Source organism: Bos javanicus, chromosome 18 (assembly GCF_032452875.1).
Source record: "Bos javanicus breed banteng chromosome 18, ARS-OSU_banteng_1.0, whole genome shotgun sequence".
Classification (NCBI taxonomy): Eukaryota; Metazoa; Chordata; class Mammalia; order Artiodactyla; family Bovidae; genus Bos; species Bos javanicus.
Window position 1 is genome coordinate 2,771,376 of NC_083885.1, and position 204,847 is coordinate 2,976,222.

A 204,847-nucleotide genomic window follows, 5' to 3' on the forward strand; every position below is an offset into this window, starting at 1 on the left:
CACGTGCGCCTCAACCGTCACTGCAGCATTATTTACTGCAGCCAAGGCATGGAAGCAACCGAAACGCCCATCTGCAGGTGAAAAGATACTGGAGGTGTGCCACAGGTCTGCAATGGGCTATGACTCAGCCATTCAAAGAATGAAATCATGTCGTTTGCAGCCCTGCGGATGGACCTGGAAATGATGAAACCAAGTCAGAGAAAGACAAATAGCACTTATAGGTGGGATCTGAACATGATACACAGGAGCGAATTTACCAGGCAGATGCAGACTCCCTGACTTTGATAACAGACTCATAGTCACCAAAGGAAGAGAAGGAGGCAGGGGAAGGGCAGGGGCGGGAACAGCGGTAACGTAGGATGTTGGGAATAAACCGCGCACACTTCTAATACACAGATACAAACAAAGCACATTGAACAGGGATGTACAGGGTAGAACAAGGAACCCTGCCCAATACTCAGTCACAAGCTCTATGGGAAGAGAATCCGAAGAACAGACACACGTATGTGCAGAACTGAATCAACTTGCTGTACGCCTCAAACAAACTAAACATTGTAAATCAGCCCTCCCCAACAGAAAATAAAAGTTACATTAAAGAATAAAGCCGAAGACAAATGGCTACTCCCCTTGGTTTTGATGCCCAGGGCTGGACTCAGCGCCCTGGGGTCTGGGCAGGCTTGCTTCCCCAAGCTGGGCTTCAGTCAGCTTGAGGGGCTGCGGTGCCAGTAAATGAGCCCCCCACCCCCCCAGATCTGAGGCGCCTGGTCCATTCTGGGTGGGACCACAGATTCACACCCAGGCAGGCCCTCCTACACCCACACCAGGCCTTTCGCTCAAAAAGTATTCGATGCTCTGCGCTGGAAGGTGTTTCAGCAGTCATGCCGTCTCCTCATCTGCTGGTGGCAGGGCTTCCATTTCCAGCCTCCTTCCCTAGGCTCCCTCCGACAGCTACTGGGGCAGCTGCCTCAGAGCAGCATTGGGCGGGGGGTTTGGATATGACTGGGGATGAAGAGTAAGGGGCAAGAAGTCTAGTCAAGGCTATGGTTTTTCCAGTAGTCATGTATGGATGTGAGAGTTGGATTGTGAAGAAAGCTGAGCACCGAAGAATTGATACTTTTGAACTGTGGTGTTGGAGAAGACTCTTGAGAGTCCCTTGGACTGCAAGGAGATCCAACCAGTCCATTCTAAAGGAGATCGGTCCTGGGTGTTCTTTGGAAGGAATGATACTAAAGCTGAAATTCTAGTACTTTGGCCACCTCATGGGAAGAGTTGACTCATTGGAAAAGACTCTGATGCTGGTGGGGTTGGGGGCAAGAGGAGAAGGGGATGACGAAGGATGAGATGGCTGGATGGCATCACCGACTTGATGGACGTGAGTCTGAGTGAACTCTGGGAGTTGGTGATAGATAGAGAGGCCTGGCGTGCTGCGATTCATGGGGTCACAAAGAGTTGGACACGACTGAGCGACTGAACTGAACTGAACTGAACTGGTGGCTCAGCTGGTAAAGAATCCACCTGCAATGCAGCAGAGCTGGGTTCGATCCCTGGGTTGGGAAGATCCCTTGGAGAAGAGAAAGGCTACCCACTCCAGGATTCTGGCCTGGAGAATTCCATGGACTGCATAGTCCATGGGGTCGCAAAGAGTCAGACATGGCTGAGCAATTTTCACTTTCAGGTGGCACAAGTGGTAGACGGCTCTGCCAGTGCAGGAGACACAAGAGACGCGGGTTCGATCTCTGGGTCGGGAAGATCCTCTGGAGAAGGAAATGGCAGCCGACTCCAGTATCCTTGCCTGGGAAATCCCATGGACAGAGGAGCCTGGAGGGCTACAGTCCACCGGGCGGCAAAGATCAGACATGACTGAGCACAGCACAGGGATGGGCACATTTTGTCCAACAGGCCCGTGGGGCTCTAAATGACCCCTGCTCCCCGAGAAGTATACAACAGAAGGTAATCAAAAAAGAATTGTGAATAGGGCCAACTTTCCAGACTATTTTCAAAGGGCAAATTTGCCTCATACATAACAAAAAAGCAGAAAACCCGGAACTGAAATGACCTCTGCCTCCATAATACATAGAGACGTGCAAACCACAACCACAACAAATCCACAGACCATAAATCTTGGAGAGGGTGTGGTGAAAACGGAAGCCTCCAACGCTATTGCTGGGAATGGGAACTGCTAACAGCCAAGAACATCATGCAGCTCCTTTCAAACGAAGAACAAAGCTAGCATAAGACTCTGCAATCCCACTCAGGGCCTATGCTCGGGCAGACCGTCCTTCGAAACGACACGAGAATCCCATGATTCACTGCGGCACTATTTACAACAGACAAAGCACAGAAGCGATCGCAACTCCCATCCACAGTTGAATGGATACTGAAGGTTCACTACATGTATGCAATAGAGTATTATTCAACCATAGAAAAGGAATGGAAACATGCCATTTGCAATATGGATGGATCTGGAGATGACCAAACTAAGTCAGAGAAACACAAACAGCTTATGATATCACTTACAGGTGCAATCTAAACTGGATACACATGGACAAATTTACCAAACAGAAACAAACTCACGGACTTAGAAAAACAAACTCAGAGTTACCAAAGAAAAAGAAGGGGCTGGGGCAGGGGTGAGGGCAGGGATAACGATAAGGTAGAATGTTGGGAATAAACCACACATGCTTCTATTACACAGGTAGGTAGATAGAAACGAAGCATACTGAACAAGGATGTGTGGGACAGAACCAGCAGCTCTGCCAACACCGTCATGAGTTCTATAGGAAGAGAATCCAGGAAAGAACAGATACACCTAAGTCTAGAACTGAATCAACTTGATGTACACCTCAAACAAACACTAGTGTAAATCAGCTCTACCCCAATAGAAAGTAAAAATTATATGAAAGGATAAAACCGAAAACAAACGGTTACTTTATTCCCCTCCAGTTCCGTGACTGGGCAGGAGTCACTTCCCTGGAGCCTGACCAGGCTGGGTTCCCAAGGCTGAACTTGGGTCGAGCTGGGGGAGCTGGGGAGGACATGCCAGCCAATAACCACCGTCCCCTTGGGTCTGGAGTGCCTGCTCCCCTCTGGATGGCGCCACAAGCTTCACATCCAGTGGGGCCTTCTACAGCTGCACTAAGCCTTTTGCACCCAAAAGCTGGTGGATGCTCTGGGCTGGAAGAGCTTTCAACAGTCCTTGATTCCACCTCTGCTGGTGGGGTTCCCACTTCCAGTGTCCTTCCTTGGAATCGCTCCTGATAACTACGTGGGACAGCTGCCTCAGCACAGCACGTATTTGGGGGTTCAGATATTACCGAGGGGCTAGGAGTAAGGGGCAGGAAGTGATGACACTCGAGACCGTGGGTGTGTGTTCTGGCACTCTGCTCTCCGATTCACCACCCGGGAACATGCCTTTGGCTAAGGCTCTGGTTGCCTTGGTTCCCCCGATAGAGGCATGAGGAAGTGCTGCCGCCTTGTGGCCATTAACTGGAACAGCAGGTTTAAAACCAGGCATACTCCCCTCAGGAAGCCTGTGGGGCTGTGGGGCTCTAGTTGACCGCCGCTCCCGGAAAACATCCTGCAGCAGGTGACAGAAAAAGAATTCCAAACAGGCCTGGCTTTCAGAGCCCATTTCAAAACGCTAATTTGGCTCCTGCTGCGGCTGCTGCTACGTCGCTTCAGTCGTGTCCGACTATGTGCAACCCCATAGACGGCAGCCCACCAGGCTTCCCCGTCCCTGGGATTCTCCAGGCAAGAACACTGGAGTGGGTTGCCATTTCCTTCTCCAATGCATGAAAGTGAAAAGGGAAAGTGAAGTTGCTCAGTCGTGTCCGACTCTTAGCGACCCCATGGACTGCAGCCCACCAGGCTCCTCCCTCCATGGGATTTTCTAGGCAAAAGTACTGAAGTGGGGCGCCATTGCCTTCTCCAATTTGGCTCCTACTTACCAACAAACACAAAATCGGGACCTGAAAAGACCCGAATTCTTAGAGAAATGCATACCACAACTATAACCAACTATCCTCACCAAGTCCTCAGAAGAAATTTAGGAGACATCGTGTAGAAAAGGGAACCCTCCTACGCTGCTGCTGGGAATGGAAACTGCTGACAGCCACAGAGCAGAACATCATGCAGCTCCTTTCAGAACCACAGACAAAGCTAGCCTAAGACCCTCAATCCCACTCCAGGGCCTAAATTGGGCAAAACTATCCTTCAGAAAGACATGTGCACCCCAGCATGCACTGCGGCAGTATTTACAATAGCCACGGAGTGGAAGGAACCAAAACGTCCATCCACAGACGAATGGACACAGAGATGGGCTACAGATATGCCAAGGGACTGCTCAGATCAGATCAGATCAGTCGCTCAGTCGTGTCCAACTCTTTGCGACCCCATGAATCCCAGCACGCCAGGCCTCCCTGTCCATCACCAACTCCCGGAGTTCACTCAGACTCACGTCCATCCAGTCAGTGATGCCATCCAGCCATCTCATCCTCTGTCATCCCCTTCTCCTCTTGCCCCCAATCCCTCCCAGCATCAGAGTCTTTTCCAATGAGTCAACTCTTCCCATGAGGTGGCCAAAGTACTGGAGTTTCAGCTTTAGCATCATTCCTTCCAAAGAAATCCCAGGGCTGATCTCCTTCAGGATGGACTGGTTGGATCTCCTTGCAGTCCAAGGGACTCTCAAGAGTCTTCTCCAACACCACAGTTCAAAAGCGTCCATTCTTCGGCGCTCAGCCTTCTTCACAGTCCAACTCTCACATCCATACATGACCACAGGAAAAACCATAGCCTTGACTAGATGAACCTTTGTTGGCAAAGTAATGTCTCTGCTTTTGAATATGCTATCTAGGTTGGTCATAACTTTCCTTCCAAGGAATAAGCGTCTTTTAATTTCATGGCTGCAGTCACCATCTGCAGTGATTTTGGAGCCCAGAAAAATAAAGTCCGACATTGTTTCCACTGTTTCCCCATCTATTTCCCATGAAATGATGGGACCAGATGCCATGATCTTCGTTTTCTGAATGTTGCGCTTTAAGCCAACTTTTTCACTCTCCTCTTTCACCTTCATCAAGAGGCTCTTTAGTTCCTCTTCACTTTCTGCCATAAGGGTGGTGTCATCTGCATATCTGAGGTTACTGATATTTCTCCCAGCAATCTTGATTCTAGCTTGTGCTTCTTCCAGTCCAGCGTTTCTCATGATGTACTCTGCATATAAGTTAAATAAGCAGGGTGACAATATACAGCCTTGACGTACTCCTTTTCCTATTTGGAAACAGTCTGTTGTTCCATGTCCAGTTCTAACTGTTGCTTCCTGACCTGCATACAGATTTCTCAAGAGGCAGGTCAGGTGGTCTGGTATTCCCATCTCTTTCAGAATTTTCCACAGTTTATTGTGATCCACACAGTCAAAGGGTTTGGCATAGTCAATAAAGCAGAAATAGATGTTTTTCTGGAATTCTCTTGCTTTTTCCATGATCCAGCGGATGCTGGCAATTTGATCTCTGGTTCCTCCGCCTTTTCTAAAACCAGCTTGAACATCAGGAAGTTCACGGTTCACATATTGCTGAAGCCTTGCTTGGAGAATTTTGAGCATTACTTTACTAGCGTGTGAGAGGAGTGCAACTGTGCGGTAGTCTGAACATTCTTTGGCATTGCTTTTCTTTGGGATTGGAACGAAAACTGACCTTTTCCAGTCCTGTGGCCACTGCTGAGTTTTCCAAATTTGCTGGCATATTGAGTGCAGCACTTTCACAGCATCATCTTTCAGGATTTGGAATAGCTCAACTGGAATTTCATCACCTCCACTAGCTTTGTTCGTAGTGATGCTTTCTAAGGCCCACTTGACTTCACATTCCAGGATGTCTGGCTCTAGGTCAGTGAGCACACCATCATGATTATCTGGGTCATGAAGATCTTTTTTGTACAGTTCTTCTGTGTATTCTTGCCATCTCTTCTTAATATCTTCTGCTTCTGCTAGGTACATACCATTTCTGTCCTTTATCGAGCCCATCTTTGCATGAAATATTCCTTTGGTATCTCTGATTTTCTTGAAGAGATCTCTAGTCTTTCCCATTCTGCTGTTTTCCTCTGTTTCTTTGCATTGATCGCTGAAGAAGTCTTTCTTATCTCTTCTTGCTATTCTTTGGAACTCTGCATTCAGATGTTTATATCTTTCCTTTTCTCCTTTGCTTTTCGCTTCTCTTCTTTTCACAGCTATTTGTAAGGCCTCCCCAGACAGCCATTTTGCTTTTTTGCATTTCTTTTCTATGGGAATGGTCTTGATCCCTGTCTCCTATACAATGTCATGAACCTCATTCCATAGTTCATCAGGCACTCTATCTATCAGATCTAGGCCCTTAAATCTATTTCTCACTTCCACTGTATAATCATAAGGGATTTGATTTAGGTCATATCTGAATGGTTTAGTGGTTTCCCCTACTTTCTTCAATTTAAGTCTGATTTTGGCAATAAGGAGTTCATGGTCTGAGCCACAGGCAGCTCCTGGTCTTGTTTTTGCTGACTGTTTAGAGCTTCTCCATCTTTGGCTGCAAAGAATATAATCAATATGATTTCGGTGTTGACCATCTGATGATGTCCATGTATAGAGTCTTCTCTTGTGTTGTTGGAAGAGGGTGTTTGTTATGACCAGTGCATTTTCTTGGCAAAACTCTATTAGTCTTTGCCCTGCTTCATTCTGTATTCCAAGGCCAAATTTGCCTGTTACTCCAGGTGTTTCTTGACTTCCTACTTTTGCATTCCAGTCCCCTATAATGAAAAGGACATCTTTTTTGGGTGTTAGTTCTAAAAGGTCTTGTAGGTCTTCATAGAACCATTCAACTTCAGCTTCTTCAGCGTTACTGGTTGGGCCATAGACTTGGATTACTGTGATATTGAATGGTTTGCCTTGGAAACGAACAGAGATCATTCTGTCGTTTTTGAGATTGCATCCAAGTACTGCATTTTGGACTCTTTTGTTGACCATGATGGCTACTCCATTTCTTCTGAGGGATTCCTGCCCGCAGTAGTAGATATAATGGTCATCGAGTTAAATTCACCCATTCTAGCCCATTTCAGTTCGCTGATTCCTAGAATGTCGACATTCACTCTTGCCATCTCTTGTTTGACCACTTCCAATTTGCCTTGATTCATGGACCTGACATTCCAGGTTCCTATGCAATATTGCTCTTTATAGCATCAGACCTTGCTTCTATCACCAGTCACATCCACAGCTGGGTATTGTTTTTGCTTTGGCTCCATCCCTTCATTCTTTCTGGAGTTATTTCTCCACTGATCTCCAGTAGCATATTGGGCACCTACTGACCTGGGGAGTTTCTCTTTCAGTATCCTATCATTTTGCCTTTTCATACTGTTCATGGGGTTCTCAAGGCAAGAATACTGAAGTGGTTTGCCATTCCCTTCTCCAGTGGACCACATTCTGTCAGATCTCTCCACCATGACCCGCCCATCTTGGGTTGCCCCACGGGCATGGCTTAGTTTCATTGAGTTAGACAAGTTAGACAAGGTCCTAGTGTGATTAGATTGACTAGTTTTCTGTGAGTATGGTTTCAGTGTTTCTGCCCTCTGATGCCCTCTTGCAACACCTACTGTCTTACTTGGGTTTCTCTTACCTTGGGCGTGGGGTATCTCTTCACAGCTGCTCCAGCAAAGCTCAGCCATTGCTCCTTACCTTGGACGAGGGGTATCTCGTCACCGCCGCCCTTCCTGACCTTCAACGTGGGATAGCTCCTCTAGGCCCTCCTGCGCCCGCACAGTGAGATCATGCCATCTGCAGCAATATGGATGGATCTGGAGATGATCCAACTAAGTCAGAGAAAGACAAATACCACAGGATATCACTTATAGGAGGAATCCAAAAATGGACACGCATGAATGAATTTACCAAAGAGAAACAGACGCACAGACTTGGAATACAAACTCAGGAGTTACCAAAGGGAAAGATGGAGCCAGGGGAGGGGCAGGGGCAGGGGCAGAGATAAGGTAGGATGTTGGGAATAAACCAGACACTCTTTCAAATACATAGACAGAAACAAAGTATACTGAACTAGGAAGTATGGGATAGAACGAGGAGTGCTACACAGCACTATGTCACAATCCCATGGGAAGAGGATCTGAAAAAGGACAGATACATATACATGCAGACCTGAACCAACTTGCTGCACACCTCAGGCAAACACAACATTGTAAATCAACGCTACTGTAAGAGAACATAAAAATTACACGAAAGGATTACACGAAGACAAGTAGCTACACCATTCCCCTCGGGTGACCTCGGGGGAAGCCACCTCTCAGGCCTGAGCAGGCTTGCTTCCTGAGACTGGACTTTAGGAGAGCTGGAGAAGCTATGCCAGCTAATGACCCCCCACGTTGGATCTGGAGTGCCTGGTCCCCTCTTAATGGGACCACAAGTTTCACATCCAGGTGGGCCCTCCTATAGCTACACCTATCTTTTAAACTTGAAAAATGTTGGATGCTCTGGGATGGAAGAGCTTTCAACAGTCATCCTGTCTCCTCCTCTGCTGGTGATGGGGTTCCCACTTCTAGCTTCCTTCCCTGGAGTCCCTTCTGACAGCTACATGGGACAGCTGCCTCAGCATAGCAGTTAGGGGTTCGGATACGTCTGGAGGGCTAGAAGGGGCAAAAAGTAATTGCCTTGGGTGTTTGTTCTAGCCCTTTGCACTCTAGTTTACAACCCAGGAAAATGCCTTTTGCTAAGATGTCCCAGGTGGCGCTGATGGTAAAGAACCTGCCAATGTAGGAGATGCAAGAGATGTGGGTTCTATCCCTGAGTCAGGAAGATTCTCTGGAGAAGGAAATGGCAACCCACTCCAGTATTCTTGCCTGGGAAACTCCGTGGACAGAGGAGCCTGCTGGGCTAAAGTCCCTGGGGCGGCAAAGATCAGAGAGGACTGAGCACAGCACAGGGATGGGCACATTTTATCCCATTTTATGCAGTAGGTCTGTGGGGCTCTAAATGACCCCCGCCTTGGAGAAATAGCCTACAGTAGGTAATCGCAAAAGAATTCCAAGCAGGCCAGACATTCGGGGCCAATGTCAAAAGGCAAATTTGGCTCACACTTACAAAAAAAAAAAAAAACACACAAAATCTGTACCTGAAAAGACCTCTGCCTCTGTAATATGTAGAGAAATGCAAACCACAACTAAAACGAGCTACCATCTGCTTACCGTCCTCATCAAATCCACAAACTATAAATCTTGGAGACGGTGTGGTGAAAAGGGAAGCTTCCAATGCTATTGCTGGGAATGGAAACTGCCAACAGCCACAATGCAGAATATCATGCAGCTCCTTTCAGAACCAGATACAAAGCTAGCATAAGATTTTGCAATCCCACTCAGGGCCTATACTCAGGCAAACCATCCTTCAGAAAGACACGAGAATCCCATGATTCAATGCGACACTATTTACAATAGACAAAGCACAGAAGCAATCAAAACTTCCCTCCAGAGATGAACGGATACTGGGGGTACGCTACATGTATGCAATGGACTATTACAGCCATAAAAAAGGAATGGATTCATTACTCAGCCATAAAAAAGGAATGAATTCATGCCATTTGCAGCAATAAGGATAGACCCAGAGATGATCAAACTCAGAGAAAGACAAATAGCTTATGATATCATTTACAGGTGTAATCTAAAAATGGATACACGTGAAAGGATTTACCAAACAGAAACAGACTCACAGCCTTAGAAAACAAACTCAAGAGTTACGAAAGGAAAAGGAGTCAGGGGAGGGGTGAAGGCAGGGAAAGAGATAAGGTAGAATTTGGGAATAAACCATACACGCTTCTAAATACACAGATCGATAGCATTCTGAACAAAGATGTACGGGATAGAACAAGGAATTCTACCAACACTCTGTCATAAGCTCTGGGGAAGAGAATCCAGAAAAGAACAGATGCGTGTGCATGTAGAACTGAGTCAACCTGCAGCACACCCCACCAAACACAACAGTGTGAATCCGCTCTACCCAACAGAAAATAAAAGTTACATGAAAGGCTACCGCTGGACTCAGACCTCGGTTCAGTGACCTGGACTGGTGTCACCTCCACGGCTGGGCTCTGGCTGGGCTGGGGGATCTGGAGAGGACGTGCCAGAAGATGGACCCCCTTGGAGCCTGAGTGCCCAGTCCTCTCCGGATGGGACCACGAGCTTCATATCCAGGTGGGCCCTCCTACAGCTACACCAAGCCATTGGCACCCAAAACATGTTGGATGCTTGGGGCTGGAAGAGCTTTCAATAGTCTTCCTGTCTCCACACCTGCTGGTGGCAGGTTTCCTGCTTCCAGTCTCCTCCCTCGTGTCCCTCCTGACAGCTGATGGGGCAGCTGCCTCAGCACACAGAGTTGGACACGACTGAAGCGACTTAGCAGCAGCAGCAGCAGGATATGTCTGGGGACAAAGAGGAAGGGGCAAGAAGCAATGACACTCGACGCCTTGGGTACTGGCTCTGGCACTTTGCAATTCGTTTACAACCCAGGCACACACCTTTTGCTGAGGGTCTTTTTGCCCCTGGACCCTGAGTGGGGTATGAGGAACTGCTGCTACCTTATGGCTGTAAACTGGAACCACAGCTTTAAAACCAGGGCTAATGGGCCCATTTTCTGCAGGAGGCCTGTGAAATGACCCCACCCCCCAAGATACATTTTGCTGTAAGTAATAGAAAAAGAATTTAAAACAGGGCCAACTTTCAGGGCCAACTTCAAAAGGCAAATTTGGCTCACACTTACAAAAAGCAAAAAACATGGACCTGGAAAGAGCCTCAGCCTCCCTAATTCTTCACGAAATGCAAACCAAAACTCTAACAAGCCATCATCTGGCACCAGTCCTCACCGAATCAACAAACAGTAAATGTTGGAGATGGTGTGGGCAAAAGGGAAGCCTCCTACCCTGCTGCTGGGGATGGAAGTCACTAACAGACACTACGGAGAACTGTATCCAGGCTTTCTTAAAAATGAAGAACCAAGCCAGTAGAAGATCCTGAAATCCCACTCCAGGGCCTATTCCGGCCAAAACCACCCTTCTAGAGGACACAGGCACCCCAGCGTTTACACCGAGGGAACTGTTTACACTGTGGCACTGTTTACAATGGCCAAGGCATGGACGCAACCAAATGTCCATCCGCAGATGAATGGATACTGAAGCTGCACTACACATATGCTGCGGACAATTACTCAGCCATAGGAAAGAATGAAAAATGCCCTTTGCAGGATCCGGAGATGATCACACTGTGTCAAGTAACTGAGACACTGAAATATAAACATGATATGCTTATATGTGGAATGGAAAAAAATTGTACAAATGATCTTATTTGCAAGACAGAAACAGAGTCAGAGATGTAGAAAACAAATTCGTGGTTGTCCAAGGGGATACAGGGAGGCGGAGGGATAAATTAAGGGATTTGGGTCAACACGTACACATTACTATACATAACATAGGTGAGTAGTAAGAACCTACTCTGTAGCACAAGGGACTCGACTCAGTATTCTGTAATATCCTGTATGAGGAAAGAATAAAAAAAATGAATATGCACTTCCCTGGTGGTCTACCAGTTAAGAATCCACCTGCCACTGTGGGGGACGTGGGCTGGATCCCTGTGGGGGGAAGATTCCAGCTGCTGCCCGTGCACCACAACCGGGCCACGAGCTGCAACCGCTGTAGCCTGCAGGACCTGGCGCCTGTGCGCTGAATCCAGAGAAGCTGCCACAGTGAGAACCCTGCTCAGGGCAGCTAGAGGGTGGTCCCCACTCACCAGGACTATGGGAAGCTTGTGGGCAGCAAGGAAGACCATTGCAGTCAAAAAGTAAGTAAAGAAATAAAAGAATGGATAAATGTGCATTTACAACTGAATCGCTTTCTTGTACACCTGAAACTAACACATTGTAAATCAACTCTACTCCAATAAAAATTAAAAGTAAAAAAAAGTAAAATTTTAAAGAAAATATACATGGACCCTAATGTTCACTGCAGCACTGTTTACAATAGCCAAAATATGGAAGCAATCTAAATGCCCATCAACAGAGGAATAAAGAAGATACTGTACATATACACAATGAAATGTTACTCAGCCCTAAATAATGAAATAGTGCCATGGGCAGCAACATGGAAGGGCCTGGAGATCATCACACTTTGTAACATATTTCAAAGACAAAATCGTATGAGACTCTAATTTAAACAATAACACAAATGAACTGATTTACAAAATAGAAGCAGACTTACAGGTATGGAAAACACATGGTTACCAAAGGGGACAGGTAGGCCTCGGATAAAGCAGGAGCTTGGGATGAACACACACACTGCTACATATAAGGCAGACATAAAGCAATTATCCTCCAATTAAAAATAAATTTTAGAAAAGATAGCCAGCAAGGACCTGTGGCATAGCACAGGGAACTCTCAACATTCTGTGATAACTTGTATGAGAAAATAATCTGCAAAAGACTGAGTCGATGTGAATGTGTAACAATCACTTTCTGTGCACCTGAAACAGGGCACTGTAAGTTAACTATACTCAGATCGAATTTTTTTAAAAAAAGATTCTGTGCAGTAGGAAGGAGAGAGGGCAGCTGACTGGCTGTTGCCCATCTGCAGGTCAGGCTCTGAGCTGTTCTCACAGCTGCCAAAAAATGTCAACGGGCCCTTATCTCTGAAGACCCTGAAATCCATAACCTCCGTGAAGATCCACCCCAGCTACAAGCTTGTTCCCTCCAAAATTCCACAGATCCTATGGCCCTGTGGCCTTCCCCTGAACAGGGCAGAACCAAGAAGCTCACCTCAGGAGGCCTCCCTGCACCTAGGGAAAGGCTGACGGGTGTCCAGGCCCCCCCGTGGGGAGGAGGGAAGGGAAGGGCCCAGGGCTCCGGCGTTCATTCCAGGGCCTCCCCCTCACGAGGACATTTCCTGCCTGGGGCCGGCCTGTCCTTCCACGACAGGGGTCACTGGGAAAGCTCACACTGAATGGACATACTCCTGAGACCCGTCTCCTGCTGTGCAAAGTTGGCCTGAGCCAATGGTGAGATGAGAGTGCTGCACACCCAGTTCCCTTGGGTATGAGGGAGCGGGGGTTTCCTCACACCAAGGAACAATTCTCAGGCCCCGGAGGCACCGGCTGGATGTCCTAAGATTCACCTCAGTTCTGACACTGTCTACCCAGAGATTACATTCGATTTCACAGTTCAGGGCTCAGTCCTTCAAGACTGACCCCCGCCCCATTTCAGAGGCCAGTCTTAAATCCAGGTTGTTATCTGCGCTTCTAACTGACTATCTGTAAATCAGAGGTTCCCACGACCCCCCTCCCTTGAGTGCAATTAATTTGCTAGAGGGGCTTGCAGAACTCATAAAATTTGTTTACTCACTAGATCACCAGTTTATTATAAAAGGATATAACTCAGGAACAGCCAGAAGGGACCACAAATTATGGACAGGGGCGCAGAACTTCCACGTCCCTTCAAGGGTCATCACTCTCCCCAGATCTCTACTTGTTCACCAAGCCGGAAGCTCTCTGAATCCAGTCCTTTGGGATTTTTGTGGAGGTTTCCTTACACAGACACGATTGATTAAATCATGGGCCACGGTGACAACTCCAGCTCCAGCCCCTCTCCTCCCACTGAGGGCAGTGCTGGAAGCTCCAACCCTCTAACCACAAGGCTGTCTCCCCTGGCAACCAGCCCCCCAGTATAGGTGAGTTCTGAAAGTCACCCCATTAACAAAAGACACCTTTATGGCTCTCATTACATCAGAAATTCCAAGTCTTAGGAGGTTTTTGTATTGGAAGAATCAATATGGTCAAAATGACTATATTACCCAAGGCAATCTACAGATTCAATGCAGTCTCTACCAAATTACCAATGGCATTTTTCAAAGAACTAGAACAAAAAGTTTTAAATGTGTATGGAGACACAAAAGACCTCGAATAGCTAAAACAATCCTGAGAAAGAAAAACAGAGTCGCAGGAATCAGGCTCCCTGATTTCAGCCTATACTACAAAGCTACAGTCAGCAAATGGAATATTACTCAGTCATAAAAAAGAATGAACTAAGGACTTATCTGGTGGTCCAGTGGTCAAGATTCTCCACTTTCACTGCTGATGGCCCAGGTTCGATCCCTGCTTGGAGACCTAAGATCTCAGGAGCTGCGTGGCATGGCCTAAAAAGGTAAAAAGAATGAAGTAATGCCATTTGCAGACAGACCTAGGGATGATCATACTAAGTGAAGTAAGCCAAACAGAGAAAGATAAATGTCATATGATATCACTTACACCTGGAATCTTTAAAAAAAAAGATACAAATGAACTTATTTTCAAAACAGAGACTCACAGACATAGAAAACAATCTTACGGTTACCAAAGAGGAAAGGGATGGGGCAGAAGGAAGAATGATTTAGGAGACTGGGATTAACACACACACACCGAGTGGGTGCCAAGTCACTTCAGTCGTGTCTGACTCTTCGCAACCCCATGGAGTGTAGGACAGGCTCCCCTGTCCATGGGCTTCTCCAGGCAAGAACAGACTGCTATATATAAAACAGAGTGCTTGCTTCAGCAGCACATATACTAAAAATGGAATGATTCAGAGAACATTAGCATGACCCCTGAACAAGGAAGACCTGCAAAGTCACAAAGCACTCCGTATTTTTGTTCTAAAAACATAATGAAAAGCAAAGTTCATCAAACAAGCTTTACATGTTGGTCACCTATGTGCCTGTCACCACTTTAGAAAAATCTACAGTTAAGGTGGATGAAAACTGCCGATTGTTGAATAAAGTTATAGAATCCCCAAAATAATTAAAATAAAACAGATAACCAACAAGGACCTACTGACAGTACAAGGAACTATACTCAATATTTTGTTATAACCAAAAGGGAAAAGAAGCTGAAGAAGGATAAATACACACACACACACACACACATATATAAAATTGCTGTGCTGCTGTACACTCAAAACTAATATGATATTGTAAATCAATTACACTTCAATTTTTTAAAGAAAAAACAAAGTCTTAGGAGCTCTGTACAGAAATGGGGATGAAGATCAAACATATATTTCTTATTGTAAATCATAGTATCACAATTGTCAACCAAGAAATAGTGCAGGAAGCTGCAACAAGAAGAGAATTTATTGGGAGTTCTAAGAATTCCAATTCAAAAGCTACACATTCAAGTAAAACCAAGAGCGTGTTCACAGGAAGAGAGTCGGCGCTTATAGACGCAAAAAGTCATGAGGTTAAAAGTTGCCTGGCAAGAACTGTGATCAACTCGAACGCAAGCTGGAAAATATTGTCCTTAAGGAATCACAAATTGTTTTAGGGTCCGGGAGATAAGTAGAAAGGCTGTGGTGAGTAATTTTAGGGTAAGGCTCTGATAAGTATCTTGAGTTTCTGGCAGATGTTTTGAATGACTCCATTATGACCGTGAGGGGTCAGAAGGTCTGATTCTGCCCGGCTGAGATGTGCATAAGCCACACTCCTAAAGGGCCTCCAGGCTGTCTTAGCAATGGCAACTCCATTTTGCTTTTCCTTCCACCCAGTCTACACCTTGGTCTTCAAACATGGATCCTTTATGGCAAAATGATCGTAAAAGTGGAAAGATGCATACAGAAATATAATAAAATGTGTTGAAACGGCAAAAAAAAAAAAGAAGTGGAAAGATACTAGCACACTGCTAGAATCCCATTCAGTTGTTAACAACCACAGTCCACAGCATTCCGTATGAAAATGTCTCCCACAGTGAGACTGAAACTGAGGGCATTCAAGAGTTAGATCCCTTAGACTCTAATTTGCTTAATACATAATGTCCCATAACCAAGCTTGCCTTAAATGTTCCTGCAAATTGCATACTCTTCCAGATTTGCACAGCTTAGACACAAAAAGTAGTGAGACTCCTTTTATCATCCCCTACGGGTAATATCTGTGACATAAGGGTTGTTATGGTAACAGGTACTTAAGTTGTTTTTCAGGAACATGGAGCTAGTCTTGCCAAGTTCAAACTGGTTGGGACCATTGACCCTCCAGCTGGGCCTGCTCGGGTGTCCAATGCACGTGATGTCAGGGCCAAAATCTCCATCCTTGGATCATGCTGAAACCACCATGCTCTGAATGTGCAGCTCACAAAGAAGCGTGCAACTCAGATGTGGCTTTCCAGAGCAGCCACTACCTCACCTTTTTCTGCCTCCAATTAGCCAGAAAGTCAGCTGACAGCCTTCTGGGAGTTCCTTTGTACATAACTTGCTGCTTTTAAGACTATCTTTAATTTTTGCCCCCCTTTTTCTTGAAAGTGGATGGAGAGTGTTCTTAGGGAGGTTTTTTTTTTTTGGATGTGTAATTGCTTTACGGGTTTTCCAGGTGGCTCAGTGGTAAAGAATCTGCCTGCCAACGAAGGAGACACAGGTTTGATCCCTGGGTCGGGAAGTTCCCCTGGAGAAGAAAATGGCAACCCACTCTAGCATTCTTGCCTGGGAAATCCCATGGACAGAGGAGCCTGGTGGGCTCCACGGGATCACAAAACAGTCAGACACAACTTAACAACATAACTGCTTTACAATGTAGTGTGAGTTGCTGCAGTACAACAAAGTGAATCAGCTGTGTGTGTGCGTATATTCCCCCTCTCCCACCCCACCCCTCTGGGTCGTCACAGGGCACCGAGCTGAGCTCCCTGTGCTCTGCAGCAGCTTCCCGGGAGTTATCCAGTTTACATGGTAACTACCTAGCTCACACATATATGTCAACGCTACACTTGATTCTCTTTGGGTGGATCCTCTTTGGGACTCCCCAGGTTTCTTGGACCTGGAGGCCTATTTCCTTTCCTAGGTTAGGGAAGTTTGCAGCAGCTTTGTGGATATCGCACTGTTTTGTTTTGTTTTACAAAGTGAAGGTTCATGGCAACCTGGCACCAAGCAAGTGTACACGTGCCATTTCTTTCCAACAGCATTTGCTCACCTTGTGTCTGTGTCGCGTTGCAGACATTCTTACAATATTTCCAACTTTTTCAGCGATAGTTGATATGGTGACCAGTGATCTGTGGTGTTACTATTGCAAAAGGATTACAATTTGCTGAAGGCTCAGATGATATTCAGCATTTTTTAGCAATAAAGGTTTTTAAGGAAGGCATATATATAGTATTTTTTAGACATAATGCTACTGCCCATTTATTTATAGTGCAAACATAACTTTTTTTTTACTCTTTAATTGAAGTATAGCTAATTTACAATATGTTAGTTTCAGGTAGAAAACTTTTTAAAAATTTTAAATGGTTCTTTATTCATAAATTTGATGTAAGCTTACAAATTTACTATAGACTGCCAAATAAATCTGCAGTGAAAAATAAAGTAAAAAAAAAACAAGCATGCCCAACGTGTAGCCATCAATCTGCTAGCCATCAGGACATTAAACAATTCAATAATGTATTCAAGATTCAGCCTTAGGTTTAAGCATATTCAAAAGCAGAGACATTACTTTGCCAACAAAGGTCTGTCTAGTCAAGGCTATGGTTTTTCCAGTGGTCACGTATGGATGTGAGAGTTGGACTGTGAAGAAAGCTGAGTGCCGAAGAATTGATGCTTTTGAACTGTGGTGTTGGAGAAGACTCTTGAGAGTCCCTTGGACTGCAAGGATATCCAACCAGTCCATTCTAAAGGAGATGGGTCCTGGGTGTTCTTAGGAAGGAATGATGCTAAAGTTGAAACTCCAATACTTTGGCCACCTCATGCGAAGAGTTGACTCACTGGAAAAGACTCTGATGCTGGGAGGGATTGGGGGCAGGAGAAGAAGGGGACGACAGAGGATGAGATGGCTGGATGGCATCACTGACTCGATGGACGTGAGTCTGAGTGAACTCTGGGAGTTGATGATGAACAGGGAGGCCTGGTGTGCAGCAATTCACGGGGTCGCAAAGAGTCGGACACGACTGAGCAACTGAACTGAACTGAACTGAATTACTTTTAAGAACTCTGCTTTGTCACCTGTTACCTAAGCAACTGGCAATAAGAACTTTATACAAATAAAACATTGCTTTTATGTACACTAGGAAACCCCAACATTTGTGTGACTCACCTCACTGCACTCTTTGCTTTATTTTGATGGTCTGGACCTGTAGTATCTCCAAAGTCTGCATGTGCTCTGTACACAAGTTCTTGAAAGGCCCTGGGTTAGAGATGCCTTCCTGCAGAAGCCCCTCTGGTAAGATGGAAACGGTACCTCCTGGGGAGGGGCACACCTGACATACGCCTGACATCTGGGGAGGGCTATGCCTGACATCAAAGGCCTTTCCAAAGTACTGGAAGACGTGGCTTCCCCTTACTCAGTTCCTCACCTGAGCTCCTTGAGCAAGTGATGATGGGGGTAGGGTGGCTGCCTCCTCCTCCTCGCAGACCCCTGGGTTGTTGCTAAGGGCCTGGGGGTTCGATCCATAGCTAAGGGACAATTTTCTCACAAAAGGCAAGCCCGGGCAGGGCACCCCGATATCGAAGGAATTAGCAGAGATCCCAACTCGCTCAGGGTTATCCCCATTTCCGCAAGTGCTAACGGTTCCACACTGGAAATCCTCCTACACGACACCCCAGACTCACCAGACCCTCCACGCCCCTCCCGCTGGGACCCTTCCCACCCACTTGAGAAGTGGGCCCACGGGAGCTGGGCACATCGAGAATTCACACTTTAGCAACTTGAGTTAAAGGGAGGGGAACCCTGCCTCCCCGCGATTACCATAGAGGACTGCATCTTCTGATGCCAAAGCAAGCAAAGGAGCCGTCCAGATGCGTCCGCGGAGACCCAGCGCCCCTGCGGGCGGGCTGATTTCCTGGGCCGCTGACCGCTCCGCAGCCACAGCCATCGCCCTCTGACTCCGGGGCCCTCCGCACCACCCCGGTAGTGGCTCCCCTTCAAACAAGTCATCTCTTCCCTGACTGCATGTGTCTTGTGCCCTCTGCATCGCCAGCCATTACTGGCTCTAACCTGAGCACTCACTTTTCATCAGGACAGCCTCATTTTCTTTTTGGCTATGCTGCTCAGCTTGCAGGATCTTAGTTCTTAGATCCCCCACCAGGGATTGAACCTGGGCCCTTGGCAGTGAGTGAACAGAGCCCTAACCTCCGTACAGCCAGGAAGTTACCAGGAGAGCCTTCTGAAAGAGACTCTCCTTAGGTCACCCTTAAGCAAGTGACCCCTGAAATGGACCAAGCTAGGACCCCATTTTGCTTGATTCTCTCCCCCCACCCCCGGCCTGCACACCCCGCAGACCCACCGCCCCCACCAGTTCCACTTCCCTGTCTCTGGCAATCCACAAGCTTTACCCCTCCAAGACAGGGTCCTTTCTCTTCTGTCCTCTGACTCCACTTCCCCTTCCACTCTGGTTTTTCCACCTTCTCATCCTTGGCTTTGCACTGGGGACCTGATTGAGGGCAGATGATCCAACGTGACTCCTCATGGCTGTGTGGCTCCCAGGCAGACGCTCAGTAAGCGCAAGTGTGAGATCATTTCTTCTAAAACCCTGACAAGAGCTTCCCTGGTGGTCCCGGGGATAAGACCCATCCCCCCTTCCAATGCAGGGGGGCGGGTTCATCCCTGGAGGGGGAGCTAACATCCCACATGCCTTGTGACCAAAAAAAACCACACAAAAACAGAAGCAATATTGTAAGAAACTCGATCAAGACTTTAAAAATTGTCCACATCAAAAAAAGTTTAAGTGTTGTTTTTTTCTGTGCTCAGTCATGTTCAACCTGTGACCCCATGGACTGTAGCCCGCCAGGCTTCTCTGTGCATGGATTCTCCAGGCAAGAACACTGGAGTGGTTGCCATGCCCTTCTCCAGGATCTTCCCGATCCAGGGATCAAACCCGTGTCTCCAGCATCTCCTGCATTGGCAGGCGGGTTCTTTACCACTGTGCCAAAACTATTAATAAAAAAAAATACAAAAAACAAAACCCTGACAACAGAGGGGCCACTTTCAGGCTAGCTGCTCTCCCCGTTTACAGAGGCCACAAGGGTGGCAAATGAAACCAGACCCTCTACGAACTCACAGGAAGTAAAAATCATTGCCTGGAGCCCAATCCCTGACACAGTCTGAGTGTCTGAAAGAGGGAAGGAAACTCTCTGCTTGGTAGAGATGAGCCAAACTTGGAGATGAGAATACGATTAGAAAGCCAGAAACTATGGTCAGATCCCACAAGAGCCGCGGTAACCCACGATCCACAGCTTTCTCCCCAGGAATCGGCACACTCAGCCGTTCATCAATATACAGTCAGCTCAGCCAGGACCCCAGTCAAGCTCACCAAGCTTCAGTGCTCGACGTGGCTGTGACTAAATGACTTTGCAGAGCTAGGATGACGGGTTACACTCTTGAGCCAACCATCATGCAGATCCAATACTGGAACATACTGTTCCCACCTGCAACAGCACTGCAGGGTGGAGGAGCGGGGCGGCGGGGGGGGGTTGGGGAGCCCTATCGGAGTGCTCAGGGCTCTAGACCACCCAGCCCTGAGCAAGGGATGGACTCCCTTTCCAGGCAATTGGTCCTCTGGAAGCAGCGTCTAATGATACTCACCCCCAGACTCCTATACGCGGAACCCTGCCACCAGCTGGCCCTGTGGCTGCCTGCACAGAAAACTCATCTGGTTCCAGGGACTGTGCTCCCATGTCTGTCCTGTGCCTCAACGGACAGTCCCAGGAGGCAGCATGTGTAAGGTCTTCCCTGGCCTGCAAACAGAGCTGTGCCCAGGACCTTCACGTGCTTTCCATGCTGATGAAACGTGCTCAGGGCATGAAGGGCGGCCGCCTGGCCTGTAGCTGAACGTAGCCCCGAGGACCCTGGCGGGCTCCTCACAATTGGTCCCTAGGAGCAGCAGCAGACACGCAGTTCTGTGCTCGGGGAAGCCCCCAGGTTACATCAGGGTGGCCTGCACCCTGCTCCCGACCAATACGCCCACCGACAGTCACATGGGAGAGTCACCCACCGTGTAGGAGAGTGGCCCACCACGATCCTCCACAGTGTCGCCTCCGAGTGAGAAGGACTCGTTGCTGGAAAGGACACCACCTCAGACCACACGGCCCTCGCCCAGGAATTTGCCTTGGGAGGTGCCTTTGCCTCGGTCACCAGAGATGGCCCCCTGGGACACGCCACCCCCTCGGAGACCTCACCATTTGCCCAGATGTTGAAATATTGCTCAGTGTTACCCAAATCTATGAACAAATTTCCAGGGCCCCCGAGCTCACTGACCTGTTTTCGTGGCTGGATGTTTTAAGTCTGGGACAACAGCTATGGAGTGCATTTCAGATTGTATATTATTATTGGGTTTGCACACTTAGGATTTAGAGGTGTATTTTATTGGTCACAACTTGCCCTATCCCTGAGTTTCAACCAATCTGCCACCCAGGTTGCTAATGTCTTTATCATCGACTCCGATGCCTCAGCATCACAGGGTAGATTGTAGTGTAAGTGCCAGACAGGGGTTTTGTGTGTATGTGTGTGTGTCACTGAATTTATTTCATCTTTACTATGAATTCTGAATAAAAATGCAGAGTAAAAGTTCAAGTGTTAGTTGCTCAGTTGTGTCTGATTCTTTGTGACCCATGGACTGTAAGAGCCCATCAGGCTCCTCTGTCCATGGAGTTCTCCAGGCAAGAATACAAGAGTGGCCATTCTCTTCTCTAGGGTATTTTCCTGACCCAGGGATTGAACCCTGGTCTCTTGCATTGCAGGCAGATTCTTTACCGTCTGAGCTATGCAGAACATCATGTGAATTAATATGTAGAGAAATAAAATTTTGGCAAAACAAAAACTACCGTTTAGGGAAGTTAAACTGTATACTAGTTTTTTCTGTTTATCCTTAGCAGTGAAATATATTACAGGTAACATTCCAAGAAATCAGTTCCATGGTTAAAAAATTTTTTAAATATGGGTCCATGGTTAAATAAAATTAAAAAAAAAATACCGTGCATACTGAAATAATGATAGAAGTGGAAAGTCAAGCATTAATATCATTCACATAAGATTTTAACTTGTTGTACATTTTTGTAGTTCAGTAAATGTTCTCGGCATCACTGACTTGATGGACGTGAGTCTGAGTGAACTCTGGGAGTTTGTGACGGACAGGGAGGCCTGGCGTGCTGCGATTCATGGGGTCGCAAAGAGTCGGACACGACTGAACGAATGAACTGAACTGAACTGAACTGAAATGTTCTCGAAGAGCCGATTCACTGGAGAAGACCCTGATGCTGGGAAAGATTGAGGGCAAGAGCAGGGGATGACAGAGGATGAGAAATGGACATGAGTTTGAGTAAACTCCAGGAGATAGTGAAGGACAAGAAGCATAGACTGCTGCAATTCATGGGGTCGTAGAGAGTTGGACACGACTTGGCACCTGAAAAACAACAACAAATGTTCTTTATAATAAAAAACAAAACGTGTTATTTACTTAGGACAAAAATAAGAATGTAAGGGAAGGAAGACCAAAATATTTTTATATGCTTATTCAGAGACACAGAATTTTCATGAATTTAAGAGGAATGAAGATATTCAAATAGTAATAGAAAATCATTAGACTTATCTGAATGTTCAAATGCTTATATAAGTTTTCAATCCATTTGGTTTTATAAAACCAAAACTTTGAACACAAAACAGAAAAGTTAACATTACCTTTTTATATGTTCCCAAGTATCAAACTGCATCTATTTATTATGGATTTAAAGAACACAGATTTTAAAAGTAAAGTACAGAAGTATCTGATTCTTTTTAATTCCACAAATACTAGCATCCCAAACTAACATGTAAACAAACCTCTATGCTGCTTAGTGAATTCTCTCCAATTTCTAGAATAAACTTCGCTTTTTTAAAATTTTAATGCAAGCGTCTGACAATCCTTGGACTGCCGAGACCTCCACTTCAACAACTGAGTCAAACACACTGCCAGTCACATGACTGCATAGAGAGCCAGCCCACCCCCACGTGATGCTGCAGCTGCTGGCCCGAAGACCCCACTCGGAGAACTCTCGCTGGTGGTTAAGAGCACTGCTTTGCAGCGTGGAGAAAGGGCTCCTGGCTCTTGAAGCCCACAGTCTAGCTAGAGAAGGTGCAGTGAACAGGTGACTTCAAAGAACCATCATTAGCTTCTAGCTGGGTGGGGGGGGACTAGGCACTGCGTGCAAGCTTGGATGCTGCTGCTGCTGCTGCTAAGTCGCTTCAGTTGTGTCCGACTCTGTGCGACCCCATAGACGGCAGCCCACCAGGCTCCCCCATCCCTGGGACTCTCCAGGCAAGAGCACTGGAGTGGGTTGCCATTTCCTTCTCCAATGCATAAAAGTGAAAAGGGAAAGTGAAGTCACTCACTTGTGTCCGACCCTCAGCGACCCCATGGACTGCAGCCTTCCAGACTCCTCTGTCCATGGGATTTTCCAGGCAGGAGTACTGGAGTGGGGTGCCAAGCTCGGAGGAGGACCTCCTAACTCTGGTTGAGGCAAAGGAGGCCTGATCAATTAGAGGAGCTGCACAATGCCAAGCTGTTGGTCACCCGTCCTTCATTTCCTTCAGTCCCACAGGCTGAGTGGGACCCCTAATAGTGCTCCATCTCTTCTGCCCCAAGGTTTCCAGGAGCCCCTAACCATCTCCGTGATCCTGCGGACCAGGACACGGCAGCTCCTCCCGCCTCGCTGCCGTCACTGTGGGCTCTGCACGCCCTGGCAGTTATTGTGGCAGCATCTCCCCCAGCCGGCCTATGGGGGAGCTGGAGAACTCCTCATCCAGGCTGGGGCCCCTCGGACAGCACGTGTGCTCCTGGCCCTCCCGCGGGACAGGCAGATTCTGGGCCTGTGTCACACAGCACGGCCTCCCTAGCTGGCCCTTCTCCCGCCATCTGACACGGTCACTCTGGCATCTGGCCGGGTGCTGGTTTCCAGCTTCATCCAGGCGGCATGTTGGTACCACCCCCAGGGGACCCCGCTGGGGTGATCAATCCTATGCCCTGGGAGAAGGCTCCTAGTCAGTAAGCTCTCCCGGATCCGATTTCACGGTCTGACCGTGCTTGACCCCGGCTCACCTGGCCTTGGTGGCAACAGGCCTGCCGCTGCCTCGGGACACGGCTTCTTGCCTTTCTCATCAGACCCGCACGGACAGGAGGCGGGCGGAGGCTGCGTGACCCTGGGGAGCAGACCTGCCTGGGTCGCGCGTTTAACCTTGGAGCTGGGCGGCGCTGGCTTCACCCAGGACCCTGCCCTTAGCTTTCTCACCTGGTGGCTGGGGCGGTGCGGTTGGGGGCCAGCTCTTTCTGTGTTCCAGGGAGGCTCCCTGGCCTTCAGGCCTGGCTTTTTAATTGCCAGTGAATCACTCTCAGCTTTTCCTTTTTCCCCAAATCCTGAATTGTCTTAGCAACGGCCATGCGTCTCACCAGCCTTGGAGTTGCTCCCTTCCTCTCCGTTTCTCAAACTCTTGACACATGGACCCCACTAGTTTGCTGGGACTCCCCCAGCAAACTACCATCAGTCCATCGCGGTGGGCGTTTTAACAACAGTTTCATCGTTACCTTGTGCCACGGGCGGTGCCCCACCGCCAAGGGTGAAGGGTCCTCAAGCCAGCGGCAGAGAGCAGCACCTCAGCACCCTCCTGGTGTCTACTCCCTGGACTCCACCCGCTCCCGGGAGCAGCAGGCACAGTTTGAGCTTCCAGGGAGCAGAGGTTGAGCCAGAGGTTGGCACCAGGAAATGCATCAGGGAAGACTTCTGGGATCAAAACCTGGAAAGGGAAGGGATGGCGCTTTAAAACAGAGCTGACCAGTCAGGGATGTGGACGGCCTAGAAAGGCGGCATGCCCTTGGTCAGGGTTCCCTGCAGCTGAGGAAGCTGCGAGCACTGACCGCTGGGGGCTGTGCGTGGGCAACACTCCCTGCAGCTGGGGTGTCCGTCTGCCCTGGAGCAGGGTCTGGGCAGATCATGCCCGTGGCCATTAGCTGTAGGCACAGATGCTGGATGGTGGATGATTGAGAATGGTGTGACCCTCCACATGTGAATGACGACCATTGCCTTCTGATCTGTCCGGACAGTTAAGCAGGAAGCCCGGTCATCTGTAGACAGAAAAGGATGGCAGCATGCACTGTGTCTAACACAGAACAGGAACCCTGAACGGGCTAAGTGAAGTAAGTCAGAGAGAGAGACACCCTATGATACCACGTATATGTGGAATCTGAAACATGACACAGGACTTCCCTAGCGGTCCAGCAGTTAAGACTTCATGCTTCCATTGCAGGGACACGGGTTCAATCCCTGGTAGGGGAAGATCCCGCATTCCACTCGGCACAGGCCAAAAATAAATTAAGTACATAAAATATGACATAAATGAACTTATTTATGAAACAGAAATAGAATCAGGGACATAGACATTAGACTGGTGGTTGCCAAGGAGCAGGGCGTGGGAGAGGGATGGGTTGGGAGTTTGGGGTTAACAGATGCAGATTATTATACAGAACGGATAAAAAACAAAGTCCCACTGTGTAGCACAGGGAACTATATTCAATATCCTTTGATAAACCATAATGGAAAAGAATATGAAAAAGAATATATATGTACATAACTGCATCACTCTGCTGTATAGCAGTAACTTAACACAGCATTGTAAATCAACTATATATCAATTAAAAATTATAAATAAATAGTAAAAAAACAAAAAAAAGAATACTGTATGAGGCAGCTCAGCAGGGCCCATAGGCAGACCCTTCCCTACAGTGGGTCTGTTTACAAACTGGGAGAGACTCTCAATAATGGAACTTTTTATTTATCTATACTTTTCAGTTTAACACCTAATTGGAAACTATTTGGGTATGCTAATCTAGTTTTTAAACTGCAATTTTTTATGACATTTAAATACGGAGCAAATATTCCTTTTGAAAATTTAGCATCCTAATAGAAATGTGCTGTTAAGTGCAAATTACACACTGGATTTGAAAGAATTAATATGAGAAAAAGAATGTAGAATATAACATTAGCAATTTTAAAATATATTGAAATGATATTATTTTGATATACTCAGTTAAATAAAATACATAAGTAAAATTAATTCACATATTTCTTTTGATGCTTTTAGAAAGGCTATAATAATATCATCTAAAGTCATCCATTTGGCTCACATTACATTTCTAAGTCAGGCTTCTCAGGCGCTGCAGTGATAAAGAATCTGCCTGCCAAAGCAGGAGACGCAGGAGACTCGGGTTCGATCCCTGGGTTGGGAAGATCCCCTGGAGGAAGAAACGGCAACCCACTCCGGTATTCTTGCCTGGGAAGTTCCATGGGCAGAGGAGCCTGGTGGGCTACAGTCCATGGGGTTGCAAAGATTTGGACACGACTGAGTGACTGAGCATGCATGCACGTTTCTTTAGTAAGTCAGAAGCCAGACACAGCCTCACAGTTTTCACATGGGCCTCGAGGTGGCAATTTTATCCTGGCATTGAGGTTTTTAGACTCCGGGAGGTGGGTTGGTGGGATGGTGGGCAGAGGTGAAGGCAGGTCTTGCTACCAAGTGAAACAGAAACTTAACCAGTCTTGTGCTTGCTACTCCATTTTAATTCGAATCACATCCCACATCCATCTGTGTGTAAATGGTTTTGATGTAGAAATAAAATGCTTGTACTTTGGTCTCCTGAGTTTAAGCAGTCTCCCCATCTCAAACCCTCAGTGTTCCTTAAGACACTGGGCTTTAAGTAACGTTTTGAATAATTTACTTCATGCCCACTCCTCTGCCCAGCCCTTCTCTCTCATGTTTCTTTTTCACCCTTTCACATCTTCATTCTCCAAATCAGGTTTAACTGTTTGGGGGCTTTTTCTCTGTTTTGTTACTAATTAAATTGTGTGTGTAACCTTAATTTCAACATACTATGACCCACTATCAGAACAATTAAAATTTCACTGGGAGGAGAAATATATTAGGAAGGATACTGACAGGGAAATTCAGCAAGGAGACCAATGCCATTCCCTCCCAGATGCCCTGTTAGCCTAGGCTACTGGCCGCCTCCTCCGAGACCAGATCTGTAGGAACTCCAGAGGGAAACATCACGATATGGGACCTGGGAGAGGACAATGTGGACTGGGGCAGGGTGTGTGTGTGTGTGTGTGTGTGTGTGTGTGTGTGTGACTGATGTGTGCTGGGACCGATGTTGGAGGCTGTAGGCCTTGCTCTGGGAGGATAAAATGGGAAATTAACTGTCGTAATTCTGTCTGCTTCTCCCTTAAACCCAGTGCTCTGGGGCCATAGATTCTGCCCCAGGCCCCTCTGATGGAAAGGACAGGTGCCATCAGTAAACACGGGTCGTGCAGAAATGTGCAGGGGAGGAACCAAGGACCTAGAAAACCTTCTGCACAGCTTCCCAGGGCCCACCCGTGGATGGCACAAGACTCCCGCCTTCCAGAATGCTCCATGGGTCAAGGTGGCGCCAGCATTTAGGACCTGGGTTCTACCCCAGGATGGAGTCCTGAGCAGGGAGAACGGGATTCAAAGCCTCAGCTTCCTGAGAAGCGTGTGTGGGGGGGTACTGGGGTACTGGCAGCCTGGGAAGGGAGCAGTAACTCCCCCTTGGTGGTTGATGGGGACCCTGCAGCCCCACGCCGCCCCGACCACACAGGGAGCCATGTGCAGACCATGCTTATGTACAGAGGATTTTATTAGGGACTCTTGGGGTGGGATGCCAGAAGGCCCAGGCTCAGTTGGCAGCCAGGGTCTCCTGCACCCACGGCATAAGAGCAGTGACGCGGGCGTACACGGCGGGCGTGGACGTGGAGCACGTGCTGCTGCCCCAGGACACGATGCCCGCCAGGGTCCAGGCTCCGTTCTTCTGGCAGACCAGGGGGCCGCCAGAGTCGCCCTGCAGAAGGAGACAGGACTTGTGTCCAAGCCGGAAAGAAGGTGCCAGGGCCCAGGTGTGCCTGGACCTGGCTGAGTCCAAGGGGTGCAGACCAAGGGCAAGTGGGGGCCCAGAGGTTGTGCACAGATGCTCGGACCTGCTCAGATGGCAGCTCTGCCCCCTACTCCTGGGGGACCTGGGGCGAGGGCTGATCCTCTCAGCCTCCCCATCACCTGTAAAACGGCCTGAAATGTCCACTTTGTGAGCATAGTGTGAGGTTAAACACCCCTGGAAGCCTCACACCACACCTGGTCAGGGCCAGCCCGCATCAGGGCCGTCTCCTGGTGCTGGTCCCTGCCTTCACTGGGGCACTGGGCAGGGCCTGAGGTTAAATAAGGCATGGCAGAGAGGAGTGGGCCTCAGGGCCTGACCACAGTGGTGGTGGGGAAGGGGCAGGTATGGTGTGAGGGCGGCAGGGTAGCAGGCCGTACCATGCAGGAGGAGACGCCGCTGGCCCCCGCACAGATCATCACATCGGTGACCCTGCTGCCCCAGTACTTCCTGCAGTCGGTGTTGGACACGATGGGCAGGGTGGCCTGCTGCAGCTTGTCAGGGGTCTTGAGGGCTGGAAGGACAGAGGGCGTGGGGTCAGGGCCCAGGGAGAGGAGACCAGCGCCTGCCGGAACCCTGCCCTCCCGCGGTGTGGTCCTCCTCTGTCATGATGGTCGTGGGTGCTGAGCGCCACCTTCCAAGAGTCTGGGAGGCGGTCCCTCTCCGGTTCCACACCAGGCAGTGAGTCTGCGCTCCCAGCACAGTTGGTCAAGCAACTCCTGCCTCTGAGCCCCTGCGCCCCACGCCCGCTGGGCCCTGCGTGTGGGCGGAGGGGCCGTCCCTCCTCCCCAGCCCTCCTCTGCCTGGACACTGGGGGGACCCAGAGGGAGCACCTCCCTCTTCTGCCCTTTCCTGGCTGGTTGTGTGCTCAGTCGCTCAGTCGTGTCCAACTCTTTGTGACCCCAGGGACTGAGGCCCGCCAGTCTCCCCTGTCTGTGGAATTTTCTGGCAACGGCACTGGAGTGGGTTGCCATTTCCTCCTCCATTCCTAGGTGCTTGCGTCCTGTTAAAGGACTGGCAGGCTGTGGCCGGCACTCAGGCGTAAACCCGACCTGGACCCTGGGCTCCAGGTTCAGACTTCAGGGTCGCTGGACACAGCCGCCCTCCTCAGTCTGGAGGGCAGTCTGGGCAGTCCATCTCCATGCAGGTTAGAGGGGGGCGACACTTGCTGGAACTCAGGTGTTTCTTCAGAAGCTGACTGTTCATGTATGTATTATTAAACCTTATTTTTATTCACGTTTGATAGGTTTTTAATTGAGTGTTTTTAAATAAAGAAATGGGGAGGTTGATGACTGTTAAGGAATTTACGACCAAAACATCTTTGAACAACCATGTGTGTGCCACTTGGCGACTCCTGGGCTCAGGGAGCCCCCATCCCAGACCCCCAGCTGGTGGGCGGAAAGGCTCACCGTTATACTTGGTCTTGCCCCAGCCCGTGGTGGCGCACAGCATCCCAGCGGGGAAGTCCTCGTCGGCACTGGGCAAGCACACGGCCGACACGGTCTCTGAGAACTGCGCGGGCGTGGCCAGCTTCAGCAGGGTGATGTCATTGCGGACCGTGAGAATGCTGAACTTGGGGTTCTTGAAAACCTGCAGGCAAGGCCCAGAAAGACAGATGAGGCCCTGGGGTAAATCAGGGATCCGCGGGTTTCTAGACCATCTCCTTTCCTGGTGATCTGTTCAGGACAAACGGACTCACAGGAGCCCAGAGTGAGAATCCTGAGACTGGCTCGATCCACTTGGCTCCTGTCTCTCAAGGGGCTGAAGGGTCTTCCCTTTGCCCCCTCCCCAGCCTCGGCCTGCAGCCCAGCGGCTGTCCCCTGGCCCGCCCAGCGAGGCCTGCGCGTACCTTGCCAATCTTCAGGACCTGGGTATCCTCGGTCTGTGAGCCCTGATCAAACTCCCCGGCCACAACCACGTCAGAGGTTCTGGGGGAATCAGGTGGTGGTTAAGGGCTGAGCATGCGCCCTGCTCCCCTCCCCCACCCCAGGCCGAAGCCGGAAGCGGAACCCCGAGCTCTGGTCCTCACGTGACCCCGCAGTGGGCGGCGGTGACCACCCAGTCCTCGCTGATGAGGGAGCCCCCGCAGAAGTGGAAGCCGGTGCTGTCCTGCAGGAAGATGGGGAGGGTCAGCGCGCGCTGGACAGCGGCAGCACCGACCTTGGCAGCGGCCCTCTGCCCAGCTGAGCCCCTGGTGCCTCCACCTCATTACCCCCTCACCTGCAGGGACACCTGCCAGGGCCAGGAGCCGGGCACGGCATCCTCCCCGTTGACGATCCTGGCGAGGCCACTCAGCACAGGCTGGATGGCGGGGACTCCGCAGCCTGGAGAGGGTGACAGGAGGGTGAAGAAGCGCTAAGACCCAGAAGCGCTAAGACCCAGAGCCAGTCTGCGGAAATCCTCGCTTTTACTTCAGATGTCTAGGCTGACCCAGAACCCACCGCCACACTCCTGGCTTCTCCTGGAACCCTGTGGGCTCAAGGATCCCCTCACACAGCCTACTGACCCCAGGAGCCCACCCTGGATGCAGAGGCGTGGAGCTGCCGCCACCCAGGGCCACCCTGCCTGAAGGAGCAGGGGACAGGCTGAGACAAGGACTGTCCTGCCTGGACTCTGAGGCCCGCCCCTCCTTCCTGGGAGGCCTCCCACCGGTCCCCAGATCCCATTTTCCTCAGACACTGGGGAGCAAGCAACGTCACCTCACAAGTCAAAGCTCACCTGTTAGCCTGGTGGGGTCTGGGGGTCGTGAAGCTAAAATCTGATAACCCCAGCCCCTGGGGAACCCAGAATGCTGATAGCTGATGGGAGAACGTTTTACACTGAAATCTCTATTTCCAGAGATTTCAGGAACTCTCCATTGTATAAAGTTTTAATTATTTAATAAAACAACACTTTGATTCCATGCTGTAAAAGGACACATTGAGGAAAACGGAAAACAGAGGACCTGAACTGTCACAAAACAATGAGAAAAGGCTGGTGGACTTGACGTGTCCGGGACACGCTTGCTGTGTCAGGACCAGGGGAGTTCTTGGCACCTGTATACAGGTTCTACAACTCGGTGACAGCGAGGAGTGTTGGGCAGGTACAGCCCTGATGACCAGCCAGGCCACCTGGAGGTCATATGGGCCTTGCCTGAGGTCCAGTCCAGTGTCTCCTGCCTGTGTGGACAGACCAGCCCCTCATCACCAAAATACACATCATCAACACAACCCATTTTTTTTTAACTAGCAAGAAGATTCAGTATCAGCTGTGATGCATTCACCCAGCTGAGTGCTCTGCAGCGATTAAAGTGAATGAGCTGGGTCTCTGCATTAATGGGAATAAATCTAAAACTATGTAGGTAGGGAAAGGCAGGTTGTAAACCTGATGTAGCAGATGATACAGTTCATGTAAGTTTTTACAAATATTATACTGCGCTGGTGGATTTAGAAACGTGTGGTAAATTTGAAAAGCCCATGCAGAAATAATACACAGTGAGTTCAAAATAGGGATCACCTTCTGAGAAGGAGAGAGGGGACTTTAGCTCAAATGGTTCTATGTTTTAAAAAGAAATACCTGAAGCAAATCTGGAAAAAAATAACTTTTGCTAAAGTCCAATGAAAGGTTCAAAGATGTGGTACTATTTTCTGTATTTTCCACTATTTTTTCTTAATAGAAAAAAAAAAAAAAAAACTTGGAAAGTGCCTCCAACAGTATAGCCCCGGGTGGAGGCCGTGACAGGCTCTTGTGACTACACCCTCACTCTGCCCACAGCGCCTCAACCTGAGCCACGTCTGGGGCCCCAGACCTCAGTGTGGCTCGGACTGGCCTTTTCTGCTCCAGGCACAGGGTATGAGGCTCGGGAAGCTCCCAAAGGCCCTGCCTGTCAGGATGTGAGGCCCAAGCGGGCAGGGCAGGCCTCCAATCTCCCTCCTGGCCAGGCCCGGCTTGCTCCAGACAGAACCCCTCAGCCCTCGAATGGGGCCTGGCTCGGGGTCGTCAGGCGCTCAGGGACTCAGGGACTTCCTCAGCCACCTCCCAGACCTGGCCAGCCATGGCCCTGCGTGCTAAGTCACTCAGTCATATCCAACTCTTTGTGACCCCACAGACTGCAGCCCGCCAGGCTCCTCTATCCATGGGATTCTCAGGCAAGGTACTGGAGCGGGTTGCCATGCCCTCCTCCAGGGCATCTTCCTGATCCAGGGATTGAGCCGGCGTCTCTCATGTTTCCTGTATCTGGAGGCAGGGTCTCCACCACTAGCGCCAGCTGGGAAGCCCCGAATGCACCCTGGCACTCACCGAAGGCGGCCCCTACAAGGGCAAAACAGGAGAGGAGCCAGAGAGGGGCCATGTTTCTGCTGCCAGGGCATACGGGGCACCTGCCCTGGGCTCCTTTTATATCCTCTGGCACCCCAAGGGCTCCGCCCAGCCCGAGAGCCACCTCCCTCCCATTATCTAGGAACCTTGGGAGATAAAGGGGACCAAGCCCCCCTGTAAGCCTGAACTGGCTCTCAGCCTCAGACATCCCAGCACCTGGGAAAAGGGCAGCTGCCCTGGCACAACGTCGCCCAGGAGTCTGCCAGGGCGCTGAGGGCAAGGCCAGTGCCCAGGCTGGGAGCTCAGGTCCTGCAGGGCCCAGCTCGGGGCAACCAGGACACAGGGTGGTGGGTTCTGCTCCCAGTGCGCCAGGAGGATTCCCAGCTCCTAAGTACAGGCAGTCCCAGCACTGGGTGCAGAGAATCCCAGCTGGTCATCACTGGGAGGCCTTGGCTTCTCAGCAAAGAGTGCTTTCAATGTGAGACTCAACTAGAAGCACAGTATCACACAGAGATGCTGGGCCATCCACAGGTCACCTCAAAACCAGCCCAGCCAAGCAGCTTCGAGCCTGTGTGAGGGCACGTGAAGGAATCACCCCCATGGCTGGTCACAGGCAGCTTGCAGGTTGGCAGACACGCCCGTATCTGCTGCTAAGCTCAAACACACATTCTCTCCTCCCGTGATACCTCACAACTTAAGGAACTGGTGATTGCATGAAACTTGAGTTTCAGATAAGATGGGGCTTTGATTTAGCACCATCAAGTGATACACTGAGGAAACAGCAAAGAAAGGATGTTGATTATCACAGAACAACGAGAAGAGGACAGATGTAGGTAATATGCCTGTGGCGTGTTTGCTGTAAGCCAAAGACTTTCCAGCACCATGGACACAAGGCCCTTCTCTCCCCTGGGCCAGGGCCTGGTGTGGACCCCGGGGGCAACCCACAGGGACAGAGCACAGGGCGCCCCTGCCCTCCTGGGGCCAAGACCCCAGTGAGAGACACAGACATGAAACAAACAAGAAAAGAACAGTGCAGAGTCCGAGAAACCAAGAGAGGGTCTGGAAATCTGCTGCTCCGGACAGTCCAGCCTGGGCCTCACCGATAAGCCAGTCTGAGAAGGAAAATAAGCCAGCTGGGCAAACTACGTCTATTTCCAAGGCGTCCAAGGCTCTGGTCAGGGCAAGCAGGACAGTGTTACGGGTCTGGATTTGGACTTCATCAGCTTTGAAGTTCTGTCTCCAAGTTGTGAATTTAGTTTTGTTTTAGAGTTCTCTGCAGGGGGATGTTCAAAATATTTAAACACTGTTGAGCAGACGCTCTGACCAGTGAGAATGGTGACCATGGCTGGGACAGGCCCACAGAGGCCCTGAACCCTGTCTCTGAGGGGAGGTGGAGGCAGCCAGATTGCACGGGGCAAACAGAGTGGGGCCAGCAGCTGTTTGATAACTGGGTCTGAAGCTTTTTGATTTTTTAAGAATTATTATTATTTTTGGCTGTGCTTGATGTTCGTTGCAGCACATGGGCTTTTTATTGCAGTGCGCAGGCTTCTCTAGTTGCCCCCACAGCATGTAGGATCTTAGCTCCCCAACCAGGGATTGAATCTGTGTCCTCTGCATTCACAGGCAGATTCTTAACCACTGGACCACCAGGGAAGACCCACTTTTGATATTTTAATAGGCTGGGTTCAGTTCAGGAAAGTCAGCCCTGGTTTTGAGCATAAGGAATAATCCGTACTGAATTCCTGGCCAAGGTAATTTATGGAAATATTAACATTTGCTGTTTTGTTTTTCCTTCACTCATCCCAAGCAGGTCGCAAAGCCATTTGTGATTTCCTTGCCTCTGGGATATTTCCAGAGCAGAAAGCTGAAGCAGCCTGAGGTCACTGGCTCCTGAGGTCTGTTGGGAAAGTAAACTGGCCGAGTGGAGTTCAGGAGGGATAAGGCCTCGGCAGGGGTGGGGCGGTGGGGGGGGTGTTCACCACAGGGGAGGGGGCGCTTCCCTAGCCCATAGATTTTCCAGACCATGAGGTGAGCATCCCTAGAATGAGGGTGACCGTCTTGTCACAAGGAATGACAGCCTTTGCCACTTGCCTAAAGCCATCTCCCCCTTCTTGTCCTTGAGGAGGGTTCCCCTGGAAGGTCACCCCAGCCCAGCTTTCGGGGGGGAGGACTCTGATGAACAGAAGCCAGTGGAGGCAGAGGTGAGGCGAACCCCCGCCCTTCCCTTCATGCACCTTGGCTGACTCCCGTGCAGAGGCGGTGCTTGGCGCCTCCGCTGCTGTCCTCAGATCCAGAGAGGAAAGACCCTGACCCAGAACCACACCATCGTCCAGGGCTGAGCGAAAGCCTACACCTGCACACCTCCAGATCTCTGCCGTGTGAGAAAAGCAGATCTCTGCCATGTGGGAAAAGCAAATCTCTGCCACTGAGCCACTGTCAGCCAAGTGTTTTATTATGAAAAGCATCTTCAGTGACGCAGAGTAAATGTGAGAATGGTCCCGGTGTCTTCTGTTTTCCCTGCAGAACTACTCTCCACCGTTTCCATCCTTCTGGCCTCCAGCAAGACTGACCTTCAGGGATGAGAATGCACGACAGCGTCCCTGCCTCTCTGGCTTCCTACTGGGGTCAAGGCCAGAGACAGGGGAAGAGACAGAAGTCAAGTATTTATTCTCTGCGTTCCCTCCCTGAGAGGCTACTGTGGGTTGACACAAACTACTCTGTATAAAATAAGCTACAGGGGGCAATTCCCTGGCAGTCCAGTGGTTAAGACTCTGTCCTCCCATTGCAGGGGGTATGGGTTCAATCCCTGGTCAACCCCTGGACGAACCATGGTCAGGGAACTAAGATCCTGCATGCTCAGGGAGGAAAAAAAAAAGAAAAAAAAAAAGCCACAAGGACACATTGTACAACATGAGGAATACAGCCAATATTCAACAATAACTACAAATGTAGCTAATATTTAACAATAACTATGAAAGTCAAAAGCAGAGACATTACTTTGCCAACAAAGGTTCGTCTAGTCAAGGCTATGGTTTTTCCTGTGGTCATGTATGGATGTGAGAGCTGGACTGTGAAGAAGGCTGAGCATCGAAGAATCGATGCTTTTGAACTGTGGTGTTGGAGAAGACTCTTGAGAGTCCCTTGGACTGCAAGGAGATCCAACCAGTCCATTCTGAAGGAGATCAGCCCTGGGATTTCTTTGGAAGGAATGATGCTAAAGCTGAAACTCCAGTACTTTGGCTACCTCATGGGAAGAGTTGACTCATTGGAAAAGACTCTGAGGCTGGGAGGGATTGGGGGCAAGAGGAGAAGGGGACAACAGAGGATGAGATGGCTGGATGGCATCACTGACTCGATGGACGTGAGTCTGAGTGAACTCTGGGAGCTGGTGATGGACAGGGAGGCCTGGCGTGCTGCGATTCACGGGGTTGCGAAGAGTCAGACACGACTGAGCGACTGATCTGATCTGATCTGATGAAAGTGAAAATGAAGTCGCTCAGTCCTGTCCGACTCTTTGAGACCCCACGGACTGTAGCCTACGAGGTTCCTCCATCCATGGAATTTTCCATGCAAGAGTACTGGAGTGGGCTGCCATTTCCTTCTCCAGGGGATCTTCCCGACCCAGGAATCAAACGTGGGTCTCCTGCATTGCAAACAGGTGCTTTTACTGTCTGAGCCACCAGGGAAGCCAATAACTATAACTATAAACAACTATAAACAATAACTATAAATAATTATAAATATAAATAACATTAAAAATTATGAATCCCTATATTGTATACCTGTAACTTACATAATACTGTACATCAACAATACTTCAATTAAAAAAAAACAAAGAGCTCTGAAAATGGATGGTGGTGGCTGCACAACAGTATGACTGTACTTTGTACCTTCTGAATTGTACACTTAAAAATGTTTAAGATGGTAAATTTCATGTTATGCATATTTAGTACAATTTTGAAAAGTGAAAAAAAAAAAACAGTGATACCCCTGCAGATGGTGACTGCAGCCATGAAATTAAAAGACGCTTACTCCTTGGAAGGAAAGTTATGACCAACCTAGATAGCATATTCAACAGCAGAGACATTACTTTGCCAACAAAGGTTCGTCTAGTCAAGGCTATGGTTTTTCCTGTGGTCATGTATGGATGTGAGAGCTGGACTGTGAAGAAGGCTGAGCATCGAAGAATCGATGCTTTTGAACTGTGGTGTTGGAGAAGACTCTTGAGAGTCCCTTGGACTGCAAGGAGATCCAACCAGTCCATTCTGAAGGAGATCAGCCCTGGGATTTCTTTGGAAGGAATGATGCTAAAGCTGAAACTCCAGTACTTTGGCTACCTCATGGGAAGAGTTGACTCATTGGAAAAGACTCTGATGCTGGGAGGGATTGGGGGCAGTAGGAGAAGGGGACGACAGCAGATAAGATGGCTGGATGGCATCACTGACTGAATGGACGTGAGTCTGAGTGAACTCCGGGAGTTGGTGATGGACAGGGAGGCCTGGCGTGCTGTGATTCATGGGGTCGCAAAGAGTTGGACATGACTGAGCGACTGAACTGAACTGAACCCCTTCATAGCTATAATTTTTAAAATGGAAAATAAGTTTTGGTGAGGCTGTGCAGAAATTTGAATCTTTGTACATTACTGGTGGGAATGGTGCAGCTCCTGTGCAAAACAGTCTGGCAGAGTCCCAAAAGATTAAACAGAGAGCCACCATGTGACTCAGCAATTCCACTTCTAGGTACACAACCCCTAATCTTTGGCCCTGCATCCAATTTAGGACTAACTGCAGAAAGCTAAGTGTGTATTCCTAATTAGTCCCAAAGAATGCCTGGGTTCTATTTGGCCCTCCTCCAGCTTCCCCGTGCCCACACCTACTACAGGTGCATCTGAAGTGCTCCACTATAAAGCATTTCCTCTCCTCTGCTTGCCTTTGAGTCTATGCCAAACGCAAGTGATGCTGCCTGACTACCTGGGTAGAGCAAGCTCTGAATGAACAATCTTTGCTGGTCCTCATTTGGGTAGTCTTTACTGATTTCGGACACGACTGAGCGACTTCACTTTCACTTTTCACTTTCATGCATTGGAGAAGGAAATGACAACCCACTCCAGTGTTCTTGCCTGGAGAATCCCAGGGGCAGGAGAGCCTGGTGGGCTGATGTCTATGGGGTCACACAGAGTCGGACATGACTGAAGCGACTTAGCAGCAGCAGTAGCAGTACTGATTTCCACAAAGGCCAAGCTCCTATTGGTGGCCTCCTCCTTGCTAGTCAACCTCCCGGGGGGCCAGGTAATCATTCTTGCACTTCCAGCCCCACTGACCTTAGCCCTGAGCACCTGCATCTCCTTATGGTTTCCCTAAGCCCTTGCTACACCTTTAGAAAGTCTTTTTAGAAAGTCTCTTTGTTAGACTCTCTAGTGAGACTCCTGGCAGAATAAAGAATCAAAGTTCAAATTTCAATCTGTAATAGCAAAATAAAGAAACCTACATTTCTTCTCTGCCTGTGTTTAGGGCTGAGAATCACTTCATTACCAGGAGCAAAAAGCGAGTGGGATGATAGATGGGTAACAGCCCAAATGTCCCAGCAAGAGAATGGGTACATACAGCGTGGTGTATGAGACTTTCCTGGCGGTCCAGTGGTTAAGATTCTGCCTTGCCAAAGCAGGGGGTGTGAATTCCATCCGTGGTTGGGGAACTAAGATCCTACATGTCAAGCAGCATGGCTGAAAGATTAAAAAGAAAAAAGTTTTTTTTAAGTGTGGTGTATTACACAATATTGCAAAGCAACTATACCTCAAAAAGATTAAAAAAAAAAAAAGTGTTATGTACTTATGAAGTGCAACACCACTCAGCAACACAAAGGAACATACTGCTGACACACTCAGGAAGACATCTGGAAGAGTGAAAGAATCCAGACACAAAGACAGCATACTGTATGGTTCCATGCGTATAAATTTCTAGAACAGGTAAAACTAATCTATGATGAAAGACATCAGGACAGTGGTTACTGGCTGCCTCAGAGAAGGGGAAGATGGAAATCGGCAAGAGGAAACTCTGGGGAGTGATGATATTATCTTACATCTTGGCTGTGGGCTTTGTTACAGTATCATCTACATATGTCAGCACTTACCTGTTCACTTTGGATCTGTGCGTTTCACCATGTGCAAACTGTATTCAGTGTATCTTACCTTTGATGGTAAAGAGGGTTGGGATTTGACCCCCTCAAGAGGAGGAGCTCCCCAACCTGAGGAGACTGCCTTCTGAGGTGCCGCCTGGAGGAAGAGGGCACAGTTCCAGAGGCGCGGGCCGAGCCCTGACACGACCCCGCGCGGGGCCAAACCCCAGGAGGCGGCCGGGCTCCCGCCCGCTGACCCGGGCTCCCGGGCGGGCCCCGTCTCCTCTCCTGAGGGACGGTCCCTGAGGCACACCTGTCCGCGGGCTGGCTCCCGCACGGCCCCCTGAACATTCTAGACGCCACACACCGGCAACGAGCGAACAGGTGCAGAGTGAAGGCTTTCTGACAGGAAGACCGCTCGCGGCCCCTGGGCGTTTGTCTGGGCTCTGGGAGTCTACGCAAGGTTTCAGACACGGGGACGGGCCAGACAAGTATTTGCGGCAAAGGGAACACAGGAAAAGGCTCTTCACTGTACACTGGGTTGGCCAGACAACCTCGGGGTCCAAAGACCCCGGCCTCCGACCTGTGAGGAGGCGCCCACCGCTGGGGCCGGGGCCGGGAGGGCGGCGGCTGTTTCACGCGAAGGGGAAAGGTTCAGAGATGAGAAGTTGGAGTTGTGGAGAAACACTCAGCCCTCAGGGGTCCTTTCTCTGGGAGGGGGCGGGCAGACCGCGCAGTCTCAGGGGCGCGAGCGGGAGGGCACCGCTTGCCCCGCTCCGGCCAGCCTTAGCCACGCCCCAAGGAGGGGGGTCCAGCCTTAACTCCGCCCCGGCCAGCCTTAGCCACGCCCCCAGAGGGGTCCGCGTGCAGGGGGCGCGGCGCCCGCAGGGCACCGGCCGGTTGTCGGTTCCCAAGGCCACCGCCACGGGTCGGCCCCGGTCGTGCTCTCCCACCGGCAGCGCCCCAGCCCACTCAGGCTCGGCGGCTGCCTTCTCGCATCTGTGCTTCACCAGGGTCCCCTCCAGCGGCCCCTGGCCTCTCTCTCCCCCTGCCTCGTGCCCTCCCGGCGCTTGCTGCCATCCAGGCTCGCTCCACCAGGCCTGTGCCTTCCTGCTCCCTGTGCCTCGACATCGGCCCCACCCAGAGAGCTAGCAGACGGTAGATGACAGCTTAATGTCTCCCTCGGAGTGGGGCCGTCCTGCCTTGGTATTAGTAATAATAACAACAACAGTGATTATGATAACTCCTTGGCTGGTGGTAATGTATATTTTACTGTGTGTTCAAACTGTTCCGTAAACTCTCCACTCCTTTCCCACGAAGGCTCGTAAGGCAGGACTTTGTGTTTCTTTCTTTTGTTTGTTCTGTTCCGGCGGCAGCCTGATAAGCTCTGGTTGATAAGATGGATGAACTTGAACAGGTGGTGAATTTCATATGCATGGGGCCCACACTCTGCATTCTGTTTCATGCCCTGCTTTCCCACCTAATGCATTGTGGCTGTCCCTTCCTGTCACTGGCAGTCCTTTAGAAAGCATGAAGAGCCCCACTGGCAAGTCAAGAAGGAAAAATACCAGGGCTGACCAACGTGCATTAGGTTAGGCCTGGCCCCAGCACTGCTGAAGATGGGCCAGGCCTTTCATGAAGTAGGACCTGTACTCTAAGCAGCCCCATTTTACATATTAATACTTACAAAAGGGATAAGAGAGGCTAAGTAACTTGCCCAAGGCCCCCACAGCTGTTTTGTGCCAAAACTTGTGAACCACCACACTACAGTCATCAGTGCAATGGAAATGAAAAATAGTCATGAGATACCGTTTTACTCATGTGTTTTGGGGTGCTTGCCCTGTGCCTGATGGCCTCACCTTCAAATTTCCCAATTGCTGGGAAAGGGTCCAGCTGCCCACCCGAAACAGGCCTCCTTGCCTCCTGCTTTTCCACCTGGTACAGCCTCCACCAGCTCTTGCAGGGACAACAGCAGGGGCCCCCTGGCTGGCCCTGAGCCCAGTCCTGTCTTTGGATGCCATGTGCTCAATTCTAAGGGCAAGATGCCTGGTGGGGGCTCTGAACGTGACTGGGCTGACACTGAACTGAGCCTTCAGTGAGCCTTCTTGGCCATCCTGAAACCAGGGGAGCATCCTCAGCCCACTGGTCACCCATGCCCTCACCATGTCACGGCCCCTGCCCCTCCTCCTACTTGACCACACTGCCCATGGGGTACTGAACAACTGCAGACCAACTCAGTTACTTGTCCAAGGTCCTCCAGACTATGAGAGACTGAACTGGGGCTCAAATCCTGCCCAGACCTGGCTGCTGCTCAAAGGGCCCCTCCAGAAGCAGGGCCTGGAGGAGGAAACCTGACTGTCCTTTCCCCTTAGCTGGTCAAGGGCCACCTTGTTCAGCCCCACCTTTACTGTTCTCACTGGCCCAAACTCAGCCATGGTTACAGCTGCTGCCATCCCAGGCCCTGATGCCAGCCTTGCTCTGGCACATCCTATCCAGTGGGGCACATGCCCAGGAAAGGGATTATCACATCAAGGTCTTCAGATAACAGCCTGGTGCACAGGGATATAATAGGGAGCCCTGCAGCAGGCACCCCACACCTCTCTGAAGGCAGCACCATGAACTTCCTCTGGCTTCTCTCCTACTGCGCCCTCCTGGGCACAGCCTTTGGTAAGTACCTGGGCAGGCAGAGGCCAGAAAGGCTGTCTCCCCTTCCACCCACTGTTGGAAGGGGTGCTGGCTCCACCAACCCCCAGATCAGCAAAGGGCAGCAGGGTCCCTGCTCCCAGTTCAGCCATGCATGGTTGGTGTGAGCCTGAGCGGGTCTTTCTCCCTCTCTGAGCCTCACATCTCTAGAATGCTGGGAAGACTGGACCACACCATCCAGTGTGAAGTCCCCAGGGTGGAGGTGGACCTTCCTATGTGTGAGGAGGGTTGACCCTGTTCAAGGAGGGGTAGCGGTTCCAGAGGGCCAGAAAGTTCTGTGAAGAGTTAGTGGCTCCCAAGCAGGCTCAGATGATGAGCAAGTGGGTGGGTGTGGCTTGGCCCTCGTCAGCTCTTTCAGGCCCTGAACCAGCCCTTTTAAACTTTTAAACTTGTGTGTCAGGAACAGAGTAAGTTCCTGCTTTGCCTTAGTAGTCAAAACATCTTTCAGCTTTATTATATACCAACTCTGTGAGGTTGCCAACTGTAAGATCCCCATTTTGCTGATGGGAAAACAGACTCGGAGTGAGTAAGTGGGCGGTGTGATAGGGCTGGGTTCAAACCCACAGAGCCCAGCCTCTTAGCCCATGCTCTGGCGCTGCCGCCACGTTGCACTCGGTCTGCTGGGCCTGAGACTCACATCGGCCTGTGCTGTCCCTGGGGTATTCCTGGAGCCATGGGTCCTGGGTGAGACCTTGGCCTCCACTCCTCACCCCATCCTCCCTCCTCAGGCTGCGGGGTCCCCGCCATCCAACCTGTGCTAAGCGGCCTCTCCAGGATTGTCAACGGGGAAGAAGCTGTCCCCGGCTCCTGGCCCTGGCAGGTGTCCCTGCAGGTGAGCGGGGTTCTGTGCGTGAAGGGAGAGGCACTGGGGGGTCTGCTGGGCAGGGGGGCGCTGCCCAGGTCAGTGCTGCTGGTGTCCAGCAAGCGCTGACCCTCCCCGTCTTCCTCCAGGACAAGACCGGCTTCCACTTCTGCGGGGGCTCCCTCATCAACGAGAACTGGGTGGTCACCGCCGCCCACTGCGGTGTCACGTGAGGGCCCAGGGTCCCCAGGAAACCCTTTGGGGTGGTTTTTCCAGCACTGAGATCTTGCCCTTTAATGCCATTTCCCAATTTCTTTTTGTTTGTTTCTTTTCCCCCGGGGTCTCCTTCTCTCCCAGGCGAGGGTCTCCCCTGGAGCGGAGGACAGGCTGCCCCTAGCCAAGCTGGACCACCAGTAGGCTTCGAGCCCCAACCCCGAGGTTCTCACCTGCCTGCCCCGAGGCTGCTCTGCATGCTCGGCAGCCTGAGCTGTGGCTTCCACGTCCAGGCGCCCGCCTCCCAGGTTCTAATTTTGAGATGTGCAGCAAATCCAGGTCCTGCTGGTCTCCTGGGGTCGCAGGGAAAACACTCGGCAAGCGAGACTGCACAGTGGAGATTCCGAGCTTCAAGCTCCGACCCACACCACACCCCTGTGAGCACACGCACAAAGACACGCAGACGCCCACACACGTGTGCCCCAATGCACACGCGCACTCCGTGCCCCACCTACCCGCCTCCAGCGGGAACCTCTCTTTTTCTCTGGCTCTCTGCAGAACCTCTGATGTGGTAGTGGCTGGGGAGTTTGACCAAGGCTCAAGCTCTGAGAAGATCCAGAAGCTGAAGATCGCCAAGGTATGGTGGCCCCCCCGGGTCGTCCAGGTGTGACCCCAGGTAGGGTGGTCCCTCGGGAGTGGCCGCCCACACTAAGTCCCAGACACTCCAGCTCCCCTGGTTACCCTGATACCCCATCATGATGGAGCAAAGCAGAAGGCCAGGTGTGCGAGGCTTCAGGAAGGCAAGGTCTGCACCTTGAGCCTGGGCTGGGGTTCCTGGGGTCACAGGAGGAGCTGCCGAATGGAGCAGGCTGTCGTCCAGGGAGGGGCGCTGATGCCACGAGGGGTCTCCCGACGCCTTCTCCCCAGACCCCAATGGCGGCTATTTGTCTCCCCCCGCCCTGCCCCCCACACAGGTTTTCAAGAACTCCAAGTACAACTCGTTAACCATCAACAATGACATCACCCTGCTGAAGCTGTCCACGGCTGCAAGCTTCTCCCAGACTGTGTCTGCCGTGTGCCTGCCCAGCGCCAGCGACGACTTCGCTGCCGGGACGACGTGCGTCACCACAGGCTGGGGCCTGACCCGATACACCAGTGAGTGAGGGGTGACCACAGTGGGCTGGCGGGGAGGTGGGGAGCACGGTCGCTGACTACCCACCCTGCCCTTCCAGATGCCAACACCCCTGACCGGCTGCAGCAGGCGTCCCTGCCCCTCCTGTCCAACACCAACTGCAAGAAATACTGGGGCACTAAGATCAAAGATGCCATGATCTGTGCGGGCGCCAGCGGTGTCTCCTCTTGCATGGTAGGGCCTCCCAGCCTCGGTGGGGTTCAGGCCAAGGGCTTGGGCAAAGACGGAGGAAATGGAAGCCGTAGGCAGCCCTCTTTCAGGGCCTGCCATTCTCTCCTGGAGCATCCCTGCCAGAGTAGCTGGGAAGACAGAGCTCCTGGAGAACCCCCGGTGACCTCAGCAGAGGGGTACTAGAGCAGGGGCCTCTGTCCTCAGAGCTGCCATGCTACAAGATGCCCTTGATATCTGCATCTGAGCAGTGGCACCTCCTGACCTGTGCAGTGCACAGCCTGGGCAGCAGAGCATGGCGGCCCTAAAGGCTCCCGAAGGGGCCTGGCAGACCTTCCTCTCTCCCTGTGGCCCCGTGGCCAGCACCACCTGTACTTTCCTCCTGTCAATCAAACCTGCTCTACTGAGCCTGTTATAGGACCCCAGGGGGTGACCCAGACTTCCAGGGGCACAAACCACAGGAGCTGCTGAAGTTTCTTTCACAATCCTTCTAGTATGCATGTGCTGAGCTTCCACTGGCTGTCCGGCCTGGGACGGGGTGCTGGGAACAACATTCACGAGTCTCTGGGCTGCCAGCTCCAAGCCCCCCGCTCCCTGTCCTGCAGGGCGACTCTGGCGGCCCCCTGGTCTGCAAGAAGAATGGAGCCTGGACCCTGGTGGGCATCGTGTCCTGGGGCAGCAGCACGTGCTCCACGTCCACCCCTGGCGTGTACGCCCGCGTCACTGCTCTCGTCAACTGGGTGCAGCAGACCCTGGCCGCCAACTGAGCCCCCAGCCTCACACTGGCCTCCCTGCCAACCTTGCTCCTACGCAGCCTCAATAAACCGGTGGAAGACATGTTGACGGTGTCTGTGTCCTGTGCTGGGGTTTCTGGGAGTTCATTCTTCTCCTGAACTTGGACCTTCACTGAACCAGGTGGCAGGGGGTGTCCAGGAGGGCCCCTTGTTAGTCTGCCTCCCCCGAGTGGCCAGAAGGGACACACACAGATGAGGGGGGACCTTGGCCTCCCGCCTCCCACTACGGGGTCCTCACCATCGACCCTTGGCCTGCCCTGAGGAGGGGGCACCTGGGGGTGGAGTCTGGTGCTGGCCCCACACACTTGTGACTCCAGGAAACCTTCCCAGGAGTGGCCCCAAGGGCTGTCTCTTTCCCAAGCCCACACTGCAGTCAGGTGCTTCTCAGCCCAAGGTCTTCTGATAAGGAGGGGATGGCGAGGCAGGTTGCGATTGGTGGGCTGGGGCAATATATTGGGGGTCTCTCGGGCAGACCCCAATTCCCCTGCTGAGCCACACACCATGGCCCTTCTCTGGGTTGTCCTTGGCTTCTTCCTCTTTGGCAGCAGCTTCGGTAAGTGCAGGGCTCAGGCAGGCCTGGCAGCCCCAGGTCAAGCCTCACCCCCGCCCTGGCCCTCAGCCCCAGAAGCAGGGGACGGGAGGGTCCAAGTCCTCGTACCTTGAACCACCCCTGCCGCCCGTCCCTCTGGGTGCCCCTCTGACCCTCCTTGGGCACCTATGCCTGGCTCCCCACTCCTCTGCTGGGCCTGGGCCCCCCCGCCACCTGGAGGTCCCTTGGACTTCTGATCTGGTCTCCTCCATTCGCTCAGAAGCCTTGGGGTGGGGACTCCTCTACCCTCCAAACATGCCACCAAGCCATGTGAATTCTGCCTCAGGAATGTTCCCCAGGTCCATCCATCTTGCCCAGTCTGCCGACCCTCTGGGTTTGGACACACTCCTGGGTTGGTGCCACCCCACCTATGGTACTTGTTCAGTTGCTAAGTCGTGTTTGACTCTTTGCTACCCCATGGACTGCAGCACACCAGGCTTCCCTGTCCTTCACCATCTCTCAGAATTTGCTCAAACTCATGTCCATTGAGTCGGTGATGCCATCCAACCATCTCATCCCCTGCCACCTCCTTCTCCTCCCACCTTCAATCTTTCCCAGCATCAGGGTCTTTTCCAATGAGTCAGTTCTTTGCCATCAGGTGGCCGAAGTACAAGGAAATACCCTCACAAATACCCTCACCCAAAGCTGCTCCCCCTGAAGACTCAGAGGCCATGAGAGCACCCAGGACTCACACAGGACATCCCAGCCTCTGGGAAAGGATCCTGGGCTCAGAGGGGACGGACACTCCCCTCAGAGCACACAGCAGGCTGGGGAGCCTGGGCCCCAACTGCAGAGACTCTCCACTTCAGGGACTGTCCACAAGAGCGCCTAAGGGCAGTTGTCAGCTAGCCGGGAGGGGGCTAAATGTCTTGCAGCAGACAAAACTCTGGGTGCCAGGATGCCGCGGAGGCCTGGAAGAGCTGCGTATGCACCCTGATCCCCCTTGAGGCACCATCTACAGACCAGCTGCCCTGTCTCTGCCTCTCAGGTTGCGGGGTCCCCGCCATCGACCCTGTGCTGAGTGGCCTCTCCAGGATTGTCAATGGGGAGGATGCTGTGCCCGGCTCCTGGCCCTGGCAGGTGTCCCTGCAGGTGAGGGGGGGCTGAGGAGGGGCAGGTTAGACAGAGGGGGCTGAGGTGGGAGAGGCAAGGCTGACTCTCTCCCACCCCCTCCCCAGACCAGCTCCGGCTTCCACTTCTGCGGGGGCTCCCTCATCAGTGAGGACTGGGTGGTCACCGCTGCCCACTGTGGGGTCAGGTGAGGCCCTACTTCACCTGCTCAAAGGGACCACCTTTACCTCCCAGCCCCAAGTAGGCTCGGGGAGTGGGCACGGGGCTGCTCGGGGAGCAAGGGGCTGGGGGCGGCTGCTCTTGTTCCCCACCTGCAGGCAGAACAGTCTCCAGGAAAAGCCCCCCCACCCCCCAACCCCCCCCAGCACCCTGGCCTCCAGACCCCACGTTGGTCCAGGACAGCGGGTCTGGGCCTCCGCCTTCACAGTACAGACGGAGAAACTGAGGCCCAGGGAGAACAGGGGTGCCCCGGGGTCCCCGCACGACTGGGCAGCCCGGGTGGGCTCGCCTGCCTGACACAGTGCCCAGGCCTCTGCGGGGGCAGCTGTGAGCCTGTGCTCCAACTGTGGCTTCCTTTCTAGGAAGGGTCACCTCGTGGTGGCCGGGGTGTCTGACCAGGGCTCCGAGGAGGAGGCCGGCCAGGTGCTGAGGGTCGCCGAGGTACTCACTGTGGGTGGGTGGTGTGGCGGGGGAGTGCTGGGGCGGGGAGGGGGGCGGGGGCTTGGGGGGGTCGTGGACTGAGGACCCTGACCAGCGGCTCCGCTTCACCCCGCCAGCACCTCTCTAGACCGACTTTCTGTTCTTCTCCTTCCCAAACACAGCTCCTTTGCAAACACTCAAGGCTGTTTTGCTCATTGTAGGAAAATGCAAACTATGTCACATGCCACTCTCCCCATTTGGTCTGTTAGGCCCCATCTGTGTTCCCTCAACACCCTTTGCACCCCCACCCCCCAACTGCATGCCTGCGCTCCCCTTGCCCCCGCCCCCGTGGCCTGCCTAGCCCCCGCCGTCCCGCGCAGGTCTTCGAACACCCGCAGTGGGACCTGCGCGCCGTGCGCAACGACGTGGCCCTGCTGAAGCTGGCGGCGCCCGCCCGCCTCTCCGCAGCCGTGGCCCCCGTCTGCCTGCCCAGCGCCGACACCAGCTTCCCCACGGGCTCCCTGTGCACCGTCACCGGCTGGGGCAAGACCCGGTACAACAGTGAGTGTCCGCGAGGACCGCTCAGGGCCCAGACTCCTTCTGTGCTTCCAGCTAAGTCCTGAGCACAATCGTAAATCACAACAATCAACCTTCCGTTTCTTTACTTAAAGAAAGCTAGAGTGAAGTCGCTCAGTCGTCTCCGACTCTTTGCGACCCCATCGACTGTAGCCCACCAGGCTCCTCTGTCCATGGGATTTTCCAGGCAAGAGTACTGGAGTGGGTAACCATTTCCTTCTCGAGATGATCTTCCCAACCCAGGGATTGAACCCAGGTCTCCCGCATTGTAGGCAGACGCTTTACCGTCTGACCCACCAGGGAAGTTCACTTAACCCTCTTAATTAAAAACCTATCAAGCAAAAATAAAAACGAACTTTAACAATATATATACCTGAACAGTTTCCGAAGAAACACCTAAGTTCCAGCACCTAAATGTCACCCCCCCTAATCTGCAGGGAGGTAGAGTGAGAAGGGTGGGTGTGCCCAGCACCCCTGAAGTCTGCGCTGGGAGCCCACGGTCCAGGCTTCTTTCAGGCCCGAGCGCCCAGGTCTCCCCTCCCTCCCCGACTCCAGCCTCCTCAGGCTGAGTCGTGAGTTCCTCCACCGCCACAGCCTACCAGCTGGTCCTTTAACAGGACGCGAGCAGCCAAGAAAGGGCAGAACGGGGAGGTGCTCCCTCATGGGTCCCCCCAGCATCCCCAGGCAGAGGACTGGGGAGGAGGGACGGCCCCTCCGCCCACACGCAGGGCTCGGTGGGCCTGTGGCGCAGGGGCCCGGCAGGCAGGACTTGCCTGACCAACTGTGCTGGGAGTGCAGATGCACTGCCTGGTGTGGAACTGGAGAGGAACCACCTCCCAGACTCTTGGAAGGTGGCACTCAGCACCCACGACCGTTGTGACGGAGGAGGACCACGCCGCGGGAAGGCAGGGTTCCGGTGGGCGCTGGTCTCCTCTCCCTGGGCCCTGACCCCACGCCCTCTGTCCTTCTAGCCTTTGATACCCCTGACAAGCTGCAGCAGGCCACCCTGCCCATCCTGTCTAATGCCGACTGCAGAGAGTTCTGGGGCAGCAAGATCACCGACGTGATGATCTGTGCAGGAGCCAGCGGCATCTCCTCCTGCATGGTACTGCTTGCTACCCTGCCCGCCCTCACAGGTTCCCCCCTGGTCAGGCCAGGAGGGCTGTCCCCTCTGCCACGACCTCCTTACCCTCCTGCCCTGCCCAGTGCCCCAATGAAGGCGTGGACCAGCACTATCAGAGGCCCCTGGTGAGAGCTGGTTCTGACCAGGTGTGGTATGGTGCTTCCAGAGGGATTTAATTTCATAGCAACTGCACAAGATGGACATTTCCATCCATTTTACAGGTGATGGGGAGGCTGAGAGGATCAGCCCCCGCCCCAGGCCACCCAGGAGTAGGGGGCAGAGCAGGGGCTGCCATCTGAGCAGGTCTGAGTGTCTGTGCACAATCTCTGGGCCCCTACTTGCCCTTGGTCTGCACCCCTTGGACTCGGCCAGGTCTAGGCACAGCGGGGCCCTGGCACCTTCTTTCTGGCTTGGACACAAGTCCTGTCTCCTCCTACAGGGCGACTCAGGTGGCCCCCTGGTCTGCCAGAAGGACGGAGCCTGGACCCTGGCGGGCATCGTGTCCTGGGGCAGCAGCCGGTGTAGCCCATTCTTACCTGGCGTGTATGCTCGGGTCACCAAGTTCATTCCCTGGATTCTTGAAGTTCTGGAGGCCAACTGAGCCTCTGCCCCACCCCAGCTCCCATCTGTGTAAAACCCAAATAAAACTGCTTGCATCTTCACCTCTTCATGTTCACCGGGCTGGAGGAAGGGTGGGAGGGTGGCCGCCTTTCCTGAGGACCCTCTGGAGTTCAGAGCTGAGAGGGCTGGCATATCGCCCAGCCCTATGCCCTTCTTCATGGAGATGAGGAGTGAGGCCCAGATTCACATGTACCATGGTGACAGCTGGTCCCCTCCCGGGAGGAGGGCACAACAACCCACTCCAGTGTTCTTGCCTGGAGAATCCCATGGACAGAGGAGCCTGGTGGGCTACAGTCCACAAAGAGTCAGACATGACTGAAGCGACTTAGCACGCACCGGTCCCCTACCTCCCAACTTGAAGTCAAGTCTCAGTGTAATTCAGATGGAACACTTCTGGAGAAGTTCCACAAGCTGAAATTAAGAGCTCCTAAGGGCTAAGCTCTGGACAAGAGCTGCGAAAGAGGGTTTCTCTGCATGGAGTCCCGTGTCCCCCAGGGGTGCCCTCTGCCTTTAGATGTGGGGGCCCCAGCAAGGCTCACTGGCTCCTGGAGCGGCTCCCACCCCTGTACCCGCCTTCCCCTCGGCTACTGCTGGGGACCAGGGTGGATTTCCATCAGACCTTGGCACTGGCTGTGCCCTTGGCCACACGCGCACTGAGCCTTTCTGGCCGCAGGGCTCCGCCGGATGCTGCTCTTCAGCCTCCTTCCAGCAGCCCGGGCTCCCCGCCTCCTCTCCAGGCCCAGCCCTGCTCCCCCAGGCCTTTGTTTTCTTTTGAAGAGACCCACTTTCTCTTCGCCCTTCTCACAGCTTCAGCCTGAAACCCCCAGAAACCCCTCAACCCGGCAGCCCACCTGTGGCACACCCGCCTTCCCACCTGGCCTTCTTGCCTCTCATACCTCAAGAGGATGCTTTTCATTTTAAATTTTATTTAAATGTAGACTATTAGTCAAATGATTGGAAAATCAATAATGAAAAATAGTTTCTTAGGGTTTTCTCCTGGTGCAGAGAACATACCCCCAGCCACGCTTGCCCTGTCGGGGGGACGTGGCCCCCTCACTGGTCAGCCCAAGGGGTCCCCTGAGGCCGTGTGGGTGGTGAGGCTTGTGGACCCAGGACCCCAGCCTGGCCCCCCTGGGCCCACAGTGCGCTTAGGAGAGACCGCTAGCCCTCATGGCCTCGGCTCTGCTGGGGCTCCACCAGGAGGCCCGCCCCACCTCCTGGCCCGTCATAAATACACACGCTGCCCTGCGCAGTCTGGGCGCCTGGCCCCGCGCAGCGCGGCGGCTCTCCGGACCATGCCACCCTGCCCTCCTGCCCTTGCCCCTCCATGGGCAGCACTCAGGCGGCGGCCAGCTGGCCCAGGACGCGGCGGAACTGCTGGGTGCTGTGGCCCAGCTCCTTGACTCGGTCCACCATGTCCTGGGCGGCGGCGGGCGACGGGTACTGCAGGGCAGCAGCTTTGGTGGTGGCCACGATGCCGCGCAGCAGCTCGCACAGCAGGTTGCTGTAGTGGGTCACCTGGCTGCGCACGTCGGCCGCCTGGGCCTGCCGTGACAGCGTGTCCCCGATGAACACCAGCTTGTGCGCGCTGAGGATGACGAACTTGCTGTGTGCCACGAAGATCTTGGGTGGCTGGTTGGTGGCCACGGCGGTGAAGAAGGCGTCCACGGCGTTGGTCAGTGTGGTCAGGTTGGCCTCGCACTGCTCCAGGTAGAAGAGCAGTAGCTGCCGGTCTGAAGGCCCCAGGCCGCCTGGCCGCCCCGGTATCGCAGCCTGAGCCGGCGTCCAGCTGGCCAGGTCATGATCTATGGGCCGCGACACCTCTTGCTCCAGCCGCTCGAACTGCTTCAGCTGGCGGAGAGGGACAGCAGAGTGAAAAGCAGGCCACGGAGCAAAGGGACAGAGCCCAGCGGGAGAGCGAGGGCCCCCGGTCAGAGTCCCACACTGGCCTCCCCGGCCCCACCCACCCAGCCTGCCCTCAGACATTCTCCAGACGGCCTTCCCACTCATCTCAAGAGGTGGCAGGCCGTGTGTGCACATCTTTGAAAAGACAGAAATGCTAGAGAGGGGGCCGGCTGAGCGGGGCAGGGTGAGGGGTGGCAGTCTCCTGGTTTGGATGCTGCTGTCCAGTCACCTCAGATGCCATCCCTGGGGGACTGGGAGAAGGGAACACACTTGACACTTTCTTTACAACTTCCCATCAATCTCTAAGTATTTCAAAATGAAAAGTTAAAAAAAAAATTCTCCTTAATGTATGCAATGTGAGAAGATTCAAATACATTAAACAGAAAAGACAGTTATCACCTAGAGTAACATGCACCCTGAAATCTGTTAAATCTCTGGTGAAATATCCTTTTAGAACTATACACTGAAGTATTTGCAGATGAAACAATGTAAGGCCTTCACAACAATGTGGCAGACAAGTCGCTGCCCTGAGAATGACTGGGGCTGGGGAAGCCCGGGGCTCCTTTTCTCCAACCAGTTTACCTGGGGGGTTATTTTCTTCAATTTTATACATGTATTAAATCTCTCACAATGAAAATGTTAAGGAAAAACCAAAAGGTCATAGTATTTGCCTATTTCAGAAAAAATTCCCACCCATAACTAGTGAATATTCTACAAAGGCGTTTTCCTTTAAACACAAATAGTCCCTTTCCCTCTTGAATTAGAAAACTGGAGGACCTCCCTGGTGGCCCATGGTTAAGACTGCTTCCATTGCAGTGGGTGCAGGTTTGATCTCTGGTGGGGAAACTAAGATCCTACAAACGGCCCTCCCTCCCCGCCCACAACCGCAGGAAAAGATAAACACTGGGAACATACAGTGTACTATATGTACATATATTAAATATATATATATAGCCTACAATATATATTAAATATATACACATACTATAACCTACCTTTAACACCCAAAAATAATGGGCCGTTTACTTCCTGTTAGTGAGTACACATAATCCATGTGATGAAAATCCCCACCAGCAGCAGTTCTGGCCTGAGTGTTAGCGGTGGGGACTGACAAGTCCTCACCCCACGCTGGTTCTGACTGGGTGGCTGTGACCAGCCCTGCACAGACTCAGGTTTCAGGCTTTATTTAATTAGCAAACCAGTGTGACACTGACCCTTCCTGGCACTTGAAACCCTGACTTTCCCTTAGCCGTCTACTCCGTGAAACTCACTTGGTTCTCTTGTCCAGCGTGAGAATATGCTCATTTTTTGCGGCTCTAATCTCCAGTGAGTCCTTTTCAATCTTTGACAGATTCTTAACGGCTACATCATATTCTACTGTCCAAATGGCCACACTTTATTCAGCCTACCCTCCACTGTAGGTATTTGGTGGTGGGGGGGTCTCCAGAGTTTCCACTGATGTGGATATGGAACAACAAACGCTCCGGTCAACACATTTTATGTTCCTATGCCCCTCTCTTAGAAACTCAAGTTCTTTAGTTTCTCAGACACGCTCCTTTTATTTCAGCTTCTAGTAATTTATCTAAGTGACTGACCAGGTATGTGAAGAGATTTGTAGTCAGCACAGATTTGTTTACAAAAGTACCTCTGGGAACAAACTAAATGCCCACCAACACGAGTCTGGTTAAATAAATGCTGCAAGAGGACAGCAGAAGGCAGAGAAGAAAAAGCACATGTCCATCTCCTAAGTCAGTGGAGATTCCATTCACAGCCAGTCATTACCATCTATACCTTGACTGCACATGTTCTGTGTGCCCAGCACCTCCTAAGCATTATACATTGTTTACTCATTTAATTCTCACACTGACCCCAAGATGGGTATAACTGTGTCCCCTACTCTGCAGCTGGGGAAACGTGGCTTTGAAAACCACACCCCAAGTCCTCGGTCTCAGGGTGAATCTGGTGGGCTCTCTTCTAGACCACCCTTCCCCATGCTCAAGGAATGGGAAATGAGGGAAACTTTCTGTGTGATATTTTCTGTGTTGATTTTTTACCAGACTGTATTTTAATTTTTAAAACCTTCATAATCAGAATAAAACCCCCTTTAAAAAAAAATCCCTTTCCTATTCTATGGAAACAAGCCAAAATATGAGGAAAATTCTACGTCCTCAGATAAACACAGCAGTGTTTTTCACAATAAGAAAAAACTGTGTACAAAGTAAACATTCAACTGTAACTGATGTAGGCTGACTTTAAAAACAATTTATGGTCAATATTTAATGCCACGGAAACGTCCTGAGATGAAAGCAGATGTAACTGTTTTCACTCACGTCTCAGCCACGGATGGAGGCCCCTTCCAAGGCCGGAGCAGGAATGGAAACCAGCCCCAGAGCCTGGCGACCGCCCCCGAGGGTGAGTGGCTTCTTTTTGCTTTCGCACTTCTCTGCGTGTGCTAAGATACCTGCCACGATGACTGACAATAACCTACACAAATCCCGCTGACACATGGGACAGTTATGCGGGAGAGGGTCTGGGGAGCCCCGGAGGCTCAGCTCGCAAAACAGACTCTCAAGACGACGGTGCCAGGAGGCTGTGAGCCCGGGCGCCCTCACCTGCTGCAGCTCCAGCTGGCCCTTCCCCTGCCGCATGATGTTGCCCTTTTCCAGCAGCTCCTTCTGGGTTTTCTCGAACTCTTCCTTCCCCTGGAGGAGAGAGACAGGATGGAGCTGAGCCACAGCGCCCAGGCCAGGGGGTGCAGAGAGGCCAGCGGCCACCGGGGGCGCTGCGGCCACGTGCGGAGTGAGGACGGGGCTCGGAGCTCGGGGCTCGGACGGGGCGGGGCTCGGGGTGAGGCAGCAGGGCCCCGGGCCTCCTTCAGTCCCAGCCCTCAGGCCGGCACCCGCCACGCGGCAGCACCGGCGCATGGTGAGGACCGGGCGGGCGCCCACCACGCGGTCAGGCCCCGCCGCCCTGCCCCGCCCCCACGGCGGGAACCACGTCCAGGCCGCCCCCTGGGGTACAGGGTCTGCCCGCCCACCCCTGACCGCTGTCCCTGGGACGCCCACTCGGCCGGCACCCGGGCCTCCACTCAAAGGCCCAGCTGGGCCCACCTTCTGTCACCTCGCTGCTTCCCCTCTCCTGCTAGGATCTTTGCTTTTGCTTGTTCTTCAGGATTCACCTCCCCAAACAGGACAAGGCGCAGGCGCCAGACAAGCCCTGCCCTTGTCGGTGATCGGCAGCCATCCCTGGGGGGGCACTGCAGGACCCCTGATGGTGCGGCCACATGGGTCCAAGGGCCTGAGACAGGGGGAGGGTGGGACTCCAGGGGCCCAGCTGGCCTGGAAAGTGAGGAGGGCACAGGGACTCACCAAGACTCTACCTTTGGCCATGAGAGCCTTCTGTGGGGGTCAGGGGCCCTCCCCAGGGCCCAGGCGCACCCACCTGCAGGTGCACGTAGTCATAGTCCTCCATCCAGCCCCCCTCGCTGTTCTCGTACTGCCCATCAGGAGAGTCCTGGGAGGTGAACTTGGGGGGCGAGGGCAGGGGCCGGGACTGGATGCTGCTGGCCTTGTCAGTGGGGTTGGGGTGCAGGGGGCCACCCCCCTCCGGCCCTGGGACAGAGGCCTTGGTCCGTCTGAAGAGCAGCGAGGCGTTGCCGTGCAGGAAGGAGGCCAGCTGCTTGGCATCCTCGGGCACTGCCCGCGAGCAGGCCACCAGGCGGTCCAGGTCTTCGGGGGTGGCCCCCAGGCCTCCCCGGCTGCTGTCGAGGGCCTGGCCATGGGCCACCAGCGTCTGGTACACGTCCTCCATCTTCTGCAGCTGCCGGCTCAGCTTGGCGTGCAGCGTGCGGTCGGAGGTGTGTGTGGCGTTGCCCACCGCGTTGCGGGCAAACTCTAGCAGCTCGTGGACGGCTGCGTGGACGGCGGCCACGGCGGCCCGCAAGTCCACAGCTGGAGGCTCCTGAGGCTCAGGGGGCCCACGCCGGCCCCCGCACCCACCTACACTGCCTGCCAGGTCCAAGAGGTGGGCCACGGTGGCACTCACGCCCTGCTGCAGGCGGGCCAGGGCCTCCACAGCCACCTCCAGCTCCAGGGGTTCACGGCCCGTCACCGCTGCCTCCAGGGAGGAGGCCGACTGGCTGCTGCGGGTGCTGCCGGTGCTCGAGGCTGACAGGCGCTTGGCATCGGCCGGGGCCTCCCGCTCGGCCGCAGGGGGCACCGAGTACACACCGGCATCCGCTGTGCCACTGCCGGCCACCTCGGGGGGCAGGAGCCGCTCCCGGGGCACGTCGTAGAGGGCACCGGGGCCGGGCCGTCGCAAGCCTGGGGGCACGTCGTAGAGGTCGGGGGCTGGGGGCGGCACGTCGTACACGTCCTCGGCCGGCGGGGAGTCCGGAGGGGGCACGGCCAGGACCAGTGGGTGGCGGGTCGGGTCAAAGGGCTTGGCCTTGGTGAAGGCGGGGGGCACGTCGTAGGTCTCCTCACGCAGCAGGGGGCCGTCGGGCACGTCCTTGCTCACCGAGGGAGGGACATCGTACACCTGAGGGCCGAGAAGCGGTCACGGCTGCCCGTCCACCTGCCCCCATGCTCCACCCACCCCCGGACGTGCGGGTGGACCCAGGCATCTGTGCACACACAGCCCGGCGCTCGAACGCCGCGATTCTTCTCCCTGCAGGTTACGCTTCAGAGCCCGACTCTGTGGCCAGCTGCTGCTGCTAAGTCACTTCAGTTGTGTCCGACTCTGTGTGACCCCATAGATGGCAGCCCACCAGGCTTCCCTGTCCCTGGGATTCTCCAGGCAAGAACACTGGAGTGGGTTGCCATTTCCTTCTCCAATGCATGAAAGTGAAAAGTGAAAGTGAAGTCACTCAGTCGTGTCTGACTCTTAGCGACCCCATGGGCCACAGCCTACCAGGCTCCTCCATCCCTGGGATTTTCCAGGCAAGAGTACTGGAGTGGGGTGCCATTGCATTCTCTGGGGCCAGACCAGAGCTCAAAATCCCAGCCCCACCACTTACTAGCTGTGTGACCTCAGGTGCTGGGTGCACCTCTCTGTGCCTGTCCGCTTGCCTATGAGAGAACGCCCTCACGGGTTTATTGTGAGAACTACACGATTTAATTCTCTGTATAACTGCAAACACTCAGGGAGAGGTCAGCTATTGCACCATTACCACCCCCACCATCAGCACCACCACCACGGGGGTATTCTCTACTCTTTCTCTACTCTTAGTCTCTCCGTTGTATCCGACTCTTTGTGACCCCATGGATTGTAGCCCTCCAGGCTCCTCTGTCCCTGGGATTCTCCAGGCAAGGATACTCGAGTGGGTTGCCATGCCGTCCTCCAGGGGATCTTCCTGACCCAGGGATCCAACCTGCACCTCTTACGTCTCCTGTATTGGCAGGCAGGTTCTTTACTCTACGGCAGATATTAATAGGTGGCTGAGCCACCTGCATGCTGTACTCAGGGTGCTGATGCCCTGGTTTGTCCAGGACAGTCCTGGTTTGCGCCCGAGGCCCCTTCTAATTATTCATCCTCCCCCTCCCACTCTGAGAAGAATCCTGGTTCGGATGGTCCATTCTGTGGTCCCCCTGCTATCCCATGTGACCCTCTCAAGAACCTCCTGGAGAATGCCCTGCAGGGGAGGGATCCTTTCCCTGATGAGGAAGCCGAGGCTCCGAGGGGCACCTGGTTTCCACCCGTCACAGAGGTCTTGGAGGCAGGTCTCTGGAGACCCCTGCTCTGCAGGTCCCTGCTGCAGGGAGCACACAGTCACACCCAGCACCCTGTGCAGCCGCAGCATCCCCTCTGTGCTCACCGCGTGGTGGCTGGCCGGCGGCAGGCCCTTCTCCACACTGGGGGGCACGTCGTACACGTCCAGCGAGGGGTCCCGGCCGTTGGGACCCTTGACAGCCATGGGGGGCGTGTCGTATACCTGAGGGCAGGAGAGGTGCAGTAATGCAGGGACCAGGGCCACCAGAGGGCAGGGAGGGGGACCCCAAGCTGCACCCCAGGGACCCCCCTGGCTGGGCCTGGACAGCACAGCGCCCTGGGCAGGGGGAGGACAGGACCCCACCAGCAGCCCGGACACCCACCTCCTGGCTGCACTGGCCGGGCAGCAGCCCACGCACGGGGGGCACATCGTAGATATCCTGGGGCCCGGGGGCCAGCAGGTGGCGCGGGATGTCATACTCGTCCTGCTCGGGCGGGGGGGCCTCAAACACGTAGCCCTGCCCCACACGGGTGGGCACCACCACCTGCAGGCAGATGGCCGACCGTCACCTCCAGCCCTGAGACCAGCCTCCACAACCCCCTCGGGGAAAAGCCACTGCCTGACGTGAGCAGGACACACACGAGGGGCCCCCAGAGCCGAGGGTGTGCGCGTCCCTCGTAGTCCTTGCCTTCCCGTCAATGAAACAGCGCGTGAGGACTACAAGGATCCCACTGTAGGCTGAGAGCCATCTGGTGTGGCAGGACACGGGAGCGGAGTCCACAGCCCAGTGACTCGCAAGGTTCCAGAGGTGTGTACACGTGGGCTGAGGAGGGGGCCGCCCCTACCCAGGGTGCCCCTGCCGACGGCGCCTCCCAGCTGCACTATCCACCCATGGCCTGCCCGCGGGGCTGTCCCCACTGGAGGGCCTGGCAGCCACTTTCTGGCTCCAGATTATGGGGGTGGTGGTGCCAGGCGGGAGGAGGAGGAGGCCTGCAGGCGATCCCAGAGGTCAGGGCCTGGGGCCTCCCTGCCCTCCTCGTCCCCCACACCCTTGGGGGATTCCTGGGAAGGGGGCCACTGAGAACTCCCAGCGCCCAGAGCCAGTTCTATCCCAAACAGCAGGACAGACGCTGTTCTGGCAAGTTGCGTGTGGGTGTGAGGAACAATGGAGACCGGAACCAGGACCCCTGCTCCCCACAGCACCACCCCCCCGGGGGCTGCAGAGACCACCCTCCACGCACCCAAAAGGACAGGGCCTCAGCGGGGAAGTCTCCCCTCCCAGTGCCCTTCCCTGGGCTAGCTGGTGGGCAGGGCTGGGTGGGCAGCCTTGCCCTGCGGAGCACTGGCCCTGTGGGACTGGAGGGCCCCGGATCTGCTGACCGGGTAGGGGCACACCTCCACACAGCTCCCAGCTCAGCCCTCTCGACAAAACGCCCTTCTGTCCCCTAATCAAACGGGAAGTCCGGGACGCGGTGACTCATGCGCTCCCCACACACGTCCCTGGGGACCGCGGGGCGGAGGCAGGCCTGCCCCGGTGCTCAGGCCCCAGAGCCCTGTGCCCCAGGTTTGCGTCCCCAGAGCTCTGCGGCCCCAGGGGCCCGCGCCCGCTCTGCAGCCTGCGCGCTGGGCGCCCCCGGGGCAGCGCGGCCCTTTCTGGTCGGAGGCGCGGCCGGGCGGGGTTCGCCCGCGGTGTCCCCGCCCCCGGCGCGTCTGCTCGCGGAGCTGGCGGACCTTCCCAAGCTCGTCCCTCTCCTCAAGCCCCAGACTTGAGTCTCCTCCAGGGCTATTTTCAGACACTGGACCTGGCCAGCATCAGGCCGGGGGGCGGGGTGGCTGGCGGGACATGGCGGGTCGGCGGGGCCCTGAGGCGAGGCCCAAGGGGACCCCGGGACGAGGGGTGCGCCTCGGCTTCTCTGCGCCAGCCAGCACCGCCTCCGCCCGCGCTGATGGGAGGGCAGGGCGCCGGCGGTGGGGCGCGGGCCGGATTGGGCCTGCGGCTGAGTCAGGGACGGTGAGCAGCCATGCTGGCTGCCCTCTCTATTAGAGGGCAGAGCAGGCGGCCACGGTCGGGGGTGGGGTGGGGTGGGGAGATGGGGGGTGGGGAGGGGGGGAGCTCGTCAGGGAGACCCACGCCCCAGAGAGGAGCCCCTCATCACAGGCTGCCAGCTCCACACCCAAGGCCGCCTCAGCAGACCTGGCGCCCTGGGCGTAGGAGACACAGAGCCCAGCCCACGGCCCACACCTCAAGGTGCAGGAGACAGACACGCAGAGGCCAAGAAAACAGACCCAACAGCCACGGCCAGACACACACCCACACCACGGACCAGGCAGGTGCCGCAGGGAACCGTCAGGAGACAGAAGTGAGGCTGAAGGCTCCCAAGACCCTGGGACCCAGCAAGCGCCCTGCTGCCTTCTGTCCCAGCCGACCACTGCTGGGCAGCCTGTCCCTGTTCTGGGCAATGGGCGTCACCCCACGCAACCCAGGCCAGCCCGTCTGGCACCTCTGGCCCCAGCCCTACCTAAGAGCCTCAGCTTTCTGCTCTGGGGTGCTGAGGGACAGAAGCCCAGGCCTGACGTAGGTCCCCCCTCTCCTGAGGAGTGAGGCTGAGCTGCGTCTGTAGCTGTGACCCAGATGCGCTCCCCCAGGACTGGCCTCCTCCTCTGGGGCCCCCCGGCTTCTGCCCTCAGCTTCCTAAGCCATGCCACAGCCCCAAAGGGTGCTGACTCCCGAGGTGGCCCTGGCCTGCCCCGAGCCACAGGGGCACCGCCCTGCTCCAGGCTGCAGGCAGGTGGCTGTTCCTGGGCGCCCACCTCATCACTCGCCTTCTGTTTCCCTGGACCGAAGGCCCCACCAACACTCTGCAGGGTCCCCCTCAGTCCAGCCAACCTCCAGCCCTAGAGCCAGGGGCCGCAGTTTCCCAGGCTTCTAAAAGCACAGCCTGAAATGTGGGCACAGATACACACTGCAGGATGTTTACAGTCTTGCAGTTTGTTACAGAGACACTCACCATCAGAAACCCCTTGGAGCCTGTCCCCCAAAGAGGGGGTGACAAGCAAAACTGGGGGCAGTTGTAATCACGCTTAGGGACCCAAGAAGATGCTTCTGGTATCTAATGCCAGATTTGTAACCTCAAAGGCGAAAGTCTGTACCAATCTGTGCAAGACGAGTAGTTCACTAGACAAAATATGCTGAAATCCCCCAGCAAGCCCGTCTTGACTGGGGAAGCTCCTCTCTAGGCGTTCTCATACATTTTATGCACCTGCCCGTGACAAGCAAGCACGGCTTTCACGACTATGAAATAAAAGCAGATGCAATCAAGGCTGCCCAGGCCAGGAGCGGTGAGGCTTCTCAGGGGAGGGAGAGGTTCCTGGACACAGAGCCTTACTTCCTGGGCCCCCAGCCAGGTCGGGGCCCTTGGGGACACCGGCTCTGGGCAATCCCCGCAGTGGGCACACGGGGGGAGCTTGCCAGCCAGGGGAACCCAGAGAGCAGTCTACAAGCAAGCCGCATGCACGGGAGGGAAATAGGACCCACAGCTGAATGTGGGCCCGAGTCCACAGCCCGCAGTGGGGCCCGCTGTGCCTCTGGGTTGGGGGCTTCCACCATGTCTGACCTCAAAGCTGTGCCAGGACAGGCCTGCCTGCAGAGGCTTGGAAAGGAGAGGGCAGGCGGGGAGGGCGCCTGCCCGGGGAGTCTGTGGAATGGAGCTGTGTGGGTGTGCGCGGGGGACTCTGGCCTGTCCCCAGGCTCACCAGCCAGTTACCGCCTCCCCCGCCCCGAGCCACGGTGCAGCAGTCTGGGCCGCCCCAGCCCAGCCCCCAGCCTGTCCAGCCAGGCGGCGGAAGGAGCAAGCAGAGACAAGGGGCCTCCGCCCAGGCCTCCGGGCTGCCAAGCTCTGCCTGTGGCAGGGCCAGGGCAACACACACGCTGGACCACTGCCCGGCGGGCATCTTGGCCCCGGGCCGGCAGAGCACAGAGGCCCAGTGCCGTGAGGAGAGTGTCCTCAGATGGGCGGCTCTGGGCGAGACATGCACTCCAGTCCTGCTCCTTCCACGGCAGACGGCCTGGGGTGAGGGGTGCATGGGCAGGTCAGGGTGCTGCTGGGGTGTGGGCTCCTGCCTCCCGTGGGCAACAGCCCGCCAGGGACTTGGAACGAGAGGCCCTCTCAGGGAGACCATACGGTCCAGCAGGCAGTGTCTGCCCCTCAGTCCAGGAGTCACGGGCAGGTCACCCTGCAGCTTCCGCAGCTCACTGCCACGGCCCGGGAGATGGTCGGGTGCCTGGGGCACGAGCTCACCGCCGAGGGGCCCCTGGGTGCCCTGGGCACTAGCTGGCAGGCCTCCCCCAGCCCCTCCTCTGTGCCCTGCCGGCTGGTGCTCATGCAGCCGCCGTCCTGGCCTGTGGGCCCTGGGCGAGGTGGCAGAGCAGCCGCAGACCCCGACAGTCTCGGAGGCGCCCGCCAGCCCCGTACCGCTCACCCTCACTGTGCTACTGGGCAGAGAAGAGTCACCGCCAGCCAGTGCATCCCTCTGGGATCCTGGCCACTCCAGCCTCGCGCTCCATACTCCAATTACCCCCATCAAGCGCCTCCACTCCCCTTTCCTGGGCTCCCTGTGTCCTCCCTTCTGCGCAGAATGGCTTTACCCGGACACGGTTGGGCAGGTCATTCCCATCCCAAATCCTCTGTCCTCAGGAGGGTACCAGGCTCCCAGGGTCCTGGCCTACTCTCAGGCCTCCTGGGCCAGCTCCAACTGCCACGCCAGTCTTGGACAAGCTGTGTCGTCTGCCGGGGACACCCTCCCATTGGGTCTTGTCAGCTGAAGGACACCCCACTGCCCAAGACCAGCTCCATGTCTTCTCCTGGGCAGCTCACTCTGACACCAGAAGACAGGTAAATCACTCGGCACTCACCTCCCACCGTGGCCCCAGACCAAACATGGAGCCACTACAGGAACCCCCGTGGTCCCAAAGATCACTGGCTGGGCCCTACTGCATCCAGTAATCAGGCCTGGGCGAGACCCCCTGGAAGGGCCGCCTGATCTCCCAGGAGGCCTTACCTTGGCTGGTGGCTTCGTCCCCTCCCAGTGCCGTGCGTCCATGGAGGGCGGCACCTGGTAGACGTCCTGGGCGGGGCTGCCCGGCCCCGGGGGCACCTGGTAGAGGTCGGGGGCTGGGCTGGGGAACGGGTGATGAAGCATCTGCTTGGAGAAGGCGGAGGTCTGCTTGGCTGGCGGGGACTGGAACTGGGGGCTGGGCCCGGGGGCCTGGTAGAGGCCTTGCTGAGTCTTGCTGGGGGTGGGCACCAGGTAGACGCCGTCCGGCTGGGGCGGGAAGGTGGCCGACAGCATGGGCGTGTACGGGGCCGCGGGGGCCAGGAGGCTGGGCTGGGGCGGACTGGGTGCCGCCGGCTTCTTGTCATGCATGCCCACCAGGATCTTGAGGCGGTTCCCGGGCACGATGCCTTGCCGGCCATGGAGTGAACAGAGCCACCAGCCGCCGAGGCCCTGTGTGTCCCGCTCCAGCACCGTCATGATGTCGCCCTTGCGGAAGGAGAGCTCGTCCGGGGACTCGGCCACGTTGTCGTAGAGGGCTTTGGCCAGCACGTTCTAGGGAGAGGACATGGGGAGTGAGGGCAGAGGTGGTGCTGGGCACCTGCGGCCCGCCCGGCTCCCATCCCCTCCCGGACTGGGGAGGCACGTGGCTCTGGCACCGAGGCAGAACTACACAGGGTTTGGCGGGATCCCTGCGCCTCTGTGCCCACCGCCCCTGGCAGAACAGCCCCGCTGATGCTGGCGCTTCTTCAAACGCGCCTGCAGAGTGCCTCAAAACCCTCGCGACCGCAGCCTCCACCCACACTCCAGGATGGCACCCAAGCCTCTGGAAAAAAAAAAAACAACCAAATACTCCTGGAGTCACGCTACAGGCTAGACCCAAGGCTGGGGAAGGCAGCGATCATGACAGTAATGGCCACCACGTCCTGCAGAGAAAACAGGATGCACACCCTGCCTGCTGCCCCGCCGGCGCAATCAGCCAGGAGGGAGAGACCAGACGACACACAGGGGCAAAACAGTCGTCGTCTGCAGAGCACATGCCATCTATGTAAAGAGCCCAGCAAGCACGAAGGGCCGACCTCACGGCAAAGACTCAGCAGATAACAGAAGCTGCAAGTTATCTAAGAGTTAGGCAAGCACAGACTCCAGGAGACCTCGGAGGAAGAAAATGCACCAATTGGGCCAAGCTTAGTTAAAATGTTACAACTGCAATAAAAATGCCAGCAGAATTTTGGCGGGGAGGGAAGTCAATCAAAGACAAAGAACCTTCCTAGAATTAAGTGGAGAAATAGAGATCGGCAAATAGGCAGGTTGGTTCTGAAAATGGAAGGCAAAGAGGCACTGCGTTCCTGCCATGAGGACGGGTCATGACTCCGGACCACGACTGGGAACCCCGCAGCGATGGCGAGGGCAGGACCACAACCCACATGCTCACGCACCGTGGGAAGAAAGGTCCATGTGGACACTTGCCTCACGTTACAAAGACCCGCCTGTGAGAGGCACGAGCTTAGAGGTGACAGAAGGAAACACTGTGGAGACTATCTCTGGGACTTTGGGCTGGAAAAATTATAAAACCAAACCCACAAAGAAAGACCACAAAAGCGCCAAATCTAAGGTAACAACAACAGGAGCAAAGACGGATTCAAGCTCACAGACGTGAACGGTTTCAGCTGGATGGGTGAATCACAGAAAGCTGACAGGGTGGCAGGCTGCCAATGACAAGCCGATCAAATCTGGAGTCTGGAGGGGCTCCGACACATAAGCAGCGAGAAGGCAAGAACACCAACAGAAAACCCACAAAACGCAGAGTTCTCTGAAAGGGAAAGCAGACTGGCCAAGACAGCCACAGAGGACTCGCAGGGCTCCCGCTGGTGAAGCAGGACACGTTCTTGATTCCGCTCTGAGCTCTGGCAGGGCCTGGGGGCTGGTGAGGAACACTAGCCACGCCTTCCTGAGTTACGGCTGCAAACAGGCGCTCTGTGGCCCCGAACGCTTTATGCAGATGTCACAGGCACCTACGGAACAACTCTACGTGTTTTTCTCAGATACTTGTCCATGGAGATTCCAGACACGTTACATTAGCGTGGGTGCCTCTGGAGGAGGGACAGGAACGAGCCAGGCGTCGGGAATAAATAGGGAAAATACAGCAAAACGGGAAGGTATCCCATAAGGCTGAGGAAGGCCGCAGAAGGGCAGCACTGTCCCCCCCAGCCCCGCTCTTTACTCCAGTAATTCCCCTTAGCTCTCACAGCCACCCCAGAACTGCTGACTTGGGGCGCTGCTCTGTTCTCTGTGAGTCAGCCCCCCCGGAGCGAGGAGAACGCTCCATGCAGAGGCCCCACGGCCCAGCGGCCTGTGCAGGCCTTGGGGTCACACGGAAGGACCCCAGTCCTGGCAGACAGCGTGCCGACAGGCCCAGAACCTCCCTGAAGACAGAGAACCAGGAAGAGGACCTGGTTTCAGTCCTTGGCCCGCTGCGTGTGCAGGGGCAGGGCCCAGAGGTGCCCCAGGGGCCCGGCGGGAGGGCCATGGCCAGCCTGGCCGCAGTGGGCAGGGTGAGGCAGCGGGCAGAGGCGAGACAGGAGGCAGGACGAGGCAGCGAGCAGGGGCAGCAGGCAGGGGGTAGGCGGCGGGCAGAGAGGGGTGGCAGGCAGCGAGGAGGCAGGGGCAAGGCAGCAGGCAGGGGCGAGGCAGCGGGCAGGAGGGAGGCAGCGGGCAGGAAGGAGGCAGCAGGCAGGGAGGGAGGCAGGGGCGAGGCAGCGGGCAGGGGCGAGGCAGCGGGCAGGAGGGAGGCAGCGGGCAGGGGCGAGGCAGTGGGCAGGAGGGAGGCAGCGGGCAGGAAGGAGGCAGCAGGCAGGGAGGGAGGCAGGGGCGAGGCAGCGGGCAGGGGCGAGGCAGTGGGCAGGAGGGAGGCAGCGGGCAGGGGGGAGGCAGGGGGGAGGTGGCGGGCAGGGGTGAGGCGGCGGGCAGGGGCGAGGCGGCAGGCAGGAGCAAAGCTGGCTCCTGCTGAGAGGGCTGGGGCGGCTGCAGCCTCCGGGGTGGCGAAGAGCTTGGCGGGGCGCAGCAGAGGCTCAGGCCTCGCCGAGAGGGAGGCCAGGCCTGCGCCAGGCCAGCTGGGCGCCAACCCCTCCTCTGCGTCTCCTGAGGCCTGAAGAGTCAGAGCCTGCTCTGGACCTGCCTTGGCAGTGGGATCCGGAGCAGGACCACCCGCGTCCGTGTCCGCTGGGGCCCACGTCTCGTTCCCTGGATTCATCCGCGGGCAGAGAAGAGAGAGGATGGGGTCTCTCCCACCTCCACGTTGGCCTCGGGGGCCAGAAAGAGCCCCTCTGAGCCCTGGCATGCTGAGGACTTGGGGGAGGACATGGTGTCTAGGCGGCCGGCCGGGCAGGCGGCCCCAGGACCGCACGCTCAGACTCCAGGCGCAGTGTCGGCGGGGAGTGCACCCCTGCAGAGCCGGAGGCCGGGAAGCAGGGAGCCATGGGGGACGAGGCCCGGGGAGGTCAGCCCTGGCGTGGAGCAGAGGCCCACCCGCACTGAGGGCAGCACCGGGGTCCGGGCCCCGCACGGCACCCTCCGCAGCTCGTTAGACCAGGTCAGTTATGAACACAAGAGGCCTACGTGAGTCCTCAATAAAAAGTCACTCGAACTTGAAAAACGGGGAGAGGATAATGTCTGAGACGATGAAAGGATGCTTTTTCCTCGTTTTTCAGAAATTTAAAATTTGTATTTAATAAGCATTTTTTGGTTTGGGGGCTGAAAACACACACGTCTTGACCACCTCCTGGGCTCCACAGCAGGATGGGATGGCCCAGGCGAGGTGCGTTAGAGGGCAGAGGCCTGGGAGGAGCCCCGCAGCTCGCTGATCCCCGGGTCCCAGCCCCGCCGCCTGCAGGAAGAGCAAGTTTTCCAAATATGGTCTGCAGTCCTCCTGACGGAGCACACTCCGATTCCGTCAGGGGGGGCAGGACGCCCAGCCCACCCTCCCTCAGCGAGTGACCCCAGAACACGGAGCCACCCGGTTGGGTCCCCTCAGCCCCTGCCCCGTGACCACAGGAAGTGCCAGCAGAGTGAGTCACAGGAAAACCCCTCCAGCCAAAGGGGGCGGGTGCAGACAGGGGCATGCCCTGCAGACACCCCCACCTCAGAGGAGGGCCGCCGGGGGGTGGAGGGCCAGCAGAGGGGCTTTGGGCAGCGCTGGCCTCTCGGGCGGCTGGAGAGCTCCACCCAGGGCCAGGGCCAGTGGGAAAGGGGGACAGGGTGAGAGGAATCCCCCGGGGCCCAGGAGGGCACCCAGGGAGCTACCGGGGCCGCTGCACCCAGGGAGGCCCAGTCACAGGCGGTGTGAGCACGTGGAGCAGTCGGGCCCGATCCTGCGGTGACCGTACAATCTGGGGAGGCCCGAGCTGGGCTGTGCAGCGCCTCTCGGGTGGGCACACGGCAGCAGGCGCCTGGCACCGGGAGCGCCTCAGCCTGTGTCAGCTGGTGCCCCCTGCCCCATCCTGAGCCCCAGGGGTGAGCTCGCCACGGTCCAGGCACTACTGCGCGCCAGCTGGCCGGGCACCACCCCGGGGCCTCCCAGCCACTCCAGCTGCTCCTCATGCCCCCCCTCCCGGGTCTGAGCAGCAGCACCAAGACCCACCTGGGTCTGCCCTCCGCCCACTGCTGGGGACCCCGAGCAGGCCCCGCGGCCTCTCTGAGCACCCGGATCCCTTGCGCTCAGAGGGCGAGCCTGGTTTCCCAGGACGCTGCTTCTGTTTAATGAGAGGCTCGCCTGGCCAGGTGCTGGGCCAGCCTCAGAAAGGCAGTGCAAGCCTAGCTCAACCAAGAAGACACACCACGGTTTGCCAGGACAGGACGAGGAGTGGGACACAAAACTAACGCGCCAGGGCCGCCTCACAGGGGTCGGGCTGAGGGCCTCCCCGAGAGGGACACCTCAGGCGACTCATGAAGGATGGAAACCAGGCGGCCAGGAAACGGTGCGGGGAAGGGCGTGTGGACAGAGGGCACACACGAGACGTGACCGTGAAGTGCGGAGGGTGGGCGGGGCGCCAGGGCCACAGCCTGGACTGGCAGCGGGGAGGGCGGGAGGGGCGCCCACATGGCAGGCCGCCTTGGGAGGACGTGGGTGGGGGGGCAGTAAGCGCATCCAGTGGCAGCACACCATGGCGGAACAAGGCAAGACCCGCCACTCCGGAGCACTCCTGCGCTGGACGCGTGCCCCCGGGCCCAGGACCTCGCTCCAGGCTGAAGAGGGGCCCATCCACCCAGCACCCGGCCCGCCAGCCTCCATCACTGCCGGGCATCGCGAGCCCCAGGGGTGCACAGCCGGGCCCCGGGGGGCCCACCAGTCTCTGTCACCGCCAGGCCTCATGAGCCCCAGGGGTGCACAGCTGGTTCCCGGGAGGGTACAGCACCCGGCACGCCAGCCTCCATCACTGCCGGCCTCGCGAGCCCCAGGGGCACACAGCCTGGCCCTGGGAGGACATAGCACCCAGCCCACCAGCCTCCATCACTGCTGGGCTTCACGAGCCCCAGGGGTGCACAGCTGGGCCCCGGGGGGGCACAGCACCTGGCCCTCCAGCCTCCATCACTGCCGGGCCTCATGAGCACCAGGGGTGCACAGACAGGCCCCAGGAGGGTACAGCACCCAGCCCACCAGCCTCCATCACTGCTGGGCCTCGCGAGCCCCAGGGGTGCACAGCCAGGCCCCGGGGAGGCACAGCACCCGGCCTGCCAGCCTCCATCACTGCCAGGCTTCACGAGCCCCAGGGGCGCATAGCCGGGTCCCCGGGAGGGCACAGCACAGGGGCCCACCCGCATCCAGGCACCACGTGGACGGCAGCCGCCCCGCCCGCACTTCTGACCCCTTGCTCCTGACCTGGGGAGCCCCTCACTAAATCCTACTCCTTCAGGATGCCACTTGGGTGTCACCACCCCCCGGAAGGCTCCCACATCCTCTCCTGGGCACCCACCGCCCACTGCGCCCTCCCTGAAGTGCCGATCGACACCCTTCATCATTGCCCACTTCATGTCCCCCAACCTGGGCATCCAGGAAGGGGAGGGGGGCCTGCCCCCTCAACAGGGGACCCCCGCACAAGCAGGGCTGAACCTGGGGCTGCTGACCTGCCCAGCGCAGGAGGGGGCGGTGCCCTGGCCTCCCTGGGAGCCGCCCAAGGAAGCCAGGTCGGCCCCCTGACACAGCCTCGCCCGAGGGAGGGGACAGAGGGGCACCCCCAGCCTGAAGCAATACTCCCTGGGCAACGGCCTGCCGCCGGCGTGCCCAGAACAACGGCCTGGTTGTTGCAGGGGAGCTGAGAGGCTGTCCCACAGGCCGGCCTGGTGCGAGAATGGCCCTCATTGTGTGCGCCAGACCCACTGGGCCCAGGGCACGGAGCAGCTGGGCCATGGCCGCCACTGGGCACGCGCTCGGGAGATCGGTGGCCGCCGGATGGGTGTACCCTCCACCTGCTGCCCCGGGGAGTCCCGGGTGTGCTCTGGGTGTCCCCAAACACAGACTCGGGGGTGGTGCTACCTGGCGGCTGAGAGACTGACAGGCTCACAGTGACAACCTGACAACACGGCTCTTCTGCACACTCAGTATCTCCTTCACCTCGAGACACCAGGACTACGCCCATCCTACAGATGGGGAAACTGAGGCGTGCAACCGTTACCTGATCTGCCAGTGTCATGGGCAGGACGTGGCAGAGGAGCCCTGAGCTGTGTGGCAAAGCGCAGCCGGGCGGCTGGGGCGGAAAGTTCACAGGCCTTGTCCACCCCCCCCATCCCTGCCCCCGCCACACACCCCAGCCCCGAGCACAGAGCCCCACACACAGCACTCACTCGGCAAACACTGGTTCTCTTCATGCACGGCTGTCTCAAATGTGGGCCAAGTTTATTTCTGGGGTATTCTGTTTGCTTGTCCCAAGGAGACCCTGCGGCCAGTGGATACAGCCAAAACGTGTGTATGCCCCCGTGGCAGCCCACTCTCACAGCTCACCCGTGCTCCAGGACGCCCCCAGGAGGGCTGCCCCGTGCCCAGGGCCCTGACAAGCCCCCGCTCTGCTCCAGGCTGGGGATCCGGGAAGGCAGCGCCTCTTCCCTTTCCAGGGGTCCCTACACCCTCATCTCGGACAGAACTGCAGAACAGCTGGCCTTGGCGTTGCCCAGGACAACTGAGGGTTCAGGGTCTGGGCTCAGGTCTTCAGTGTTCAGCGTAAGAAGCATGGGTGAGCCCCCTGCGCCAGAGCCACCCTCGGGGAACAAGGGAGGCGTGCCTCCTTCCTTGCCTACTGGGTAGCGCCCGAGCTCTGGATGCAGAGCAGAGGCTGGGTGTGGGCCTTCAGCCCCAGGCCTGACCCCCGCAGCCAGAACAGGTCCACAGACACAGACTGGAAACCCAGCTGTGGGGAGTCACGGCTAGCAGCTCCCTGAGACCAGCAGGTGCCCTGACCTGGCCTTCGTTAACAGTGGCAAGAGCAGAAGCCTCCACGTTCAGGTCCTGGGCAGGAAGCAGGCCGCGGGCAGGGTGTCCTGGGCACGGACCCTGGAGGCTGGGCAGGGAGGGTCCTCCTGCCGCGAGCACGGCCTGCAGCCTCCACCACAGCAGATGGTGGGCAGAGGTGGGCCTGGCCCTGGGCACTGAAGAGCTCCAGGGGGAGGGACGAGAGTAGAGCCCGCCGTCCCAGAGCCCACCCACCTGCTGACAGCTGGGAGTGGTCCTCACTCCCTGAGCCCCGTACCACTGCCACCCACCCAGGAAACGGACCCAGACCCCAGACTCGCTGGGACAGACCGGCCTGTTCAGTCTTGGGATTTGGCTTCTCGGCAGAGGCCAGCACAGGCCAACCTTGACTTCACGGACAGCATCAGGCCCTGGGAAGCCACCACGGCCACCCCCTTGGTTTGCCACCGGAGGGGCCGAGGCAGAGGCACAGCCCAGGTGGGGCAGCAGAGGCGTTGTTCCTACAACGCCTTGGTTTCCCCACCTCGGCGTTCAAAGCCCCCTCTCCAGTCCTAAATGGCAACCCGCAGTAGCCCTTAAAGCAGCACCACCTGCTTCAGCAGGAGGAGGGTCTACACTGGCACAAAGAGCGCAGTTCCCCAGCTCAAGGAAGGTCCTGAGCCCTGACATCCAGAGCGCCCGCTGGAAAGGGGTCTGAGACGGGGCCCTGCCCCTCCACCCTGAGCCCTTCCAGGCCAGCCAGTACTTCGTCCCTCTCCCCACTCAGAGATGGGAGCAGGTCAAGTCAGGGGCTCTCCCGTCAGGGAGACCACCCTGTCAGGGAGACCGCCAAGTCAGGGAGACCACCCTGGAGCTCCATACTCGGGGCCCTCAGGGCCCAGAGAGGAGGAACTCGGACAGTATCTTCCCGGAGAATGGCCCAGTGTCCGCCAAGCACTGTCCCCATCCCCTTCCACCTGCTGGCTGGTTCTGGCTGCCCCAGCTGGCTGTGGGCTCCTGGGGGACGGAGGAGAGCTCTCCAGGCTGAGAGAAAATGGGCGCTGGGACCCCTAAAAGAATGATGGAGGCCAGGTGGGGGCCACTAAAGCACAGTGCGGGAGCCAGAGAGAGACCCCATGGAGCTGGCAGTCCCCCCAGTCCCTGAGCGAGGGGAGCACATGGACGAGCTGGGCCACATCAGGAGACTATGCCCTGGGTCAGCTCTGAGGACAGTAACGTCCCTCTCTGGCCTCAGTGCCCCCATCTGCGCCTGGGGGGAACAGCTGTCTGGGGGCCTCTCTCACTCGGGCAGGACTCCCGGGGCACTGCCCTCACTTCAGTCCCTTGCCCAAGCCTGGGCAGATGGGGCCAGCTCTCCGGACCTGAGGCTGACTGTCCTGGCAGAGTTAGAGACTGCCCTAGCCCGCCTCCACCCTGCACCCACTGGACTCTCCCCTCACTGAGGTCAAGTGGGTGGCGGGTGCCAGTGCCAGAAGGGCTTGCCAACAGCTCCTCCCAGACTCTCTTCCCACCAGGCTCCACTTGCACCTGGGGCCCCTCTCCTGCTTTTCTACGCCTGTTAACCCTGACATCCCTCACCCCAGCATCAGCTCCCCACCCTGGAAAGGAAACGGTCATGGGGGTGGGGGGGGTGCGGAGGGCGGCACATGAGGAACACCTGTGGGCCTGGCTGAAACTGACACAGCAAACCCAGACAGGACCTCCCAGGTGAGACTCTTAAGGCTGGGGAGAAAACAAACTCCCTGTTCTCAAGACCAGCTAGAGATGGGAGACAACATCTCCCCGGACTCTAACCTCTCACGCTCCCCGACCTCCCCCAGGCATCCGCAAACCTCAGCTTCTCCGAACCCGTCACCACCACCCGGGGCTCTGCCTAGCGCAGCAGCAACGCGAGGACAGGCCACCCGAGGGGCGGCTGCGCCCCTCCCGGCTCGCACGCTCCACCCGCGGAGACGAGGGCCCGGGATGGGACCGCCGCGTGGGCCTGGACTGCCCTGCCCGCCGTCCAGCTCCTACAACGCTTTTACAGCGAGCGAAGGCCATAACCGAGAGGAGCCTGCCCCGGATCCCGGAATCCAACGCTGGCGACCCGGAGGTTAATTATTAACTTCTCCGCGGACCACGCACTTGCTCCCGGCGCCCTCGATCCCTAGCATGGGGCAGGGGCAACCGTCCCCCCAAAACACACGGAGCCCCACCCCGCCTCCTGGAAATTCACGGCACAAGGGGCCCCGGGTCGCTGCTCCAGGAGATGGAGTGGGGGCTCGGAGACCCGGCTCTCAGGCCCAAGGTCACCCGACAGGCGCTGCCGGCAGGCTGGAGCGGGCCTCCGGCCAGCTACTTTCCCGGATCCAGGAACTTCTCTGCGGCCCGCGGCGCCCGAGCCCGGTCCTTCCAGCAGCCCGCGGGCGCGTGGGGCCTGCGGTCACCCCCAGTCCCGGCCTTCGAGAGCCCGGGCCGGGCACAGGGGGTTCCCAGGATCCCGGCCCCACGCCCCCGCTGCGGCCGTTCCCAGGACCCGCGGGTCCGGCAGGAAATGCCGCTCACTTAACCCTTCCCCGCCCGGGCCCGCCGGGTCCGCCCGGGCGCGGGCAGGGCCGGGGTGCCTCCGCCGACGGCCCCCGGTGCGCGGACCCCGCCCCGGCCGAGCTCACCAGGTAGTTCATGGTGTCCGGTGGGCCTGGGCTCCCCGTGGGAGCGCACAGCGAACCGCTCGCGCCGAGGGCTCGCGGGGTCCCAAGCGCCCCGAAGCCGCCCGGCTCCCGGGCCCCGGTCCGGCCGCCTCAGCGCCTACCCGGCCACTGCCACCGCCCAGGGCCGGCCCGCCCCGCCCCGCCCCGCCCGGCTCCGGCTTGCCCGGCCGCGCGCACCCATTGGCCACTCGGGCCCCCATGCAAATGACCCGCCGGCCCGGGGGCGGGACGCCGAGCAGGGCCGCCCCTGTCCCCGCCCCCGCCCCCGGTGCCGGGACTGCGCGGGGCTCCAGGAACCCGCCTGCCCAGCGCTCCGAAGGCCTGTCCCTGCACTCCACCGAGGGCGAGCACGCATCCTCCTCAAAGGCCGTGGCCTTCCTCTTTCTGGAAGACTGCCGGGATTGCCCTCCTCTTCTGCGGCCGTGGCAGCCCCAGAGGCGCCAGCCTTCCCCGGCCGCCAGCGCGGGTCATTTCACATGCGTCCATCCAACAAGTCCGACTCAGATTTGCACCCGGAGGAGTATGCCCCAGCTGGCAGAAAACTAAGATTCCGGCCACCACCGCACCGACTCTGGTCGGGCCTGTGGTGTCTTAAGAGCCCCAGAATGTGAAGACATGGCAAAGACGCCGGGGACGGCAGGGAATCCGGGGACAGCAGCTGTCTCCCTGGGTAATGCGGGGAGAGGAGGCCCGGAGCACATCGTGTTCTAATAGCCAGTGTGCGGGAAGCCCCAGCGCACCGGGGACAAGAAACTTGTCCATCTACCCCTTCTCCGAACTGAATCCAGCTTCCCAAGTGCTGCCCCAGGACCTCTGCCCCCACCCAGACCCCTCAGTCAGCCCTGTCCAGGGCTGACACCTCTGGCCCAACAACTCCCGTTTCAGCAGCAGGGGCTGGGAGGGATGCTGATGGGAATGACCGGAGGGAGACGCACTACAGGGAAGTTGAGTGGAGGGCACTGTGGTTCTGAGCTTCCCCTCCCCAGGAGACAAGCTGTGACCGTCCCTGAACGTGGTCCAGGGCTGCACGGAGGTCTGCAGGGAGATCTAGGAAGGAGCCGGCTCCAGACCTGGAGCTCCCGCGCCTCACATCTGGGGTTCTCCCACAGGCTGCCTTCTCAAGCCACTTGCTGAGTGTGCAGACACCATCAGGCAGCTCGGAATGCCAGTGAAGCAGCCGGACATGTCCTGTAGAGAACCCTCGGGCGTGGCCTATAAAATACATACAAGCCCGAGAAAGATCCAAAGGTGTCCCTCCACCGACACCCAGACTGACACAGCCCCTCTCCAGGTGTGCTACCATGGGCAGGCTCTCCCTCATCTATAAAAGGAAGACGCTGGGCTAGGACACCCCACGTCTGGCTGGTCATAGATCCCTTGGAAAGCTTGTTAAGAAACAAATTCCTAGGTCCCCTCCTCCAGAAAAACTGGGAGTTGGCAGGGGAGGGGGGGAATCCAGACATCTGCATTTCTCCCAAAACTGCTTGGGGAACCACTGGACGGAACTCTCAGCACAGGGTGTGGGCAAAGAGCAGCAAGATTTGGACACAGGGGGACCCAGAGTCCTCAAGAAGGAACGGGACAAGCTGCCACCCTATGCCCGCCTTAGGACTGGCCCCCCTGTACCCTTCAAAACAGCCCAGTTCCCCACAGAAGACCCAGCTCTCAGGGAAATGTTGCCAAGGGTGTCCCCTCCTGCTTGTTCCCAAGGCTGTGCCCCAAAGTCAGAAAGGAAGCCGTGGCCTCGTCAGAAAGGCCTGCCCTGCCCTCAGCCTGACTGGCACCTCCGCTTCCAAGGAAACATCGGAACAGCCTGCCGTGAGTGAATATCTGTACATGCTGAGTGGAGGGGATCCTTAGGTTTTCCCTGGGGTCTCCACTTGGGTGGGGAGTAGGGTGGGGACCAGGCTCCACAGCTAGTCAGTAGGTCTCCACAGAGATGGGCAGGGACATCCCTGTCGAGTCGGCCTTATCCTGTGCGAGCCGGCCTTGGGAGAGCAGGGAAGCGCCTGGAAGACCAGAGACCCTCCCTCCGCGGGGCTGGATTAAAGCCGAACGGGGGCGGGGCTGCTCAAGTGGGCGGGCAGGCGGGGGAGGAGAACCCAGCTCTGGCCCAGGCATTTCAAAAATTTGCTCCTTTTCCACTTAAACTCCCCACTCCCCCCAAGACTGTGCCTCCCAGAATGGCATTTCCGCTTTGGAATCCAGGCCCTGGGATCTCTGCCCCACTGTGCTGGAAGGGGAGGGGTTGAAGGGGGAGCCGAGTGCCCCCTCCCAGGCCTGCCTTGGGGAAGTGGGGGAGGGGCGCCCATTGGGCAGCTCTGGGGGTCTGTGGGGGAGCAGACCCTCCCAGGCCAATGGCCAAGGGATGCAGCCCCCAGGACAGCGCTCAGGCCAGCACTAGGCCAAGGCCTCCATGATCACGTGCTCATCTCGTGCCCACAGTGATCCTGCACAACAGGCTTCCCAATTCGCCCCATTTTCCAGATGAAGAGGCTGAGACTCAGTTTCCCCTACCCACCCTGCACCCCCCAGACTGCAGTCCCAGAAGGGAGGGCAGGCAGGGCTGCTATAGCGCAGCCCACGCTGAACCCCCTGCGGCACCTTCAGGACCTGCAGGGCAGAAAAGAGGTCATGGAACACGGGTGCCCAGAGAAGCTGAGGACCCTGCCGCACTCAGAGGCCCCAAAGGACAAGCATGTGAGACCCAAGCACCATCCTCAGACACAAGTGAGCTCAGAACAGGCTCAGGAGCGCCCCTCAGCAGGGTGATCACACCGTATGCCCGGGAAGGAGAGGACCCTGCTGGATGGAGGGGCCGGGAGAAGCTGGCAGAGCGTGGGCTCCTCCCAGAGCACCGTGGTCACCCCAGCGGTGCAGGCGAGCTTACAGCTGGGGTGTCCCCCCAGGCCCTGGGGGAGCACCTGTCTGTGCAGGGCCGATGGTGGCCTACGCCCCAGGCCACTGGTTCCCGTGCGTCCATCACGGGCCCGCTGGGGCAGGCGCTGCTGGTGATCCTAGGCCCTGAGTGAGGAGACCTGGCGCCTGCTCTCTGGGCTTTAGGGGGTCTTATTCTCCACGTCAGACCCACAGCACAAAGAACGGTTCTTGCAATAGCCCCAACAATGTCTGTGGCAGCATTTATAACAGTGAACAAAGAGGGGCATAACGTAAATGACCAGCTATAGGGGACTGGTTGGGCCACCAGAATCTCTCAATGGAATCCTGTGCAGCTATTAAGATGGCCATTTTCAAAGGCTAAAATCATGCAAGAAAATGCTGATGCCAAGTGAAGCGTGGACTGAAATGGCTAGCTCCAAGTGACTCGGACAGCCGCCTTCTCCTAAGCCTGGGCTTTCCCAGCAGCACCGAGGGGGGCCGGCCGGCTCCGGGCGCAGCAGCAGGGAAGGATTTCCTGAGGCCGGAGGTGAGGGCTGCCAGCCGCAGGGACAGGAAGAAACGATGCCTCTAGAAGGCCGCAGTGGACGCCCAGCCCTGGGCTGGCCACGCACACCGGCAGGCTCCAAGGCAGCCTGCGAGCCGGAGCCAGCCCTGTGGGCGAGGGGGCAGGACACCGCGCAGGCCCAGCTGTGCCAAGAACCGCTGTCACACTGCCACCGCCACAGAGACCGCCCTCCCGGGGCCAGGACAGAACCATCCCCACCCAGAGGCTCGGACAGGGGCAGGGCCTTGCCCCCTCACACCTCCAGGAAGTGACAAAGCCACAAAATGCAAACCGGCTCCCAGGGCATGATCCCACAGAAGAGCACCCCAGGGGACCCCAGACAGAGCAGACCCCGGGGGCTGGAGCCTTGAAGCCTTGCCTCCAATGGAGAAACCACGGGCGTCCATGTGTCATTATGGTGGTGACCAGCTGTGAGGTGGGCTCCAGTCCCCCAACAGGGCCCCGGGACAGCCCCCAGGGGCCTGGGTGCAAGGGCGGGACCAGGGCAGAGGGGTGGGGGCAGAGGCAGGGCTGCGGGATGCACGGCCTGGACCCCTGCCGATCCTACGCCCCCACCTTCCAGCAGCTCCCTCCCCCGCTCTCAGGCTCTTTCAAGGACAGCACAGTCTCCTAATTTTTTTTTTCTCCTAATTTTTTAATTGATTTTCTAATTTGAAAATTAAGCAGGCGCAGAGGCACCTGCAGGGAGGTGCTGCCTTCAGAGAGGGGTTCTGCTCACACGGCTGGGGCGCTTCCCAGGGCCTCTCTGCCCCAGCCCTGGGTACGGACCCCAGTAGCCTGAGTGCCCCCTTCTTGTCTGTACCCCCTCCCGGTGTGCCTCAGAGAACCAACAACCAGCTCCGCACTTTTGTGTGCACAGAGAGGCCTGCCCCTCGCTGGCACCGGGACCCCTGTCCCCGGGTCCTCACCCCTCCCCTGGCACCGGGACCCCAGTCCCCGGGTCCTCACCCAGGCAGCGGCCCCTCAACACTGCCTGGGGGAGGGCGGGGGTGGGGGAAGGGAGAGCCAGGGACAAGCCCCTGTCCTCGGAGAGAAAGCTGGGCGGCTGAGCTCTGGCGGTTAGCCTGGGCGGCAGGGCCAGGGTGTGGTCAGCAGCCCCAGCCCGCCATCTGCTTGCCTCTCCCATGGCAACCGGCCCCTGCGCGAGGGCAAGGGGAGGGGCGACCGCACATGCCATCTGCCGCCCCCACCTGCTTCTGCCGGAGGACAGGTGCCGACACCCACCACGGCCCCCAAGGGGCAGCGGTGTGACCCCGACATCAGTGGGAGTTGGGGGGCTGGTGGGGTCACAGGAGGGGACTTCAGGAGCCCAGGCCGGCATGAACGCAGGGACAGCACAGCTACGGCGCCCCCCGCCTGCGCCTGCTCCAGCCTGCAGGGGGCTCCACGCGCCCCCGGCCCACCTTCTCGCCAGGTTGGCCTGTAGGCCAGGGGCTCTGATTCCACCCGGCGTGGGGCCCTCCGTGGTCACTGTGTCTCTCAGAGCCTCTGGGACTGGCCAGGACGCTGCAGGCACACTCATGCCTCTGCCTTACACACCAGCCCTGCCCCACCAGGCATGCTCCCGGGCACCCACACCTCGTGCACAAGTGCCCTCCAGTAAGGCCCCACCCCCAGCCCTGTGTTTCCACATCCCCTGAACAGTTCTGCAGCAAAAACCTTTCTGCAAAGCCCAGGTGCCCCCAGACCCCCAGGCACTGCAGAGAGGTGGGCAAGGTCTCCCCTCAGCCCGGGGACTGGGTGTGGCCGTAACAGGGTCTATCAGGACACCCTCCAGTACCCGCTCCCGCTGGGACACCACTGCCAGAAAACAAGTCCTCGTCCTCAGGGAGCGTCCACTCCAGGGTGGGTGCAGGGAGCAAGCGGAGAGACATGGGATGTCGGGGAGAACGACACAGAGAGGGGCTTCTTTATACAGATGCTAGGGCTCCTCACTGAGGAGGTGGCATTTGAGCAGCATGTGACTCTTTTGCTCAGGCTCATTATACAGAAAAAAGTAAGTCAAGGTTTGTAAAAAATAGCACAGGCATGCCAACAACTGCCCGGGTGTGCAGCGCAGCATGCAGAGCAGGGCGGCTCTCAGGCCAGCCTCCCCCACTGCAGCTTCCTGAGGGGTCAGGTGTCCTCGGGACCTGCCTGCGGAGTGACTGCCTGGCGGGGAACCTTGGCGGGCAGCCAGGGTCAAAGTGGGGAGCTCAGGAATCCATCCAGGCCAGGGAGGGTGGGGAGACAGGGGCCGCTCCCAGGAGAGCTCCATCTCCTCCTAGAAGCCTCTCCCCACCAGGAGCTCTGGCGGGTACGGGCCCTGGGAAGAGGGGATTCGAGCACCGGATACCTGGGGAGAGCTGTGGACAAGAAGGCACGCGTCACACCGCTCTGAACAATCACGGTACTTTGGGGAACTCGGCATTTAGGGAACACAGACACCTCTGGGCATGCCTCAAGGCACACAGCCCTGGATATCAGGTTTTATAAAATAATGAAATAGGGTATTATACCACGAACAACACTAGTATGTTCCAGTATTAAAAGCCCTCTGCACACAAGGACTAGAGACAGACATCCATCAGCAAGAGAGCAGGACATACATAAACTCAGAGTCAGCAGTGGACTGCTCAGCACAGCAGTGAAGATAGAACTATTGACACATACCCTGTGGATGAGACTCTCAAAATCATTTTGCTGAATGAAGTCAGACCCCAAAGAGTATACACTATAATATGCTTCCGCTGGCATCAAGTTCAAGAATAGGTGAAACCTTGCCGTGACGAGAGAAATCACCATGCTGGCCGCCGTAGAAACGAACACAACACTGTAAATCAACTACACGCCAATAAAAAATGACTTTCCAGAACAAGGTCATGGGATAATCATAGTTTTTCCTTTAAAAAAAAAAAAGAAACCAGAATGCTGACCATGTTACAGGGCTGGGGCGCACTTGACAGTAAGGTAGTGCTTGTGAACGTTCTGAGATGACGGACAGGCTCATCATCTTGATTCGACTGACGGTTACATGGGGTCTACATTAGTCAAAACTTACCCAACTGTACACCTAACATCTGTCCATTTCACTACATAGAAAACCTTCTCAGTTAAGAGAGTCTCAACTGGTAAAAAGAAAACAAATCACAGAGGAAACAATAAAGAGCATTAGGAATACCCAGAAGTAGGTATTGTAATCCTAAACCCACCGCGTTGCCCTTTTTGCCCTGGCCATCAGGGATCTTCAAGTCAAATGTGTATGCCTACCTTCCCCATACATTACAAAGTTCTGGATTTTGCGATGATCTCAAACTCTGTCCTTCACTATAATCTGTCTCAAATCCTTACTGGAATTTGGTAGGGTTTAAATAATAAAATTGAATTACTAAAAGAAAAAAAAAAACCTTAGAGAAGGGATTAACTTTAGAAAGCCGTAACTTGTGACCAGTTCTCCATGCGGGCAGCCGTCACCGCCTCCCAGGCCCCTGACCTATCCCCAAATCTTTGTCCTGAAGAGACGGAGACAGTGGTCCAGCAAACTAAGAGAAAGCCGAGGCAACGACGGGGTGAGACTAGGATGCAGTCAGAGCAGGCAGCTGTGATGAAGCCCCGTCAGAGGCTGGGAGGCGCAGCTGAGGGCAGCAGGCACACCTCTTGCTGGGCCACGGGAGCGGGGTCGGGAGGGGCCGCCTCCTAGCCTTGCGGTCCTGCCTCACCCACAAACTAGAGCCCCCTCCTTGAAGGGCCAGGACCCACCCCATGGTGTCTCCTTCCTACCCAGGACCCTGCCTGTCCCATGCTAGGCAGGCTGCTCCAGACACATCTGAAATCAGCCCGGCACCCACCGATCCAGCAGCTTCCATCTCCTGCTACACGGCACCCACTCTTGGGGGCACTCAGGACAGGGCATCCAGCCGGCCTGGGGTACAGTGGGTCTGCTGTTGGCCCCACTGGGGGCACTCCATCTACTGGGTGAGGGCAAGTACCTGTCCATCCAAGGCTGAGACAGGGGTCCAAATAGCCAGGCAGGGAAGTGGTCAGGGTCATCCCATGGCTTAAGCCCTGGCAGGAACGGGCCACAAAAAAAGGGCTACTGGAAGCAGACTGGGCAGGCCAAGGAGGATTACAGGGGCAGGGGGCTGGTTGTGCAGGAGCCAGAAATGGGTCTTGGCTACCGTACCAGCCACTGGTGGCAGGATAAAGATAATAACCTCAACAACAGTAGCTACTATGACTTATTAGCCTCTTACAGAAAGCTTTCTGCAAACCTCGCCAAGATCTCATAAAACCCCAAGAGCTCAGTGCCCTTATAATCCCCAGAACACAGAGGACACAGACTCAGAGAGGTTCAGGTGTTCGCTCAAGGTACAGACGACCCTGCCCCATCATTTTAGAGCCCTGGCCCTTGACCTGCCAAACATCGTCCCTCCAGAAGCGACTCTCTGGGGCCCATCAGCCCCCAGCCGGGCTTCCAGGGCCTGTGCAGGGATGCAGACCCCAGGCTGTGGGGCTGGCCGGGGGTCATCAGTGCTCCCGGGACCACCTCCTTGGCAGGCGATCGGAGCAGGCTGGACAGGGAGGAGCCAGGCAGCCCGGGTCCTGCCCCAGGAGCCTGACGGCAACGAGGCAACCCCCCTGATGAGTGCATGACCACCGCTGGGAATCCTGGAGGGCTTCCCGCAGGGGGCCCTCTGCTGAGCGAGAGGAGGGACGGGGAGCGAGGCAGGGTTGGGGTCGGAGGTCACTTCCCATGCAGCCCAAGGCCGGTGGGAGGGGTGTGCCCGGCACTCTGGAGCCTGAATGGAGGACCTTGGACTTGGGCTCTGCCCAGCTCCACTGCTCTCTTCTGCACCCATTCTCCCAGGCCCCCGCCGCCGCTGGCCTGGCTGCCCAGGCTGGAGCCGCCCGGTCCCCTGGCCAGCTCTCCAGCAGCAGCAGCAACTGACACAGAGCCAGGTACAAAGGGCACCCTGGGACCATTGGCAGAGGCTCAACCAGGTGCCACTCCTGCTCTGTGAGTCTCCCGATGGGCTGACCTGCCCTGCCGCACCTCCCCGGAGAGCTGCTTGGCCACCGGGAGCCCCAGAAGCCCCACATCCCATGGGTGCTGAAGGGCTGACTTGAACTCATGCTCAGAAAGCCACGAGTGGAGGGGCACTCTCTTAGCGGCCCTGGCTTCTGTACAGCCCAGCAGGCCGCAGCCCCCACAATTACAGAGGCCACGCTCGCTTGCTGGCTTTGGATGCCGCCCGACTCAGTTCCCAGCCTGGCCCCATCCCCCAGTGGCCGTGCAACCGGGCAGGACGACAAGACCTCCTCAAGCCCAGCGCTCGGCACAGGGAACGCTCCACACACGTCAGCACCTCACTCCTTGAAAGAACCCATCCCTCACTTAATACAGGAGCAGAGGAGAGGCTGGAGCAGCTGTGCCCATTTCACAGACAGGGAACAAGAGGCAGGAACAGGCAGCAGACAACTTCTCTACCAGCTGGAAGCTGGCTTCCTACCTGACAGTGCTGGGGGGCAGTGTCACTCCTAAATTCAGATCATGCCAATGCCCACCAGGAGTCTCAGGTGAGTGACCTAGCCATTTCCCTTACCAAATGCTTCCTGCCTGCCCAGAGAGAGGAGGCGGGCCTGGGCGCTGAGCAGCCATGCCCGAGAGGAAGGTAGACTTCAGAGAACAGCCAGAAAGCGCCTCTCCTGGCGCTGTGTCAACTCTGCCCTCAGCTCAGAGCACAGGCGGGATATGAGGCAGGGAATTGGGAGGACCCTGCATGCTGTTCTCTCTCTGGGCCCCAGTTAGTCGTACAGTCATGTCTGACTCTGTGCGACCCCATGGACTGTAACCCACCAGGCTCCTCTGTCCGTGGAGTTCTCCAGGCAAGAACACTGGAGTGGGTTGCATGCCCTCCTCCAGGGGATCTTCCTGACCCAGGGATCAAACCCGGGTCTTCTGCATTGCAGGCAGATTCTTTACTGTCTGAGCCACCAGGGAAGCCCCAGATTGCATGTGGGTCAGATGGTGGAGTGAGACCAGCTGATCCCTGGAGGGTCCCCCTGCTCTGACACTCAGGAGGTCCCCCCTGGCCCAATCTGGCCTGTCCCAACCTCTTCGCCCCCTCCTGCCGCCCACCACTGCCTCCCACCCCATTCTGAAGCATCTGGTAATTGCTGTGGGCCAAAGTGCCTGCGTCAGCCCCATCCAGGAAAAGACTGCCCAAATGAACGGGTATGCTTAAAACCCAAACGTGTCTGTGAGCACCACGTGGGCGGTCATCATTCTGGGTTCCCAGAGCGGGGCTTGAGCAGGAGGCTGGCCTCACCACTCACCAGCACATGAAAGCAATTTTCGGAACATTTCATGGCTGCTCCCAAAATGAACTTTGTTTCCCACCTCCACCAGTTCACACATCACCAGGGGGCCCAGGAGAGGCCCAGGGTGACCCGATAACCCGGCATGTGTGCACAGGGGGTGAGGCCCCCACTCCCCCTGCAGAACCTCCGAGGACTGCAGCTCCAGGCGGAAGGGTGGCAAACAATGCGAAGCTGGCAGTGTGGATGAACGGGGCAGAGGCGGACCACAGGTGTCCAGGGCAGGTGTCTACAGTGCTGCCTGTCTGCGCAAGTCACACCCAGAGCCTGGCCCTCCCACCAGCCCTCTCCTCTTAGAGACGGGGCCACGGAGGCACAGAGCCCAGGAGGGCTGCCCAGAGTGCTCAGGCGAGGGGTCTGGGTGCTACCCCAGACTCTGTATCCAGACCTTTGCTGTGACTGTGGAAAACCACACCAAATCGAGCATGGACCTCCCAAACTTAGGCCGTCCAGGCTCTGATGTAGCCTAAAAGTCCCAGTCCCTGTTCACTCGTGCCCTGGAGACTCTGGCCCTTGGGCAGGCTTAGATGGTCCACCTCATCTCTCCGGTCAGTGCCCAACAAGGTCAGAGAAGGTGTCCTGATGCCCTGAGCCAGAAAGGACCCAGAGCCTTGCAGGAAGGCAGAGCAGGAGAAGGACTTGGCAGGCCTTTTCTGTCTTCTTTCTTTCTTCCTAAAGATGAGGCAATTATGCTTACAACCAGAACGGACGGGGGTGGGGGGTTCACATCAGCACGGTCTGGAAGCCCTAAGTTTTTCATCTGTAACTCTGCATTAACCGCTTCTGGAGGCGGGCAGGAGCTGGGATCTTTAATTCCATAATAACAATGCTTTGCTCTTATACAGCATCTCTTCTCCAGTAATCTCCGTGTACTCTATGGTGGTTAATTAAAAGGCCATTTGCCCTGCCAAGAAGCCCCAAACAGTCTGCCTCATCGTAAGGATGGGGTCCCCCAAGTGCGAAGCAGTTCCACAGACAGGCCAGGTGGATAGGCACCCGGGGACCACTGCCCCCTCTTGTCAGAGGGAAAACCCCTAAAGGCCGCAGAGAAACAATGGCTGGAGGCCAGGGCTTTACAGCACAAGGCCCTCTTCCCGGCAGGAAGCAGGGAAGCAGCCCCCACCGCAGTGGGTGCCTCTGCAAAGCGGGCTGGGGGCTGCACCTGAGACCTGGTGACCAAAGGCTGCCGGGACCACTGGCCATCCGCGCAGGCCGGGCTCGGATGCCTCCAGGTGACCGGCCTGTGTGGAGCCCGGGGTGGGGTCGCCCGAGCCGCCTGCTGGGGTAGCAGCAGGGGGTGCCAGGTGAGAAGAGAAGCCCCACGGCTAGGGGGGAAGAAGAAGTGAGGGCCTGCACCCATGGGGCCTTCAGCGGCAGAGGTACGCTTCCCGGAGAGTGCATCCTCGGGTTCTAAAGGGTGGGCGCAGACCCCCACCGCTAAGCCGGCCCGGGCGCGAGGGGTCTCCGAGAGGAACACCCGGGCCCCGGCCGGGGAGGCCCCTAAGCACCGCAAGGCGGCGGTCCCAGGCGGACCCCGGGTGGGGGGACGCGGACCCCGCCCCCTCAGCCGGCCCGGCCGCCTGGAGTGTGTCCCGGGGAGCGGCCGGGCCTTCTCCCCGCCGGGCCTGGCCACCCTGGCGGGGGGGACTCCTGGGGGCCAGCGCGGACCCCGCCCGACCCGGGTCCCCAGGGAGAGGGCGCAGGGAAAGGCGGGGGCGCGGAGGCCGGCCTCGGGGAGCCGCCTCCGGCTGCTCCCAGTCCCCTACGCGAGAGGGCCCGGCGGGGCCCCAAGCCAGCGGCCCCAGGCGGCGCGAGGCTGCGGGCCCGGCGGGGGCAGGAGCGGGCCCGGCCGCCGGTCGGTACTCACCGGCACGGACATCTTGGCCGCCGCTCCCGGGGCCCGGGCGAGCAGCGGCGCCGGCAGGCGGGGCGCTCAGTCCGCCGCGCTCAGCGCCCCCAGCGCGGTCCCGGCGCTCTCTGGGCTCCTGCGCGCTCCCGGCGCGGGGTCCCGGCGCTCTCGGGGCTCCTGCGCGCTCCCGGCCGCCGGACTGTCCGGGCGCCCCAGCCCGCGCCGCGCATGCGCCGCCCGCGCCGCCCCTCCCCCTCGGGGCTCCCCCGCCCGCGGCCGCGTTAAAGGAGAGGACCCCGAACCCGGGGTTTTTCTGTCGGCCCAACGCGGCGACGGGGCTCGGTCTCCGCCCTTTACCCATCCGTCAGGGACCACCTTGAGGCGCACCATCCGGCTCTGGAAGCCTGAACGCCCACCCCACCCCCAACCCCACTTTGCCCAGCCCAGGGCTCTGGGCGCCTGCCCGGTTCTCTGGCCGAGCTCCCAGCCCCTGTGTCTGAGGACGATTGCAAGTCAACCGATCAGGGCTCCTAGAAACCCTTCCCGCTCTCCTCGCTGAAGGTGGGACCCCTCCCCACCCCCAGGCAGCGAGGCCCGACGTTCCTCCCTGGCGCTGCGCCCCCCTGACTGCCCTTCCCCAGGGATGCGGAGCGCCCGACCCCCCGGAAACAGCCTGGCTGATCCAGGTCATCGAACAGAGCTGGCCTGGGTTCTGGGGAAGATCCTGCCTCCTGCTTATCCCCGCTAAAGGGCCGCCCTGCCCCAGAGCCCGGGCTTCAGACACAGAAGACAGACGTTCCAGGGCCTGAGCCTTCCTTTCTCTGGGTTAACCCCCCAGTTTCTTCAGCTGTTGCACAGCTGCCCTGGTGCCCAAGTCTGGGCACATACTTGAGCATCTTAGCTGCTCCCCATCCCCTGCCAGGTAGGCCTTGCTGTCCCCACGGTTACTTCTAACAGACTGAGGCTCTGAGCCCCCTCAGCTACCAGAAGGCACTACCGGGGGTCTGACCACTCTGTTCTGCTTCCCACCACATACAAACTGTCCCCGCTCCGGGGGGGCCCTTCCCGGACTAGAGGCGGCAGGCAGGGCCACAGCAAGCAGAGGGGGGTCTGGGGTGACAGCTGCCACCCCCTCAAAGGGCCTTCTGTGTGTGTCTGGCAGGAGGTCCTGCCCGCGCCCACCCGCCCGCATCCAGCTGGCCCGGGGCTCCTGAGCTGGAAGCCGCAGTTCAGTGTGGCGCCGGCGCGCTGTCTCAGAGGTCCCCCCACCCCTCCCCACCCCGACACTGCCCCAGCCCCGCCTTCTTGCTGGAGCCTGGCTCCACCCCTTCTTTCTTTCCGAGTCTGTCTGAATTCTTATCGCCCACTGTTCCTGTGTCCTCTCCCGGCCAGGGTACCGGGAAAAGGAAACCCAGCAGAGGGGTGCGGTTGGGCCACAATCTCCAAAACCATCCGTGCCTCCGACCGACCCCCTGTGACTACTTTCCCGGAAAGGCCATCACAGGCTCATGCTGGAAGAGAGAACACAGGCCAGACCCTCCCTCACTCCGAGGCAGGGACCCAGGGCCTTGGATGTGGGGTTGGGAGCAGCCAGAGGGGCCCCATCAGTGCGCTGAGCAGCCAGCAGGACCAGGCAGGACCAGGTCTGTGAGAAAACAGCGGCTGCTCCCGCTCGCCACCGCCCAACGCCCCCTCACTACCCAGCCGGCAAATGATCCCCGGGTGACTCCCTGGGTGCTGCAGAGAACAGGTTCTGGGCACCCCACAACTAGCAGTTTACACCGGGCTATCTGAGCAGGCACCAGCACCCTGGGAGTGTCCTCAGAGTTTGCCAGGGACCCAGGGAGACAGGGGTTCCCGTTGCTCCTGGCACTTGGATGGAAGGGAATTTGGACATGGCCAGAGTGTCTTCTCAAGTGGTTCAGGTGGTAAAGAATACACCTGCCAATACAGGAGACACAGGTTCCATCCCTGGATGAAGGAGATCCCCTGGAGGAGGAAATGGCCACCCACTCCTGTATTCTTGCTGGGAAAAGACAGAGCAGACTGATGGGCTACAGTCCATGGAGTCAAAAAGGAATTGGACACAACTTAGCAAATGAACGCACACTCAGACACAAAGTCTGGGCAAAGACAAGCTTCATACCCAGTTCTCTAGACACTCAAACCCAGCCTCTGTGCCCCGGGCTTTGCCAGAGGATTGCCAGCCTAGGAGAGTGGATTTGGAGGCACCAGCAGGCACTGTGTAATGATCCTACACTGGTCACCATTGATGAACCAACAATGATACATACATGCTTACTAACTGAAGTCCACACTCTACTCAGATTTTCTTCCTTCTCCCTTCTGTCCTTTTCCTGTTCCAGGATCCCACCAGGAATCCCACATTACATGTAGTCATCATGTCTCCTTAGGCTTCTCTGGACTGTGACCGTTTTTCAGACTTTCCTTATTTTTGATGACCTTGACAGATATGAAGAGTATTGGTCACAGATTTTATACAATGTCCCTCAACTGGGATTTGTCTGATGTCTTTCTCACAGTTAGGTTGGAGTTCTGAGTTTTTAGGAGGAAGATAAAATGACATAAACTCCCAGTGTCCTTGCATGGGAAATATGAACAGAGGAGCCTGGCAGGCTACAGTCCATGGGGTCACAAAAGAATCGGACACAAAAGAGTTTGTTTGTAAAATGACATTCTCAACACATCATTTCAAGGATACATAATATTAATAGGATTTACTCTTGCCAATGTGATGTTGACCTTGAACTCCTGACTGAGACAGCATTTGTCAGGTTATTCTACTAAAAAGTGACTCTTTTTTTCTTCAGTTTTCAACAATGTACCCTTTGAAAAGAAGTGAGGAGTTATGTTCCACCTCTTTGATGATAGAGTATCTACATCAATTATTTGTATTTCTTCTGTATGGGAAATTGTGCCCATTATTTATTTATTTATTCAATCATTTATATCAGTATGAATTTATGGATATTTATTTTACATCTTGGATTAGAATCCAATAATACTTTATTTTCTTCTTCAAATTGTTCCTCTTTGGCTGGGTTGAGTTCTTTCAGTTAGTGAATCGGATTTTTCAAGTGAATCTAGAAATCCAGATTGTTTTATAAAATCTCTGGGTTTTGAAACATTGACTGTGTAAGGCAATGCTTCTTCCTGCCAACTCTGGCAGCTCTAAGTCCTGGAGTAGGATTATCTGCTTTGAACCCTGCTCCTCTGCTTGTGGGCTTCCCAGGTGGCTCAGTGGAAAAGAATTCATCTGCAGTGCAGGAGATGCGGGTTGGATCCCTGGGTTGGGAAAATCTCCGACAGAAGGAAATGGCAACCCACTGCAGTATACTTGCAAGGGAAATCCCACGAACAGAGGAGCCTGGCAGGCTACAGTCCATGGGGTCACAAAAGAATTGGACACAAAAGAGTTTGTTTGGGGGAGACCTAGAAAGACACTTCAGGGTTGGAGGTGGCTGGCAGGACCCTGTGAGCCCCGGGGTTGATATGAAGGAGCATCGCCCCAAGCATAGTTTTCAGCAGGAGAGTTGAGCTCCGCTACTCTGTAGTAATACCATAGCAACCTGCAGTATCAGTGCCGGTTGTCCTGTCTCACTCATGCTAAAGTGTGAATGACTACTTCTCTTTAGGAAGGCAAGTCAGATTGGAACAGAAAAGAGGTTCAGTTGAGTGGAGTGGGTGGGGGGCCTCACTAGCCTGCCAGGCTAGACCTTGGGGTCTGGTCCTGGCACCACCTCACACTTACCATGTGACCTTAAGCAAGTCCAGTTTCCAACAAGGGTAATTTCATAGTCTGGTCAAGGACGGGCCCCCGGGGTAGGGCTTCTCTTTGTCTGTCCTCGTGCACAGAACCTTGGGTATGCTCTGCTGGAGGGCCTCTGGTTAGGGGAGAGAGTGAGGTTCAGGTCATCAGGCTACTGGGCCCAGAGGGAGACCCTCATCCCTGAGACAATGAAGTTTTAGGACCTGGTAGCAAGAGGAAGATGTATTAGTTTCTTATTGCTGCTGTAACAAATTACCCCAAACTTAGTGGCTAAAACAACATGAATTTATTACCCTCCAGTTCTTGAAGTCAGAAGTCCAAAATGGGTTGAGAGGGCTGCATTCCTTCTGGGGGCTCTGGGGAGAACCCCTTTCCTTACTTTTTCCCTTGCTTGAGGCCGCTTGCCTTCCTCGGCCTGTGGCTCCGCGTCACTCAGACTCTGCTTCCATCATCACATCTCCTTCTCTCACTCTGGCCCTTCTGACCTCCTCTTATAAGCTTGAGATTACACTGGGCCCACTCAGGGAATCCAGGAAAATCTCCCCATTTCAAGATGGTTAATTTAATCACATGTGGCAAAGCACATTTTGTCTTATAAGGTAACTCAGTCATAGACTGGGGATTCAGATGTGTACGGAGGGGAGACCCTGGTACCCTGAAGCTGCTCCCCGACTGGGTACTACAGCCTAAACTTCCACCGTGGCTACCCACTTGGCCAGCCCAGGAACTCTCTCACTCAGTTCAAGAGATATCTCTGAAAAAAAAAAAAAAAGAGATATCTCTGGCTGTTCGTGGGAACAGCTATAAGTCATGTGTGGCTCCAGCATACAGTCTGGCAAAAACTTCTAACAGGCAGGGAACTTTTGACCCAGAAATTCCATAAATTTATCCTAAAAAATGCACACCAAAAAATGCACTCACAAGTAGCCAGAGATTTACGTGCAAGGATGTAACTTGCAGCTTTCCTTATGGGAGCGACTCACAAGTTCAAGAAGACAGCAGTGAAACAATTCATGGAGCATTCCCAGGACAGAACTCAGTCCTGGGCGCCACCACAAATGATGTAGAATGGCATGGAGATGTGTTTATAATATACCGTAAAGTAAGGAAAAAGAGGCTTCAAATAACAGGTACAGGTGGATCCTGTTTTCATAAAAATTCACATATTTATATTTATGTAGTATATTTGCATTGGGCAAAGTGTGGAAGGGTAGATACCAAAATACAAGTATGGATATCTTGGGGTAGGGATTGGATTTTTTTCACCAGCATGTCGTATTTAGGGAGGGCCTATTCAGTGCTTGATACTCTACAGATTAATAAGTAGAGCTTTTTCTTTCTTTATGGATTAAAATTTCACAGGAGACTAGATTTTTTAGTTGCTTTTTGGAGGAGACGAGGGGGTTTTGATGTAACAAATTATTTCCTCCATCTTCTGATGTTTCTTGAGTGAATATTCATTATTTGTACAATTTTTCTCATAGTAAACACTTTTTAAAATTGTGGTAAAACATACATAATGTTAAATTTACCATTTTACCTACTTGGAGAAGGAAATGGCAACCCACTCCAGTACCCTTGCCCGGAAAATCCCATGGACGGGGGAGCCTGGTAAGCTCCAGTCTATGGGGTTGCAAAGAGTCGGACACGACTGAGCAACTTCACTTTACCAGTTTTAAGTATACAATTCAGCAGCAGGAAGTATTCAATCACAGTGCCCTCTAACCATTGCCACTATCCATTTCCAGAACTTTCCCCATCTTCCTGGGTAGAAACTCTGTGCCTGTTGAACAATAACCTCCCCTCCTTCTCCTAGCCCCTGGCAACCACCATTCTCTCTGTCTTTATGAATTTGCCTATTCTAGTACCTCAGATAAGTGCAATCATACAATATTAATCCTATTGTGTCTGGCTTATTGCAGTTATCAAGATGTTAGTTGCCAAGGTCTAGGAAATACAGGTTCCCAGGCAGCCTCGTCACCTCCAAGCAGGCAGCAGACAGAGGGGAAGGGAGCTGCCGGAGGCGGGCTCTGAGCTGGGCAGCGGAGCTGGGCAGACCCGCGGGCCCCGACCCCTGCTCCCGGGGCCCTGCCGCTGGCCTCCTCTCTTCTACGGTGTTCGTAAACACCCAGGGACCAGAGCCCTTCCAGGAGCAGGCCTGCGTTCTCGGTGACCGTGACAAGTGGAATTTCACTCTCCACTGGAAGCAACCCCCAGGGCACTGTGTTTCTGAATCCAGGGATGAAGCCTCCCAGCTGACGAGTACACATTCTCTAAATTATTAAACAGTGGCTGCCACGCCAGGGTCACCAGAGCGAGTCCCCAGAGCACTAGTTCTGTTCTCAGCGAGGCAGGCCTGCCAGGCCCCCACTGCCATCGCTGCTGTGCTGTCTGGAGGCCAAGGGTCGGCGCTGGGGTGCTGGGAGCGCCTCCCCGCTCGTCCTGGAGCGAGGCTCACTCTCATGGAAACGGAAGGAACTCACTGCAGGGAGGGAGGCCTGTACTGTGACGGAAGTGGCCCCTTTGGCCTCTGGTGGCAGGGCGCGGCGGCCAGCTCTGGGCAGCAGGTTGGCCGTGAACTTCAGCGCGGCATGTACACTCTCTGAGCACAGTTTCACCCCGTCTGTCAAACGGGGCTCAGTAAAGCAGCCCAGCAGCTACAGCTTTGGGAGCCCCCACTCCTTCTTTACTCTGAGACCATCCCCGCCTCCCTCCCAGAGTCCCGCAGGGCCGCGGCGCCCTGATTCAGCAGTCCTGGACAGACTGGGCTGTCAGCATGGCCTAGAAGAGCCAGTGGGGCTCCCGGTTAAAGCAGCACAGGCTGCCCTGCTGGCCCCCGCCCCTCCCCCCCACCGGCTTTCTGCTTCTCAGGCTCCCCTGAGGCGAGCGCTGCTGCCTGGAGGCCCAAGCCCTTCCCTGTGCAGGGAAGAGCCCCCGGGGAGAGAAGTGCTTCAGAAGGCACACAGAGCTGCAGCTAGGACCTCGGTCTTCTGGGAGGAAACCCACGACAGAGCCTCCTGATCAGAGGTGTGAGGGTTAAGACAGCTCCCTCTGGAGCAGCCGCAAGCTTGCTTTATTCTTCTGTGGCCTCTGGGCCTGTCGGTTTGTTGAACAATGAAGAGTAGGTAATAATGCCGGCAGTGGTTAAGGGTACAGCCACCCTGGGCCAGCCAGCAGCCTGGGGGGACACTAAATGCCACGAGCTCAGCTCGTAAGACGACAGGGCAGCTGCCCCAGGGACTTTGAACTTCCTGAGGGTGTTGTTCCTGCCTCATGTCTCAGGCTCTCAAGAAGGATGTGACTCTGTCTTAAATGATATCCTCGCAGATAGTCCCTTCACACATCTCCAAGGAAGGAGTCTTTCCAGCCCTGAGGCCTACGGTGACCCAAGCTCAGCTCATCCTAGGAGGCCCGGCTCTTGCTGTAACTGCCAGCAGGGGCCAGCTCTGGCTCTCACATAGTTCTGGCTCCCCCTTGTCTAAGGATGCAGAGTGGAGCCGACACCCCAGGCCCAGTCTGTCTGGGTTGCTTCGTAATTGTCAACCCTCACTGTACAGACAGCAAAAGTGAGACTGCATGAAGCAGCCCAAAATCCAAGAGATCGGGCGTCAAAACTGATGTTTGAGGTTCAAACCCCAAGTTGGGAAGCCGCGTGTAACCTGACTGCCCGTCAGGATGGGCGTGGGTGCCCTGGACACACAAAGGGGCAGCTGACACGAGAAAAGGACGGGCAGGCCACAGAGGAGAGGAAGAGGGGCCTGAGTTAGGGGAGAGAAAGACTGAGAGCCCATGAGGTGGAGGCCACGTGGTTGTGAATGATAACTTAAGGTGAATGCGGACCTGCTCACCAAAACTCAGAACCCCTGGGGAGTGTGAGAGAAGTGAAGTGAAGCTCTGCCTCTTAACCACACGAAGCTCACTATCCCTGAGCAGGGAGAGGATAAATGTGTGCTGCGCTCAGTCGCTAAGTCATATCCGACCCTGCGACCCCATGGACAGTAGCCCGCCAGGCTCCTCTGCCATGGGGATTCTCCAGGCCAGAATACTGGAGTGGGTTGCCAGGCCCTCCTCCAGTGGATCTTCCCAACCCAGGGATTGAACCCACATTGCAGGCGGATTGTTTACCATCCGAGTTACCAGGGAAGCCCAAGAATACTGGAGTGGGTAGCCTATCCCTTCTCCAGGGGGGTCTTCCCAATCCAGGAATCAAACCGGGGTCTCCTGCATTGCAGGCGGATTCTTTACCAGCTGAGCTACCAGGGAGGTCCTGATAAATGGTCTCAGAAAATGTTTAGAGCGACTCACAGATGAATGTGCCAAAAAACTAGGTTTAGATAAATGCAGGGTCATTGGGGGCATATTCCTGTTGCATTCGGGTTCTGTAGATGGGCAGAAACAGTAGGATACAGACAGGCTGAAGAGCGCCATGGAGACCCGAGGGAGCTGGCGGCACGCGTCCTAGTCCAAGCCTGCAGGCACCCGCGCCAGGGGCGCCGATGGACGGGAGACGGGTGTCTGAGCTCAGGGTGAGACTAGCTGGGGGTCTGAGACCAGACTTGCCCTTCCTTCGCCTGGGGTTCTCCTACGGCCCTCAGTGGGTTGGAGGATGCCCATCGACACTGGTGACTCTCACCAGTGTCAGTCTACCCATTGAAATGCTACTCATTTCTAGAAAACCCCTTCAGACATGTTTCCCCAGTTACCGGGGCATCCCTTAGCCCAGTCAAGTTGGCACAAAAAAATTACCATCACAGCAGCCCAGTCCAAATTCTTCTTCCAGAGACAGAGCCCTGGGCTGGAACTGTAGAAGGTGCTAGTACTCAGGGGCCGTTGAGGCCAGTCTTCCCCGGGCCATTCTCCTTTTGGTTATGGACACGTCTTGCCCAAAGCACTGGCTCAGAAACTCACAGTGCTCACAAACAGGCAGAAAGGGTGTCCTTGCTGAATCTTGTCTTCTCAGAGAGTTTACATAGAAAGAGAGGGGCACAACCGCCCTGCTGGAGAGAGGGAGACCCTTCTGGGAGGTGATTGGGCATCATATTTCAAAGCCTTGAAAAAACCTGCACCTTCCTTGTGATGACAACACCACCTGTAGCAGTGATCTGGAAATAGTCAGGGATGCAGGTCCAGATCCAGGACTAGGCAGTTCACCACAGCATCATGTATAATAACAAAGGCGGGCAACCTCGGTGGCCAGTGAAGATTGATGAAATACATACAAGCATACAATGGAATATTATGCAGTCATTTAAAATAACAAAGGGAGAAGGCAATGGAACCCCACTCCAGTACTCTTGCCTGGAAAATCCCACGGACGGAGGAGCCTGGTAGGCTGCAGTCCATGGGGTCGCTAAGAGTCGGACACGACTGAGCGACTTCACTTTCACTTTTCACTTTCATGCATTGGAAAAGGAAATGGCAACCCACTCCAGTGTTCTTGCCTGGAGAATCCCAGGGACGGCAGAGCCTGGTGGGCTGCTGTCTATGGGGTCACACAGAGTCGGACCCGACTGAAGTGACTTAGCAGCAGCAAAATAACAAAGAATGTTTGAAGAGTGGGGATGTACGCTTTTCATGGTTCATGGTAATGGCTTGGTGCCTGGTTCATGGCTCACGGTGTACAGCACAGGTTAAAACAAGAATACAAAACTGCACGCACTAGGTGGTTGAACAGAGTTCCATGCTGATGGAAACATTCAGTACCTGCACTGTCCGATGGTGTAGCCCCCGGTCACGTGACTGGTAAGCACTTGAAATCTTTGGCTAGTGGGACTGAAGAACTGAATTGTGAATTCTAATGAATTTAAAGTTTCAATGGAAATTGCCACATGTGGTTAATAGCTTCTGTAGTGAGCTTCACAGGTAGAGTATAATTCCAACTGTGTTAAGAAAAGGTATGTAAAAACATAGGGAAATGGACTGAAAAGTATCCCCAAATGTACACAGCAGTTTTCTCTGGAGATGCAGCGCTTCCAGATTTTCCAATGGTGACTGGTTGGCTCTGACAGTCAGAAGAGAAAACCGGTCCCTCAGGAGGGGGAAGGAGAGGACAAGCCGGGGGCAGGCAGAGCTCCGCCGGCAGGAGGGCCGGGCGCTGGCCGGGCAGCCGGGGAGGTGGGCCGTCTGCCTCGCACGGGACTGGTTGTGACAGGCGTGCTGTGCCTCTGTGACTTGGGTCTCCTCCAAGCTGGCGGGCACCCTCGCTGACACACGAGACGCGCGGCTTAGCTGGGGTGAGCATGTGTGCGCGTGCACGTGGGTCCTGCCCTCTGCTGCTAACCTGGCAGCCCTGTGCTGCCTCTGCAGCTGTTTGCTGAAACCTGGGTGGGTTCTGTTGCTTGAATGTTCACTTATTTCCCAGGCTTTCCTTCAGTTACTTCTCCAGTTACCCGTAACTTTAAGGAGCTTCCCTCCTGGGACTTCTGAATGCAGGAGAAAGTTACTGCAGGTGGGTCTCGGCCAACGGCAGGGCGGAAGCCTGGGCTGGCTCATTATGGTTTGCTGGTGTGTCAGCAATTTAGGAGCTTGAATTGTTTGAAGTGGCAAGAATAAAGAAAGATGGAATTTTCCTAAAGACATAGCCGGAGGCTTACAGATTTTTTTCTAGGTAGAGAGGCCATAAGTAAGGTTCTCAAACTTCAGAGCACATAGGAATCACAAGGCTGCCTGTGTGACATGCAGACTCCTAGTGTTAAATGCAGAAACGGGGGCCGAGGAGGCCAAGCCACGTACCTGAGGGCACCAGCGGGTCAGCAGGGCTGGGGTGAGGGTGTGTGGACTCTCCCATGAGGCTGTCTTTGTTGCACTGGGACCGTCTCCTGCGGCAGATGTTTGGCGTGAAAGGAAGACTGAGACAAACATGGGGTCCAGCCCACTCTCTAACGCCAACTAGACGTCCAACAGCTCGTTTCTGTCCTGTCACTAACCACCCGGAGTTAGCGCAGATCCCACTACTTACTGGCTCAGTCACCCAAGACTGCGCCCACTGCAGACGCCAGCTGCACACGAGGAGCCTGTGCCCCGGGCACTGGGTGTGATAGTTTGCTAGAACAACTCACAGACTCAGGAAGGTGCTCTCTTTACAAGCAGTTTATAGAAACAGTCCAGAGGGGTCTGAGGCAGAGCGCCATTCTCCTGGCACATGGATGTGGTCAGCAACTTGGAAGCTCCCCACGCTTCGCTGTTTATGGGGCTTCACTTAGGTTCCATTGTGTTGGCATGATTGATTAAGTCATTAGCCATCGGTGACTGACTGACACCTGGCTTCCTCCTCCTCCCCAGAGATCAGGGGTTGTGGCGGGGAGGGGAGGGCTGGATTCTAACCCTCTAGTCACAGGGGTGGTTTTCCTGGCGACCAGATCCATCCTGAAGCTACTTCGGTTTCCCCAGGTGTCATCTCATGATCACACAGACAGTAAATTGCAAGTGTTTTAGGGGCTTTGTGCCAGGAACTGCACAAAAATGAAAGATATATTTATTTTTTATCATACCACATAAGGTATTTACAATTTTCTGGAAAACACACCTGCATTTCTACCACCAGTTGTCAACAGCGGTCTCAAGGGCACACACAAACACGTCGCACCACACACTGTTGGTGCAGGAGGGCTGGGTGTGTGTGTGACTGAGGGACCCAACGTCAAAGTCAAAGCTCCTGTAACGGAGCTCAGTGGCAGAGCTGTAACCAGACTGCGAGGTCCAGTTAGAGACAACAGCAGGGCTGAGGCAACCTTATGGGATGCCTGGAACGCAGAGGGTCCACCCCGCCACAGTCACAACCTCAGGCACCCAGAGAGCTCCCTGACTTAAACACATCTTCCATTTGTCAGTCAGGGTGCCTCAGATGCGGGCAGGCTTAGGTTACTAATGTACAGGCATTAACTGGAAGAAGTAAGGCATTAAATCATTAGCAGAGATTAGTGGGGCTGGGCGGAGGGTGGCTCCCTCCCTCCCTGCCTCCCTGCAGAGGCCCAGCAACACGCCTCTGCACCCTGAGGAGCTGAGAGCAGCCTTGGGTCACAGCTGTGGCCCTGGGGCAGCTCAGGGTGCTGGGCAGAATTTGAAGACAGGCAGCTCCGTGACTTCCACTCGAACACCCAGACACTGACAGTAATTCATTTTGGAGCCTTTAAATTCAAGCTCATTTACCCAGGTCAGAAACCACGTGTCTGCATCTGACAAGCCGCGGCCTGCCACAGCATCCTTCTGACATACGGCCTGCACTGTCGGTTGCGCTGGGGCGGGGCATGCGGCCTGGCTCCGACCCTCGGCTTCCCCAGCCGCCCAACCTGCTTTCAGAGACAGGGGAGCTGAGGTGGAGCTATATACGTGAATCACTCTTCTCCTGGGGAATGTTCCAAAAGCCGCGCAGGGATCGTGCTGGAACGCCTGCTAGCCCAGAACGGGAGACAGAGCTCCCTGACACCCAGCAAGTTCATCCCCATGGCAACCCTCCATCCCTGGACTGTCCATGCCTTGGCCCTCTCTCTCCCTAAAGAGACTGACAGAGGTGATGCAAATTTAAACGTGGGCTTGCCTTTCTCTAAAAAAAATTTATCTTGGGACTTCCCTGCTAGTCCAGTGGCTAATCCCAATGCAGGGGGCCTGGATTCAATCCCCCATCAGGGAGCCAGATTCCACAAGCTGCAATTGAGACCTGGTGTAGCCAAATAGATAATAAAAACATTTTATCTTGAAATATTATAGACAGGTGTAGTGAATAATGTTAAGAAATATCTGTGTCCTCATTTCCCAATTTAAGATATAAAACCACATCTTATTAAACACAGCTCCTTTGCTATCTTTGATTGTATAACCTTCCCAATTCCATGAGAGGTAACTACTATGCTGAAATTAGTGTCATCACCCATTCGTCTACATATATTTACATGTGTATATATAATTACATAGTACATATATAAAGTCAATATACAATCTTTCTCATGTTTAAAAAATTTTATTGAGGCGAAATTCACATAACATAAAATTAACCACTTTAAAGTGTACAATCCAGCGGCCTCCAGTGCTTTCGGTGTCGGGGAACCACCACCTGTGTTTGCATGCTTTTGAACTTGTGTGACTGGGGCTGTGTTAGGCATTTTGTGCATCGAAGCTGCTTCCGAGGTTCATCTTGTGATGCGTGTAGCCCTGGTCCCTTCATTTCACCACTGTACTGTGTTCTCCTGTGTGGCTGTTTCACAACTGACCCTTTCTCCTGATGGCCAGAGGATGGTTTCGAGGTTTTCCCTGTCACCACTAAGCCTGCCGCCCTGTGCGCACACGGGCGCTCCTCCAGGATGTCCAGCCAGGAGCAGAGCTGCTGTGTCATGGGCCGAGTGCAGCTCCAGATTTGAGGCGGCGCCAAAGTGCTCTTCAAGGTGGTGCTAATTTATACTCACAGAAGCTTGGCTGTCTTGGGGAGCTCGGAGCCAAGTGTGCAATTTAATTAGAGTAACTTAACACGTGGATAGTGTATTTCATTTAATAAAAGGCTGTGAGGTAGGCAGAGCAGGATTATTAAGCATTCTCAGAAAACTTCTTGAAGACAAGGAAATCTAAGACGCAGAGGGAGGGACTCACCCCGGATCACTGGGAGCCAAACCCACTGTCTGCATGCTCCTCCTGTTACGTTAGTTTCTCCCCTTCCTTCCCCAACACAGCCACCTTGTCCCTTACTTGAGCAGAGACCCGGCACCCTATCAGCCTTCTGAGGGCACAGTAATGAAAGCTCACAGGCTGACCCTGGAGAGGAGCCCTGGGAAGGGGGGTCTCTGTGGTTTGGGCCATTCCAGGCTGCAGGGAGCCAGGGCAGAATCTTCTGGACGTCTACAGCCCACTCTCCTCCTTGTGGTCAACTTGCCTACGCACAAAGACTGCATCTGGGAGTAGTACTGTTGGATCTAAGTTGCCTTGAGATGGCATAAAAATACAAAAAGGCTGCAGGAAAAAAAAAAACACTTTGAGGCAAAGACTTTTCCTGCCAAGGCAGGAACCCCGGGCACACTGGTACCCCCAGGGAAGGAGGTGCAGTGGGATGGCATTTAAGATACCACGACTGTACCTCCAAGTACAGTCACCTGGGCACCAGCGCCTCCTGCCCCTGCTCGCTGAAACCAGGCAGCATCCTGAAGAGGAGAGGGCGGCCCGGCCCGCACCGTGGGGCACACTCTCCCCTGGAGGTTCCGATGCTGCCCCAGGGCACCGAGGACTGGAGGCTGAAGCCCGTGTGCCCACGCCTTTGGTGTACTTTTGGCACCAGAGTGTGCCAGCTGTCACTGTTCTCAAGTGTAAGTGTCCTTCATTTTTGGCTCTTCTGTCCCCTTGCACTCTAATCTTTCCTTTCCGATGTGAATCCTCCAATCGGGAGCTGGATCCGGCAGGTGAGAAGAGGCTGTTTCATCTTGCCTGCCTCCTGCCCGCCAAGCCTACCACGTGGATGTAATCAGTGTCAGTTTCACAATCTGACCTCAGGCGAGTTTCCTCTCCTGGTCAGGAAAAACGGGAGAAAGCACCAGGCACATGGGACCACTCCGTCATGTGTTGATGAAACTGAGAGCTTCTAAATGCTTCCCCTGGAGTTCACCATCTTACACCAATCCCTATTGTTCACTTGTTTTTTGGTAATGAAAAAAAAAGTCACGGGCTCCTACCCAACATGCCTCAGCAATTCCCGTTAAATGTCAGAAGAAAATCGCGCCTGAGAGCCACGCCACACACACCTCCTCTGTCCCGCTGAGGCCAAGAGGCCGCACGGCACCTGAGACCCCGTCCCCGGGCCTGCCTCGTGCCTCCTGGCTGCCGGCAGCACCGTGACGCCACCCCTTTCCTGGAGGTCTTCCGTATCCCCCTGTGGCACCAGCCACCAGCCGGCCTGCTGGCCTGGTCAGTTCTCGTGACCTCGGGCCCTGGGGTTTGTCTGGTTCTCTCCGCTCAGCTCTGGCGGCGCACAGCCCAATCAAGACTTAGTTCTCAACGCTGCCCTTCTCTCCTGGGACTTTATGCAGAGTTCCTAATTAGAGCACTGCGTTCCTTTTTAAAATAGGTGAACAGAACACATAAAGAAGCCTGTTTTTCTTCTTTGACGTTATGCTGTTTTAGGGCAGGTTTTTTTCAGTAACGGGAAAGTACGTGAAGCCATGGAAATCAAATGCGTTCATCTGGGACTAGGAGAAGACTGATGGCCAGAGCGAGGCCAGGAAACTCAGCTCTCAGGGGTTTTCTGGACTCCACAGACCGGCCAGGAAGTGTCCTTGGCCGCCTTCCTCGGACGTCCCCGCCACGGCCAAGGGCGGTGCCCGGTGCCTGGCAGAGGACTGTCGAGCTGCCTCCCAGCACTGACTCAGGCTCCCCACTTCCTGCAGACATTTTCCTTGGCAGTTCCTGACTCCTGGAAAGGGATGTTATTTCCCTTGGGAGTTAGGCAGATCAGTTTTCACTAAGTATGGACGTGAAGAGCTAGATAAACTATTATCCACCTGTTCTTAAAAATTGCTGGCTACAGTTCAAAGAAGACTCTGATGGAAAAGATGATCCTGTATCGAAGATGCACACACGTCAGTCAGCCCCATCACCCACCTTGGCCTCAGCGAGTAACGAGGGTCATAACCTCGCGACCGCGCAGGGCTGACAGCCCGGTCTCGGCTGTGTGAGAGTCTGCCCGTGTATCAGAGGACCGGAGGGGGAGACCTAAGTGTGTTCCCTGCACATGTCACTAGCTCGTCTCCACCTTGTGAGGCTCAGAAAGCTGAGCTGTGCTCAAGGTCACAGGGCTGGTAGATGTACGGGCAGGATCTGAATTCCAGTCTTTGGAGCCCTACTACCCCTTAACCCTGTCCATGTTACTCAGGACATCCGCCCACCCGCCCCCAGAGGCAGGTTGTGAGGTTTACTGCTTTATTAATATGAAGTTTGGAATTTAAATCTTCTAAAGAGTTAAAAAAAAAAGAGTCCTTTGTAGTTTTCTTTGACAAACCCCCAATCAAAGAATTATTGAGATGAGAAACATGGGAAGTTGACTTTAACTTTGAGGAGAGGAGAAAGGCTGAAGGAAAAGAAAGATCTCTAATTCAGTGATGGCATATCCTTATTTTTCAGCCTTACATCCTTACATTGTATCCGGGTGGAGGAGTCCAGTCAGGAGAGAAGCGCGGGGCCCAGCGTCATGCCAGCATGGCGAGCCTCGTCTCAGCCCCTGCTCTCGGGCCCACGGTGAGCGGGCCGCGCGCTCTCTTCTCCACAGCGGCTGAGACAGGCCTGCGAGGAACGGGCTTGGCCTCGTGGACTTCGCAGCAGAACAAAGGGAAGGCAAGTGGCGTCATCCTCACCAGCCTCTCACAGGATCAACTTGTACTTTTTTTTTTAATCTTTATTTTTGAAAGGACAAACTATTAAAAGTAAAACAAATGAAATCATGTGAGATCAAGATACAAAGACAGAAATTCAGTGTAGAAAAAAGGACCTTGCTGGGAGCCAGTCGATGAGAAGCACAGGAAACATCTCACAGACACATAAGCTCACGCTACAAAGAGGACTGAGCTGTGGGGGCTCCCCATCACATCAGGGTTTCATTTTGCTCAGCCTGAGATCTCGCTCGATTTCAAACTGCCTGTGATCCACTCGGTCTAGAAAAGCTTTTCGTTCGATGTACCTGGAAGAAAATAAAGATGCCCGTCAGCAGACTGAGTAGGAGAAAATGCCTCCCAGGCAGCATCCCCTCTCCCCGTGGGGAAGGGCCCACCTGGCCTGGGGCTCAGCGGGCGACAGCAAATGCAAGCAGGTGACCACAGGCAGAGGGGCCGCTGTTACTCTTTCAGTAACATCCAGACCACTCATTTGGTCTAAACAAGGAACGTTCTGGTTCAGAGGTGAATAAAAGTAAAATGAAAAAGAGAAAGCAACAACTTATCAAGGGGAAGTACATTAGCGGCTGGGGGCAGGAAAACGTGATTGTGTAGCCAGGTTTAAAGGGAAGAGCAGGGCTCAGTCAGGCCCGGGTTCGGAGCCTGACCTGGTTACACAGCAGCTGACCGTGGCGCGCGCTCACTGTCCGGGCACCTGCCTGCTGGCGGCCCTCCCTTCCTCCACCGTCCTCCTCTCCGTGTCCTCCACCCACGTGGGGCCAGGACCCTCTCGTGGGGATGACCGAGGAGGCTTCCCTGAATTCCTCCAAGGGAATGAGGTCAAGTGCCTCTGCGCCCATGGCCCACATACTCAGGGTGCCCTCAAGGCGGGCGGCCTGCCCCTCGGCCTGCCAGGCACGGTGGGAGGGAAGCCCCAGGCTGAAGGTGGCAGGCACCGCGGGGAGTGAGGGAGTGAGCGGTGGGATACAGCTCCATTTGCCTTGCGGGGAGGGGCTCTCTGCCAAGTAATCTACTGAGAGAGCAAAACTGCCACTGAAAATGGGAGACATAATTGAATCTCTGTGCTAATCTCTCCTTTGTTGCACTGCAGAAAATGTGCATCTGTGAGTACAAGGTCATTTCGTTTGTGGTGAGCACGTTACCAGCTCAGGACCCTGTGTTCCTCGGCTGAACTCACCCTGTGAAGGGCAGCCCACCCTCCCCGCTCTCCCGCAGGCCTGTGGCCACTAACCCTGTGCCTCACTACAGACAGGGTGGCGGCTCGGGGCCGAATCCTGACCCTGTGACTTGCTGGCTGTGTCTCTGAATAAGCCTCCTAACCTGGCTAATTCTTTTTCTTAATCTGCCAAAAAAAAAAAAAAAAGATAATCACCCCTACTCTGAAGGCCTGCCACGGGGATTAAATGAAATAGTGTACATACAATGCCTAACACAGAGCAGGTGCTCCATAAAACAGCAGTTAGAGCGGCCATCATCATTTTGGGAAGCCAGCTTCTAGAGTCAGGACTCTGAGGGCAATCAACTCAAGAGCAGCAGTGAGCTCTCTGGTGCATGTTACGAGCATCTGTAACAACAACCTAGTCCAGGATCAGGAACTCGGCAGCTGAGTCAAAACCGCCACGGAGGGGCCGGAATGGCTAGAAAAACAAGGGCATGGCCCACCTGTAAGCTTGATGTGAGCCCTCAGGGTCAGGCTGTCAAATTTAGCCAGTGAAATACACATTCACTGGCTTCAGATTCCCTGGCAAATGGGGAAGCCACTGCCGGGGGCAGAGGACCCTTTTTGATAAAAGTGAGAAAGCAGGAGAGATGGTGGCGGGAAGTGGACACACACAACAAGCTCCTCTTCCATCCCCCACCAGGGCCCTGCGACTCCCCAGTGGGGGCAGTGAGCCGGAAATGACTGATGGGCTGTGTCGCCCCACAACTGCCCCCCTCCACACACCAGCTCACGGGCCCGGGCTGAAGATCACAGTGGGGATCAGAGTTTTGACAGCAGCGTGCTTAACTGCCCCTACAGGTTTCCATAGAAAAAAAAGGGGGGGGGGCGGCGCTGTGGTTGAGAAGACTTCAGGGCATGTTTCAGGAGAGCCACCAGCCAGGGTCACCTGAGAGCGCGGCGCGGGGACAGAAGAGGAAGCACGAGGCTTTGAGCATTTGTGGTCTTTCCTCTTGGACTTTCCTTTAAAGTAGAGGAAGTGATACTTAAATTAAGATGCTCACCGAACATAAATAATGGCCTCACAGGTTTCTGGAAGCTGTGTCGGGTCCAGCTGACCTTGAAACCATCAAGAGCAAGGCCAGGCTGGGTGCTAAACAGGCAGGTGCAGGAAGAGTTCAGGTTTAGGGAACGCCTCAGGCAGCGGAGGGGGGCACATGTGCAGAAGGCAACTGAATTCTCAAGGGCAACCAAGACAAAGGCCATCCCGGCAGGTTTGGCGACTTCACTCCTCCATTTATAGCATCTGCAGCTGCTAACAGGATCCTTGTGATGGCTTTGGATTGCTGCCAAGAGTGGACCAGAAACCAAACTTCTACTGGACAAGCCCCTGCCAGCCTCCCCGAGATCAGAAAGGTGCCAAGGATGAGGGTCGTTCCAGCATTAACTGTGTGACTGTGGGCAGGGCAGTTCATTTTTTTTAGTTGGAAAACACGAATAAGAATTACAACACCCCTCTGACAATACAGTGACACCATAAGAAGTACTCTGTAAACAATAAAACCAGAAATGGCTAATGAGCACTGTGGGCTCTGTGCTTCCCATTTCTGACCTGATGGTATCACTCCCAAGCCTCAGGAGCCGGGATAGATGGAACAGGGACCAAGAGACCAAATGCTCCAGAAGGAGGAAGGGCTTGCGGGGAAGGCTGGCTCTGCAAGGTGGCCTGAGCGGATGGCCCATTTAAACTGAGCCTCAGAAGTTTTCAGGCCCCGTAAGCAGGTTACGGTCTCCGAGGAGAACCGCCAGCTGACAAGTGCAAAGGTTCTTTTCTGGTCTGTGCCCAGCACTCCTGGGGACCAGCCTGGTTCAGCTCAGTCTACTGGGAGGCGGAGGCGGGGACATCCCTTCCTGCCACCATTCCCTATGGAGCCCAGTTAAGAGGCCGCAGATCCTCACTTTCACTCACAAAATACGCTAACAGCACCAAAACCCAAGGTATGTGCTAAGCCTTTCCTTTCAGAACCAGGTTAGACACAATAGGCTTGGTCATCTTTTTGATCTTTCAACCCAAATTACTTTTCTGCCACCAATTTCCTTGAGATCCAGGCTGTTGAGGAGGGAAGGAAAAATGAAAGAAGACAAAAAAGCTCCGCCACACAGTCACACCCATCCACGAGAGGCCTCCGGACCTATGGTTAGGGAAAGAAAGAGTAGGGACTTCCCTGGTGGTCCAGTGGTTAAGACACTGCCCTTCCATCACAGGGGACACAGGTTCGATCCCTGGTTGGGGAATTAAGATCCCACCTGCCGAGTGGAGTGGCCAAAAAACGGGGGTGAGGTGTGGAGAAAGAGCACAGACAGTTGCAGGGAGTCTGAGCGGGCACACAATGAGGACATCTCGCGGCTGGTCATCACTCTGCCCCCAGCAGAGCCCGCAGGCGTTCTGTGCAGCACAAACCTGGGAAGGAAAGCGGATCAACACCAGAAAGCAACAGCAACACAGGCATTGAGGCTGGAACAGAGCTCTGTGAGGGATGTAATGAGAGGCGACTTGTTGTCCTGAGACACGCGAGTGAAAGAAGCAATCTGCCCAACATCGCCCGAGCCCTGAGGAGAGCACACCGCGGGGGCCAGAGTGAGAGGGCGCTGATTTTAATTAAGTTTCTTCTCCACTGCTCTCCTCCCATTTCACCTCAAGGCTGTTACTCTTGGGGGTCACGGAGATAGATTCTTTGAAGAAAGAAAATTATTTTCTCTGTCTCTCCTTCACACCTCTCCAAATCACAAACACACCTGGTTTCCAATCATCACGCCCCATGACCTTCAGTTTGATTGCTGCAGCAGCCAAGACCATGCCTAGCTTCCTCTCCTTCTCTGTGCACTGATCCCTCTTCTAAGCCTGCTGGCCTCCACCTCAACAGAGTAGGAGAGACGCGCGGCTGATAGCGGATACCGCCAGGGAATCTAGTAAGAGCGGTTACAGGAACAGAGGGAAGCAATGCTAGAGGCCTGAGGGCCACACGAATCTTGAAATACTGGACTGAGTTCTGGAGTGCAGGGCTCAGAGGAAAAGCAGCAAGTCTTTGCTATGCAGCTGACCTCTTTGGTACAGTCATTTTAACCAACTTTGCTGACCGAAAAAGATGCCTGAGTGGAGATCTCATTCCGACATGCCACGCCCTTCTTTTCTGGGGGGTTAATTCTAATCCTGCTGGGTTCCAATCAAAACCACGGATGCCTGACAGCTAGCGGAATGGGCATCTAGACTGCACAACGGCTCAGCGCCTGCTCTGGGCAGATACTCTTAGAAGGTACTGATGGTGGGGAGGTGAGCCAGACCCTGCCCTTGGAGCTGACTGCACATGAGACAAAACATGATGACTCGTACCAGCTGGCAGTGTGAGGAAGATCAAACAGAGAGATGTGGTGGAGGGTTTCTAAGGTGGGGCTATGCTAGAGAGTAGAGAGCGGCACCCGAGTGACCAAGAGCCCACCACGGAGGAGGAACTGGGGAGGTGGATCTGAGGAGTGGAGCAGAGGCTGGGCGGCCGCAGGCAGGCACAAGAGTAAGAGGTGGGCAGCGGATGCTCAGGGAGGGCGTGGAATGCCCGGTGAGGAGGTGAATGCTGACCTAAGTGCTACTGAAGGGCTTTCAGCAGGGGAAGGAGGGAAATGGTTTGCATGTTAAAAACATCACTTTGGTTGCGACGTGGAGAAAGGAGGTACTGGACTGCAAGCAGCTGGGAGGGGCCGAAGTGCTTCACAGGAGAATTTTCTGTTGGACTTTTAGGACTGACTCCGAGGGTTTTCTTTCATCAGCTGAGTGGATGGGATGGTCCCCTTTTCTGAGAAGTCTGAGGAAGGAGGCTATTTATGGAAAGAAAGCAGGCCCAGGTTTCCCCTGCTATCTGAAAGTAGTGTTCCTAGGACACCTCTCTTAGCTGACATGGTGGGAAGCAACTACCTTTTTGGTGAAAATGAAACCCCTTCAGATTTCTTTCAGTTAGGGAGAAAAGGGAGAGCATTCGTGGAGGTTTTTGGTAAAAGCAAAATGGCACAGAGCAAACTCCTGAAAAGCGGGCGCTATCCGTATTTGGTTCTGGATGTTAAATTTGAGGTATGTCTTATATATGCAAATGGAGACGTGAACTAAATGGCTGCTACAGGAGTCTTCAGCTCAGTGGGATGCTCAGGCAGGGGTAGCTTTTTGGGGACCTAAGCCACAGAATTAGTGTGCTTTCCTGGAGGAGAGAATGTGAGGACCTGCCCAGGACTTGGGCCTAGGGCCTCCTACCCTAAAGCCCAGGACTGAGGGGAGATGCCCCCAGGCTGTACAGGCCACAGCTGGTAAGTGTCCCTGAAGGCTTGGCAGGACTACACCAGGAAGGAGTTTAGAGGCACAGAGCGCCCAGCCTTCCAATGAGGCCCTAAGCTGGGCATGGCCAGTAACAGCAGAGGGGAGAAAGGAAGTGGGGGAGACTGGGGATGGGGCGGGGGGAACCCTATCTGTAAACATGCCAGACATTCCCCAACTTATTATCTAATTCCCGTAAAAAACCCTGGAGGATACTGAAGAGTTTCTACTGCACAGGTGAAGAAACGGGGGCTACAGCACATGACGGGCTGGCAGGAGGGCCAGGAGTTGAATTCAACCTCAATTCAGTTTATTGTAAAACAGAACATACACCCAACTCCCTCGTAGCTCAGACGGTAAAGAATTTACCTGCAATGCAGGAGACCCAGGTTCAATTTCTTGGTTGGGAAGATGCCCTGGAGAATGGCAACCCACTCCAGTATTTTTGCCAGGAGAGTCCCATAGACAGAAGAGCCTGGCGGGCTACAGCCATGGGGTTACAAGAGTCAGACACGACTTAGCAACTACACCACCACCACACCCTCGCAGTATAAAATGGGCAAGGCAGATGAATCATTATAAAGCCAGCCAAGAAACAGAGGATGAGCACCCCAGAGAAACCCAAGCTGGCCTGGGAGAGCTTGCTTTATAATGATTCACAATCAGACAGAACTAGAATGTAATGTCAGAGGAGCAGAAACTCTAAAGTGGAAATGTGGGCAGGCTCACACCTGGCTGGGCTTGGGTGTTGGATACGGGTATGTGGGTGGTGGTGAGAGACACACACGTGCCTCCAGAAGGCTGGCAGCATTCTGCTTCTTGACCTGGCGATGGCCTAACCGTGAACTCAACACAGACATACATGGTGTGTATTCTTTTCTGACTTGCTTCTTCACAGACTGACCTAACGGACACACTGTTTTTGCCCATTTTTGACCTTTGTGTAAATGGAATTATATCAATAAAATACATGGCATCATACTGCATGAACTTGTGTTATTATGTCAACAAAACTTACCCATGTTCACTCCAGTAGCTAAAGAGTATCCCAGTACATGAACACGTCACATTTTATCTGCTGCTGCGGCTAAATCACTTCAGCTGTGCCCGACTTTGTGCGACCCCATAGATGGCAGCCCACCAGGCTCCCCTGTCCCTGGGATTCTCCAGGCAAGAACACTGGAGTGGGTTGCCATTTCCTTCTCCGATGCATGAAAGTGGAAAGTGAAAGTGAAGTTGCTCAGTCGTGTCCGACTTTGCTCGACCCCATGGACTGCAGCCCACCAGGCTCCTGCGTCCATGGGATTTTCCAGGCAAGAGTACTGGAGTGGGATGCCATTGCCTTCTCCTGTCTAGTACACTATTTATCGACATCTGTTTCCTGGAGAAGGCAATGGCACCCCACTCCAGTACACCTGCCTGGAAAATCCCATGGATGGAGGAGCCTGGAAGGCTGCAGTCCATGGGGTCGCTGAGGGTCAGACACGACTGAGCGACTTCACTTTCACTTTTCACTTTCATGCATCGGAGAAGGAAATGGCAACCCACTCCAGTATTCTTGCCTGAAGAATGCCAGGGATGGGGGAGCCTGGTGGGCTGCCGTCTATGGGGTCGCAGAGTCGGACACGACTGAAGTGACTTAGCAGTAGCAGCAGCAAGCTGTTTCCAGTTTGGGGATGTTATTAGAAGTTCTGTTATTGAGAAGCTACCTGTCAGTATAACCCTTCTTCTCAGAGAAGTCACTTTTTTTCTGGCTGCTCTTAAGACTTTTCTTTTTGTCTTTGGTTGTCTGTAGTTTCACCCTGCAGTGTGGGTTTCTATTTATCTTGGGGTTCTTTGGGTTTTAAAGTCTATAGAGGTGTCTTTCATCTTTTCCTACACTGTCCTCTAGGAAGCTTCACTTCCCTCTTTATTATTTTTTTTGTCTTTTGTCTCTCTGAAGTATATTCTGGATGATTTCTTCTGGCTCTTTTCCAGTTCATGTATGCTCTTAGATAATCATCTAACTACTATTAAATCTATCCTCTCCACTTTTAATTATGGTTATTAAAATGTTCACTTCTTAAAAAAAAAAAAAAGTTCACTTCTAGAAATTTTGTTTGGGTCTTTTTCAAATCTGCTAGGGCCACTTTAAACAAAATTTTATTTATGTTTGGCTGAGCTGGGTCTCCATTAGAGAGCACAGGGTGCTCACTGCTGCACAAGAGGCTCCGCAGTCGCGGTGGCTGGGCTTCTCACTGCGGTGGCTTCTCTTGCTGCAGAGCGCGGGCTTGGAGCAGGGTCAGCAGCTGCAGTGCACAGGGCTAGCTGCCCTGCAGCATGTGGAGCCTTCCCAGACCAGGGGTCGCACCTGTGCCCCTGCACTGGCACGCAGACTCTCAACCACTGGACCATAAGGGGAGTTCTAGGGCCACTGTTTATAGTTTCTTCTTCTCGTAAATATTTTCACGTTTGTTTACTTATTTGAATACAGCAGGCATAACTGTATTAAAATCCGTATCTGCTATCTTCATTGTCCAAATTCTCTGCCAGTCTGATCCTGATTGTGCCTGGTGTTTGCTGTGTCTGCTGTTTCTCAAGGTGCTTTGCTTCTTTTTGTGAATACTTTAAGATAGCAAAATTGCTTTTAAAAGACTGGACAATAATAATTCAATACTGACCAATGTAGCTTCAAATTGTATCAAAGGTTTACAAGGCGAAAGATGGCATAGCACTTACTGAAGCAGAATTACTATCAAAACACAAAAAGCACAACATAATCTTTTAACCTCAACTCTATCTTATTTTTGACTTCCCTGGTGGCTCAGACCGTAAAGCGTCTGCCTACAAAGAGGGAGAGCCGGGTTCGATCCCTGGGTCGGGAAGATCCTCTGGAGAAGGAAATGGTAACCCACTCCAGTATTCTTGCCTGGAGAATCCCATGGATGGAGGAGTGTGGTGGGCTACAGTCCATGGGGTTGCAAAGAGTCGGACATGTCTGAGCGCTTTAACTCTCTCTATCTTAATCAGGACTGTATTACAGGAATGTTTTCATCACCTGTAATCATTTTGTGTTTGTGATCTGGATTCTTCTATGTGAGAACAATTTAAATATGGTGCCTGTAAAAAGGTCACAGTCTCATAACTATGGTAGAGGCCAATGATTACTCACAAGTACCTTATTCGAGATGTTATCAAATATGATCTTTCCCCCTTCTTAGTTTCAGCAGAGATCACTTTTGTTCCAGGGTAACCCTGTCTGGGATTCTCCACCCTCAAAGGAGACTCTCCCCAAATGATCTCTGCCCTCGTTGGCATCTGTGCAAGGGAATCTGGGGACCTGACCAAACAGACCTTTCAGGTTTGGCTTGTGTTCCCTGCCCTTTGACACTGTGGCACTGGGCTCACTTCTTCACAGAAAACTTGCCTGTTCTCCAGTCGGCTTTCTAGTTATGCAGGTGCTGGAAAGGCTCACCCAGCAGCTGACTATCTTGCTCTCATTTCTAGAATTTTGTTGCTGTGATCTAGTGATTCTCAATCCTGGCTGTACCTGAGAAGCACCTGAGGAGTGATTTAAAGATACTGGTATCTGTGATTTTTTTTTTTTTTTAATCGAGGTACAGTTGATGCACAATATTATATAAGTTCTAGGTGTGCTGTGCTAAGTCACTTCAGTCATGTTCGACTCTTTGCGACCCTATAGACTGTAACCACCAGGCTCCTCTGTCCATGGAATTCTCCACAGCAATTCACAATTTTTTGGCCACGCTGCATGGCTTCTGGGATCTTAGTCCCTTGACCAAGAGACAACAGGTGTCCCCTGCTGTGGAAGCAGAGTCTTAACCACTGGCCCATTAGGAACTCCCCAGTAATTCATCATTTTTAAAGGTTATACTCCATATAGTTATAAAATATTGGCTATGTTCCCATGTAGCTTATTTATGTTTTATTTACTAGGTTAGATTCCACATATAAACGGTATCACACAGTATTAGTCTTTCTCTGACTTATTTTTTTTTTTTTTCTCTGACTTATTTCACTAAGCATCTCACTAAGCATAATATGGGAGAAGGCAATGGCAACCCACTCCAGTGTTCTTGCCTGGAGAGTCCCAGGGACGGGGAGCCTGGTGGGCTGCCGTCTATGGGGTCGCACAGAGTCGGACACGACTGAAGTGACTCAGCAGCAGCAGCAGCAGCAGCATAATATCCTCTAAGTCCATCCATGTTGTTGCAAACGGCAAACTTTCACTCTTTGTTGTCATGCTGGGTCTTCGTTGTTGCATGCAAGCTTTTTCTAGCTGTGGCAGCAGGGGCTGCTCTTCCTTCGCAGGCTTCTTGTTGCAGAGCATGGGCTCTAGGGTGTGTAGGCTTCAGTAGTTGCAGCCCTTGGGCTCAGTATATTCATGGCTTGAGGGCCCTAAAATGTGCATGAACCCAGTAGTTGAAGCTCATGGGCTCTAGATTGTGAGCTCAGTAGCTGTGGTGCACAGGCTTAGTTGCTCCATGGCATGTGGAATCTTTACGGACCAGGGATCAAACCCATGTCCCCTGCATTGGCAGGTGTATTCTTATCTACTGTACCTCCAAGGAAGTCCAAATTTTCATTATTTATTATGGCTGAGTAGTATTCCATTGTGTATATGTACACGTGTGCATGCACACACACTCACACCCTTGACTCTTGATTCAGCAGTGCACAGGGATGTCTTTGTCATGTGAACTTTGGGAAAAACCCAGAAGATACTTGCGCTTGGCCAAGGTTAAGAACCAGAGAAACAGTTCCTTCCTTGGACTAGGGGCTGGGCCCTTAATCAGCCAGCAGAAGTCAGTAAAGGCAGTGAGTGCAGGTGTGGGGTGGGCCCTGGAGAGGGCAGGTGAGAGGAGCTGAAGCAGAGCACTGCAGTCATGAGATCAGCACTGGAAAAACACAATCAGATCCATGGAATCGTCTGGCCGCGGGGGGAAGGCTCAGAGACGAGGGAAAAGCAGAGAGCTGCAAAGTTCCATGCTCTTGGCTGTTCCCTAACCCAGTTATGTGATTCTCCACTGCCTGAAAAGCCCTCCTGGGGCAGATGTCCTTTTTAATCATCTTGTTTTCGCTTCCAGACATTTTCTTATCTCTCCCTTATCCTCAGCAGCACCACTCCTTACTTTTACAAGACCTCTATTAACAGAAAGAACATTGTCTAACCCATATAATCAATCCTCAGAGAAGCAGTAAAGTGTGGCACACACTGGCAGTTTCTCCGCTGCCTGAGATCACCGGGCAAACACGAGAAGAGGCGGGGCTGAGCTGCCCGGGCTGAATCAGAGAGGGGAGGTTGGGGCGCGCATCAGAGACCTCCGGGTAACACTGACCCCTGCCAGTGCTTTCTCGTGGGCCTTCCTTGGATGGCTTTGGCACTTCTGCCTTTGTCCTGTGGCAAACCATCTCTGACAGACGAACCCAGAAGCCTGGTAGCTACACAAGCTCATAACGTCATTAGAAAAAAAAAAATTTCATATCCTGATCAGCTTCTACATTCATTCACATAGTCTTGAAACCTAATCTAGAAAAATGACCCCGCCCCCCCCAACAAATCTCCCACCTATCTTTATTAGGATTTAGATTACAAATAAACCTGAGCTACTACCACTTAAGCTGGGCTTGAAGAAGCACAACCTGGAATCAAGATTGCCGGGAGAAATATCAATAACCTTAGATATGCAGATGACACTACCCTTATGGCAGAAAGTGAAGAGGAACTAAAAAGCCTCTTGATGAAAGTGAAAGTGGAGAGTGAAAAAGTTGGCTTAAAGCTCAACATTCAGAAAACGAAGATCATGGCATCCGGCCCCATCACTTCATGGGAAATAGATGGGGAAACAGTGGAAACAGTGTCAGACTTAATTTTTCTGTGCTCCAAAATCAGTGCAGATGGTGACTGCAGCCATGAAATTAAAAGACGCTTGCTCCTTGGAAGGAAAGTTATGACCAACCTAGATAGCATATTCAAAAGCAGAGACATTACTTTGCCAACAAAGGTCCGTCTAGTCAAGGCTATGGTTTTTCCAGTAGTCATGTATGGATGTGAGAGTTGGACTGTGAAGAAAGCTGAGTGCCGAAGAATTGATGCTTTTGAACTGTGGTGTTGGAGAAGACTCTTGAGGGTCCCTTGGACTGCAAGGAGATCCAACCAGTCCATTCTGAAGGAGATCAGTCCTGGGTGTTCATTGGAAGGACTGATGCTAAAGCTGAAACTCCAATACTTTGGCCACCTCATGCGAAGAGTTGACTCATTGGAAAAGACTCTGATGCTGGGAGGGATTGGGGGCAGGAGGAGAAGGGGGCGACAGAGGATGAGATGGCTGGATGGCATCACCGACTCGATGGACCTGAGTCTGAGTGAACTCCGGGAGTTGCTGACAGACAGGGAGGCCTGGCGTGCTGCAATTCATGGGGTCGCAAAGAGTTGGACACGACTGAGCGACTGGACTGAACTGAACTGAAAGCCCTTAGCAGAACACCTGTCAGTGTCACTTAAAGGTCTGTATTAAGTGGTAGTTCAGTTCACTTCAGTTCAGTCGCTCAGTCGTGTCCAACTCTTTGCCACCCCATGAATCGCAGCACGCCAGGCCTCCCTGAATTCACTCAGACTCACGTCCATCGAGTCGGTGATGCCATCCAGCCATCTCATCCTCTGTCGCCCCCTTCTCTTCCTGCCCCCAATCCCTCCCAGCATCAGAGTGTTTTCCAATGAGTCAACTCTTCGCATGAGGTGGCCAAAGAACTGGAGTTTCAGCTCTAGCATCATTCCTTCCAAAGAACACCCAGGGCTGATCTCCTTCAGAATGGACTGGTTGGATCTCCTTGCAGTCCAAGGGACTCTCAAGAGTCTTCTCCAAGGCTTTATGTGTCTCATTTTATTGTGCTCCACTACACTGTATGTGCAGATACTGTTTTTGTACAAACTGCAGGACTGTGGCAATTTTGTATTGTCAGATGATTGTTAGCATTTTGTAGCAATAAAGTATTTTTAAGTTAGGTATGTACATTGGGTTCTACATATAATCCTTGCACACTAACAGACTATCAGTATAGTATGAACATAACTTATGTGCACTGGGAAACCAAAAAATCCCCATGAAAGCTTTATTGTGTCATCTGCTTCATCGTGTTGGTCTGGAACTGAGCCTGCATACCTCTGAGGGCTGCCTGTGCTATATGCTTACACGCATGATACACAGATCACAAGTTTTGTCTCACGACAGCCTCACTACCACCAACGGTGGTACTATTACCACAGTTTTACTGGCAAAAGAGCTGAGCCTTAGGGATGCACACGAATTACAGGGAGAGCCCTTGCCGGCGAGGGGCAGGGTTGACCGGCTGTCCGCCGGGCCACGCGCCTCTCTCTGTTGGGGGCCGGGCCACACACGCCTCTCTCTGTTGGGGGCGGGGGGTGCCGGGCCGTCTGCCGGGCCACGTGCGCCTCTCTCTATGACAGGGGGAGCACCGGGCCGACGGCCGGGCCACACGCCTGTGTGTGTGTTGGCGGGGGGGGGGGGGCGCCGGGCAGTCCACCAGGCCATGCGCGCCTCTCTCTGTGAGGGGTAGGGGCCTACGGGCCGTCCTCCGGGCCACGTGCCTCTCTCTGTGGTGGGGGCGGGCGCCAGGCCCTTGGCCGGGCCACGCGGGTATGTAGGGAGGGAGTGGACTCAGAGCCATGGACCCACTTCTGCAGTCACTTTGTTCTTGGCTCCTTCTGAGGTTCTTAAGAAAGCACTGAAAACCGTTTCTCCTGGGATATGCCTGTGCACAGTTTATGGACATCCTCTCTGTACTGCTAAGTGAAGAGGAGGGTACACGTGATAGTCAGATGCTGTCTGAGGGCTGGTGTGTCACACAGGTTGAAACCAAGGGCGAAGGCCCACCCGGGCCATGACGACCCAAACAAAAGTCCCACAACAATGTGACAACATCTAGGCGCTCTACTGGCTCTGTGTTTGATGCACTGAGTTTGCCTGGCTTCTCAGAAGACCAAATAATTCGGATGCGGCCAAGGCTGGTATGGTGAGCCAGATCCGACCACATGAACGAAGGAGGTGACTTACAGTTCACGGGAGCCGCACGTCAGCAGATTCAGTGTGGTAGCCATGCCTGTTCCCCAGGGAGCTGCTGCTCGTGCCCTCCCACCCCCTGCCCATCACCTCAGTGTTTCCCTCGCTGGAGGGACCTGCCCACATGAGAGCAGAGCTTCGGCAACAAAGCAGAGCACTCACATTTTTCATTTCACCGTGAAAAGCTCCCGCCTACTTACGTTGGGTGGTGTGTGTACAAAGAGCTCTCCCAGGGTTTCGAGGGTTTCAGAGGAACAGAATGTGCTGGTTCTTACCCCTCCTTCCCTCGGTTGTGGATGGCTAGCTCTTCGCCAATGCCCTCTTCCTCCTTGAAGCTCTCCCAGTCCAGCTTGGACTTCTCTAGGGTGCTCATCTTCTGCTTCTTGGCTCCGATTTTCCCCAAAAGGCTGCTCATGCCACTTGATCTTTTTAACCTATGGAAAGCAAAAACATGAAACATGTAGCATGTACAAGCTCTAATCTCCTGATTAATGGTTTTTCTGACTGGCATGGGGCTCCCTAGATTCAAGCTACGCATCTTAATGGAAGCCATGTTTGCATCCAGGGTACTTCCTCTCTGGTGGAGAACACAGTGAAGAGACCAGAATTCTAATACGCTTTTCCTGCTTAATACCTCCGACCGCTCTAACGCGCTGGGGATAGGAGATCCTAAAGACCTCTCTTTGGTGTGTATGACGGACAGGCCTCTGCCTGCAAGGAGGGAGAAGTCCAGCATGACTCAGTCTTGGTTTTAGAATCACATGCCGTGGTTCATATTTCAACTTGAATCATGTGACTTTAGGCGAGTTATTTAACTATCAATACATCTGCCTCGGCTTCCTAATCCACAAAATGAACACTCACTCACAGGGCAGTATATCTCTTCTACGTAAAGTGCTTAAGACAGCACCTGGCACAGAGCAAAGGTGCAGCGTGAATGTTATCCGCCCTGTATCACTGTCATCATCTGTGCACTAAAGCCCCAGGGAATCCTTTCAGGACAACGAGAACCAGATCCCAACACTGATGAGCAAGAAGTCATAACAGCTTTGAAAGACTCTTAAGATCGTTTCCTTTCAACTCCTGTGAGTCAGGACCCTGGTTTTTCCCAGGAGGTGGAGAACATTCCTCACCCCAAGAGCAAGGAATGTACAGCCTGTGCTCTGCTTGCTGGTGATGCTATCATGGACGGCGGGAGAAACCCTACATGCCCAAGTTCAAGTCCTGGCAGGTCGCATGTTTCCAGTCAATGTTAAATGTGTGAGCTCAAATAAGCAAAACAGACTGCAGCTAGTAAGAAGGTTCTACAAGAAGGAATTACAGAAGGAACATGGCTTTTGGTCTCTTTAGAAAGTAAAACAAGTTATATACCAGCATACAGAAAATTAGATATCATTTTCTGCTTTACTGGGATATGCAACAGAGTTAAAACATTTTAAAACTCTATGAGCTAACATCACAAGGCCTACTGATAACACTGGTAATAGTACCCTCACTTGTCTAGAAGGCTAATTCTCCAAGTGCTTTTCATAGCCATTTTCTCATCTTATTCTCCCTAATGCCTGTGAAAAAGGAGCACCAAGTCTCAGAGGTGGAGGAGGAACCTTCGAGGTGATCTTGACTCACCAACTATTCTGAAGTCCCACGTCCCTGCAGCACAGTGCTGGGGAGGGACGGCTTACTACCTCTGCCCTGGAGAGAGGCGACAGGCCAGTGTCCACAGTGAACACAAGACTCTAGGGGCTGGACAATTACCTTCCACATTCTCATTCTGTTTATACTGGTGGAGGGGATGTTAGCTTCCCTGTCGTGGTCATACCCTACTATATGCTGTCAGCTTAAGATCAACTCAGAAGAGGCTGGGCAGGCGTCACCGTCCTCACTTTGAGTTGGACAAATAAACCAAGAGTAGAGAGGTTAAATGATACAGAAAGGTCAAACCAACAGTAGATGCAGATCCAGGATAAAACAAGGCTTTTCTGGCCCTCAGTGTAGGGCGCTGTGCTCTCACCTCGAGTGTGTGTATTTACTTGAGAGATTTTCTAATGGCTACTTTGTTCCCAATTTGCTTATGAATTTTCCAAACAGTTTTTAATGAGCTTTCAATTCATACTCAGATAACTCAGTCCCTACAGCAGTCTCTCCATCCACACACAGACTATGTTTTACCAGGAACAGAACATGAGTGTGTGCTTGGTCACTCAATGATGTCCACCTCTGTGCGACCCCATGGACTGTAGGCCACCAGGCTCCTCTGTCCATGGGATTCTCCAGGCAAGAATACTGGAGTGGGGTGCCATTTCCTTCTCCAGGGGATCTTCGTGACCCAGGGATTGAACGTGTGTCTCCTGCATTGCAGACGGTGATATTTTACCAGGACAGAGCATGAGGAGGGATGAGGAAACTTAATATGGCTCCAATGTTTCCACTTCTCACCTGCTGCACTATACTGGCTCTCAGTTTTTTCTCTCACCTGGATAATTCAGCAGCCTCTTCACTTGTCTCCCTGACTTTTATCTTGTCCCATCACGGCATTGATTCTATTAATATATGCTGTCTTCAGAGTGAGTTTCCTAAAATACAAATCTTATCACATCTTTCTGTTTAAGTATCTCCTCCCTGACCCCCAACTGCTCTTACGATAAAGTCTAAACGCCTTCACTCTTGAAGTTCTTCCTGACCTTCTCTCACCACATCTCCCTTTGCAGCCAAAGCTCCAGCCACACCATCCCGACCGTGCAGTTTACCTCTCTGGTCTTGTCTCAGCTGGGAAACCACTTCCTGCATGAGGCTTTCCCAGCCCTTCCCGCACTCTCTGGATTAGACACTTCCTGCTGGAGCTTCAAGAGCGCCCCGGTTCTCTTCCGTCGCAGCCCTGCTCCTGTACACGTGCCTGAGGGACTCCACTCTCAGCTGTGGCCACACCAGTCAGCTCTGAGGACGCTCAGGGCCACTGCTGACACCTCACCAAAACCGCATACCTGCAGGCTTCTCGTTTCTGGCCACAGGGCCTCCTCCAACCCTGTCCATGTGTCACAGGCACTGTGGTGGAATGACTGTGGGGAGCTGGTGGCTAAGCGGGCCAAGCTCTTATGCTCACACAGGCGGCTGCAGGAGGCACACTTGAATGCTCCTCAGAAGTCCTGGTGACGCGGAGCCCTTGTGGCCTTGGGCACACACACACGCCTGTACTGGCTTTTCCCTCTCCCCGGCCTCACCTCCCCCGCTCCCTCAACTCTTGCTTCTTGAGACGCCTTCCCAAATAAGCTACCTGCACTCAAAGCCTTCCCCAAGGTTCTGCTTTGACGGGAATCTAACAAAGATGCTCAGGAGAAACACGACTTGCCCTGTGCCAGCTCTGTATGGTGTGGACACTTCAGTTCTGGGTTTCCAAATCTTCCAAATCTCGCTCCAGCACGGGGATATAGTTGCCAACAGCAACAGTGTTACCTGGACCACAGAACCAACTAGTGGGAGAGGATTAGAACTTTTTAGAATAAAAGGTATTCAGAACACTTCTAAATTAGGAAATTCTAAGGGGAGGAAACAGTGTCAGACTTTATTTTTTTGGGCTCCAAAATCACTGCAGATGGTGATTGCAGCCATGAAATTAAAAGATGCTCACTCCTTGGAAGGCAAGTTATGACCAACCTAGATAGCATATTCAAAAGCAGAGACATTACTTTGCGAACAAAGGTCTGTTTAGTAAAGGCTATAGTTTTTCCAATAGTCATGTATGGATGTGAGAGTTGGACTGTGAAGAAAGCTGAGCGCCGAAGAATTGATGCTTTTGAACTGTGGTGTTGGAGAAGACTCTTGAGAGTCCCTTGGACTGCAAGGAGATCCAACCAGTCCATTCTGAAGGAGATCAGCCCTGGGTGTTCTTTGGAAGGAATGATGCTAAAGCTGAAACTCCAGTACTTTGGCCACTTCATGTGAAGAGTTGACTCACTGGAAAAGACCCTGATGCTGGGAGGGATTGGGGGCAGGAGGAGAAGGGGACGACAGAGGATGAGATGGCTGGATGGCATCACCGACTCGATGGACGTGAGTCTGGGTGAACTCCAGGAGTTGGTGATGGACAGGGAGGCCTGGCGTGCTGCAATTCATGGGGTGGCAAAGAGTCGGACACGACTGAGTGACTAAACTGAGCTAAACTGAAGGGGAGGAATTTCCACTTACATTTGCCAATCAGTTCTCAGCAACTCAGGATTCCCCATTTTATCTGGGCAACACCATGACTTTGTACACATCTCTTCCCCTTAGCCTACAGCTCTGATGGCGTTACCAGAATACACCATCTTTTCAACAACAGGAAAATGATTTTTGCACACAGCAGTGAAGAGGGTGCTAGAAAAGGAAAAGAGTCACAACCCCCCTTTACCTTGTTCACCAGTAAACATCAGCAAAATGTCACCTGTTCTATTACGCTTTATGGAAAAGCTTCCAGGTCCGCCTGCGCAGGATCATTAACACAGTGTATGATTTCCTAATTTGATGGCCTCAAAAGCAAAATTACCCACCTTTTATTTGAGGCTAAAGCAAAGTGAACGACACATTTACAGCAGTAGCCGAAACACTTGGCGGCCTCATCACTGAGACCAGCACCTCTCCTGGAGTCTGGCACGTGGGGTCTCATATCGCTTCCCATCTTGAAACAGGGCTGCAGTGGCACAGTCCTGGCGTCAGTCCATCGCAGCCTTCAGGAAGGCAGATCGACCCTGACCTTGGCCCCCTCTTTGCTGCGAAGGTTCATCCATCAGGCTTTCAGGAAAGCTGAGGCAGGCAGCAGCAGACAGCTTCTGGGCTGTGGCTGGGAGCGTCTCTGCCCCGCTGGGAAATGCAAAGCAGGCCGTGCCCTACACGCCCCACCTCACAACAGCGGCTGGGCTAGGAGATGGTGAGCCAGCACTACGTCCCACAGGCACTGAGCAGCTGTGTACTGGGCAACCAGGGAAAGGGGAGACTCCTAATTCCCTTGCTGACCTCTCTGCTGTCAGCAGGAACCCGAGCAGCTTCAGGCATCACAGTTTGTTCTGGATCCTAAGCCATAAGGGCAAGAGACTACCAGAAAGTTGGCTCTGACAGCTCAACCCCTTCCCCAGCTGCAGACTTTCCAGTCTTGGTTCCAAAGTGGGGTGAGCTGTGTCACAGAAACCACATTTAAGAGAACCGTCACCCACCTTTAGAGGCCGAAGCTCACAGGGGGCCTCTGCACTTGCTCCCTCAGAATGCATCCAGAATGTTATATTCAGACGCGTCCAGAATATTGCTGCCAAGATGTTTTCCACGTAACGCGTGACATTTCAACCACCTCCTCCTGGTCTGCTGACCTAACGACCATATGCTTGGTGTGAACACTAGTCCCATCTGAGGAGCACGGCCAGTTGGCCTCTGTGCCATCATGGTGTGGCTGAGCGTGCAGCGTGCTGGTGAGAGATCCTCACTAAGCCTTCGCTTCTGTGCGTTCCGTCCGCCCCCCATCAGTCAGCAATTACCGCAATTCCCGTCCCGCCACGCCAAGCCTGCTGACCTGCCCCAACACCAGACACCAGCCAAGACCTCACAAAAGAAGATTCAGAACCTCAGAAAAGTAAAAAGGATAAAAGGGCAAAACGACTGTTGTCTTTTTCCTTTCTGAATTCAAAGTTTACAGTGATAATCTGCTAGAACTTATGCTGCCTTTTAGCCCCTGAAATGTAGGTTTAACAAAATTCATTGTAACTAAATGATAAAGTCTATCCTATTAAGTCTATTATAAAGATATTAAAGTAACATGTTTTCTTTGTTCCAGTCCCATGAACATGGACACAGATTCACCCAACTGATCTGTTCCATAGCAAAAGCATTGCTTTATCTGGCCATGTTCAGTGAAGCTCTGTATCCTGCTATTTATTTATAAGATGTACTGGAAAGGAGCTGGAAAAATAACTTCTTAAACAGAAATAGAAAGGATGACAGGATACAGCAACTGGTTCTCAAGAAAGAGTGGGAACATCTTTCCCATGATCTTTAAAATCAGCCTCAGGCGCCCAGTGGTCCCACAGAATAGAATTTGAGGTTTGGGAATGAATTTAGAGTCCATTCGTTCATTGGACACATCCGACAGAGATTATTCAGAAATTACTGTACACCAGACAGTGTTCTTGGAACTAGGGTTTGATACAAAAATATATAAAGCATAATTCCTGGCTTCTAGGAGAAAATCTGGAGGAGGAGATGATTATACCAAAAAATTGTGACCAAATACTATTAGGGCACGAAAGAAGGAGCAGCTGAGAGGCCGGCTAATGCAAGCTCTTTGTTTTAGAGATGCATTAACTAAACTCTAAGAAGGTTAAGAAATCTGCCCAGGTGCACAGTGAGAGAGAGACCTGGGTCAGCACTCAGTGCTGTGATCACCCTGCTGATACGAGAGATGAGGACAGCTCACCTTTGGCCATCCCTTCCACACTCCAGTTTCACTGCTGATTTTGGGGGTTGGGGGAATATTCTTATCTTCCCTGTTGTCCTGGAGCTCACTGTACACAGGACCCATGTTTACTCATTCTTGGCTCACTCAGCATCGTACAAAGCCTTGCCATGGCATGTGATCACTACATGTTTAATAGGACTTGACAGTGGGCAAATGAATGTTCTCTTATAACAGAAGTTTTTAACACTACATTTGAACCAACAGCAAAGAAAAGGAAGCTCCAAAATGGAACCAGCAAGGACAAGGCCAACACAAGTGCCGGGGCGCGCCACTGACTCCACCTGGAACCCCACGCTCACAGCCCAACTCAAGTCTATGCCTTCCGGCTCACAACTTGCGTAACCACTAAAATGCAAATTATTTGGAGCTAAGATTTCCTGGCAGAGATAAGCAGTTTCCTTAGTATCTGGCATCTGTTTACAAGGCAGGAGTGGACTTTTCGCAGCTCACCCATGGTCTAAGAGCCATACAAAGGTCTGGAACTGGCATGGTTCTTCCTGAGAAATGCAAAGAAGGTTTATGATTGAAACTCTTCAGTGAGAGCCGTCTGCCTGTTCTCTTGCAGATCATCTTTGGATTAAGCTGAAATCCCTAAGAATGAGAAGTAAAGCCCCAGTCCCTGGGCCAATTTCACTCCCCACCTGTGCAAGTCTCTAAGTAATCTTCCCAAAGCCCAAGACCAGACGACTCAAGGAAATGGACTGGAAGCCAGTGGCACATTAGGAAAAGAGTTTAAATCCCATTCACTTCCCAACATTGTACTGCCAGTATTCTATGGGACACTGGGCGCAGTGAAGTGGAAAACTAGAAATACTGACATTGATACACTGCCAGCCCAAAAAACAAAAAAACAGAAAAAGAAAAAAGGCGTCTACCAGCAAAAGGTGAAATAAAAGCTGGCAACAAGTAGCAGTTTTTGTACAAATAGAAAACGGTGTGCTAACTCTGTTTTATTGATCTTATGCCAATCCAAGAGTAAAAGGAAGTTAAGTTTTGTCTGATTTGATTTCAGCTGCTCTCCATCTTTACAGCATGTCTGTGAAAGCTAGGTGATGATTTTGGTAGCAAAAGCCCTGAATTCTAAGCTCCTCTGCTGCTGCTGCTAAGTCACTTCAGTTGTGTCCGACTCTGTGCGACACCATAGACAGCAGGGATTCTCCAGGCAAGAAGACTGGAGTGGGTTGCCATTTCCTCCTCCAATGCATGAAAGTGAAAAGTGAAAGTGAAGTCGCTCAGTCGTGTCCGACTCTCAGCGACCCCATGGACCGCAGCCTACCAGGCTCCTCCATCCATGGGATTTTCCAGGCAAGAGTACTGGAGTGGGGTGCCATTGCCTTCTCCGTAAGCTCTTCTAAAATACTTTATTACAGAAAGCCTTTTCCAACTTTTTCTTCCCTATCTGTTAAGCACAGGACTGTTTTGCTTGCTGGGAGGACTATTTTAGCTGACTTGGTTCTATTTAAATGAGCAGCCCTTTCTACAGAAGACACACCATCCCTCCACAGTCAGCTCCTCAAAGCAGTAGGAGTCCTGTAACTGCACAGTCTCTGGTCTCTCTTATGATCAAGGTCAAGTATTTCTGAGACAAGTAACTTGTGGCTGGAGACTCTCAAACAACACTGAAATGGACTTATTCTCTGGGACAGCTAACTGAGCAGCTGGGCAGCAGTTTATTAGCATCATATGCCAAGAGAAAGTTAATGCCCCTCTTTGTGAAGCACAGTCCTCCGCTGGTCTATTGTTCTGCTGAAACCAGCTCAGTGGGCTTGGGACCCTTGGCACAGAAGGCAATTGTTTGTTTTTATTGTTGTTTGTTTTCATTAATCTGCCTAGTTCAGACCTTTCAGGGCGGGTCAAAGTTAGACAAGCATTAGGAAAGAATGGGTCCTTTTCCACACCAATCCTTGGCGCACATGAGGCCTTTGCAGTGCTTAGTTCACACACTTAATGCAGAGAAAAATGCTGTATGAAGATGTAAAAGGCCTGCGTTGTCAGGCGGGTGGGTGAGCTCTAGAGCACCCAGTCCGCTCCTGCTTCTGCGAGATGGAATGTGATGGCACAAGGAGGCCAACGTGGTCTGCTGAGAACTTCCCCTCAACTTTCCAGTTTCAAAATGTCAAACTGACAGAAAAGTTGAAAGCAGAGAACAACTATTTAATCTACTCTTCACTGCAATAGCGTCTGCCTCCAATGTGGGAGACCTGGGTGCGATCCCTGGGTCGGGAAGATCCCCTGGAGAAGGAAATGGTAACCCTCTGCAGTATTCTTGCCTGGAGAATCCCATGGACGGAGAAGCCTGGTAGGCTACAGTCCACAAGTTTGCAAAGAGTCGGACACGACTGCGACTTCACTTTTACTTTAACATTTTGCCACATTTGCTTTCTCTCTCTCCTTCTCTCTATACATACACATTTTCTTTTTTGGGGGGTGATTCATGCCCCATCACCTCTGGGTGTAAGAAAGTCTCCAAAAAGTGAAAAAGCAGTAACTGGAGAAAGGCCAGGGGTTATGATCATCAGCAGGGTCCTAAACTAGGACTGCCAACGGTGAGCACAGAGTCCCTGGCCAACACAGAAGCATTCACCTTGATATCTGGATTCTCTTCTCAAGGGTCAGAGGCCCGGTGTGCAGAGGGTTAAGCAAAGTCAGTGCAAAGTCAGTGGCAAAGAAAAACCCTTTGGGCTGCCCACCAGGCCTTGAGGAAATGATACTTTTCTGTTTCCCTTCTCCTTTGTCCCACTCCCATGTGGTTTCATCTCATTCCCTGGGAAAGAGATAATGCCACATCCCTTCCTGCCTCTGCTCTGGAACTTCCTTCCTCACACCATTCCCATGGCGGGGCCCAGGGCGGGCAGGGGAGAGCTGCCACCATGTTAGAACAGTTGGGGCCTGAAGCAGGCCAGGGGGCTCTCCAAGGAGGAACTGTTCTATTTACTGGGAGTGAGGATTATGCCTGGGGGCGGGAAATGGAGGCCTCTCCCCAGAGGTGCTGCTGTTGCTTTAATTTGCATGATCAGGCGCAGCTGGGGAGAATAATGTACTGACCAACACAAACAGACCATTTACATTTCTGAGACAGACTTTTAAAGAAATTATTAAATACAGCTCCTAACAAAGCCCATAATGGCATTTTTCTTTAGGCAAACCCTGGGAGCTCAACTGAGGCAGGCACAGCTTGTTTTCCAGACACTGCTTCCATCTGGGTGCCAACCAGTCACAGCCCTGGGGCAGAGGCGAGAAGAGCAGGGCGAGCCCCTCTCGGGGGGCGCTCTGGAGCCTCCCTGAGACGGAGTCAGGCCAGGCGGCTCCAGACTACCCTGACTACCCGCCGGGGCTGAGGGCAGGAGCCCCGCTCACCCTGACCGGTCTGATCCCCTGATCCCGGCAGGAGAAGAGCGCCTCTCCCAGAGACAGCAGCCAGTGAGAAGCAAAGTGTGGAGCCCGGAAGACAAATGTGCCCGACTGGGCTGTTCTGGCTAACTGCTGACTCGGGAGTTGGCGTGCTTTCTTACACCTCAGCATTCTGCTTTCTTTGACTTCCAGCTTGTTTTTTCTCAGGCAGGTCTCTCTCTCTTCATGAAAATGTCTGAGGATGTCAACATAAAATACGTTTTAAAGTCTTGGCCACCTCCCAGGTTGAGATCAAGTTAGAGTCTCAGGATGTGGGGGTGTGCTCAGTCAGATCAGGGAGCGTTCACTGAAGAGTCATGCTTGTGCTACTTTCTAGAAATGTGTGGGCACATTAACCACAAGGCTTCAGATGAAACACACATGAGTTAGCTAGCATATATTTTGCAAAATCACTCCCCCTCCATCCCTCAACTTCTCACTGCTACTAAACAAGCATGCTAAATTGCAAATGAGGAGGATATGAACGCTGGACACAGCTTGATTCCTGACACCTCGCAGTTCTGTCTGGAGAGGGGTGTGCTTGACGGTCCTCTCATTAGATGAGGCTGAGTGGTGACACAGGTCGTGTTCTTGCACCTGGAGTGCCTCGGGGTCCCTGACTCCAGACCGCTCTCCGCGTGGCAGCTGCACTGTCCGGCACTCGCTCCCTGGCCAGGGGATCTCCTCTGGCCTCCCAGAAGGTGCTTCCTGCTCACTCAATGGGCAACTCAATGAGGCCCAGACCCCAACCTGTCCCCCTCCCAGGGCAGCGCCTGTCTTCAAAAAGCTAGGACACACCATCATCCACAGTTTTCCCATTGTCACAGCACCCCTCACAATCCAGGATTCAGAGTCCTTGGGAAGCAATTACCTGCACAAGGGTGATCAAAAGAAGGGGGTTGTTTCCAGCCTGAGCCCGAGGTGTCACTTCGCTAAAGCAATGCAATGGATTTCAAAAAAGAGGAATATCTGTTCCCACGTAGTCTGGTAGAGAAAGCAGAACACTTTCTTTTTCACTGCACTCAGGAAATGGTTTTCATATATGTTAACCGCAGCTGGGTAATCTGTATAACCACAACATAGCTTCTCTTTAATAAATAGAAGATTTTTAAGCACTGCATACCGACCACCAAAAACAATTCCCACCCTCCATCTCTAAGGCAAGAAAAAACGATAAGGCTAATTTCCTTAATCTGCCAGTCAGGGGTTGCTGAAGAAGCTTTTTCATTCAGAAATGTAGACTGTTTCATGAGGCTTCTGTCATCCAGCCCCACTGCTGAATGATGGATGAACCGTGAACAAATCCAGTTTCTCTGCATGCTGGGATCCCCTCAGAGCCTTTATGACCATGATCCACAATGGGTCATAAGGTAAATGTATGACTATGGATCATGGCCAATAGGTGTGAAGAAGGAGCTTTAGCGACTGCTGGCTGGGAGATGAAGGTACCCTGAAACAAAGCTGGCCAACCCTGCCTAGCACAGATGGTTCAAGAAAATGAAAACAAATCAAACCAAACATCATTAACTAAAGATGCGAAGGGTGGACTGGACAGTTCTCTGGTTCATCCGTGTATATTACTTGCCCTGGGAAACTTGGCATCACTCTCTCCCTGCTGTGAGAGCAAGGCCTCTGTCCTCTGGCTCTGTGCCCTGAAGCCAGGAGCAGCCTGGGAGAGCCAGTGACCCTCTCCTTGGGGGCAAGTGGCTTCATGACGCCCTTCCTGTCACTGTGAGGCCCAGCTGGTAATTCAGCAAAGACTGTGTGAGCATGTTCACCCTTCCTGCTGCCCAGAAGGAAGGAGGTTTGGAGCCAGAGGTATTGACACTGGTGGTCTCATTTGAATGATATTACAAAAACTAAAAGGGCATTCATGCAAAAACACACAAAACAACTCCCCTCCCCCAAACTTACCTAGTTGTCATGAAGAGCTTTTTTCTAAGAGTGAAGATTAAGCTACTGAATCTGATTTGTATTCTATTGATAAAAGAATGCTGGAAAACTGGTGACACATCATTTTTTATTCTCAGTTAATACTTTTAAAAACAGCTTGACTGCAATACAATTCACATACTAAAGAAGTCACTCATTTAACGTATACAAGTCAATGGTTCTCAGTGTATTCAGTTGTACAGCCACTATTACAGTCTAATTTTAGAACATTTTATCATTCTCTCAAAAAAAAAAACAAAAAAAAACCAAACTCCTCCTCACACCCATTCATTAGCTGTCACCCTCATTCCTCCAGCTCCAGGCCAGGAGCTAATCTATGTTCTGTCTCTACAGATCTGCCTGTTCTTCCAGCTATCAGTAATATTTGTATTGTACTATTAAAAATTTTTTATTATTATTACTTTTTGCCATGCCATACAGTATGCATGATCTTAGTTCCCTGACCAGGGATTGAACTCAGGTCCCCTGCAGTGGAAGCATGGAGTCTTACCTGCTGGACCGCCAGGGGTGTCCCAGCCAGCTAGTAATTTTAAATCGTAAGTTTAAGACTATACAGTTGGTATCTGTTGTAGCTAACTATAAGAAACACTTTTAAGATTTCAACTTGTCCCATATGTTGATGGTTTTATATATATATATATATATTTCATAATAGCCACAAAAATCAGAAATCTAGACTTCAGACAGGAATACTGTAATATCTGAGCACTGCTTATATAGCTAAGCCCTGAATATCATCACCACTACTTTGGAGCTGTGTTTTTAAAGCAGTGAGGTGTAGTGGCTTAGCATTCAGTGCAGAAAACTGCCCCTGCCACTTAAACCTTTTTGTTTGTTTGTTTGTTTTAAAAACCATTTGGGTGAGAAAATTTACCTGAGCCTCAGGTCACTCATTAGTGTGTGTGTGTGCGTGCTTAGTCCTCAGTTGTGTCTGACTCTGCAACCCCATGGACTGTAGCCCACCAAGCTCCTCTGTCCATGGGGATTCTCCAGGCAAGCATACTGGAGTGGGTAGCCATGCCCTTCTCCAGGGGATCTTCCCGACCCAGGGATCAAACCCAGGTCTCCCGCACTGCAGGCAGATTCTTTATTGACTGAGCCACCAGGGAAGCCCAAGAACACTGAGGATAATAATAACTACCTTGAAGTGTGATGACTGAACGAGATATTCATCAACCTAGCCCCTGAGTGCCTTCAGTGTGCCAGCTCTGTTGGCCACTGGAGATAGAAACACAAATTTCTTAGCCTCATTAAATTCATTTGCTCAAGACAGAAACGCAAACAAGTAATTAATTAGATTATGAGAAAACCAAGTGCTTTAGGAGCCTAACAGTGTGAGCTGGGGAAGGCTGTAGAGAGGGAGGGGGAGGTATCTGAAATGTACAAGGTGAGAAGGGCTTTGCCAAGGAGACAAGGTGGGAGAGAGAAGTCAACAGAGATAGTGGCATCTGCAGCGCATGTGAAGGCACAGAGCAGAGAGGCCACACTTCTGTCGCTCCTACTTTCATCCTCTCATGCCCTTAAAAAGATGCTTCTCCAGAATCCAGAAACAAATTAAAATCTTGCTGCTGCTAGAGAAAAACTATGGAGCTTTAGGAGCTGCCTGTTCTTTTTCTGAAGCTAATTCATCTTTGGCAGCAAAGTATATTTTAAATTTCTACTTTTTTCTCCTGAAAAATTTCAAACCAAGAAAAGTTGATCTCCTTTGATCTAGAACAGTCCCCATGCCTGTAGAAAGGCTCACAATTTGGACTTGTCCGCTTGCTAATGCTGGCTGCTTTGGGGGCATCTGGGAGTCTTTCAGGATGCAATCTTTGGATGGCTTTTCCTCATGGACACTTACTCCCTGAGTGATTTCATCCAGTCCCGAGGCTTACATACCAGTAAACTGCCTCTGACTCCCAAAGGTCTTATTTTCAGCCCAGACCTCGCTCCCTAACTCCAGACTTTCACTAACTGCCCAGCAGACCTCGTCTGCAGCAGCTTTCCACACCTTAGCAGAAGGCATAGCACCTGGCCAGTACTCACCTCTCAGACCTGCTCTCTCACGACTAACCCCACACTCACTCCACCTCAGGTACGCGCCCACCTTTGAAGACCTAAACTCAAGCCATTCCTTCCACCTGAAATCCTCTCTTCCAATAGAATATCTTGTTAACTCTCTCACCTCCGTCAAGACCGCACGCAGATCTCAACTTCTCAGTGAGACTTGCCCTTACCATCCTGTTCATCCTGTTCCCACTCTAACCTTCACCCTCACCCTACAGTCCTGCTCCAACTACCCTCCTCAGATTTTTCTTTTCTTTGTAACATTCAGTATTTTCTAACATGCCACATAATTTATTTGTTATGTTTATTGTCCATCTCCTTCTTGGAATGGAAACTCCACAGAGGCTGGAGCTGATGTCTGTTTTGATCACTGATATAACCCAAACATCCGGTACAGCGCCTGGCACATGGCAGGCACTTTTAATAAACATTTGTTAAAAGAATGTATGAATATTGGGAAAAGATATCAACTTGGTACATTATAAACAGATTCCAATAATGATATCTACTGAGGTAACAATTCTTGGTGTTGGCTCGTCTCGTAGCTGCTGCATATCCTTAGCTAGGTTTTCTGCAGGAGAAATTAGCAGTTTAGACATGGGAAAAGCATTTGTTCATTGCAACAGACGGCAGACCCCTCCATGAATGGCTGTCAGGAGCCTGGAATTTGTCCTAGGCCGGCCCCAGTGTCACTGGGTAAGAGCCTGCAGAATGCTCCACAACCCCACCATAAACTGTAATCTGGTGGACACAGGCTAAAATATCCTAATTGAAACACAAGTCAGGGACAGAATTAGAGGGAATGCTGGATGAACCTTTGTTTTTTTGGTCTACGATAAGAGAATTTGCCAAAAAAAAAAAAAAAAAAGTGATATATGCATTCGTATTTTGTGGTAAATGAAGCTCTAGAACAACCAGGTCAGGAGACAGAAGGAAAGACTTATGAGGGTCACAAATGAGTCTTTCTCTTGCCACTGGTTACCTCACAGCAAGGTTGCTTTTGTTGGTTTGGTCTTGGGGGCTAGTTTAAAGTCATATACTCTACTATGTTATGAGCCAGAAGCAATGTCTGAGTCCAGTCTTGAAGCTAAAACCAACACTGGATGGATGTACTTGGAGCAACTAGCTAACTCAATATTCAGCCAACTGAATAACTTCTTGTCAGAAGCTGCCAGAAAGAATCATTCAGGTGTACAGGTTTGCTATCGGCAGCAAGCTGAGCTACAGCAAAGATGACCACTCCTTCCAGCTGCCACAACCAACTACGTCAAGATAAGAGAATTATACAGATAGGAACTTTCTTTCTTGTTCAGTGGGCCCCTGAGCTGTGGACACAGTGGAAGGGATAAGATGGGAAGAGCAGCTAGAAAAAGAGGCAAAAAGAAGTGGGTTCTGCTCACTGCTGGTGGTCTGGGTGCCTGGTAAGAATAGAAGACCCTAAAAACGTTCAAAGGAGTATGAGGATGAGGTCATATGCAAAAATGCAAAACTTCCAAATGGCTTGAGACTTCTAGAAGCCTGACTGTGGAGAAACATCCTTACAATTCTGAAGGAAAATCATTTCCCACCTCATGTTATATGCAGAAAAACCACTGCTAAAATGTAAAGACAGAACAAAGTCATCTCCAGACATGCTTAGTTTCAAAAATTTATCTCCTGTATGTCATTTCCTCAGGATGTTACTGGAGGATGAGCTCTATTAAACGAGGGAATAGCAAGAGTAAGACAAAGAATCCAACAGTCAGGGGAGCCACACAAACAGGGATGGAAGGTAGGCCCAGAACAACAGCTGCATAGAAAGCCCAGAGAACAGAGTCCAGACCCGAGCAGAAGGCTGGAAGACTTCAGAAGGGACTGGGGGTGGCGGTGGTCCGGAAAGAACGCAGTCAAGAAAAGCATTGACAGGGATTTCATAGACCCGTGGGAGAGTTTGGAAAAAATGTGACAGGGACATAGAAAACGAAGCAAACTAACAAATAACATGCTGCGAAAGACTGAAGGCGGGAGGAAAATGGGACAATGTACATGAGTTTGAGCAAGCGCCAGGAGATGGTGAAGGACAGGGAAGCTTGGTGTGCTGCAGTCCATGGGGTTGCAGAGTCAGACACGACTGAGTGACTGAACAATAACAACGCATAAGATACATACATGAAAGGAAACACAAAGCTAGTCCACACCTGGGCTCAGGGAAGGGGCAGTATGAGACCGTTAGTTCCTTCTCTTTCAAATCAGGAGCTGGTGTTCCTTAAAGACTAGGATTAACAGTAAGTTAACAAATAATGTCTAAAATTGAAAAAAAAAAAAAAAACACACCCGGTATACTAAACACAGTAGTTTAAATTATGGACAAAATAATACCAGAAGAACTAGCTAAAAGAGTTTAAAGTGGTCGCCTCTGAAAAGCAGGACCCAGGACAGGATCAAACAGTGCATCTGGATGTTTCACACTATGCCTGTATGACTTTGAGCTGATAACAAATCTGGGTTAATAAATCTTAATGTTCCTTTTAGCAGGAAAAGAAGAGAAAGGAATGTTTCTGAGGAGTCAATCAGTCTATCTCTCCACTGGACAAGCTGGTGAAATGATCTGTTCCCCAGTTAAGTGCGCTGCTGAAATGATTAAAGAGACGAAAGCTAGAACACTCTTCCAGCACTTAACAGAAAAGGTTTTGCAGAATCATATTTATTCCTCAGTAGGTTTTGTATGCTATTAAGTTTTAGAAAGACAAAAATCTTTGAAGGGTGCCCCTTCAGACAGATGCTGTGCTGCAGAGTCAAAGTACGGGATTTCCCAAATGGCTAAAGCGGGACGTGCCTCTGCCAAATGAGAATTGGGAAGGGGAAGTCCTGGAATGCCACTGAGACTGTCATCAAACCAGAAAGTTTGTTTTAAACAGGGGGAGGAAAGTAAAAAGGTGATGAAAGGAAGTCTTTAAAGTCGTTCACTCTATATTCTGGATGTTAACAGAGTGCATTCCTTCTTTCGCTCTCTCCACAAGCTGATTAAAAAAATAAGGAAGGAAGTGACAGTGGTTGGAGCAAGGCGTTAAGGTGGTTAGAGCCGGACTTCCGGGCTGCACTCTTAATTCATCTGCTGCTTGGGCTGGCCGCCCCTCGCCCCCACCGGAGAAATCACTCCTCCACATTTTCTACTTCAGTAACTGAGACATAGAGAAACCAGTTTAACTCTGCGAGAGGTCATGAACATTATTAATCGTTAATACTCTGCAAGAGCCTCTGTGGAACAGAGATATTGCAGTATCAGTTACTCACGATCATCTGGAAAGGCCACTGACCCTATCCCCTCCCAAAGATCCAGGACTTGCCTCCTCTTGAAGCACTGGATCCACTCCAGCTAGAGGAAGGTTTGCTTCCTTCTTTTCCTGTAATTAATTAATCCAAACAAAACCCTTTAAAACAACAGAAACATGAAAAGGAATAGGAAAGAGGACAATAAGGACAAACTGTTGCAACAACCAATTCCCTCTGGCTAGCCAATGCCATCAAGCCTGAAGTGCTCTCAGAAACATCTAACTGGACTTTCCAGGGGTGCAAACCCCAGAAAAAGGCTGCCTACTGGCCAGTAGACCTAGCCTGGTGTTGCAAAGCAGAAACCATCAGCTGGAAACAGGGCAGGGGGTGGAGAAAGTTTCCACCAGATGGAGGAGAGAGGGAGAAATGGTCGGGTAAAGCACGGGAAGCCTCTTCCCTCACCTTTTTTTTTTTTTTTATTATTCCAATAAACTGTCAAAATAAGGCTAAAAAAGAAACAAAAGTTGGGATAGTCCCAGCACAATCTAAACCCTACCAAATTGAAAAAAAAAAAAAAAGTCTGGAGAAAAAGAAAACTTCCTATTCAGCAGGTCAACTGATGGGCTAAGGGAATGCATATGGAGGGTGAGAAATGGCTCAGCTGCCCCTCCAATTAGCCTCCCCATCAACACATTCCAGGGACTCAACCAATTCAGCGATCCTTCTGGACCAGCCATCTCTTTCATGTTGTCCTCCTGTCTTATAAAAGCTGCAACCTGCCCCCTCGCCAGGTTTCAAATCCTCTCAGGTCTCTTGATTTACAGTGAGACATGATCTATTAGAACATGAAGTATGTATTTGCCAGTGACTTCCTGCTGCTGGGAGTTGGGCGGGGGAATCTTTATTTGGTTTATGCATATGGTCAAAATGCAAAATGATCAAAAGGGGACCAATGAAAAATAATATCCTACCAGTCTCCCAGCCAGAAATTCTTTTTCTCTGAAGCAACCAGTGTTACCAGTTCCCAGTGTCCTTCCAGAGTGTCTCTGCATGTGCAATCATTGTCAGTCCCCTCGCTGTCTTCTCCAGTAGGACCTAATTTCCTATCTGAGCACTTAAATCTCCATATATTTAGTTTTTATTGGGGTCTGGAAAGAGAGGTCTGCCAGTCAGATTGTAGAAATCTGCTTCTTCCTGCCAGAGCTATTTCATGCATATCTAAGCAATATATATTTGTCTATATTCTCGCCCATCCTGCACATGAATTGACTGCAGGCCTCTACACTATTCTGCCCCTGGCCTTTTCCCTGATTTATGTATTCCAGGGATCATTACACATCAGTACACAGGGTACTTTCTCTTTCTTCTCCAAGCTGCATGCTATCCTGCTGTATGGAAGAACCACAGGTTACCAGACAGCCCCTACTGATGGACCTCGATGACAACTGTCTGCCACTACAAACCCAGAGGGGCATACCCTTGTCAAAAGTGCTGTTCTCAAACTTTGGGATCTCTGCCAATCTGGTGAAAAATAGCATCTCCTTGTCACTCAAATTTGTGTTTCTCTTTTTAATAGGGAAACTCAGCATCTTTTCTAATGTGTAAGAGACATTTACATTTCTGTTCTGCTAAGGGATTTTTTGGCCCTTTTAAAAACTGGGTGATTAATATAAATATATTTCTTATTGATTAGTAGAGGCTCTTACTAAAGAAACTTATACCTTGTTTGGATCTGAATTGCAAATATGTTTCTCCTAGTTTGTTATTAGTCTTTGTCATAGGTTTTTCATGGTATATATATTTTTAAATTAATGTATCAGCATTCTTTTAAAAAAGCTTCAAACAATCTAAATGTCCATTGACAAATGAATGGATAAAGAAGATGTGTATATACTTTAGCAGTTTCAGTAACCTCAATGGCAAATTCAGGAAGGAGGAGGAAAGAATTTGGAAGCTGTGATAGGGTACAAGGAAGATATCTATTTCACCTCCGGGTCTTGGGAAATGTGAAGTGCAGGAGAAAAGGCAGCTCCAGCCTGAGGCTGCTCAGGGGAAGCCATGATTCCAGGGGCCCACTTGGGCCAGTTTCAGTGAAGGCAGAAGGTGAAGGGATTATTCATCAAGGAAGCTGAGTCAGCAGGGGGTCAGGATATTTCACCCCAAAATACGCCACTTTGGCCTTTTGATTTTTATGAATTAAAGGTACTTGAGAAATAGCCAGTACAAAAAGGACAGTCTGACCCTCCTTGTCCCCCTACTCACCAGGCGATAACCTCCCATAAGGAAGGCAGCAAAGGGGTAGAGGGCATCCTTATCACCAGAGAGAGGGAGTCTTGGGCTGAGAACGTCATATAAATACACCGTGCTACTTCTTCACCAACCCACTACCCCAAGCCCAAACCCCTTTGCTCAACCCTTCACAAATCTATGGTTTCTTTGTCTAAAAGGTATAAAAGCTTCTTGTTTTGGTCACTTCTTTAAGTCTCATGTTTTTATGAAGCTCTGGTACATACAAAATTAAATTCATTTGTTTCCTGTTAATCTATCTTATGTCAATTTAATTATTAGCCTAGCAAAAGGATCTAGGAGGGGAGAAGGGAGATCACTGGGTCCCGAGTACAGGCGGGTACAAGAGGCTAGGCAGGGGCGGCAACGGATGAGCATCTCAAAGATGAGCAGAGCCTGGAGACCTGGCCGCGTGGGGGCATCCATGGTGGATGGCAGAGCAGCCTGGACTGCAGACCTCTGGACAGCCACCTTTGCCTGCGTCTACAGGGGTCAGTGCTGTCAGGAGCAGGCAGCGGCTCACAAGTTCCAAACTACTGGCCTAAAGCATTTTCTCCTGCGTTTTCCCCCTTTTATTAATACTTCTGTTTCCCCCTTGAATTTTCCTGGTAAATTACCAGCATCCCTCTGGTAATTCTCTAAAATAGGGATCATGAGTAGGAAACTGAGTTCTTGCAAACTCGACAAATGCCTTCATTGGATCTCAATACCTGGGGGATGGCGTCCCTGGGTATGGACTCTGAAGTTCTACAGTATTTTCTCTCAGATCTATGAATATATTGTTACATTGTTTTCCTGCATCCAGCATTGCCAATAAGTCTCTGATATACCAACCTGATTCTAGGCTGCACTGTTTCCTCTATCTTGAAGCTTTTAGGATTTTTCCTTATCTTTAGTCTTGTGAGACTTCCACTGTATGTGTAAAATGTAAGCCCTCTTAATACATTTATAGTGGGCCCTTATGATAAGGATTATTTCTTATTTTGGAAACTTTCTTCCATTATGTCTTTGGGTATTTGCTCCCCCTGTTTATTTTTCCTCTCTTCTCCCAGAACTCATATTCTGTGAACCCTGAAACTTCTGAAATGACTCTTTTTGTTACATTTACTTTTCTGTCCACCTATTTCTTAATTATTTTAAATTCTTCGGGTCTCTCCTCTGCTCACTGTTAATTCCTTTTAGTTGTATCTATTAGGCTACGGAGTCCCTTTAATGAGGTTCTAGCTAAACAATCATGTTTTATTTCCAAGATCTAGGAAATAGAATTCATTCTCTCCCATAAGAGTCTGTTCTTGTTTCATTAATTAAAGATTTTCCTTTTATTCCTTTCAGGGTATAAATACATTTCCCTGTAAGTCTCCTTCCTTAGGTTCTATTTACAGTAGTTGGATTCTCCAATGTCAGCTCTACAATTTCTTGAGTTTGGAGTTTTCTCTCTCATGATGCTGGTTTTCCTGGGGTTTGCTGTTGTGCGTGGTCAAGTGAGGTTCTAGTTCCTCAGTATGTAAACACTCCTTCCATTCACCACAGCCAAGTCCAGAAATTACAGCGGGGTGGGACACGCAGAGCTCTTGGATTCTGGTTTCCACCTTTACTATGACCCCATCTGCCTTCCTCAAACGTTTAGACTATCCAGGACATCCTTTTTTCCCAACTGTTAAAGACATATAGCTTTCTGATATATTTAGGAATTTGGGGCACATCGGGGCACCTGTGTGGCGGCATGTGTTCAATTTACCATGTCAAGCCGTCTTAGCAGTGACCATTTAAACTGACCAGGTGGAGAGTGTTTAAATACAAACCACTACTACTAAGAACCTTACAGATAAATGCCTTACAGTAGAAGACAGATTCCTTGGAAGTCTCTAAGTGGCACATGGAGAAGATGACAGATCTATTTACTTCTTTTTCCTTACCTCCTTACAAAGCCTATCACTTTTCATGATTTCTTAGCTACTGGATTTGGGATGCTTCATTTGGACAAACTCTTCTGGCCAACGAAATAATAATTTTAAGTTAACTAACAAGCATTTTGGTTTTCTAAACCAAATGTAAAACACCAGCCTAATGAGTCATCAAACAGTTCATTAGAATCTAATCAACTAATAAAATCACATTTCTAGAACTGCAAAGCTGAGAAATGATCCTATAACAGAGATATTTACAACAACCCTGGGGCCTCCTTCAAAACACAGAACATAATCAACAATCAACTGCTAAAAGAAAAAGTAATCTGAGAGAAGAAATAATGTCTGGTTCTGAAAGACAACCAAATTTAAAGGAGCCTATTCTTCCTCTAAAGAAGCTGAAGAGAGGATCTGCCTCCTTTAATAAATGCTGGGTTCAGAACATTTACTTATAGAAGTAAACTCTCCTTTGCTTTCTCCTATACTGAAATGTTTACACAGAACTCAAATACTTCTGTTGCTCAATTGAAAGCAGTTTCTAGTCAGAGTAACGGGTGGGGAAATCCTTCAATAAAACGTCACTGCTTTGGGGTAAAATGCAATGTAACAAAAACAAGACCAGCTTTACTAAGGTTCTGCAGTAAAAGGAAAACAATTCTTTGAATGATATTTCTGTCTGCAAGTGAAGTGAATGTTCAAGTAACACAATTTCAGAAATTGAGGCTGCTTTGGTGGACTCCCTGCTTCTCCGCAGTACAGGTTTCTTTTCTTCCTCTTCTGTTTCTCACTTGCCAAGTAAGAGTTAATTCATGAATTAGCGGCATGTTTCAACTCCATAGAAAGCTTCTAAGGAGAGCGTGAACGCAGGGACCCAGACTGTTCATTAACTCATTACCAAGACAGGGCACTGCAGCCTCAGGGCACATATATCAGCAGGAAAGCCTCAGCTGGTGATGGCTGCTTGTTTCCTGCACATCTCAAAATTCAGAATGGAGAAGTGGGCTCTATTGTGAGTTTGTTTCCTGACTCGGAAGGAAAGAAAATATTTTCACTATGACCATTCTTTTCTCAGGTTGGTGTTACATTTGGTCCAAAGGCACAATGGCCAAACATGGGGCTTCCTCTCCCAGAGCACTTTCTAAATGCTTTTTTGCTCCCAGGTAATTATGTTCTAATGGTGCTACGTAGAACCTCGCTGGGCTTCACCAAAGAGGCACAAGTTTTTAAATGAATTTTTATGTAAATATTAATAGCTGTAAATTAGGCGAGTTTCAGCGTAATTGCCGGCCCCTCCACCTGCCACCACATACCATCAGCTACGATTCTCCCTGGTGGCTGCTGTTCCTAATTGTGAACTACTGCACACAGTCCAAAACGGACCCAAAGATGTTAGTAACCCTATGGAAACCCAACTATGTTCAGAAAGGCTTTCTTCTGTAACGCTGAGCTGGCATATACCTTGAGAAGGAAAGTCACGAAAAATTGAGCAATCATTGTGCTGTCAAAAGAAGATGGGGAGTTTCTCTCCAAAATACGTGACTAGTTGGATTAGCAGGGAGCTTAAAGCAAAATTCCAAAGTAAAACCTCAGTGGGGTATTCTAAATAAAGCGCCCATGCACTTGGCGTTGCTCTGGCTTTTAAGCCTTGGGAAGGCTTCTGTGGCCTTACTGCAAACAGCAAGTTGCAGCAGTGAAGAGGGGGAAAAAGAAGACTTGACTTTTCACCGTCCCCGCCTAGTCCTGACCCAGCAGTCCTGCCACATCTTCCTCAGCTCCAAGGAAAGGCGGCCACAGTGTTTCTGGAGGAAGTAAAGCTGTTTTCTCCCTGCCTCTGGTGCTCTGCCTCGGTCACCACGTCCAAGGCTCCCTTTCTGTGTTCAGTTTGTTGCTCTTCTCCAGCAGCCAGTTTGGGAGGTAGTATGGAACAGCTAAGCCCTAGCTGCATGCACCCGCAGCCTCTCTGAATGCCCATCCTGTGGCCTCTTTCATTTCTAAAACTCTACTGGCATTTTCTTAATTCCTAACATTTGTAACTCAAGGGGTGTCGAAAGCTGTAGGAATAGAATATTGGTTATATTGTTCCTGGAGACCCCAATCTTCAGGAAAGGTAAAAAAGGCTAACAACATTATTAACAGACATCTGTGTAAATTAACTCAAGAGACTCAGGACAACTGGCTTAAAGTTTTACCCATAGCTTTAAAGAGGGCTCGGACTGCCCCTAAAAAGGAAGGACTGTTCCCCTCTGAATGTATCTATGGAAGACCCTTTTTACGCATAGACACTGTTATAGACCCTGAAGCCTTAGAATTAACTATGTGACTCAGCTTTCAGTCTTTCAAGAGACATTGTGGAAACTCTGGGAGGTGAGTCCTGACCCAGCCTCTGAGTCAAACAAGCCACTGTTTGAGCCAGGCACCGAGGTCCTGATAAAGACTTTGGGATCTGGCGGCCCATCTCTCAAGCCCCTCTGGGAAGGCCCTTACCAGGTTATTCTTCCTTCTCCCACAGCTGTCAAGGTGCCAGGAATTGAGTCCTGGGTGCAACCACACTCAAGTTAAAAAGTGGCACCCTGGCCAAAACTAAACAATGTCATTTTATGTTTTTATCCTCTATGCTTTCACCTTTTACTTTTCAGATGGGCCCAATAATCTATGTGGGCCTGCTTCTGCTGACTCCAAAAGTCCTGTCTGCCATCTGACCCTAAAGATAACGCCTTCCTTCCTGGACTCTTTCCTACACTGCATTCCACAATCGGTCTAACTGCTGGGTCTGTGGAGCACACCCCCCACCCCCGCCCCCATCAATTGAAGGTTTAACATGGTGGGTTTCTCCATTTCAAGGAAAGGACTTTCTTCAAATCTGCAAAAACCTTCACCAATCATATGTGACTGGTGACAATAATATGTGACTCCTCTTCTTGATCTGATGACATCTAACAATCCTAAGATGGACTGATGTAACTATGGACATAATATCACTTTTAATTTTGATTATGTTTTAACTTGGTTTAATGACTGTTTTGCTGTATATAAGAAGGTAAATGGGTCTACATCTGGTGGTTTTCTACCTGGTATTTATCAAATATGGGATGAGGTCAGATGGCTAACTCCTAAAAAGGGATGCCTACTATCTAATGCTCCCATATGCTGGGAACAAAAAGAGCCATCCCCAGAAGCTAGCTAGACAACTTAATGACAATGATTGGAAACAACTGGGATTTTTGCCCCAAGAAATATACAATACACCATTCCTGTGTTTTCCAATCCCAGTTTAGGTCCTCCTTTTGCCTGGCCAGGCACTCATTTGGACTGGATCCCTCAGTCACACTGGTTTGCTCCAAACGGGACCTACTAGATATGTGGCTCTTACCTATGGGTGTGGCTTCCCCCTAGCTGGATAGGGAAATAAACCCTAGGTCTAACTTTTACTCATGGCTTCTGGATCATCCCTGTGGCTCAGACGATAAAGAATATGCCTGCAGTGCAGGAGACCCGGATTCGATCCCTGGGTCGGAAAGATCCTCTGGAGAAGGGAATGGCAATCCACTCCAGTATTCTTGCCTGGAGAATCCCATGAACAGAGGAGCCTGGTTATACAGCACATACATTCAAGCTAAACATTTTAATACGCACTTCAAGTGCCTGAATATAACAGGCCACACCAAGGATGTTCCCAGTTGCTGGCATGCTGCCACAAAATTCACTAACAGGACCAATTTGTGGAGTTTGCTACACTAGAGGTTTTCTAATCCTCTGTTGACATTAGAATTTATTTTTTACTATAAAATGTAGAGAATAGTGGTGCTTTCTAATCGTTATTGTTGGGAAGAAAATCTTGGAGCTTTGAAAAACCATTACTCACAGTAGTCACAAATTTATGCTGGCACTTCTGTTTTCACTGAGAAAGTTAGTATAACAGGAACTTATGTGTACACAACTCTGCTGTGTATCTGCTTCCTAAAAGCTTTGGCAAAAGAAGAGCATTTTCTTTACCAGCTGACTCGTTACAGAAAAGCTGTAAAAGTTTGTTTAATTAGAACAAGAGGGGCAGGTAGTAAGGAGGTCACTGCTAGCTCATCACTTCCCACCCCCAAGGCTGTCCAAGACAAACGCAGTAGTTTCTGACCGATTTCTGTGTATCAGAGTGAAAGCAGAAGAGGCATTTTTTCTCTAGGCTCTTACTTGGGAGAAGAAAAACTACTTTGAGGTTAGGTGGTTAGGTTAAAGTCAGGAACCTCATTTTGCCTCTGGAAGAATCCTAAGATCAATGATTCTCAATCATGGACAACTTTGCCCCCAGGGAACATTTGGCAATGTGTGGAGACGTTCTGGATGGTCATCACTTGGGGACAGGAAGAGGTATGACTGGCATCAAGTGGGCAAAGGCTGGGGAAGCTGCTGAACAGCCCGCAATGCACAGGCCAGTTCTCCATGACAAGGGACTCTCCAGTCCAAACGTGAGGGGAGCAGGGCCTGAGATGCCCTGCCTGAGGGGCAATGGCACTCCCGCCACCCCAGGGAGCAGGTCTGCTGCCAGGACAGATGTGTCCCTGACACAGCGTGCTGAGCTCCTTGGAAACAGACAAGATTCAAGGTCTGGCCCATCAGTGAGCATTCCTTATGATCTCCAACTTCTGGTTGTTCTTAGGAAGATGGGAGACTGGCTTGGAAACTAGAAAAAGTCTCTACACTGAATTCAGACTCAGTTCAGTTCAGTTCAGTTGCTCAGTCGTGTCCAACTCTTTGTGACCCCATGAATCGCAGCACGCCAGGCCTCCCTGTCCATCACCAACTCCTGGAGTTCACTCAGACTCACATCCATTGAGTCAGTGATGCCATCCAGCCATCTCATCCTCTGTCGTCCCCTTCTCCTCCTGCCCCCAATCCCTCCCAGCATCAGAGTCTTTTCCAATGAGTCAACTCTTTGCATGAGATGGCCAAAGTACTGGAGTTTCAGCTTTAGCATCATTCCTTCCAAAGAAATCCCAGGGCTGATCTCCTTCAGAATGGACTGGTTGGATCTCCTTGCAGTCCAAGGGACTCTCAAGAGTCTTCTCCAACACCACAGTTCAAAAGCATCAATTCTTCGGCACTCAGCTTTCTTCACAGTCCAACTCTCACATCCATACATGACTATTGGAAAAATCATAACCTTGACTAGATGAACCTTTGTTGGCAAAGTAATGTCTCTGCTTTTCAATTCAGACTACTGCATGATAATAAATATTTCCAAATAACATTCTGCAAATCCCTTTCCCATTTTAGCTGGTTAGAGAACCAAACAAAGGTAGCACTAAATAGCCAGTCTTCTCTGTGTGTACACATTCTATCTTGTTTCATGGCAGTTCCTTGTTGAGGATTCTACTTTTGAGCAGTCCTCAAGTAGCCTGGGTACACCCTGGCTAAAGTTCCTTCACACTGTGTTGATTCCATCTTTCTCCAAAAAACGTGCTAGACCACATCATGTAGATGAGAAGCAAACTCTAATGAAATTGTTTCAAGATGGACAGGAATTTTAGGGAAAATATATGTCTATGACAAAACAGTCTTTAGGTAAGCATGAGCCCCCAGAGCACATGAGGAGAGCCTGGTAAGGAGGTCATGACTTCATCACTACTTCAATTATTTTAAAAGCTTCCAAACAGAAACTAAGCAATAAGCCTTGGAACTGCCTCAGCTAGTACACTAAGTAGAATTCTCAAAGGTGGTCTGATGAGCTAAAAATGATCAATATCCTAATACTGACTAACCTTACCCTTTTCTGCTATACTACTCTAAATCAGTTAATAAGTGCAAAATCAGTTCACGCACAGTTAATTTCCTAAGGAGGCAAAGAAAAGGAAATAATTTGGTGGATGATTTGATAATTGTATAGACTGAGCAGCAGACGAGAATGCAACATTTCCTGCAGAATTTTTAAAAAGCATTTGCTTAATTATAACATTTCAAGAACCTCATTAAGAAACAACTTCCCCCTTATCCCCAAATTAAAGCAGCAGGAACAATTTTAGCACTCTTTAAATAAGAGGGGTAGGACAGTTATGGTTAAGACAATGTGCTGTAAAAACCCAAGTAACTTAAAACCCAATGGACCAACTGCTTGGCTATGGATGAAACTAACAATTAACTAACTAACCTCCAGTACTAGGGCATAAATTCTGAAGCCAATGAAAAGCTTGCCCTGTCAGCATATACAAGGCTTTGGAGGCCTATACAAGTTTCTTCATTGCTACACACAAACAGTAAAAAAGGAATCAGGGTGATGACTGCACAAAAATGAGACTGTACTAAGTACTACTGATTTGTATGCTTTAAGATGGTTCATTTTATGTTACATGAATTACATTCACCTCAATAAGGAAACAGAGGAAGTGGGACTTAAACCACAAAATCATGGGAAGAATGCCTATTAGAAAAATACCTATAAAACAACAATATAATTCATAACCAATCAACAGTATTATAGCTCATGTACAATGTTTTATAGTAGACATATATACATATATATTCACATGAGAAGAAAAGCAAAAAAGAAAAGGAATGCTGAATGAAAGACTACTCAAAATACATCTCTGAATGAAAATAATGATCTTTAAGAACAGTCCAGGAACAATATAATTTACAAAGAATGTCCCTAAAAGCTGTGAGAGACTTGGTAATAGGAGATTAAAATAATCTGTTCCTACAGTGACTGGTTTGAGGCAGACTAAGGTGGAAGCAGGAATATAAGGAAAGTGACAGTAACTTTTAAAATCCTGGGAACTGCTGATCTTTTTAAGACACGTGTTACTTGGTCCTGAGTTTGTGTCTGGCCGCCATAAAACTTAGTCAAGTAATCAGTGACTGCACCGAAGCTGCACCAGGGAATAATCAAGGCCTTCTTGCGATAAGGTCTCGAGGCTTCTGGGCTTCCACCCAAGAAAACGGAAATGTTCATTAAGAGAACATAACAGAACTCAATGACAGTGTAAATTTCAGCGTTCATAATCCATATTCCATGAGGACTTGCCTCGCTTAAATTCTGCTAGACACAGGGCTTACTAGTCTGCCTAGTATTAGTAACAGAACAGTGGTGAGACTGTGCCCTGGATTCTGATATGAAAGCTCCTGGTGAAATGTAAATTAAACAGCCCAAGAACCAGGAATACTAATTTGCCAAAATTCTCTGGGAGTAAATGATCTACTGCACATCATAGCAGATGGACAGACAGGATGACGCAAATAAGAATAAACTACAAAATTTCTAGATACTCTACATTGCGTATACTTGAATCTTCTAAGATAACTCTTAAAAACTTCCACTCCAAAAAAAACCACCAACACTCCCTATGAAAGAGAGTTGCATGCCATCCAAACTCTGGAAATAACCCTGCTCCATTCCTCTCCTCTGAGGTCGTATTTTGCTGCCTAATAAAGACTTGAAAATCCAGTCAGTCATCAGGACTTCCCCACCCCACCCCTGAAAAGTGACTGAGCTTCCCTTAGAAAAATGCAGATGGTCTAATCTATCCTTCCAGAGTAACAAGTAGTTGGTGCCACAATGCATTTGGGGAGCTCAGGTTCAGTAAGAAGCATCAATATTCTTTTGTTAATATCAACTAAAAAAAAAGGTAAAGAGAAAAAAATTAAAATATTACAGTGGAGAAACCTGGCAGACTCCACTTTAACCAAATGATCAAAGTTAGCATCACCAGTAATAAGTTGGTATTATGTGTGATAAGAAGGGCACGCCACTTCTTGGGCAGTTTTTCTAAACTTCCATAAGCCCAGCCTCATCATGAGGAAAACTCAGATGAGTAACATTCTACAAAATACATGATCAGTAGTTTTCAACAGTGTCAAGGCATGAAATACAAAACTAGAAACCATCACAGATCAGAGGAGACTATGTAGACATGGCAACTGAGTGCAAGGTGGAATCACAGTTTGGATTCTGGAACGGAAAAGGGATTATCAGTCGGAAAACTGGTAAGATCTGAATAATGTCTGCTGCTTAGTTAATCACAGACCAATGTTAATTTCTTAGGTTTCTTTCTTTTTTTTTAAATACACGGGCAATCTTCATATTTCTTTCTCTTATTTGGGTTCGTTAATTTCTAATAGAAATATATGTATTTTTAACTTTACCAGTGATTTCCTATATTTTTCAATTGGTATTATACACCTCTCTCTCTCTATTTTTCCTAAGAAAAATATTTGAACAGGGACTTGCTTGGTGGTCTAGTGGGTAAGAATCTGCCTTCCAATAGGCAAATAAAGAAACAAAGAAAAAAAAAAAAAAGAATCCACCTTCCAATGCATGGGATGTGGGTCCGATCCCTGGTTGGGGAAGTAAGATCCCATATGCTGTGGGACAACGAAGCCCACCTGCCACAACTAGAGAAAAGCCCGGGCATCAGTGAAGACCCAGCACAGTCAAAAATAATAAAATTAAAACAAAGAATAACTTGTTATAGTTGGAGGGGTACTTCTCTTCCTCACAAGGATTTCAGTCCTTTCAGGATAGAGACCTTTTCCTTTCTTCTTTCTATCACTAGCACAACACTTTGCCAAAAGGATTCCTTATGACCAGGTCAAAAAGGTTAAAAAAAAAAAGAGAGAGTGAGAGAGAAAGAAAGGAAAAAAATAAGGCAATTTCATTTAAGAATAAAGCAGCAATTTGCTGTGTGTCTGTCATTATATCTGCCCATTTGTGGAGGAGGAAGCTGAGATTAGGGAGGTCACACTCCCGGAAACGGCTGGGGTGGGGTGCAAAGCCCTGGTCTGCCTGATTCCACGCTTGAAGTTGTGAGAGTGTGAGGCTCACAGATGTGGAGGCCCCCCGCCCCGAATCTAAGACATATCTGCAGGGGAAGTATCCCCTTGATGGTATAAAAATGTTGTGGCCTTGATGGTCTATTAGTTTTAGACAAACAGTGTTATCATGCAAGATGTTAACATTAGGGGAAGTTGGGTGGAGGGTACATGGCACTCGCCATTCAGTCTCTGCAACTCTTCCATAAATCTTAAATTTATTTATTTCCTTAAAAGTGGTGGAGAAAATATTGTTGCCTAAATGTAATGGGATATTCTGGATTGAACTCTTATGGGAAAATTGGAATATAATCTAGAATTTGGTTAAGTTTTGTCCTCTTGTTGATATCTTAATTTTGACAAATGTCCCATGGTCATATAATTGTTAAAGTTAGGGGAAGCTGGATTAAAAATATATGGGAACTCTCCATATCATTTTAGCAACTTTTCTGAAAGAAATTATTCAGATTGCTCACTATAAAATTATTCTAAAATAACAGCTTTATTCTTATTAAAAAAGAAAACCCAAAAGCCATAAAAATAAAGGGAAATAAACATTTTATATACAATTATAATTCCATTTGTAATGAAATAAATATAATTTTATTAAAATAAGGCTAACTTATTAAACCTTAATTCTTTAATAGATATCTTTTTAATATTCCATTTTATGAAGTAGAAGTAAGCACTCCTGCCAAGAGTGGTGGTCCCTAGGAAAAGCATTTGTACAACCGAGCTGCAAGCTAAATCTGCTTTTCCAGATAAACTATGGTTACTCATAGTTGGGTACTTGGCAGATATTTTCTCATTTCTGAAAAACGAACGAAGTCTTTCACTTGAAGGAGAACAACTGACAGTATTTGCTGCCAGTGAAAAATTCTGAGTTTAGAATTCTGGGAAATTTGGATCTACCACTGTGAGCTGGATGGCTTCCCAGAACTTAAAGACTTTCTGATGAGATTGGTGGTGATATTAACGAATGCAACTTGTTAATGAAATCAGTCAACATTAGCTCTGTGTAATCCAGTGAACTAGCATTCTACAAATGCCTAAAATGACTAGTGCGTGGTGTTACAAATCATTGTATTGGTTAAAAAAATTCATTCAAGATGCAAGTGAGACCAAAGATTTTCATATGATAGTACAAAATGCTTACTGGTACGTTTTCAGATTCCATGTTGCAACTAAGCTTTAAGAAACTACCACTGGAGAACTCTGTGTATTAAAGAAAGAAATCCAAGTATCTGAATTCGGTGTGCTGCTGAAACAGGTGCTAATGCATAAAGCCACTCTGTGTTTTGTTGAGCTCGTCAATGTTTTGTATTATGTTTTTAAACAGGGAAATCAAGGTGCTGCTTTTTTATGAGGCAAGTTATATGTACTATTCTCTCTACTTGACAGGTTGTGCTGCCTACCGGAGCTTGCCTGCAGCAAAACAGTGAGGAACAGCAGATCTAGTCACTGGCTCTCGGGGTGCTGGAGGTCCTCAGAGACAACCAGCAGCACGGCCCCGAAGACACGTGTTATGCCTGCAATCCTGCTCCTGAGGCTTCCAGGGAAGATCACAGTCACACTGACCCCACAGATCTATGATTTCCAGACTCAGACCTGCTCTTAAAGCTGCTCAGAAGTCCTGGGGAGTGGCTCTAAGAAGCTCCCCTTTCCCATTTCCCAGAGACCGTTCCAGCCATCACCACACTCCTTGAGTCCCTAACATCATCTCCTCTTTCCTACTGTAAGTAAGAACAATCAAGCAGGATCCATCTTAACTTCCAGGCCATTCTCCCCATGTGGAGGCTCTATGCTTGTGTACTCTGAAAAGTGAAAGTGAAAGTGAAGTCGCTCAGTCCTGTCCGACTCTTTGTGACCCCATGGACTGTAGCCTACCAGGCTCCTCCGTTCATGGGATTTCCCAGGCAAGAGTACTGGAGTGGGGTGCCATTGCCTTCTCCAGGAGATCTTCTACCCAGGGATTGAAGCCGGGGCTCCCGCATTGTGGAGTCACTGGGGACCTTCACCAATGACTACCAAGGAGGAGTAAGACAGAAGCCAAATGCAGTGGGAGAAGGCAGGAGCCAGGGGTGTGCGAGGGATGCAGTAAGTGAGGGCAGACCCTGGGAGCAACTACAAAGGGAAAGCTTAAATAGAAGAAAGAGGTGTATCTAAAGGGAGACTGCTGAGGAGGTAGAAAAGGATGGATGGAATTCTCAGCTCAAAGAGTGCATTAGTTTTGGAATAGAAGCAATTAGAGCACACAAGCATTAAAATACAGAAAGCTCGTTTAACTCACTTCACAAAAGCATTAACAGATGACGTACCCCTTCCGTGACTATTTAAAGACAAATTGAGTTAACACTAATACCAATCGTAAATAGACAGAGGGATACTTAACTGCAAGAACTCAAAAAGCTCTGCTCAAAGTTGTAATGGCAGCTAACAAACCAATGAAGACACGGAGTCCTAAACACAGCTAAATATGGGTCACAGGACGGGTCACGGGTGTGACCAGGTGCACCTCACGACACGTCAATGTGGACAGGAGAGGGCGGAGGGGCCTGGAGAGGCCGGCTGACATGTTAACTGTGATGCATAAAACAGAATCTTAAAATGGGAGGGTAAGTGCAGAAGGTACAAATCTTCACCCCCTCGGGGGCTTTACCTGTACTGGTAGTTCATGCCGTGGTCTGCGTTTCTGCCATAGCCCCCTTGTGATGACTGATAGGAGCTGGGAGGGCCGCACATGTACTCTAGTAGCTTCTATTCCAAAACCAATGCACTCCTTGAGCTGAGAATTCCATCCATCCTCTTCTACCTCCTCAGCAGTCTCCCTTCTTTAGATACACCTCCTTCTTCTATTTTCGCTTTTCCCTTTGTAGTTGCTCCCAGAGTCTGCCCTCACTTGCTGCATCCCTCGCACACCCCTGGCTCCTGCCCTATCCCACTACATTTGGACTGTCTTACTCCTCTGCAACCAGCTGGTGGAGGTCCCCAGTGACTTCCTAGTTATCGAAGGCAAAAGAACTTTTTCTCTCTTTTGTTGTGGGTACTGGGGATGTGGGAACCCTGGATATTTTTGCTGGATTGAGACCATTATTTAGAACTAAAAGTTTCAGAAATATAAGGGTCACCTAGAGAGTTCACCCAAAGCAAAGGATAGTAGGAGAGGCACAGAGAAATGTAAGATGCTTTCCAGTGTTCTATAACTAGAAGCAGCAGGCCTGGGCTTTGAAGCCAAGAAGCTAGGCTCCTGCTGGCTCACCCTCTCACTAAACTGCTATTTCTAGTCTCCTGTATTTTTTTTTTTTTAATAATGTACTTCAGAGGCTTTCCCAGTAAGTACATACTGATCTTAGGGTTTAACAGCTACATTATAGTCCATTGTGTAGATATACTATATTTCATTAGTTACATTACTGGGTTACTGGGTATTTAGATTCTTTTCAGTTTTGCTATGACAAAAAAAAGTTGCAATGCTTTCTTATAGGAAAAAAAACCAAAAACTATCAGTCATATTTTTGTGTAGTACCATAGAACAATATCCAAAATGATCTAAATAGCTATTAAAATACTCCTTCCTTAATAAGAAAAATAAGAAAAAAAAATAGAAAAAAATACTCCTTCCTTTACCAACTATGTATCGGTATAAGACCAGCCAAAGTAACATATTTTAAAACAGCCTGAATGGAGCAGCAGATCTGAGAGTCCAGTTATCTTCTGTTAAGATGCGCATGTGTGCTTAGTTGTGTCCAGCTTGTTGCAACCCCACGGACTGTGGCCCGCCAGGCTCCTCTGTCCATGGGACTTCCCAGGCAAGAACACTGGAGTGCGCTGCCAGTTCCTTCTCCAGGGGATCTTCCCGACCTCGTGATCAAACCTGTGTCTCTGGCATCTCCTGCATTGGCAGGCGGGTTCTTTTTCACTGTGTCACCTAGGAAGTTGCTCTCCTATTAAACCAGATGTTAAAGACAGAAAATCACAGCACGACTCCAATTTTTTTTGGTAAATATAGTTATTTATATTATGTTAACATGTATCAAAGTTCATTATTGTTATTTGAAAATGAATTAATAAATATTTTCAGTTGTTCTCAGTTTTAACTTTTTACACTATAAATGGCAATTATAAACCAACTCAACAATTTTGAAGAGTGCTAAGAGGTCCTGAAAACAAAAAGTCTGAGGACTGCCAAGGTGGGTAAAATGTACACAAGCTTCTTTTCTCCAATGTGGGGAAAAAAGCCAGACTCTTATTAACAGAGAATAATTCACACCACCAGCTCCAAAATAGTTAAGCTCTGCAGAGGCTGATCAAAGACGGCAATGGCACCCACTCCAGTACTCTTGCCTGGAAAATCTCATGGATGGAGGAGCCTGGTGGGCTGCAGTCCACGGGGTCGCTAAGAGTCGGACACAACTGAGCGACTTCACTTTCACTTTTTACTTTCATGCATTCGAGAAGGAAATGGCAACCCACTCCAGTGTTCCTGCCTGGAGAATCCCAGGGACGGGGGGGCCTGCTGGGCTGCCGTCTATGGGGTCGCACAGAGTCAGACACGACTGAAGCGACTCAGCAGCAGCAGCAGCAGCAGCAGCAGCAGCAGCAGCAGAGGCTGATATGCTATGAAGTGAATCAAGTGTGTTGAAGTTTTAGTCAGTCTGTGCATTTAATTCTGCCCACCTACTCCCCAACTCTTAGCAAAAAAAAAAAAAAAATACAACAAAACCATCAAATTTCATACCTTGTGTTTGCCAAACCATGAAGCCAGTTTTGTTTTTGTTTTTTTTTTTTTAACATGCCTTTGCCACCATTAAGGAGTTTCCCTGACCATCAGCACCTCCATATTATACAAAGGCAAGTGGCTCACCTCCTATCAGATTCTCCTATCTTTTCTCCAGGGATACCAACCCTGAGCACATTTTGGAGACATATTCAGGACCGTTAGAAGTAACTGGTTTTGAATTCAGAATAAAAGAATAACTACCTGTGATCCAATAGGGATGTGCTTCATGGTCTCCTTGACCATGGTCAATTTCTCTGAGGGCCAGAGTTTCATAAATACAATCTCAAGTTTTCAGTGTTTGTTTATTGTGCTATCCAACCCCACATTTGCACTGCTAATGGATACACTCCAACGAAAGCTGAAAAATGATCCACTAGAGACAACTAGTTTTCTACTTGGTTGTATCTTGCATACTTTCTATCTTTTTAAATGCTGGTCTCCCCATAGAGCTTGGAATACCTGTCTTGTAACGTACCCACACATACTTCTTACCAAATCAAATAAAAAATGACTTCTGGAAGGATGTTCCTTCTGAAAGTAAATACAAGGGTCCTTGTACCACAAAACAGCTTTATTTCACAGATGTGGTGACTTTGGAGTAAAAGTCAGGGAAGGCTGGAGGTGACTCTAAAGAGAATGATGTATCTAATTAGTCAACCACTGAATGGGTGCTGAATCACATGGCTGGGTAGTAAATAAAGTTCCTTGGAGCCAAAGTAATGGGATAAATTCTAAATCCTGGCCTTAGATGAGTAAGAAAAGCCATAGGGAAAACAGAGCAGAAAAAAAGAAATCTATGGTACTGGCAGATCAAAGAAAGCATAAACCATTTCCCCCTTGAGATGAATTTACCCATGTAGAATTATACCTACTTGTTAACTGTATCATAATACAAATAATGTTGTGTGTAACTGGGGTCCATGTAACTCATATCAGTTACCAAAGCCCATCAGGGCCTCAAGACTACTAGACTATCCTATTTAGATTTAAATAAAATTAGTTCAATCTATCATCTCATGTAGGAAAAAACATGCACCCAGCCACTCTCTTCTGGATATTCTCAGAGTCTTTTATTAGTTGCTTTCAGTTTCAACTTTTTTCAGTTAGGTTCAGTTTCAGCCTCTGCTCTTTCACTTGTCTTTAGCACACTGTCTATACACGTGATGTCATGTATACTGGTGCCCCATGATAGACACCAACCAATTCTGCCACCAGAGCAAAGCTGTGGGCCCTATCACACTTTTCCAGAAAGCTTCAGGAAGGGCAGTGGTGCTGGTATGGAGGAGGAGGCCTCCACCCAGCACAGTACCTGACTTAGTGGAACAGACAATTAACCGTCTCTTTTTGGGAGTCCGTGGGAACTCTTCACCAGCTAGTTCTTTCTCTGAAGGTCCTACACTGGTCAAGAATTCTCAGTATATGTGTAATTTTTCTAGGAGGCAGGTCCACAATTTTCCTTAGATTTTCAAAACCTCAAGATCCAAGAACAGTTAAGACATACTTTATCTTTAGGTAAAAACATCAAAGTGCACTCTAATAGTAAACAACTGTCTCCCCACTAGGTAACTGAATCAGTAATAGGGAAATGCAAATTGAAGCTATAGGAAAAGTTGCATCTTAATAGTGTTTACTATTACCGTTACATACCGTTTCACACCCACGAAAATCGCAATACTGAAGTCTGCCAATGCCAAGGACTGGAGCAATAGGAACTCTCATTTTCTGCTAGACTGATTCAACCACTTCAAAAACAAACTGACATTATCTTCTTAGGTTAACATTTAAACACATTCTAGACCCGGTCATTCTTAGAGCAGTTTTCAAACTGTTGGTTTTAATCTAATGGATCTTGAGTCAATTTAGTGGGTACAATCAGTATTTTATTTTAATAAAAGTAAATGGAATAAAATGTTATATTTTTACCTCATTATACACAAATAGTGCATTTTGTCTTATTATATTTCTTCCTATGGGGTCATGGTTAAAAACACTTCCCAAAACAGACCAGGAGAAACATCTACACGTGTGCATAAGGAAATGTGGAGGGGAATGTTCAACTTCTTCAGTGTTAAGATGCATTTTGGGCTGTTCTTTCAAAACACTCCTTCCCCAATCTCCTTCCTAAAATCACTCATTAATTCAACAAATATTTATTAAGTGCCTGTTTCTAACATAAATTCTTCTGGGTGCTGCTGATACAGAGGTAAGTAAACCAAGTAAGCTGGGTTCCCACTGGTGGGGCTCATGACCTCAACATGTAAACATACATGGTCCTGAGCACAATGACAATACCAACCACTACCCAGTAATGAGAACTTTCACAGGTGAAATTCTGGGCTACAGTCACAGATTCAGGTCCCCATAAATGCCTCCCAGAGTGATACTGCTATTAGAGTTTGTTACTTTGGGACAAGAAGAGGTACAGCAGGAACTAAAAATTCCATCTCAAAACAATGTTCAGTCAGATATTACAAAAACTTAGAAAGGGATAAGGACTAGAGAAGTTCAGAGAATGAAACATTTACAATACACAATAGAACTCCCAGGGCACCTGTAGCCTCCATAAGTATACCACGGAAAAAAACCTCTGAATGCACGCACGGGCATGTTTTCAACTAGGCCGGGCTCTTTCTGAATTTCTCATGTCAGTTTCCTCTTTGGTTCCTCTGGTTTCCTTGAATTTGTTTTCAGAACTTTTGTTATTTGTTTGTTCTTTTCCTTCTACTATTCTGCAATGTGCAGCTATGGCACGGATTGGAGTGACGTCTAAGAAAAACAAGCAAAAGAGCTTGTCTTGACCAATTTCCATAACTACAGGAAGTTACTTGTATAAGATGAAGAAACTCAGAAAAATCCAGGTAGTCAATGAAGCTGTTTTTTCCCAGAGGTCCTTTTGCCACCATCAGACACTTGCTATTTCCTAGAGTGTATGATCTATACAAATTAGGTGATGACGGCCAAATGGGACAGTCCTGGGACACCATTATATTCTCCTGTTTTTACCTGTCTGGCCTACAGGCTTTAAGTAAAAAATGTCCTTTGCAGCAAAAATAGAAATCTATGATGGCTTTGTGTAGTCTGTGGTGCAGCATCCTACTCTGGGTAGAGAGGTGGGGCCAGGCTACAGTTCTAGGAATGCTGATGCCAACACTGTGCTGAAAGATCAATAAAGTGGAAATCAAAACACAGCTTTCCAATTTTTTAAAGAGTCAACCTCCTGCCTTCCTTCTAGGAAAAGCATCTTTATGTCCTGGATATTCTTGGACAAGCCCAACTTTTTTACTCTACTCCTTAATGTATAACTATATTTGACTTACTATTTTTAAATTTTCTTTCTTTATTCACTGCACAGGGTCTCAGTTGTGGCATATGGAATCTTATTTGCAGCATGTGGGATCTAGTTTGCCAACAAGGAATCAAACCTGGGCCCTATGCATTGGGAGCATGGAGTCTCAGCCACTGGACCACCAGGGAGGACATCCTTATTATTATTATTTTCAAAAATTTTGGCAAAGGCATTTATTTAGGGGAAAAAACCCACAAAGCTTATTCCACATAGCATAATCCCTTTAGGACCAGCCATGATGTTGACTTATTTTTTAATACCACTGTATGACTTTTCTGGTAAATGAAACTACAAATGAAAAAAATTTTGTTACAGCAGGTGTGCTGATTTTTGGTTTATAAAATACACTCACCATAGCTCCAAAAAAACTGTGGCATGATCTCCAGCACAAGCTATGAGCTGAGGTACGTTCCAGAAGCATACACTCTGCTCTTCATTCCTACACTTACTAAGCAAACCTAAGTGAAAGATCCGTTCACGGATGGGAAAAGAATGACTTTACTATGAAAATACAGTTCACCGTGTGCTCTTCTACTAATAACTATAAATCTTCTGCTCCACAGGGTTGTTTTGTATAGAAGAGAGAATAAAGCTTTTTAGAAATAGTGAGATTACACGGAACCTGAGGCAAAGGAGTGGACCTCAGTGGCTACAGCAAGAGCATCAGCTCTTGTTACTACGGCAGGGGCAGATCTTACGGCAATGGAGGGGCTCACGAGCAAAGTGTTGGCTTTGAAATCCACCTGCTTGCCTCTGACGACCCAGCGGTGAATGAGCTGAGAACACTAAAAGAACCACCGCAGGGAAACAGATGAAACGTTTGGCCATCTTCATCCAGGAACAAAGAAATGTTTGGTGTAATGCTCTTTACCTTAGCATTAGAGTCAGATTTGGCCTTTTTTTTCCCCCTAATGTTTATTTTATGTAGAGAAAAACATAAATCAAAGAATGAGATAGAGAAGGAAATCTTTAAAATAGCAAAATGGCTTCATGCATGAAAGTATGAGCACAAACCCATTCTGCGGCCTCCTCTTGTGACGCTCACCTTCCGAATTGCTTACTAAATATTTATTGCTCATCTAATACACAATCTATGGGGAGCCTGAACAAATGCAGGAAGCTTTTTACCCATAAAGAAATGGTGTTCGGGCAGGATATTTGTATTCCGGCAACTGGCCAGAACTGCTCAGCATTGACAAATAGGAAACTGATGTGAGTTTCCCATAGATCCTCATTCATTTGTTTAATAAATGTTCGCTGACAAACCATTATGAACCAAGTACTAGACTGAGAAGAGTGAATAGATTTGATTCATGCCCTCAGGGAGTTAACCATCTAGTGAGGGAGAAGAAAGGTGAAAAAATAAAATAGACAACAAAATCTATGTACTTACAAGTTGAGGTAAGTGTTACAAAAGAAAAGAATCAGGGACTATAAGAGAAAGACAGTGGGAACTGAATTTAGATTGAGGAGGTGTCTCCTGAGGTTCTTCTCCCCTCTAAATATAAGTATCTAAAATAAAATAATTTTTGAAAATCTATTACTTTAAGCACCTTTCTGCCAGAAGAAAAGATAAGGGCTTTATTAAATCATTTACATTTTTTAAATGGTAATTAATGTATAAGGCACAAAATTCAAATTGAAAATATGCCTTCCTTCCCTCTCCTATCTTCTAGTTACCAAATTCTGGCTCCTCTGAGACAAATACTGTTATTAGTTGCTTGAGTATCTTTCTAGAGATAATACTAAACTAAAATGTAAGACAAGGCCATTCCTCTGAATTTTTTTTGTTTGTTTTGGAAAATATATTTATTTTTCATAAAAATTCTACTTTTACTAACATGTAATGAGTTTATTCTGGAGAAGGGAATGGCTACCCACTCCAGTACTCTTGCCTACAGAATTCCGTGGACAGAGGAACCTGGAAGTTGACAGTCCATGGGGTCACAAGAGCTGGACATGACTTAACAACTGACACTTTCACTTCCAACGAGTTTATTACTACCTGAATAATTTCTTAGCTTTAATTTCTAATACAGGAACAGATATCAAAAGCTCTTTGGGGTTTTCAGTAATTTGTATGCATGTAAAGAAGTCCTAAGACTAAACAGTTTGAGAACCACTAGTCTAGGCATTTATAAATGTACATCAGGACTTCCCTGGTGGTCCAGTGACCAAGAATCTGCCTTCCACTGAAGGGGATGCGGGTTTGAGCCCTGGTCGGGGAACAAAGATCCCACAGGCTGTGGGAAAACTAAGCCCACACGCCGCAACTAGACGCCAGCCCGCCGCAAGGGGAGGCCCGCACATCACAACAAGCGAGACCCGCGTGCACTGCAATGAAGGCTGCGTGCAGTCAAAATAAATTTCTTTAAAAATGTATGTCAATTGTTCATTTTTAATCCTACTAAACCCTGGTCCATCTACTGCATTATTTTGGTAAAGGTTTTACAGTATGCTTTGAGTAGACTGGCAACAAGATGGAAACCAAGTTACTTATCTGCAGCTACAATATGCTCTGGATTATTTGGCCTTCAACACATCACAAATTTCACCATGGTGACTGGCTAGTTGTCTTCCTACAGCACCTTAAACGTTTAATGTATTAGTAGGTGGAATTACTCAAAGCCCATTAAAAGTTTTAAGAAAGTAATTATATATATATGCTAGCTGAAGCTGAGTGGCAAAGTTAAACATATACTTGTGGTGGGACAGTAAAGAGAGAAACTATTTTTAAAATCGAATAATGCAGTAATGGTGGAGTACATTTTATGGACTAACCCTCCCACAATCAGATAACAATGATCAACTCTGGATAAAACTGGAAAAACAAGTGTTTAAAAAGGCACTAAAGAGCAACCAAAACCAGGTAGAAAACTGGAATGGAGTCAATCACCAGAAAAATGGACCCAGCTGAGAGAACCCAGTTAAATACAGAGCTTTGCCTGCACACAAGCACCAGTCCCTGTGGCATGGAGTGGCTACAACTCAAGTTGAAAACTGCATTTTCATGGCAGATCTACCCAAGTCAAAAGGCCATGATAATACTTTACCTACTCCCAAAGAGGGCTTCCCTGGTAGCTCTGCTGGTAAAGAAGCCGCCTGCAATGCAGGAGACCCCAGTTCGATTCCTGGGTAGGGAAGTTTCCCTGGAAAAGGGACAGACTACCCACTCAGTATTCTTGGGCTTCCCAGGTGGCTCAGATGGTAGAGAATCTGCCTGTAATGTGGGACACCTGGATTTGATATCTGGGTTTGGAAGATCCCCTGGAGGAGGGCATGGCAACCCACTCCAGTATTCTTCACTGGAGAATCCCCATGGACAAAGAAGCCTGGCAAGCTATGGGGTTGCAGAGTCGGACACGACTGCGTGACTAAACACACACACACACACACGCACATGTGTGTGCACACACTTCCAAAGAAGAAGCCAGCAGTAATATTCATGACAGTGTTTTCTTCCCTCTATTATAAATAGAAAGATGTATATGTTTTTTATGTCTGTTCACAAATAACTCAATACTGGGGCGGGGGCACACCCGCAAGTTCAAGACTGGACCCAGGAGTGCTCACTAGTCTCGACAAAGTGTCAACTGACTGCCAAAGGATCCAGATCAGTGGAACTTTCCAGTTCTCTAAGGAAGCAATATACACTTGCCCACAAAATGGTTCCAGTATCCAATCAAAACTGGAAATTGAAAAGACTCAGACCAGGTTCAGAGCAACAAATATCTTCTTCATGAAAGAGTCAACAGAAAACCTAACAGAAGTACTCTACTTGTGCCTCAATCCAGGGTTTAAGGTTTGGAAATCATTCTACTTCTTAAACTGCTTGCAAAGTTCATCCAACTTTTCTTTCCAGGTTTTCTTTCACGGGGGCAAAAAAAAATCATTGCATTTTAACATAAGAAAGTGCTAACTTTTCTTCCTGCACCTCTGTAACCCACAAATTTAAAAGAACACATACACACGCACTCTTCGAAAGCCTGTGTGAATCCTAAATAAGCCAGAACATGTGTAAGGGAAGGAGTAAATAAAAGTGTTAGCAAGGGAACATTTTAGCTACAAAGTTCTAAAGGCAAACTGATACCTGAAAAAGGAAATTAACTTTATCAACCTTGAGATAAAGTTCATGACCCTGTTGTTTCAAAGGAATTTCCAGGCCGGGAGTCAGATCATAGACTCAATTCCCAGTTCAGGAACCAAAACAATTCTGGCCTGGAGATAGAGCGGTGAGGAGCCACCCAACACACCTCTGCTGGAGCAGCTGCTCCCATCTGTCCACTTCCCTCTAAAAGCTACTTCAAGGGCTGGATTTATCAGTTACATATGCTGATTGAAAAAGATGTACATTTCCCAGGCCACAATCATGGAAATAACATGCTGGCCCATTTCAACACTCACAAACAGATGTTAAACTGACCAAAGTATATGTAAATAATCTCACCTCACTCACTCTTGCTAATGCTTACAGGTGAGTTCTCTTACAGACTTTCTTACTACAAAACGACTGGCCATATACTATGCGTGCATGCTTAGTCGCTCAGTCATGCCCAACCCTCTGCGACCCCATGGACTGTAGCCCGCCAGGCTCCTCTGTCCATAGGACTCTCCAGGCAAGTATACTGGAGTGGGTTGCCATTCCCTATTCCAGGGGATCGTCCCAACCCAGGATCAAACCCGGGTGTCTTGCATTGGAACCTGGGTCTCTAACTTTACCACTGAGCCACTAAGGAAGCCTAGCCATTTACTATAAATTTTAGATTTTAGAACTATTAGGAAAGATGTTTTGCTTAGAGAAAAAGGAAAATAATTAGAAAGAGGAGAGCTTTTCAAAAGAACTTTTACACAGGGAGCATTAAAAATTCCCTTAAGCTCAGGCACAGAATACTGGCTTCTTTTCGTCTGTGACCCTCTGTCAGCCTAAACTTGCTGTGTAACTGATCATGTGTAACAACTGATCATGAACAAAAGAGAGGCAGTTGGAACTCCAGCAGGAAAAATACACTATATTTAAAGGGTCTGCTCCTCCTAAGACTGTTTTGATTAGAGTTATGAAGCCATTTTGTCCTTGACAAGGGAACCTTGACTTCCTCTACACAATTCACCCATTCTGGCTATAATAACCACTTCTACTTGAGAAGAAAACTGTTTTTATCAGATTTCTAAAAATGAAGAAGCCTCTAAAAACACACTGTTTATCAGAAAGCAAAACAGTAAATAAACTAAATGTCTCTATAGGGAAATGGTTTTATCAATTATAGAACATTCAAAACAGAACACTATGCAGCCACTAAGAAAAATATCAAATAATCTATATGCACAACACAATATGTGTTAGTGTGTATATTTTTGTATTTTTAAGCAAAAATGACAAATTTCAGGAAAACAGGCTTGGATGACTTCATGTAACTAAAACTAACTGTTACATGTGAAAAAAAATCCCAAGCACAGATAAGTATATTAAGATTACTAAATGCTTAGGAAAAGGTCTAGAACAGAGCTGTTCAATTGAAATATAATGGAAACCACAAGTAAGAGTCACAAATATAATTTAAAACTTTATAGTATCCATATTAAAGAATGTAAAGGTGAAATGAATTTTAATTATTGTATTTAACCCAATATATTAAAAATGTTACCACTTCAATAATGAAATGGATACAAAAACTGAGCTAGTTTGCTTTTTTTCCCCTAACTGTTCAAAATTTAGTGTATATTTTATACTTACAACACATCTCAATTTAGAGTAGTCACATTTTAATGCTCAGCATTAAATGTTAAGCATCAAATATGCTTAATGAGGACTGCACTGAACAGAGGAGGTCTAGAAAAAGAAACATAGAATTATTAACTTTCATTTTGTTTTCTATATCTTTCTGCACTGTTTGAACTTTTTAAGCAACAGTTTAAATTGTTTTTACTTTCATGATTCTTAAAAAAGTGACTGTTTAAATATAAAAATAATCAAGACAGATAAAAAAACCTAAGCACACACCAGAACAATGAGGGAAAGAAAAGAGAAACCATCTCAACCTTAGGATAGGGAAACTTCTTAGGAAACAAAAAGCACTAACCATTAAAAAAAAAGATAAACTGAACTTGAACAAAATTTAAAATTTCTGCTCATCAGAACATACCATAGGACTTCTGGTGGTTCAGTGGTTAAGAATCTGCCTGCCAATGCAGGGGACATGCACGGGTTCAGTCTCTGGCCCAGGAAGATCCCACACGCTGTGGGTAACTAAGCCTGTGCGCCACAGTTATTGAGCCCAAGCACTAATGAAGCCTGCAAGCTCAAAAGCCTGTGCTCTGCAACAAGAGAAGCCACCACAACGAGAAACCCACGCGCCACAACTAGAAAGAAGCCCCCACTCTCCACAGCTAGAGAAAAAGCCCTCGTAAAGCAAAGACCCAGCACAACCAAAAATAAATAAATGAACAAAAAAAGAACAAACCACACACCATAATGTCCAGGTGGTAAAGAATTCACCTGCCAATGAAGGGACACAGGTTCAGTCCCTGGTTGGAGAAGATTCCACAAATTGTGGAGCAAATAAGCCCATGTACCCCAACTACCAAAGCCTTCATGCACTGGAGCCTGTGCTTACAAGAAGAGCCGCTGCCAAGAGAAGCCTGAGACCCGCACCTAGAGAGCAGCCCCACTGTTCACACCTAGAGAGCAGCCCCACTGTCCACACCTACAGAGCAGCCCCACTGTGTGCACCTAGAGAAAGCCCCCACTGTGTGCACCTAGAAAGCAGACCCCACTGTCTGCACCTAGAGAAAGCCCCCACTGTGTGCACCTAGAGAGCAGACCCCACTGTGTGCACCTAGAGAGCAGCGCCCACTGTCTGCACCTGAGAAAGCCCCCACTGTGTGTACCTAGAGAGCAGCGCCCACTGTCTGCACCTGAGAAAGCCCCCACTGTCTGCACCTAGAGAGCAGCCCCCACTGTGTGCACCTAGAAAGCAGACCCCACTGTCTGCACCTGAGAAAGCCCCCACTGTGTGCACCTAGAGAGCAGCGCCCACTGTCTGCACCTAGAGAAAGCCCCCACTGTGTGCACCTAGAGAGCAGACCCCACTGTCTGCACCTGAGAAAGCCCCCACTCTCTGCACCTAAAGAAAGCCCACTCACAGCAACAAAAACCCAGTCTAACCAAAAATAACAAATAAATATAATTGTGAGCTAAAAAAAAAAAGAAATACTCAGTAATAGCATTTATATCTGACAAAGTACACACATCCAGAATATATTAAGAATTCCTACAATTCAACAAACTCATGAACAACTGATAAAAAATGAGACTGGAGGACACATTTCACAAAAAAAGACATACAAATGGCCAATAAGCACATGATAAGATGTCATTATTATTAGTTTTCAGAGCAATGCAAATGAAAACCCACACCCACCAAAATAAAAAAGACTGACGAAACCACACGTGGACCAGAATATGGACCAAGTGGAACTCTCTCACACACGCAGGCAAGAATATAAAATAACGCACTCACTTTGGAGAACTGTTTGGCAATCTGTTTTTCACATTAAATACACACCTATCCTATGACCTAGCAATCCTATTCCCTGGTATTTATTTACCCAAGAGAAATAAAAACATATGTCTTCAAAAAGATTTGGAAATAACCCAGATGCCCATTAACAGAATGGATAAACTGGCATATTCTCATACAATGGAAATAAATGAATATGACACAGTAACACGGGTGGAGAAGGCAGTGGCACCCCACTCCAGTACTCTTGTCTGGAAAATCCTATGGACAGAGGAGCCTGGTGGGCTGCAGTCCATGGGGTCACTAAGAGTCGGACACGACTGAGCGACTTCACTTTCACTTTTCACTTGCATGCATGGAGAAGGAAATGGCAACCCACTCCAGTGTTCTTGCCTGGAATATTCCAGGGACAGGGGAGCCTGGTGGGCTGCGGTCTGTGGGGTCGCACAGAGTTGGACATGACTGAAGCGACTTAGCAGCAGCAGCAGCAACATGGGTGAGTCTAAGAAACATGCTGAGTAAAAAAAGCCACAAACAAAAGAGTTACACAACATATGACTGATATACATCAAATTTTGGAATAGGAAAACTAACATATCATAATAAAAATGAGTGGTTGCCTGGGGCAGACGGTGTGAGGGGAGCGGGGAAGAGAACCACCTGAGAAAAGGCATGAGGAAGCTTTCTGGGGAAATGGAGTTACACCACACAGACCTCATTTCAGGAGGGGCTACCTGGATATATACAACTGTTGTAACACGCTGAATTGAACACTAAGGCTCCTATGATAACTATCCTATACTCTGTTAAGAAAGTCAAATTCTGTGGGGAACCAAAAAGCACTCAACTGATGCTGTTAATACATCTTCTGAATAGATGAAGACTCAGAAAATAACGAAGCTTAGAATATGGGGATTGTCACTAAAATGCTCTCCACCATTCTTGACTTGAGTTCACCTGAAATGTGATGAAAGGATTCTAACCACAACTAAAATGATATCCTTATCTCTCTACAATCTTGCCTTATTTATATCTCACCCCTTTCTTGCATATTCTCAATATATAGCTATTAACAAGGCATCTAGCTGAAATCACAAAAAAAGAAAAAAAAGATGGCAAAGAAGAGAAGAAACTAAGTATGAGAGAAGATACAGAAAGATCTTCCTGTGTTCAAGTACCATCTAGTCAATTTAGTTTCAAAGGAGGAAAAACATGAACCCATTAAATGTGCTCTTAACTGAAAGAGAAATCATTCAAGAAGTCTTTTCCCACTGGCCATCCCCAGTTCATTCAGTTCTTTTTTTTTTTTTCTTGCAGTAAAAACTGTTAGAAAATCCCCAAAGCAACAGAGCGGAAGTCACCCCAAATTGCTTGAGCAATAAATAGGGTATCATGCCAAGTGGCAGAGTGTATAGCTCGGGTCCCTGTACACACAACTTAGATGGCAGTCACCAGCAACAGCCTGAACGCTTTAACAGTAACGGTGCACAGTATACAATAAAATCCTTTACGTACATTTTAACCCAGGGAAAGTGAAAGTGTTAGTTGCTCAGTCGTGTCCAACTCTTTCTGACCCCTTGGACTGTAGGTCAGCACCTCGGTCCGTGGGATTTCCCAGGCAAGATTACTGGAATAGGTTGCCATTTCCTTTTCCAGGGGATTTTCCTGACCCAGGGATTGAACCTGGGTCTCCTGCACTGCAAGCAGATTCTTTCCTGTCTGAGCTACCCAGTACCTACACTGAATGGAGAAAACAACCAAACAGTTATCCATAAGGAAACTCAAAGTTAAGTGCAGGAAAGGCTGAGGGAATACCATGTGCTTCCTGACTAGAAAACAAGGCTTCTAGGTACATATCAGAGCTTTTGTTCACTGTACAAGGATGTGTATTGTGAAATGTCTTGTTATGGAAGCAACACTTTTACAACAAGAGGACAAGTCAACCTGTAATAAAGGAAATAGCAGGAGTTGTGAAATAAGTCTTGTGGAATGAGTAAGGAACTTCCCACATGTCTATGCTTGAAATACGACATGATCAAGCTGAAATGAAATGTCATTCTAATTACATAAATAGACATTACAGTTTGTTTCAGGGGTCAATCACTTGCTGAACACAAGCTGTGGAACCAAAAACATTCTGCTTTTAAGATTAAGACTGATAGGAGAATACACATAAGCAAAAAAAAAGAAATCTCCTTAGATCTGAGTTTACGTAAGACTTTTAAAAAATGGTGATCATTAATAAAATCTATTTATTTATTCATTCATCCAAGAAATGCCTATAAATTATTTTCCACGTACCAGAATGGGTATTAAAGAAAAAAAAGACACAAAACCTACATCCTCAAGTTCACAGACCAACATGTAAACTGACAGAGGACAGTACAGCAAGTGTTGCAATAAAGGCTATTAACAGATGCAGTGGGAAGCAAGTATTAAAGTTTCTAGACAAAGACACAGACACTGCCTCTGGCTGATTTACACAGAAAAGGAATTTAGGCTTTGAAGCATTCACAGAACAAATACCAAGCTAGACCACATCCAGGGTCATAAAACTAATGTCAATAAATTTAGAAGAGGTGCAGGGGACTTTCCTGGCAGTCCTGTGGTGAAGACTGCACTTCTACTGCAGGGGACATGTATTCAGAATATATAAAGAACTCTTACAACTCAATAACAAAAAGACAACCCAATTAAAAATGAAGAGCAGATCTGAATAGACTCTTCTCCAAAAAAGATATACAAATGGCTAATAAGCACATGAAGATGATCAATATCATAAGCCACCAGGGAATTCCAAATCAAGATTACAGTAAGATGGCACTTCATACCCCCAAAGATAGTTATGACCAAAAAGAAGGATAATAACAGTACTGATGAGGATGAGGAAAAGTAGAACATTTGTGGAAATGTTTCTTTGGAAAACAGTCTGCAAGCTGCTCAAATAGTTAAACACAGTTACCATATGACCCCACTCACGTCCACTCCAAGAGAAATGAAAACACATGTCCACAGAAAATCTTGTATACAAATACTTACAGCCTTATTCATAATAGCCAAGAAGTGGAAACTGACTTGAATGTCCATCAACTGATAACGGATAGCCATACAATGGACTATTACATGGCTTCCCTGGTGGCTCAGACGGTAAAGAATCCACCTGCAATGCAGGAGACCTGGGTTTGATTCCTGGGTTGGGAAGATACCCTGGAGGGGAGCATGGCAACCCACTCCAGTATTCTGGCCTGCAGAATCCCCATGGCAGAGGAGTCTGGTGGGCTACAATCCATGGAGTCGCAAAGAGTCAGACACGACTGAGTGACCAAGCACACACACAGCAACGAAAAGAAATGAAATATGCTACAGTATGAATGAACCTTAAAAATATCACGCTAAGTGAAAAAGCCAGAGACAAAAGATCATGTATTACCCATTCCATTTATATGAAATGTTCAGAATAGGCAAACCCATAGAGAAAGAAACAGACTGGTGGCTACCTCGGTTGAAGTGAAAGGAACAGGCGGGGTGGGAGGAGATGGGGAGTGACAGCTAATGCGTGCAGGAGTTCTTGTGGGGGAGATGCAAAACTCTGTGACTGTACTAAAAACCACAGATGTGTACACTTTAAACAGCTGAATTATACAGTATGTCAACTGCATTACAGCAATGCTCAAAAAAAAAATCAACATAATCCATCATATTAACAGGCTAAAGGAAAATAAATCACTTGACTATATCAATCTATACAAAAAAAGCAACTGACAAAATTTAACACCTACTTATGATAAAAATCCTGAAAAAAATCAGCAATAGAGGGGGTACTTATTCAACTTGATTAAAAGCATCTACAATACAAAAAGCCTGTGGCTTTTTACATTACAGTGTACATATTTTACATGTAGAGCTTATACATTATAGTGAAACGTACTGTTTCTCCCTAAGACTGGGAACAAAGCAAGGATATCTGCTCTCACTCTCTTATTCAATACAGTGCTGTGTCTGTGCCAGAGCACTAAGGCAAGAAAAGGAAAAGGGAAGAGAGACAGAACAAGGGATAAAATTGCCCCTATTTGCAAGACTGGCTTCCCTGGTGGCTCAGACGGTAAAGTGTCTGTCTACAATGGGGGAGACCTGGGTTCGATCCCTGGGTTGGGAAGATCCCTGGAGAAGGAAATGGCAATCCACTCCAGGAGTATTGCCTGGAGAATCCCATGAACAGAAGAGCCTGGTAGGCTACAGTCCATGGGGTCGCAAAGAGTTGGACACGACTGAGTGACTTCACTTTCTTTTGCAAGATTAACTATGCAAAAATCCCAAGGAGTCTATTTTTAAAAATGCTAGAACATGTGAGTTAAGTCAGGTTGCAGGGTATAAGAAAAACACACAAAAATCAATTATATTTCCATATACTAGCAATGAACATGTCAACATTAAAATTAAAAATACAGTAAGAGGGAAACTCTGGCAGTCCAGTGGTTAGGACTCTGCAGTTTCACTGCCAAAGGTACAGGTTCAACCCCTGGTTGGGGGAACTAAGATCCTGCAACCCGTGTGATGCAAACAAATTTAAAAAAATAAAATAAAGTCAATTTTAAAAAAGAGAGCTGGAGTGGCTATACTGATATCTGACAAAATAGACTGTAGAAGAGAAAAATGTTAATGAAGACAAAGATTAATTTAAAAATACAATGCCATTTTTAATCATTCAAAAGACAATGAAATATTAGGCATAACTCTAACAAATTATATATATAGGACTTATATGTTTAAAATTGTAAAATGCTAATAAAAATAAATGGAGACACATACAAAGTTCATGGATTGAAAGACTCAATATAATAAAGATATCAATACCCTCTGGACTGACTTATAGGTTTATATTAGTCTGCCTGGGCTGCCCCATAGCAGCATACCATAGACTAGTGGCTTAAATAACAGAAATGCATTTCCTCACAGTTTTGGACAGAGAAGGCAATGGCACCCCACGCCAGTACTCTTGCCTGGAAAATCCCATGGACGGAGGAGCCTGGTAGGCTGTAGCCCATGGGGTCGCTAAGAGTTGGACACAACTGAGCGACTTCACTTTCACTTTTCACTTTTATGCACTGGAGAAGGAAATGGCAACCCACTCCAGTGTTCTTGCCTGGAGAATCCCAGGGACAGGAGAGCCTGGTGGGCTGCCGTCTCTGGGGTCGCACAGAGTCGGACACGACTGAAGTGACTTAGCAGCAGCAGCAGCACAGTTCTGGTTGGCAAACAAATACCTTCTTGCTGTGTCTTCACATGACCCCTTCTCTGTTAATATTTGCAGAGAGAGGTCTGGTGTCTCTTCCTCTTCTTATAAGGAGACTGATCCTATGGGATGAGCACCCACCCTTATAACCTCATTTAACATTATTTACTTTAATACCTTATCCCAAAACACAGTCACACTGGGGGTTAAAGCTTCAAAATACGAGTTTTTAAGAGGGGAGGGAGGAACACAATTCAGTCCATAACAAGGTTTAACAAGGTTTGACAGGAATTCCTATCAAAATCCCAGAGTTTTTCTAGACACTGACAAAATTATTTCAAAACTTATTTGGAAAGGCAAAAGAACTAGAGTTTTTAAAAAATACTTCTGAAGTGAAATAATGAAGTGGAAGGAATCAGATGACCAGATTTCAAGATTTATTTTATAGATCAGTAATCAAGATTGTGGGATAGACACATGTCAATGGAACAGAGAACCCAGAAACAGAACTACATAAATAAGCCGAATTAATTTTTGACAAAAGGGCAAAAGTAATTCAAAGATAGCCATTTCAACAAATGTTGCCACAAAGAGGATGGCACAGGCAAAAAAATAAATAAAATGAAACAAAAATTTAAAAAATCATCCTTGACTTAAATCACATGCCTCATGCAAAAAATAACTCAAAACCAGTTCATGAAGTTAAATGTAAAACATAAAATTAAAAAAAAAAAAATCAAAGAAAAATCTGTGGGGCCTAGGGCTAGGCAAAGCATTCTTAGACTTGACACCTCAAGGAAAATCCATAAAAGGAAAATCCATAAAAGGAAAAACTGATAAATTGGACTTCATCAAAATCACAAACGTATGCCCTGTGAAAATCTTCTTAAAAGGATAAGACAGCTATACATTGGAAGAAAGGATCTGCAAACTTAGTATCTGATAAAGGACAAATATCTAGAATTTATAGACAACTCTTAAAACTCAGCAGTAAGAAGTTCAACAATCCAGTTAGAAAATGGGCAAAAGACAAGAACAGTCATTTCACCAGAGGATATATAGATGACAAAAGAGCACATGAAAAAGTATTTAACACCTTAGGGAAATGTATTTATATGCCATTAGAGAAATATAAATTAAAATCATAATGAAGCATCACTTCACACCTACTGGAGTGGCTAAAATAAACAATAATGACCATGCCAAATGTTGATAAGAATGCAGAGAAACTGAATCCCTTACACACTACTGGTGGAAATGTAAAATGGCGCAGCCCCTTTGGAAAAGTTGGACGGTTTCTTATAAAAGTATACATTCAACGACCATCAATTCAGTTCCGTCGCCCAGTCATGTCCGGTTCTTTGTGACCCCATGGACTGCAGCACACCAGGCCTCCCTGTCTATCACCAACTCCTGGAGTTAACTCAAACTCATGTCCATTGAGTCGGTGATGCCATCCAGCCATCTCATCCTCTATCATCCCCTTCTCCTCCTGCCCTCAATCTTTCCCAGAATCAGGGTCTTTTCCAATGAGTCAGTTATTCACATCAGGTGGCTAAATGATTGGAGCTTCAGCATCAGTCCTCCCAATGAAATAAGAAAATAAAGTCTGTCACTGTTTCCATTGTTTCCCCATCTATTTGCCAGGAAGTGATGGGACTGGACGCCATGACTTCATTTTTTGAATGTTGAGCTTTAAACCAACTTTTTCACTCTCCTACTATATGGTAGTTTCACTCTCAACTACCATGACTCAGTAATTAACTCCCTCTCAGAGCATTTACCTCTGAGAAATGAAATTTTAAATGTGTTGAGAAGAATAAGGACCCCTCTCCCTGATATTCACTCCCTACCCTCTTGGAATCTGATTTAGTTACCTTACAGTTCCATGGCAAAAGGGACTCTGCAGATGTGATTAAGGGTATGGTCCTTGAGACAGTGGAGATAATCCTCGATTATCAGTGTGGGCCCAATATAATCAAAGAAATCCTCACAGGCAGAGAACCTTTCCCAGCTAGGTTAGAGATGAGATGAAAGGAGGAACAGACATTCTTAGCTTGAGAAGGAATCAACCAGCTGCTGCTGGCTTTGAAAACAGAAGCGGCCACGAGTCAAGGAAAGTGGGTGGTCTCTGGAAGCTGGGAAGGCCCACAGCTGAGAGCAAGAAAATGAAGCCCTTAGTAGTCCTACAATCACTAGGAATACAGATCCGCTTTGATTTTAGCATGGTGAAACCATGGTGTTGGGCTTCTAGCCTACAAAATTGTAAGTCAATAAATTTGTGCTTTGTAAGTAGCTGCATTTATGGTAATCTGTTATAGTAGCAATAGAAAACTTGTTCACACAAAAATAACACACTTATGTGAATTCCCTGGCAGTTCAGGGGTTAGGACTCAGTACTTGCACTGCTGTAGCCCGGGTTTAATCCCTGGTCAGGGATCTAAAAAGCCAGCAAGACACATGGCGCGACAGAAACGAAACAAAACACCCCACAAATACACACACTTAACAACCACACAAAACCTGTACATGACTATCTGTAGCACTTTATTTGTGATACTGTAAGATGTTACAATAGAGGGATGCTGGATCAAGGATTCAAGAAAGCTGTTATTTTACAAACTGCATGTGAGTCTACAATCTCTCAAAATAGAAAGTTTAATTAAAAAAAAAAAAAAAGGTATTGGGTTACTCATCAAAATCCAGGATTTAAGAAGCAAGTTCAGAAGCTGGAAACAATGCCCCCAAATCACACCACAGACCTAGACTGACGGTGCTGCTGTCTGGGGTCCCACACGCACTGCAGCTGCTGCCCCTACGTGGGCCCGGGAAGATCTTCCGAGTTCGCTGCCTCTGCCTCACTAGGCTGGACTGAAAATCCTGGGCAGGTATCTGACTCAAGCAGCCCAGGTTCCTGACTGAAAAGTAGCTACAAAGAACACTGGGAAATCAATGGTTTTGAATATTCGGCTCCTTGCCTCCCATGAAGTGCGGCATTTATGAAATGTCCTGCAGATTTCTGAGAGGGTGAGGCACCAGACAGACAAAAAGAAGCTCCACAACACCTGGTGGTAAAGATTTTCAAAACAGACATTAAGATGGAGCTGGGGGCGGGGTGGGGGAAGGCAACAAATAAGACTAATATGAGAATGAGGAAAATTCATGGATGCTTTAGAAAATGTAACAAAAAATATTCCCAGATATTTTGTTTCTGAAGAGAACAAGGAAAACCAACAAAGGGAGCAATGTAAATAGCTCAAAAGAGGGAAGAAAAACAACAGATATTTAAGATATACAGTATTTTAATGGTAAAAATCAATAGGGTTTGAATAGAAGAATCAGTTTCTTTCTGATATGAAAGAAAGTCATCAAATGTGTTTTTAAAGGTTACTGGGTATTTTCTTTTTTATTACTCAAAAATGGTTCATTTTTTATTTAGCTTTCTGACTCTGTGCTTGTGCTTTCAATACTTTCACAACGTCTTATGCTCTTCAATAAGGAAAGCACGCTTGATCCTGTCGCAGACACATTTAGCACACAAGGAACCATCATAGGCTCGGCTGACAAGTTTCTTCGTTTTAGACAACTTCATGACAGCTTTTGGTCTCACGGCACGAACGCCTCTAAGTCAGCCTGGGCACACAACACATGCAGATTTTGGTGCTTTCCCAACCTTCTTGGTATAAAGGTAAACAATTCTATTACCAGGGGTTCGGGACGGCCTGGTTTTGTAGAGGCTGTATTGTAGGACAGCCTACGATGGAACGTCAGACGCTGCACCATCCTGAATGCCTCTAGATGCCGTTCCCCCCACCCCCTTTTTTTTTAATAGGTTACTGGGTATTTCTTCCTATGCTCAGTGTAGTCAGAAGTATTTCCTTTGAGTAACTTCAAATTCGCCAATTGTAATGACCAACTTCGTACTAGCTGCAGGGAAACATTTTTTAAAAAAGCAATACACAGTATCTGCCCTTAAAGAGGGGCTTCCCTGGTGGCTCAGGTGGTAAAGTGTCCGTCTGCAATGCAGGAGACCTGAGTTCGATCCCTGGGTTGGGAAGATCCCCTGGAGAAGGAAATGGCAACCCACTCCAGTACTCTTGCCTGGAGAATCCCATGGACAGAGGACCCTGACAGGCTACAGTCCATGGGGTCGCAAAGAGTCGGACACGACTGAGCGACTTCTCACAATGAACTTCCAGTTCAGGCAAGATGAATGTTTAATGTGACCTAAAATTCTCCAATGAAGACCTAGAAACACTAGATTTAAATATACCAAAAGACCAAACATTATTTTAAATGCATAGTTAAACCCGGCGAGAGAAAAGGGAAACGTCCAGGGTGCCAGGATCAAGGAAGGAACTGAAACCACAGTGGCAGAATATGAGCTGATCCAGTGGCTAGAGGAGCTGAATGCGGTGGGTAAGGAGTTTCAATAACTTCCGCCCTGGGTTTTGCTATCCACATGATAACAGGACTAGTCTCGGACTTGTAAAAGGTGGAAGGCTAGAACTAAAGTCTCAAATAAAACAGAAACTGTGTATCCTCAGGGAAAGGACAGACTAGGAAAAGTTCACCTAACAGCCTACAGAGCAAACAAGAAAGCTTCTCTCTGCTTGGACAGTAGGGAAAAGGTGGGGGTGGGGGGGAGTATCTCCTGAGAACTGGAACCCTGGCCTGTGATAATTAGGATTCATAATTATTCCAGTTATGATAGCTGAGTGTTCCAGAAACTTCAAAGCAAAAAAAGAAAAAAGAAAACATAAAAAGCCAGGGCACCGAGTGGAGAATTCATCTTACTTTAGAGAAATATAATTTCACTAGGCCATATGAGATCACGCCACAGACAAAACCTTAGTAAAGATGATAAAGAATACTAAACACAAAGGGCCATAACCCACTATAAGAGACAACAAATGAAATAAAGACAGCTTTAGAACTCTAAGAACTTCTGATAAAAGAACAATCAGACAGAAACTATAAAGGAAGCACACATAAAACGATGATGAATATAAAAGAAAACCTCAAAACCACATGATCCTATGAGAAAAAAACAAGCAGATTTGCAAACAAATCAAATAAAAATTGTAAAAATAAAAAGAAAACATACTTATTGAAATGAAACTCAGTGAACAAGTTAAAACAGCTTAGACATAGCTGAAGAAAAAGTAAAGAACTGGGACACTGGAAAGAGCCAAAAGACAACTCAGAGATACAGCGAGGTGAAAAATACTAGAGAAGTGAAGCAATGTGGAGGACAAAATGAAAAGACCTGACATATAGGCATTCTAAACGGTGATGATAAAATGCAAACAGACAATATTCAAAGAGACAATGCCTGAGAAATTTTCAGAACTTTCAAAAGGCATGAATTTTCAGATTTAAGAAACAAAATTAAATCTGTACCATCCACCCAGTATTGAACTGCAGAAATTCAACGTCAAAGAAAAGATCTTAAGAGTTTTATTCTCTTCAAGGCATGAATAAGGAAGAATAAAATAACTATACTTCATGGTCACATATTTAAAGGGCCATTAGTGGGACAGGAGTACAAACAGAGAGGATCTGCATCAGGACAGAGTGTGAGAGGGCAGAGCTGGGCTTGAAAAATGGGCAGGATTCCCACAGATGGGAAGAGATGACGGCACCTGGGGTGGAGACAGGGAGTCTGAATAAGCTGATGAAGGAAAATATGGGGCAAAGGGAAGGACCCTTCTCTGGCTGTCAAATAGAGTAACAGAAAAATGTGTGGTTTGCTGGAACTAAAATCCATTGTTCACTAATATTAGGCTAAAGAATTTGAACTGAATAGTAGGCAAAAATAATCAAATTTTTGAGCAAGTGATAGGATCTAAATTGAACCATTGCCCAAAATCTCTTATTCCAGCAATGGCATCCAGGGTGGATACAGGAAGAGAGACTGCAGTCTCTTAAGTAAATTTAGGAACCAATTATAATAATCCAAGCTATTCAAAGACTTCAGAAAATATTTCAATTACAAGACAGATGATGAAGAAAGACCCAGAAAAGAGGCAATGTCAGTGAAGATGAAATACAGACAGAAGGCACGAAGAGAGAGAAGGAAAGAATATAAATGAATATTCAGAACATTCTGAAGGTGGAATTAAAAGGACTTAATGGAAAGTTATGACCAACCTAGATAGCATATTCAAAAGCAGAGACATTACTTTGCCAACAAAGGTCCGTCTAGTCAAGGCTACGGTTTTTCCAGTGGTCATGTATGGATGTGAGAGTTGGACTGTGAAGAAAGCTGAGTGCCGAAGAATTGATGCTTTTGAACTGTGGTGTTGGAGAAGACTCTTGAGAGTCCCTTGGACTGCAAGGAGATCCAACCAGTCCATTCTGAAGGAGATCAGCCCTGGGATTTCTTTGGAAGGAATGATGCTAAAGCTGAAACTCCAGTACTTTGGCCACCTCATACAAAGAGTTGACTCATTGGAAAAGGCTCTGATGCTGGGAGGGATTGGGGGGAGGAGGAGAAGGGGATGACAGAGGATGAGATGGCTGGATGGCATCACCGACTCGATGGACGTGAGTCTGAGTGAACTCTGGGAGTTGGTGATGGACAGGGAGGCCTGGCGTGCTGCGATTCATGGGGTTGCAAAGAGTCGGATACGACTGAGCGACTGAACTGAACTGAACTGAATGGACTGGGCAGTTGGGAGTAGGGGAAGGATAGGAAAAAAAAAGGAAAGAATTGAAGACAGCACTGAGGCTGGGATGAATGACTTAGGAAATAGTGGTGGTATAGTCTTTCTCCAGAGACAGACAAGCGGGTAGGAAAAATGGATTAGAAAGAAGCTTTAGTTTAGAAGTTCTCTCTGAGAAGCTACTTAGCTTCCCAGGCTCCATTTCTCCAGTACTGTAAAATGGAAGAATTTAGAGAAAATGAATTAAATGTTGGACCACTGTGGTGTCAAGAGGATTCAGAATAAACTTGTAGCAAGCAATGAGAAACATGGGTCTGGAGCTCAGGAGAAAAGCAGTATTTGACAGACAGCGAACTACCAGCACTGAAGAGATGGTCAGAAGAAGAGGCCTTTGAACCCTGTGGACGCCCTACACACACAGAGGAGGCGGCAGTGGGAAGCTCAGAGATATGTCAGTCTTATCAGGAAGGGGCGTCCTGAGATACTGTATTGTAAGTAGATGACACACAACGCTGGGAGAAAGGAGATGTGTTCCATTTTCCATTGCCAATCAATTCCCCTAGGGATTGATAAATGTACGGAAAACAGAAGCCTTTATCCAAACTTTTCCTACTACATCTGAGAAGCACTGATCCTTCGCTTTCATTTTGATGCTGACCAAAGTCCTATTTCAAAGGAGCTTTAAAAAATACATATATAACTCCAGTTTCATAAAGACAGATACTTCAAAAGCTAAGCCTTTGTGCTGAAATTCTACCTGGCTCATTCTTCTATGATACTGTAAAACACATAGCTGATTGTCCAAGTTAGCCTAATAAGAAAGTTGGCTTCATCACAGCAAGACTGAGAAATTGAGGTCCAGATAGGTCCAACGTAAACTTAATTGGAATGACTTTCTGAAATGCTTTCAAAAACTAGGATTTCATTAACCCACAGCATATACAGAAACACAGCTGGGAAGCAGACATGATGCTTGTGGTTAATGCTCTAAAGGAAACTCCCTCAAATCTTTTCTTTGAAACTAGTTACATGAGACAAGAGTTCAAGATCAAGAGTGTTTTATACATGGGATCCTTTGGATCTTTCTAATTCTCACTTTAAATAAGACATGTCACACTTTGACTATAGAGAAACTCTTCTCTTTTGGTTCCTACCTCTTACAGTTCACCATCTCGCAAGCATCTGGGGCTAAATGATCCCAGTTTAAAGCAAAAGCCAATGCAAAGCGTGGACTGCTCTTGCTCATTCTCAAATAAGCAGCTATGAAATTGCAAGCATTTCAAATTCAAGGGAAGTCTAACTTTCAAAAGGCTGTGACATTTTTTTTATGGTCATAAGCATCCAGAATTACTATTAATATATCCAAAGATTAACACTTATTCAGAATCTCCCATTTTCTTAATGATACAGAAATATTAGCCTAGGTTAGAAATTTTAAATTATTTTGAATGACGTTTATCATAGGTTCCCTCGGATAACAGGGTTTTGGCAAGAATCCAGGGCTAGTAACTGACTACAGTTCAGTGCTGGACCTCACATCAGCCTGATTTTCAATCCCTGACCAAAATAAAGAGAACAAAGCTACTCAGCCTCTCCCATAAGAAAAACTCCCCAATCCAAATAAAAATATTTATCAAATATGAATCTTTCTATATAATCATACTGCTAAGTCACTTCAGTCGTCTCCAACTCTGTGCGACCCCAGAGACGGCAGCCCACCAGGCTCCCCTGTCCCTGGGATTCTCCAGGCAAGAACACTGGAGTGGGTTACCATTTCCTTCTCCAATGCATGACAGTGAAAAATGAAAGTGAAGTCGCTCAGTCGTGTCCGACCCTCAGCGGCCCCATGGACTGCAGCCCTCCAGGCTCCTCCGTCCATGGGATTTTCCAGGCAAGAGTACTGGAGTGGGGTGCCATTGCCTTCTCCGCTATATAATCATAACCTCCCACCAAACAGTAGCAAGATGCCTGTATCAGAACATGATCAGAATGTAAGAACCACTGGCTGCTAAGCTTAGGACAAATGACATTCTTCACTGACATGAAAACATTTGGGAATAGTGACTTCCACCACTAAGGACATAAAGAGAGAAGTAACACATAGCATTTTAAAGAATCTATAATATACTGCAGTCCCTAAACTGGCTCACAATTGCTCTCAGCGTTCATAAAACTCAGGTTTTTATCTGAACTCTTAAATGACTGAGAATTAATTAACTTTGATGATCTGATATGACATGGAGACAATCTATAGGTGATACCAAAATCTTAATTCTTTTTCTAACATTTGAAAAATGCACCAAAATGTAGCACTAGTTTAATTCTTGGAAGAAAAAAAAAAGTCTGTTTCTGATAAAAATTTTCAAAGGAGGGGGAATTTTAAGCCACAACACAAACCAGTAGGTTAAGAGGAATCAGTTAACATGATTGTGGAGAAATCTTTGGATACTAGTCAAGTAATGATGTGCAGAAATGCGCCCTCCAACTCACATAACACTGGAGATTTCAAACTGTTGTTGCCTATTTGGCAGTATCTATTAGGATTTAAGGTGCATACATTTGACTCAGCAATTCCACTTATAAGAAATCTGTCTTCCAGAAATAACAGCATGAGAAGATTAAAAAAAAAAAAGTATGTACAAGGATTACTACAGAACTATTCATAAGTGCAAAATCTGGAAAACTAAAAGTTCACCAATAAGGGAATGGTTGGTTATTCAAATTATAGAATATTCACACAACAGAGTATCATGCAGGCATAAAGACGTGTAGATGTTTATACTGGACCTGAAAAGATATCCAAAATAAGACTGTTTAAAAATACAAGTTGAAGAAAGAATAAGTCCATTTTTGTTTTAATGTATATATATTATAATATATTAGCATAATATAGGGAAGGATTGGAATATAACTGATAACTGGCTAAAACGATTAGCCTCTGGGACTGGCAATGAAAGAACTCAAGAGAAGAAAAATCATTTTCCACTTTCTAAGCACAATGGTACAATTTAAAACAAAACAAATTCTCTAATAAAAGAAAAATGTAGAAACTATATATAAAACATAAAAATATTTCATACCAAGAGAATAATCTCATATCATTAGAGAAAAATGTACACACTTATATACCCGATCTTAGGAATGAATGTTTCTTCTGCTGGGATGTTGCCAAAGACAAACCATCTTTTCAGGGGAACTCTGCCCTCTAGTGCACACTGAAAGAAGCCAAAACACAAGAAGCAACTAAAATCAATAAATTCATGTTACAATCAAAATATTTCCACTTCGTCCCTACAGCATCACAATTCTCTTCTTAAATGAAGGCCTCTATGTATCTTTTCCAAATCAATTTCCTATTATCGCACCAAGTGAACTTCACGAGTCATAACTTCAGCTACCTACCCTTTCTATGCTTCCCTACACTCCAAGAAGCACTCAAAGCATCTTCCTTTCCTATTTCACACCAAGAGAAATTTGGCAAAATCAAGGGTATAGGAATACAGAAAAATAAAAATTTTAAAATTTGTAACACATACAGGTACCTGGCTCTTAGGCTTGTTGCCGCTTTAACTCAAGGGTAAAGGCAAAGTGTTTAAAAGCAGGTTGCTCTGTGTAATAAAGCAACTCCTTGATAGGACTTGCTAAGATCACTAGAGCTTGTTCAACTCTGGGCAACCTGAAAACCAAAAGCGACATTTCCTAGAGGCATAGTATTTGCTGTAGGGATTCAATCCCATCCTAGTGACTACAAAGGAAAAATGTCCTTACTTTGCAGTGTTTCCATGTTTGGGTTCTCATTTAGATGCATGAATTACTTGATCCAAATATCAAAAAGTCTCCCCAAAAAAGTGAAGGGTGGGGTGAAAGGAATATCATTAATCTCTCCATTCATAATTCGTTCAGATACTAGCTTGACCTGGAACAATCTCTTCAAATCAAGAATGCGCATGAGATGAGATCACCTGTAATAAATTCAAAATATTCCAAGTATTCATGGGGAAATCTTAAAAGAATTGTTTAATTTCAATTTCAAATCCACTTATCCTATACCTGCAACAACTGTAGAGTATAACTAAAATAAAATTTAAGAATAAGCTAAAACCAAATGAAGCAGAATATAAGCATCCATTGAAGAACATGTAGGTGAAAGTCGGTACAGGGTTTTCTTGCCCCAACGAAAAGCAGCATTCTGGAGCTGATAAGTAAAGTAACAGCAGTACCAGTGAGGCTGATAGAATCAATCATTTCCTCTTAAAAGCTGTTTCTAGATAGTCCTACTCTGGAACAAAGGGTTGCAAGAAGAAATGACCTTAAAACAAGCCAGACAAGGATATCTCCTACTTGGGTCCCCTGGAAGCTGGGAGGGGGGTCCTCACATAAGCTTTCTGCAATGTAAAATTCAGACCTCAGTAGGAGTCCACTGCTGCTGTTGTTCAGTCGCCAAGTTGTATCCGACTCTTTTCGACCCCACGGACTGTGGCACGCCAGACTTCCCTGTCCTTCATGACCTCCTGGAGTTTGCTCAAACTCATGTCCATTGAGTCGGTGATGTCATCCAACCATGTCATCCTCTGTCGCCCCCTTCTCCTCTTGCCTTCGATCTTTCCCAGCATCAATCAGCCTCTTTTCCAATGAGTAGGCTCTTCACATCAGGTAGCCCTAAAGTATTGGAGCTTTAGCATCAGTCCTTCCAATGAATATTCAGGGTTGATACCCTTTAGGATTGACTGGTTTGATCTCCTTGCTGTCCAAGGGACTCTTAAGAGGCTTCTCCAGTGTCACAATTTGAAAGCATCAATTCTTCAGCGCTCAGCCTTCTTTATGGTCCAACTCTCACATCCCATACATACATGACTACTGGAAAAACCACAGCCTTGACCATACAGACCTTTGTCGGCAAAGAGGTATCTTTGCTTTCTAAACAAACCTGGAACTCATTTTTAAAATGTGTTAGCTCCTTCAATTTCATGAGATAAGGCTGAGATTAAAATATAATACAGGAAACCCGACTAGTCATGGTTAATGAGGAAAAGGCTTACAAAGGAAATGGGATTAAATAGTCATCTCACTTCCTTCAAAAATAACAAAACACAAAATAGCCTTAAAGGGTCCTTCATCAGTTATAAAGCTGAAGAGATACTTTTAACAAAAAAGGTCAATTAGGAAAATAAGAAGGAGTGGTTGTAAGGCACAGTGGCTGAGAGTTCAGGTTTTGGTCTCAAGTAGACCTAGACTTGAATCCAGGCTTCACCATCCAACAACTATGCACTTTTAACAAATTAAGAGCACCTCCCTGAGTTTCAGTTTCCTGTTCTGTGAAATGGGCACAAAGTTAGCACCTGTTTCTTGAAGTGTCCATGGGGAGTAAATGAAATAATACATGTACATTTAGGACTGTGTCTTAAATCTGGTAAACTATCAATAAACAGAAACTACTTATTCTTTTAAAGCAGATAAACATTTAACCTACAATCTGAGAAGGCAGTAAGTCTGATACTTAATCTAGAAGACAAGTTGGTTCCAAAAGGTAATTAACTTGAGCATTAAGGAGGAACACAGGGTTCAAGCATGTGAGAATCACCTGACTGCAGGGACCTGGCAGGCAGCAACACTGAGGAGAGAGAACGGGAATGGGCACAACCCATCGGCTCTGCTCCAGTTCCTTCCCGCTGTCAGGAAAGAGTGGGGGCAGGGGTACAACTTATTTCTGAAGAAAAGCCAATAATCCACCTATGCCAACTCTCCTGATTTTTAAATACTGGTCAAATAAAACATCCAAGGACAGATCTGATTCATCAACTGTCAGTTTGTGAATGTCTACCCTGGAGGAGTCTCAAACCGGAAAATGAAGGACCCCAGCTCCCTAAAACAGTATGTCACAAAGGGGACACTACTGGCATTTTGGAAAAGAAAATTCTCTGCATAAACTGTCCTAAGCACTGCAGGATATTCAGTACCCCTGAACCCCACCCACTAAGTACCAATGGTCTCAAGTCATGTGGCACCAAAATCTCCCTCTCACCACATGTTCCTGAACACCTCCTACTGGCAGAACCACATCCACTAAGAGCAACAAAGTTACATTCAAACATTAATGGAAAAGTCATGAAACTCATCTATTTACAAACAGTAATAAAATAAGGGGAGGGCCAGCCCTGAGTCAGCTGAAGTAAAACCCCAAATTATCATCAAACAGGAAATCTCACTAAGTAGAAAGCTTAGAGCTGGCTGTGGGAACAAACCAAAAGTCTTAACCTCTCTCCTTACATCCAACATAAACTATGACAAAAGGAAATTGCTTTACCTTTTATCTAGCCATTTCTTTTATAATGTTACTGGACATTACAGCTTTCCACCAGTCTCTTTTTCCTACAGCAGAGCTTATATATAGAACTACACATGCTTTAAAAGAAATCACGGTCAAAGGAACCTCTTGGTAACACGTGAATTCTCCTCTTATGGCTCCTTGTCCTATCCAAAACTGTGTCCAACTTACCACATGACCCAGAAATTTCATACCCAGGTTCATACACATATCCCTACAAAAACTTGTACATGAATGTCTGTGTGTGCTTAGTCACTAAAGCAGGGGGCACGGGTTCCATCCTTGGTTAGGGAACTAAGATCCCACATGCTACACAGTGCAGCCAAAAAAACCAACACACATCATGCTAGTCAAAGAAGCCAGACACAAAGCAAGAAATGCTGTATGACTCCATTTATATGAAATGTCCAAACAGGCAAATCGAGACAAAGAGATAGATTAGTGGTTTCCTGGCGGTGGGGAAGAGAGAGGTGTATAAAAATGGAGATAGACAGCATTTTGGGGGAAGTGCTAAAAACTACGTAGAAGGCAATGGCACCCCACTCCAGTACTCTTGCCTGGAAAATCCATGGACGGAGGAGCCTGGTGGGCTGCAGTCCATGGGGTCGTTAAGAGTTGGACATGACTGAGCAACTTTACTTTCACTTTTCTCTTTCATGCATTGGAGAAGGAAATGGCAACCCACTCCAGTGTTCTTGCCTGGAGAATCCCAGGGATGGCAGAGCCTGGTGGGCTGCCGTCTCTGGGGTCGCACAGAGTCGGACACGACTGAAGCAACTTAGCAGTAGCAGTACTTAGTAGTACTGCAGCAGCAGCAGCAGTAGCAGCTAACTAAAGAATGGCATAACTTAATTGGTAAATAAATACAGTTCACTATAGCTATTTTTTAAAGAGAGATAAGGTACATCCAATTTTAAACTATTAAACTAATACTGTTTGTTCTCTTAAAAACGAATATGAAAGATATCACAGGTCATGTCTAGAATGTCCACTTTCTTCAAATGAACTTAATTATAATAATTAATTATATATAAATTAGAAATATGTCAATAAAATATTTATAAATATATATAAATTATAAATATAGTTAATTGTATAATTATATAATTATAATTAATAATAATTAATTATAATAATTACCAATAAGCACTTACTTATGATATTTATTCTTTTGAAACAAGCTGATTCTCTTCTTCCAGGAATGGCCCTTCTCTGGCATTCAGTAACCTCGTCATGTATACCTACTCACGGGCCCACAGGCGCGTGCCACCTGATCAGGCATTTCACAAGAGCATCAAACCTGGAGGTGGAGTCAGATTTCTGAGACAACCTGTCTTTTTTTTTTTTTTGCTATTGATGTAAATATATTTTCTGTGAATAATTTGGAGGTCAAAATTTGGAGATCAATAATGAGATTCAGGGAGAAGGCAATGGCACCCCACTCCAGTACTCTTGCCTGGAAAATCCCATGGACAGAGGAGCCTGGTAGGCTGCAGTCCATGGGGTCGCTAATAGTCGGACACGACTGAGGGACTTCACTTTCACTTTTCACTTTCATGCATTGGAGAAGGAAATGGTAACCCACTCCAGTGTTCTTGCCTGGAGAATCCCAGGGACGAGGGAGCCTGCTGGGCTGTCGTCTATGGGGTCGCACAGAGTCGGACATGACTGAAGCGACTTAGCAGCAATGAGATTCAGATCAAAAATTAGAAACTTTTCCAACCCAGTGCTGTGTCTATGTTTGATTTTTATTTCTAGAAGTAAAATGCCCAATGATCTCTATCAAAAGACTATATATTGAAACTTAAAAGCCAACAAGGTTTTAACTCATGTCCAAGGAGTTTGGGAGAGATCAATGGCTCAGACAGATTCTGTTGTATGAAGTAAAGGTCCTGGGGATGGATGTCTCAAATACACTCAATACCAACAGGTCTTCAACCAGCAGTGTGACACTGTGAGGAATCCTCTCTCTTCTATTTTTGGGGCAAACAGTGCTAACCTGATACCACCTAGGATGATGTCTGAGACTCAACAATGAAGCCTTTTTTTTCCCCTCAACAGATCGAGATGACAACACAAAATTACACAGGAAAATGATGTCTTGAACCCTTATGTTTTACTGGTTTAGATCATTTTCAGTCTATAAAGAGGAATCTAAAACAGTAAGCCCTTAATCAAACAAGTTAATGCCTCTGGCTGGGATCATAAACTTGAAGGGCACTTCATGGCTGCCCACTGTTGGAATAAAGTAAGTAGTAAATGCTGGGTTGAAGACAAGCAGTGAATGTACCAGCCCAACACCCACAAACGCTGACAGAAGCTGGATTCAACTGGTCAACAGGGCTGGAGGGGAGTGGAAGGTGAGAAGTGGACAAAGCGCTTAGAGTAACAGGACTAGGAGAATTCAGACACAGCAGGGTGAGCGCGGTGCTTCTTCTACCAATTGTAGAGTTAACTGTCGTCTCTGATTCCTGCCTCCAGTGAAAACTGGATGTTTGGTTTACTCTATCCCCAAAGTATAAACTTTGGATTTTTTAAGCCAAAGCAGTGTACTATTTTAAACATGTGGAGGAAATGCATTTTCAGTTACAAACGTTTGCTCCTGTGATTCTAGCAAAGGATGTGGGACAGGATGTTTTACTCTCCTGCTCTGGTTTTCCTGTATTGCTTAAATCTGTTTAGAGAGGAGAGAAATAAACAAACAATGTGTTTCTGCTGGGCAACCTCTATTAACTGAAACAATTCCAACACTGAAAAAAAATTTTACTGTGTTAAATAAATTTCATTTAATAAATTTGGTATCTCCTGTAGACTCTTCTGAAGACTTTCCACACCATGTGTGTGCAGCCTGCAGCACATACTGATGTCTGCACTGATAAAATGCTGTTAGACACCTCAGATCAACTGAATTCCTTTTGACCCTGTCTTTTGCCAAGCACAACGACCACTGTGGACATTTTTTGAGATAAATCTCAGAAAAATGATCATGTCAACTTTGAAGGTCATCTGCTGGATTTATTGAGAAATCCAAAGTCCATGTATCATTAATGAAATGTGTCTCTGTTTTTATGTACAAACTGTGAGGACTTTTTTACTCAGTCAGACATATCCTTGTAATCTTGTTATGTTTCATTATAGCTTTCAAAGAAGCTCAGGTTCCACCCCGTCACGAAGGAGTGAGTTCATTAATCTGCTGAAGGATGCGTCACTGGCTGACCCGTCTGGATGCCTCTGCATCCGTCTCCACACTGCTCCTTGCCCCAGATGCTGTCCTGTATGGGTGTATCAACAAGAGACTCTCTACTTGATCCAGTCTTAGGCTCCTTTGAAACCTCTTCTCCATGACGTCTCAAACTTGGCCCCTCTCCTCACTGGGCTTGCAGAGCTCAATTTTAGCAAGAATCCTGCTAAATCAGGTTAAACAGCATCACCCACCCTTGACAGCTGATCACGCTCAGTATCTGAACAGTTTCCTCATTTGCCACCTTTGACATGTAAGTCCTTGGCCGGGCTGCAACAAGAGCCCTGTTGGGTCAGTGAGCCAGAACCCTCTCGCTGCTGCTGTCGCCCTCGGCACTGGCCCATCCACAGACCATCCTCCCAGCCCTCATCTGCTCCCTGGCCACAAATCCCAGCTCTTTGCTGCATGCAAAGTCAAGCCTGAAAACTATGAGGTACACATGAGTCAGAATGGTCATCATCGCAAAATCGACAAACAACAAATGCTGCAGAAGTGTGGAGAAAAGCAAACCACCCTGCACTGTTGGTAGGAATGTAAACTGATACAGCCACTATGGAGAACAGCAGAGCTTTCTTAAAAGACTAAAAATAGACCTACCGTGTGACCCAGCAATCCCCCCATTGAGCATACACCCAGAGAAAACCATAATTCAGAAAGACACACGCACCCCAAGTGTTCACTGCCGCATTATTTACAATAGCCAGGACATGGAAACAACCTGCATGTCCGTCAACAGAGGAATGGATAAAGCAAACGGGGCACATCTATACAACGGGACATTACTCAGGCAGAAAAAGAAAAGTGAAGCCGAGTCCTGTGTAGAGATGTCTATGGACCTAGAGACTGTCATACACAATGAAGTTAAGTCAGAAAAACAAATACCGTGTATTAACACATATATGTGAAATCTGAAAAAATGGTATAGATGATTTTATTTACAAAGCACAGATAGAAACACAGATGCAGAGAACGAATGTAGAGGATACCAAGGGGTAAAGGCAGGGACAGGATGAACTGGGAGAATGGGACTGACATATACACACCAGGAACTGAACCCGGGTCTCCCGCATTGCAGGCAGATGCTTTACCGTCTGAGCCACCAGGGAAGCCCCCCATATACACACTATGACACTATGCATAAAATAGGTAATGAGAACCTCCTCTACAGCACCAGGCACTCTACTCAGTGCTCTGTGGTGACCTAAATAGGCAGTAAACCCAAAGGAGAGGGGATATATGTATACGTATAACTGATTCACTTTGCTGTACAGCAGAAATTAACACAACATGGTAAAGCAAATGAACTCCAAAAAAAATTTAAAAAATAAAAGTTAAGCCTGATCTTTCTCCCCTACTGTGACAGTTGTTAATACCTACTGCAATAAGCCTGAATAAATCTTCCTTGCATTTTAACAAGTAGAGGATAATTTTTTCTTTCATGAGCCTCATTGACCAATGGAGTCCCCAGCAGAGAAAGGATGGAGGGAGGAGTGGGATATTTGGTTATTTATTCCCCTGGATGATCCATCGCTCAAGCGAAGCCCTCAGCTCCTGACAGGAGATCCTCCTCATCCTCACCGCCACAGGCTGCTCCCTGCCGCGCCCCTCAGGTCGAGGGGTGGCGATGGAGCCTCATTATTGCCAACCCCAGGGATGCTGCACTCTCACTATCTGTGCAGTCTTTCATTGCACTGTGAGTTCCTAAAATCTCCTAGAGGTGTCCCAGTTTGAGGATGCCATCTGTTTCCTTCTGGTTCCTACTAAAACATAGCAGATTTCTTATCTTTGAAAGGTTAGTAGCTCTTTCTAAGAAAGCATGGCATGAATACAGAATACAGTGAGATTTTCATGACTGACTCTGACTTAAACAAGCTGACCTTGCCAAGATGCCCCTTCTCCCTCCTCCGGTTATCTTTAGAACTATGGTAACCCTATTTTCTGAAACACACTGTTTCCAAGTAGAATCTCTATTTTAAGAAACACCCAAGGAAGCTAGAAATAAAAATTATGCTACTTGAAACTAACTATGCTAGAAATCTAAGGCAGAAGAAACTCTGACTTTATTTCTATCCAGCACTTAATCCACAGTAACATTCACAGTAACACTTTCAATAAATGCAAGAGGCATTGTTTAATAATACCAGATACAAGCCTGTTGACCCAGAGATAAGCCTGCAGAATGCTAATTCTATTATGTAGTCTAGAGCAGTATTAGTTAAATACAGGTTGTAAGAGATTGTGAAATTGATTGAATGGGTCATAACATTCTTCCAAAAGACATATACTACACAAAATAACTACATAATAATAGACATAAAATAGAAGTCACCATACATATCTATATTTATGGGTAGACTAAGTCATAATGTAGGGCTTCCCTGGTGGCTCAGACAGTAAAGAACCTGCCTGCAATGAGGGAGACCTGGGTTCGATACCGGGGTTGGGAAGATTCCCTGGAGAAGGGAAAGTAGAAGAGAATTCCACTCCAGTAATCTGGCCTAGAAAATTCCATGGACAGAGGAACCTGGCAGGCTACAGTCCATGGGGTTGCAAAGAGTCGGACACGACTAAGCAACTTTCACTTCACTTAAGTCATAACGTAAGATGTATTTCTTAGTGTGAGTGGCAGTCAATAAAGTCTGAAAGCCACTGGTCTGCAGAGAACCCCTCTCAGACAATATAATAACTAGAAAGCTAAAAGCATGTTGTTTTAGCTTAGAGCCTCCTATTTTTATCTCAGCTCTCAGGAAAAAAAAAAAAGCAGAAAACAAAACTTCACCGTTTTAGGGGAAAGGATGAAGCAAAAACTGAAAGGTCAGCAAGTCAACTATAGGTGACAGCTTCTCTCAAGAAGAGAGCGAGCTCTGCTCGGGAGTCAAGGTGGTCAGCGCTGTGACGGGAGTGAGTGGCCCATGTTCGCCGCTCTCGAGGCAAGTGCCCTGACTCCCACTTAACTGTCACCTTTACTTCTTACACGCAGATTAAGAAGAAAGAAATTTTTCCTTCTTCCAAGGAAAGAATTCTAGTCTTCAGCTCAAAATAACTCATGTACTATGGAAACCATGAAGGGAGAAAAACTGTTAAGTTTTTGACAATGTGCTAATAAAATTATTTGTAAGTCAGCCTTGACCTTTTTTTGTTACTAGGAGATCCTTAGGAAGGAAGTATTCAACTCAAATCTTTATTACATGTTATGATGAACTGCTGACATTTACATTCAAAAATCATTTTTTTAAGTGTGAAGTCTACTATATGTTCACCTCTGTGGCCAACACTGTAAACCAGGACTTTGCTCAGAATCAAACAAGAAGCCTGCATCCTCCATTCTGCAAGTATTGTTCTCTGCATCCTCCATTTTGGCAGGTATTTCAGCAAAGACAGAACAGCAGCAGAATTCCTGCTCTCAGGAAAGCAGCCACGAGAGCTACAGGCAAGGCGCCCTTGTTGTGAAAACAGCTTCTCCAACGTGCCAGGTGCGTCTCGGCCTGAGACTAGACTACTCACCCTGACCCGGCAGGAAGTGATGGCACTGCTGGAGGGACGTTAGACTGGGGTTTTTCCTTCTCATTTTGCTTGAAGAAGGATTTGGCTTCTTTAGATGTGGCATCCACTTCCTTAATCACCCTGTACCAAGGGAAGACACCAAGTTTACAAGTGGAAGAAAAGGAGAGAAACAAAATCTAATAAAAAAGGCATAAAGAACCAAGGAAAAAATCACTGGGCTTTCTGTAAACTCTGGCTGCTGAGCGTTATGGTTAAAATTTACTTCAACAGTTCTAGACAGACATTAGCCCTTATTAATTCAAAAAAGGAAACAGCAGCAGATGGAAGTCTGCTGTCTCTCAAACCCCCTCCATTACTTCTGTCACATGACCGTCACCCTGAATCAGAGCCCACGTGAGATCACCAAGGTGAAGACTGAAGGGCTCTCCCACTGCACCTCACGTGCACATTAGTGCTCACGCTTAAGTCAAAGTGGGAACAGGGACGTGGAGTAACTGGGAGAAACACACTGGCATTATTTCAGGAGAAAAGCAACAGTATAAGCAATTGGGATACTCTAAAGAAGCTCCTGTTCTGTACCTAAAACAACCCAAAGATGAAACAAAATTCCTTAAAACTAGCTACACAGATAGTGATTTAGGAGTGAAAGAAAGTTACCCAATTGAGAACCCTGTCCAATTTCAAATCTGAGAAAACTGCCCTCAATAAAACTGACTCCTAAAGGATCAAATGAATATATGAATTTGATGCCAGAAATTTCAGATAAAGAGGGGAAATGCCTTATGTCTGCCTTGGGGTTCCCAAAACGTCTGAGGAATTTTGTTTAACTGCGATCCGTCTGTTGGAGGGTCCAAGATTATGGTGTTATTCTGAGTGTTCAAACAGGTCATTCACAATAATGACAGACAAACCCTATATTCCAGATTTGCAAAGAACAGAAGTCCTTATCTTTTCTTTTTCCTTCTAGGCTTCTTGGGACTAGAACCAAATTTTCATATTAAGAACTATCTCACTCCTGCACCCGGTACTATTTCACCATCACAGGTAACACAAAATGAGAGTTTTACATTTAAGAACCTTTGGGGCTTCCCTGGTGGTCCAGTGGTTAGGGCTCCATGCTCTCAATGCAGGGGGCTGAACATTGATCCCTGGGCAGGGAACTGGATCCCACGTGCCACAGCTAAAAGATCTCACATCCTGCAACTGTGTGGATCACAACAAACTGTGGAAAATTATTAGATGGGAATACCAGATCACCTTACCTGTCTCCTGAGAAACCTGTACGCAGGTCAAGAAGCAACAGTTAGAACATGGAACAACGGATTGGTTCAAAACTGGGAAAGGAGTACATCAAGACTGTATACTGTCATCCTGCTTATTTAACTTATATGCAGAGTCTGTTTGTGTGCTCAGTTGCTCAGTCGTGTCTGACTCTTTGCAACCCACGTTGCCCGCCAGGCTACTCTATCCATGGGAATTCTCGAGGCAAGAATATTAGACTGGGCTGCCATGCCCTCCTCCAGGGGATCTTCCCAAACCAGGGATCAAACCCAGGTCTCCCACATTGGAGGTGGATCTTTTACCGTCTGAGCCACCAGGGAAATGTGAAATTCACGTTTCACCATGTGAAATGCCAGGCTGGATGAATCACAAGTGAAAATCAAGATTGCTGGGAGAAATATCAACAACCTTAGTTATGCAGATGATACGATCCTAATGGGGAAAATGAAGAGGAACTAAAGAGGCTCTTGATGAGGATGAAAGAGTACAGTGAAAAAGCTGGCTTGAAACTCAACATTAAGAAAAGTAAGATCATGGTATCTCGTCCAATACCTTCATGGCAAATGGAAAGGGAAAAAGTGGAAGCAATGACAGATTTTATCTTCTTGGGCTCCAAAAATCACTGCAGATGGTGACTGCAGCCATGAAATTAAAAGATGCTTGCTTCTTGGAAAGAAAGCTATAACAAACCTTGACAACATATTAAAAAGCAGAGCCATCATTGTGCCAACAAAGATCCATATAAGTGAAGGGATATGGTTTTCCCAACAGTCATGTAGGGATGTGAGAATTGGTCCATTAAGAAGGCTAAGCGCCAAAGAACTGCTGCTTTCGAACTGTGATACTGGAGAAGACTCTTGGAGAGTCCCTTGGACTGGAAGGAGATCAAACCAGTTTATCCAAAAGGAAGTCAACCATGAATATTCACTGGAAGGACTGATGCTGAACCTCCAAAACTTTAGCCACCTGATGCAAAGAGCTGACTCACTGGAAAAGACCCTGATGCTGGAAAAGACTGAAGGCAGGAGGAAAATTGGGCAACAGAGGATGAGATATTTAAATAGCATCACCGACTCAATGGACATGAATACGAGCAAACTCCAGGAGATAGTGGGGGACAGAGAAGCATGGAGTGCTGTAGTCCATGAGGTCTAAAAGAATCAGACTCAATTTAGCAACTGAACAACTGCTGTCCTAAGAAAATCTCTCCATAATACATCAAAGTCAAAAACAGAGGGAGAATCTATATGATAGATTAGACCATCATTCCCCAAATAAACACTCCTTCCCTGTTGACCAAGAAGATATTCCCCAACCCCCACAGATGATGAGCTTGGATATATGACTTCAGTGGTCAATGAGATGTTAACTGATTTGACAGGAAAAGAAGCTTTAAACGTATTTGTGCTTTTTCACTTGTCCCTTGAATTCCTCCCTTTAGCCATAAGAATATGCCTCAAGGAGCTGCTGGTCTAAGACAGTGGAAAAACACATGCTGCAAAAGTCTCAACCCAACCAGCAGCTTGGACACCAGCCTAGATGAACTGAACTCCAGATATCTAGAAACACATGTGTAACAAATAAATGGGTATTATTGTATACCACTTTTGAGGGGAATGGTCAGTAGCATTCCTGTACCAACAGCTAACACATTTACAATTCATGAGTAAGAACATGGATATCTAAGGAGCTAAGTTACTTTTTCTCATCTAGAGATTAAGTAGCAATGCTAGAGAGAATCTTTTAACTCTACTTTCCAAATACGGTTGCCATAAATTTCCCAGCTCCCATGTGGTCCAGAAACTGACACTACCCCAATGAAAAGTATGTCACCCCACTTGAAACCAAGTGGGCCTTTGTGGCTGCGTCAGCTCACGAGGTTCAGGGGAAAGGGCTCTTCTAAGACTTGCTGAGAAAAGTGATAGAGCTTCCAGGTGGCTGTCTCTTGGAACACACCTCTAAAACCCCATGTCACCACATAAAAAGTCTGTCTGCCTTGAAGCTACCATGCTGGAAAGAACACATGCGAATACCACAGGGAGAGAGAGATCTAAGGAGCCGTTCCAGACCCCAAGTGTTTGAGTCTTCCTGGCCCAGACACCAGACAAGGAAGTAAATAAGCTATCAAGATGGTCCCAGACCCAGCCACTAAGTACAACTGCAAGACAGGCTCTGCACGAGAACCATCTAGCTGAGCCCAGCCACCCCATAATTAAGAGAAATTATAATAAAACAATGGTCTTAAGTGGCTAAGTTTTGGTGTGATTCCTTACACTGTAATAGAAAAAAAAACAAAACAAAATAAACTTATGTCCAAACCTGAGAGTTGCAGAGTCTAAGAATACTGGCCTGGAAGGTTGCTTTAAATCTCCTTGCCCTGGGCAGAATCTGGGGAGACCTAAGATGGTTCATTAAGAGAAGTGGAATCTTTCACTTGGAAATGGTGGTCTGAACACATGCTCTACTTTCTACTTTCTACCAAAACCCTGCCAAATAGTGGTAATAAATTTACAAAAGCAGAACTACACAGTGATAAGAACAGGAATAATAAGAGAAAGATATCAATCAAACTTTTGAAGGTAGAAAGCAAACAGACAAGTCAGCAGGTGACCGAGGTGTGTGCTCTGCTCTCTCAAGCTGCAGCCATGTGGAATGGCCAATAAACACACCATATCTCCTACAAAGGTTCAGGAAATTGAGATACCAGGAACCTTTGAAGGTGGAAGAGAGGAGTGCGGTTAAAACCATCTGAATGTCTGTATCAGGAGCACCTAGGTCCCAGATTCCCTTCTCCACTGGGTGCCACAGGCTACTGACCCCAACCAATCCAGCAGAATCCATTACTTGGCAGAAAGATGAGAAACCACCAAAGTTCTAGATTCAAAGGGCAGGGCTGAAGTTTCAAGACTCATTCTCAAAACAGACAAATTAAATGAAAATGTATTTCCTCAGATTTCCCATGCCACAACAACCCCAAATGATACGTGTTTCCTATGTGTTCACATGCATGTGTCATTAGATGGAGCCGCTGCCTCACCTGTCCTGGACTTTGCAGCAGTAAGAAACAAACGTGTGTTATGCTACTGGCGTCCTGGGTTTATTTGTTACCCCAGCAGAGCCAAGTCTAGCCTTACTATTACATCAATTTAACCGACAGCAATTTCAGAATAAGAGAAAATATGGAAGGTTATCAACAAAAAGGAAAATTTCCTAGAAGGATGAGTTTCCATAAAATGGCTGCTCCAAAGAACAGCTGACCCAGCAATTCACTTTATTTCTTTATTTAAAATAAATATTTTGACCGCACCAGGCACCTTATAGGATCTCTGTTCCCCATCCAGAGATTGAATGCAGGACACAGCAGGGACAGCCTCACATCCTAACCACTAGGCTGCCAGGGAACTCTCATGACCCCACAATGTAAAAAGTTCCACATCAAGGCACAGCATTATGAAAGTTCAGCAGGCTAGTGATGAGAGAAGATACAAATCATGTGCCCCCAAATTACAGGGAAAGTAAAAGAAGCCTTTATGCAAAGTATGCTTTGTTTTCTTATTTTACCACAATATGAACAATATGTTTCTGCCAGCAATTTAAGACATCTGAGTGGACATTATCTAAAAAAGCAACCTAGATGCAGGCCCTGTGTTACATGTGAGACAGAAAAAGATGTAACATGGTCTCTGCCTTGACTGGCTCACAGTCTATTGGGATAGCCAATCACGAAAACACGTCATAACAAAATGTGATATATGGTAAGTGCCATAAAGCAAGCAAAGAAAAAAGGATAAGCTGTGGGGAAAAAAGTATAAGGAAAAAGTATCTCTATAAATTTATTACTGTCAAAGTCTTATTCATATTCACTAGGGAAAAAAGTTCTATAAACTGGAATATTTCTCAGGGACTCTGGTAAAGGACACAAAGGAATAACAAGCAGACTACTGTACACTGAGGCTATGTCTAGAAGAACTCCAGTTTTAAGAAGCAATGAGAAGAGATTTGCAGGATTCCCTGGAGGCCCAGGGGTTAGGATTCAGTGCTCTCACTGTCAAGGCCTGAGGTCAGTTCCTGTTCAAGAAACTAAGAGCCCGCGATCCATGGGGGCAGCCAGAAAAAAAAAAAAGAAGGGTGGGGGGAGCTATCAAAATATCTTCAAGTAAGAGAATAGTTAAATTATAGACCACTTCTAATATACAAGAGGGATCGCTGTCAGGAAAAGGCCCACCAATACCAACAGCTAATTCAAGTGCTATCAGCAGAAATTCCATCTTAACTTCATTTTCACTTAATCAGAACTTCCTGAAAAGTCTTTATTTAGCAGAAACTTTCCATGACTGGCTTCTTCCAAAAGGTGAATCATTTAGGAAAGTCTGAGGTAACTGGCTCAGCTGGTTATATGATAAGGAAGGGTAAAAAAAATCACTATTTTTCCTCATTCCCAGTGTTAATGAGCTACACATTTTTCAAGTGGAGAAAAACTGAAACAAAATGGTAAAAACTCAAAATTTAGCATTTAAAACATATTAGGAAAAAACTAAACACTAATCTTTGCTAACACTACCTTATGCTTATACTTATAAATTCTTCCCAGTCATTATAGCTCTTTCTCACATTTTTCTAAGATGTAGTAATGCTCTTAATTGATACAAAGACAGAAAGAGCAGAATAATGACATCAGGAGATTAAAAGATATGCTCAAATCCATTTACCAAGTTTGCATCAATTAAAATTCAGGCCCTCCAAATTCTTACATAATGTTCTTTATAATACATAAATTTAACTATAAATACTTTAAGTTTAAAAAAATGCTGCCAACATGCCAATTATTATCAGAATTTTTGTTTAGGAGGAAAAAATTCCAGAGAACTTTCCCTTAGCATGTTATATGTCTCTGCAATATATATGTTTAAACAAATAAGCATATATACTACCTTTAATATAAAATATATATATATGTGAGTATGTATATTTATTGGGAAAAAAAACTGTTTCCTTATTCATATTTGTTTCTTTGATAAACACTGGGCTGCCCTCTTCTGATAAATGACAGAAACAGCAGGCTCCCTGGATACTCATCCAGTATTTAAAATCATGATGCATTTGCTTAAAAAATGAAATAGGGGAAAAAAAATTTTTTTAAGAAAATTTGTGTCAACTATATTTATAAGTATTAATAAATCCACAAAATTTAATTTGATTAGGAAATTTAATGATTTTTCATAACAACAGTTATTCACCAGCTTTTCTTACTCTGTCAAGTCAATGGTAGAGTTATAATAAATCTTTCTCAGATATCCTGTATGACACGTGGGAAACAATGCAAGCCAAGAAAGATTTCCAAAAATTTAAAACCTATATTCCTAATGATATATTAAATTTTCTGTATTTTTTGTAGGACTTCCAAACTTTAGAGGCTCACCATCAGTGTTCTACTACCCTCTGCTGGACAACTCAATAGTTCCCAGTGGATTTCTGGCAGCAAAATACATTCTTAATTCACATCAAGATTTATTTAATGGATCCCAAAAAGGATTATGGCTTCCCTGGTGGCTCAGAGGTTAAAGCGTCTGCCTGCAATGTGGGAGACCTAGGTTCGATCCCTGGGTCGGGAAGATCCCCTGGAGAAGGAAATGGCAACCCACTCCAGTATTCTTGTCCGGAGAATCCCATGGACGGAGGAGCCTGGTGGGCTACAGTTCCACAGGGTCGCAAAGAGTCGGACGTGACTGAGTGACTTCACTTTCACTTTCAAAAAGGATTATGAGGGAAAAGACTATCTCTGTAATGGAGAATCCCTACAGATATCACCTAAGCGGTCTAACTCATCAGCACCAGTGCTGGGTGGTAATGATATGATGCGCTGAGGAGGATAAACCATCATCAGTGTAGTATTTTTGTCTAAAGTGATTAACATGAAGCTAACCATGCAGTAACAATGCACCCACCGAAACTGAGAGACATCCTGCCACACAGATGGGCTCTTAACACTAAATGCAGAGGGTAATCCTGGACTGGATTTGGGACTGGGCAAGAAATACAGGTATTAAGAACATTTGGAATAACTATGCAAAGATCTGACTAGAATTGTACATACAGCTACCAAAAACGTGAGCTGCAAACTACCTAACAAAAGATAGGTACAAAAATTTTGAGTATTTAAAAAGTCGCCTAGAAATTTGATAGTGTCACAATACTCAAGATATGAATGATGAACTCACAGCCTTAAACAGAACATATACCAATTATTGCAAAGTACTCACATGTGATATTACTGTATTAGTCATGTGCAGTTAGACCATACTACAGTGAGAAAGTTTAGGGTTATTTTCCCAATTAAAACCCCAAAATGTGATAAAATGTAAGCATTTCTCTTTACAACTTGTTATTTTTATAATCATTTTAATTTTTAATCATGTGACTTTAAAATTCATTTTTTAATAACTAAGAAAGTAAAACTGTTATTATTTTTTAATCCTAATTTGCTGATGGCAAAAAAATCCCCACACTGTATGTCTCTGTAAAAAAAAAAAAAACTTTTTTTTTAAATATCTTTTCTGAATGCAGCAGAAGTAATAAACCACGTGATGATAACAGAAGTGACTTCAAAGAAATGAAGGGCAACTGAGGGGAAGCTGATTTTACTCCATGAGCCCTCACACACTGGGCTTGGTTTTTGATCATACAGGGCTAAAACCACGGTGAGTTCTTTGCAGACATGTTTTAGCTAGTAAAGCAAGCAGCATTTACATATAAAACATGAAGAAATAAACTCAAAATCAAAAGAATTATTTGGAAGAAACACTACTAAATTCAAAAGTCAATAGAAACAGATACAAAATTCCATTCATTAGCATTGTGGCCAAAAGGGAAAGAAGTACTTTCTGTTGCTAAACTAAACAGAATAAACCATTTCCAGGACATTAGTAAAAGACCATATCAATGATGTTTGCTTGGAAATCTTGGTGAATCCGTGACAAAGAAGGTAGTTCAGTTTAACTTTCCAATGACACCATGGCTTGAGGTATTTGGGATCTAGCTTATGATAAACTATGACAAAGTTAGCAAAGTGTTTCTTCAATGCAATTTGAAGAATGACAAATTACTGCTGATATGAAAATTATTTTAATATTTGTGATTTAAACATGAGGGTGATATTAAAAAGTCTTTTTTTAAAATCAGTTTCTTGTTAACAAACATTAACTGACAGTGATCTGTATAATAAAAGTAGGATCACATGACAACAGATGAGATTCGAAGTGTAAGTGTTTGCAAGAGTAAGTTCCAATGACACAGCTGCAGGACAGGGCAACAGTTTAGATTAAGGGGACTGTGCTAGAACATAAATCAACACACTGCTTCCTTCGCTGAGAAGAATCTTAATACAAAACAAAAAACCCCACTATTCTGAGCACAGTAGGAAAACCTGTGAATCATGTAAAGCTAATGCATTAAATTTAAAAGACTATATTTGATAAACTGAAAGCTGATCATAAATGTGGATATATTATATATGCTGAGGTACAATGGTTATGAAGAAAGTGCCGTAAGAATGAACTACAGAAAAAATTTAGTGCTTCTAAAAGAGAAACAATAAACATATGGTCCCCAGTTCTAAAGATCTCAATTAAATAGTAAAACATGCTTATCTGTCTGCTTTGGTTTTTTTAGGCTTTGTTTTGTTTTTTTTTGAGGGTTGGGGGGTTGTGGCAGGAACCTTGAAGGATCTTAAGTTTCTTGACCAGGAATTGAACCTGGGCCCTCAGCCATGAAAACACAGAGTCCTAATCATTTGATCATTAGGGAATTCCCAGTTTGGTGTTTTCAACAATCTTAGTACTTTCATACAGGGATGAGACTGAACATATTTTTCAGAAGCAAATAAACAATAAGAGCAAAAGTGAAAAATAAAAGCCTGAAGAACAGTCCCTACAAATTAACATGTTTGATAGAATATTTTGAATTGTACTTTCCATAAAAAAGAAATCCACACATAGAGAATTCATGCATCCAGAATTCCTTTTTCCCACTGAAATATAACTTAAATTTAATTATAAAAAAATTTAATTATAACTTGACAGGATAAATGACTGGAACTGACTACTGATGAAGCATGGAAGATGAAATCGGAAAACACAGTTATTACTAATCATTTCATGATTACTAAATCAAATCATTACTCTCTATGCCTTAAACTTATATAGTGCTGTATATCAATTATTTCCTCAATAAAACTGCAAGAAAAAAAGTTATTAATGACTTCATTTGAAAAAAGGAAAAATGAAAATCCTGAACTTAATGAGACTGCCTTAAAATCCACACGTCCATCTCCATTAACTTTACATTATTGCAGATTATTATTTAAACTATCTGCAGTGAAGGACTTTGACATAAAATTTTCAACCTGTTGCAGAACAGTATTATTGTAAAACACAATCAAAAGAAATTATTAGAAAAATAAATGTAACCAATACAATATTGTAAAGTTAAAAAATTAAATTAAATTAAAAAAATAATAAATTTAAAAGATACAACACAGCCTTTTGAGATGGATTTCTTTATGATGAATATTATTTTTTAAAAAATTAAAAAGAAGACAAGGAAGAACACCAACACAGAAACAGTAATTTACAAATACATTATCCTCTAGGAGTAGGGCTGTCACCAATCCCACTTAGACTAGATAATTAACGAGAAATAAGCTATTCTGACACATTAAAAACTGCAAAAATTAATATAAACAGTACTTTTTCAAAGTATGTGTCTAGATGTTAAGTATTAAGAACCGATACTCTACTCTTAGTTTCTTGTTTCAATTATATAATTAAAGTGGATTCCTTTCATCAATCACTTACACTCACATTTTCAATGACCAATATGTAGAGTTACTGGGAATTCCCTGGGGGTCCAGCGGTTAGGACTCAGCACTTTTGGCACTGAGGTCGGGGTTTCAACCCCTTGTCCAGGAACTGAGATCTCACAAGTTTTTTGGGGGTACAGCCAAGGGGAAAAAAAAAAAGAGTACAGTTGTATAACTGTTTTCCTTTTCTTATTTATGTTCATTTTGATTGTATATACTGAAATGTAACTTTATATCTGCATGTTAAATCTCATTGTTAAAAGTGTGAGCTTGCATTTTGTATCTTTTTAACATACTTTTCTAATAATTCCTTTTTTGTGTTTTAGGAAAGTACTGGTTTGCAACAGGCTGAATATTTAAAATCAGGATCCTTCACTAGAGTGAGTTGAGAGAATAATCTGTATTAATGTGAAATCTACTGGATGTGAGAGTTACACTGAGTCACCATGGAAAATATCTTTGTTCTCAGGAAACAGGAATGAAGTATTTAAGAGTGAAGTGTCATGAGACCTACAATTCTTAAAAGGTTCAGCCAAAATAAAAAGAGAGAAATACAGATACAGATGGTGGAGAAAGAGGCAAAACATTTACAGGTGGTGAATCAGTATGACAGGCATATGGATGTTCATTGTAATACTATTCTTAGAACACTTTTGTAAGTGTAAATTTTTTGAGAAGAAAAAAGGAGGAAAAAAAATAAAAAATAACACAAAAAGAGTGAAAATATCTATGTACGTGTGCTGAGCACTCAAGTCGCTTCAGTCGTATCCGACTCTTTGTGACCCCATGGACTGTAGCCTGCCAGGATCATCTGGTCCATCGGATTCTCCAGGCCAAAATAATGGAGTGGGTTGCCTTGCCCTTCTCCAGGAAATATACATATGTGTAACTTAATTCATAGCAGAAAGTAACACAACATTGTAAATCAACTGTATTCCAATTAAAAAAATAGCCACAACCACCATCAACAAAAAAATAATAAAAGTTTTCCTTCACATCATTTATAAAACAATGCCAAAACTTTTTCCAAGATATATTTTCATTAAATGAAACAACTGTTGGAAATTAGATATTATTTGTTTTTAAGAACATCAACTTTAAGGAAAATAACATTACTGATTGGCAGGCAATTCATTTGTTCTCCTCTAGCTCTAAATTCGGAGAAGGCAATGGCACCCCACTCCAGTACTTTTGCCTGGAAAATCCCACATACAGAGGAGCCTGGTAGGCTGCAGTCCATGGGGTCGCTAGAGTAGGACACGACTGAGCGACTTCCCTTTCACTTTTCACTTTCATGCATTGGAGAAGGAAACGGCAACCCACTCCGGTGCTCTTGCCTGGAGAATCCCAGGGACGGGGAAGCCTGGTGGGCTGCCGTCTATGGGGTTGCACAGAGTCGGACACGACTGACGTGACTTAGCAGCAGCAGCAGCAGCAGCAGCTCTAAATTACAAATCCACTGTTTTCATATTAAATTTTTTAAAAATAGGAAAGAGGAAAATTCTAGGCATGTGGCTCTCATCCAAAACAACCCAAGTATTAAGCCTGTACTGTTTTGCTAAACTAGTAACAAATCTATGAATCAATTGAAAAAAATAATAGAGATGAGGAAACAGCATCAGAATCAAACTTCTCTCCTAGTACTTTAAACTGTCAGCGGATTTCAAACGTTTTATTGGGGCTTATACTTCAAAGTCAGGGAAAGTACTGAAGGGAGAAAGAGCCCAGACGCAAAGTACGGCGGTGAGTAAGTGGAAGCAAACAGTTAGCGCTCACAGTTGGTTGTTTCTGTTCAGCCAACCACTGCATGCTGCCCCAAAACTACATTACCACACATGAAAGGACATTCTCCTGCTCCCTGATGATTAATGGAGCCACTGTTTTCCTTGAGTTCAAATATAACTCATCCAAAATATTAAGATAGGTTGGAAAGAGGACAGATGTCTAACATCATTTAGAAAGATGTTCCTTTTTAGGGGCTTGCCTCCCTGGTAGTCCCGAGGTTGAGAATCACCGTGCAATGCAAGGGACACCGGTCTGATCCCTGATCTAGAAGGATTCCACATGCCTAGGGGCAGCTAAGCCTGTGCATCACAACCAATGAGCCCGCACCTAGAGCCCACGCTGCACAACCGGAGACGCCACAGTGAGAAGCCCGAGCACCGCAGAGAGAAAGCTCACACGCAGCAACGAAGACCCAGCGCGGCAAAAAATACATAGAATATACATTAAAAGAAAAATGTTTCTTTTAAAAAGAACTAATTTTGGGGAAAAAAAAAAAAAGAACTAAGTTTGAAGTTTGTGAATGTCATCTTACCTGACTTCTTCACCAGCAAAATCAAACACCTTTGTAATTTTAACTTTTTCTGTTTCTTTAGGTTTCTCTAGCCTTTCTGCTTTGACCAAATGACTTGAACTTGTCTCTTCAGTCTCCTCTCCTGTCTATGAAAAAAGAAGTGTAATAAATTTCACATTAGGATGAAAACTAAAAGATCCACCCAAATATATTGTTCCCGGATAGTCTCAACACGTGTTTCATCTCTAAACACTTAAATACTCACTGAATTGATATGATTAGAAAAGCTTATGTTTTCTCCCACAGGGAATGCTTTGCTTTTCACTTAGTAGAGTTACTATTAAAAAGCAGCTAATCAGATTTCTGCTGTAAGTCTCAAATCTCGGTTTGTAAATTTTCTGGGAAATTTCCAAGAAGCAGTCATCCTATTCACCAGTTAACTTACTTTAACGTGTGTACTTGGGGGCACTTTTGATTTCGGGCCTACATCATTCAGGAAGCTGGCCCACAGTTCATCCTCCTTCTTTTTCCTGGCATCCTCTGACTCAACACCTTTTTGCTGCTCTGTTGCTGCATCTTCCTCCTCACTACTACTTCCTCCGGATTCCTTGTTGGCATCCTCTTCATCCTCTTCTAGTGAGAGGCCACCTTGTTTTCTCTTCCTAGTCACCAACAGTAAGAAGGAAGAAGAAAGATAAGACAAACAGGCAAAATAATTTCAGTTATTCTTTCCTAAATTCCAAACATGTTGGAAACTTCAAAAAACTTTTAAATAGGGACGACTGATTTAAAGGACTACTTACCTCACAGTGTGACATGGTGAGTGGGAGAGGTTAAGCTGAGATTTTGTGGAAGAAAAAAAGAACTGAGCTCTCAGAGTTACCATTTACCAAAAACACTTAGAATTAAAATCTACTCTTCTACTTCTGAATTAGGACTAGCTATTCTCACCAAGAAAACACCGAAAATCACCTCAATCTAAAAGAGGGCTCTAAGAATATATATATGCCAGATACTTTTAAAAGTCACTCCATTTGGAGAACAGATATTGAAGAGAGCCTCAGATTTAGTCACATTGTTTCTTTCTAGAATTCTGAGGGAACAGGGAGTAGAGAATCCATGTTTCTTCCAACTTTCTGAAGACAGGAAAGCTGGAATACAGAAAAACTCAAGGACAAAAGAATTGAGCCAAGACTTAAAAGAGCAAATTGTTTCCTAAGACTATTCTGACTTCAAGTGAATCATCTAATACTCAAAATTCTTCTACAATCTGCTTTTTGCTTCAATGCCCAGGAAGACAGAAACACCAATCAAAAAGAATAAAAGACTTCTATTGAAGGACTCCCTTATCTGAGTTAAGTAACTTGTGAGAACTTTCATACTTTTTTGTTGGGAGTGCAATTTAGTACCAGGCTTAGAGAAGGTAATTTGCCTATACCAATATATATATATATATATTTTACTACATATAACCCTGGGTCAAACAATTCTACTTCTCCATGATCTGATTTATAAATATACAAGGGTACAAAGACAAAGAATATTCATTGTAGTCTTATTTGCTGTAGTAAAGATAAGGACAATCTAAAGGTCTCTCAAGGAATGTTTAAACAGAGTAGAGTCTATCCATAAAATGTAACACAATGCAGTTACCAAAAAGAAAAAGGTACAGCTAAATGTACTGCTGTAGCATCATCGCCAAGGTGTGAAATAAGGAAAGTGAAAAAAGATACGCAGACTACGCTACTATTCATACTTTTTTTTAGAGTAGGAGGTACAGGGTATTCTCTACTGGTTCACTGTTAGGACTCCCGCTTCTACTGCAGAGAGCATGAATCCAATCCCTGGTCAGGGAACTAAGATCTCACAAGTCGTGTGGCAAAAAAAATTTTAAAAAGTAGGAAATACAAAATACACACTTATATATATACACAGAATGAGGGGCTTCCCAGGTGGCTCAGTGGTAAAGAATCGCCTGCCAGTGCAGGAGACACAGGAGACTGGAATGCAATCCCTGGGTCAATAAAGATTCCCCTGGAGGAGGAAATGGCAAACCCACTCCAGTACTTTTGCCTGGAAAATTCCAGACAGAAGAGCCTAGCAGATTACAGTCCATGGGGTTGCAAGGAGTTGGACATGACTTAGCGACTGAACATGGCACGGACAGAGAATTATTTTTGGCAATGTAATTCTTCTGAGACAAAGCAACAAGAAATAGGAATGGGATACATATTTTTTCTAGTAATTGAGCTTTTCTTTTCTCTTTCTGGCAAACCAGTAGCTTGTAGAGTCTTAGTTCCCCAACCAGGGACTGAATCGGGCCCTGGCACTGGATGCATAGAGTCCTAACCCCTGGACCACCAGGGGGTACCCCAGTTTTGCATTTTAAATCAGGTGCACATATTACCTATTGATTTTTTTTAATTAAAGTTCAAAAATTATTAGAGCTTACCAGAGAATAAGAATTTAATCCTAAAAGGTCACTAAATATTTCCCTCAATGAGAAAAAGGTTCGAGACTGGCAGCAAGAAATCTGTCATCAGACCAATGCCAGCAATCTGGATGGCTGTGTCAACAGCCCCTGACTTCTAAGGGCCTTGAGGGCAGCATCACCTGGCCAGAACGCTCTCAGCCTTTCTTTTTGTCCCTTTGGTTTTCTGTGTCTCCTCTTCACCATCCACTTCATCTTCCTTCACTAATTCATTTATATCATCTTCACTATACTCTCCACCTGAAATAACATAACACGGTGGTCAGACAGACAGGAATAAAGGTTTTCACATGGAGATGGCACATTTTCATTATGAAAAACTAGTACTTTCCTTTGTTCTTCACCAGACTAAAATATTTTCTGAGAGCTGTCCTCCCTGTTCCTGAAGACTAGGATAAGTTCGCCTACTCCAGGCCTCCAGGAGAGTCCATTAACTCACTCTACTTATATTTGCAATTTCTGCTATGCTCCACCCACCATGAGGACATGGATCAGCATGTCTTTACAACTATATGCTGAATGAACAGAAATTCCAAGTCTACTACTGTCACTTTTCAAAGAAGAAATTGATGTTTTTACCTCATCATGGATATCTTTCAAAAGTAACCAAAAGTATCTTCTCTTATCAATAACAGAGGTTTAGAAAGAGGCTTAAAAACTTCAGGTTAGACAGAAAAAACAAATATGTCAATTTCCCATCTTCAGACACTGACATTCAGGGTCCCCAACAAAAGTGCTCCTTGGATGACTAGTCTGATCACTTTCTGTGGGTAGCAGTCAACAAATCCTGTACACAAAGAGATTCAATCAATTTTTTTCTTTTTTATTTCACATAAGCTTTACTGCAAGTGTAACATACCAAAAAGCACACAAGCTAATGCACAGGTCACTGAAATTATGCAAACTGAACACTCCTGTTTAACTAGACCCAACTGAAGAAGCAGAACATGAACAGCTTTGCAGAAGTCCCTTGTGCCCTACTGCAATCACTAGCTACCAGCCACATCCCCCAAAGAACCATTATCCTGAACTCTAATGAAACAGATTAGTTTTATCTGTTTTTGAGCCTTAAGCAGACGCCTACAATATGAACTCTTGCATCCTGCTTCTTTCACTCAACATTTTATTTGTAAGTCACCTTGCCTGGAAAATTCCAAGGACGGAGGCTACAGTACATGGGGTCGCAAAGAGTCAGACACGACTGAGCAACTAACTCTTTTATTTCACTTTGTATGGAGGTATAGCTTATTCATTGTCATCCCTAAATATTATTTCATTATATGACTATACCACAAGTTATTTACCCATTCCTGTATCGATGGATATTTGGTTTGGGGCCATTACAAAGAGTGGTATTCTGAACATTCCTCCAGATCCACTTAATTATTAAAGGTTTAATGTACAGTGAACTAGGACCGCCAAACAACTGAGGAAAGTCTCTAATATCAAGGCAAGACTAAAAACAGAAAGGAATTCAGAGGAAACAAAACTAGGGAAAAAAACTTTTATAATTAATATCCATATAGTAATAAGATACTTGCACTCACAAAACAAGAACATGATGCTATTTAAAAGTTTTTGAACAACAAAGAGAGTTATTAAAAATTAAAAATATTCAAGGGTCACATCTTGATGCCCAATACTGGTGATGAGGACAACAAGAAAATAAAGTACATGCCGCACCATGGCTTCGGAAGTTCCTGGTCTACAATGTCAAAGAGCTTGAAGTACTGCTGATGTGCAACAAATCTTACTGTGCTGACTGCACCCAACATCTACAAGAAAGCCAGAGTCATGGTGGAAAGAGGGCCATCCAAGTCACCAATGCCAGGCCATACAGAAAAGAAAACACACAGACGGCTTGTGTACACACTGTATTTGTGTTAATAAAAGCCATAAAACATAGAAAAAAATATGGAAAGAGAAAATACTCAACAGAAGAGGAGGATGTTAAAATACTGAAATATTCACATAGAGAAAAAAAAATCAGTGTTAGAAAATAGAGGATCAAAATGGAAGAAAAGAGAGTTCCAGTCAACATAAGAGTGAAAAGTGAAAGTTGCTCTGCTGCTGCTGCTGCTGCTGCTGCTGCTAAGTCGCTTCAGTCATGTCCAACTCTTTGTGACCCCATGGACTATACAGTCCATGGAATTCTCCAGGCCACAATACTGGAGTGGGTAGCCTTTCCCTTCTCCAGGTGACCTTCCCATCCCAGGGACTGAACCCAGGTCTCCCACGTTGCAGGTGGATTCTTTACCAGCTGAGCCACCAGGGAAGCCCAACATAAGAGTAAATATACAATGATTCCAAAAAAATAAAATGGAGAAAACGGTCCCCTTCCCAAATTTAAAAAGTTCCATAAGGCCAAGACCAATGGATGAAAACAGACTCATACTAAGGTACAGTTTATCACTGTGAAGTATCAGAAAATATCAGGAACAAAGATTCTATGAGCTTCCAGAGACAAACAAATTTTATGGAAATGAGTAAAAACTAGCAACAAGAGACTTCTTAAAATAATGGAGAAATGCCTTCAAAATTCAGATAGAAAACTACTGTAGAATACAGAGCTCCATACCAAACTATTAATCATGCCTGAGGGCCACCTACTTATTTTTAGATAGTCATGGTCTCACACAAAAAAAGTTTCTATCATCCATCTTTCTTCAATAAGCTATTTGAGGATTTACTCTCATTTTGGTGGAAGACACCAAGAATGAAGACATCACGGGACCCAAGAAACAAAGAATCCAAAAGAAAAGGGAGACAAAAGGAACATCCAGAGTGGTGGTCAGGATGGAAGATTTTAAGTGTAAAAATGGTAAAGCCAAGTCAAATCCGAGCAGGTCAGAAGACAGAGAGGGACTTCAAAAAAGTGAATGATTATTTAATATATCAAAATGTCTTGAAAGATGATTTAGACAATTTTAAGAGTTTAGGATCAAATCAGTATTAAGTACACAGATGACTAAACAACAACAAAATGGCAATTATTCATTCCAAAGAAATCTAGTTCAAGAAAAGCAATAACTATATACAACATGACTCAGCCAAGAACCTGGTGTCCACAAAGTCATTACAAAAAAGGAATCAATACCAGTCTAATCCAAATTAGACATAGGAACATTGGCAGGCTGGGGATTTGGGAAGGGTCTGAAGTTGAAAAAGTCTATGTTTTGGCAGTGAGGAGAAAGACTCAAAAGGGTATTAAAAGAAGACCTAACATGGATCAGTTAAGTCAACAAACAATGCAAATACCAAATTTTAAAAGAAAGCAGTCTCTTCTAGAGAGAACTGACAGGGATAATAGGTGATGGAAAAGGTTCAGATTCAAAGTATTTCATTAATACTTGACTATTTTTAAGCATACCCATGCCATCTGTTTGGCTTCATCGGGGTTGAGACTGTAAAGAATCTGCCTGCAATGCAGGAGACCCGGGTTTGATCTCCTGGGGAAGGGAATGGCAACCTAATTCGGTATTCTTGTCTGGGGAATTCCAAGGACAGAGGAGCCTGGTGGGCTAAAATCCATAGGATCGCAAAGAAGCAGACACGACTGAGCGACTAACACGGTGCTTTTGATTAATATGAAAACTAGTTTTCAAATTATCACACTGGCCAATATCATAAGACCAATGTTGGTGGATAAGAACGGAACCTGGTAACCCAGTTGGGAAGCTATGGAGAGTCTTAGTGATAATGGAAGCTCAGTAAGAGCGAGATTACTGAGGGAGTGTTAGAAACGAACCTTCCACGTGGACTCAAACAGAACTGAATGATTATCTGGATCAAAAGAGTGAGAATAAGGTCAACTCCGACGGGTTTTTCGGTTTTGCTTTTACCTGAGCGATTGTACCAGCAGATACATCTAATGAGATGGGGGAGCCTGTGGAAAGCGCAGGATGGCGGACGGGTTAGGTCTGGGTGACATTTTAGCCCGCGTTTACACAAAAACTTTACAACTAAGGTCTGAAAAGACAGCAATGAGTGCAATCTTTGCTAAGAAGTAAAGGGCATCATTATGTTAACTTTTAAACAATCAGATCACTTCTGAGGACAGAAAGTGAAAAGCTTATATGTGGGACATGCCAGTTAGCAATTCCCTGGGGACGCAAGGTCTGCCTTTCAGAAGAGTTCAGGGTGGGTGAGAAAACGCGATGCCCAACGACCCGCAGCGTCTGAGTTCACTTGCAGGTTCCCGCCCTCCGAGGTGGGGTGGCGGTCCAATCCAGGCCACCAGGAGCCGCTGCGCAAAACGCCTCGGCGGACGCAACCAGGGCCACGCGGGTTGTGCAGAGCCGGCCGGCAGGCGAGGGCGCGGGGCGGGGCCGCCTGAGGCGAGCGCTGCCCGGCCACCGGGCCCACGCACAACGGGCAAAGCGCGCCTCACGTGAGCCGCTGGGCGGGGCGAGTCGCCTCTCGCCTCAGGCGGAGTCGCTCACCCGAGGGCACGTAGTCCTCGTCCTCCTCGGAGGTGGAGAAGTCTTCAGAGTCGAATTCCTCCATGTCGCTACCGCGCAGGGTCTACAGGAGCGAAGCAGCTGTGCCCAACGGCAAAGCTCTAGGGATAGAGAGTAGTGGTGCGAGACAGGAGGCAGTGGCTGGGGCGGACCCCCGCAGCGTGGAGCATGCGCAACGCCTGCTACGCGCACCCAATGCGACACTTCCGGGCCAGAGGCTCGGGCTTGCAGACGCGGGCTCGCTGCTGTGGCGAGGCATGCTGGGACGAGTAGTCTTCAGCGCTCCGCCGCTTCGCCTGAGAGGCTGTATCCTTGAAGCAAAATTTGTTTGCCTGTGGAAAGACGGCCGACCTTTGTTTAGTAGTTGACGTTTTTGAACTCGCTTACTTGTGAAAATTTACTGTCACCCCCAAAATCAAAAATTTCGGTGCTTTCTGGGTTTATTTGCGGACATGCGCAGAGAGAAAATTTTGAGTTAACCAGTGGTGGATCGTCGAGATTGGAAGCACATGATCCACTATATTACTTCAGCTCTAGAAGTGTAAATAAGTGTCGTATTCGCGGTCTATTTCTTGCCGCGGTTTTTCATCTTTGGGCTCTCTGTTAGAGATTTCGCTGTTTAAAACGACCCTGAGCATAGTGCTGGGGTGCTGCCTAATGTTCATAAGCACAAGAAGGCTGATGTACCTTATGGAGAAAAATACGTGTGTTAGATAAGCTTCGTTCAGGCATGAGCTGTAGTGCTCTTGGCCATGAGTTCAATCTTATTCAATCAACTATGCGGTACTTAAAGAAAAAGGAAATTCTTTGATCCGTACGTGTAGCTGCTCCGAAAAGTGCTAAAATGACATCCATAGTGAGCGAGGAAGCTGTGGAATAGATGGAAAAACGGCTCAGTTTGTGGATTCATGAGATGACAACTGATAAAAAAAGGTCTCGTGGACAGCCTTGTTGTGAAACTAAAAGCCTAAGAACCTCTCCACTAGTGCTGGAAGGCTTGCACATTTCAAAAGTCAGGATGGTATCTGTTGTGTTAACCTTGCAGGTGGGGCAAGTTTTGCAGATCTGGAAGCTGCGGAACTCAAACAATACTTGCTAATTGTTATACAGGAAGAGGATATATGAAAGAGCAGGTTTTCAACGCTTATGAAACTGGCTTATTTTACAGGGATGTTGTTAAAAGAACCTATATAATGTGAATAGCCTCCAGTGCCACTGACGTTAAATCATTCCAGGAATATGAAACCTTATTTTTGTGCACTAATGCTAAGCTCGACTTTAAGTGCAAACCCCTACTGGTATAGAGCTGCAAGTTCAGTTACTTAGAAGGAAAAGCATGAACCATACCTTATGTCAGTCTACCAGAAGTTGAATACTGTCTCCAGGGCAGAAACTTTTCCTTCAAGATTTTGTTGATTTTGCATAATGCCCCACTCCACTGCTGTAGGACACTCAAAAATCCCCACACCAAGGTACAAGTTCTTTTCATGCCCACAAATACTACCTCTCTCATCCAGCCCTTGTATCAGAGTTCTCTAGCTCAGTCCTGTCCAACTCTTTGCAACCTCATGGACTGCAGCATGCCAGACTTCTCTGTCCATCACCAACACCTAGGGCTTACCCAAACTCATGTCCATCCATTCAG

The 204,847-nt window shown here is 49.0% G+C and overlaps 5 protein-coding genes, 1 non-coding gene and 1 pseudogene across 9 annotated transcripts; 3 read left to right on the forward strand and 4 right to left on the reverse strand.

The window, feature by feature from the left end:
- Positions 1–14,568: 14,568 nt before the first annotated feature.
- Positions 14,569–14,675, forward strand: LOC133231230 (U6 spliceosomal RNA). Its single transcript, XR_009731104.1, has one exon. It is a non-coding gene; the product is annotated as a U6 spliceosomal RNA (small nuclear RNA).
- Positions 14,676–27,648: 12,973 nt separating this feature from the next.
- On the reverse strand, positions 27,649–32,317 carry LOC133229960 (chymotrypsinogen B). Its single transcript, XM_061386752.1, has 7 exons — positions 32,236–32,317; positions 30,178–30,281; positions 29,987–30,066; positions 29,807–29,885; positions 29,367–29,547; positions 28,338–28,471; positions 27,649–27,867 (listed from the first exon to the last, which is right to left on the reverse strand). Exons 1-7 carry the CDS (start codon positions 32,285–32,287, stop codon positions 27,706–27,708), a joined length of 792 nt encoding a protein of 263 aa, XP_061242736.1. The 5' UTR covers positions 32,288–32,317; the 3' UTR covers positions 27,649–27,705.
- A 6,950-nt stretch (positions 32,318–39,267) lies between these two features.
- Positions 39,268–44,282, forward strand: LOC133229962 (chymotrypsinogen A). Its single transcript, XM_061386755.1, has 7 exons — positions 39,268–41,034; positions 41,799–41,902; positions 42,022–42,101; positions 42,644–42,722; positions 43,060–43,240; positions 43,318–43,451; positions 44,051–44,282. The coding sequence occupies exons 1-7, from the start codon at positions 40,872–40,874 to the stop codon at positions 44,210–44,212; spliced, it is 903 nt and encodes a 300-aa protein (XP_061242739.1). The 5' UTR covers positions 39,268–40,871; the 3' UTR covers positions 44,213–44,282.
- Positions 44,283–44,494: 212 nt separating this feature from the next.
- LOC133229963 (chymotrypsinogen B-like) lies at positions 44,495–48,909 on the forward strand. Of its 2 annotated transcripts, XM_061386758.1 has the most exons (7): positions 44,495–44,792; positions 45,817–45,920; positions 46,007–46,086; positions 46,481–46,559; positions 46,919–47,099; positions 48,086–48,219; positions 48,677–48,909. In XM_061386758.1, the coding sequence occupies exons 1-7, from the start codon at positions 44,741–44,743 to the stop codon at positions 48,836–48,838; spliced, it is 792 nt and encodes a 263-aa protein (XP_061242742.1). In that variant the 5' UTR covers positions 44,495–44,740; the 3' UTR covers positions 48,839–48,909. The 2 variants fall into 2 exon arrangements, with proteins under 2 accessions (XP_061242742.1, XP_061242740.1); XM_061386756.1 differs by having other exon boundaries at positions 44,495–45,920.
- Positions 48,910–49,764: 855 nt separating this feature from the next.
- BCAR1 (BCAR1 scaffold protein, Cas family member) lies at positions 49,765–83,548 on the reverse strand. Of its 2 annotated transcripts, none has more exons than XM_061386754.1 (7): positions 83,371–83,548; positions 61,532–62,080; positions 56,856–57,017; positions 56,579–56,695; positions 54,205–55,302; positions 53,376–53,465; positions 49,765–50,709 (listed from the first exon to the last, which is right to left on the reverse strand). In XM_061386754.1, the coding sequence occupies exons 1-7, from the start codon at positions 83,380–83,382 to the stop codon at positions 50,197–50,199; spliced, it is 2,541 nt and encodes an 846-aa protein (XP_061242738.1). In that variant the 5' UTR covers positions 83,383–83,548; the 3' UTR covers positions 49,765–50,196. The 2 variants fall into 2 exon arrangements, with proteins under 2 accessions (XP_061242738.1, XP_061242737.1); XM_061386753.1 differs by lacking the exon at positions 83,371–83,548 and adding an exon at positions 71,642–71,791.
- Positions 83,549–99,480: 15,932 nt separating this feature from the next.
- LOC133229971 (craniofacial development protein 1) lies at positions 99,481–203,399 on the reverse strand. Of its 2 annotated transcripts, XM_061386794.1 has the most exons (7): positions 203,185–203,396; positions 198,865–198,982; positions 196,697–196,913; positions 196,273–196,397; positions 183,818–183,937; positions 113,374–113,532; positions 99,481–99,788 (listed from the first exon to the last, which is right to left on the reverse strand). In XM_061386794.1, exons 1-7 carry the CDS (start codon positions 203,246–203,248, stop codon positions 99,698–99,700), a joined length of 894 nt encoding a protein of 297 aa, XP_061242778.1. In that variant the 5' UTR covers positions 203,249–203,396; the 3' UTR covers positions 99,481–99,697. The 2 variants fall into 2 exon arrangements, with proteins under 2 accessions (XP_061242778.1, XP_061242779.1); XM_061386795.1 differs by lacking the exon at positions 183,818–183,937 and having other exon boundaries at positions 203,185–203,399.
- Positions 167,477–183,811, reverse strand: LOC133229974 (large ribosomal subunit protein eL34-like; annotated as a pseudogene).
- Positions 203,400–204,847: the final 1,448 nt, after the last annotated feature.

What these genes read in the sequence shown, in the direction of transcription:
- LOC133229963 (XM_061386756.1), top strand. Translation starts at nt 45,693, where the DNA reads ATGTCTTGCAGCAGACAAAACTCTGGGTGCCAGGATGCCGCGGAGGCC. An exon ending in GCTGCCCACTGTGGGGTCAG is followed by an intron (nt 46,087 to 46,480) that starts GTGAGGCCCTAC and finishes CTTCCTTTCTAG; the next exon opens with GAAGGGTCACCTCGTGGTGG. An exon ending in AGGTGCTGAGGGTCGCCGAG is followed by an intron (nt 46,560 to 46,918) that starts GTACTCACTGTG and finishes CGTCCCGCGCAG; the next exon opens with GTCTTCGAACACCCGCAGTG.
- BCAR1 (XM_061386754.1), bottom strand. An exon ending in GGACGAAGCCACCAGCCAAG is followed by an intron (nt 57,018 to 61,531) that starts GTAAGGCCTCCT and finishes ATCTGCCTGCAG; the next exon opens with GTGGTGGTGCCCACCCGTGT. An exon ending in ATGACTACGTGCACCTGCAG is followed by an intron (nt 53,466 to 54,204) that starts GTGGGTGCGCCT and finishes TCTCTCCTCCAG; the next exon opens with GGGAAGGAAGAGTTCGAGAA.
- LOC133229962 (XM_061386755.1), top strand. Translation starts at nt 40,872, where the DNA reads ATGCCCAGGAAAGGGATTATCACATCAAGGTCTTCAGATAACAGCCTG. An exon ending in GGGCCTGACCCGATACACCA is followed by an intron (nt 43,241 to 43,317) that starts GTGAGTGAGGGG and finishes CTGCCCTTCCAG; the next exon opens with ATGCCAACACCCCTGACCGG. An exon ending in GCGGTGTCTCCTCTTGCATG is followed by an intron (nt 43,452 to 44,050) that starts GTAGGGCCTCCC and finishes CCTGTCCTGCAG; the next exon opens with GGCGACTCTGGCGGCCCCCT.
- LOC133229971 (XM_061386794.1), bottom strand. Translation starts at nt 203,248, where the DNA reads ATGGAGGAATTCGACTCTGAAGACTTCTCCACCTCCGAGGAGGACGAG. An exon ending in CGAGGACTACGTGCCCTCGG is followed by an intron (nt 198,983 to 203,184) that starts GTGAGCGACTCC and finishes ATGTTATTTCAG; the next exon opens with GTGGAGAGTATAGTGAAGAT. An exon ending in CACAACCGAGGGAAGGAGGG is followed by an intron (nt 99,789 to 113,373) that starts GTAAGAACCAGC and finishes ATTTTCTTCCAG; the next exon opens with GTACATCGAACGAAAAGCTT.
- LOC133229960 (XM_061386752.1), bottom strand. Translation starts at nt 32,287, where the DNA reads ATGGCCCCTCTCTGGCTCCTCTCCTGTTTTGCCCTTGTAGGGGCCGCC. An exon ending in CCTTGTAGGGGCCGCCTTCG is followed by an intron (nt 30,282 to 32,235) that starts GTGAGTGCCAGG and finishes CACCCTCTCCAG; the next exon opens with GCTGCGGAGTCCCCGCCATC. An exon ending in GGGCAAGACCAAGTATAACG is followed by an intron (nt 28,472 to 29,366) that starts GTGAGCCTTTCC and finishes CTGTCCTTCCAG; the next exon opens with CCCTCAAGACCCCTGACAAG.